This window comes from Phyllobates terribilis, unplaced genomic scaffold (assembly GCF_046119375.1).
Source record: "Phyllobates terribilis strain yellow unplaced genomic scaffold, ASM4611937v1 Scaffold_5__5_contigs__length_657084704, whole genome shotgun sequence".
NCBI lineage: Eukaryota > Metazoa > Chordata > Amphibia > Anura > Dendrobatidae > Phyllobates > Phyllobates terribilis.
The window spans coordinates 593,855,823-594,144,180 of NW_027362765.1; the positions used below are offsets into that span (position 1 = coordinate 593,855,823).

The window sequence follows — 288,358 nt, forward strand, 5'->3', positions numbered from 1 at the left end:
GGGGTTCGGTAACGTCAGCTGTTCCCCTGCTGTGTTCACGGCAATTTCTCCTGCTCTGTCCATATTCACTGTGCTACTTATTTAAAACTTGCTCCAATTACACCTCTGGCTCCTCCGTTTTTAGTATTTACCCTGGGCTCCAACACCGCCAGTTGGCGCTCGGAAGTGCTGTCTGCACAGTCAACACTTGCTACCATGTTATTGGGGTTCAGTAACGTCAGCTGTTCTCCTGCTGTGCGGACGGCAATTTCTCCTGCTTTGTCCACATCCACTGTACTACACATTTTAAAGTTGCTCGAATTACACCTCTGGCTCCTCTGTTTTCATTCTTATCCCTGGGCTCCAGCACCGCCAGTTGGCGCTCGGAAGTGCCGTCTGCACAGTCAACACTTGCTGCGGTGTTATTGGGGTTCGGTAACGTCAGCTGTTCCCCTGCTGTGTTCACGGCAATTTCTCCTGCTCTGTCCATATTCACTGTGCTACTTATTTAAAACTTGCTCCAATTACACCTCTGGCTCCTCCGTTTTTAGTATTTACCCTGGGCTCCAATACCGCTAGTTGCTGCTCAGAAGTGCCGTCTGCACAGTCAACGCTTGCTCCAGTGTTATTGGGATTCAGTAACGTCAGCTGATCCCCAGCTGTGTGTCCGGCAAATTCTCCTGCTTTGTCCACATCCACTGTAGTACGGATTTAAAACCTCCTCCAAATACACCTCTGGCTCTTCTGTTTTTAGTATTTACCCTGGGCTCCAGCACCGCCAGCTGGTTCTCGGCAGTTCCATTGGCTCTTGTACCTTCTGCTACCCATCCGGGTTCCAGTACCGTCAGCTGGTTCTCGGCAGTGTCTTTGGCACGGGTACTCCCTCCTGCCCAGCCTGGTTCCAGCACGCCAGCTGTTTCCGGGTAGTGTCAACGTCACTTTGCCTCCAATGCGTTGTCCTGTCGTGTTGCGGTCGGGTTAGCCGACTCTATGGTGCCTGCAGTTTAGGTGACTCCTATGTGGGCTGCGGGATCTAGCAATGAAGGCTGGTTCCATAGTGCCAATAGGACAAGCACCCTCTGTAGGACTGTGGGTTTTGGTAACTGCGGCCGGCTCGCGGCCTTGAACTTTTTTTTTACATGGGTACCTTCTGCTACCCATCCGGGTTCCAGTACCGTCAGCTGGTTCTCGGCAGTGCCTTTGGATTAGGTGCCTCCTTCTCGGTATCCAAGTTCCACCAACGTCTGCTGGTCCTTGGTAGTGCTTTCTGGCACAGGTACCTCCTGCTTAGTAACCGAGTTCCAGTAACATCAGCTGGTCCTCGGTAGTTCCATTGGCTCTTGTACCTTCTGCTACCCATCCGGGTTCCAGTAACATCAGCTGGTCCTCGGTAGTTCCATTTGCTCTTGTATCTTCTGCTACCCATCCGGGTTCCAGTACCGTCAGCTGGTTCTCGGCAGTGTCTTTGGCACGGGTACTCCCTCCTGCCCAGCCTGGTTCCAGCACGCCAGCTGTTTCCGGGTAGTGTCAACGTCACTTTGCCTCCAATGCGTTGTCCTGTCGTGTTGCGGTCGGGTTAGCCGACTCTATGGTGCCTGCAGTTTAGGTGACTCCTATGTGGGCTGCGGGATCTGGCAATGAAGGCTGGTTCCATAGTGCCAATAGGACAAGCACCCTCTGTAGGACTGTGGGTTTTGGTAACTGCGGCCGGCTCGCGGCCTTGAACTTTTTTTTTACATGGGTACCTTCTGCTACCCATCCGGGTTCCAGTACCGTCAGCTGGTTCTCGGCAGTGCCTTTGGATTAGGTGCCTCCTTCTCGGTATCCAAGTTCCACCAACGTCTGCTGGTCCTTGGTAGTGCTTTCTGGCACAGGTACCTCCTGCTTAGTAACCGAGTTCCAGTAACATCAGCTGGTCCTCGGTAGTTCCATTGGCTCTTGTACCTTCTGCTACCCATCCGGGTTCCAGTAACATCAGCTGGTCCTCGGTAGTTCCATTGGCTCTTGTACCTTCTGCTACCCATCCGGGTTCCAGTACCGTCAGCTGGTTCTCGGCAGTGCCTTTGGATTAGGTGCCTCCTTCTCGGTATCCAAGTTCCACCAACGTCTGCTGGTCCTTGGTAGTGCTTTCTGGCACAGGTACCTCCTGCTTAGTAACCGAGTTCCAGTAACATCAGCTGGTCCTCGGTAGTTCCATTGGCTCTTGTACCTTCTGCTATCCATCCGGGTTCCAGTACCGTCAGCTGGTCCTCGGTAGTTCCTCAGCTTTCTTGTACCTTCTGCTACATTTCCAAGTTCAAGCTTTTTGAAATGGTTCTTGGTAATCACTCTGGATCTCCCTGACGAGGACCCTGAAGACGAGGACCCTGAAGACCAACCCTAAGAAGACGAGGACCCCGAAGACAATGACCCTGAAGACGAGGACCCTGAAGACCACCCCGAAGAAGACGAGGACCCTGAAGACCACCCCGAAGAAGACGAGGACCCTGAAGACCACCCCGAAGAAGACGAGGACCCCGAAGACGAGGACCCAGAAGACCAACCCGAAGAAGACGAGGACCCCGAAGACGAGGACCCCCGAAGACGACGACCCTGAAGACCACCCCGAAGAAGACCAAGAAGATGACCCTGAAGAAGTTGACCAAGAAGACAAAGAAGAGAAGACAAGCACCAAGATACAGAAAAACAAGAGACAGAAAACCAAGAAGCAGAAATACAAGAAGCTGCAGAACAAAAAGCGGAAGAACATTAAGCATAAGACTAAAAATCAGAGCAAAAGATAATATCTAAATTATAAGCAGAAGATGACTAAGCAGTGTATGGGGGTGAGTCCGTTCCTCCTCGTGGTGCCCCTGGAAAAGACCTGCTGCTGCAGGCCAAACTGAACGCGGACAAATCCTGTTGTAAATCTTTTGTGACGGGCAGAACGAAAGGTGTAATGTCCAACCTTTTATAGATAACAACTACAGGAATGCCTGTCACAAATAAGAATATGATGAAGAAGAAGAATATGAAGAAGATGAAGAAGTAGAATATGAAGAATGTAAAAAAAAGAATAATACGAAGAAGGTGAAGAAGAAGAAGGTGAAGAAGAAGTGGATGAAAAAGATGCTGAGGATGATGAAGGAGAAAGTGTGGGAGAAGTAAAAAAGAAGGTGAAGAGCATGGAAGTAGTGAAACATAAATATCTGACAAAATATAAAAATACTTAACATAGTTAATATTTCCGTAACTCAGAACATAATAAAAAAATATTAATTCCTGCTATTCCATTTGACTGGGCCAAACCTCTATGCCTTTATTGTCTCCCCCACCTCCCCCAATACATTCTACATTATTCTTAGTTGTTTTCCTTCATGTAGAAATAACCTACAAGGAAAGAAAGGGTTTATTTTAATTCCGATATTTATGTCCCATTGACTTGCATTGGTTTCCGGTATCGGAATCGGCGATATCCGATACTTTTTCGGTATCGGTCCGATCCAATCCGATCCGATATTTCCCGATATCGGAAGGTATCGCTCAACACTAATCATAACTACAAAATTATCTTGATTTTCCCACTGAGAGCAATATATACAGAATTACACCAAGTAAGAACACTGCTGGAGTCCAACATATGTTTCGCCAGGTGGCTTTCTCAAAGATTTTGAGGGAAAGGGGGAAATACAAACATTATACATACCATCCCAACCAATAGAGGAATAGATTACCAATTCAGAACTGGTGTTTATAATAATGCCTCTCATAACCATGGCTGTAAATAAACTCATCCTCATTGGTGGAAAAGAAGATCAGGGATATGTGTTAAATGTATTGTCCAATAGGAAGAATGATGTGTCCCAGCAAGAAACACATGCCCGAAGTGTGCCACACTGGAAGCGGAAGTGACGCACAATGGGCACGTGACCCATGGTAGGGCGCACCACAGGAGAGACTAGCATCATTGGCAGTGACGTTAGAATTAATATGGTGGTTAAAAACAGTGATATGTTGCAGAGCGGAATGCACGCCGGGAGGGCACCGGATGTCATGCGGTCCGCAATGGAACCCATCACTGAGGATAATGAACAGTGGGGGGTCAAATACCAGGTTACATATTTATAATTGCAGTTATGTATTAAGGGAAGAAAAAAAGGTAGGGGGGAAGTGAGGCATTGCAGTGAGGAATGCATGACCGGGATGCACCACAACCGGAACCGGAAGTGATGTGCCATGGCCATGTAGTTCATAATGGACCGCACCACTGAAACACCGCCCATCAGAGGAGAAATGTCATATCACTGTGCTCTAATTTGGAACTCATACAATAAGTGAAATAAGAATCATAAGACATATTGCATTTGTCAAATTGTGTCACAAAACATACATTAAGGATGCAGGAAACAAAAATCATCAAATGCACATGCATGAAGAGATGTATGAGACCAGAAGGAACACTGATTTCCATCAAATGATGCTGACATCTGACAATACAAAATATAACAAGATGGGACAAAGCAAGTTCTTTACTTGGCCTCAGAATAAATTATTACATTGGAAGATGAGGCACTCTCCCACAAGTATCGCGTACACACTGATGGTACAGTGAAATTGCGAATAGTCATTAAATCAGTACATTTTGCCTTCTTTTGTGAATTTCTGTGGATTGTAGAAGAGACGTATGTGACCAGAAGGAACATTAATTGGCATCAGATAATACTGACATTTAACAACAAGAAATACAACAAGATGAGACAAAGCAAGAACTTGATTTGAATGAAACTAAAGCTGTTGACGTGGATAGTAGAGACTATGTGGATAGTAAAGATCTTACCACCATTGCTGTATTAAAAATTGAAGAAACAGCACAAAACAATGATGGGATGGAGAAGGCCACATTCATTGTAACTAGTGAAAAGCAGAGGGTCACAGCAGTTCAGTTAAAGAGAGTGACTGGCAGTGCATCAGTGGATTGGCACCCCGAAAGAGGCAGATCTACCCCCGCAGGAAGTGCATTGTGAGTCACTGTCTATGGCCATTTTCTCAGAGACTCATGTCCAGAGACAGAATTTTGAAACCAGTGGCTCTCCTACACTGCTAAAGCCTATGCACTTAGTGCAAGGCCTCACAAAAATGTAGAGGAGGGATTGCAGTACACCCTGGAAAAGACTTGGGGAAAGGGCCTCAGAATTTATTTTTTTTACCATTTGGAATGAGTGCGAATCCTAGACTGGTAAAGTGTATGCACTATGTGCCAGGGCTGCTAGAAATTAGAAGGAGGTACTTTGATACACCCTGGAAGACATATAGAGGATGGCCTCAGAAACACCGAATATAGGATCCAATCGACAGAACAATTACAGAGTAAGATAAAAAAACCTTTATTAGACAAATGGTAACGGTGGCACTACAAGCACATGAATGCCCCACTAAGAATTTTTTTTTGTAAATCAAGACATAGTGTCATCAACAGAAAATAGAAGGACCGCAAGGGAAAGATATATATGCATAGATATTATTCAAAAAATAATAAACTCATCACCAGGTCTGGTGTCTCTTCATCGGCCGGTAAACTTCATCGAGCGTCACTAGTCACATGACGCGTGTATATGCACTTCTGGTCTTCTGACCCGCCCAAGCAATGCTTCAGCGCTTCAAGCTTGAGCCTTAAACGGATGATAATTCTGAGATGGACGATGAGGAGGAGGAGGGTTTGCAGAAACTGGCATAGAAGGAGGGGGAAACCCTGATGAAACTTGGGCCCCCAATTCCATGTGTTGGTAGCACATGTGCCATCCCATGGTCCGACTCGGTCCTGACCTCCACTTTGATTACCAAGTGTGCCATCAAGGAAATTTAGCATCCCTGGCCAAAAGCACTTGTCCAGGTATCGGTGGTTGAGTGGACCTTCCCAGTAACAGTGTTGGTCAGGACACGACCACTTTGAGATTGGGGAAAGCCTCATTGTCCACAAGCTTAAATGGCAACAACTCAGTGCAAGGGGTCTGGAAATGTGGCTGTTTAGTGTTTTTGCCTGTGGGTGGCTGGGTATTTTTGCTTGCGTTCCAATAATTGGGGTAGGTGCAGCTGAATGCTTCTCTGGGACAACGATGTGGACGTGATTGCTGATGGTGCTTGCGAATGTGCAACAACAGATGCAGGGTAAAAAGCATCCATGCCAGCATTATGCACAGGGTCTATCAAGTTCAACTTTTCTCCATCACTTATACATTTTGTCACTAAATTAACTATAACCCACTATATTCTCATTCAAATGCATTCATTATATTCAATATTCATTCGTGAATGCACGAGAACAACCTGACAGAATGCTAGTTTTGCCATATTGGCCAAACAAACAAGAGAGCTCACCAAGAAAACATTTATTGCTTCTAAGGGGTTTTCAACCCTCTTCCACCTACATGTAAGGGCTAACAACTCTTTTTAAGGTGTATCTGTAAGGCGGGAATTGGATGTTTCACTCCCAGCAGTTCGCCCCCAGCAATTCGCCCCGGGTACAATTCGCCCCCGCACATTTTGTCCCCAGCATTTGGCCCCCAGGATGTTTTGCCCCCGCACATATCGCCCCCAGTTCGCCCCGGTCCGGGGGCGAAACGTGCGGGGGCGAATCTTCCTGGGGGCGAAATGTGCAGGGGCAAAATTTACCCGGGGGCGAACTGCTGGGGGCAAATTGTTGGGGGCGAACTGCTGGGGGCGAAACTTCCTATAACCCTGTAAGGCATATATGTAAGGAAAAACAAAAACCCAACAGACACCTGAAACAATGGTTAAAATTATAAGTTCAGCAGAAACACAAGTGCAGACGAGAAAACTAGTTGAAAGGGATGATTTCTTCTTTCGTACAGCAATCGGGTTTTGGGAGGATGGAGAGGAGGCTCACATCACCTTTTGACCAAAGTTTCGAAATTTTCCATTTATTATGAAAATTCATTTCATGGGGTTGAAATTTGGGGTCATTTCTGTGTTTCCCCCCAAAATGAGGGATCTGTTGTCATGCCTTACTACAGCATTACACACCACAATCCATGCTGACTGTGTCCAAAATGCCCCACCCCCCCACTTTTATGAGGGGAGTTTTAAGGGTGATTTTAACCCTTGGTGGCTTTTGACAGGTAATCTGATGATGCAAATTGGTTAGAATGATCAGTAGATGTGAGGAGATGAACATAATGTTTGCCTCTTTGCTTAACATGGCGTTTTAGGGGGTAAATTCTAAGGGGTACACATGAAAATGGGGATAAACATTCCAATTTCATGACAAACTTCCAGACATTTGTGAGCGCCTTTGAAAGCATAATGATTCAACCAAGGTTATCATTATCACCCCATTTTCAACCCTTTGGGGAGGGTTTGAATTTAGGGGTACACCGGAGAGGTATTTTTTATCGTAGGCGATTGAACTTGACAGGATCACAAATGATAGGCAATTGACCATCACTGACGAGATTTTCAAGCCAATTCATTTGACAGTTTCAGAGAAAACTTGACTTCTTTGGAATTGTTTTAGCCACTTTTCAATTTTGGGTGTTTAGAGGGTTGCAGCCCCTAGAATTGATTTGAAAACAGCAAAACAATTTTCGCATCATTAAATTACGCCATGCAAAATTTTGTTTCAATTCGACCATTGTTTCTATTTCAAAATGAATTTGGAAATATTGATGCTTTAATTTTTCACACAAGTGTATTTATACACATAAACGTCTTTTTTCTAAGGTAAACAAGCCCATGTTTTCCAACCTCTCATCCTTTGAAATAATCTAGTTGCTCACCTTTGAACCTGCGCTAACTTCTGAATATAATTTTTAAAATGTGGAGAACAAAATTGAATCCCATATTCTAGATGTGGACCCACAAGTGATATATAAAGGGGTAACAATATGTTGGGATCCCTGGATTTTATTTCTCTTTTTATGCATCCTAAAATCTTCTTTGCTTTTGTGGCTGCTGCTTGACATTGAGCACTGCTGCTCAGCTTAGTTGTAACCAGAATACCCAAGTCCTTCTCCTGTTCTGTAGTTTTGCATATGCTCCCTTTGAATGTATTTTCAGCAATAGGATTACTCTGTCCTAGGTGCATTACTCTACTTTTATCAACATTAAAGGGGTTTTCCCACAAAGAAAAGTTCATTTTAAAAATTGTCTGTTTCTGTTCGTTTATGGAACATACCACACCTCCTGGGCAGGGGAGGAAGCAAAAGACAATACAGACATTACAGCATGGGATTGCAGAGGATAAATTTTGCGAGGTAAAATATTTTTTAAAAATAGGCAGTGAAATGTTTTACCTCACAAAATGAATCCTCTGTGATCCCCTGCTGTAATGTCTGTATTGTTTTTTGCTTCCTCCCCTGCCCAGGAGCTGTGGTATGTTCCGTACATGGTCAGACACAGTCAATTTTTAAAATGAACTTTTGTTGTTGGGAAAACCCCTTTTAAATCTCTATTGCTAAGGGTTTGCCCATTCAGACATCTTATCAACATTTTTTTGCATTATTTTAATGTCAAGGTCAGATTTTAATATCCTACATAGTTTGGTGTCGTCAGCAAAGACTGACACATTAGTCTCAATCCCATCCACAAGGTCATAAATGAAATGGTTAAAAAGAATTGCTCCTAGTACAGATCCCTGTGGTACCCCACTGCTGACTATCTCGCATTAAGAGAATGTACCGTTTATGACGACTCTTTGTTTCTTAAATTGTTGCCAATTCCTCACCCACCTGCATGTAGATTCCCCCAGTTCCTGCTTCTGTAGCTTCAGTGTAAGCCTGTTATGAGGTACAGTACCAAATGCCTTTGCAAAGTCCAGATAAATCACGTCAGCCGCATTGTCAACATTTAGATTTGCCCTTACCTCTTCAAAGAAACCCAATATGTTAGTTAGACATGACTTATTCTTCATGAATCCATGCTGATTGTCATTTATTATATTATCATCTGCAATTTATCTCTGCAGGTCATCTCTTATAATGCCCTCAAAAACATTGCACACTACTGATATCAGACTTACCGGAAGGTAGTTGCCTGGATCCACCTTATTCCCTTTCTTAAATATCGGTACCACTTTGGTTATCCTCCAATCCTGTGTCACCAATCCTGTTATAAGAGAGTCTAAGAATATGAGATACATCGGTCTATCAATTACTGAGCTCTATTCACTCAATATCCATTGATGAATGCTATCTGGGCTGGGGGATTTGTCAATATATAATTTGCTCAGACACAGGAGAACTTATTCTTGTGTTAAACTAGTTACAGTACAGACCAAAAGTTTGGACACACATTCTCATTTAAAGATTTTTCTGTATTTTCTTGACTATGAGAATTGTACATTCACACTGAAGGCATCAAAACTTTGAATTAACACATGTGGAATTATATACTTAACAAAAAAGTGTGAAACAACTGAAAATATGTCTTATATTCTAGGTTCTTCAAAGTAGCCACCTTTTGCTTTGATGACTGCTTTGCACACTCTTGGCATTCTCTTGATGAGCTTCAAGAGGTAGTCACCGGAAATATTTTTCACTTCACAGGTGTGACATGTCAGGTTTAATAAGTGGGATTTCTTGCCTTATAAATGGGGTTGGGGCCATCAGTTGTGTTGTGCAGAAGTCAGATGGATACACAGCTGATAGTCCTATTGAATAGACTGTTAGAATTTGTATTATGTCAAGAAAAAAGCAGCTAAGTAAAGAAAAATGAGTGGCCATCATTACTTTAAGAAATGAAGGTCAGTCAGTCCGAAAAGTTGGGAAAACTTTGAAAGTGTCCCCAAGTGCAGTTGCAAAAATCATCAAGCGCTACATAGAGACTGGCTCACATGAGGACCGCCCCAGGAAAAGAAGACCAAGAGTCACCTCTGCTTCTGAGGATAAGTTTATCCGAGTCACCAGCCTCAGAAATCGCAGGTTAACAGCAGCTCAAATTAGAGACCAGGTCAATGCCACACAGAGTTCTAGCAGCAGACACATCTGCTCAACTGTTAAGAGGAGACTTTGTGCAGCAGGCCTTTATGGTAAAATAGCTGCTAGGAAACCACTGCTAAGGACAGGCAACAAGCAGAAGAGACTTGTTTGGGCTAAAGAACACAAGGAATGGACATTAGACCAGTGGAAATCTGTGCTTTGGTCTGATGAGTCCAAATTTGAGATCTTTGGTTCCAACCAACGTGTCTTTGTGCGACGCAGAAAAGGTGAACGGATGGACTCTACATGCCTGGTTCCCACCGTGAAGCATGGAGTAGGAGGTGTGATGTTGTGGGGGTGCTTTGCTGGTGACACTGTTGGGGATTTATTCAAAATTGAAGGCATACTGAACCAGTATGGCAACCACAGCAACTTGCAGCGGCATGCTAATCCATCCGGTTTGCATTTAGTTGGACCATCAATTATTTTTCAACAGGACAATGACCCCAAACACACCTCCAGGCTGTATAAGGGCTATTTGACCAAGAGGGAGAATGATGGGGTGCTACGCCAGATGACCTGGCCTCCACAGTCACCAGATCTGAACCCAATCGAGATGGTTTGGGGTGAGCTGGACTGCAGAGGGAAGGCAAAAGGGCCAACAAGTGCTAAGCATCTCTGGGAACTCCTTCAAGATTGTCAGAAGACCATTTCTGGTGACTACCACTTGCATCTCATCAAGAGTATGCCAAGAGTGTGCAAAGCAGTCATCAAAGCAAAAGGTGGCTCATTTGAAGAACCTAGAATTTAAGACATATTTTCAGTTGTTTCACACTTTTTTGTTAAGTATATAATTCCACATGTGTTAATTCATAGTTTTGATGCCTTCAGTGGGAATGCACAATTTTCATAGTCATGAAAATGCAGAAAAATCTTTAAATGGGAAGGTGTGTCCAAACTTTTGGTCTGTACTGTATATCAGGTGGGGAACTTCGATTTTTGCCTTGTTGAATGATTCCTGGAACAGTCAGTTCATTGGCGAACACGAATGAAAAGTAGCTGTTTAATATCTCAGCCTTTTCTTTGTACTCTATAATTAACTTGTTATTATCATCTTTTAAGGGGCCGATACCATCTATTTCTTTCATTTATAAAAATATTTTTGATTTATTTTTATGTTTCTGGTGATTTCTGTTACAGTAGATAACTTTGCTAGCTTGATTTCTTTTTTTACATTTCTTATTGAGATGTTTATACTCCTGAAATGCTATTTCTGTATTCTTGGCCTTCAAGATTTTGAATGCCTTTTCTTTTTGTCTTATTAAACTTTTTACTGTCTTATTTATCCATTATGGTTTCTTTTTATTCCTGGACATTTTATTACCAGAAGTTATACATTTTCCACAGGATTCTAGTAGTACTGTATAGGCATATATCCCTTTTGGTGGCTTCTATATTATATCCACACATGTGCGTGTTTTGTATTGGCATCAACTTTGCCCTTTTTGGCATCTGATTTTTAGTGCGCTTGTGCACCCCATCTCACCGGATATATATAATTTAATGCTGCATCTGCATTACCTCTTCGCTTCCCTATCCACCTGTCACAACCACTGGTAATTAATAATTCAGTTATCATATGTATCTATGCTCCTTATTGTTTGCTTAGTCCACAGTCTTTCCCTGATGAAGCTGTGACACAAAGCGACACGCGTGGGGCCCTGCTTCCGTGTTTTCCACATTTCCACATGTTTCCTCCCTTATTTTTATATTCTTACCATGTTTTACTATTCTCAGATATAGTGGGACTTTTACATGGGAAAGTCATCCTCATTCCTGCTTGAGGCTATGTGCCCACGATGCAGAAATGCTCCGGATTTTTTCCTGAGCGTTTCTACATCTCCCTGGCAGAAAAAACGCATGTGGATTGTACATGGATTTTTCCTGCCAGGGACATGCAGATTTGAAGCGTTCTCCACATGCATTTCCTCATGCGGGTTGTCAAGCGTTTTCCAAGCGATTTTAGCATCACTTGGAAAGTGCTTGACAACTTGGTCACACTTTATAAATCCATGCAAACGTCATGGATTTATATAGAGTGACCGTAAAAGAATGGTAAAAATAAAAAATAAATATTATACTTACCTTCTGATGGCCCCCGGAGTCTTTATTCAATGCGTCTCAATGCGTCTCAGCTTGCCGGCAGCTCGCGGTACATTGAAGGACTTGCCGATGTCAGCGGTCGCGTGACCCATCACATGACTAAATGACGTCAGCGCAGGTCGTTGAGTCCACCGCGATCTGCCGGCAATCCAAGACAAGCACACCGGAGGCCATCAGAAGGTAAGTATGATGTTTATTTTTTATTTTATTCTTTTTTTTACAGGTTCTATGGTACCTGGGTCCGGAGGAGAGTCTCCTCTTCACCAGACCCAGGTACCATCCGCACATTGAAATGCATGGATTCCGCATGTACAGATGCAGTGATGCATAATCCATGCATTCCATTGCAAGTCAATGGCGGTGAAAACGCAGCGCTTCCGCAAAATAATTGGTAGTGCTGCGTTTTTTTCCGCAATGATAATCTGCAGCAGAAATTTCCACAGCATATGCACATGCGGATTATCATTGGGGAACATGGCAGGCCTTCTACCAAGCATTTTTTAAGCATTTCTGCAGCGGAATTGCCGCTGCGGAAACGCTTAAAAAATGCATCGTGGGCACACAGCCTTAGATAGGTTTTCCAATTCCATAATCCGGATTCTGTGATCTGTAATGACTAATACACCCTCAGTTCCTACACATGTATAGGTCTTTATTTTTGGCCTTGGGAGTTTGCTAGAGTTTCATATTTTGGTATGCAGTTTTATGCTATTAACTTTTTGCTTTTGCACTATCTCTATATCATAGATATTGCAATATATGTTGTATCCATATATTTATAGCTGGCTGTGCAATCATCCTTATATACTGTATATACTAAATTTTGGTCTGTTTGACTGTTTATTATGTATCAGCATTTGCCCCATCTTTCCACTTTTTTTTATAGTGGATAATCATGATGCGATATATCTTTGATTTTAAATGATTTTATGGCTTTGTATGTGTTTTCTTCGTAATTACAATTTTGACAATTATTTTGAGTGTGCTCGTCACTAGTGTATTTCTTCCCTTCAGTCATCAGGAAAGACTGACACTTTACTCTCAATCCCATCTACAAGGTCATTAATAAAGAGATTGAAAAGAATCGGTCCTAGCACAGATTCCTGTGGTACTCCACTGCTGACTATATCTTAGTTAGAGAATGTACCATTTACGGCAACTTTTTGTTTTCTGCTTTTTAGCAAGTTTCTTACTCGTTTGCAGAAAGTTTCCCCTAGTCCCTGCTTCTGGAGCTTCAGTATAAGGCTGTTATGTGGAACAGTATCAAATGCCTATGCAAAGTCTAGATGAAGCACATCACATTATCAATATCCAGATTTGCACTTACCTTCTCATAGAAACCAAACATGTTGTTTAGACACAACTTATCTTTCATGAATCCATAATGGTCATCAGTTATATTATTCTCTGCAATATATTTCTGCAGGTTATCTGTTATAATGCCCTCAAAAACTTTGCACACTGTCAATGTCAGACTTATGGGATGGTTGTTGCCTGGATCAACCTTCATACCTTTCTTAAATATCAGTACCATGTTAGCCGTCCTCCATCCCTGTGGCACCAACCCTGTTACAAGAGAGTCTAACTGCTATGATCTGCAACATGTACTAAGGAAAGATAGGGGAAAGCTGTCCCTACAGTAAGACTAAGCTGAATCCCTACGATATAGCGGGCTGCCTGTGACCTGCCTTAGTCCTCGGCTAGTCTGAACGAAGACCTATAGCATTAAGGGAGGAGTCCCTAAAAGAACTAAGTACTGGGACAAAAATGGGACACCTCATAAACAGAGAAGTTGTTGCAGAACACAAAAAGACAAACTGACAAAAAGGTACTAGAGGTCCCAGAAGGACCAAGAGAACTGACAGAGCAAGGCACCGAAGCACCAGGCTAGAGAAACAGTCAAACAACACTGAAGTCCAGCCCAGCCAGAAGGGCGGAGCTGGAATATAAAGGCAGATGGTCACATGACCGCAAAGCACAAGATGGAAAAAGCAAACATGAGGGTTCTAACACTAAGAAGATGAGATACAGTGGTCTGTCGATTACTGAGCTCAATTCCCTCAATATCCATGGATGAATGCCATCTTGATGGGGAAATTTTTAAATGTTTAATTTGCCAGGACACAGGTGTAATTCTACTTCTGTTAAACTAGTTATATCAGGTGGTGAACTTTGACTTTTGCCTTGTTGAAGATCCCGGGAGCAGTCAGTTCATTGGTGAAAACAAGATGAAAAGTGCCTGTTTAATATCTCAGCCTTTTCTTTGTACTCTATAATTATCTTGTTACTTTCTTTTAAGGGGCCCATACCATCTATTTTTTTTCTTTTTCGCATTGTTGTATTTATATTTTTTGCGATTCATTTTAATGTTGCTGGCTATTTCTGTATTCTAAACCTTCAGGATTTTGAATGCCCTTTGTTTTTGACTTATTAAACTTTGTACTGTAAGATTTATCCATAATGGTTTCTTTTTATTCCAGGACGTTTTATTACCAGTGGGTATAAATTTTCTACAGGTTTCTAGTAGTATATTCCTAAACATGCCACATTTATGTTCGGCATGCGCAGTGACCATTACATGGTTCCAATCTACACGATTAAGCTGTTCCCTTAATTTGTTGAAATCAGTTTTCTTAAAGTTCCAGATTTTTTCATTTCACCTTTTAAGTATTCTATTGAATATTACTGTCATGATGGTGTTGGGACTATGATCGCTAACCAGATCCTTAGAACTACGGGCATCTTAGTCTATCCCTGCCCCAGTATTACTCCTGAAGATGGTGATGCCGGGTTCACGTGCCTTACTATGCCCTTATATCAACCATTATCTGTCCCCTCCACCATCCCTGCACTCCTGCTTTCCTCCTTCCTGTAGCAGTCATTTTCCTGGTTGCTATTAGCAATATCCTGCTTTAGTGAACCTTTCCCTGGGCTTGCAATCCTAATATCAGCCAAACTGGTATATTTACTTGGTTGTGCCAGACCAGGACTGGGCTCCCTGACACTTTTCCCTCTAGCCCTTCTTCTAACTGTTACCCAGCTACCTACTTCTGGGTTCTGATCTTCCCCACCTCCATATTCCTGGCCCCAGCCAGAGCCACTTTAAACTCCTCTCCAAGTTTGCAATGTTTCTGAGTGTTGCAAGCAACATATTTATATCCTTTACCTGGGCTTCCACACATGTAACTTGCTGATATTGAGCGCGGATATATTAACCCTCAAACGGATGTTCAAGGCATGCATAAATCTCACAAGATGCACATCTGGTAGCCATGGCCAGCATCATCACTCGCGCACCCGAGAAAGTGCCAGGGCCCTGGACAAAGAGGGGGACAAAGAGGGGGCCCACTCGCTGTCAGAGACACCAGCACTTAACGTGTCTTGACTAGCGATGAGCGAATATGTTCGAAATCCGATCTCAAATCTTAAATTCTGCACGAATATGGCACATTCAGATTCGTGATTGGAAATGCAAGTATTTTTACTTAAAATCGGCAAAAATCGGTAACATTAGCCAATGTCATTAGTTCTATGACATGTGCCCTTCTGTTTGTCTGAACCTCAGAAACAGCACAAGAAAAAAAAATCTGCTGCAAGGTTGATTTAACAGGCACACCGTCAGCAGCAGCATCTGTGACCAGTTAAATGCATAAAATGGCGCTCAGGTAACATGGCCACATTTTATATAGAGAGGACATGTGATTTCAGCAGCCAAGAGCAGAAGCCCTTGTATCTGGACAATGTTGATGCTTCCTGCGCTCTGATTGGCTAGCTGCGATTTGCACACATAAAGTTACAGAAAAAAAAAAAGATTACAAGCATGCTGCTCCTCTGAGCTCTTCTGAGCTACCCCAGCCCCTCTCCGCATCAAACGCGTCCCCCCGCTCATCATACACAAGCAGTATGCTAGCAAAACTGTTAAAAACACTGTTGTTGCACCGCAATAATTTTCCCGTACTTCTTTGACAAATGTTAAATATTTTTGCCATTTTAAGTAAAAATGCTCGCATTTCCGATCACGAAACCGAATGTGCCATATTTGTGTCGAATTTAACACTTGAGATCGGATTTCAAACATATTCACTCATCAATAATCACAATGTATACTACACTACAGGAATTGTATATAAGCTACTATATACAGGTGCATCTCACTAAATTAGAATATCATCAAAAAGTTAATTTATTTCAGTTCTTCAATACAAAAAGTGAAACTCATATATTATACAGACTCATTACAAACAGAGTGATCTATTTCAAGTGTTTATTTCTGTTAATGTTGATGATTATGGCTTACAGCCAATGAAAACACAAAACTCATTATCTCAGTAAATTAAAATAATTAACAAAAAACACCTGCAAAGGCTTCCTAAGCATTTAAATAGGTCCCTTAGTCTGTTTCAGTAGGCTCCACAATCATGGGGAAGACTGCTGACTTGACAAATTTCCAGAAGGCAGTCATTGACACTGTCCCAGAGTTCCAATTTTCATTTGGAAATCAAGGTCCCAGAGTCTGGAGGAAGAGTGGAGAGGCACACAATCCAAGCTGCTTGAGGTCTAGTGTGAAGTTTCCACAATCAGTGATGGTTTGGGGAGCCATGTCATCTGCTGGTGTAGGTCCACTGTGTTTTATCAAGACCAAAGTCAGCGCAGCCATCTACCAGGAAATTTAGAGCATTTTATGCTTCCCTCTGCTGACAAGCTTTTTCGAGATGGAAATTTCATTCACCTCCAGGACCTGGCACCTGTCCACACTGCCAAAAGTACCAATACCTGGTTTAAAACAAACTCGCCTGACCTTAATCCCATAGAGAATCTATGGGGTATTGTCAAGAGGAAGATGAGAGACACCAGACCCAACAATGCAGATGAGCTGAAGGCTTTTATCAAAGCAACCTGGGCTTCCATAACACCTCAGCAGTACCACAGGCTGTACGCCTCCATGCCACGCCGCATTGATGCAGTAATTGATGCAAAAGGAGCCCCGACCAAGTATTGAGTGCATTTACTGAACATACATTTCAGTAGGCCAACATTTCGAATTTCAAAAAACATTTTTCAAGCTGTTGTTATAAAGTATTCTAATTTACTGAGATAATGACTTTTGTGTTTTCATTGGCTGTAAGCCATAATCATCAACATTAACAGAAATAAACACTTGAAATAGATCACTCTGTTTGTAATGGCTCTATACAATATAGGAGTTTCACTTTTTGTATTGAAGGACTGAAATAAATTAACTTTTTGATGATATTCGAATTTAGTGAGATGCACCTGTATGTAAATACTGTGTATGGTGCTGAATTAGAGTGTTGACTTAATCAAAGATTTCTAAACAGTGGAGATACCACAGTATGACACTATGGTGTATGCAATTGTAGGATTAACATCAAAACAATTCATTCTATTATCTCTATTCATAAAAAAATAATTCTAGGTAAGAGTCACAAATTCTATTGCTTACAAGGCTTTTTACGAATTGCAAAATATTACCTGAATTAAAGAAAATTAGATATTATGTCATCAGCAAACCTTGTGTGAAATGTTTTTATGTATTGCTCTGGCATTAAATATTTAATGTTCCAGAATGTACTGTTTGAATAACTTTATTGGAATTCACATATAACTAGTCGAAGTAAATTACAAGGAATGTCATTCCATTTTCCATTGTCTTGAATCTCTACACAGTCTTCATTGTCCTTGCTATTATTTGGCTCTCCTAGGTTCCAGCTAGTAAATAAGATCTTCTCACCTGATAAGTATCTAAATATGCCTTCTACTTGTAAGTCTGATATGCCCAAAAATGCCTTGGCCAATTCCCCCTTGGTGTGGAGTATGTCTTGAGTGGCACTATTTTCTGCTGCATTTCTTGGGGTTGCCAGAACACCACCAGCTTCTTTGCACGTCTTCTGAGCATTTTCAAAATTTTCTTCTACGCCATTGGTTGCAAACACTTTGTCACCTGACTGCTTACCTCCATGGAAAAGAAGAACTAAAATAGATAAAAAATTTATATTTTATATTCCCAAATACAAAACATAAGACTTTTTAATAATATAAGAGTAAGTAAGAGAGAATCAGAGGAGGGGAAAGACATCCTGGAGAACATTGATAAAATTGATAAGATGGGGCATGCATTTAAAGGGAACCTGTCACGTCCTAGTTGCTATGTACACTGCCACAATTGCTTTGTTAGTGATGCAATGTGCATCACTAACAAGTTTTTTTCATTAAAATCGGTGGTAGTATAATGATTTTATAACATTATATACACTTTGTTCTACCTGCTGTATTTAGTCATAGGGGTGTGATTCTGCTATTCAGTCATGGGCAGCACTGCATACAGTCACTGCTGGCACCGCCCAAGTATTTGAATATTGCTCCTGGCAAGGTTGCGTCTAGATCGGAGATGATTTTTTGCGGCACTCACTCCAGCAACTATGATCTAGTCTCCTCAGAAGTGAAGTGTCTAGATCGGAGTGGCTAAAGTGAGGACCACAAAAAATCACCTCCGATCTAGACACTTCTTAAAATCAGAAAAAAAGTACGACGAATTTGCACGGGACCGCGAATACAGGGCAACCGCGGCATTTTGAACAGTTTTGTTAACATAGTGCCAGTGTATGATGAGCGGTGACATGTGCCAGGTGAGTGTGAGGAGAGCTTAGAACAGGTCAGATCAGCGGTGCACTGTTTTTTCTTTTCCTGTGGGCGGTAACTTTAACTGAGGAAAGCGCGGCCAGCCAATCATAGCGCAGGAAGCATCTACATTTTGCAGACATAAGGGCTTCTGCAATTGGCTGCAGAAATCACATGTCCTCTCAATATGAAAAGCAGCCATATTCCCTCAGCGCCATTATATCCATGTCACTGCTGGAGACAGACGCAGCTCAGTGTTCTCCTGTGTAATGAGAGATATTAGCTAGATAGATGGGCGCTTGTGTGGTAGTCAGATAGTGTAGATAATTCCTGGCCTGTGTACCTCAGCAACCGCTGGTGCAGCACATTTTGGGTGTTCTTGTGCAAGTACTGAGATTCTGACAGAAACAGAGGGCCCATGCCATACAATAGTGCTGTGCACCGCTGGTATAGAGCTCCATGTCTCAGTATACCTTGAATCTTTTTGTTAATGCGATCAAGCAAGCGCAGTGCACCTTTTCATTTAGTGGGGTTGAAATTGTGCTCTGCACAGTCTGCAGAGCTTCTTATTGCAGAGCACAAAATCAGTTTTTTTTTTCTGTTGCTTTTGTGATATTGAACGCTGTGTGCACTAAAGTTTTTTTTAGTGTCAGATACTATTTTAGAGGAGTTGAACTTCAGGTGGTTTCAGAGTAAAACAAACAAATTTTTTCTCTTGCTACGCCCAGTCCAAAAAATATTTTTTCCTGTGCCAAAAGTCATACAGTGCTATAAGCCAGCTACTACGTCAGTGGCGGTCAAATTCAGCTTGTACGCACAGTCAAACCTATATATATTTTTGGTTGGCAGGCAGAGTCCAGCAAAGGTTTTTGTGTCAAAGTTGATCCAGTCTACTAAAAGGCAGATCCTATTTGAGTGGCGTTGAACTTGTCCTGGTTTCACAGTAAAAAAAAAAAAAAACTTCTCTTACTAGGCCCAGTACAAAAAATATTTTTTCTTGTGCCAAAATTCATACAGCGCTATAAGTCAGCTACTACGTCAGTGGTGGTCAAAGTCAGCTGGACGCAGAGCTTATGCAGAGTAATCTAAAAATATTTTTGCTCTGAGTAAAGTGATGCAACTGGCTAGATCTGAGATTGAAATATTTTGGAGCATATATTCTATGTCATACTGGCCTCATCCACATTCAATAAAAATTTTCTTCTGTTCCTAAAGTGATGCAGCAGGGGACATTTCAGTTTGAAATTGTTTGGAGAATATCTCTTAGGTTTTATCGGGCTCATGCACACTAACAAATTTCTTTTGTCTGTTAGTAACGTTATACGGCAGGCTATATCTTACCTTGTCATTTAGTGTCGCTGAAATTCAGGTGTGTGCTGAGCACAGGAAAAAAACATTTTTCTTTAGTTAACTGCGTGCTCCTACCACTGTATCTGACCAACATAAGTGGGAAAAAGAGAGGGCATGGTGGAAGGGCGAATAGGCTTGGTGTTCAAGGTGTACGTGTGTTACGTGGTAATGTTAGTGAAAGCACTAGTGAACCAGCACAAAGAGGTCCTATCCAAAGACAACTGATTACTTATGTTAGTGGATGGCCTACTGCAGTCACTTCCTTTGGCAGCCGCACAGCGATACACCTTGTTGATAAGGCCCAGAAAGAGCAGGTGCTCCAGTGTGATGGCAAGCTCTGCTTCCAGTGGCCTCTCCTCTTCTTCCTCCATCTCAACATCACACGCAGTACAGTCCACAGAGGTGGCACCCCATTTACCCATGCTTTCCCCTGCATCACAACTGGCCAACTGCCCAACTGACTGTAGCGAATCACAGGTGGGTGAGTCTGTAGAACGCTTCACCCATTCTACACCATGGGCATCAGAAGTGTACTCCAAACAGTCACATAGTCAAGGGGAGGACAGCATCTGCACCGATGCCCAATTTATTTTTAGCTTAGATTCGGGGCAGGATGAAGTAGGGTCCGGGCAGGTTCCTGACCCTCGTCAACAGACGTTAACCGCAGGGGAGAGAGGTGATCCCAATGAGACTCAGATACCTGAGGCTCATGCGGAATGTACTGTGCTGTCAGGGCAAAAGAGGGGAGGGGTCACTCTGAGGGTGAGGAATGAGATAACACATTGGATGATGATGAGGTTGAAGATCACGCACCCGGGTAGCTCATGTGAGGAGGTGGAGGAGGAAGACAAGGAGGTCACATTTTGCCCTATGGCGCAGACATGGAGTGATGCAAGCATGAGGACCACTGCATCCTTAGCCACAACCTTAGCTGTGGCCAGCAGCGGTCACGGGTCTGCAGCTCGCAGGGGCAGCAAGGGTTGCTTAGCATGGGCCTTTTTTGTCACTGCAAAGCATGAGCTAACTCACATTATCGGCAAACTTTGCGGTAAAAAACTCAGTAGAGGGAAAAACTGCAATAATTTGTCTACTACATGCATGAACGTTCACATGCTCAAGCAACATTCTTTACGCTGGGAATCTTACCGCACTGAAATGCAGACCAGCGCACCTCAACAGCCATCAGCTGCCACATCAATTGCATCCACTGCTCCTTCCTCCTCCTCTGTTACCGTGCCAAGTATTGTCAAGCAGGTCTCCCATCGCAGAAACTCCGGTTCTTTACCCGCTCCAGTCAGGCTGAATGACAGCCCATCAGCTATAACGGAAGTGGACATGCCTTCTGTGTTTGTTTCACCGAGTACACCGCATTTTTCTCAATCCACCGTAACATCTGCACCTCACTCACGCTCCACTAGTTTTTCCGATTCACCATACTCCGCCCTCTCTCAGCACCTTAGCCAGCCCTCGGTCCCGCAGTTGTGGTCACATAAAAGATTGTTTCATCCTACGCATGACAAAGCTAAGAGGTTGAACTCCACCATCTCCAATCTGTTGGCCACGGAAATGCTGCCTTTCCGCCTGGTAGATTCAGACGGTTTCCGAAAACTGATGGCCGTTGCAGTCCTCCAGTACCAGTTGCCCAGTCTCCATTACTTCTCTAAGAAAGCTGTGCCTGCGCTACACCACCATGTCGCAGACAACATCACCTGTTCCTTGTCTAAATCTACGTGTGCCAGTGTGCATTTCACCACAGACAACTGGACGATTAAGCGTGGCCAAGGGCGTTACATCTCGCTGAATGGGCACTGGGTGACTCTGGTGACTGTGGGGGCAGGCAGCCAAGGGACTGCTCCACAAATCTTGGAATCCCCAAGACTTGCAGAAGAAACCTCTGTATTTCCCACTTCCTCCGCTGCTTCTGTATCCTCCACCTACTCTAGGGCCTCTACCTGCACCCTCAACCTCAACCTTAATGAGACACGCCTTCCAACAGTGCAACCTGTGCACTCAACCTCAGCCTTGACGAGACACACGTTCCAAGGGTGTGTAGCAAATACACACCATCTCTGTACTGCGCAGTCAGGGCTCACTGTAATCAGGCAGTCTTCAAATTAATATGCCTTAGAGATCGCAGTCATACAGGTGAAGAGTTGTGGGCAGCTCTCCAGGCTCAGTTTGAGCAATGGCTGTCTCCACTGAACCTAGAGCCAGGGAAGGCCGTGTGCGATAGCGGTGCGAACCTGTTAGTGGCCCAAGGCTGAGGCAAGCTCTCACACAAGCCTTGCATGGCTCACGTCCTCAACCTGATGGCACAGCGATTTCTCCGCTACTATCCTGGCCTGGATGAGCTGCTTCACAAAGTACGAAAACTGTGCGCTCACTTCCGCTATTCGCACCCCTCATGTCTTTGACTTGCATCGATACAGAGATCTTTGTCCGTGCCAGTTAACAGGTTGATCTGTGATATGCCAACTTGGTGGAATTCCACTCTGGACATGTTGCAGTGACTGTGTCAGCAGCAACGAGTTTTGACACAGTATGTCATGACGTATAGCTTGGGGTATTCTGTCCTCATGCAAAACAATTGAAGCAGAAACCATCCAAAACCTGACAAATTCAATGGACAAGAGAGTTCAGAAGCTCCTTTCGAACAAGCGGTCCTATGTGCAAATGTAACATCATCTAGAATAAAGTTTTGAGTTGAAAACTGTTTGATTTCAGTTTGTAATAACCTGCTAATGCTTATAATTTCAAAAATGACAATTTTTTTGTTCTTTATTAAAATGAAAAGGTTGAAAACTCTGCTGTGCATAATAATTTGAAACATGCATTTTGAGTGCAGTTTGAGTTTTTTATTTTTTTTAAAATATACTGTTATCATTAGTGTTGAGCCACCCCCTTAATGTTCGACTTCAGTTCGGTTCGTCGAACACCCGTATGTTCGCCGAACTGTTCTTCGAACACCTTCAAACACCGTTAAAACCAATGGCAGGCAAACAAAAACACATAGAAACACATAGAAAACACCTTCAAAGGTGTCCAAAAGCTGACAAACTGCTCAGAAGACACAACTAACACATGGAAAAGTGACAAGTACATATAGTCATGCGAAAAGAAAAGAGGTGGAGGAGTAAAAGGAGGGGGAGACACAGATATAGGCATATCATGCCCTTCTAAAACCAAAAAAGTGCGAAGCCTACATGGCCAGTCCGTTCCTGCCCGTGCGACCTCTGTGTCGCCAGGTTTGTGCCAGAGCTGCGGTGTACCCTGACGGCCAGCCCCCCTCTCCCAGTACTGGTGCCTGTCCGCTGGTGGGTCGAGCGAGCCCCCCTGCGGTGGAGGAAGGTCTAATCTTTTCAATTTAAATTGTCTCTCTAATTTGAATGAGTACACTTTAAATCCTTTTACAAGGATCTATTGGAGGGCAAGTCTGCAGCTGCGGGAATTCCTGCTCTAGTAGCATCCACTAAAGCTGCTGCAGTTAAAAAGCTTTTATAAGGATCGAGCTTGGCGGTCCACCGCAAGGCGTCCTTCCGCCAGTCCCTGCCCCTGTGCCTTGGGGTGCCTCCCGGGGGCCCGAAGCATTTCCTTTGAAAAAATTAAGTGTCCACACTACAGGTGGTGTAGCTTGCTTAACAGCTGGGATAATCCGCTGACTAGCAGACACTGCTACTAGGCACAAAGTATTTCCTGGGCTAGATGCATTTAAAAATTTGTAATTAGATACTCTCGTTGGATGCTGAGAAAGCATTCCATAGAGTCTCCTGGCACGCCATATATTATTCTCTTAAAAAGCTTGGGGTACGGGTCTAGGGGACCCTTTTATAGCCAAAATCACGGCCCTGTATCACAATATGTCACCTAGGCTGAAGATAAATGGAACATTTTCATCATCTTTCATAATCACCAATGGAACAAGGCAGGGATGTCCTCTGTCCCCTCTCTTAAACATCCTAGTGACGGAGCACCTGCTCTCATCAATTCGCCATAACCCCAATATTAGGTGGATTGAGGTGTGAGGCACCGAGTACAAGTGCTCTGCATTTCTGATTATGTCCTAGTATATATCACTCAATCACATATATCCATCCCTGCTGTTATGGCTGAAATAGATCACTTTGTTACATGGTCAAATTTTAAAATCAATACAGCGAAGTCTGAGGCCCTCGATGTCTCCCTCCCCAAATCCATACAGGATTCCATCCAGTCCAACTTTCCCTTTGCCTGGCCCTCACAGGGTATCAAATACTTAGGAATTCATATTCATAGAGACCTCTCCCATCTATGTTATCTTAATTTAGGGCCCTTTATTGAACAACTCCATACAGACCATGGTTGGCAAGTTAGAACTGTAAGATTCACTACGTGAACCACTGGTGTTTTGTGGAAAAGCACATGTTCACTGTGTTCCAAATTATTATGCAAAAAGTGTTTAGGAGTGATAAGGTAAGAATTTGTTTGTTTGTCAGTTAAACTCATTGATGGTGATGTGTGTCAGGGCTCTTTATATCACTGTAAGCAATTGCAGACACCTGTGCTAATTAGTTTGGCAGGTGTGTCCAATGAAAGGCAAGACTACTTAAGAAGGCTGTCCCACATTATTAAGCAGCCTACATTTTCTGCCAAAATGGGAAAGAAAAAGGATGTGTCGGCTGCTGAGAAGCAACAAATTGTGGAGTGTTAGGTCAAGGCATGATTACAATCAACATTGCCAAGACACTTCATCCTGATCATCGCACAATCAAGAAGTATGTAGCTGATTCACAGTACACACATGTGCGTGCTGATAAGGGCAAATTGAGGACTCTTTCCTACAGGCAATTACGTCAGGTTAAAAGAGCAGCGGCAAAAAAGCCTTGTCATAGCGGCAGACAAGTTTTTGAAGCTGCTGGTGCCTCCAACGTCCCCCGAACAACAAGATGTAGGGTCCTTCAGAGGTTTGCAGCTGTGCGTAAGCCATCCTGTCGACCTCCTCTATCCATTGTACACAAGCAGAAATGGCTCCATTGGGCCAAACAGTACATGAAGACTGACTTAAAAACTGTTTTGTTCACCGATGAGTGCCGTGCAATGCTCGATGGTCCAGATGGATGGAGTGGAGGATGGCTGGTTGATGGACACCCCACGCAAACACGGCTATGTCGCCAACAAGGAGGAGGTGGAGTAATGTTTTGGGCTGGAATCATGGGGAGAGAGATTGTCGGCCCCTTTAGGATCCCTGAAGGGGTAAATATGAACTCCATAATGTATGTGGAGTTTCTCAAACAGCACTTCCTGCCATGGTTCAAGAAGAAGAACCGTGTATTCCGCAGCAAGATCATTTTCATGCATGATATTGCACCGTCTCATGCTGCACATAACACATCTGCATCTCTGGCTGATATGGGCATAAAAGGTGACAAACTTATGGTGTGACCCCCATGCTCCCCTGACCTCAACCCCTTTGAGAACCTCTGGAGCATCATCAAAAGGAGTGTCTCTGATGGCGGGAGGCAGTTCACATCTAAGCAACAGCTCTGGGAGGGTATTCTGTCCTCATGCAAAACAATTGAAGCAGAAACCATCCAAAACCCGACAAATTCAAAGGACGAGAGAGTTCAGAAGCTCCTTTCGAACAAGGTGTCCTATGTGCAAATGTAAGATCACCTAGAATAAAGTTTTGAGTTGAAAACTGTTTGATTTCAGTTTCTAATCACCTGCTAATGCTTATAATTTCAAAAATGACCATTTTTTTGTTCTTTATTAAAATGAAAAGGTTGATCGAAGAGTGTGGGGGATCTAAGAGAGTGGCAACCCAGTAGTCAGGATTATTTCGAATTCTGACAATCTGAGGGTCATATTTCAGGTAGTGCAGCAAGAAGGCACTCATGTGTCTTGTGCATCTAGGAGCCCAAAAATTATTTTCCGGGCTAGATGCAGCTAAAAATGATTATTAATTTGAAAGCTGGTGGAGCTTAGTATAGATGGCCTAATAGAATCAGTACTGCAAACTCCTACAAAGCCCAAATTATTTTCCAGCCAAGATACAGATAAACATGATTAGTAATTTTAAATCTGGTGGAGTTTAGTATAGATGGCCTAATAGAATCAGTACTGCACACTGCTACAAGGCCCAAATTATTTTCCAGCCAAGATACAGATAAACATGATTATTAATTTTAAATCTGGTGGAGTTTAGTATAGATGGCTTAATAGAATCAGTACTGCACATTGCTACAAGGCCCAAATTATTTTCCAGCCAAGATACCGATAAACATGATTAGTAATTTTAAATCTGGTGGAGTTTAGTAGAGATGGCCTAATAGAATCAGTACTGCACACTGCTACAAGGCCCAAATTATTTTCCAGCCAAGATACAGATAAACATGATTAGTAATTTGAAAGCTTAAAATGGTTGGTGAGTTGATTTTAGCAAATCATCAAGCTTTTACTCTCCCCAGGATGACACAGGGGTAGAAAAGTCGTTTCGGAACCATGATTTGTTCATCTTTATGAACGTGAGTCGGTCTACATTATCAGTGGAGAGCCGCGTGCGCTTATCTGTCAGCACACCACCAGCAGTGCTGAACACACGTTCAGACAGAACGCTGGCTACGGGGCATGACAAGATCTCCAAGGCGTAAGTGGCGAGCTCCGGCGATTTATCCAGATTGGAAGCCCAAAAAGAGCAAGGGTCCAGTGACACAGTCATGGCTTCAATGTTTACTTGGAGATACTCCTGTACCATCGTCTCTAGGCATTGACTATGTGTCAGACTTCTTGTCTCCTGTGGCCTTGCAAAGGATGGGCTAAAAAAGTGGTGAAATGATTCCGCAAAATTGATGTTACCAGCAGATACTGTGTTTCTGTTACATTTTGAGTGCTGAACACTCGACGGTCCCACGGTTGGCAATTTGGAACTGTGAGATTCACTACGTGCACCACTAGTGTTTTGGGGGAAAGCACATGTAAGATTGTGTAACAGTCTCTGCTGATACTCCTGCATATGTGCATCTCTTTCTATGGCAGGAATAATTTCTGCAAATTTACTTTTGTACCGGGGATCTAACAGTGTGGCAACCCAGTAGTCAGGATTATTTCTAATTCTCACAATTCGAGGGTCATGTTGCAGGTAGTGCAGCAAAAAGGCACTCATGTGTCTTGCGCATCCAGTCCCTGTTGTGTTGGTGGCGAGGTAACATTCATGCTTCCTTCCTCTGCCCTCTCCCTCCAACCTCGCACAACAGAAATGTGATCAAGGTCTCCCTCATCTGATGAGTCTTCCATCAGTTCGTCCTCCACTTCTCCTGCACCTTCCTCACTAGTTTGGCTGCTACCATGCGCCCTGGTAAAACCATCTCCCCCACCCTCACATGCCTGCCGCCTTGGTGCTGCCGACCATCTGGACCTTGCAGATGTTAGCCCTTCCGCATACAACTCCTCCTCCTCTACTTCCTCCACCTCCTCTTGTGCCACCACCTGACTCCGAATTCTGTTTAACATGTGCTCCAGCATGTAAATTACTGGAATAGTCATGCTGATAATGGCATCGTCAGCACTAAACATCTTCGTCGCCATTTCAAAACTGTGCAGAAGGGTGCATAGGTCCCTGATCTGAGACCACTCCTCCAGCGTGATTTGCCCCACCTCTGGAACTTGTTGGCCCAGGCTATACGTCACAACATATTGCACCAGGGCTTGTCGGTGCTGTCACAGTCGCTGCAACATGTGCAGAGTTGAATTCCACCGGGTAGGCACATCGCATTTTAGCCGGTGAAGTGGCAGGCCTAACGACTTCTGTAGAGAAGTAAGTCGCTGAGCTGCGGGATGCGAACGGCGGAAGTGAGCACACAGCGACCGTGCCCTCTGCAGAAGGCCATCTAGTCCGGAATAGTGAGCTAAAAATTGCTGGACAACGAGGTTCAACACATGCGCCATACAAGACACGTGTGTGACATTGCCCTGGCGAAGGGCCTCACCGAGGTTTGCAGCATTGTCGCACACGGCCTTCTCTGGTTTCAGGTCCAGTGGAGACAACCATTCATGAAACTGGTTCTCCAGAGCTGACCACAACTCCTCAGCTGTGTGACTCACATTTCCCAGACATTTCAAAGTAAAAACCGCCTGATGACATTGAGCCCTGCTGCAAGCATAGTAAGGAGGTGTGCAGGATCCCTTCTGCGCAGTTAGAAACCTTGTGGCATGACCAGACAGGCTTTGGGTGCAGGTGGAGGACCGAGAGGATGTTGAGGAGGCAGAAGCAATGGAGGAACTTTGAGAAAAAGAGGATTGACGCACAACTCGTGGGGACGGCAAGACTTGGACAGCAGCCCCTTGTCCTGCTGTCACCATAGTTACCCAGTGCCTAGTCAGCGACATGTAATGCCCCTGTCCATGCCTACTCGTCCTAGTGTCTGAGGTGAAATGCACCCTGTCACACACAGAGTTTCTTAAAGAAGCGGTGATGTTGTGTGCGACATGCTGGTGGAGCGCAGCCACACCTTTCTTTGAGAGGTAGTGACGACTGGGCATCTGGTACTGGGGCACTGCGACGGACATAAGGTCTCGAAAATCCTCTGTGTCCACCAGGCGGAAAGGCAGCATTTCTGTAGCCAAGAGCTTGCAGATGGTGAAATTCAACCTCTTAGCTTTCTCATGGCTAGGAGGAAATGGTCTTTTACTTGGGGGGCTGGCTGTTGTGCTTAGACAGGGTTGAGAAGGGAGTCCCCGGCAAACTGCCGGTCTGTGAGGAAGATGCAGGTGGACATGTTAGGTTGCCTTGATCCAAAGGTGGTGCTATCGATGTCGGACAGCGCTTAACACCAGCTGGTGTTTCCACCTCCAAAGAAAATGATGACCTGCCAATCACACTGGCTGTTGCGGGTAAAGAGGTGGCAGGTCTGCGTCCCAAAACAGGTGTGACTGCTGTCCCCCCAGTCACAGAGGATGAAGAGGCCGCGGATGCACAAGATGTGGCAGACGGTGGTTGGCCCGGCCGGCTAGGCCGCATTGTAGCACACTGAGCTTCCCACCGCAACTTAGTCTTCATATCCATGTGCCGGTTCATTCATGAAGTACTCAAACTATGTATTTTTTGGCCTCTACTTAGCTTTTGCTGACAAATGTTACAGATAACACGAGTTGGGTCATCTTTATCGATCTGAAAAAATGCCCAGGCTATGCAAGGCTTAGCACCCATGCGACCTGATGAGCCACCACGACTTGTGGTCAGAGGCAGAGTTGTGTTTGAGGATGCAGTTGTTGACGTGCTTCCAGTACTACGTCTCTGTCCAGAAAGGCGCAACCTGACCTCGTCATCACTAGCATCCTCCACCTCTTCTGCTGACCTCATCTCTTGGCTGACTGTGGGTTGACAGTAAGTGGGATCTCCAACCTCGTCATCATCACCCTGTGTGTTATCACACCCGTCGTCCTCAGAGACAACCTCTTCCTGCCCTGACAAAAAACTAAAGTTGTTGCTCCAATCAGGTATTTGAGTCTCATCATCGTCTTCCTCATTGTCTCCTCCAACAGGAGTTACAGTTTGGGAACGAGGGTCTACATTATGGTCAGAACCTTCTGCGTCTGGTCCTCGATCTGACTCATAAAGATTCTGGGCATCAGTGCAGATCATTTCCTCGTCTGGATTCACAGAAGCTCTGGAGCCGACCTCTGATTCCCAGGCTATAGTATGAGTAAACAGCTCTGCAGACTCAACCATCTGTTCTACCCCATACTCAGATGGGCAGCTGGAGACTTGGGAGCTGTGAGGAAGCAAGTGCGATTGGGGTGACACCTCTGAGGACTGGAGTATTTGTGATGTTGAAGTTGACGTGGAGAAGAGCCCACTTAAAGGAGCACTTGATATCCGTTGATTCACCTGCTGTTTTTGTGCCTCATCTGGAATTTGTAGCGATTGGCGTGGCCGTAAGAAAGGGATCTTATCACATTGTCCGCTAAAAGAAGTAGACATCTTAGTTTGGCAGGAAGATGGTCTTTCTTCTGCAGATGTTACTGTTGCTTTAACACCTACCCCACGGAAACAACCTTTTTTTCCCTTCCCAACACGCCTATTCCCCTTTCCACCAGCAGCAGGCCTTTTTCCACTCATTTTGGTGGTTAACTAATTCACAACTCTGGTGTTGTTTGCACCAAAAACAATATATGGGAACCGAGCAGAGCTGAGTGGCCAAACTGTGGTATTAGCCCAAAAGTATTGGCTGGGTTAGATGCAGATAAAAATTATATTGAATTTGCAACCTGGTGGAGGTTAGTATAGATGGACTAATAGAACAAGTCCACACACTGCTACAAGCCGAAATATTTTTTCAGAGCTAGATGCAGAAAAAAATTATATTGAATTTGCAACCTGGTGGAGGTTAGTATAGATGGACTAATAGAACAAGTCCCACACACTGCTACAAGCCGAAATATTTTTTCAGAGCTAGATGCAGATAAAAATTATATTGAATTTGCAACCTGGTGGAGGTTAGTATAGATGGACTAATAGAACAAGTCCCACACACTGCTACAAGCCAAAATATTTTTTCAGACCTAGATGCAGATAAAAATTATATTGAATTTGCAACCTGGTGGAGGTTAGTATAGATGGACTAATAGAACAAGTCCCACGCACTGCTACAAGCCAAAATATTTTTTCAGAGCTAGTTGCAGATAAAATTATATTGAATTTGCAACCTGGTGGAGGTCAGTATAGATGGATTAATAGAACAAGTCCCACACAGTGCTAGAAGGCCAAATATTTTTTCAGAGATAGATGCAGATAAAAATTATATTGAATTTGCAACCTGATGGAGATTAGTATAGATGGACTAATAGAACAAGTCCCACACACTGCTACAAGCCGAAATATTTTTTCAGAGCTAGATGCACATAAAAATTATATTGAATTTGCAACCTGGTGGAGGTTAGTATAGATGGACTAATAGAACAAGTCCCACACACTGCTACAAGTCGAAATATTTTTTCAGAGCTAGATGCAGATAAAAATTATTTTGAACTTGCAACCTGGTGGAGGTTAGTATAGATGGACTAATAGAACAAGTCCCACACACTGCTATAAGCCGAAATATTTTTTCAGAGCTAGATGCAGAAAAAAATTATATTGAATTTGCAACCTGGTGGAGGTTAGTATAGATGGACTAATAGAACAAGTCACACACACTGCTACAAGCCGAAATATTTTTTCAGAGCTAGATGCAGATAAAAATTATATTGAATTTGCAACCTGGTGGAGGTTAGTATAGATGGACTAATAGAAAAAGTCACACACACTGCTACAAGCCGAAATATTTTTTCAGAGCTAGATGCAGATAAAAATTATTTTGAATTTGCAACCTGGTGGAGGTTAGTATAGATGGACTAATAGAACAAGTCACACACACTGCTACAAGCCGAAATATTTTTTAAGAGCTAGATGCAGAAAAAATTATATTGAATTTGCAACCTGGTGGAGGTTAGTTTAGATGGACTAATAGAATGATGCTATGCCCAAAAGGTTTTACTTCACTAGGTGCAGTAAAAAAATTTGTATTCTATACACATGTAGTGTAGCTTGCAACACAGATAGGCTTCTCCACTGACTAACACACACTGCAAGAGGACAAAAAGGATTTGCTTTGCTAGATTTAGCCAAATGCTGTGAAAAAAACTTGCACAGCACTGGCACAGACCTGCCTGGCAAAAAGTGATAGGAACTGATGTAACCTAGCCCTCAAAAGGACTGTCATTACAATTAGTCTTTACTCCCAACCTATCTATTTAGGAGCACAGACCTGCCTGATAAAAGTCGTAGGAAATGATGTAGCCTGATAAAAGTCGTAGGAAATGATGTAACCTAGTCCTCAAAAGGACTGCAATTACAATTAGTCTTTACTCCCAACCTATCTATTTAAGAGCACAGACCTGCCTGATAAAAGTCGTAGGAAATGATGTAACCTAGTCCTTAAAAGGACTGCAATCACAACTATTCCCTACTCCCAAGCTATCTGTAGATTTGTGCGAAAATTGGCTTGAAATTAACACTGAAAGTATAGAGCACACAACAACTGTGGTGCCGTCTAACACGCAGCTGCAGCAGTGAGAAAATGGTGGCGACGGGGAAAATCGCTGCGTCTTATAGGGCAAGGACATGTGACATACACTGCCAATGACACATGCCCTTGCTTGTGTGAAAAAAAGGACTTCGCTCCGTGTGTGTGCTGCCGATAGCTTGACAGACGGCACCTCCCCACTGTAAATGCAGGAAAGAGAAAAAAAAATGGAGATCTTCATTATTTCTGCAGAGATCCATCCCCTGCCCCTCCCCCCGCCCCGCTGTACACTCAAACTGCGTATTAACATTAATTTTTAGCATTACTGAGAAAAAATCCAGTTATGATTTTGGTGCACGGACAGTTATCGAGCATAACCTCGAATAGCCGATTTTTTTTCAAATTGTTCGTGTTCGCCGAACGGCTTGAACACCGACCAAAATAGCTCGAATTTGAGATTGGCGAACAGTTCAAGTCGAACACTGCTCATCTCTAGTTATCATAGGCAGCTTGTACAAAAACCTTTCAATTGTACTCTAATAGTTATTTGACTGGAAAATTACAATGACTGCAATTCATATAGGTAATTTGGGAAAATCTGAGAATATATTATTTGCATAATAATTTGGAACACATTGTATAGTTAAGATTCAAAATAGTGCTGACTACTGGGCTGCCACTCTGTTAGATCCACGTTCTAAGAGTCAATTTTGCCAGTTGCTTCCTGCCCTGGAAAGGGACCCGCTTATGTTGGAGTATCGAAACAAGATTTTAAGCAACCTTAATAGAGGTTTTCCCCAAGATAACAGTGAGGCACACAGTGTGCATCGTAGCTGAAGTCTTTCAACCTCCGGCACATCATTTCGTCAACACCAAAATATTAGCAGCAGCAGAGTAAGTGTCAGAAGAAATTTCTGGGAGTCCTTTCACACATTTTTTGCACCAGCTCATGTACCAGCACAACAGAGTACAAGTCTGACACGTGGTAAACGACTGGAGAGGATGGTGTAGGAGTATATAGATTTCAATATCAATACCATCAGGGAGGGTTTGGACCCTTTTCCATTTTGGTCTTCAAAAATGGATGAATGGCCTGAGCTTGCCTCTCACACCTTGGGGGTTTTATCATGCCCGGCAGCCAGAGTTCTCTCTGAACCTGTCTTCAGAGCTGCTGGTAGTGTCTTTACGGATAAGCGCACCCGGCTGTCCCCTAACTTTCATCAAGATGAACAAGTCATGGATCTCCAAGGACTTTTGCACCCCAATTACAGACTGTACAGAGTAGGCGATGTTGTCGTCTTGAGTGTGCTGCATTGATCTTTTGAAATTGCAGTCTGTGATATGGCTTCTGTGCCTGCTCTTGCTGCTGTTACTGCAGGTTTTAGGCCCTAATTTTGGGAAATGTGGAGAATTCTGATTGTGTCTCCATCCATTGGGTTGGCTGTAGAGGGACAGGTTTTGGTCTGCGTTAAACTACTTGTAGTTTGATGACATTGAGGCCACTTCGGTGGTGTTAGGCCCTCATTTAGGGCAATGTGAACACTCCTGGTTACGTCTCTATCTCCTTGGTTGGCTGTACTGGAACAGGAGTGGGTCTTATTTACACTATTTCTTCTGTAGTGAAATTGATTAGACATTGCTAGTGTCTGACACAAATTTTTTGAAATGTGGAGAATCATGATTGGGTCTCCATCTATTGGGTTGGCTGTAGAGGAACTGGTTTTGGCCTCCTTTGCATTACCTTTACCCTAGTGAAATTGATGCCACTTTGGTTGTGTTTGTTAGGCCCTCATTTAGGGCAACGTGAACACTCCTGGTTAAGTCTCCATCTCTTGGGTTGTCTGTACAGGAAGAGATGAGAGTCTCATTTACACTATTTCTACTGTAGTGAAATTGATTACACTTTGCTGGTGTCTGCTGCTAATTTTTGGAAGTGTGGGGAATCCTAAATGGGTCTCCATCCATTGGGATGACTGTAGTGGAAGAAATTTTGGTCTCCATGCATTTCTCTAGTTATACTGTAGTGAAATTGAGCATTTGGTGCAGATATTATTCTCCCCAAACGGGTACATAAACGTGATAAACTCTAAATTGATTTTCAATAAACAACAATCAGCCGCCCCATCAAACACCTCTGCTGCTTCTTTCTCCTCCTCTGTCACCGTGCCAAGTTGTGTCACGCAGGTGTCCGACACAACCAGCTGTATACCCACTGCAGTTAGGCTGAGAGACAGCGCGTCAGCTGTAAGTGAAGCGGACATGCCTGCTGTGTTTGTCTATCTGAGCACACGACACGTTTCTCAATCCACCGTAACATCTCCGCCTGCACCGGTCTATTGGTTTGTCCGTTTCACCGTACTCTGCCCTCTGTCAGCACTGCAGCCAGCTCTCAATCCCACTGTTGTGGTCACATAAAAGATTGTTTCATACCACACATGACAAAGCTAAGAGGTTGAACTCCACCATCTCCAATCTGTTGGCCACGGAAGTGGTGGTCTTAGGCCCTATTTTTTTTAAATGTAAACACTTCCGATTGAGTCTGCATCTCCTGGGTTGGCTGTACTGGGAGAGGTATGGGTCTGCATTAAACTACTTGTAGTCTGATGACATTGATGCCATTTCAGTGATGTTAGGCCCTTATTTAGGACAATGTGAACACTCCTGGTTAGGTCTCCATCTCCTGGATTGGCTGTACTGGAAGAGGTGTGCTTCTTATTTATGCTATTTCTACAATGGTGAAATTGATGTCACTTTGCTGGCATCTGCCACTAATTTTTTTAAATGTGGGGAATCCTGATTGGGTCTCCATCTATTGGGTTGGCTTTATTGGAACCTACCTGTTCTGCAGTTTAAGTTGTGTAAAGTTGCGTTTCAGTCCTTGCTGCACTCCTGATACAGACTCTGCCTTCTGCACTCCTGAATCAGACCCTGCCTGCTGCACTCCTGAATCAGACCCTGCCTGCTGCACTCTGATACAGACTCTGCCTGCTGCACTCCTTATACAGCCTCTGCCTGCTGCACTCCTGATACCGACTCTGCCTGCTGCACTCCTGATACAGACTCTGTCTGCTGCACTTCTGATACAAATACAAAGAAAGAGTCGGCACTCCGTAGTCCTCGTTAGTAGTAGTGGTGCACGTGGAAAGATTGCAAACAGAGTAAAGAAATCCCGGCACTCACGTGTATTCTATCAGTTCATTTATTCCACATGTAGGAAAACTACAACAAGACGTTTCAGCCCATTGCAGGCTTTTTTCAATTGTGGATAACAAGACAACTTCCACACATATATAAAGGAATTTAAAGGAAATGACATCATACAAAGTTTACAAAAAAATATTACAGAAAATATTGTAAAAAATACAAAAGCTACAACAGAATATAACACAAAATACAACATGTATGAAATAATAATAAAACATTATAGAAAGCAAATAATATCTCCATACCAATACAAAAACAGAAACCTAAATGTTTTCGTATATCAGGATTTTAATTATCAAATGCACCTAATTAGAATATATGAATGGACCATCCACAATTATTACAAATAATATAATTTTATAGAATATTTTTTGAACATCACTTATTATAATTTTTATGTATAAAAAACTTTTTATTATTCATTTTATAATTTTTATTATTGATTTTATAATGGTCACTCCACATAATTAGTAGCCCCAATATATTGACACTAATCTTTAAAACAGTACCAATAATCAAATCATGTCATGTGTAATCATATCTCAATTACAACATCGCAAACCACGATTGTTTCATGAAGAATTTTTTACAAACATCATATCTAGCTGAAGAATTTTTTATTAACCTTATAATGCTCTCTGAATTCAATATATGAAAAGACTGGTCTTTTAGAATAGGGTATGTAAACTTTTGATCACAACTGTAGAAACTTATAACATTGTTAGCAAGTAAACATAGTGGCGGGAATAACTCATGGAAAAGAGCTGTTTTTTTAAATAAAAGATCCTATTTCCTAATGTCAGCACAAATGCTGTAATGACCAAGAAAAAGGGAACACAATAGGATACAATATTTTCAATGATGTGAAAGAATGTAATTTGTCCAACTGGATCTAAACACATTAGGTGGGGTGTTCTACTTCAACAGTGATGATAATAAGATTTTTTATTTGCAACATGTTTCAATGCCATATTGGCATCTTTAATTACACTTAGCCACTTGAGAATATACAGTACATACATATGACGCGCCCCCTGGGCCAGTGTTTTTGGGGATACCCGGAGCCGGATCAGATGGGGGTTGTAGTCTCCGAGTGGCTGTGACCCGGTCCGTGCCCAGGGTGTCAAACTCAGTGTGTGGCAGTCCTTATGATGTTACTAGATGTTCTTTTGTGTCGACTACGCCACCCGTTGATTTGCGGTCAAAAGGCCGCCGCTGCAGCAGGGTCCGCTGAGGCTGTTGGTATATGTGCAGCTCAGGTAGTATAACCCCCAACGGGAGGGGTATAGCCTCAGGGGGTCAGGTGCAGAGGATGGTGGTTGTGGAGGTGCAGTCAGGATGGTAATGAGAGTCAGAGTCGGGCTGTGCAGTTCAGGGTTTGTTTACTTACTGCTGTTCTTGAACCGGTCACTCCGGCCTTGAGTGACCACCCGAGCCGTGCTGCGTCCACCAGGTACTGGACTCGGCCAACCCCCAAGTAGTTCTGGAGCGTGGTTCTGAGCTCCCTTTCTGTCCTGTCCTCGTCTCTGGCCTTCCCCACCAGGGATCCACCTATGTCCGGCTCCCTCGGGCCTCTTGGTGGTAAACCCTTGTCTCTGGGTTCCCTGACCCTATTCGTGGTCTGCCTTCCGGGTGGATTTAGTGGGTGATCGTGGCAGATCCTGCCCACGACCTCCGGTTCCTGGCTAAGGTGTGCTGTAGCCTCTGCCAGCTTGGGATCCGGTACCCTGTTGCCAACTCTTCACCCTCTGGTCTAATTTGGGCTCTTGGAGTTCCTTCTTTCTCCCCCTCTGGGTCTTTCAAACTCCTCTCTCACTCTTGGCCTTGGGGCTGCTCTGCTCCTCTGCTTTCCTCCACTGCTCTGCAAAGACTGACGTCTCACTGACTGACTGACCCTGATCTAAGATGGTTCCCACCTTATATACTCCCTCTATGTGTGAGCTCAGGTGACCAGCACCCAATGAGCTCCTAGCACTACCCAGACTGCTCCCCCTATCTGCCCCTACACTACTGGGATGTTCCACCCCCCTCCCACTCCAGCCAGGAACAGACACTGTTGTACCTGCACATTTCTCTAGTGGGAGTACCATCGGTCTGTTCCCCGGAAATGGGATGTGTGTAGTGCATGCAGCTAACTGAGCTCAGTTCCACACTCCATCCTTACCCGGGAGTGGAATATCACACCTCTGGCTTGAGGTGCAATACCCCTGTAGCAGCCGAATCCTCAGGGTGCTACATTCCCCCCTGGTAAATCACAGCACGTCCTCGGGCTGTAAAATATAAACATCCACAAACATACATTTTTTTTCATAAACATAAACATATAAAACATATAAAACATCATATATATATATCAGCAATAAACTTTTCATATAAACATTCTTGTTTCTGGTTCCTCCGGTCACGGTGCAACTTGTGACCGGGTAAAGTGCTACAGTCTCTTTAAGAAAACAGTTTCCTATAAAACCGGTAGGGGGCGCTTTAGGAAGCGCAACTATATACAAGGGAATATGGCCGCTCTCAGTCCTCGGCCAGGTATTGGGTTTAGGGACACACGGGGTTAACAGTTCAATTGGCTGGTCCCAACGGGGACTATATTTTAACTAGAACAGTTCTTATACCCTGACGGGTAACTATGTACAGTCTCTCTCTACCGTACTTCAACGACGGCGTCCTCCTGCTCCTTCTTTAGATTCTTCAGACCCGTCCGGGTCCTCTTGCTCCTCCTCACACCGCAGCTCCTCCTCCGTCAGGCGATGCACATGGAGGGCGTAGGGTCCTTTGGCACACTTGTGCCGGGTGAAGGTGACCTCGTCCCCTAAATACAGGTCACGACCTCTGTGTCCCTCCGGTAGGTGGGACTCAACGTCTCTCCTGGTCACGAAGACGTCGCCTGGGGTGCGGTGATCCCTGATGAAACCCCACCCATGCTGCAGATTGAACTTTATCACAGTCCCGATGGTACGGGGACCATGCGCTGCACGGGGGTTTCTCCTGGTCCGGCTCTTCTGCTCCGCGCTCCTTATTTGGGCTTGTTGTTCCCGGACCCGCCTCTCTCTCCGCTCCCTCTCAAAGACCTCGAGCTGCTGGTGGCAGCACTCTGCATGCTCCGCTGCGGCCGCCTGAGTCTCCTGAGTGAACCCCATGAGGTCTTCTCCAGTGGGATCCCACTCAAACTGGGTCTCTTCTAGCGGGGGCGAGATCCTCTTTATGGGCTTTGGAGCCGGGATCAGGGGTTCGCACATGGCCCTTGCTTTTTGCAGCTCCAGCTGGATGTATTCCTGGGGCCATACGAAGGGCTGCCCATCCGGGCACGTATGCTGGGCGAACAGGTCCTCACCCAGGTGCGGTACTTTAGGTGTTATGGGCGCCGTGGTGGTAGCGGCGCCCGGGTTAACCAGGCCTTGCGACCAGGCCTGGGGCACCTTGAAAGTAAAGGGCACCGTAAGAACGGCGGCGCCCTGTGTTACTGGGCCCTGCGACCAGGCCGGGGGCTCCGCGGAGGTAGGGGGGCGCTGTGTATTGCGGCGCCCGGGGGTACTAGGCCTTGCGACCAGGCCGATGATACTTCCTGCTTGGCCACGCTCGGGGTCGAGGCGTGTGACGTCACAGGGGTCGCGGCTTCCGTTTGAGGCCTAGTCTGCGGCGGTGACGTTGCAGCGACGGGCACGGCAGGGGGTACTTCGGGCTCTGCGACGGGGAGCTGGGGCAGGCACGCGGTTTCCCGGCTCGGGGTAGTGACGTCCCCTTTACCTGCCTCCATTCGTTCGGCTCCCTTCTCGGCGCCGTCTCCGGCCTTTAGTCCTCCTGCGCCATCCTCAGAGGCGGTCTGTCTCCTCGTCTCGGGTGGCGTGCTCCGCTGTCTGGTTCCGGTCTGCTGGGCCATCTCTCGGCTCCACTCCGCCAACGTCTCTCGTTGCACCCGGGCCAACCTCTGTGCGAGGCCCTCCAGCGCGGTCTGTGCACACTCCCGGTCTCGGGGGAGCTGTGTTAGGATCTCCAGCAGGCCTTCTGGAGTGGCGACCTGCAACAGGCTCCTGACCACTGGGTCGGTGCTGCCTGGAGTGGCGGCCCGCATCAGGCTCCTGACCACTGGGTTGGTGCTGCCTGGCTCTCCCTCCATCTCCGGGTGTGCTTTCTCTGGACTCTCTTCCAGACGTCTTGTCTCCAGGTGCGCTCTCTCCAGACTGCTCCAAGCGACACCCATCTTTGTTCTCTTCTTCTGTCTCTGCCCACATTGAGGGTGGTCCCGGGGCAACTTCAGTTCCAGGGGCAGTTCTCTTACGCTGATGGACACTTCCAGCATCACAGTCTCTGTTGGTGGGCGCGGTTTCCGCTTTTGGCGCCATTCTTCGACCTGGCCCACGATGGGAGGTGACCTCTTGCCACCCTCTGGCACGCCCATAATGGCGTCCGCTCTTCCAAGGCGGGAAATCTTTGGAAATGGCGGGAATCGTCTCCCAGTGGCGGGAAACTCCATGGATGGCGGGAAAAAGCTGCAAATGGCGGACAACCGGCGGGAAACGACCTGTGATGGGGCCCGATGGCGGGGACCCTCCGGAACCGGCAGGAGACTTCTTTTTGAGGTAACGGTGTACTTTTCTTCAGGCACGCAGTACCCGGTTGTTGCGGGCACGTAATCCTGCCGACTACGCCAAAGTTGACGCGCCCCCTGGGCCAGTGTTGTTGGGGATACCCGGAGCCGGATCAGATGGGGGTTGTAGTCTCCGAGTGGCTGTGACCCGGTCCGTGCCCAGGGTGTCAAACTCAGTGTGTGGCAGTCCTTATGATGTTACTAGATGTTCTTTTGTGTCGACTACGCCACCCGTTGATTTGCGGTCAAAAGGCCGCCGCTGCAGCAGGGTCCGCTGAGGCTGTTGGTATATGTGCAGCTCAGGTAGTATAACCCCCAACGGGAGGGGTATAGCCTCAGGGGGTCAGGTGCAGAGGATGGTGGTTGTGGAGGTGCAGTCAGGATGGTAATGAGAGTCAGAGTCGGGCTGTGCAGTTCAGGGTTTGTTTACTTACTGCTGTTCTTGAACCGGTCACTCCGGCCTTGAGTGACCACCCGAGCCGTGCTGCGTCCACCAGGTACTGGACTCGGCCAACCCCCAAGTAGTTCTGGAGCGTGGTTCTGAGCTCCCTTTCTGTCCTGTCCTCGTCTCTGGCCTTCCCCACCAGGGATCCACCTATGTCCGGCTCCCTCGGGCCTCTTGGTGGTAAACCCTTGTCTCTGGGTTCCCTGACCCTATTCGTGGTCTGCCTTCCGGGTGGATTTAGTGGGTGATCGTGGCAGATCCTGCCCACGACCTCCGGTTCCTGGCTAAGGTGTGCTGTAGCCTCTGCCAGCTTGGGATCCGGTACCCTGTTGCCAACTCTTCACCCTCTGGTCTAATTTGGGCTCTTGGAGTTCCTTCTTTCTCCCCCTCTGGGTCTTTCAAACTCCTCTCTCACTCTTGGCCTTGGGGCTGCTCTGCTCCTCTGCTTTCCTCCACTGCTCTGCAAAGACTGACGTCTCACTGACTGACTGACCCTGATCTAAGATGGTTCCCACCTTATATACTCCCTCTATGTGTGAGCTCAGGTGACCAGCACCCAATGAGCTCCTAGCACTACCCAGACTGCTCCCCCTATCTGCCCCTACACTACTGGGATGTTCCACCCCCCTCCCACTCCAGCCAGGAACAGACACTGTTGTACCTGCACATTTCTCTAGTGGGAGTACCATCGGTCTGTTCCCCGGAAATGGGATGTGTGTAGTGCATGCAGCTAACTGAGCTCAGTTCCACACTCCATCCTTACCCGGGAGTGGAATATCACACCTCTGGCTTGAGGTGCAATACCCCTGTAGCAGCCGAATCCTCAGGGTGCTACATTCCCCCCTGGTAAATCACAGCACGTCCTCGGGCTGTAAAATATAAACATCCACAAACATACATTTTTTTTCATAAACATAAACATATAAAACATATAAAACATCATATATATATATCAGCAATAAACTTTTCATATAAACATTCTTGTTTCTGGTTCCTCCGGTCACGGTGCAACTTGTGACCGGGTAAAGTGCTACAGTCTCTTTAAGAAAACAGTTTCCTATAAAACCGGTAGGGGGCGCTTTAGGAAGCGCAACTATATACAAGGGAATATGGCCGCTCTCAGTCCTCGGCCAGGTATTGGGTTTAGGGACACACGGTGTTAACAGTTCAATTGGCTGGTCCCAACGGGGACTATATTTTAACTAGAACAGTTCTTATACCCTGACGGGTAACTATGTACAGTCTCTCTCTACCGTACTTCAACGACGGCGTCCTCCTGCTCCTTCTTTAGATTCTTCAGACCCGTCCGGGTCCTCTTGCTCCTCCTCACACCGCAGCTCCTCCTCCGTCAGGCGATGCACATGGAGGGCGTAGGGTCCTTTGGCACACTTGTGCCGGGTGAAGGTGACCTCGTCCCCTAAATACAGGTCACGACCTCTGTGTCCCTCCGGTAGGTGGGACTCAACGTCTCTCCTGGTCACGAAGACGTCGCCTGGGGTGCGGTGATCCCTGATGAAACCCCACCCATGCTGCAGATTGAACTTTATCACAGTCCCGATGGTACGGGGACCATGCGCTGCACGGGGGTTTCTCCTGGTCCGGCTCTTCTGCTCCGCGCTCCTTATTTGGGCTTGTTGTTCCCGGACCCGCCTCTCTCTCCGCTCCCTCTCAAAGACCTCGAGCTGCTGGCGGCAGCACTCTGCATGCTCCGCTGCGGCCGCCCGAGTCTCCTGAGTGAACCCCATGAGGTCTTCTCCAGTGGGATCCCACTCAAACTGGGTCTCTTCTAGCGGGGGCGAGATCCTCTTTATGGGCTTTGGAGCCGGGATCAGGGGTTCGCACATGGCCCTTGCTTTTTGCAGCTCCAGCTGGATGTATTCCTGGGGCCATACGAAGGGCTGCCCATCCGGGCACGTATGCTGGGCGAACAGGTCCTCACCCAGGTGCGGTACTTTAGGTGTTATGGGCGCCGTGGTGGTAGCGGCGCCCGGGTTAACCAGGCCTTGCGACCAGGCCTGGGGCACCTTGAAAGTAAAGGGCACCGTAAGAACGGCGGCGCCCTGTGTTACTGGGCCCTGCGACCAGGCCGGGGGCTCCGCGGAGGTAGGGGGGCGCTGTGTATTGCGGCGCCCGGGGGTACTAGGCCTTGCGACCAGGCCGATGATACTTCCTGCTTGGCCACGCTCGGGGTCGAGGCGTGTGACGTCACAGGGGTCGCGGCTTCCGTTTGAGGCCTAGTCTGCGGCGGTGACGTTGCAGCGACGGGCACGGCAGGGGGTACTTCGGGCTCTGCGACGGGGAGCTGGGGCAGGCACGCGGTTTCCCGGCTCGGGGTAGTGACGTCCCCTTTACCTGCCTCCATTCGTTCGGCTCCCTTCTCGGCGCCGTCTCCGGCCTTTAGTCCTCCTGCGCCATCCTCAGAGGCGGTCTGTCTCCTCGTCTCGGGTGGCGTGCTCCGCTGTCTGGTTCCGGTCTGCTGGGCCATCTCTCGGCTCCACTCCGCCAACGTCTCTCGTTGCACCCGGGCCAACCTCTGTGCGAGGCCCTCCAGCGCGGTCTGTGCACACTCCCGGTCTCGGGGGAGCTGTGTTAGGATCTCCAGCAGGCCTTCTGGAGTGGCGACCTGCAACAGGCTCCTGACCACTGGGTCGGTGCTGCCTGGAGTGGCGGCCCGCATCAGGCTCCTGACCACTGGGTTGGTGCTGCCTGGCTCTCCCTCCATCTCCGGGTGTGCTTTCTCTGGACTCTCTTCCAGACGTCTTGTCTCCAGGTGCGCTCTCTCCAGACTGCTCCAAGCGACACCCATCTTTGTTCTCTTCTTCTGTCTCTGCCCACATTGAGGGTGGTCCCGGGGCAACTTCAGTTCCAGGGGCAGTTCTCTTACGCTGATGGACACTTCCAGCATCACAGTCTCTGTTGGTGGGCGCGGTTTCCGCTTTTGGCGCCATTCTTCGACCTGGCCCACGATGGGAGGTGACCTCTTGCCACCCTCTGGCACGCCCATAATGGCGTCCGCTCTTCCAAGGCGGGAAATCTTTGGAAATGGCGGGAATCGTCTCCCAGTGGCGGGAAACTCCATGGATGGCGGGAAATAGCTGCAAATGGCGGACAACCGGCGGGAAACGACCTGTGATGGGGCCCGATGGCGGGGACCCTCCGGAACCGGCAGGAGACTTCTTTTTGAGGTAACGGTGTACTTTTCTTCAGGCACGCAGTACCCGGTTGTTGCGGGCACGTAATCCTGCCGACTACGCCAAAGTTGACGCGCCCCCTGGGCCAATGTTGTTGGGGATACCCGGAGCCGGATCAGATGGGGGTTGTAGTCTCCGAGTGGCTGTGACCCGGTCCGTGCCCAGGGTGTCAAACTCAGTGTGTGGCAGTCCTTATGATGTTACTAGATGTTCTTTTGTGTCGACTACGCCACCCGTTGATTTGCGGTCAAAAGGCCGCCGCTGCAGCAGGGTCCGCTGAGGCTGTTGGTATATGTGCAGCTCAGGTAGTATAACCCCCAACGGGAGGGGTATAGCCTCAGGGGGTCAGGTGCAGAGGATGGTGGTTGTGGAGGTGCAGTCAGGATGGTAATGAGAGTCAGAGTCGGGCTGTGCAGTTCAGGGTTTGTTTACTTACTGCTGTTCTTGAACCGGTCACTCCGGCCTTGAGTGACCACCCGAGCCGTGCTGCGTCCACCAGGTACTGGACTCGGCCAACCCCCAAGTAGTTCTGGAGCGTGGTTCTGAGCTCCCTTTCTGTCCTGTCCTCGTCTCTGGCCTTCCCCACCAGGGATCCACCTATGTCCGGCTCCCTCGGGCCTCTTGGTGGTAAACCCTTGTCTCTGGGTTCCCTGACCCTATTCGTGGTCTGCCTTCCGGGTGGATTTAGTGAGTGATCGTGGCAGATCCTGCCCACGACCTCCGGTTCCTGGCTAAGGTGTGCTGTAGCCTCTGCCAGCTTGGGATCCGGTACCCTGTTGCCAACTCTTCACCCTCTGGTCTAATTTGGGCTCTTGGAGTTCCTTCTTTCTCCCCCTCTGGGTCTTTCAAACTCCTCTCTCACTCTTGGCCTTGGGGCTGCTCTGCTCCTCTGCTTTCCTCCACTGCTCTGCAAAGACTGACGTCTCACTGACTGACTGACCCTGATCTAAGATGGTTCCCACCTTATATACTCCCTCTATGTGTGAGCTCAGGTGACCAGCACCCAATGAGCTCCTAGCACTACCCAGACTGCTCCCCCTATCTGCCCCTACACTACTGGGATGTTCCACCCCCCTCCCACTCCAGCCAGGAACAGACACTGTTGTACCTGCACATTTCTCTAGTGGGAGTACCATCGGTCTGTTCCCCGGAAATGGGATGTGTGTAGTGCATGCAGCTAACTGAGCTCAGTTCCACACTCCATCCTTACCCGGGAGTGGAATATCACACCTCTGGCTTGAGGTGCAATACCCCTGTAGCAGCCGAATCCTCAGGGTGCTACACATACATACAGTAAATAAACACTCACATAGTATCCAAACACATGCAAACATACAGAAACATAAATATTGTGTGTATATTTATACATCTATATGCACACACTGTATATACACACACATACAATAGACACAAATACAGTCGATACATATACAGTGGGTATGGAAAGTATTCAGACCCATTTAAATTTTTCACTCTTTGTTTCATTGCAGCCATTTGGTAAATTCTAAAAAGTTCATTTTTTCTCATTAAAGTACACTCTCACACCCCATCTTGACTGAAAAAAACAGAAATGTAGAAATTTTTGCAAATTCATTAAAAAAGAAAAACTGATATCACATGGTCACAAGTATTCAGACCCTTTGCTCAGCATTGAGTAGAAGCACACTTTTGAGCTAGTAAAGCCGTGAATTTTCTTGGTAATGATGCAACAAGGTTTTCACACCTGGATTTGGGGATCCTCTGCCATTCTTCCTTGCAGATCCTCTCCAGTTCCATCAGGTTGGATGGTGAATGTTGGTGGACAGCCATTTTCAGGTCTCTCCAGAGATGCTCAATTGGGTTTAGGTCAGGGCTCTGGCTGGGCCAGTCAATAAAGGTCACAGAGTTGTTCTGAAGCCACTCCTTTGTTATTTTAGCTGTGTGATTAGGGTTATTGTCTTGTTGGAAGGTGAATCTTCAGCCAAGTCTGAGATCCAGAGCACTCTGGAAGAGGTTTTCATCCAGGATCTCTCTGTACTTGGCCACATTCATGTTTCCTTCAATTGCAACCTGTCGTCCTGTCCCTGCAGCTGAAAAACACCTAAATAGCATGATGCTACCACCACCATGTTTCACTGTTGGGATCGTATTGGGCAGGTGATGAGCAGTGCAAACCCAAAAAGTGTTGAGTTTTGAGGTATTTGGATTTATTTATTTTTGAAATTTGTGGTATTTCCTTCTCTCTATAGGATTTTTATAGGTGATGAGCATTGCCTGGTTTTCTCCTCACATACTGCTTAGAATTATCACCAAAAATTTCTATCTTCATCTCATCAGACCAGAGAATCTTATTTCTCAAAGTCTGGGAGTTCTTCATGTGTTTTTGAGAAAACTCTATGTGGGTTTTCATATTTCTGGCACTGAGGAGAGGCTTCTGTCGGGCCACTGTCCCATAAAGGCCCTACTGGTGGAGGGCTGCAGTGATAGTTGACTTTGTGGAACTTTCTCCCATCTCCCTACTGCATCTCTGGAGCTCAGCCCGAGTGATCTTGGGGTTCTTCTTTACCTCTCTCACCAAGGCTCTTCTCCCATGATTGCTCAGTTTGGCTGCATGGCCAGGTCTAGGAAAACTTCTGGTGGTCCCAAACTTCTTCCATTGAAGGATTATGGAGGCCACTGTGCTCTTAGGAACCTTGAGTAATGCAGAAATTCTTTTATAAACTTGGCCAGATCTGTGCCTTGCCACAATTCTGTCTCGGAGCTCCTTGGGCAATTCCTTTGAGCTCATGATTCTCATTTGGTCTGACATGCACTGTGAGCTGTGAGGTTTTATATAGGCCGGTGTATGCCTTTCCAAATCAAGTCCTATCAGTTTAATTAAACACAGCTGGACTCCATTGAAGGAGTAGAACGATCTCAAGGGGGATCACAAGAAAATGAACAGCATGTGACTTAAATATGAGTGTCTGAGCAAAGGGTCTGAATACTTAAGACCATGTGATATTTCTGTTTTTCTTTTTTAATAAATTTGCAAAAATTTCTACATTTCTGTTTTTTTCAGTCAAGATGGGGTGCAGAGTGTACTTTAATGAGAAAAAAATTAACTTTTTGGAATGTACCAAATGGCTGCAATGAAGCAAATAGTTAAAAATTTAAAGGGGTCTGAATACTTTCTGTACCCACTGTGTATATATATATATATATATATATATATATATATATATATATATATATAGATATAGATATAGATATATATATATATATATGCACAGCCAGGTAGGCTAGGGTTAAATCCAAGCACTGAAGGTCTTGATTAGATGCACCTGACAAGCTTTAACTAAGAACTAGGACCTGTATTCACTAGGGGTGTCAGTATGCTGGATGTTGAGCAGAGTCGAGTGTGCTGCTGGTGAGTGACAAGCCAAAATGTGAGCTGTAGTTGAGAGAGAGATGTGTCGGGGTCTCTCTCTGAATGAAGACTGTACAGGTCTGCTAGGAAAGCTGAGCAGTCTATGTGGTGGAGCTGCAAAGAGCCGTGTGGTAGCTGAATCCTGTTCTGGGTGAACTGTACATTGAGTTGAACACTTCTGTTTGGCGCTAGAAGCTGTTGGAGCTCAGACTGAAGGGTATTCTGATACTGGTAGGACAGTATCTTTTCTGCGTGTAAAGTTTGATCTGGGAGAAAGGACTGTAATCTGTTAGGGTGAGCCTGCACCTACAGTACATAAGTGTGTGCAGAACAAAGTGTTTATTTGCTGTTATACTTTGGTGCCCAAAAGAGGCTGTTTTTGGTTTTTGAATCCCTTTAAATGTTATGAAAGCAATAAAACTGCATGTTGGAACAAACCACATTGCATGTGTGAACACTACCAAATGAACCTTTAAGAGTTGATCCCTACAACACAAATATATACAGAGAGTGAAATAAGTATTGAACAAGTGAAGAAAATACTGCATATTTCTAAAGGTACTATTGACATGAAATTCTTACCAGTTGTTGGAAACAAATAACAATCCATTCCATACACAAAGGCAAAGAAATCAATCCATAGATGTCCATAAATTAAGTTATGTGTAATAATGAGAAATGACACAGGGAAAAAGTATTGAACAAATGAAGAAAGAGAGGTGCAAAAAGCTATGGAAAGTCATTGGGTGGTTGCTGGACCTGAAATTGGATCAGAATCATCTGTGGTCTCCCATTCTGGACCAGCTAGGGCAGATGCTGCTTAGCATCACCGTTGGTCCCAACACCAAGCCAGTGCACGAGAAGTGCAGGCTGTCTCTTGGGTCCTTGTTCCTAGTAGTGTTAAGCATAAGTTTCGGAGGGGAACAAGGGCTGCTACAGCCTAAGTCCAGGATGCACTGCACTGAGCATGCCCGTGACATGGCGGACCGTGATTGGTGATTTGATGTCAGCTGATCCGGTGAACTGGCACCGCCTGATTGGCCGCGGGTGACGTCATCAGTAGTGCGACCAATAAAGCGACAGTGGGCAGGGTTTAGTCTTTAAATAGGCCGCCCACAAGCATGGTGGCGCGCTCTGATCATTAAGCTAAGGTTGTGTTCATGTGTGGACGCTTGTCTGTTTGAGCTCCACGTGCTCTCTTGCTGCTCTAGCTTCGGACAGGCAGGTTTAGCTGGGGATAGGCAGTCTTAGCTGGAATGAGGAAAGTAGTTCCGTTTGACAGTCTGTCACTGACAAGGGGGTCGCTATACACTGCGAGCAGACTGCGGACTGTTAGTCATGCGGAGAGTGACTCTGCAGTCCGGTCGCACACCGGCTGGGAGCACGTATAGGCCGGCGTGAGTCACACACACTTCTTAGCATCTGCTGCGTAGCCTCTGTGCAGTTAACAGGGCTACGACTACATTATTTGTCGCACATCTCTCGTGCAGTTAACGGAGATAGTGCAAATCCCTTTTCCCATCTCAGTGTGCAGTAACACTGGAGGGATTTATATATTAGTTGGTTGTTTTACCTTCTTAGAAGGTGTTCAGCCGCAGTCTTCTAGGCTGCATTGTGGACCCCGGGTTTGGTTGCTTTCCATTATTAATAAAGTTGTTTGCAACCGTCCCCATAACAGTATCAGAGCACCAGTGTCTTGCCGAACATGGCTGACAACCAGCAACTGCTGTGCTATATACAGCAACTTGAGGCCAGACTTAGGACTCTGGAACAAGCTGCCCCGTTGGCTGATATCACTGCAGTAGTGACTCAGGCAGCTTCTCAGGTGGCCAATGTGGTTAACACGGCTGCGGTGAATGCTGCTGCAGCCATAATTGCCCCATTACCCCGTTTTGCTCTCCCGGAAAAATTTTCTGGTGACAGCAGATCCTGCAGAAGTTTTATTAATCTGTGCTCCATTCAGTTAGAGATGATGGAAGCACGGTTCCCCTCTGAAAGAGCCAAAGTGGGTTTTGTCATCTTGTTACTTTCTCACAGGGCCTTAGAGTGGGCTACCCCTCTGTGGGAGCGGAGTGACCTGGTAGTGGCTAATGCGGGTCTCTTTCTTAGAGCCCTAAAGACTGTTTTCCTAGGTCCTCAGGTCACGCATGATACGGCTCTTAAGCTTCTTGCGTTGGTCCAGGGTTTGGCCACCGCCAGCCACTATGCCATCCAGTTCAGAACCTTAGCGGCTGAATTGGATTGGTCTGAGCGGTCGTCAATCCTGGTGTTCTGGAAGAGTCTGTTTGGGCATATTAAAAATGCTCTATCTACCAGAGAGATCCCAACTTGCCTGGAGGAGTTAATCTCTCTCGCTAACCGAATAGATTTGCGTCATGCAGAACACAAGTTAGAGCTGGAGGTCTCCAGACCTCAGTTTCGGTTGGCACCTTCATTCTCTAGACCCATTTCCAAACCCGTGACTCCCGACCCGGAGCCTGAGGCTATGGATATATCCCGGACTGAGTCTAGCTCCTCTCGTTCCCGACCTGCACATCTCTTGGAGTATCCCATTAATGAGGGTTCCAAGCAGTCGGGAAAACGAGTGTGTCTAACTGCCGTTGGAGGGTGTGTGTTAGATTCCGGGGCTTCTTCCTCCAAATTATTGTATAAGGTGATGTTGCTTTTCGGAACAACCACGGTTACTGCCAAGGCATGGGTGGATTCTGGCGCTGATGGCAATTTTTTGTCATCTACGTTTTCCCAGAAGCATGCCATTCCTATGGAGTTACTGACAAAAATGAATGAACATTAGGGTAGTCAACGGTTCACTGCTGGACACGCAAATCACTCACCAGTCGATTCCCCTCACCATGTCGTTCCCTCAGGGTCACCGGGAGGTTCTCTCATTTCTTATTATTCCCAGTGGATTGGATGAGGTGCTATTGGGTCTTCCATGGTTACGTTGTCACACTCCACACATTGACTGGAATATGGGGAGAATTTCTTCCTGGGGTGAGAATTGTGTGTCTCAGTGTATGGTTACAGCCACCCAGAGGGTAGTCTCTGAGCCTTCTACCGACTTGGCCGCTCTCCCTGTGCAATATCAGACTTTTGCGGATGTCTTTCCCAAAAAGGCTGCCGACACTTTATCTCGCCACCGACCGTATGGCTGTCCTATTGATTTGGTCCCCGGCACAGATCCTCTGTCTGTCCCCGAGACCCAGGTCTTGTCAGATTATATCAAAAAGAACCCTTGGGTAGACCCTTTGTCCCAGTCCATGGATACGGCTGAGGACGATGACGAGCCCAGGCTTACCATTCGTTCGGGAAGTATGCGGATGGTGGCTCCAGTGTCCCTAATCCAGGTTCCTTCTGGGAGGACGTTCGTTCCTCCTAATCTACAAAATGAGGTGCTCTCCTGGGCACATGCCTCTAAGATCGGAGGTCATTTTGGGGTCAAACGTACCACGAAGTTTCTCCAACTGTCGTATTGGGGCCCCGGTGGCGCCAGGACGTTAAGGAATATGTTCTAGCGTGTGCCTCCTGTGCGAGAGATAATTCATCCCGTCAAAGTCCGGCTGGTCTTCTCCATCCGTTACCCATGGTGGATTCCACAGATCAGACTCCGTTTGTTCTGAATAATGGCCAACACCCGCGCATTCCAGTTCCTATGCCAGTTCCCTCTGTGGAACCTGGGGTCAGAGATTGGGCTCTGGATGCGCGGGAGGTTTGAGACCATACCCAGGATGCTATATTGGCCTCCAAGAATTGGATGAGAGAGTCGGCTGACACTCTTCGTCGTCCAGCCCCCGTATTCTATCTGGGCGACAGAGTGTGGCTCGCGGCTCGCAATATCAAAGTACGCAGGGAATCTGCTAAGGTTGCCCCCCACTTTATTGGTCCTTTCAAAATTTTGACCCACGTAAACCCCGTAGTGTACCGTTTACAGTTACCACGACACCTGAGGAGTCACGACACTTTTCATGTGTCTCTCCTTAAGCCCGTTCGCCTGACAAAACCTGCTGAACCCCAACTTGCTACAGACACCAGGGGTGATGATCTCGAGGTGCAGGCTATTATGGGGTCTAAGATGGCTCATGGAAAAAAATATTTCCTGATACACTGGAGGGGTCATGGATCTAAGGATCGATCCTGGGAACCGGTGGACCACATTCACAACCCCCTGCTCATTGAGGAATATGAGCGTCAAGTGGAGGGGGATGTTAGAAAGGGGGATAATGTTAGGCGTCAGGTGGTTGTTAGACCCAAAATTGGGTCAGAATCATCTGTGGTCTCCCATTCTGGACCAGCCAGGGCAGATGCTGCTTAGTATCGCCATCAGTCCCAACACCTAGCCAGTGCACTGTCTCTTGGGTCCTTGTTCCTAGTAGTGTTAAGCATAGGTTGCGGAGGGGAATAAGGGCTGCTACAGCCTAAGTCCAGGATGCACTGCACTGAGCATGCCCGTGACATGGCGGACCGTGATTGGTGCTTTGGTGTCAACTGATCCGGTGACCAGGCACCGCCTGATTGGCCGCGGGTGATGTCATCAGTAGTGCGACCACAAGCATGGCGGCGCGCTCTGATCATTAAGCTAAGGTTGTGTTCATGTGTGGACGCTTGTCTGTTTGAGCTCCATGTGCTCTCTTGCTGCTCTAGCTTCGGACAGGCAGGTTTAGCTGGGGATAGGCAGTCTTAGCTGGAGGGAGGCAGGTAGTTCTGTTTGACAGTCTGTCACCTACAAGGGGGTCGCTATACACTGCGAGCAGACTGCGGACTCCGTATTCCTGGCACCGCCTGTTAGTCACGTGGAGAGTGACTCCGCAGTCCAGTCGCACACCGGCTGGGAGCACGTATACGACGGCGTGAGTCACACACACTTCTTAGCGTCTGCTGTGTAGCCTCTGTGCAGTTAACAGGGCTACGGCTACGTTATTTGTCGCACATCTCTCGTGCAGTTAACGGAGATAGTGTGAATCCCTTTTCCCGTCTCGGTGTGCAGTAACACTGGAGGGATTTATATATTAGTTGGTTATTTTACCTTCTTACCCGGAAGGTGTTCGGCCGCAGTCTTCTAGGCTGCATCGCGGACCCCGGGTTCGGTTGCTTTCCATTATTAATAAAGTTGTTTGCAACCGTCCCAATAACAGTCATGACACCAGCTGAAATCAGAAATTAGAAATACTGTTGAGCGAGCATGCTTGACACTGCTCGGTACTCGCCCAAGCATCTCACTACTGAGGATGTTCGGCGAGCACCGAGCATTACCAGGTTACTCGGGCGGGAGTTCGGGTCTCCGCCCTGCATGTTTGGCGCTCTTTACAGAGCCAACGAGCATGCAGGGATTGCCAGCCAGTCACTGTAATGCCGCAGCCATGTTGGTTGTGGGCATTACAGTGATTCGCTGGCCGCACAGCTTCACCTCAATTATTTAAAACTGGGCGCCACCATCTTGGACACTGTCGCTCCTGATCAGACAGTGTAGAGAGAGTGCTGCTGAGCTAGGGAGAGATTTATACTGCGAAATAGGTAGTGAAGGGTCTCTAAAGCCTGCAAAATCAAACAAACAGTCCTTCTTAGGACTAAGATCCATCCCAGATATCAGGCAGGCAGGCTGTATAGGAGATGCAGTGGTTATACCAACAAACACTGCATTACAGTCCTGTGTACTGCTGCTGTTCAAAATGCTAGACTTAGCCCCAGGTCTCAGGGGCCAAGAAAAATCCTTTTTTTTTATCTAAATCCTCTTTTTTTTTTTTTTTCCTCAGTCAGACTGTACAAATACCCGTCTTATTAACCTTTTGGTATTTTTTCCTCCCCAAAAAAAAGTTGAGTGTGTCTGTGAGTGTTCAGACACAAATATATCTATTTAAAAGAGTCTGGTTTCGGCCAGATAATTAGAACTGTGGTTTTGCAGTTCCACGGTTCAAATCTCTTTATTATCCACTTTTTTGCCTTTTTTCCATAAAAAAAAACAGTTTGAGTGTCTCGCTGACTGTTCAGACACAAATATATCTATTTAAAAAAGTCTGGTATACGCCAGGAAATTAGAACTGTGGTTTTCCTCTTCCACAGTTCAAATCTGGGTGTTATCCACCTTTTTGCCTTTTTTACATAAAAAAAAACAGTTTGAGTGTCTCGCTGACTGTTCAGACACAAATATATCTGTTTAAAAGATTCTGGTGTAGGCCAGAGAACTAGAACTGTGGTTTTCCTCTTCCACGGTTCAAATCTGGGTGTAATCCACCTTTTTGCCTTTTTACATAAAAAAAAACAGTTTGAGTGTCTCGCTGACTGTTCAGACACAAATATATCTGTTTAAAAGATTCTGGTGTAGGCCAGAGAACTAGAACTGTGATTTTCTTCTTCCACGGTTCAAATCTGGGTGTAATCCACCTCTTTGCATAAAAAAAACAGTTTCAGTGGCTCGCTGACTGTTCAGACACAAATATATCTGTTTAAAAGATTCTGGTGTAGGCCAGAGAAGTAGAACTGTGATTTTCCTCTTCCACGGTTCAAATCTGGGTGTAATCCACATCTTTGCATAAAAAAAACAGTTTCAGTGGCTCGCTGACTGTTCAGACACAAATATATCTGTTTAAAAGATTCTGTTGTAGGCCAGAGAACTAGAACTGTGGATTTCCTCTTCCACGGTTCAAATCTGGGTGTAATCCACCTTTTTGCCTTTTTACATAAAAAAAACAGTTTCAGTGTCTCGCTGACTGTTCAGACACAAATATATCTGTTTAGAAGATTCTGTTGTAGGCCAGAGAACCAGAACTGTGGTTTTCCTCATCTACGGTTCAAATCTGGGTGTAATCCACATTTTTGTATAAAAAAAAATAGTTTGAGTGTCTTGCTGACTGTTCAGACACAAATATATCTGTGTAAAAGAGGCCAGAGAAATTGAACTGTGGTTTTCCTCTTCCACAGTTCAAATCTGGGTGTTATCGACCTTTTTGCCTGTTTTACATAAAAAAAACAGTTTGAGTGTCTCGCTGGCTGTTCAGATACAAATATATCTGTATAAAAGATTCTGGTGTAGGCCAGAGAACTAGTACTGTGGTTTTCCTCTTCCACGGTTCAAATTTCCTTTTTATTACCCTTTTGCCATTGATAGTGCGAGTGTAAACTATTTTACTTCATTCACAATGGGCAAGGTGTGTGGCAAGGGACGTGGAACTGGACGTTCTGGTGATGGTGCGTGCAGAGGATGGGGCCGAAGATGTGCCACAACCAACAGCCACATCTTCTCGCTCCCAGTTCTTGACCGAATTACTATGGAAGCACACAACAACACCACTATTGCGAACTGATCAGTGTGAACAGGTTATTAATTGGATAGCAGATAATACTTCCAGTCACCTGGGCACCACCACCTCCGGTCTGTCTTCCATACGGTCAAGTCTTAGTAGCCGTGAGTCTCGACCGCATACTCCTCCTCACCCTGATGCTCTTTCCTCCAACCATGCCGAGTGTCGTCAGACAGCAACTGATCCCACAGTTGGACACTCTGAAGAGCTGTTCACTGCTCTATTTCCATATTTGGGCCCCTCGCCTGCTCCGCTTGAAGTGGTGGAAGAGGAGATCCCATGTAGCGATGGCCAAATATTTGAACAGCCACGGCCACAGGAAGGCGACGCTGGCAATTTGTCACAAGAGGTGGACAATGACGAGACACAATTGACACAAAGTGAGGAGGAGGACCGTGGTGTGGAAGTGGAAGAGAAGGAGGTGGTGGATGATCTAGTAACTGACCCAACGTGGCAGGAGGACACGCAGAGCGAGGCCTGCAGCACACAGGGGGAGGGAGGCAGAGTACCCCAACAGGCAGGAAGAAGCAGTGTGGTGGCCACAGACAGAAGGCGGGCAACCGTTCCCAATAACACCAACACGAGGGACGTAGCCAGTACAACCTGTAGGTCTTACAGAGTCTGGAATTTTTTTAAAGACTCTGCTGATAACCCCAAAAAGGCCATTTGTATCACCTGCCAGGCCAGCATCAGCAGGGGTGAGAAAGCTACCAGCCTGACCACGACCAGCATGATCAGGCACGTCAGCAAAGCACCTGACTTTGTGGGGTGAACCCCAGGGTCCACAACCAGTATCAGCGGGTGTCACCACTGCTTCTTCCGCTGTTGTGCGTGTAAGACAACCCCCTGTTGTGCGTGCAAGGCAATCCCCTGTCCATACTGCATGTAAAGATGTCCCCTCCTCTCAGTCTTCACTTGTTATGCCAGTTCCTCAAGGAACAGCATCAACATCCACGTCAACGTCCCACTGCAGCGTTCAATTGTCCATATCACAGACCTTTGAACGAAAGCGCAAATTTGCAGCCAACGCCCCACAGGCCACAGTCCTAAATTCGCACATTTCACGACTGCTTGCATTGGAAATGCTACCTTTTAGGCTGGTGGAGACGGAATCCTTCCGCAACCTTATGATGGTGGCCGTCCCTCGGTACTCGGTCCCCAGCCGACAATATTTTGCCCGGTGTGCCATCCCCGCACTACACAAGCACGTGTCCCAAAACATCTGCCGTGCTCTCAACAATGCAGTTACTGGGAGAGTCCACCTGACAACGGACACGTGGACAAGTGCTTGTGGCCAGGGATGGTACATCTCCCTGACGGCACACTGGGCAAACATAGTGGAAGCCGGGACCCATTCGGACCTTGGGACGGAACACATCCTCTCCACACCGAGGATTGTGGGCCCTATGTTAGTCAGAGTTGCCCCCACAGTGTACAGCTCCTCCGTATCATCCTCCTCCTCCTCCTCATGTTCAGCATCCATCTCAGATATCACCACATCAGTTAAAATCTGGAAGCACTGCAGTACTGCCTTAGCCAAGCGGCAACAGGCTGTGCTGAAACTCATAAGCTTAGGTGATAAACCTCACACTGCTTGTGAGTTGTGGCCAGCTGTGAAAGAGCAGGCAGATCTGTGGCTGAGACCGGTGAACCTACATCCAGGCATGGTCGTGTGTGACTATGGCTGTAACCTGGTGGCGGCTCTTAGGCGAGGCGAGATCACACACGTACCATGCCTGGCTCATGTGCTTAACCTCGTGGTTCTGCGGTTTCTTAAATCGTTCCCTGAGTTGCCAGATCTGCTCATGAAAGTACGCCGCCTGTCAGCTCATTTTCGCAAGTCGGCTACAGCTTCCGCCGCCCTTGCTCTGTTGCAGCAGCATTTGCAGCTTCCGGCACACCGACTGGTGTGTGATGTCCCCACACGTTGGAACTCTACCCTCCATATGTTGCAAAGGATTTGTGAGCAGAATAGAGCAGTTGTGGAGTATCAGCTGCATCAACGCCATCGATATTCAGGTCAGACTCCACACATAAAACCTCAGGAGTGGACCTGGATGTCTGACATATGTATCATCCTGACAAACTTTGAGGAGTCCACCAAGATGGCGAGTGGCGATGACGCCATCATTAGCATCAGCAACCCACTTGTCTGTCTTTTGCAACGCTCTCTGCAGAGAATTAAAGAGGAGGCATTGCAGCCAGAGTATGATGAGATGGATCAAGAAGCCATAGCCGGCGATTACACACAGCCCAGCCTCATTTCATCCCACCATGCATTCGGGGACAATGAGGGAGAGGAGGAGGAGGAAGAACAGGAGCTGGTATCATGCGCTGTAGACGGTTGTACCAGTACAACTGCCATACTGTCGGTTCAGCGTGGGTGGCCTGAGGAAAGGGGGGATGAGGAGGAGGAGGAGAGCATGGTCTGTCGTCATCTTGGTGAGGACACGGAAGTCTTGCCCGTTACCAGTCTGGCATGCATGGCTGACTTTATGTTACGCTGCCTTAACCGTGACCCTCGCTTTGTCAAAATGTTGGGTGACAGTCAGTACTGGTTGGTGACACTTTTAGAGCCCCACTACAAGGAGAACTTTCACTCTCTTATTCCTGAGGTGGAGAGGTCTACAAAAATTGGGCAGTATCAGAAGGCCCTTGCTGCTGAACTGTTAAGAAAAATTCACATCTAAACACGCTAGCGGCAGAGGTCACAGTTCGTTGCCCAACCAAGGCGTACAGGCGAGAGAGACGCAACTACAATCCAGCAGAGGCAGGGGAACACTGTCAACATTCTGGGACAGTTTTCTGAGACCCGCCCAGCTTACAGGCCCTGAGGCGCAGGGGTACTCTCACAAGGAGTGGAAAGTTTCAAAAGATGGTGAGGGAGTACTTTGCCGACCGTACCAGCATCCTCCGTGATTACTCTGTGCCTTTTAATTATTCGGTATCCAAGCTGGACACTTGGAATGAACTCGCTCTGTACGCCTTGGAGGTCCTGGCCTTCCCTGCCGCTAGCTTGTTATCGGAGCGTGTTTTTAGTGCCTCTGGGGGAATTATAACTGATAAGCGCACTCGCCTGTCAACTGACAATGCTGACAAGCTGACCCTTATCAAAATGAACAAGGGCTGGATTGGGCCAGACTTCTCATCACCACCAAATGACAGCAGAGTAACATAAAGTCAAATCCACTGTGTTATTTCGGGAGGTGTATTCCCATGCATCGCTTCACACCCACACATGGGTATACGCTTCTTCATTTCAGCTGTTTTTTGCTTTTCTCCTTATCCTCAGCCTCCACCACCACTTTACCACCAGGGTGACCATGGTCCGCGTTGCCAGCATTGCAAGTTCCTCCATCCTAATTTTTGGCAGCTTTTGCTTGGAAGGCTTAGGTAAAGACTATGGGAGACCCACTCCCCAATAATAGGAATATTGTTTTTAATATGCTGTACTGCATGGCCCTTGTAAGGGGCATTGCAAGTTCCTCTGTCCTAATTTTTGGCAGCTTTTGCTTGGAAGGCATAGGCAAAGACTATGGGAGACCCACTCCCCAATAATGGGAATAATGTTTTTAATATGTTGAACTGCATGGCTCTTGTAAGGGGCATTAAAATCGTCTTTTTAAGCTACTGTGACCTCCACATCTCTTCCAAGGGTCATTGATATTGTCTTTTTATTCCACTGTGACCTCCACGTCTCTTCCAAGGAGCATTAAAACCGTCTTGTTAAACTACTCTAAACTCCATGTCTCTTCAATGGGGCATTGAAATCATTTTGTTAAGCTACAGTGACCTCCACGTCTCTTCCAAGGGTCATTGATATTGTCTTTTTATTCCACTGGGACCTCCACGTCTCTTCCAAGGGGCATTGATATTGTCTTTTTATTCCACTGTGACCTTCACGTCTCTTCCAAGGGGCATTAAAACCATCTTGTTAAGCTACTGTGACCTCCACGTCTCTTCCAAGGGGCATAAAAACCGTCTTGTTAAACCACTCTGAACTCCACGTCTTTTCCAAGGGGCATTAAAATCGTATTGTTAAGCTACTGTGACCTCGACGTCTCTTCCAAGGGGCATTGATATTTTCTTTTTATTCCACTGGGACCTCCACCACTTTTCCAAGGGGCATTGATATTGTCTTTTTATTCCACTGCAACCTCCAACACTTTCCAAGGGGCATTTATATTGTCTTTTTATTCCACTATAACCTCCACCACTCCTCCAAGGGGCATTGATATTGTCTTTTTATTCCACTGGGACCTCCACCACTCTTCCAAGGGGCATTAATATTGTCTTTTTATTCCACTGGGACCTCCACGTCTCTTCCAAGGGGCATTAAAACTATCTTTTTAAACCACTCTGAATTCCACGTCTCTTCCAAGGGGCATTAAAACCATCTTGTTAAGCTACTGTGACCTCCACATCTCTTCCAAGGGGCATTAAAACCATCTTGTTAAACCACTCTGAACTCCACGTCTCTTCCAAGGGGCATTAAAATTGTTTTGTTAAGCTACTGTGACCTCCACGTCTCTTCCAAGGGTCATTGATATTGTCTTTTTATTCCACTGGGATCTTCACCACTCATCCAAGGGGCATTAAAACCGTCTTGTTAAACCACTCTGAACACCACGTCTCTTCCAAGGGGCATTAAAACCGTCTTGCTAACCTACTGTGACCTCCACGTCTCTTCCAAGGGTCATTGATATTGTCTTTTTATTCTACTGCGACCTCCACCACTCTTCCAAGGGGCATTAATATTGTCTTTTTATTCCACTGTAACCTCCACCACTCTTCCAAGGGGCATTGATATTGTCTTTTTATTCCACTGGGACCTCCACGTCTCTTTCAAGGGGCATTAAAACCATCTTGTTAAGCTACTGTGACCTCCACGTCTCTTCCAAGGGGCATGAAAACCATCTTGTTAAACCAATCTGAACTCTACAGCTCTTCCAAGGGGCATTAAAATGTTGTTTTTAATTACCTCTAACCTCCACGACTCTTCCAACGGGCATTGCATTTCCTCCTAATTTTAGTCAGCTTTTGCTTTTCAATGCATAGGCGAACACTAAGGGAGACCAACTCCCCAATAATGGGTAGAAGCTTTTTAATACGCTGTAATCCACGTCTGTTTCAAGGGGAATTGCAGTTTCTCATAATTTTTGGAAAGCCTTCCATTCACTGCTTAGGCCAACAGTGTACAGGAGACCCAGTTGCTATAAATGGAAAAAACGGTTTAGTTAAGGCCCTCTGACCTCCATGTCACTTCCAAAGGGCATTGTAGTACCTCGAAATTTTTGGTAGGCATTGCACTCGCTGTATGCCCTATAACTGTGTAGCTGAACCGCTCCTTTTGGTACAGAAACATATCCTACAAGACATGTGTGGTTGACTGTCCTGATATTGATGTGAATGGTCCCTGTTCCTCCTGCTCTTTCTCCATTGCCACCACCTCATCCATCATTCATCACCTGAAGCTTTGTTTTAACAGGAGTCATAGAACTGGGATAGTAGCAGGAGAACATCCAGCAATCCTTGGAGGAGGTAGGATATGTGCCAAAACGCTTACCACCTCAGGCCTAGCCACTACTACATACATGCGCTTGCATTCCAAGGAACAGAAAGCTAAGGAGATGGATGGCCTCATGATCATGAATAATTTACTCGTTGTGTAGGAGGCCGACCACTGCTGCTGTCTACCTTCTGAACTTTGTGTTGAAGCCTGATTGACCCAGGACCCGCAATCCTCTATGTCTGGAGGACGTGTTGCATCCCAGTGTCCAACTGTGTCCCGGCTTCCACAATATTAACCCAGTGTGAAGACGTCAGTGAGATGGACCATCCCTGGACACATTCACTTGTCCACGTGTTTGTGGTTAGGCTGTCCTTCCCACAAAATGCACTGAGGAGGGCACAGGTAATGTTTTGGTATGCGCGCTTGTGTATAAGGCGCACCTGGACAAATAGGGGTGGCTGGGGACCAAGTATGGACACCTGGCCGCCCCCTGGCGGCTGGGGACCGAGCGTAGACACCTGGGCGCCGGGCGGCTGGGGACTGAGTATGGATACCAGGCCGCCGACACAGCCATGACATGGTGGCCGGTGTCTCCACAAGCCTAAAAAGCCTCATTCCAAGTGCAAGCAAGCTAGCAGTATGGTATTGCAGCCTGGGGGTGGGTGGGTGGCAGGCTGCACACTTACGCTTGCATTCCAAGAAAACAAAGCAGATGCTAACTTCTATCATCATCATCATGCTCCTCACCTTGGCACTCTCAACTCCCCTGATGGAGAAGCCAGGGCCCACCGGAGGAGTATCTGGTTGTCTGGTGGGCTCGTCCAATGCTGCCCTAAAGCAGGCCAGGCTAAGAAAAGTGTGGCGATGGTTCCCGGGACAAATAGTGGCGGCTGGGGACTGAGTATGGAGACCTCGCCGCCGACGCAGCCATGAGCTAGTGGCCAGCTTCGGCCTCCTCCAAACTAAAAGGCCCCATTTCAAGTGCAAGCTAGCAGTATAGTATTGCAGCCTGCGGATTGGTGGGGGGTTGGTTGCATATTTGCGCTTGCATTGCAAGGATTAGGGGAGGTACAATTGAACACTGCCCTGGGATTAGGACTTGCACGGGGATAGTTGCAAGTCTGCATCTTCTGAAGCGGCAAGGATCACTTCTGATGGGCACACTTTTAGGCAGTGACCTGGGTGTCAGAGATGCTTCCAAGGGTCTTCCTCATGCTGTTCCCATGTCTTTTCAACACTGTATGCATGTGTCACACAGCACATGGCCAGATAAGTTTGTAAAATGTGAAAATGACATTTCCCTGTTAATGCATTTGTCACGGTTGAAAGCAATACAAAAGTGCAAAAACGCATGAAAAATGCTACTTGTGAACATAGCTCAAGGTGTGGAGGAGTATTTTTATTTTGGTCATTTATTTTACCTTATACACAAGTCTTTACCCTGGAAAGGATGTTCCTTAACATATTTCACAGGAAAACAGTTTCAGTTTCGTTTTTCAACGTTTTATTGTGAACCCGTAAAAGTGGCTTAATGCCTCTGACCACGTTGTTGACAGCAGTGACCTGGGGGTCAGAAATGCTTCCTGGGGCGATCCCCATGCTGTCCCCATGTCATTTGAGCATTGTCACTATCGTTTTGGGCACTTTTTAGGCTTTCTACGGACTGCCGGGGGTGCCGCCTCAAAAATGCTCGGGTCTCCCATAGACTAACATTGGGCTCATTGCTCGAGCACCCGAGTATCACGGTGAGCTCGGCCCGAGCTTTGAGCACCTGAGCATTTTAGTGCTCGCTCAACACTAATTAGAAAGCAATCATGCCAGTTAGTGAAAAATAATATCATCTGGTCCAATTTGTTTCCTATAAAATGGTGTTTCATTGCCAAGTTGCCACACAAGAGACATCTCATGATGGGTAAAACGAGTGATTTGTCTCAACTTTCTAAGTTTTATTGAAGGACCTGCTGCCTCCATTTTTGGTACTTTTATTTTGGAAATTGATTGCTAGTTGAACCGTAAATTTGCACCCACACTAGTGTATTGGTGCTACGTTGTTGATTTCTTTTTATATATATTGTATATATACACATACACACACATACACAGTGTACATAAAGAGAGAAATTTGGTGTATGATGTGTATAAAGTTTGTGTCTCTTCATATTAATTGTATATGAGGTGTAATATTTACATTTTGTTTTTATAATGGTTATGTTTTGTTTATGATCATTGGGCACAAATACATATAACATATTCTATTAATTGTACATGAGGTTCGTGTGTGAGATTTTTATATATCTATATCGGGTAAATAGTGTTTTTATGACGCTAGTCATTACTCATGGACAGGCCGTGAGGCAGAGAAGTCAGACGTTCCAGGGTACTGACCAGGGTACCAAGAGAGCACATAGTAAACTAAAGGAGAAGACAAAGGCGTAAGTCAGGTCACAGTCCTCGGTTAGAATACCAGAGAAAAAGCGGATCTAAGCAAAGTAAAAGCATGGTCCAAAGGTCAGGCAGCAATAGATCAGAACTCAAAGCACAGGAACCTGGCAAACGCACACCAGAGAGAAGAAGCTTTGACGTGCAGTGATCTGGGCCAAACAGCTCATCTAAATACCAGGGCAATTACTAAGAACAGGGAACACCTGGAGAAATCTCTTCACCTCCTAATCTCAGATAGGTCAATTGAGCTGTTAAATAGAGATGAGCGTTGTTCGACTCGAACTGTTCGCCAATCTCAAATTCGAGCTGTTTTGGGCGGTGTTCGAGCCGTTTGGTAAACACGAACGATTTGAAAAAAATTCGGCTGTTCGAGGTTATGTTCGATAACTGTTCGTGCACCAAAATCATAACTGGATTTTTTCTCAGTAATGATGAAAATTAATGTTAATACGCAGTTTGAGTGTACAGCGGGGTGGGGGGAGGGGCAGGGGATGGATCTCTGCAGGAATAATGAAGATCTCCATTTTTTTTTCTCTTTCCCGCATTTACAGTGGGGAGGTGCAATCTGTCAGCCTATCAGCAGCGCACACACGGAGCGAAGTGCTTTTTTTCACACAAGCAAGGGCATGTGTCATTGGCAGTGTATGTCACATGTCCTTGCCCTATAAGACCCAGCCATTTTCCCCATCGCCACCATTTTCTCACTGCTGCAGCTGCGTGTTAGACGGCACCGCTGTTGCTGTGTGCGCTATACCTTGTTAATTTCAAGCCAATTTTCGCACAAATCTACAGATAGCTTGGGAGTAGGGAATAGTTGAGATTGCAGTCCTTTTAAGGACTAGGTTACAGCATTTCCTACGACTTTTATCAGGCAGGTCTGTGCTCTTAAATAGATAGGTTGTGGGAGTAAAGACTAATTGTAATTGGAGTCCTTTTCAGGACTAAGTTACATCAGTTCCTATCAGTTTTTGCCAGGCAGGTCTGTGCCAGTGCTGTGCAAGTTTTTTTCACAGCATTTGGCTTAATCTAGCAAAGCTAATCCTTTTTGGCCTATTGCAGAGTGTGTTAGTCAGTGGAGTAGCCTATCTGTCTTGCAAGCTACACCACCTGTGTATAGAATACCAATTTTTTATTGCACCTAGTGAAGTAAAACCTTTTGGGCATAGCATCATTCTATTAGTCCATCTATACTGACCACCATTAGGTTGCAAATTGAATATAATTTTTTTCTGCATCTAGCTCTGAAAAAATATTTGGCCTTCTAGCTATGTGTGGGACTTGTTCTATTAGTTCATCTATACTGACCTCCATCAGGTTGCAAACTGAATATAATTTTTTTTTGCATCTACCTCTGAAAAAATATTTGGGCTTCTAGCTGTGTGTGGGACTTGTTGTATTAGTCCATCTATACTGACCTCCATCAGGTTGCAAATTGAATATAATATTTTTCTGCATCTAGGTCTGAAAAAATATTTGGCTTTCTAGAAGTGTGTGGGACTTGTTCTATTAGTCCATCTATACTAACCTCCATCTGGTTGCAAACTGAATATAATTTTTTTCTGCATCTACCTCTGAAAAAATATTTGGGCTTCTAGCTGTGTGTGGGACTTGTTCTATTAGTCCATCTATACTGACCTCCATCAGGTTGCAAATTGAATATAATTTTTTTCTGCATCTAGCTCTGAAAAAATATTTGGCCTTCTAGCAGTGTGTGGGACTTGTTCTATTAGTCCATCTATACTGACCTCCATCAGGTTGCAAATTCAAAATAATTTTTTGTCTGCATCTAGCTCTGAAAAAATATTTGGCCTTCAAGCAGTGTGTGGGACTTGTTCTATTAGTCCATCTATACTGACCTCCATCAGGTTGCAAATTAAAAATAATTTTTATCTGCATCTAGCTTAGAAAAAATATTAGGCCTTCTAGCAGTGTGTGGGACTTGTTCTATTAGTCCATCTATACTGACCTCCATCAGGTTGCAAATTAAAAATAATTTTTATCTGCATCTAGCTCTGAAAAAATATTTGGCCTTCTAGCAGTGTGTGGGACTTGTTCTATTAGTCCATCTATACTGACCTGCATCAGGTTGCAAACTGAATATAATTTTTTTTCTGCATCTACCTCTGAAAGAATATTTGGGCTTCTAGCTCTGTGTGGAACTTGTTCTATTAGTCCATCTATACTGACCTCCATCATGTTGCAAATTTAATATAATTTTTTTCTGCATCTAGCTCTGAAAAAATGTTTGGCCTTCTAGCAGTGTGTGGGACTTGTTCTATTAGTCCATCTATACTGACCTCCATCAGGTTGCAAATTCAAAATAATTTTTATCTGCATCTAGCTCTCAAAAAATATTTGGGCTTCTAGCTGTGTGTGGGACTTGTTCTATTAGTCCAGCTATACTGACCTCCATCAGGTTGCAAATTAAAAATTATTTTTATCTGCATCTAGCTCTGAAAAAATATTTGGCCTTCTAGCAGTGTGTGGGACTTGTTCTATTAGTCCATCTATACTGACCTCCATCAGGTTGCAAACTGAACATAATTTTTTTCTACATCTACCTCTGAAAAAATATTTGGGCATCTAGCTTTGTGGGACTTGTTCTATTAGTCCATCTATACTGACCTCCATCAGGTTGCAAATTGAATATAATATTTTTCTGCATCTAGCTCTGAAAAAATATTTGGCCTTCTAGCAGTGTGTGGGACTTGTTCTATTAGTCCATCTATACTGACCTCCATCAGGTTGCAAATTAAAAATAATTTTTATCTGCATCTAGCTCTGAAAAAATATTTGGCCTTCTAGCAGTGTGTGGGACTTGTTCTTTTAGTCCATCTATACTGACCTCCATCAGGTTGCAAATTTAAAATAATTTTTATCTGCATCTAGCTCTGAAAAAATATTTGGCCTTCTAGCAGTGTGTGGGACTTATTCTATTAGTCCATCTATACTGACCTCCATCAGGTTGCAAATTGAATATAATTTTTTTCTGCATCTAGCTCTGAAAATATATTTGGCCTTCTAGCAGTGTGTGGGACTTGTTCTATTAGTCCATCTATACTGACCTCCATCAGATTGCAAATTCAAAAAAATTTTTATCTGCATCTAGCTCTGAAAAAATATTTGGCCTTCTAGCAGTGTGTGGGTCTTGTTCTATTAGTCCATCTATACTGACCCCCATCAGGTTGCAAATTAAAAATAATTTTTTGTCTGCATCTAGCTCTGAAAAAATATTTGGCCTTCTAGCAGTGTGTGGGACTTGTTCTATTAGTCCATCTATACTGACCTCCATCAGGTTGAAAATTCAAAATAATTTTTTGTCTTCATCTAGCTCTGAAAAAATATTTGGCCTTCTAGCAGTGTGTAGGACTTGTTCTATTAGTCCATATATACTGACCTCCATCAGGTTGCAAATTAAAAATATTTTTATCTGCATCTAGCTCTGAAAAAATATTTGGTCTTCTAGCAGTGTGTGGGACTTTTTCTATTAATCCATCTATACTGACCTCCATCAGGTTGCAAACTGAATATAATTTTTTTCTGCATCTACCTCTGAAAAAATATTTGGGCTTCTAGCTGTGTGTGGGACTTGTTCTATTAGTCCATCTATACTGACCTCCATCAGGTTGCAAATTAAAAATAATTTTTATCTGCATCTAGCTCTGAAAAAATATTTGTCCTTCTAGCAGTGTGTGGGACTTGTTCTATTAGTCCATCAATACTGACCTCCATCAGGTTGCAAACTGAATAAAAAAAATTTCTGCATCTAGCTCTGAAAAAATATTTGGCCTTCTAGCAGTGTGTGGGACTCATTGTATTAGACCATCTATACCAAGCTCCACCAGCTTTTAAATTAATAATATTTTTTAGCTGCATCTAGCCCTGAAAATAATTTTTCTTCCCAATAGTGGTAGCAATAGAAATATGGGGCGCGCTCCTGGCTTACAAAAATATACGCTTCATAACAAAAAACACCAGCCTAGCGCACTGCATTAATAAGATGGCATCATCATCTCTCCCAGTGCTAGGCCTACTACCCAGGCTAGCATTCCTGTGCCTAAAACACAATGTATGGGTTCGCGCTAGCCACTGTGCTGAGGGGTCTAAAGCTGCTGCTAACGCTTTATAACAATTCAATTGGCAGATTTTCACAGAGCTCTTCCACAACGCCCACCCATCGGGCAACAGTTGCCCACCTTCCCTACGGGATCTAGTGGCGAATAGTTGATGCCATTAATCAGATCGTCAGTTGCCCCGTCGACGTGGCAAGCATACGGTAAGGCATGGGAAGAATGGACACGACTAGTAGCAGGCAGACGGGTTGACCAATGTAAACAAGCCAGATCACAAGTAGAGATGAGCGTTGTTCTACTCGAACTGTTCGCCAATCTCAAATTCGAGCTGTTTTGGGCGGTGTTCGAGCCGTTCGGCGAACACGAACAATTTGAGAAAAATTCGGCTGTTCGAGGTTATGTTCGATAACTGTTCGTGCACCAAAATCATAACTGGATTTTTTCTCAGTAAGGATGAAAATTAATGTTAATACGCAGTTTGAGTGTACAGCGGGGTGGGGGGAGGGGCAGGGGATGGATCTCTGCAGGAACAATGAAGATCTCCATTTTTTTTTCTCTTTCCCGCATTTATAGTGGGGAGGTGCAATCTGTCAGCCTATCAGCAGCGCACACACGGAGCGAAGTGCTTTTTTTCACACAAGCAAGGGCATGTGTCATTGGCAGTGTATGTCACATGTCCTTGCCCTATAAGACCAAGCCATTTTCCCCGTCGCCACCATTTTCTCACTGCTGCAGCTGCGTGTTAGACGGCACCGCTGTTGCTGTGTGCGCTATACCTTGTGAATTTCAAGCCAATTTTCGCACAAATATACAGATAGCTTGGGAGTAGAGAATAGTTGTGATTGCAGTCCTTTTAAGGACTAGGTTACAGCATTTCCTACGACTTTTATCAGGCAGGTCTGTGCTCTTAAATAGATAGGTTGTGGGAGTAAAGACTAATTGTAATTGGAGTCCTTTTCAGGACTAGGTTACATCAGTTCCCATCAGTTTTTGCCAGGCAGGTCTGTGCCAGTGCTGTGCAAGTTTTTTTCACAGCATTTGGCTGAATCTAGCAAAGCTAATCCTTTTTGGCCTATTGCAGAGTGTGTTAGTCAGTGGAGTAGCCTATCTGTGTTGCAAGATATACCACCTGTGTAAAGAATACCAATTTTTTTACTGCACCTAGTGAAGTAAAATCTTTTGGGCATAGCATCATTCTATTAGTCCATCTACACTGACCTCCATCAAGTTGCAAACTGAATCTAATTTTTTTCTGCATCTAGCTCTGAAAAAATATTTGGCCTTCTAGCAGTGTGTCGGACTTTCTCTATTAGTCCATCTATACTGACCTCCATCAGGTTGCAAATTCAAAATAATTTTTATCTGCATCTACAGTACCTCTGAAAAAATATTTGGGCTTCTAGCTGTGTGTGGGACTTGTTGTATTAGTCCATCTATACTGACCTCCATCAGGTTGCAAACTGAATATATTTTTTTCTGCATCTACCTCTGAAAAGATATTGGGCTTCTAGCTGTGTGTGGGACTTGTTGTATTAGTCCATCTATACTGACCTCCATCAGGTTGCAAACTGAATATATTTTTTTCTGCATCTACCTCTGAAAAAATATTGGGTTTCTAGCTGTGTGTGGGACTTGTTGTATTAGTCCATCTATACTGACCTCCATCAGGTTGCAAACTGAATGTAATTTTTTTCTGCATCTAGCTCTGAAAAAATATTTGGCCTTCTAGTAGTGTGTCGGACTTTCTCTATTAGTCCATCTATACTGACCTCCATCAGGTTGCAAATTAAAAATAATTTTTATCTGCATCTACAGTACCTCTGAAAAAATATTTGGCCTTCTAGCAGTGTGTCGGACTTTCTCTATTAGTCCATCTATACTGACCTCCATCAGGTTGGAAATTCAAAATAATTTTTATCTGCATCTACAGTACCTCTGAAAAAATATTTGGCCTTCTAGCTGTGTGTGGGACTTGTTGTATTAGTCCATCTATACTGACCTCCATCAGGTTGCAAACTGAATATATTTTTTTCTGCATCTACCTCTGAAAAAATATTGGGCTTCTAGCTGTGTGTGGGTCTTGTTCTATTAATCCATCTATACAGACCTCCATCAGGTTGCAAACTGAATATAATTTTTTTCTGCATCTAGCTCTGAAAAAATATTTGGCCTTCTAGCAGTGTGTCGGACTTTCTCTATTAGTCCATCTATACTGACCTCCATCAGGTTGCAAATTCAAAATAATTTTTATCTGCATCTACAGTACCTTTGAAAAAATATTTGGGCTTCTAGCTGTGTGTGGGACTTGTTGTATTAGTCCATCTATACTGACCTCCATCATGTTGCAAACTGAATATATATTTTTTCTGCATCTACCTCTGAAAAAATTTTGGGCTTCTAGCTGTGTGTGGGACTTGTTGTATTAGTCCATCTATACTGACCTCCATCAGGTTGCAAACTGAATATATTTTTTTCTGCATCTACCTCTGAAAAAATATTGGGCTTCTAGCTGTGTGTGGGACTTGTTGTATTAGTCCATCTATACTGACCTCCATCAGGTTGCAAACTGAATATAATTTTTTTCTGCATCTAGCTCTGAAAAAATATTTGTCCTTCTAGCAGTGTGTCGGACTTTCTCTATTAGTCCATCTATACTGACCTCCATCAGGTTGCAAATTCAAAATAATTTTTATCTGCATCTACAGTACCTCTGAAAAAATATTTGGGCTTCTAGCTGTGTGTGGGACTTGTTGTATTAGTCCATCTATACTGACCTCCATCAGGTTGCAAACTGAATATATTTTTTTCTGCATGTACCTCTGAAAAAATATTGGGCTTCTAGCTGTGTGTGGGACTTGTTGTATTAGTCCATCTATACTGACCTCCATCAGGTTGCAAACTGAATATATTTTTTTCTGCATCTACCTCTGAAAAAATATTGGGCTTCTAGCTGTGTGTTTGACTTGTTGTATTAGTCCATCTATACTGACCTCCATCAGGTTGCAAACTGAATATAATTTTTTTCTGCATCTAGCTCTGAAAAAATATTTGGCCTTCTAGCAGTGTGTCGGACTTTCTCTATTAGTCCATCTATACTGACCTCCATCAGGTTGCAAATTGAATATAATTTTTTTCTGCATCTAACCCAGCCAATAGTTTTGGCCTAATACCACAGTTTGGCCACTCAGCTCTGCTCCGTTACCATCCATTGTTTTTTTGTGCAAACAACTCCAGAGTTGTGAATTAGTTAACCACCAAAATGAGTGGAAAAAGGCCTGCTGCTGGTGGAAAGGGGAATAGGTGTGTTGGGAAGGGGAAAAAAGGTTGTGTCCGTGGGGTAGGTGTTAAAGCAACAGTAACATCTGCAGAAGAAAGACCATCTTCCAGCCAAACTAAAATGTCTACTTCTTTTAGCGGACAATGTGATAAGATCCCTTTCTTACGGCCACGCCAATCGCTACAAATTCCAGATGAGGCACAAAAACAGCAGGTGCTTCAACGGATATCAAGTGCTCCTTTAAGTGGGCTCTCCTCCACATCAACTTCAACATCACAAATACTCCAGTCCTCAAAGGTGTCACCCAAAGCGCAATTGCTTCCTCACAGCTCCCAAATCTCCAGCTGCCCGTCTGAGTATGAGGTAGAACAGATGGTTGAGTCTGCAGAGCTGTTTACTCATACTATAGCCTGGGAATCAGAGGTCGACTCCAGCGCTTCTGTGAATCCAGACGAGGAAATGATCTGCACTGATGCCCAGAATCTTTATGAGTCGGATCCAGGACCAGACGCAGAAGGTTCTGACCATAATGTAGACCCTCATTCCCAAACTGTAACTCCTGTTGGTGGAGACAATGAGGAAGACGATGATAAGACTCAAATACCTGATTGGAGCGACAACTTTAGTTTTTTGTCAGGGCAGGAACAGGTTGGCTCTGAGGACGACGGGTGTGATAACACACAGGGTGATGATGATGAGGTTGGAGATCCCACTTACTGTCAACCCACAGTCAGCCAAGAGATGAGGTCAGCAGAGGAGGTGGAGGAAGATGCTAGTGACGACGAGGTCAGGTTGCGCCTTCCTGGACAGAGACGTAGTACTGGAAGCACGTCAACAACTGCATCCTCAAACACAACTCTGCCTCTCACCACAAGTCGTGGTGGCTCTTCAGGTCGCATGGGTGCTAAGCCTTGCATAGCCTGGGCATTTTTTCAGATCGATAAAGATGACCCAACTCGTGTTATCTGTAACATTTGTCAGCAAAAGCTAAGTAGAGGCCAAAAAATACATAGTTTGAGTACTTCATGCATGAACCGGCACATGGACATGAAGCATAAGTTGCAGTGGGAAGCTCAGTGTGCTACAATGCGGCCTAGCCGGCCGGGCCAACCACCGTCTGCCATATCTTGTGCATCCGCGGCCTCTTCATCCTCTGTGACTGGGGGGACAGCAGTCACACCTGTTTTGCGGCGCAGACCTGCCACCTCTTTACCCGCAACAGCCAGCGTGATTGGCAGGTCATCATTTTCTTTGGAGGTGGTAACACCAGCTGGTGTTGAGCGCTGTCCGACATCGATAGCACCACCTTTGGATCAAGGCAACCTAACATGTCCGCCTGCATCTTCCTCACAGACCGGCAGTTTGCCGGGGACACCCTTATCAACCCCGTCTAAGCACAATAGCCAGCCCTCGGTCCCTCAGATGTGGACAAGTAAAAGACCATTTCCTCCTAGCCATGAGAAAGCTAAGAGGTAGAATTTCACCATCTGCAAGCTCTTGGCTACAGAAATGCTGCCTTTCCGCCTGGTGGACACAGAGGATTTTCGAGACCTTATGTCCGTCGCAGTGCCCCAGTACCAGATGACCAGTCGGCACTACTTCTCAAAGAAAGGTGTGCCTGCGCTCCACCAGCATGTCGCACACAACATCACCGCTTCTTTGAGAAACTCTGTGTGTGACAGGGTGCATTTCACCATAGACACTTGGACGAGTAGGCATGGACAGGGGCGTTACATGTCGCTGACTGGGCACTGGGTAACTATGGTGACAGCAGGACAAGGGGCTGCTGTCCAAGTCTTGCCGTCCCCACGAGTTGTGCGTCAATCCTCTTTATGTCAAAGTTCCTCCACTGCTTCTGCCTCCTCAACCTCCTCTCGGTCTTCCACCTGCACCCAAAGCCTGTCTGGTCATGCCACAAGCTTTCTAACTGCGCAGAAGGGATCCTGCACACCTCCTTACTATGCTGGCAGTAGGGCTCAACGTCATCAGGCGGTTTTTACTTTGAAATGTCTGGGAAATGTGAGTCACACAGCTGAGGAGTTGTGGTCAGCTCTGGAGAACCAATTTCATGAATGGTTGTCTCCACTGGACCTGAAACCAGGGAAGGCCGTGTGCGACAATGCTGCAAACCTGGGTGCGGCCCTTCGCCGTTGCAATGTCACACACGTGCCTTGTATGGCTCACGTGTTGAACCTGGTTGTCCAGCAATTTTTAGCCCACTATCCCAGACTAGATGGCCTTCTGCAGAGGGCACGGTCGCTGTGTGCTCACTTCCGCCGTTCGCATCCCGCAGCTCAGCGACTTACATCTCTACAGAAGTCGTTGGGCCTGCCACTTCACCAGCTAAAATGCGATGTGCCTACCCAGTGGAATTCAACTCTGCACATGTTGCAGCGACTGTGGCAGCACCGACAAGCCCTGGTGCAATACGATCTGACGTATAGCCTGGGCCAACGAGATTCAGAGGTGGGGCAAATCACGCTGGAGGAGTGGTCTCAGATCAGGGACCTATGCACCCTTCTGCACAGTTTTGAAATGGCGACGAAGATGTTTAGTGCTGACGATGCCATTATCAGCATGACTATTCCGGTGATTTACATGCTGGAGCACATGTTAAACAGAATTCGGAGTCAGGTGGTGGCACAAGAGGAGGTGGAGGAAGTAGAGGAGGAGGAGTTGTATGCGGAAGGGCTAACATCTGCAAGGTCCAGACGGTCGGCAGCACCAAGGCAGCAGGCATGTGAGGGTGGGGGAGATGGTTTTACCAGGGCGCATGGTAGCAGCCAAACTAGTGAGGAAGGTGCAGGAGCCCAGGAAGAAGTGGAGGACGAACTGATGGAAGACTCATCAGATGAGGGAGACCTTGATCACATTTCTGTTGTGCGAGGTTGGGGGGAGAGGACAGAGGAAGGAAGCATGATTGTTACCTCGCCACCAACACAACAGGGACTTGGTGCTCCTGGATGCGCAACACACATGAGTGCCTTCTTGCTGCACTACCTGCAACATGACCCTCGAATTGGGAGAATTAGAAATAATCCTGACTACTGGGTTGCCACACTGTTAGATCCCCGGTACAAAAGTAAATTTGCAGAAATTATTCCTGCCATAGAAAGGGATGCACGCATGCAGGAGTATCAGCAGAGACTGTTGCAGAATCTTACATGTGCTTTTCCACAAAATACCAGTGGTGCACGTAGTGAATCTCACAGTTCCAACTTGCCAACCGTGGGACCGTCAAGTGTTCAGCACTCAAACCGTAACAGAACCACAGTATCTGATGGTAACATCAATTTTGCGGAATCATTTCACCACTTTTTTAGCCCATCCTTTGCAAGGCCACAGGAGACAAGAAGTCTGACACATAGTCAACGCCTAGAGACGATGGTACAGGAGTATCTCCAAGTAAACATTGAAGCCACGACTGTGTCACTGGACCCTTGCTCTTTTTGGGCTTCCAATCTGGATAAATGGCCGGAGCTAGCCACTTACGCCTTGGAGATCTTGTCATGCCCCGCAGCCAGCGTTCTGTCTGAACGTGTGTTCAGCGCTGCTGGTGGTGTGCTGACAGATAAGCGCACGCGGCTCTCCACTGATAATGTAGACAGACTCACGTTCATAAAGATGAACAAATCATGGATCCGAAACGACTTTTCTACCCCTGTGTCATCCTGGGGAGAGTAAAAGCTTGATGATTGGTTAAAATCACCCTACCAACCGTTTTAAGCTTTCAAATTACTAATCATGTTTATCTGTATTTTGACTGGAAAATAATTTGGGCTTTGTAGCAGTGTGCAGCACTGATCCTATTAGGCCATCTATAATAAGCTCCACCAGATTTAAAATTAAAAATAATTTTTAGCTGCATCTAGCCCGGAAAATAATTTTGGGGCTCCGAAATGCGCAAGACACATAAGTGCCTTCTTGCTGCACTACCTGCAGCATGACCCTCATATTGTCAGAATTCGAAGTAATCATGACTACTGGCTTGCCACACTCTTAGATCCCCCAAACTTTTCGATCAACCTTTTCATTTTAATAAAGACCAAAAAAATGGTCATTTTTGAAATTATAAGCATTAGCAGGTTGTTAGAAACTGAAATCAAACAGTTTTCAACTCAAAACTTTATTGTAGGTGATGTTACATTTTCACATAGGACCCCTTGTTCGAAAGGAGCTTCTGAACTCTCTCGTCCATTGAATTTGTCAGGTTTTGGATGGTTTCTGCTTCAATTGTTTTGCATGAGGACAGAATACCCTCCCAGAGCTGTTGCTTAGATGTGAACTGCCTCCCGCCATCATAGACACTCCTTTTAATGATGCTCCAAAGGTTCTGAATGGGGTAGAGGTCAGGGGAGCATGGGGGTCACACCATAAGTTTTTCCCCTTTTATGCCCGTATCAGCCAGAGATGCAGATGTTTTATGTGCAGCATGAGATGGTGCATTATCATGCAGAAAAATGATCTTGCTGTGAAATACACGGTTCTTCTTCTTGAACCAATGCAGGAAGTGCTGTTTGAGAAAATCCACATACATTATGGAGTTCATATTTAGCGCCTTCAGGGATCCTAAAGGGGCCGACAATCTCTCTCCCCATGATTCCAGCCCAAAACATTACTCCACCTCCTCCTTGTTGGCGCTGTAGCCGTGTTTGCATGGGGTGTCCATCAACCAGCCATCCTCCACTCCATCCATCTGGACCATCGAGCGCTGCACGGCACTCATCCGTGAACAAAACAGTTTTGAAATCAGTCTTCATGTAATGTTTGGCCCACTGGAGCCGTTTCTGCTTGTGTGAAGTGGATAGAGGAGGTCGACAGGATGGCGTATGCACAGCTGCAAACCTCTGCAGGACCCTGCATCTTGTTGTTCGGGGGACGTTGGAGGCACCAGCAGCTTCAAAAACTTGTCTGCTGCTATGACAAGGCTTTCTTGCCGCTGCTCTTTTAACCTGACGTAATTGCCTGTAGGAAAGAGTCCTCAATTTGCCCTTATCAGCACGCACACGTGTGTACTGTGAATCAGCTACATACTTCTTGATTGCCAAGACACTTCATCCTGATCATCGCACAATGTTGATTGTAGTCATGCCTTGACCTAAACACTCCACAATTTGTTGCTTCTCAGCAGCCGACACATCCTTTTTCTTTCCCATTTTGGCAGAAAATGTAGGCTGCTTAATAATGTGAGAGAGCCTTCTTAAGTAGTCTTGCCTTTCATTGGACACACCTGCCAAACTAATTAGCACAGGTGTCTGCAATTGCTTACAGTGATATAAAGAGCCCTGACACACATCACCATCAATGAGTTTAACTGACAAACAAACAAATTCTTCCCTTATCACTCCTAAACACTTTTTGCATAATAATTTGGAACGCAGTGTACATGTGCTTTTCCACAAAACACCAGTGGTTCACGTAGTGAATCTTACAGTTCTAACTTGCCAACCGTGGTCTGTATGGAATTGTTCAATAAAGGGCCCAAAATTAAGATAACATAGATGGGAGAGGTCTCTATGAATAGGAATTCCTAAGTATTTGATACCCTGTGAGGGCCAGGCAAAGGGAAAGTTGGACTGGATGGAATCCTATATGGATTTGGGGAGGGAGACATCGAGGGCCTCAGACTTCGCTGCATTGATTTTAAAATTTTACCATGTAACAAAGTGATCTATTTCAGCCATAACAGCAGGGATGGATATATGTGATTGAGTGATATATACTAGGACATCATCAGCAAATAGAAAGCACTTGTACTCGGTGCCTCCCACCTCAATCCACCTAATATTGGGGTTATGGCGAATTGATGAGAGCAGGTGCTCCGTCACTAGGATGTATAAGAGAGGGGACAGAGGACATCCCTGCCTTGTCCCATTGGTGATTGTGAAAGGTGATGAAAATGTTCTGACGCACCCCCTGGGCCTTGGGACACCCGGAGCCGGACCCTTTTTGGTGGATGCTGGTGGTTGTAGTCTTCGTGGCGGCGACCCGGTTCCGTGGCTCAGGGCGGTCAAACCAGTGGCGGAACTATTTATGTGGTTTTGATGTTTAAATGTCCGACTACGCCACCCGTGGATTGCGGTCAGAGTGAACCGCCGCTACAGGGCAGACCGCTGAGGCTGGTGTTGTGGGTGCAGCAGAGCGTAGCATAACTCCCCACGGGAGGAGTATAGCCTCAGGGCAGTGTATGCGGAGGATGGGGGTGATGGTGCAGGGCAGCAGCAGTAACGACACGGAGTCAGTGATGCAGTCCAGGGCCTTTACTCACAGTTCTTATTATCCAGACCACGTCTGCAGGTAACGGCTGCCCACGTCGTACTGTGCTCACCAGGTGAGGGGCTCAGACAACTCCCAGATAACTTTGGAGCACTTCACAGGACCCCCTTTGTGTGTCCTTTGTCTGGCCTTTCTTACCAACACTTCTGTCCGGCTGCCTCGGGCCTCCTCTTGGTAAACTTGGCGCCAGTTTCCCTGACCCTATGTGGTGCCTTCCTAGCGGGTGTAGCGAGGGGCTGCGCCACATAAAATGTCAGAGCCTCCGGTTTCTAGCTGAGGGTCGTTTCCTGCCTCCACTAGTTCGGGGACCGGTCTCCCCCTTTGGCCTGAGCCCTCCACGCAGGTGGATTCGGGCGTGCGGTGGCGACTCGCCCGTCCGCACCCCTGGGATCCCTTCATTCCTCGTTCCTGGAGCCTTCTCCGCTCCTCTTCCTTCCTTCTCCCTCTTCCAGGCCTGGGCCTCTGTTACTAGGCCCGCCTCCGGAGCAGAGCTCATGCAGAGCCCCTGCTCCCTGCCACTTCTGCTCAGACTTCTCTGCACTGAACTAAGATGGTGCCCACCTTTTATACTCCCTTCTCAATGCACCCAGGAACTGCTTCCTCCCTGCTCCTGCATTACAGGGTTCCCCTTCCTCAGTGTTCCCTCCCCCCACTCCAGCCAGGGACAGGGACTGTCGTGCCCATCTCAGGGGCATATTGGTCACCCTGCCCCACGGCAATGTGGTGTAATGCATGCAGGTGTCGGGTCCTGATCCACACTCCATCCTTACCTGAGAGTGAGATATCACACCTCTGGGTGAGGTGCAATACGTCTGTAGCAACCGAGCCCTCAGGGTGCTACAGTTCCATTTATCTTCAGCCTAGGTGACGTATTGCGATACAGGGCCGTGATTTTGGCTATAAAAGGGTCCCCTAGACCCCTACCCCAAGCTTTTTAAGAGAATCATATATGGCGTGCCAGGAGACTCTATGGAATGCTTTCTCAGCATCCAACGAGAGTATCTAATTACAAATTTGTAACTGCATCTAGCCCAGGAAATACTTTGTGCCTAGTAGCAGTGTCTGCTAGTCAGCGGATTATCCCGGCTGTTAAGCAAGCTACACCACCTGTAGTTTAGACACTTAATTTTTTCAAAGGAAATGCTTCGGGACCGTGGGATACTTAGTGAAGAGCATCAGGAGGCACCCCAAGGCATAGGGGCTGGGACTGGCAGTAGGATGCCTTGCGGTGGACAGCCGAGCTCGATCCTTATAAAAGCTTTTTAACTGCAGCAGCTTTAGTGGACGCTACTGGAGCTGGAATTACCGCGGCTGCTGGCATGAGACTTGCCCTCCAATAGATCCTTGTAAATGGATTTAAAGTGTATTCATTCAAATTAGAGAGACAATTTAAATTAAAAATCTTAGAGATGCCTCCACCACAGGGGGGCTCGCTCGACCCACCAGCGGACAGGCACCAGTATTGCGAGAGGGGGGCTGGCCGTCAGGGTTCACCGCGGCTCTGGCACAAACCCGGCGACACGGAGGTGGCACGGGCAGGAGCGGACTGGCCGTGTCGGCTTCTCACTTTTTGGATTTTAGAAGGGCATGACATGCCTATATCTGTGTCTCCCCCTCCTTTTACTCCTCCACCTCTTTTATTTTCGCATGACTATATGTACTTGTCACTTTTCCATGTGTTAGTTATGTCTTCTGAGCAGTTTGTCAGCTTTTGGACACCTTTGAAGGTGTTTTCTATGTGTTTCTATGTGTTTTTGTTTGCCTGCCATTGGTTTTAACGGTGTTCGAAGGTGTTCGACGAACAGTTCGACGAACAGTTCGGCGAACACATGGGTGTTCGACGAACCGAACTCGAACACTACGGGGGTGGCTCAACACTAATCACAAGTCACCATAGAATTTCTCCACCAGCTAATGATGAGGGGCATATCAGGGGCGTCAGCGCAGCGGTGTCTGACCGGAGTAGCATTTCACTTCCAACTACTGAATTGGGGAGATGTGACAAAGATTCATCATCAGACAATCCATAAAAGGGTGGAAAAGGGGTCAGCCAAGTCAGGAGTGTAGACGTCCCGTCCCTTGTCACTAAAACTGACTTCTCACATCATATCCCTAACACCATTAACATGACACTCACAATTTGAAGCAACACTACTGTCTACTGCATTTGTGATCGCCTTCTTTGGGGCGCTATGCATAAGCGAATTAGTCCCTCAATCCAAAATTACCATCAGTGGAGGCTTATTTCACCAGGACATAATCATAGCCAATAATGCAATACGTCTACGCATACACAAATCGAAAACGGTTCCAGCGGGCAGGGGCACTTGGGTACTTCTACAACCCACAAACGGTACACTGAGTCGGGTAACAATAGTAAAAACATATCTAACCATCAGATCACAAAGTAATTTCTTCCTATCACACATTGATGGAACGCCATTATCAAGATACCAGTTCCAAGCTATATCTAATAAATGCATAACATCGGCAGGGAACCGCCCCAAAGATTACGGGACACACTCATTCCGCATAGGCGCGGCCACGGAAGCAGCAAGAGCAGGACTGTCAGAAACGGAATTTCAGAGGATAGGGAGATGGCGATCCACGTGTTTGGCAAGATACATAAGACCGGACTTGTTATCCTAACGTGGTTTGTTTCTTTTACAGGTGACGCTAAGCAAACAGTGTGGGTGATAGGCCACTCGTATATATATTGGGCAGAAAAAAGGGCGAAAGAGGAAATTAGAGTTTCATAACACATATTTCAACTGGAGAGGTATTAGAGGCCTGCTATGGTCACAGGTACTAATGGAGGTAATCAAGGTAGGGAGAGAGGCAAGATGTCCGGTCATCTTAGTTATACAGGCCGGGGGAAACAACCTAGGTCATCACTAGAGCGCATAACTAATGGAAAAAATGAAAGTAGACACTGAGCGCTTCAGAGAATTTTTCACTAAACTAGCTATAGTATGGTCAGAGATTGTGCCGATAGCGGTATGGCAAGGTGCGCGAGACATCACGGCCATCGAACGGACAAAGCGGATAATAAATATTCGGATGGCAAAATTTAGAAGCAACACAGGCGGTGTAGTGGTACGACACCGACAACTGGAAGGAGATAAAGCAGGCCTCATATGGCCCAACGGTGTTCACTTAATGGATATTGGACTGGACATATTCCTGTCAGGACTCCAGGACGCAGTGGATCAAACGTTAAGAGTGATGGGTGGGGGTCAGAGTCCTGCATATGAGTACATAGGATCCTCCGTGGCCTGGAAATAGAAAGGACATGTTGGAGAGTTACACTTGTTGGCCAAGTTGCCGGTGTGGAGACCCAGGGCATGCTGCAACAAGCTGAATTATTTTAGAAATAAAAGATTCTGCAACAGCGTCGGCAGATACTCCTGCATGCGTCAATCCCTTTTTATGGCAGGAATTATTTCGGCAAATTTACTTTGGTACCGGGGATCTAAGAGTGTGGCAACCCAGTAGTCGGGATTACTTCGAATTCTGCAATCTGAGGGTCATGTTGCAGGTAGTGCAGCAAGAAGGCACTCATGTGTCTTGCGCATCCAGGAGGACCAAGTCCTTGTTGTGTTGGTAGCGAGGTAAGAATCATGCTTCCTTCCTCTGCCTTCTCTCCCGAACCTCGCACAACAGAAATGTGATCAAGGTCTCCCTCATCTGATGAGTCTTCCATGCCCATCGCTAGTTCATCCTCCACTTCTTCCTCGGCTCCTGCACCTTCCTCAACAGTTTGGCTGCTACCATGCGTCCTGGTTAATCCCTCTCCCCCATCCTCCCATGCCTGCCGCCTTGGTGCTGCCAACCGTCTGGACCTTGGAGATGTTATCCCTTCCGCATACTACTCCTCCTCTACTTCCTCCACCTCCTCTTGTCCCACCACCTGACTCTGAATTCTGTTTAATGTGTGCTCCAGCATGTAAATCACCGGAATAGTCATGCTGATAATTGCATCGTCGTCAGCACTAAACATCTCCGTCTCCATTTCAAAACTGTGCAGAAGGGTGTGTGGTGCCCCTGAGGGTTCAGTCGCCACAGAGTTACTGCATCTCACCCAGAGGTGTTGTTTCTCACCCTCAGGTAAGGAAGGCGTATGGCTCGGGACCCTAACACCTGCATCCAATACATACCCGCAGTGGGGGTAGGGCGAGATTGCTCCTAAGGGAGAGCACAGTCCCAGGTCCCTAGCTGGTGGGAGGGTCCTATGCAGTGGGTGCTTAGGGGAGCAGCTTAGGGGAGCACATGACAGGGAGAGTATAAACAGGAAGCCATCTTAGAAAGAGCAAGCCAGCCAGAGGAGGAAAAGTGACAGGAGCAGAGGCTCGGCATGAGCTCTGCTCCGGAGGCGGGCCTAGCCTGGGAGGCCCAGGACTGAAGGAGAGAAGAGAGGAGTGGGAGCAGGAAGGCTCCAGGAACCGAAGGGACCCTAGGGCTACGGGCCGTGCAGAAGGCCACCCGTACTCCCGCTGCTACCAGGAGGTAGAGGGGTCAGGCCAGATAAGGGGAACCGGTCCCTCAACTAGAGGAGAAACTGCAAGGCTCAACTAGAAACCGGAGGCTGCAGCATTTCATGTACTGCAGGCAAAAGTCCACACCAGTCTCACTAAGAAGGTAGCCACATAGGACCCAGGGGACGGAACACAAGTCGCGCGCCAAGGCCCGAGGATACCGGATAGAAGTGTCACTGGGTGTGAGGTGCAGGGAGAAGGCCAGAGAAAGGACACACAGAAGGGGGTCCTGCTAAGTACTCCGGAGCTATCTAGGGGTGGACTGAGCCCCTCACTGAGTATGCACACCACGACGGGTGAGATTGCTCTGGTACCTGTAATCTGGACTGCAACAACTGTGAGTAAAGATCTTGGGACTGCATCACACGGACTCTGTGTTCATTACTGACTCCTTGCACTACAACCACCATCATCCACCCACACTGCCCTGAAGCTACACTCTTCCTGTGGTGAGTAATAATACCATTGCTGGAAAACCACCAGCTTCAGAGGACTGTTCCGCAGCGGCGGCCCCTTTGGGCGCACTCCAGAGGTGGCGTAGTCGGACATTATAAAATCCATATATACAAATTACCGTTGGATTGACCGCCCTGGGTCACGGACTGGGTCACCGCCACAGTGACTACAACCCCGAGCGTCTACCGGCCCGGCTCAGGGTACCCCACCGCCCAGGGGGCGCGTCAACTTCATAGGTCCCTGATCTGAGACCACTCCTGCAGCGTGATTTTCCCCACCTCTGGATCTCATTGGCCCAGGCTATACGTCAGAACGTATCGCACCAGGGCTTGTCGGTGCTGCCACAGTCGCTGCAACATGTGCAGAGTTGAATTCCACCGTGTCGGCACATCGCATTTCAGCCGGTGAACTGGCAGGCCCAACGACTTCTGTAGAGATGTAAGTCGCTGAGCTGCGGGATGTGAACGGCGGAAGTGAGCACACAGCGACCGTGCCCTCTGCAGAAGGCCATCTAGTCCGGGATAGTGGGCTAAAAATTTATGGACAACCAGGTTCAGCACGTGAGCCATACAAGGCACGTGTGTGACATTGCCCCAGCGAAGGGCCACACCCAGGTTTGCAGCATTGTCGCACACGGCCTTCCCTGGTTGCAGGTCCAGTGGAGACAACCATTCATGAAACTGGGTCTCCAGAGCTGACCACAAGTCCTCAGCTGTGTGACTCACATTTCCCAGACATTTCAAAGTAAACACTGATGCCGTTGAGCCCTGCTGCCAGCATAGTAAGGAGGTGTGCAGGATTCCTTCTGCGCAGTTAGAAAGCAGGTGGCATTACCAGACAGGCTTTGGGTGCAGGTGGAGGACCGAGAGGCGGTTGAGGAGGCTGAAGCAGTGGAGGAACTTCGAGATAAAGAGGATTGACGCAAAACTCGTGGGGACGGTAAGACTTGGACAGAAGCCCCTTGTCCTGCTGTCACCATAGTTACCCAGTGCCCAGTCAGCGACATGTAACGCCCCTGTCCATGCCTACTCGTCCAAGTGTCTGTGGTGAAATGCACCCTGTCACACACAGTGTTTCTCAAAGAAGCGGTGATGTTGTGTGCGACATGCTGGTGGAGCGCAGGCACACCTTTCTTTGAGAAGTAGTGCCGACTGGGCATCTGGTACTGGGGCACTGCGACGGACATAAGGTCTTGAAAATCCACTGTGTCCTCCAGGTGGAAAGGCAGCATTTCTGTAGCCAACAGATTGCAGATGGTGAAATTCAACCTCTTAGCTTTCTCATGGCTAGGAGGAAATGGTCTTTTACTTTTCCACATCTGAGGGACCGAGGGCTGGCTGTTGTTCTTTGACGGGGTTGAGTAGGGTGTCCCCGGCAAACTGCCGGTCTGTGAGGAAGATGCAGGCGGACATGTTAGGTTGCCTTGATCCAAAGGTGGTGCTCTTGATGTCAGAGAGCGCTCAACACCAGCAGGTGTTTCCACTTCCCAATGAACTGACGACCTGCCAATCACACTGGCTGTTGCAGATAAAGAGGTGGCAGGTCTGCGTCCAAAAACATGTGTGACTGCTGTACCTCCAGTCACAGAGGATGAAGAGGCCGCGGATGCACAAGATGCGGCAGACGGTGGTTGGCCCAGCCTGCTAGGCTGCATTGTAGCACAGTGAGCGTCCCACTGCAACTTAAGCTTCATATCCATGTGACGGTACATACATGAAGTACTCAAACTATGGATTTTTTTGCCTCTACTTAGCTTTTGGTGACAAATATTACAGATAACACGAGTTGGGTCATCCTTATCGATCTGAATAAATGCCCAGGCTACCCAAGCCTTAGAGCCGATGCGACCTGAAGAGCCACTACGACTTGTGGTCAGAGGCAGAGTTATGGTTGAGGATGCAGTTGTTGACGTGCTTCCAGTACTCCGTCTCTGTCCAGGAAGGCGCAACCAAACCTCGTCGTCAATACCATCTGTGACTCCCCGCTGTGCTTGGTATCACAGATGCTAGAAGAGTGTATTGATGGAATCCTCCACAAGAGGCCCCCATAAACATTCACACATCTCCACCTTCCACCTCAGACCAGCAGAGGGAGCCCGTTAGGGATATAAATAGGGAAGGTGAAGCTAGGCAGTTCAGTTGCTCTGAAGAGTTCCTGCAGTAGAGAAGCCTAAGAGAGGTCAGTCTGCAGTGGAGCTCAGTCTAGTCGAGAGAACTCAGTTAATAGTTCAGCAGTGGAGCACGAGGCTCCTGCTAGCTAGATTCAGGGAGCCCAGATAGAGCTTAAGGTGTGACGGCGCCATAAGATCGGTGAAGCGCGGCAAGCTGCCATTAGTGTGTATAGCCTAGTGAGGGCCCGAGTAGGCCGAAGGCGAGTGGCGAGTTAGTACATAAGAGGCAGAGGAGCTTAACCAGCTCACCCCGAATCATTTACCGGACACCGGATCCGAGCTTACCGGGATCTCTATGACCCAGTAAGGCATAACCGGAATCCCTGGAGAACTACTAGTCCCAGGATCGCTAAGTTGCTGATACGTAACAGAGCCAGGAGACGCTTAGGCCCCGCATACTGGGAGCGTGAACTCCAAGAGAAGGCCCTACCACAAGGTCAGCCAGCGCAGGACAGAGACAAAGTTAGGCCTAGCTCCAGGCAGGTCAGAAACTTACTACGCAGAGGCAAGAAACAGGAGGCCCTACACCCGCTCATTGGGGAGGATCCTGATATGCACCCTTCACCCTACAGTGCTCCGGGATGTGCCTGAATTTCCTCCAGTAAAAGGTACTGAAGTGACTACCGTGTCCGTTCCCGTTCTTGCTCTGACCCAGCTGGGTCTCGCCTGTCCTGCATTCCCCCTGCATACTCTGCCCTGAGACCTAGCTTCACCTGTGGGGAGCTATACCATCGAGCTGCCTTATCACAGGCCTCAGTGGACTGCTGCAGCGCTGGTGCTTCTCACCAGATACCACAGGTGGCGTCACGAACTCTTATAAAATTAACAATTATCCACCCTTTTAAAGAGTGACCCCAGGGTACGAGCCAGGGAGCCGACCACCACGACATCCCCAAGGCCAGGCAAAGGCCCGGGTGACCTCATCGACTGGCTGACTGTGGGTTGACAGTAAGTGGGATCTCCAACCTTGTCATCATCACCCTGTGTGTTATCACACCCGTCGTCCTCAAAGCCAACCTCTTCCTGCCCTGACCGAAGAGTCAAGTTGTCGCTCCAATCAGGTATTTTAGTCTCATCATCGTCTTCATCATTGTCTCCACCAACAGGAGTTACAGTTTGGGAACGAGGGTCTACATTATGCTCAGAACCTTCTTCATCTGGTCCTGGATCCGACTTATAAAGATTCTGGGCATCAGTGCAGATCATTTCCTCATCTGGATTAACAGAAGCTCTGGAGCAGATCTCCATTTCCCAGGCTATAGTATGAGTAAACAGCTCTGCAAACTCAACCATCTGTGTTACCCCATACTCAGACGGGCAGCTGGAGACTTGGGAGCTGTGAGGAAGCAAGTGCTATTGGGGTGACACCTCTGAGGACTGGAATATTTGTGATGTTGAAATTGAGGTGGAGGAGAGCCCACTTGAAGGAGCACTTGATATCCGCTGAAGCACCTGCTGTTTTTGTGCCTCATCTGGATTTTGTAGTGATGGGCGTGTCCGTAACAAAGGGATCGTATCACATTGTCCACGAAAAGAAGTCGACATGTTAGTTTGGCTGGAAGATGGTCTTTCTTCTGCAGATGTTACTCCCCCCCCACCGCGGGGGGGCTCGACCCACCAGCGGACAGGCACCAGTATTGGGAGAGGGGGGCTGGCCGTCAGGGTCCACCGCGGCTCTGGCACAAACCCGGCGACACGGAGGTGGCACGGTCAGGAACGGACTGGACGCGTCGGCTTCTCACTTTTTGGATTTTAGAAGGGCATGACATGCCTATATCTGTGTCTCCCCCTCCTCTTACTCCTCCACCTCTTTTCTTTTCACATCACTATATGTACTTGTCACTTTTCCATGTGTTAGTTATGTCTTCTGAGCAGTTTGTCAGCTTTTGGACACCTTTGAAGGTGTTTTCTATGTGTTTCTATGTGTTTTTGTTTGCCTGCCATTGGTTTTAACGGTGTTCGAAGGTGTTCGACGAACAGTTCGACGAACAGTTCGGTGAACACAAGGGTGTTCGACGAACCGAACCGAACTCGAACACTACGGGGGTGGCTCAACACTACTGTTAAAGCACCGATATCTCAGCATGCCCCAACACAGGATAGGATGACAGAGTTGTCCATCACTGAGACTGAGACACACTGAGTAGAGGAAACGTGACAGTACCCCCTCTTTTAGGGGGCCATCAGACCCCCAGGTTTCCCAGGAAACCTATGATGAAATGCTCTGACCAAACAATCAGCCTTCACCCATCGAGCCAGAACCTAGGATCTCTCCTTGGGTCCGTATCCCCTCCAATGAACAAGATATTGGAGGGAATTTCGAACCCTATGAGAATCCATGATCCTCTGCACCTCATATTTCAAACCTCCATCGACAGACTCTGGAGGAGACGGGCAGGGCCGTGGTCAGCACCCGGCTTACCCGGGCAAGTGCCGGGGCCCTGGAAAATCAGAGGGGCCCATCGCCCACTCACTGTCGGGGCCCACTGCCCACTCACTGTCGGGGCCCACCGCCCACTCACTGTCGGGGCCCTGGCCGCTTCCTCGGCACCTGTTCAGTGACGCAGGCGCTGCTTGATTGCCGGCACTCCCCCAGACATGGCCGCGCGCTGTCTGGCTGTGTATGCTAGTAATGATGCGGCAGGGGCGACGGCACTGCACCTTTAATTGTGCTTGTGTGTCGCCCCTGCCGCGTCATTACTAGCAGACACAGCCGCACAGCGCGCCGCCATGTCTGCGGGAGTGCCGGCAATCAAACACCGTCGGAGGTCCTGCACAGATGGGGGGGGAGCGGCCCGGACCCGACCGCAAGTGGGCCCCTCTGATGGTCCAGGGCCATGATGTCTGTGACATGCCGGGGGCCCTGCACAGCCCCATACCTGAGGAGCTGCTGGACAGGGCACTGGACCGGGGACAGGTGAGTGAGGCTTCCCCAATCCCCATATTAAAAATATTTGTAATGGGTCTGTGTGAGTGCATGTATGTGAATGTAAGTGTGTATGACTGTGTATATATATTTGTCTGTTTTATATATGTTTTTAAGAATTTGTGTAAAAATGTGTGTATGTCTGTATGTGTACATATCTGTGTACCATGTGTGCGTGCGTGTGTCTGCGTACTGTGTGTGCGTGCATATGTCTGCGTACCATGTGCTTGCGCATGTCTGCGTACCGTGTGTGCGTGTGCATGTCTGCGTACCGTGTGTGCGTGCGCATGTCTGCATACCGTGTGTGCGTGCTTATGTCTGCGTACCGTGTGTGCGTGCATGTGTCTGCGTACCGTGTGTGTGCGCATGTCTGCATATGTGAAGGATGAAGTGGCAGGCTAGGCCCTGTGTACTATATATATGTTTCTCCGCCGTATCTGTGCATCATGAATCGTGTATGTGTTAAAAGGGCCCACTGAGACTCTTTCGCCCGGGGCGCAGAAAAACCTGGAGCCGGCCCTGGAGACGGGGATGAGACAGACAAAACCAAAGGAGCAAAGTTCTTTAACAAGGTTGTGGGAAAACATTAGGGACACGAAGGGACTGCGGAAGCTTTAATCTAAAAGCAACCACATTGACTACCTCCAGAATCTCATACTCACAAATAAATTTAGGACCCAACTTCGCCAAATGTACTTTTACCCTAAGATTTTTGGACAATAACCAAACTTTATCACCAACTTTGAAAGTGGAACTCGCCGAACATTTCCTATCACCCTTATGTTTTTGACAAAACTGAGCCATTCCAATATTCCTCTGAACCAACCTCCAGACATCCCCAAGTCTCTATATGGCCACCTCTACTCCAGGACACCCAGAACGCATTCTAGAAAATTAACCAAAATGAGGATGAACACCATAGTTCCAAAAAAAGGCTAGGTTCCAGTGGACTGAATAACCTGACTTTTAAAGGGAAACTCAGCAAGAGACAAAAATGAGGACCAGTTCTCCTGTTCAGCAGTAGAGATGAGCAAATATTTCAATATTTGGTTCGGATTACGATCACCGATTTTGCAATATTCGCTGATTTATTCCTCAAATATTCGCTGAACATAGCCGAACGCCATTGGATTCAATGGGGGGGGGGGCAAAACCAAATGCATACACAACACCTTCAAACGGGCCCAAAAGCTGCCAAAACACACCAAATTAGGGTTAGATACCAAGAAAGTGCCATCAATTGAACCAGAGTACAAGTAGTATAGATATTATTTATTATGATAGCGTCATTTTTTCCATGGCGCTTTACATGTCAAAAGGGGACGCCGTCTGGTACAAGAGGAGAGAGCACCCTGCCTGCGAGGGCTGAACCAATCTACAAGGGATGGGTGAGGATACAGTAGGTAAGGGTAGAGCTGCTCATGCAGCTGTATGGTGGAGCGAGGGTTACTGCAGATTGTACTCTTGTCAGAAGAAGTGGGTCTTCAGCTTCCTTTTCAAGATTTCCACAGTAGGCGAGAGTCTGATGTGTTGGAGTACAGAGTTCCACAGTAGGGGAGATGCATGGGACAAATTTTGTATGTGATTGTGGCAAGAGATAAGAGGGAAGTAGAGAATGAGATCTTGGAAGGATGGGAGGTTGCGCGCAGGTAAGTACAGGGAGACTAGGTCACAGATGTGTGGAGGAGACAGGTTTTGGATGGCTTGGTATGCCAAAGTTAGGCTTTTCAACTGGAGTGTGGGGTGCATGCACGTCTCCTCTTCAGCAAAGTGTCCTATTCGAGAAGTGTTTCTGACAGTCATTTCAATGGCAACTGACTAACTTCCATCCATCTCTTCTATCTTCACACAGGTATAACATCTCTGCTTGCTGTATCTATGTCATCTGCTGAATTCTCATCTTGAAACAATTTTTATGGTATAACATCTCTGCTTGCTGTATCTATGTCATCTGCAGAATTCTCATCTTGAAACAATTTTTATGGTATAACAGCTCAGCTTGCTGTATCTATGTCATCTGCTGAATTCTCATCTTGAAACAATTTTTATGGTATAATGTCTCTGCTTTATTTGTATTTGTGCTGTGTTATTTGGTGCATTTTATCCAATATTTACTGATAGATGTCTGTCCTTTCATCATTGTAGACTTTATCTGATGGAAGGTGTTATACTGTATCAGGCATAGTGTGTTAGGTATGTGTCTTTGATCAGCTCTCCACCCGATGGTGTGTGGTGACCAGCTGCTAATTTATCCACAAGCAGCTCCCCAAATCGCTCTCACCTGATGCTATAGCCCTCCCTATATATCTAGATGCATCATAAGGGGTGCACGTGGTGTGGGGTGCATGCACGTGTCCTCTTCAGCAAAGTGTCCTATTCAACAAGTGTCTCTGACAAGTGAGGGTGTTACCTTTAGTAGACATTCACACCCATTTGTATCAAGTTCTGTGCATGTAATCAGGCCAAAATCATGAGGGTATGTGAATTTTTGATCAGGGTCATTTGGTTGTTTTTGGTTGTCATTAAGATTTAAATAGAGAAAACACAGTAGCTTGACAATGAATGGCTTCACCCAACCAATAACCATGAGTGGAGAAAAAGTCTTTTTGTTATCAATCATATTCTCTGAAACAAGGCCAAGAAAGGAAAAATTCTGCCGGGGTATGTAAACTTTTGAGCACACCTGTATGTACTTTATTCCTACATCCATATTCCTGTGTGCTTTTTTCACCATCCCATCCCCCCCTCCATCACCTCTCATCCACATCTGCCCCTCCCTCCTTCCCTCTCCCCTTTACAGCTCCCATACTCTTTTTAATTTCTTGAAAAATCTCACTCTATTTTATCCAAAGATATTGCACAATAAACCATGTCACAAATCCAAAAACTATTTGCTCTTTCTCTTTTTACTGCTACTACTTCTTTCAGGGGATGTTTCTCCTAACCCCACCAATCTCAACCCCTCCCCTACCTCACATCGAAACCCTGCTAACCTTATTAACATCAGTTGTAATCCTTCATCTCCCTCTTTCAATTGTGCACAGTGGAATCCACGGTCTGTATGCAACAAGCTTCGTTTTCTGCTCAACTACTTTCTGACCAACTCTCTCAATCTGCTGGCCCTAACTAAAACCTGGATTCAGGATTCTGACACTGTCTCCCCTGCCTATATTTCTCATGGAGGCTTGCATTTTTCCCATTCCCTGAGACCTGGGAACAGACTTGGTGGTGGAGTCTGCTTTCTCCTGTCCCCACAATGCAACTTCCATGTCATCCCCCCAGTTCCATCACTCTCATTCCCTTCTTTTGAGATCCACACCATCAGGCTCTTACATCTCCTCTCCCTCAGAGTAGCGGTTGTATACCGTCCCCCAGGCTCCCCCACCCAGTTCCTTGACCATTTTTCTGCCTGACTGCCGCACTTCATGTCCTCACATTTACCAACCTTTATCCTGGGAGACTTCAACATCCCCATAAACAGCCCCACCTCCCTATCCACATCCCAGCTTCTATCTTTAACCATTTCTCTTGGCCTCTCACAGCTTTCAACCTCTGAGACACACAAAAGCGGAAACACCCTTGATCTGGTCTTTGTCCGGCTTTGTTCCATCCCCTACCTAGATAACTCATCTCTTTCCCTCTCTGACCACAACATCCTCTCCTTCATGCTCACAAATCCTCGCCCACCCCATCACACTCCTATCTATCACACATTCAGAAATCTACAAGCCATTAACACTCATACACTTACAGACTCCCTTCACTCATCATTGTCCCCAATCTCCTCTTTTTCCTGTCCTGAACCTGATCTGGCTGTAAATCACTACAATGACACTCTCAGAAGCATGCTGGACCAAGTAGCGCCCCTCACCCTCAGAACCTCTAAACACAAAGTAAAATAGCCCTGGCTCACACCACAAACCCGATTTCTCCAGCGATGCTCTAGGAGTGCCGAACGCCAATGGAGGAAAACTCGCACACTAGAAAACTTTATCCACTATAAATTTATGTTAAAAACCTATAACTATGCCCTTCACCTTGCCAAACAGTCCTACTTCGCCACACCTTTTACTCCCTCCTATCATGGACATTTGTGCTGAGGACCTGGCCTTCTATTTCACAGAGAAAATAGAGAACATCTGTAAGAAAATCAGCTCCAAGTCACCAAGTGTTGTGACTCCCATCCCTCCCCACATCTCCTCTGAATCATTCTCCACATTTGACCCAGTCACAGAAGAAGAAGTCTCCAGGCTCCTCTCTTCTTCTCATTCCACTACATGCACCACTGACCCCATTAACTCATACCTACTCCAGTCTCTCACTCTCCAGTGGTCACTACTCACCTAACTAAAATCTTCAATCTCTCTCTCTCTTCTGGTATCTTCCCCTCCTCCTTCAAACACTCCATCATTACTCCATTATTAAAAAAGACCTCTCTTGACCCTTCCTGCACAAACAACTACAGACCAGTCTCCAATTTCCCCTTCATCTCTAAACTCTTGGAGCGCCTGATCTACTCCCACCTTACCCGTTACTTCTCCATTCACTCTCTTCTAGACCCATCACAGTCCGGCTTCCGCCCCTTACATTCTGCAGAAACTGCACTCATTAAAGTAACCAATGACCTTCTGACAGCAAAACGTATTGGAGATAACTCTCTGCTCATTGTTCTTGACCTCTCTATGCTCCACTCAATTGGCATAAAGACACTGCTCTCTCCTGGTTCTCTTCCTACCTATCTGACCGCTCTTTCAGTGTATCATTCGCTGGCTTCCTTCACTTCTTCCCCCCTCCCTCTCACTATTGGGGTTCCTCAGGGTTCAGTCCTTGGTCCTCTTCTCTTCTCTCTCTACACGGCCCCCATTGGACAGACCATCAGCAAATTTGGCTTTCAGTATCATCTTTATGCTGATGACACACAACCATACACTTCATCCCCTGACCTTACCCCCACTCTACTACAGAACACCAGTGACTGTCTGGCCGCAGTTTCCAACATCATGTCCACTCTCTATCTGAAACTCAACCTTTCCAAAACTGAACAACTTCTGCTCCCGCCGCCTACTCACCTCCCTAACTCCGACATCTCCCTCTTCGTGTGTAGCACCACAATAACGCCGAGCCAGCAGGCGTGCTGTCTGGGCATTGTGTTTGACACCAATCTTTCCTTCACCTTCCATATACAATCTCTTGCCTGCTCTTGTCGCTTGCACCTGAAGAACATCTCTAGAATCTGCCCCTTTCTCACCTTGGAAACAACAAAACCCTCACTGTTGCCGTGATCCACTCCCGCCTTGACTACTGTAACTCTCTATTAATTGCTTCCCCCCTCACTCGACTTTCCCCTCTCCAATCCATCCTAATGCAGTAGCCAGGGTCATCTATCTGGCTAATCGTTACTCAGACGCCTCCGCTCTGTGCCAGTTATTGCACTGGCTGCCCATACATTATAGGATCAAATTTAAATTTCTTGTTCTCACCCACAAAGCTCTCCACAGCGTGGCACCCTGCTACATCTCCTCCCTCATTTCTGTTTATCGGCCTACCCGTTCTCTACTCTCCGCAAGCGACTTTCGACTAACATCCGTACTAATCCATACCTCCCACTCCCGACTCTAAGACTTCTCCCGAGCTGAACCTATTCTTTGGAATGCTCTACCCCAAGAAATTAGGATGAACCACAACTTACACAGTTTTAGGCGCTCCCTAAAAACACATCTGTTGAGGATTGCCTTTCAAGTTCCCTAATCAAAGTCCTTTTATATTTTTATAGCCCATTCATTATTTCTCTAAACATAAGTCTCCACCAAACTCCACCGCACCCAAAAGCACTACAGATACTGGCTGGTGACGAGCTCATGTAGCCTTTATCTATCCCTCATCCCCTCAAGATGGCTGTACCATCATTGTAAATAAGCCCCTATACTTTGTGTCACCCCCACCTTATTGTAGATTGTAAGCTCTTACGAGCAGGGTCATCATTATTATTGCTTTAATTATTGTATTATCTTTAGCTATGTTACTTATGACTGTTATATATGAACCTCTGAATTGTAAAGCGCCGTGACATATGTTGGCGCTATATAAATAAAGTTTATTATTATTATTATTATTATTATTATTATGGAGTCTCTGGGCAGCAGAGAGCCTGTGCAGGGATTGACAGAGGGGAGAAACTCGGGAATAATGGGGTGACAGGTGGATTAGTCTGCCAGCACAGTTTAGTTAAAATTAGAGGGGTATGAGAGTGGTAGATGGGAGGCCACTGAGCAGGAACTTGCAATAGTCAAGGCGGGAGATGATGAGGGCGTGCACTGGTGTTTTTGTGCATTCATGGTTGAGGAATGTGCGGCTATGGGAGATATTTTGGAGTTGGAGTCAGCAGCAAGTGGAAAGGGATTGGATCTGACGTTTGAAGGACAGATCAGAGTCAAGCTTGCGGGACCAGGGAGAGTGGGCAGCCATTGACTTTGATGGATAGGTCAGTCGGGAGGGGGGTGAATGAGATGTTGGAAAGATGATGCATCCTGTTTTATCCATGTAAATTTTTACAAATCTAACAGAGAAGAAAGATGAAATACAGGACACACATTGTGGGAATCTGGTTAGTAAGAAGGTGATATCAGGTCCAGAGAGGTAGATCTGTGTGTCATCAGCATAGAGGTGATACTGAAAGTCGTGAGACTCTGAGCTGTCCCAGGCGGAAGGTGTAGATGGAGAAGAGCAGGGGTTCTAGAACTGAACCTTGGGGGACTCCGACACATAGGGGACGAAATGAGGAGGTGGTGTGTGAGTGGGAGACACTGAATGCCCCATTGTTTAGGTATGAAGAGATCCAAGATAGGGCCAAGTCTGTGATGTCAAGACAGCGGTATGCTTTGTAGATGAGGGCCAGAAAGAACATGTGCTCCAGTAGATGACAAGCGCTGCATCAAGTGGCCTCTGCTCCTCTTCCTCCACCTTAACATAAAACACAGTACTGTCTTCAGAGGTGGCAACCCAATTACCCTTGTTTTCCCCCACGTCACAACTCTCCAACTGCCCAACAGACTGTGTGGATCCACAGATGGGTGAGACTGCAGAGCGGTTCACACATTCTATTCTGGGGCATCAGAGGTCTGATCCTAAGCTTCACAGACTCAAGAGGGGGAAAGCATGTGTAGCAATGCCCCAAATTTTTTTCAGTTGATCTGGAGCTGGACGAAGTAGGGCACGAGCAGATCCAAACCCTCGTTACCAGAAGTTAACCCCTGGGGGTGGGCATGGATAAGGAGGAGAATGAAACAAATACACACCAGATCATGGAGAACTAAACTAATAGACAACAGGGGTTGGAAAACTAAACTACTAAAAGCTAGGGTTGGAGAACTAAACTACTACACACCAGGGGATGGAGAACTAAACTACTACACACCAGGGGATGGAGAACTAAACCACTAGACACCAGAAGATAGAGAACTAAACTACTAGACAACAGGGGCTGGACAATTAAACTACTAAACAGCTAGGGTTGGATAACTAAACTACTTCGCAAGATACACATCAGGGAATGGAGAACTAAACCACTAGACACCAGAAGATGGAAAACTAAACTACTAGACAACAGGGGTTGGACAACTAAACTACTAAACAGCTGGGGTTGGAGAACAAAACAAATACACTTCAGAACATGGAGAACTAAAATAGTAGACAAGAGGGGTTGGAAAACTAAACTACTAAACAGCCAGGGTTGCATAACTATACTACTACACACCAGGGGATGGAGAACTAAACCACTTGACACCAAGGTGTCACTAGACAGCAAGTCTTGGAAACTTCAAAGCTTGCGGGACAAACCTCTATTTCTAACACTTCCTCCAGTGCTTCTGCCTCCTCCACTTCCTCTAGGGCCTCCACCTGCGCCCTCAACCTCTGTCTTAATGAGACACACGTTCCAACAGTGCAGATTGAATCCCCATGCCTCCATACTGTGCAGCCACTGCAATCAGGCAGTGTTTCAATTAATATGCCTTGGATATCGCAGTTAAACTGATCAAGAGTTGTTGACAATGTAAGGCGGCAGTGTTCACACTCTGTAGTAATGAGGCAGTAACCCAAGGAAAGATCAACTTAAATGTCTTTATTTGCAAAAACTCACAACTTAAATGAAAAGGATTTACTCCAGATCCCAGCCAGGTGGTCCAAACAGTTCGTGTAAACTGGTTGCCGTGGGCAACGGCAGCCCGGTTTTGCTCAGAGGTGCACCCATTAAGTTGCCTTCACAAGCCTGTGTTATGCCTTCACACAGGCTTACGTTGCCTTCACAGGCCAGTGTTATGTTTTCACACAGGCTTGCGGTGCACAGAGCCTCCTGCTCTGCAGCTACCAAGCAAACCACTGACTCACCCAAACCTTTGCTGAGGTTTAAATGTGAATCCCGGACATGAGCCAGTTGTAAGACATTGGCTGGAGGGAGTGACCCGCCTCACTACCATCCTGTAGATCACTCAAAAAATAAAATCCCAGGTCAGGTTTTCTTAAATCCGACTTGGTCAAATAGCTTGACCAAGTCCAAACTTTTACTTTTATTTTTCACTGCAAGAACAGCTGATTTTGTGATTGCAATGCACTCCGGCGGGTTCATTATACCCCTATGCGCATTCTGGGGGCTACTTCGCATATGATTCCCCTTACTGCCTTCTCAAAAGCTATGCATGCCAAGTTTGAGCAATGGCTGTCTCCACTGAACCTGGAGCATGGGAAGGCTGTGTGCTATAACGGTGCAAACCTGATGGCGGCCCTATGCCGGGGCAACCTCACACACGTTACTTACATGGCTAGCATCCTCAACTTGATGGTACAGCAATTTCTCCGCCACTATCCCGGCCTGGATGCACTGCTGCAGAAACCACGGTCTCTGTGTGCTCACTTAAAACTATAAAAACAGCAGGATCTTTAGTATAAAAACCAGACTAGCCAATATAACCTCTTAATCCTTGCAATCTTCAACACAATGTTCACAAGGTAGACAGCAGTGGAGGTCGGTCTGGTAGACAAGGATCTTAATGCTTCATGATGATAGAGGCTGCCATCTCCTTAGCTTGCTGGTTGTCACAAGTAATTTGGCGATTCATGGCAGCTCTGGTTAGGCTGTAATTTAAATGTAGTTTTTTCCTTCTGGTCCAGCTAAGGTTAATATTAGTCTCTTGCTGGCAGCCTTTTGTTAGCAGTCAGCTAATGTTGGTTGGGGCCACTCCCACCTCCCTTTAAATAGCCACATGATCCATCAGCTGACAGCTGGTTATAGTTCATTCTATGCTGACCTCTTTGAAGGAGCCAGTCTCTGGAGAAGCTATGGTGTTTGTTGCTATTGCAGCGGTGTAGTTTTCTTTCAGAAAGATGTGTATTTTAGGTTGTTATCTTCCCAATTTTTGTCTTCCCTTCCTTGTGTTGTCCTATTGTAGCGGTGAGACTATTATCTCGCTGGCCTCCGCACTAGCCAGGTTAAGTCCAGGGCCAGTGAGGGCTTAGGCCCGTGATCGCGCACGGAGGGAAAGACCCATCCAGGGACGATAGGGGAGCTTAGGGACAGACACAGGTTGGTGTCAGGAGGTGTCCCTTCCATTTTCCGTACCGCTAGGGCCCTCCTTCCCCCTCTATCTCCCGTTGCATCCATATGTTGACGCTGGTACTTTTCTGTGCTAATGAGCTTATCTCCAACCAGCTAGGAATAATTCCAGTGAATTACTGGGAGAAATAGTGGCTGCTGGGGACCGAGTATGGACACCCGGCCGCTACCGGCATGAGGTTGTGAAAAGATTCCATCTCCACGAGCCTAAAAGGCCACATCTCATGTGAAAGCAGCTTTAGAGGATTTCCTGGGAGAAATGACAGCTGGAGTAGATATGGTTTCCCAAGTCCTTTCACCAAGCTAAAGAATAAGGCTGTAGTGAAATATAACTCAGCAAAAAAAGCTGTGAAGTGGCCCCATGCCGTCCCTGGCCACATTCACTTGACCACGTGTTTGTCGGTAGGCGGTCCTTCCCAGTAAGTTCACTGGGGAGGGCACGGGTAATGTTATGGGACCCGTGCTTGTGGAAGGCGGAGATGACATAGGGAGAAATAGTGGCGGCTGGGGATCAAGTATGGATACCCGGTCGCCGCCGCCATAAGATTGTGGCCAGCTTCAGTCTCCATGAGCCTAAAAGGCCACATTTCAAGTGCAAGCATCTGTCAAAAATTTGGCAGTATAGAATTGCAGCCTGTGGGTGGGTGGCTGGCTGCATACTTGCGCTTGCATTCCAAGAAATGGGGTATAGACAACTGAATGCTGCACTTGGACAAGGACGTGGATGGTGATTGTTGCAACTCTACAACAACAGGTGCATGACGGGAGGCATCTTTACATGCGCGAAGGATCACTTATGATGAGCACACTTTTAGGCAGTGACCTGGGAGTCAGAGACGCTTCCACGAGGTCTTTTCCAGGCTGTTCCCATGTCTTTTCAGCACTGTATGCATGTGTCCAATGATGTGTCACACACCACATGGCCAGATAAGGTTGTAAAATGTTAAAATTACATTTCCCAGTGATTGCATTTGTCTTGGTTGAAAGCAATGCAAAAGTGCAAAAACACATCAAAAACGCTATGTGTGAACATAGCCCAGGGTGTGGAGGAGTATTTTTGGTTTTGGTTATTTATTTTGCCTTATATACAAGTCAATACTCTGGAAAGGATGTTCCTTAACATATTTCCCAGGAAAATCCATTTTGGATTTGTTTTTGTATGTTTTATTGTGAGTCCGTAAAAGTGGCATAATACCTCTGACAACGTTGTTGACAGCAGTGATCTGGGAGTCAGAAATGCTTCCAGGGGTCTTCCCCATGCTGTTCCCATGTCATTTGAGCACTGTTCCCATCGATTTGGCCAATTTTTAGGCCCTCTGCAGACTGCCGGGGGGAGCTGCCTGAAAAATGCTTGAGTTTCCCATAGACTTACATTGGGCTCTTTGCTCGGGTCGAGCACCCGAGTATTCCAATTTGCTCGACCCGAACAACGAGTACACGAGCAATCAGGAGTCTCCACAATTCCAAAAATTAGTGGCAGACACCACTGAAGTGGCATCAAATTCACTACAGTATAAATAGTATTATTAGGACCAACACCTCATTTACTACAGCCAACCCAGCAGATGGAGACCCAGTCAGGTGTCTCCACATTTCCAAAAATTAGTGGCAGACACCACCAAAGTGGCATCAGTAGAAATAATATAATTAGGATCGACACCTCTTCGACTAGAGCCAACCCAGCAGATGACGACCCAAATAGGAGTCTCCACATTTCCTAAAATTAGTGGCAGACACCACTGAAGTGACATCAATTTCACTACAGTACAAATAGTATAATTATTACCAACACCTCTTCCACTACAGCTAACTCAGCAGATGGAGTTCCAATCAGGATTCTCCATATTTCACTAGAGTAGAAGCAGTATAATGGAGACCAAAACCTCTTCCACTACAGCCCACCCAGCAAATGGAGACCCAATCAGGATTCTCCACATTTCCAAACATTAATGACAGACACCAGCAAAATGGCATCAATTTAACTACAGTAGAAATATTATAATTGGGACTGACACCTCATCCATTACAACCAACACAGCAGATGGAGATCCAATCAGGAGTCTTCACATTTCCAAAAATTAGTGTCAGACACCACCGAAGTGGCATCAATTTCACTACAATACAAATAGTATAATTAGCATCAACACCTGCTCCAATACTGCCAACCGAGAAAATGGAAACCCAATCAGGAGTCTCTACCTTTCCATAAATTAGTTTCAGAAACCACCAAAGTGGCATCAATTTCAGTAGAGTAGGAATATTATAATTAGGACCAACACCCCTTCCACTACAGCCAACCCAGCAGATGGAGACGCAATCAGAAGTCTCCACATTTCCAAAAATTAGTGTCAGACACCACCAAAGTGGCATCAATTTAACTACAGTAGAAATAGTATAATTAGGACCCACACCTCTTTCACTACAGCAAACCCAGCAGATGGAGATCCAATCAGGATTCTCCACATTTCACTAAAGTAGAAGTAGTATAACAGAGACCAAAACCTCTTCCACTACAGCCAACCCAGAAGATGGATACCCAATCAGGATTCTCCACATTTCCAAACATTAGTGACAGACACCATCAAAGTGGCATCAATTTAACTACAGTAGAAATAGTATAATTAGGACAAACACCTTTTCCACTACAGTCAACCCAACAGATGGAGACCCAATCAGGAGTCTCCACATTTCCAAAAATTAGTGGCAGACACCACTGAAGTGGCATCAATTTCACTGCAGTACAAATAGTATAATTATTACCAACACCTCTTCCACTACAGCCAACCCAGCAGATGGAGATCCAATCAGGATTCTCCACATTTCACTAAAGTAGAAGTAGTATAACAGAGACCAAAACCTCTTCCACTACAGCCAACCCAGAAGATGGAGACCCAATCAGGATGCTCCACATTTCCAAAAATTAGTGACAGACACCATCAAAGTGGCATCAATTTAACTACAGTAGAAATAGTATAATTAGGACCAACACCTTTTCCACTACAGTCAACCCAGCAGATGGAGACCCAATCAGGAGTCTCCACATTTCCAAAAATTAGTGGCAGACACCACTGAAGTGGCATCAATTTCACTACAGTAGAAATATTATAATTAGGACTGACACCTCTTCCACTACAGCCAACCCAGCAGATAGAGACCCAGTCAGATGTCTCCAAATTTCCAAAAATTAGTGGCAGACACCACTGAAGTGGCATCAATTTCACTACAGTAGAAATATTATAATAAGGACCGACACCTCTTCCTCTACAGCCAACCCAGCAGATGGACACCCAACCAGGAGTGTTCACATTTCCAAATTTTGTGTTAACACCTGCAGCAGCAGCAACAACAGGCACAGAAGCCACACTAAAGTTATCACAGACTGCAATTACGCGAGATCAATGCAGCACACTAAAAACTACATCATCATCTAGTCTGTAGAGTCTGCAATTGGGGTGCAAGAGTCCTTGGAGATCCATGACTTGCTCATCTTGATGAAAGTTAGGTGGTCTACACTTTCTGGGGACAGTCTGCTGTTCTTATCCATCAGGACACCACCAGCAGCGCTGAAGACACGTTCTGAGAGAATGCTGGCTGCCGGGCATTATAAAACCTCCAAAGTGTGACAGGCGAGCTCAGGCCACTCATCCATTTTTGAAGATCAAAATGTAAAAGGGTCTAAACCCTTTCTGATGGTATTGATATTGAGCTCTAGATGCTCCTGCACCATCCTCTAAAGTCGTTCACCACGTGTCAGACTTGTACTCTATTGTGCTGGTGTAGGAGCTGGTGTAAAATAAGTATGAAAGGACTCATAGAAATTGCTTCTGCCACTTACACTGCTGCTGCTAATGTTTTTGCGTTGATGAATTGATGTTCCAGAGGTTGGAAGTGTAGAGCCTCACTGCTGTCTTGGGAAATACCTCTCTTGTGGTTGTGTAAAGGAGTGTTTCGATATTCCAGCATTAGCGGGTCCCTCTCCAGGGCAGGAAGCATCTGACAAAATTTACTCTTTTAACAGAAGTGGCAACCCAGTAGTCAGCAATATTTCAAATCATAACTATATTCTTATTATTTATTGTTATAGCGCCATTTATTCCATGGCGCTTTACATGTGAAGAGGGGTATACGTACAAAAACAATTACAATAATCTTGAATAAAACGTGATGGTGACTGGTACAGCAGGAGCAAGGACCCTGCCCATGAAGGCTCACAGTCTACAAGGAATGGGTGAGGAAACAGTAGGTGGGGGTAGAGCTAGTCACGCAACAGTATGGTGGAGCGATGGTTGCTGCAGGTTGTAGGCTCATCGGAAGAGGTGGGTCTGTAAAGGACATATTGATATTCATGCTATGGCAACTCCATTTTGTCTGCTTGCTTAAAAATCATGTTATTATACTCTTTGCATAACATACATTCTTTCCTTCTTTCCTCTTGATTCACATGCAACTTTCCCACACTAACCTTTTCTCTCAAGAACATTCTATGAGACCCTGCTCCTGTTATCTAGCTAGTCTGAGCAGGGATGTATAACCTTGTAACTTTCCATCATGCACCGAACTAACGATAATATGACCATATGTGTATTTCCGTAATATTTGTACTAACATTGGTTCAAGCTTGTAGAATGGCTGTAGGTGATTGGATATTAATAAACTCAAAACAATATAAAATGCTAAGTAGAAATAAACGGGGTTAGAGGTTCTTGAATCCCCCCATACAGAGCTTTGCCTCCATCTGGTTTTCTATTGGATTGCAATCAACCTTGTAACATAATAATTTGACACTCACTTGGTCAACCGTGAAGGGTCATTACTGCCCTCCCTCAACACCTTGGTGCCATGACTCGGATCCCTAACCAGGGATGCCCCACCACCCCTGGACGTCCACAAAGAGAGACTTGCTTTCGAGCTCCTCCACTGGAATTGGGACTGATCATCCCCCACAAAAGCCACCGTAAGTGCACGAGTTATTTACCAGTGATACTGACCGTTTGGCGTGGTTTCCACGTGGTGCGTGGTTGTTTGCAGTATCTCCTGACGTCCTGGTTGGATATAGTCAAAGGTGAGACTATAGGGGTGTTGTCCCATTAGGGGTCTGATATTGATAACTTTTGAAACAATACAACCTCGGATTGACAAGTGAATATTGTATGAATCTTCCTTAACTTCTGACAAAGATCCTTAGGAGACGGAACACTGTTAGGTTCAGTCGCGGCAGGTTATCGAAGATTGGGTAGGACACGCACACAGATATAACTATATCTAGTGTCCGGAGAGCTGCGGACGAGAGCTCTCCTCCTTTCATCTGAGCCGTATGTGACTCCCCCAATGGGAGGGGTGAAGTCAGTGAAACAGCAGCTGAGGCCGGCCGGACTCGTACTGTGCACAAATCAAGGATCTTTTGCCAGTTGAAAGGCAGCAGTGCAGTGATTAATCAATGTTTCCGTGGAGCAGAAAGAGAGTGCCTCTCCCGCAGGAGGGAGAGGATGTGTTGACTATCATGGTCGGACGAGAGGGGAAAAGGTCATTTAAGAATGCACCAAAAGTGTTTAAGGTGTTAAACTTTCCTGTGGAACGGAGACTTCAGCCTACATTGTGGGATGAAGGCATCCGGCAGAAAAGGGGTAGACTAGTTGACTGTGAATTGTTGAAAGACGCTGAAAAGTTTAGGAAAGTTGCACATGAGATTTGTGATGAAGGATATGTTGAAATAGAGGAGGAGATGAAGCCTGGTTATTTCAATTATCTTTATGTGAAGAAGGGAAAATTATCTAGCACTGTAAGGAAGACTGGCTGTTTTCTGCTACAAAATTAAGCTGATGGGGACAAGATAGAGGAGGAAGTAGGTTCCTCTTCCCGACGTATGTGTCCACAAACCGAATCTGAAGCCAAAGAAGCATCCCATACCCCCACAAATGTAGCCGTACCCCAGCCCCTCTATCCGGAAACTGAGCAATTTTTACCTAAGGAGATTAAATACCCTGCACTTCCCACTGGTGGCCAGCCACCATTATATAACCCAGATGGCTGGCTTTGTAATGTGTGTTGGGCCACTAATCCAGGATGGCTTGAGATGTGCTATAATTGTGGAGCACGCAGACCCTGTGCTGCAGCACCAGCCTTCCCATTACTTAACGCAAACCATTGCCCCAATCTGCCCCCGCCATGGTCCACACTCCATTCGGGGAGACCCAGGGTCCTCCGAATTCTACCCTATTCACCCTCTCCCAAACTGGGGAATTAGACCATGGACACGAGTACCAGGAGTTGGCGTCTGTTTTACTAAATGGTCCTTCGGAATTTTCCACTATAATGAGAATAGGCATAGGGAGTATACCGCAACAGCAAGTTGGGATCATTGTAAATGCAGCAAATGCGAGACTATAGCATGGGGGGGGGGCTAGCTGCAGAAATATGTCATCTTGGGGGACCTGCAATACAGATTGCATCCAATGATCACATCCGTGACAACGGTCCGTTAAGAGAAGGAGAGGTGATGGCTACAAGAGCCGGACAGCTATCTTGTCAGTATGTTATACATGCGGTGGGACCAAGATATGATCCCCTGGATGTACCTAGGTCACAACACATGCTTACAGAAACAATTCAGAACACCATAGCATACGCATCACAGCTTCATGCGGTCCCAACCCTAGCCCTGCCATTTATTTCCACCGGTATCTTTGGATATCCAAAACAGCATGCGGCCAAAATAATAGTCGGGACTATAAAGCAATACATTGCCACGCATCCAACTAAATTGAGAGAGATAAGACTCTTGGCCACCGACAGGGATCTAGTCGATTATGCCGCTCAACTAATCAAACCCACGATCAGATCCGATATCTGGTCTCCCCCAGCGTTTTCCTACCTCCGAGATCTCCCATCAATCTGTACTCATGCTGATCTCCCCCCTCCCCCTGATTTCCCTCCACCTCCATTCCCCTTTCACAAAGTTGGAGGAAATGGAGGAAGCAGAACAGAATGCCAGCCCACCCAAATATACCCGTTTACCCCAGCACAGACGGATACTCTCTGTAATCATCTCCCGGATCCAGAACATTCCCCCATGGCTTTTTACAGGGGCATGGCCACAAATAGAGAGATATATTCAACAAGGCAAGATCTTTTATACCTGCTTCGTGTAAAAGCCGGTGAAGGATATTATCCCATGATAGAGACTGCTATCCCATATAACAGAGCATTAGACTCCAATACGTATGAGAGTGGGATTGACTTCTGTCGAGCCCTTAAAATATGCGCTCAGGATAAGCTGGCTGATCAATCCACCACCCTCACAGATGTCACTCAAGAGAAGGGAGAGTCAGTTGAGAAGTTTTATGGGAGCCTTTTGCAGGTCTATAAGGACCTTGGGTTCTCCTTACATACTAAAACTCATTGCCAGCTGTTAGTGTCCGCCTGTATCCAGGGTTTACGTATTGAAATCAAGGACACAATATTGGCTGTACGGCCAGATGTTGAGTCAGCCACCCCAGGAGATGCCCTAAAAGTAGCAAAAAGCTTCCAGAAAAGTGTCGCCCAGACCGCTTCTGCTGTTAAGCCTAGATCCAAACCCCCTGCAGTGGCAGTTGCGGCACCCACAGTACCGGTAGCACAGTATTCCCCCTTGTCCCCCCAGTATCCTCCCTTACAGCCCCACTATTACCCCATGACGGTACCTGATCAGCGAGTAATGTATCCCGGGAGAAGACCAGTAACGAATTCCCGTCTTCTGTGTTGGAGGTGTGGTCGGGCAGGACACTTCCAAAGGGACTGTCACACCCCTGCTAGCCAGTGCACCACCCAAGCCCCCTATCTAGAAATAGGACACCCGGCCCACGAGACTCATAAGAAAATGTCCCCCAGGACCGTCCATTCTGAAATGGAGGCCAACCAGAGTCTGCCATCATGATGCCCGTAACCACCCCCGGGCTCTGTTCATCTGTAGTTCTCCCAGTAGGAGGGAATCCGGTGAAGTTCATGGTAGACACTGGGGCAGCCAATTCCATTTTAAAATCCACTGAACTGCCACAGGGTCTCCCAGTCCAATTTTCTAACGACAATCTAATATTGATCGGTGTAGATGGCAGACCTAACAAACACACTCTCACCAAACCTATTCCAATTGGCCCATTTCCAGAAGTAATGGAACAATTTGTCATATCCCCTACCTGCCCGGTAAATCTTTTAGGGGCAGACCTTTTGTCTAATTTTCGATCCCGAATTCAATACCAGGACAATGGTCAGATGATCCTTACTTTAAAGGATCCAAACTCTGATGCACACATAAAGGAGGTCTGCATCTTACGGGCGCTACCCACGGTTTTGATTAACATATCATATACGAGTGGAAATCTCCCAAAAGATCCCAGGTTAGCTCCATACATAAAGGAAATCCCTTCTCATCTGTGGTCACAAGGCCCAGACGACATTGGGAGATTGCCGGTAGAACCAATACAGGTGTACCTCAAGCCTGAAGCGCCCTTTCCCAAGGTTCGCCAGTACCCACTCACACAAGCACAAGAACAAGGTCTACACCAGCAAATCCAGACCTTGTTAGAGAAAGGGGCACTAATCCCCTGCGTCTCTCCGTGCAATACGCCGTTGTTCCCCGTAAAGAAAAAATCCCAACCAGGGCAGCCGCCCGTTTATCGATTTGTGCAGGATTTGAGGGCAGTAAATGCAGTGACAGTCTTGGAAACTCCTGTTGTGCCTAACCCACATACACTTCTCTCACAAATACCATCTACAGCAGCCTGGTTTACAGTAATTGATCTAGCAAATGCCTTTTTCAGCATTCCACTACACAAAGACTGTCAGTTTCTGTTTGCATTTACATATCAGGGCAGGCAATTGACTTGGACGGTGATGCCGCAGGGTTCGCAGAATAGCCCTAATCAGTTTGAAAGGAACATGTCTAGCTGTCTGCAGCCATGGCAGCTGGACAACTCTGAGGTAGTACTATTACAATACATGGATGATCTTCTCTTGTGTGCCCCCACGGACCAAATGTCCATCAGGGCCAGTGTTAGCCTCCTCAAGCAGCTAGCAAAACTGAATTGTCGAGTCTCAGCCTCGAAACTTCAGTTTTGCCTCGGTCAAGTGGTTTTCTTAGGCCACTGCCTTACTCAGGGTGCCAGACATCTCACAGAAGAAAGAAAGACGGCCATCTACCTGCTACCATTCCCAAAAGATCCCATAGAGCTGCAACGGTTCCTTGGACTATGCACATATTGAAGACAATGGATCCCAGACGCCTCACATCTGATGCAACCCCTGTATGATGCACTCAAAGAAGACACTCTGGCTGATGTAAACAACAAGGACCACCAAGAACAGCTGCAATAAGCCTTTGAGCAGCTAAAATCAAGGATAATGACAGCCCCTGCCCTTGGAAATCCGGATTATGCTCAACCTTTCCATTTGTATGTCTCTGAGATGGGAGGGCATGCAGCCGGGGTACTCAGGCAGAGACACTGTACAAAGCAGCGCCCAGTCGGTTATTACTCAGTGCATCTGGACCCGGTAGCCAGGGCCTCCCCCAGCTGTCTATGAGCGGTTCACGCCACATAGCAGTAACTTGAGAAGACGGCGGACATCATCCTTGGACATGAGACACACATTTATGCTCCACATGATATTGCTGCTGTTTTGGCTTTACAGCAACCTAAACATCTGTCCACACAGAGACACCTGTGGCTGCAGTGTTCATTGATTTTGCCAGAAAATGTGAAATTACACGGGTGCACCACCATCAACCCGGCCACCCTGCTACCAGCACTTGAAGGAGAGGGGAAAGAGGCTCCACCGCATGATTGTCTGGAACAAATTACTGCGGAATCAACTCCACTTGTTCTAGTGGGGGGAAGTACCCTTGGATGATCCAGAACTTACGTTATATATGGATGGATCCAGATATGTTGACACCTCTGGCAGGTTTCATACTGGATATGCTGTCACAACTGAAGATACATTGGTAGAGGCTGCAGCCTTACCTCACAGTATGTCAGCACAGGAAGCAGAGCTCAAAGCTCTGATTGCTGCTTGTCAACAGGCTGAAGGAAAACATGTGAATATATTTACTGACTCGAGAAATGCCTTCGGGATTGCACATGACTTTGGGGAGATCTGGGCAAGGAGAGGCTTTGTCACGACTGCAGGTTCTCCTGTGAAAAATGCTGAAATCATCAGACAATTGATCGAAGTGGTACAACTACCAAGACAGTTGGCTGTTGTCAAGGTAAAAGCTCATACCCAACCAGATGCCCCTGAAACAAGAGGTAATGCACTTGCTGATCTCCATGCTAAATAAGCAGCTCTTCTCCCGACATCCATGTCCATGGCTGTTACGTGGCAACAGACCAAACAGCTAAATTCCGTGCCAACCCCGGATCAACCTGCAGAAGAGCATCAGCCGGTCCCTCCAATCACAAAGCTATGCTCCACACAGCAAAAAGTCTCTAAAGAAGAACGCCAGTCATGGAAGGAGGCGGGTGCTAAATTGATAGATGGGTTATGGAAAAAGGAACAACTGTATTCTTTACCTCGACTCCTATATCCTGCCGCTGCAGCCTGGGCCCATGGACCGGTGCATCGAGGGAAGAATCAAGCTTTGCCACTGGTACAGAAACTTTATTGGGCCCCAGGAATTTCCACCGTGTTGAGCGCACAAAACAAACGTTGCACAATATGCCAAACCTGCAACCCAGGCAGATTATAGAATGTACCAACAAAACACCTTGCTAAACCAGAGTATCCGTTCCAATGATTGCAAGTTGATCATATCACTATCCCTAAAGCAGGACTATATGAATACTGCTTAGTGGTAGTGGAAATGTTTTCCATCTGGCCAGAAGCATTCGCCGTTCCAAACATGACTGCCAAGACTACCGACAAGTTTTAGGCGTCGATCTGGTGCTGGATTCTAAATGGGTCCAGGACCTTCTGTGGTCTCCCATTTTGGTCCAGTCAGGGCTGATGCTGCTCAGCATTGCCATCAGCCTCAACGCCTAGCTGGTCCACGAGCCGTACAGTTTGTCTCCCAGGTAGTTGTGCCTAGCAATGTTAAGCCTGGGTTGCAGAGGGAGACAGGGCTTGTGGAGTCTAAGTCCAGGATTTGCCGCACTGAGCATGTCCGTGACCTGGCGGATCATGATTGGTGGTTTGGCACCCACCTGACCCGGTGACCTGGCACCTCCTGATTGGACCACGTGTGGCGTCACCAATGGCGCGTCGGTGGGCAGGGCTTAGTCTTTAAAAGGCCCACCCACAAACATGGTGGCGCGCTCGGATCATTGAGCATGATGCTGTTGTGTGGGCGACTGTGCTCCACGTGTAGTTTTCTCAGGCAGGTCTAGTGAAAGTAGGCAGGTAGCTTCGCCTTGCAGTCTGGCTCTGTCAGTGGGGGTCGCCTTACACCCCGAGCAGCCTGCAGATGTCCTACTCCCTGTAGACACCTGTGGACCACGTGGAGAAATACTCCTCTTTCCGGTAGCACGCCGGCAGAGGGCATGTACTCGTCGGCGTGAGTCACACACGCATCTTAGCGCCAACTCCTACTGCGTAGCGCCTGTATCGAAGACAGGGCTACTGCTTTTCCCCCGGTCGCACATCTCCCTGCGGTTCTTGGAGATTGTGTGAACCGCTGAATCCCGCTCCATGTGCTTTAACACGGAGTGGTTTATCAGTTAAGTAGGTGCTATCCCGGACGCTCTTCTCCCGTGCAGTTAACGGAGATAGAGCGTACGGCTATACCCGTTCCTGTGTGCAGAAACACGGAAGGGTTTAATATTTATGTTTGTCGCTTTCCTTTCCAACCAGAAAGTGTTCGGCAGCAGTCCACCAGGCTGCATTGCGGACCCCGGGGTCGGTTGCGTTCCATTTATTAAAGTTGTCTGCAACCGCCCTCCTAACAGTATCCGAGCACCAGGGTCTTGCCGAACATGGCCAACAATCAACAACTGGAGGCCAGACTTAGAACTCTGGAACAAACTGCTCCGGTCGCTGATATCACTGCAGTAGCTTCTCAGGCGGCTACTCTAGCAGCCAATATTATTAACTCGGCTGCCGTGAATACTGCAACCACTGCAAGTGCCCCATTACCCCGGTTTGCTCTCCCAGAGAAATTTTCTGGGGATAGTAAACTCTGCAGGGGTTTTATTAGTGTATGCTCCATTCATTTGGAGATGATGGAGGCACGGTTCCCCTCCGAAAGAGCCAAAGTGGGATATATCATCTCATTGCTTTCTCACAGGGCTATGGAGTGGGCTACTCCTCAACGGAGCGGAACGACCCGGTTGTAGAAATGCGGGTCTTTTCCTTAAGACCCTAAAAAGTGTTTTCCTGGGTCCTCAGATCACGCATGATACGGCTCTTAAGCTTCTTGCGTTGGTCCAGGGTTCGGCCACCTCCAGCCACTATGCCGTCCAGTTCAGAACCTTAGCAGCTGAACTGGATTGGTCTGAGCGGTCGCTTATCCCGGTGTTCTGGAAGGGTCTGGCTGAGCATATTAAAGATGCTTTATCTACCAGAGAGATTCCAACCTCTCTGGAGGAGTTAATATCTCTTGCTGACCGTATAGACTTGCGCCATGCAGAACACAAGTTAGAGCTAGAGGTTGGCAGACCTCAGTATCTGTTGGCACCAGGCGTCTTTAGGTCCAAACCCAAGACTCTTGAACCGGAGCCTGAGACTATAGATATATCCCAGACTGAGTCTAGTCCCTCTCATTCCTGACCTGCACATCTCTTGGAGCACCCCATAAATAAGGGTTCCAAGCTGTCGGTAAAACGAGTAGGTCTTACCACCGTTGGAGGAGGTGTATTAAATTCCGGGACTTCTTCCTCCAAGTTATCATATAATGTGACATTGTCCTTTGGTAAATCTGCAGTTACTGCCAAGGCGTGGGTGGACTCTGGTGCTGAGGGTAATTTTTTATCATCTACGTTCGCCCAGAGGCATGCCATGCCTATTGAGCTACTCTCTAGTCCAATGAACATTAGTGTTGCCAATGGTTCACTCCTGGATGTGCAAATCACCCATAAGTCGATCCCTCTCACCATGTCATTTCCTCAGGGCCACCAGGAGGTTATCTCATTTCTTATTATTCCCGGTGGATTAGACGAGGTGTTATTGGGTCTCCCCTGGTTACGTTGTCATACTCCACACATTGACTGGAATATGGGGAGAATTTCTTCCTGGAGTGAGAATTGTGCATCTCGGTGTTTGGTCAAAGTCACCCGGAGGATAGTCTCTGATCCTCCTATCATTGCGACATCTGGTACAGATTCCTTGTCTGTTTCCAGGACCCGGGTCTTGTCAGATTATGTCACAAAGAATTCTCAGGAGGAGAGGGTGGTTGCAGTGTCCTCCAACCCGGTTCCATCAGGGAGGACGTTTGTTTCCCCTAATCTACGGAGTATGGTGCTCTCCTGGGCTCATGCCCCTAAGACCGGAGCTCACCTGGGGGTCAAACGTACCACTAAGTCCCTTCAACGGTCCTTTTGGTGGCCCCGGTGGCGCCAGGACATCAAGGACTTTGTTCTTGCATGTCCCGTTTGTGCGAGAGATAAATCTTTTCGCCAGAGACCGGCGCGTCCTTTCCCTCTGTCACCCGTGAAGGGTCCCACACATAGAGAACCAGTTGTCACTTCTTGCCATCCTGCTTCCCGCCCTAAAAAAGGGTACCCTGTACACCGTAGGGGTCACAGTTTTGTGAATCCTCTCTGTGACCCGATGGACCACATCCTTGCCCCCCGGCTCATGGAGGAAAATGAGCGTCAAGTGGAGGGGGATGTTAGAGAGGGGATAATGTTAGGCGTCGGTCTGGTGCGGGATACGAAATGGGTCCAGGACCTTCTGTGGTCTCCCATTTCAGAACAGCCAGGGCTGATGCTGCTCAGTATTGCCGTCAGCCTCAACGCCTAGCTGGTCCACGAGCCGTACAGTTTGTCTCCCAGGTAGTTGTGCCTAGCAATGTTAAGCCTAGGTTGCAGAGGGAGACAGGGCTTGTGGAGTCTAAGTCCAGGATTTGCCGCACTGAGCATGTCCGTGACCTGGCGGATCATGATTGGTGGTTTGGCACCCACCTGACCCGGTGACCTGGCACCTCCTGATTGGTCCATGGGTGGAGTCACCAATGGCGCGTCGGTGGGCAGGGCTTAGTCTTTAAAAGGCACGCCCACAAACATGGTGGCGCGCTCGGATCATTGAGCATGATGCTGTTGTGTGGATGACTGTGCTCCACGTGTAGTTTCCTCAGGCAGGTCTAGTGAAAGTAGACAGGCTAGTGAAAGTAGGCAGGTAGCTTCGCCTTGCAGTCTGGCTCTGTCAGTGGGGGTCGCCTTACACCCCGAGCAGCCTGCAGACGTCCTACTCCCTGTAGACACCTGTGGACCACATGGAGAAATACTCCTCTTTCCGGTAGCACGCCGGCAGAGGGCATGTACCCGTCGGCGTGAGTCACACACGCATCTTAGCGCCAACTCCTACTGCGTAGCGCCTGTATCGAAGACAGGGCTACTGCTTTTACCCCGGTCGCACGTCTCCCTGCGGTTCTTGGAGATTGTGTGAACCTTGAATCCCGCTCCGTGTGCTTTAAAACGGAGTGGTTTATCAGTTAAGTAGGTGCTATCCCGGACGCTCTTCTCCCGTGCATGTTAACGGAGATAGAGCGTACCGCTATACCCTTTCCTGTGTGCAGAAACATGGAAGGGTTTAATATTTAAGTTTGTCGCTTTCCTTTCCACCCGGAAAGTGTTCGACAGCAGTCCACCAGGCTGCATTGCGGACCCCGGGGTCGGTTGCGTTCCATTTATTAAAGTTGTCTGCAACCGCCCTCCTAACACCAAGAAGATGGTCTCTGAAGATGTTTGCCGGTATGGAGTCCCAGAAGTCATCGAAAGTGATCAAGGACCAGCCTTTTCCTCATGTGTATATCAAGAAATACTTACCATGATTGGCTCAACAGTGGCGTTACATACTTCTTACCATCCACAGTTAAGTGGCAAGGTGGAGAGATTGAATGGCACACTGAAAAGGCAATTGACCAAAATGATGCAGGAGACTGCGGCCCAGTGGCCTGAGCTCCTTCCCATTGCACTATATCACATATGTACCACCCCCATAGGGAAACACAAACTGTCACCCTATGAGATACTATTTGGGTCACAACCAGCTATAGCTCGATCTACCCCACAACAATTATCAGAAGAAACAGATCATGTTGTGCAATATGTGATTCAACTTGCCAAAGCCTTAACTAACACCCATGCGTTAGTATCATCTTCTATTCCAGATCTAGCTGATGCACAAGGTTGTCATACCCTCAAGCCCGGAGATTATGTGTATGTGAAGAGGCATGTTCGGAAACACGGACTAGAACCATTGTATGACAGACCATACCAAGTGCTCCTGACGACCCCAACAGCAGTAAAACATGAATTTTCTGAATATACGTCTAGTGATCCAACATGTGGCAATCCAGATGTTGGATATTGTAGCCCCCTGAGACAAACGCCTTTGTGGTGTATGTTATCAAATAACACTGTTTTTGTCGATTTGGTACATAAATTAGTATTACAGCACTCTGCTTTATGGGATCTGCCATCAGCCACATATTGGGTCTGTGGGAATAATGCGTATAAATGGCTCTTGGTTGGAGTAGGGGGGACTTGTACGTTGGCCCGGCTAACTCCAGCCACTTATCTTGTTCACCATAGTAAAGTAGATATGAGAGTCATCCCTCTTCATACCGTCTATAAACATGCCAAGGACAAAACCCTACGCCCATCAGGAAGACCTCATTTAGTGCAAATGAATATACCCAATAATAAAGCCAGTATCGTCTTCCTCTACCCTATAGTAACACAAATGTGGGACAAATTAGTGGAAGTCACTGACTACTTAGATGACCAGATTTGGAGTGTATTGGAAGTAATTAATACTACTGTTGTGGTGCAGAATCAACTTATTATAGTAGCTAATCAACATACTTTAGTGCTGGACTATTTGACAGCAGCTCAAGGAGAGATGTGTCAGGTTATAGGTAGAGATGAGCGTTGTTCGACTCGAACTGTTCGCCAATCTCAAATTCGAGCTGTTTTGGGCGGTGTTCGAGCCATTCGGCGAACACGAACAATTTGAAAAAAATTCAGCTGTTCGAGGTTATGTTCGATAACTGTTCGTGCACCAAAATCATAACTGGATTTTTTCTCAGTAATGATGAAAATTAATGTTAATACGCAGGTTGAGTGTACAGCGGGGCGGGGGGAGGGGCAGGGGATGGATCTCTGCAGGAATAATGAAGATCTCCATTTTTTTTTTCTCTTTCCCGCATTTACAGTGCAGAGGTGCAATCTGTCAGCCTATCAGCAGCGCACACATGAAGCGAAGTGCTTTTTTTCACACAAGCAAGGGCATGTGTCATTGGCAGTGTATGTCACATGTCCTTGCCCTATAAGACCCAGCCATTTTCCCCGTCGCCACCATTTTCTCACTGCTGCAGCTGCGTGTTAGACGGCACCGCTGTTGCTGTGTGCGCTATACCTTGTTAATTTCAAGCCAATTTTCGCACAAATCTACAGATAGCTTGGGAGTAGGGAATAGTTGTGATTGCAGTCCTTTTAAGGACTAGGTTACAGCATTTTTCTACGACTTTTATCAGGCAGGTCTGTGATCTTAAATAGATAGGTTGTGGGAGTAAAGACTAATTGTAATTGCAGTCCTTTTCAGGACTAAGTTACATCGTTCCTATCAGTTTTTGCCAGGCAGGTCTGTGCCAGTGCTGTGCAAGTTTTTTTCACAGCATTTGGCTAAATCTAGCAAAGCTAATCCTTTTTGGCCTATTGCAGAGTGTGTTAGTCAGTGGAGTAGCCTATCTGTCTTGCAAGCTACACCACCTGTGTATAGAATACCAATTTTTTTACTGCACCTAGTGAAGTAAAACCTTTTGGGCATAGCATCATTCTATTAGTCCATCTATACTGACCTCCATCACGTTGCAAATTGAATATAATTTTTTTCTGCATCTAGCTCTGAAAAAATATTTGGCCTTCTAGCAGTGTGTGGGACTTGTTCTATTAGTCCATCTATACTGACCTCCATCAGGTTGCAAATTGAATATAATTTTTTTCTGCATCTAGCTCTGAAAAAATATTTGGGCTTCTAGCAGTGTGTGGGACTTGTTCTATTCGTCCATCTATACTGACCTCCATCAGGTTGCAAACTGAATATAATTTTTTTCTGCATCTACCATCTGAAAAAATATTTGGGCTTCTAGCTGTGTGTGGGACTTGTTCTATTAGTCCATCTATACTGACCTCCATCAGGTTGCAAATTGAATATAATATTTTTCTGCATCTACCTCTGAAAAAATATTTGGCCTTCTAGCAGTGTGTGGGACTTGTTCTATTAGTCCATCTATACTGACCTCCATCAGGTTGCAAACTGAATATAATTTTTTTCTGCATCTACCTCTGAAAAAATATTTGGCCTTCTAGCAGTGTGTGGGACGTGTTTTATTAGTCCATCTATACTGACCTCCATCAGGTTGCAAACTGAATATAATTTTTTTCTGCATCTACCTCTGAAAAAATATTTGGGCTTCTAGCTGTGTGTGGGACTTGTTCTATTAGTCCATCTATACTGACCTCCATCAGGTTGCAAACTTAATAAAAAAAATTTCTGCATCTAGCTCTGAAAAAATATTTGGCCTTCTAGCAGTGTGTGGGACTTGTTCTATTAGTCCATCTATACTGACCTCCATCAGGTTGCAAATTGAATATAATTTTTTTCAGCATCTTGCTCTGAAAAAATATTTGGCCTTCTAGCAGTGTGTTTGACTTGTTCTATTAGTCCATCTATACTGACCTCCATTAGGTTGCAAACTGAATATAATTTTTTTCTGCATCTACCTCTGAAAAAATATTTGGGCTTCTAGCTGTGTGTGGGACTTGTTCTATTAGTCCATCTATACTGACCTCCATCAGGTTGCAAATTGAATATAATATTTTTCTGCATCTAGCTCTGAAAAAATATTTGGCCTTCTAGCAGCGTGTGGGACTTGTTCTATTAGTCCATCTATACTGACCTCCATCAGGTTGCAAATTGAATATAATTTTTTTCCACATCTAGCTCTGAAAAAATATTTGGCCTTCTAGCAGTGTGTGGGACTTGTTCTATTAGTCCATCTATACTGACCTCCATCAGGTTTTCAGATCGATAAAGATGACCCAACTCGTGTTATCTGTAACATTTGTCAACAAAAGCTAAGTAGAGGCCAAAAAATACATAGTTTGAGTACTTCATGCTTGAACTGGCACATGGACATGAAGCATAAGTTGCAGTGGGAAGCTCACTGTGCTACAATGCGGCCTAGCCGGCCGGGCCAACCACCGTCTGCCACATCTTGTGCATCTGCAGCCTCTTCATCCTCTGTGACTGGAGGGACAGCAGTCACACCTGTTTTGGGACGCAGACCTGCCACCTCTTTACCCGCAACAGCCAGCATGATTGGCAGGTCATCATTTTCTTTGGAGGTGGTAACACCAGCTGGTGTTTAGCGCTGTCCGACATCGATAGCACCACCTTTGGATCAAGGCAACCTAACATGTCTGCCTGCATCTTCCTCACAGACCGGCAGTTTGCCGGGGACACCCTTATCAACCCCGTCTAAGCACAACAGCCAGCCCTCAGTCCCTCAGATCTGGACAAGTAAAAGACCATTTCTTCCTAGCCATGAGAAAGCTAAGAGGTTGAATTTCACCATCTGCAAGCTCTTGGCTACAGAAATGCTGCCTTTCCGCCTGGTGGACACAGATGATTTTCGAGACCTTATGTCCGTCGCAGTGCCCCAGTACCAGATGCCCAGTCGGCACTACTTCTCAAAGAAAGGTGTGCCTGCGCTCCACCAGCATGTCGCACACAACATCACCGCTTCTTTGAGAATCTCTGTGTGTGACAGGGTGCATTTCACCACAGACACTTGGACGAGTAGGCATGGACAGGGGCGTTACATGTCGCTGACTGGGCACTGGGTAACTATGGTGACAGCAGGACAATGGGCTGCTGTCCAAGTCTTGCCGTCCCCACGAGTTGTGCGTCAATCCTCTTTATGTCAAAGTTCCTCCACTGCTTTTGCCTCCTCAACTCCTCTCGGTCCTCCACCTGCACCCAAAGCCTGTCTGGTCATGCCACAAGCTTTCTAACTGCGCAGAAGGTATCCTGCACACCTCCTTACTATGCTGGCAGCAGGGCTCAACGGCATCAGGTGGTTTTTACTTTGAAATGTCTGGGAAATGTGAGTCACACAGCTGAGGAGTTGTGGTCAGCTCTGGAGAACCAATTTCATGAATGGTTGTCTCCACTGGACCTGAAACCAGGGAAGGCCGTGTGCGACAATGCTGCAAACCTGTGTGCGGCCCTTCGCCGGGGCAATGTCACACACGTGCCTTGTATGGCTCACATGTTGAACCTGGTTGTCCAGCAATTTTTAGCCCACTATCCCGGACTAGATGGCCTTCTGCAGAGGGCACGGTCGCTGTGTGCTCACTTCCGCCATTCGCATCCCGCAGCTCAGCGACTTACATCTCTACAGAAGTCGTTGGGCCTGCCACTTCACTGGCTAAAATGCGATGTGCCTACCCGGTGGAATTCAACTCTGCACATGTTGCAGCGACTGTGGCAGCACCGACAAGCCCTGGTGCAATATCTTCTGACGTATAGCCTGGGCCAACGGGATCCAGAGGTGGGGCGAATCACGCTGGAGGAGTGGTCTCAGATCAGGGACCTATGCACCCTTCTGCACAGTTTTGAAATGGCGATGAAGATGTTTAGTGCTGACGATGCCATTATCAGCATGACTATTCCGGTGATTTACATGCTGGAGCACATGTTAAACAGAATTCAGGTGGTGGCACAAGAAGAGGTGGAGGAAATAGAGGAGGAGGAGTTGTATGCGGAAGGGCTAACATCTGCAAGGTCCAGACGGTCGGCAGCACCAAGGCGGCAGGCATGTGAGGGTGGGGGAGATGGTTTTACCAGGGTGCATGGTAGCAGCCAAACTAGTGAGGAAGGTGCAGGAGCCCAGTAAGAAGTAGAGGACGAACTGATGGAAGACTCATCATATGAGGGAGACCTTGATCACATTTCTGTTGTGCGAGGTTGGGCGGAGAGGACAGAGGAAGGAAGCATGATTGCTACCTCGCCACCAACACAACAGGGACTTGGTGATCATGGATGCGCAAGACACATGAGTGCCTTCTTGCTCCACTACCTGCAACATGACCCTCGAATTGGGAGAATTAGAAATAATCCTGACTATTGGGTTGCCACACTGTTAGATCCCCGGTACAAAAGTAAATTTGCAGAAATTATTCCTGCCATAGAAAGGGATGCACGCATGCAGGAGTATCAGCAGAGACTGTTGCAGAATCTTACATGTGCTTTTCCACAAAACACCAGTGGTGCATGTAGTGAATCTCACAGTTCCAACTTGCCAACCGTGGGAACGTCGAGTGTTCAGCACTCAATCCATAACAGAAACACAGTATCTGCTGGTAACATCAATATTGCGGAATCATTTCACCACTTTTTTAGCTCATCCTTTGCAAGGCCACAGGAGACAAGAAGTCTGACACATAGTCAACGCCTAGAGACGATGGTACAGGAGCATCTCCAAGTAAACATTGAAGCCATGACAGTGTCACTGGACCCTTGCTCTTTTTGGGCTTCCAATCTGGATAAATGGCCGGAGCTAGCCACTTACGCCTTGGAGATCTTGTCATGCCCCGCAGCCAGCGTTCTGTCTGAACGTGTGTTCAGCACTGCTGGTGGTGTGCTGACAGATAAGCGCACCCGGCTCTCCACTGATAATGTAGACAGACTCACGTTCATAAAGATGAACAAATCATGGATCCGAAACGACTTTTCTACCCCTGTGTCATCCTGGGGAGAGTAAAAGCTTAATGATTGGTTAAAATCACCTCACCAACCGTTTTAAGCTTTCAAATTACTAATCATGTTTATCTATATCTCGGCTGGAAAATAATTTGGGCTTTGTAGCAGTGTGCAGTACTGATTCTATTAGGCCATCTATACTAAGCTCCACCAGATTTAAAATTACTAATCATGTTTATCTGTATCTTGGTTGGAAAATAATTTGGGCTTTGTAGCAGTGTGCAGTACTGATTCTATTAGGCCATCTATACTAAGCTCCACCAGATTTAAAATGAATAATAATTTTTAGCTGCATCTAGCCCGGAAAATAATTTTGGGGCTCCGAGATGCGCAAGACACATAAGTGCCTTCTTGCTGTACTACCTGCAACATGACCCTCAGATTGTCAGAATTCGAAGTAATCCTGCCTACTGGGTTGCCACACTCTTAGATCCCCCACACTCTTCGATCAACCTTTTCATTTTAATAAAGACCAAAAAAATGGTCATTTTTGAAATTATAAGCATTAGCAGGTTATTACAAACTGAAATCAAACAGTTTTCAACTCAAAACTTTATTCTAGGTGATGTTACATTTGCACATAAGACCCCTTGTTCGAAAGGAGCTTCTGAACTCTCTCGTCCATTGAATTTGTCAGGTTTTGGATGGTTTCTGCTTCAATTATTTTGCATGAGGACAGAATACCCTCCCAGAACTGTTGCTTAGATGTGAACTGCCTCCCGCCATCATAGACACTCCTTTTGATGATGCTCCAGAGGATCTGAATGGGGTAGAGGTCAGGGGAGCAAGGGGGTCACACCATAAGTTTGTCCCCTTTTATGCCCATATCAGCCAGAGATGCAGATGTGTTATGTGCAGCATGAGACGGTGCATTATCATGCATGAAAATGATCTTGCTGTGGAATACCCGGTTCTTCTTCTTGAACCATGGCAGGAAGTGCTGTTTGTGAAACTCCACATACATTATGGAGTACATCTTTACCCCTTCAGGGATCCTAAAGGGGCTGACAATCTCTCTCCCCATGATTCCAGCCCAAAACATTACTCCACCTCCTCCTTGTTGGCGCTGTAACCATGTTTGCTTGGGGTGTCCATCAACCAGCCATCCTCCACTCCATCCATCTGGACCATCGAGCGTTGCACGGCACTCATCCGTGAACAAAACAGTTTTGAAATCAGTCTTCATGTAATGTTTGGCCCACTGGAGCCGTTTCTGCTTGTGTGCAGTGGATAGAGGAGGTCGACAGGATGGCGTACGCACAGCTGCAAACCTCTGAAGGACCCATCATCTTGTTGTTCGGGGGACATTGGAGGCACCAGCAGCTTCAAAAACTTGTCTGCTGCTATGACAAGGCTTTTCTGCCGCTGCTCTTTTAACCTGACGTAATTGCCTGTAGGAAAGAGTCCTCAATTTGCCCTTATCAGCACGCACATGTGTGTACTGTGAATCAGCTACATACTTCTTGATTGCCAAGACACTTCATCCTGATCATCGCACAATGTTGATTGTAGTCATGCCTTGACCTAAACACTCCACAATTTGTTGCTTCTCAGCAGCCGACACATCCTTTTTCTTTCCCATTTTGGCAGAAAATGTAGGCTGCTTAATAATGTGGGACAGCCTTCTTAAGTAGTCTTGCCGTTCATTGGACACACCTGCCAAACTAATTAGCACAGGTGTCTGCAATTGCTTACAGTGATATAAAGAGCCCTGACACACATCACCATCAATGAGTTTAACTGACAAACAAACAAATTCTTCCCTTATCACTCCTAAACACTTTTTGCATAATAATTTGGAACACAGTGTACATGTGCTTTTCCACAAAACACCAGTGGTTCACGTAGTGAATCTTACAGTTCTAACTTGCCAACCGTGGTCTGTATGGAGTTGTTCAATAAAGGGCCCAAAATTAAGATAACATAGATGGGAGAGGTCTCTATGAATAGGAATTCCTAAGAATTTGATACCCTGTGAGGGCCAGGCAAAGGGAAAGTTGGACTGGATGGAATCCTGTGTGGATATGGAGGGAGACATCGAGGGCCTCAGCTATATTGATTTTAAAATTTGACCATGTAACAAAGTGATCTATTTCAGCCATAACAGCCTGCTGATGGATATATGTGATTGACATCATCAGCAAATGCAGAGCACTTGTACTCGGTGCCTCCCACCTCAATCCACCTAATATTGGGGTTATGGCGAATTGATGAGAGCAGGTGCTCCGTCACTAGGATGTATAAGAGAGGGGACAGAGGACATCCCTGCCTTGTCCCATTGGTGATTATGAAAGGTGATGAAAATGTTCTGACGCGCCCCCTGGGCCTTGGGACATCCGGAGCGGGACCCTTTTTGGTGGATGCTGGTGGTTGTAGTCTCCGTGGCGGCGACCCGGTTCCGTGGCTCAGGGCGGTCAAACCAGTGGCGGAACTATTTATGTGGTTTTGATGTTTAAATGTCCGACTACGCCACCCGTGGATTGCGGTCATAGTGAACCGCCGCTGCAGGGCAGACCGCTGAGGCTGGTGTTGTGGGTGCATCAGAGCGTAGCATAGCTCCCCACGGGAGGAGTATAGCCTCAGGGCAGTGTATGCGGAGGATGGGGGTGATGGTGCAGGGCAGCAGCAGTAACGACACAGAGTCAGTGATGCTGTCCAGGGCCTTTACTCACAGTTCTTATTATCCAGACCACTTCTGCAGGTAACGGCTGCCCACGTCGTACTGTGCTCACCAGGTGAGGGGTTCAGACAACTCCCAGATAACTTTGGAGCGCTTCACAAGACCCACTTTGTGTGTCCTTTGTCTGGCCTTTCTTACCAACCCTTCTCTCCGGCTGCCTCGGGCCTCCTCTTGGTAAACTTGGCGCCAGTTTCCCTGACCCTATGTGCTGCCCTCCTAGTGGGTGTAGCGAGGGGCTGCGCCACATAAAATGTCACAGCCTCCGGTTTCTAGCTGAGGGTCGTTTCCCGCCTCCACTAGTTTCGGGGACCGGTCTCCCCCTTTGGCCTGACCCCTCCACGCAGGTGGATTCGTTTGTGCTGTGGCGACTCGCCCATCCACACCCCTGGGATCCCTTCGTTCCTCATTCTGGGAGCCTTCTCCGCTCCTCTTCCTTCCTTCTCCCTCTTCCAGGCCTGGGCCTCTGTTACTAGGCCCGCCTCTGGAGCAGAGCTCATGCAGAGCCCCTGCTCCCTGTCACTTCTGCTCATGCTTCTATGCACTGAACTAAGATGGTGCCCACCTTTTATGCTCCCTTCTCAATGCACCCAGGAACTGCTTCCTCCCTGCTCCTGTACTACAGGGTTCCCCTTCCTCAGTGTTCCCTCCCCCCACTCCAGCAAGGGACAGGGACTGTCGTGCCCATCTCAGGGGCATATTGGTCGCCCTGCCCCACGCAATGTGGTGTAATGCATGCAGGTGTCGGGGTCCTGATCCACACTCCATCCTTACCTGAGAGTGAGATATCACACCTCTGGGTGAGGTGCAATACCTCTGTAGCAACCGAGCCCTCGGGATGCTACAGTTCCATTTATCTTCAGCCTAGGTGACGCATTGCGATACAGGGCCGTGATTTTGGCTATAAAAGGGTCCCCTAGACCCCTACCCCAAGCTTTTTAAGAGAATAATATATGGAGTGCCAGGAGACTCTATGGAATGCTTTCTCAGCATCCAATGAGAGTATCTAATTGCAAATTTTTAACTGCATCTAGCCCAGGAAATACTTTGTGCCTAGTAGCAGTGTCTGCTAGTCAGCGGATTATCCCGGCTGTTTAGCAAGCTACACCACCTGTAGTTTGGACACTTAATTTTTTCAAAGGAAATGCTTCGGGACCACGGGATACTCAGTGAAGAGCATCAGGAGGCACCCCAAGGCATAGGGGCTGGGACTGGCGGTAGGACGCCTTGCGGTGGACAGCCGAGCTCGATCCTTATAAAAGCATTTTAACTGCAGCAGCTTTAGTGGACGATGCTGGAACTGGAATTACGCGGCTGCTGGCATGAGACTTTCCCTTCAATAGATCCTTGTAAAAGGATTTAAAGTGTATTCATTCAAATTAGAGAGACAATTTAAATTAAAAAGCTTAGAGCTGCCTCCACCACAGGGGGGCTCGCTCGACCCACCAGCGGACAGGCACCAGTATTGGGAGAGGGGGGCTGGCCATAAGGGTCCTCCGCGGGTCTGGCACAAACGGAGGTGGCACGGGCAGGAACGGACTGGCCGTGTCGGCTTCTCACTTTTTGGATTTTAGAAGGGCATGACATGCCTATATCTGTGTCTCCCCCTCCTTTTACTCCTCCACCTCTTTTCTTTTCGCATGACTATATGTACTTGTCACTTTTCCATTTGTTAGTTATGTCTTCTGAGCAGTTTGTCAGCTTTTGGACACCTTTGAAGGTGTTTTCTATGTGTTTCTGTGTGTTTTTGTTTGCCTGCCATTGGTTTTATCGGTGTTCGAAGGTGTTCGACGAACAGTTCGACGAACAGTTCGGCAAACACAAGGGTGTTCGACGAACCGAACCGAACTCGAACACTACGGGGGTGGCTCAACACTAGTTATAGGCCCAGCCTGTTGTCACTATATTGACCCCGACTCTACCATACGGTTAAAGACTAAAATGAAAGACATTAGGAAACTCAGGGAAGAATATAACAAGCATAATGAACTGACCAAAGACAGTTGGTGGTCTGATACGTTTTCCTTTTTAAATCCTGCTAATTGGTTTAAAGGGATTGGTGGATGGATTGCTGGAATATTACAAGGAGTGTTGCATATTGCTGCTTGCATCTTGTTAATATATGTTTCACTAAAACTAGTCTTTTTTTGTATCCCAATTTGCATGAGGAAAACCTGCCAGTCGTCAGAGAGCAAGGAGGATGCTGTCAACCGACATCCAGTGCTACTATACACGGACCTCCCAGATGTAACCAGCATTGAGGACCTGGACGACAAGGGAATGATGACCTTTACCTGCTTACCCCGACGAACCTTACATCTGAATATCAGAGCTTTATGATTATATCAACGGACAAGGGGGGATGGACATGCTGCGACGGCCTCAATTGGTAACAAGGGCACTAATTGAGTGAAGACCAATGTCCCTCAGTCTCAAAGCATGACCCTGGGAAACCACCTCTATTGTTGATAATAACATAATTTTTAGGGGGGGAAATGTAAAGGACATATTGATATTCATTCTATGGCAACTCCATTTTCTCTGCTTGCTTCAAAATCATGTTATTATACTCTTTGCATAACATACATTCTTTCCTTCCTTCCTCTTAATTCACATGCAACTTTCCCACACTAACCTTTTCTCTCAAGAACATTCTATGAGACACCCTGCTCCTGTTATCTAGCTAGTCTGAGCCGGGATGTATAACCTTGTAACTTTCCATTATGCACCGAACTAACGATAATATGACCATATGTGTATTTCCGTAATAATTGTGCTAACATTGGTTCAAGCTTGTAGTATGGCTGTAGGTGATTGGATATTAATAAACTCAAAACAATATAAAATGCTAAGTAGAAATAAACGGGGTTAGAGATTCTTGAATCCCCCCATACAGAGCTCTGCCTCCATCTGGTTTTCTATTGGATTGCAATCAACCTTGTAACATAATTTGACACTCATTTGGTCAACCGTGAAGGGTCATTACTGCCCTCCCTCAACAGGTCTGCAGCTTCTCTTTGAAGGTTTCCACTGTATGTGAAAGTCTGATATATTGAGGTAGAGAGTATATGGGAATCATGTTGCAGATAGTGCAGCAAGAAGAAAGCATGTCGGGCTCTTCCATGAGGTCCAAGCCCATGCTGTGTTAGTGGCTAGGTAACACTGAAGCTTGTTTCCTCCGTCCCCTCCTGTCAACAATGAACAACAAAGAGGGGATGATTATCCTCTTCATCTTCTGACTGTTGCTCACCCATCACCTCTTCCTCCTCCATTTGTTCCTCGGCTCTTGAACCTTCACTAACAGTTTGTCTGGTATCACCAGCCCCCCTCGATTGCAGTAATCTACACTCCCTTGGCATCCGCCTGCATGACGACAGTCTGGAACTTTGAGACATTTTTATCCCTTCCGCATCCTTCTCTTCTTCTGGGACCACCACCTCCTGCCGCAGGTTATTCAAAGTCTGTTCCAGCACGTAGATAATCGGAATAGTGATGCTGATGATGGCATCGTCAGCGCTAACCATCTTAGTAGGCATTTAAAAACTGTGCAGAAGGGTGCAGAGGTTTTTAATCTGTGCCCACTCCATAAACATGATATGCCCCACACCCGTACTGCGTTTGCCCAGGCTATACAACATGACATATTGTGTCAGGGCTTGTTGCTGATGCCACAGTCACTGCTACATGTGCAGAGTGGAATTCCACCATATCGGCACATTACATATCAATCTGTTAACTGGCATGGACAAAGACTTCTGTATTGATGCAAGTCTATGACCTGAGGGGTGCGAATGGCAGAAGTGAGCACACAGCTTCCGTGCTTTCTGCAGCAGCTCATACAGGCCAGAATAGTGGCGAAGAAATCACTGTACTACCAGGTTGAGGATGTGAACCATGCAAGGCACGTGTGTGAGCTCGCCTTGGCATAGGGATGCCACCAGGTATGCACCATTATCGCACATGGCCTTCTCTGGCTCCAGGTTCATCTGAGACAGCCATTGCTCAAACTCAGCCTGGACAGCTGTCCACAACTCTTCTGCTGTTTGGCTGCGATCTCCAGGGCATATTTATTTTAAGACTGCCTGATTGTGGTGAGCCCTGGCTGCACAATACGGAAGTGGTGTGTATTCGCTCTGCACCCTTGGAACGCGTGTCTCGTTAAGGCAGAGGTTCAGTGCGCAGGTGGAGGCCCTAGACGAGGTGGAGGAGGCAGAAGCAGTGGAGGAAGTGTGAAATACAGAGGTTTGTTCTGCAAGCCTTGGGGATTCCAAGACTTGTGGAGCAACCTCTTCCCCGCCTGCCCCTACAGCTACCAGAGTTGCCCAGTCAGCGAGATGTAACGCCCTTGGCGATGTTTACTAGAACAGGTGTCTGTGGTGAAATGCAACCTGGCAGACATAGATTTAGTCAAGGAACAAGTGATGTGTAACATACCTGGCGGCGTCCTTGCATAGTGGTCCATCTCCCACTGTGCAGGAGCGCGCACTTGATCTCCTGTCCAGAATGTCTCTCTGGCTTCCCTCCATGCTGTCTGTTTGTGTCTGTCTCTGCTGCTTAAGGGCGGCGCCCGATCACTTCCTGCTTTTTGTACCTGCTGTGGGTCACACCCCTTGTGCGTCCTCAGCCTATTGCTGTCTGACACTTGGTATATAGCTCAGCAGCTCCCTTCTATCCCTGCCTGAGCAAAGTGTTTTCCTTCAGTGTGTGCTTGCACTCTGAAGGTGCCAGGTCCCGTCTTTGTTTCCTTGTCTGCCTTTCCTGGAGGCTGTATTTCCAGGCCTGTCTGAACTGAGTCCTGTATGTCTCCTGCTTTTTGTATCAGTTCCCGTGTCTGAACTGTTTCCTGTATGTCTCCTGCTTTGCGGTATTAGTTCCCGTGTCTGAACTGAGTCCTGTATGTCTCCTGTTTTGCGGTATCAGCTCCCGTGTCTGAACTGTGTCCTGTATGTCTCCTGCTTTGCGGTATCAGCTCCCGTGTCTGAACTGAGTCCTGTATGTCTCCTGCTTTGCGGTATTAGTTCCCGTGTCTGAACTGAGTCCTTTCTGTGTATCTTGTCTGTCCTGTCTGAACACGCTCCTAGCCTGTTCCTCCCGCCTTCTAGGGGCCGATTACCTAGACCCGCTCCTGTATCTTGTCTGTCCTGTCTGAACACGCTCCTTGCCTGTTCGTCCCGCCTCTCTGGGGGCAGTATTCCCAGACCCGCTCCTGTATCCCGCTGCAGTGTCGGTCTCCTCCGTACACTCAGTTCCAGTCTGAACTCTCTCCTATCCTTTACCTGTTTTTCCTCTATGTCCGTTCCCTTCCTTTTTCTGCAGAGTCTGAACTCGTACCTAACTCCTGCCTGTTGTCTCTGTACTCCCGTTTGTGAGTTTGTGGTCCACTCGCTACTTCACTGCAAGTACCCTGTGGGTGTCTGGCTCTGTCTTTCCCTTCCTGTCTGTTCCGTGTGAACAGAGTCCTGTCCTGCCCTGTTTCTGCCCGCTGCTCCGGCAGTCCTGTCCTGCCCTGCTTCTGCCCGCTGCTCCGGCAGTCCTGTCCTGCCCTGCTTCTGCCCGCTGCTCCGGCAGTCCTGTCCTGCCCAGCTTCTGCCCGCTGCTCCGGCAGTCCTGTCCTGCCCTGCTTCTGCCCGCTGCTCCGGCAGTCCTGTCCTGCCCTGCTTCTGCCCGCTGCTCCGGCAGTCCTGTCCTGCCCTGCTTCTGCCCGCTGCTCCGGCAGTCCTGTCCTGCCCTGCTTCTGCCCGCTGCTCCGGCAGTCCTGTCCTGCCTTGCCTGTACCCTTCTGCCTGTATTGTTCCTGAGTCCCGGTGTGTACTGGGTCCTATCCCGCCTGTGTTCCTGCCTGCTAGTGCCTCCCTGTCTGCACTCTAGCTGTGCTTGCCTTTACCCGCCTGCCTGCATACCCGCCTGCCTGCATACCAGTCTGTGTGCCAGCCTACCAGCCTGTTCCTGTATTCCCCTGTGTGGGTCAACAGCCGTGTCCGGGGTCTGTCCTGGAGTAGCACCTGGTCCCTCTGCTCGGTTCCTCCTTGGTGCACTGGCGTCGTATGCCGTCGTGCGACCCTGGTCGGATCGGGTGAATACTTAGTCACGCCCCTCCAGGCATTCACTCTCCGGCACGGTCCAGTGGAATCACTACCAATCCCACGCACACGCCGCTTAGCCCGGGCGTGTGCATAACAGCATGCTCAGGCCATGGTTCCCGTTGAGCCCCACGGCCTTCGCCCTCTGAGAAGTTTTCCAGCGAATATATGCATTAAAATAAATAAATAAATTTTTTTCTCTTAGCTGAGTTCCAGGCGAAATTACGCACCGTCCAGATGGATCTATCAGCTCTCGTTCCTGCGGATCCGCCACGTTACTATGGGGATCCAAGACAGTGTCGTGCATTTGTGGAGCAATGCATGCTACACTTTAAGGCCTACCCTCTCTATTTTCCTTCCGATTGGGCTAAAGTGGCCTTTATTATGTCTTACCTGGCGGGTGATGCCTTGGAATGGATCAACCCCCTATATGAAACACAGGATCCGATCCTCCGGGACCTAATGGCCTTCCTGGTGGCCTTTCTAATGGTCTTCGATGATCCTAACCCGGAGGCTCCTGCTGAAGCTTCACCTCCCAATATCCCGGAGCAGCCCCGATGGGTAATGTGTGTGGGTAGCGCAATAGTCCTCCAGCCCAATGAGACTACTGCCCACCCAGAATCCTCACAGGGTGACTACGCTTTCTGGAATACTTCTCTCAACCTCAAGAGGCAGTCCAGACGTGCTAGACTTAGAGGCAAGCCGTCACGCCAGGGTCTGTCCTCCCTGAGACCTCCTGACCCCAACCTTGAAGTCCCTACTGAAGCTTCACCTCCTTGTATCCCGGAGAAACCCCAATGGGTAATGTGCGTGGGTAGTGCACCAGTTCTCCTGCCCGAAGAGACTTCTGCCCATCCAGACTCCACACAGGAGAACTTCCTGCACCCGGCATCAGATGCTTCTCTCTCTTTAACCGGTGTGCATGTCCAAGGATGCTCCAAAGCTGTGGTTACCTCTGAGTCTGTGCACCTCTACTACCTGGCGGAGGATCCCCTGTTGCCTCCTGAATCCTCCGGGATACCACTCGATGACAAATGGAGAGAGACTTCTCTACACCCGGTACTCAATACTTTGTCCGCTTCGTCCTGTGAGCCTGACAATGGGTACCCCAAAGTGGTAGTTACCTCCGAGTCTCAACACCCCTCCGACCAGGCGGAGGATCTCCAGTTGTCTCCTGAACCCTTCGGGGTGCTACCTGGTAGCGAAAGGACAGAGACTCTCCTATACTCTGTACCTGATACCTCGCTCGCTTCGTCCAGTGAGTCCAACTTAGTATACTCCGAAGCAGAGGTTACTCCTGAGTCTCTACACCCCTCCGACCAGGCGGAGGACCTCCAGTTGTGTTCAGAATCCTTCGGGGTGCCACCTGGTGGTGAATGGACAGAGACTTTCCTATATCCTGGATCTGATACCTCGCTTGCTTCGTCCAGTGAGTCCGACCTAGTGTACTCTGAAGCAGAGGTTACCTGTGAGTCTCTACACCCCTCTGACCAGGCGGAGGACCGCCAGCTGTCTCCAGAACCCTTCGGGGTGCCACCTGGTGGTGAATGGACAGAGACTTTCCTATACTCGGTACCCGATACCTCGCCTGCTTCCTCCAGTGAGTCCAACCTAGTGTACTCCGAAGCAGAGGTTACTCCCGAGTCTCTACACCCCTCCGACCAGGCGGAGGACCTCCAGTTGTGTTCAGAACCCTTCGGGGTGCCACCTGGTGGTGAATGGACAGAGACTTTCCTATACTCGGTACCCGATACCTCGCCTGCTTCCTCCAGTGAGTCCGACCTAGTGTACTCTGAAGCAGTTGTTTTCTCTGAGCCTCTGCACTCTTCTGACCCGGCGGAGGACCTCCAGTTGTTTCCTGAATCCTCCGGGGTACCACCAGATAACAAAGAGACAGTGACTTTTCCTCATTATGTACCTGATAACCCGTCTATTTTTTCCTGTGAGCTTGACAAGATGTACCTCGAAGCAGAGATTACCCTCAAGTCTCTGTCCCCCTCCAACCCAGTGAACGACTGGTCCTCGAATTCCCTGCGGAAGATTCTGGCAGGCCTGAAGAAGAGGGGGCGTAAGGGGGGAGGTACTGTAACATACCTGGCGGCGTCCTTGCATAGTGGTCCATCTCCCACTGTGCAGGAGCGCGCACTTGATCTCCTGTCCAGAATGTCTCTCTGGCTTCCCTCCATGCTGTCTGTTTGTGTCTGTCTCTGCTGCTTAAGGGCGGCGCCCGATCACTTCCTGCTTTTTGTACCTGCTGTGGGTCACACCCCTTGTGCGTCCTCAGCCTATTGCTGTCTGACACTTGGTATATAGCTCAGCAGCTCCCTTCTATCCCTGCCTGAGCAAAGTGTTTTCCTTCAGTGTGTGCTTGCACTCTGAAGGTGCCAGGTCCCGTCTTTGTTTCCTTGTCTGCCTTTCCTGGAGGCTGTATTTCCAGGCCTGTCTGAACTGAGTCCTGTATGTCTCCTGCTTTTTGTATCAGTTCCCGTGTCTGAACTGTTTCCTGTATGTCTCCTGCTTTGCGGTATTAGTTCCCGTGTCTGAACTGAGTCCTGTATGTCTCCTGTTTTGCGGTATCAGCTCCCGTGTCTGAACTGTGTCCTGTATGTCTCCTGCTTTGCGGTATCAGCTCCCGTGTCTGAACTGAGTCCTGTATGTCTCCTGCTTTGCGGTATTAGTTCCCGTGTCTGAACTGAGTCCTTTCTGTGTATCTTGTCTGTCCTGTCTGAACACGCTCCTAGCCTGTTCCTCCCGCCTTCTAGGGGCCGATTACCTAGACCCGCTCCTGTATCTTGTCTGTCCTGTCTGAACACGCTCCTTGCCTGTTCGTCCCGCCTCTCTGGGGGCAGTATTCCCAGACCCGCTCCTGTATCCCGCTGCAGTGTCGGTCTCCTCCGTACACTCAGTTCCAGTCTGAACTCTCTCCTATCCTTTACCTGTTTTTCCTCTATGTCCGTTCCCTTCCTTTTTCTGCAGAGTCTGAACTCGTACCTAACTCCTGCCTGTTGTCTCTGTACTCCCGTTTGTGAGTTTGTGGTCCACTCGCTACTTCACTGCAAGTACCCTGTGGGTGTCTGGCTCTGTCTTTCCCTTCCTGTCTGTTCCGTGTGAACAGAGTCCTGTCCTGCCCTGTTTCTGCCCGCTGCTCCGGCAGTCCTGTCCTGCCCTGCTTCTGCCCGCTGCTCCGGCAGTCCTGTCCTGCCCTGCTTCTGCCCGCTGCTCCGGCAGTCCTGTCCTGCCCAGCTTCTGCCCGCTGCTCCGGCAGTCCTGTCCTGCCCTGCTTCTGCCCGCTGCTCCGGCAGTCCTGTCCTGCCCTGCTTCTGCCCGCTGCTCCGGCAGTCCTGTCCTGCCCTGCTTCTGCCCGCTGCTCCGGCAGTCCTGTCCTGCCCTGCTTCTGCCCGCTGCTCCGGCAGTCCTGTCCTGCCCTGCCTGTACCCTTCTGCCTGTATTGTTCCTGAGTCCCGGTGTGTACTGGGTCCTATCCCGCCTGTGTTCCTGCCTGCTAGTGCCTCCCTGTCTGCACTCTAGCTGTGCTTGCCTTTACCCCCCTGCCTGCATACCCGCCTGCCTGCATACCCGCCTGCCTGCATACCAGTCTGTGTGCCAGCCTACCAGCCTGTTCCTGTATTCCCCTGTGTGGGTCAACAGCCGTGTCCGGGGTCTGTCCTGGAGTAGCACCTGGTCCCTCTGCTCGGTTCCTCCTTGGTGCACTGGCGTCGTATGCCGTCGTGCGACCCTGGTCGGATCGGGTGAATACTTAGTCACGCCCCTCCAGGCATTCACTCTCCGGCACGGTCCAGTGGAATCACTACCAATCCCACGCACACGCCGCTTAGCCCGGGCGTGTGCATAACAGCATGTTGTTCACGTCATGCTGGTGTAGCGCAGGCACAGCTTTCTTAGAGAAGTAATGGCAACTGGGCAACTGGTACTGGGGGACTGCGATGGCCATCAGTTTTCGGAAACCGTCTATATCTACCAGGTGGAAAAGCAGCATTTCCGTGGTTAACAGATTGGAGATGGTGGAGTTCAACCTCATAGCTTTTTCATGTGTAGGATGAAACAGTCTTTTACGTGACCACAACTGTGGGACCGAGGGCTGGCTGCAGTGCTGAGCGAGGGTAGAGTATGGTGAAATGGAGAAACTGCTGAATCATGAGTGAGGTGCAAGTGGAGATGTTATGGTGTCCCTTTCCATTTCAGCTGATGGCCTCTTACTCAGCCTGACTGGAGCAGGTAAAGTATCGGAGGATCTGCGGTTGGAGACCTTTGTGACAATACTTGGCATGGTAACAGAGGAGGAAGAAGAAGCAGTAGATGAGGTTGATGGGGCGGCTGATGGTTGTTGAGGTCCGCATTTTATTACAGTGAGATTAACAGATTAACACATGTTGATTGCGCATGTGAACGTTCATGCATGTAGTTGTCAAATTATTGCACTTTTTCCCTCTACTGAGTTTTTTCAAGCAAAGTTTGCAGATAACGTGAGTTGGCTCATCCTTTGCAATGTCAAAAAAGCCCCAGGCTAGGCAACCCTTGCCGCCCCTGTGAGCTGCAGATCCGCAACCGCTGCTGGCAACAGCCACAGTTGTGGCTAAGGATGCTGTACTTTTCCTGATTGCATCACTCCGTGCCTGAGCCGTAGGGCACAACATAACCTCCTCGTCTAACTGTTCCGATACCTTCTCAGATGAGTTACTCAGCTGCATGCCTCTGGGTTCACACCAAGTGGGAGCTACAACCTCATCATCATCCAATGTGTGATCCTATTCCTCGCCCTGAGTGTCACCCTCCTCCTCTTCTTGCCCTGATAGCACGGTACAGTCTCTGTGAGTCTCAGGTATCTGAGTCTCATCAGGATCACCTCCCCCCCAGGAGTTAACATCTGGTAATGAGGGTTAGGAGGCTGCTTGGCCCTACTTAGTCCTGCCCTGAATCCAACCTAAAAAAAATTTGGGCATCGGTGCAGATGCTTTCCTCCTCTTGACTCTGTGAATCTTTGGAGTGCACTTCTCATGCCTATGGCATAGAATGTGTGAACAGTTCTGCAGACTCACCCGTCTGTGGTTCCCTACAGTCAGTTGGGCAGCTGGACAGTTGTGACGCGGGAGGAAGCAAGGGTAATTGGGGTGCTTCCTCTGTGGACTGTACTGTATGTGATGTTGAGGTGGAGGAAAAGGAGGAGAGGCCACTTGAAGCAGCATCCACTGGAGCACATGCTCTTTCTGGCCCTCATCAACAAGGTGTACTGCTGTGTGGCTGCCAAAGAAAGGGAGTGGAGAAGCCCGTCCAGTAACAAGGGTTGTGTCAGTTGTCTTTGGATTGGAAGTGACGGTGTTGGTTCACTAGTGCTTTCACTAACATTACCACCTACCCCACGTATACATTGAACACCAAGCCTATCCCCCCTTCCACCACGACCTCACTTTTGCCCACTCATGTTGCTCAGATAGTGTGGGAGGAGCATGCTATTAGCAACCAAAAATTAGTTTTTTACTCTGCACCAGCTCTGCAAACACCTAAATTTCAGCGGCACTAAATGACAAGGTAAAATATGGCTTGCTGTATCACATTAGCAACTGAAAAAAATGTTTTTTAACTCTGCAACAGCTCTGTACACAGCTGAATTTCAGTGGCACTAAATGATAAGGTGAGATGTCCCTTACTATATCACATTAGTAACAGAAGAAAATATTTTTTAGTGTGGATGAGACCTGTATAACATACAAGCTATGCTCCAAACAATTTCAAACTGAGATCTTCCCTACTGTATCAGCATCACTAAATTACAAGTGAAATATGACTTGGTGTATCACGTTAACAGCTGAGAAAATTATTTTTTTTACTCTGCAACAGCTCTGCACACAGCTTAATTTCAGCGTCACTACAGTACAGACCAAAAGTTTGGACACACCTCATTTAAAGATTTTTCTGTATTTTCATGACTATGAAAATTGTACATTCACACTGAAGGCATCAAAACTATGAATTAACACATGTGGAATTATATAGTTAACAAAAAAGTGTGAAACAACTGAAAATATGCCTTATATTATAGGTTCTTCAAAGTAGCCAACTTTTGCTTTGATGACTGCTTTGCACATTCTTGGCATTCTCTTGCTGAGCTTCAACAGGTAGTGACCGGAAATGGTCTTCCAACAATCTTGAAGGAGTTCCCAAAGATGCTTAGCACTTGTTGGCCCTTATGCCTTCACTCTGCGGTCCAGCTCACCCCAAACCATCTCGATTGGGTTCAGGTCTGGTGACTGTGGAGGCCAGGTCATCTGGCGTAGCACCCCATCACTCTCTTTCTTGGTCAAATAGCCCTTACACAGCCTGGAGGTGTGTTTGGGGTCATTGTCCTGTTGAAAAATAAATGGTGGTCTAACTAATCGCAAACCGGATGGAATAGCATGCCGCTGCAAGATGCTGTGGTAGCCATGCTGGTTCAGTATGCCTTCAATTTTGAATAAATCCCCAACAGTGTCACCAGCAAAGCACCCCCACACCATCACACCTCCTCATCCATGCTTCACGGTGGGAACCAGGCAAGTAGAGTCCATCCGTTCAACTTTTCTGCATCGCACAAAGACACAGTGGTTGGAACCAAAGATCTCAAATTTGAACTGATCAGACCAAAGCACAGATTTCCACTGTTCTAATGTCTATTCCTTGTGTTCTTTAGCCCAAACAAGTCTCTTCTGCTTGTTGCCTGTCCTTAGCAGTGGTTTTCTAGCAGCTATTTTACCATGAAGGCCTGCTGCACAAAGTCTCGTCTTAACAGTTGTTGAAGAGATGTGTCTGCTGCTAGAACTCTGTGTGGCATTGACCTGGTCTCTAATCTGAGCTGCTGTTAACCTGCGATTTCTGAGACTGGTGACTCGAATGAACTTATCCTCAGAAGCAGAGGTGACTCTTGGTCTTCCTTTCCTGGGGCGGTCCTCATGTGAGCCAGTTTCTTTGTTGCGCTTGATGGTTTTTGCAACTGCACTTGGGGACACTTTCAAAGTTTTCCCAATTTTTCGGACTGACTGCCCTTCATTTCTTAAAGTAATGATGGTCATTCCTTTTTCTTTACTTAGCTGCTTTTTTCTTGCCATAATACAAATTCTAACAGTCTATTCAGTAGGACTATCAGCTGTGTATCCACCAGACTTCTGCACAACACAACTGATGGTCCCAACCCCATTTGTGAAGTGAAAACCATTTCCGCTGACTACCTCTTGATGCTCATCAAGAGAATGCCAAGAGTGTGCAAAGCAGTCATCAAAGCAAAAGGTGGCTACTTTGAAGAACCTAGAATATAAGACATATTTTCAGTTGTTTCACACTTTTTTGTTAAGTATATAACTCCAGATGTGTTAATTCATAGTTTTGATGCCTTCAGTGTGAATGTACAATTTTCATAGTCATGAAAATACAGAAAAATCTTCAAATGAGAAGGTATGTCCAAACTTTTGGTCTGTACTTTATATGAAAAGGTGAGATATGGATTGTTGTATCATGTGTTAAGATCATACTTACTTGGGTGCGAGGGGAGGCAAACAGGAGGCATGTTCCTTTAAGTATCCATAACGGTTTATTTGCTTCATATACCGGTCAAAAGCAAAATGCAAACAAACAATCCTTTTATCAAAGTCTCTGGTTAGACAGCGCTGTGATCACACAGGCTGGTAAGCATCCAGTACACGGCCCAGTCTGGAGACAACAACACACAGGAGTCCTTCTTCCTCCAGACACACAGACCATGTGCCAAACAACAGCCTCCATTATATAGGCTGTTAATCACACCCAGAGGTGAGGTATGTGGGTAGCTAGACCGGTGCACCCAACGATCCTCTTTGTGTTTACTTGCTCTGCAGAAACACTCCAGGTTACATCACAGAGGCCAGCCATCTCTATGACACATACCTCACATCGACTATGCAACTATTAGCCACCTTACATATCTTCCCACTTTGTCTAAAGCAGTGGGCTTCGCACTTTCTATGCCCAGACAAGGGATTCTGGAGAGGGCATCGGTATTACTATGTAGCTTCCCTGCTCTATGTCCTAATCCTGTAGGGCTAAGAACCAGCGGGTGACCCTAGAATTTTTACCCTTTGTTTCCCACATCCACATGAGCAGGGCATGGTCGGATACCAATCTAAACTTACGTCCTAACAGTACCATAACGTGTTCACTGCCCACTTTATGGTCAAGCACTCCTTCTCTATGACCGAATAATTCCTCTCACATTAGGATAGCTTCCAACTCAGGTAGAGAACAGGGTGCTCCTCCCCATGTATCTCCTGGGAAAGGACTGCTCCTAAACTTACATCCATTTGGAGTACAGGACCGTTTGCTTACACAGAGCCCCCTTTTATTTTTTGAAAGGCCGTCTCTGCTCTTCAGATCATTTGGCCATTGCCGATTTCATTCCTTAATGAGGTCAGTCGGGGGTGATCTCACCTCTGCCCACTACATAACCCAGGTATTTGGCTTCTTCTTTCCCCATGGCACATTTCTTCAGGTTTATTAAAAACCTCGCCTTGCTCAGAGCATCAAACACCACCTGGACCTTCTCCAGATGACTCACAAGTCTGGACTGAAGATAACAATATCGTCCAGGTATGCTGCGGTGTATTTCTTATGGGATGCAAGAATTCGATCCATGGCTCTCTGGAAGGTTGCAGAGGCTCCCTGCAGTCCAAACAGCATCCGGACATACTGGAAGCATCTGTCCGGCATAGAAAACACAGTCTTCTCCTTGGCTCCCTGTGCCACGGGGCTCTGCCAATATCCCTTTGTCTAATCCAAGGTGGTTATGTACCTTGCTGGCCCAAGTCTTTCGATCAGCTCATTGATGCGTGGCATGGTATATTCATCGAATTTGGAGACCTCATTCAACTTCCGATAGTCATTGCAGAATCTCCTTTCACCATCGGGCTTTGAGACCAAGAAATTCGGGCTCGACCAACTGCTTTTGGATTCTTCAAAGATTCTGAGTTTCAACATAAGAGCCACCTCTTTGGAGATCAACTCTCGTCGGGCCTCGGGTATCGAATAGGGCTTCAAGTTCACCCGCACATGTGGCTCCGCATTATCTCATGTTCTATGACCCTTAGGCAGCCCGTCAATTCCAAGAACAAATCCATGTTCCTCTGCAGCAACTCCCGACACTGCTGTTTTTGGGACTTCGTTAGCGTCTCCGCTATTGCAACCCCTCCAACCTCACCTTCTGGTTTGACCAGCAAGCATGGAGCTTCCACCTCCTTTCTGTCTTGCCACGGTTTGATGAGGTTGACGTGGTATATCTGGTATGACTTACGTCGTCCCGGTTGGTGAACCTTATAATTCACTTCACCAACCTTTTCCACCACCTCATACGGTCCTTGCCCCTTGGCTGAGAACTTGCTTTCCATGGTAGGAATCAGAACAAGAACTCTTCACCAGGATTGAATTGTCAAAATGTGCTGCCCCCACCTTTATCATGGAGGCTTGCTGCATCCTGCAGTGCATTGGTAATCTGACCTGGGGTTTGTAAGGCATTATCTTTTACTGTGATGTTTTCTGAAATTATGTCCAATGTTCACCATTTTTAATGTTTAGTGAGCAGTTGAAGACCGTGGTCTGTGCCTCTTGTGCCTGGAGGAGATGTTCTTTTACTATGGTCATCATGTTCGCAATCCTCTCTTGCATCATAGCGACGTGCTCGATGACACTCCTGTGGGGCATGACTTCGGCTTCACAGGTTTCCTTTGCTACATTCAGGAGACCCCACGGATGTCGACCATACAGGAGTTCAAATGGCCTGAAACCCATAGAGGCATGTGAAACCTTTTGGATGGAGAACAACAGATACAATAGGAGACAGTCCCAGTCTCTACCGTCCCTTTCTATGGCCTTCCTCAGCATACTCTTCAGAGTTTTATTAAACCTTTCCTACAAGGCCATCTGTCTGAGGATGGTATACTAAAGTCCTCAGTTGGGAGATTTGTGGGACCTTGCACAATTCCCTTTTCACCTTACTCATAAAGGGTGTTCCCTGGTTGGTCAGGATCTCCCTAGGCAACCCTGTCCAGGAGAAAACATGGACTTACTCATGAGCTATACTCTTAGCGGAGGAGTTTCTCAGCAGGATTGCTTCAGGATAGCGGGTGGCATAGTCCAAGATGGCCAATATATATTCATACCCATGAACAAATTTAACCAGGCGACCGACCAAGTCCATAAGAATTCTCTCAAATGGCACTTCAATAATGGGCAATGACATGAGGGGACTTCGAAAGTGAGAGGTGGGGGCTGTAAACTGGCATGTAAGGCAGGACTTGCATTACTTTATTATTTCCCGGTGACACCCAGGCCAATAGAACCTCTGCCCATTCTGTTCCTGTGTCTTTTCCACTCTGAGATGTCCCCCCAAGATATGTGAATGGGCCATGTCAAACACCTTCCGTCTATAGGGCCCCTGTACCAATAATTGCTCCACAAGCTCCTTCCTCACTTTCGTGACTACCTCCTCTTCCCCCAACGGGACACAAAAGGCAAACCCGTCTGACTCTGGGTGTGGTGATACCTTATCAGGGTTAACTGGTTTCTTATCCGAACCAGTGAACCCGGAATCCTTCCCCCACAGATCCCAAAATAAACAAAAGTCCCGGCCTATAACAATAGGGTGCAGCAAGTTCTGAACGACGCCGACTTCATGGGCCTCTGTACCGTGGGCCATTTCAATGTCCACTCTAGCCATGGAGTAGTCCTTAGCTTCACCATGAATGCACCGTACGCCAACCTTTTTCCCCGAGATCAGTTGAAAAGGAAAGGTGGCCCTCACAAGGGTCACCAGACTCCCAAACTCTAGCAGTGCCATTTCCTGCCACCCGTTCACCTTCATGGGACACGCTTGTGGCCCCTCGCTGGGTGGAAAGTTCACACTGCAGGCTGGATACGCATAATATGAACAGTGGCGTACTATGCTGAAGTCCATCTGCTCGGGGGATCAGGGGACAATGGGTGGCTATATGGTCTTGGCCGTGGCACTTCCAGTAAATCACATTACAGCCCAGTCTGGAGACAATATACAGGGGGCCGTCTCCTTTCAGACACACAGGCCATGTGTCAAACAACAGTATATAGGCAGTTAACCACACCCAGAGGTGAGGTATGTGAGTAGCTAGACCCACTCATCTCTCTAAACTACCCGTAAACCGGTCCCAGGTGCACCAAATGATCCTTTTAGTGCTTACTTACACTACAGAAACACTACGGGTTACATCACAAACGCCAGCCATCTCTGTGACACATACGTCCCATTGACTATGCGACTATTAAACACCTTAAACATGTTAATCACTGAAAAAAAAAAGATTTTTTACTCTGCATACAGCTAAATTTCAAAGCCACAAAATGCCAAGGTAGCTTATGGTGTGCTGCATTACGTTACTCACAGAATTTTTTTTTTTTTTTACTCTGCATGCAGCTGAATTTCAACGCCACAAAATGTCAAGGTGACGTATAGTGTACTGTATCCCGTTTTTTACTCTTGTTAGCAACTGAAAAATAAAACATTTTTTTTACTCGGTTTACACACAGCTCACTTTCACCCCCAAAAAATGACAATATGGGCTTCTATGACTTGCTGTATCACGTTAGCAACAGAAAAAAATAGATTTTTAAAGGTGTATTCATGCATGGAGCACAATAGAAGCAGTGCACAACAAAGTTCTATGACATGTGCCCTTCTGTCTTTGTGTGAACCTCAGTATTGGCACAAGAAAAAAAAATCTGCTGGAAGGTCGATTTCACAGCCACGCAGTACACTAGCTACCTAAACTATCTGACTTAGAAGCAACCACCTATCTAACTAAAATCTCTCAGTATGCAGGAGCACCATCAGCAGCAGCCTCTGTGACCTGCTTTAATTCCAAAATAGCGATAACACAACATGTCTGCTTTTTATATAAAGAGGGACATGTGATTTCAGCAGCCAATTGCACAAGCCATTGTGTATGGACAGTGTGGTTACTTCCCTGATTCGCTTGCCGCGATTTGAACACATAAAGATAGAGAGAAAAAAAGATTACAAGCATGCTGCTGCTCTCAGCTCCTCTCAGCTCTCTTTAGCCCCTCCCCTCATCAAACATATCCCCCTACTCATCACACACCACCACTATGCTAGCTAAAGTGTTAAAAATACTTTAGTTGCAATGCAATAATTTCCCACACTTTTTCACCGAATGTTACCTATTTTTGCCTATTTTAAGAAAAAGGGCTCGAGTTTCCGATCACGAATCCGAATGTGCCATATTCGTGCCGAATTTGAAACTTGCGATCACTTTTCAAACATATTTGCTCATCACTATCCATAACAAAGACTTGCTGGAAGATATACAGGAAGCATATGAGACAAACTCAATTCTTCTGCATCCACAAGATGATATATTGCTTACCTTTCAAAATAATCATTGCATCTACTGTATGTTCCAGAAACTGTGAGACTTAAAGCATTAAAACTCCAATGACTATAATTTAGCAGGATACAAAGGAATTAAAAAAACACAAGAATTTCTGTCTTGTTTCTTTTGGTGGCCCAATTGCCAAAAAGTTATTATACAATATGTATCTTCCTGTAGCACCTGTGCCATGTATAAAACTCCCTGCACATCACCAATGGAATTACTGCAGCCTCTGAAAATTCCATCTCGTCCTTGGGGCTCTATATCTATAGACTTTATTGTGGAACTACCAGTTCAAAGGGACAGAGTTTAATCCTAGCAGTCGTAGACGACTCACCAAAGCAGCAAATTTTGCTCCCTGCATTGGTTTACCTTCTGCTAAAGAGACTGCTGATCTTGTAACTCAAATTGTGTTCCAGACTAAGTCGTCTCTGATCGTGGAACACAATTTATGTTGAGATTCTGGAAGAATTTTTGTGCAGCACTGGACATTGATGTCAGTTTATGTTCTGCATTCCGTCCCCAATCTAATGGTCAGACTGAACATACAACCAAACCTTAGAGCAATAGCTCAGATGCTACATTTGTTATCTCCAGAATGACTGGGTTGATTTGCTTCCTATGGCAGAATTTTCATACAACAATGTTCAAACACCATTCTTCGCAAATTCTGGGTACCATCCAAGTATCCTTACTAATTTTGCAAGAGGAACGCCTATCCCTGCTCTCACCAACAGAATACAATCCCTGCAACAGAATCTGGAAATACTAAAAGACACTTTAAGAATTGCCCAGGAGAAATATAAGGAAGCAGCAGATAATTCTCGTAGACCTTCTCCAAGCCTCCAAGTGAGTGATGAAGTATGGCTTTCCACCAAGAATTTGAAACTCCTTATACGCTCACCAAAAGTGGGTCAAAAATGTATTGGTTCTTTTAAAATAATTGGACAAGTTAGCTCAGTAGCTTTTCGCCTTCAACTGCCCAGAACAATGAAGATACATTCAGTGTCCATGTCTCCTTACTAAAGCCATTTGTTTCAAATCCTTTTCCAGGGCATCAGCCACCTCCTCCTGATCCTATTGAAGTGGATGGGCAAGAACATTACATAGTTGAAAAGGTCCTGAATTTCAAAATATTCAAAAACAAGTTGCAGTACTTAATAAAGTGGCAAGGGTACAGCCCTGAAGATACCTGCTGGGAACCTGTAGAAAATATCAATGGTCCCCGACTGCTTAAAGAGTTTCACCAAAAATACCTACATAAGCCAAGCCAAGCATTGTCCAGACGCTGCTGTTGAAAAGGGGCAGTAATGTCAGAATTCCTGTTGTCCTTCTACAGTTTGATCACTAGTGGCTGCTACTGCTCACCCTAATAATTGGGATGCAATTCCACTCCTTACAACTGAAGGCTGCTGCTGTGTTCTGTAATTGCCCTTTACTAAGATGGCAGATTCTGAACATCTTTTTTTCTGTTTTGGCCTACTTAAAGCCACATGGATCTCTCACTCATTGCTTGAGTATTGTGTCTAGCTGTTAACCTAGTTTATTCTCCAGCTCCTGAAGATTCTTACCCAGACTGTTCTCACCTATCTACAGATTGTTTCCTACTACTCCTTTTGCTAACTCCAACAATTTTAATTACCACTGCTCGTGCTTATTCGGCCACTGGTTTCTAGCAGTACTATGCCAGTATCGTCACAAATATGTGTTTTTTTTATTTTTATGGCTCAACGTTATAACATTTTGAGAAGCACCTGGGGATTCAAGGTGCTCACTAGTGTTGAGCGACCGTGCACGTTTATCCCTTTAAATGAACACGTTCGTGTGCGCGCCGAGTAGTTTCAGCATGCTCGGCATCTCTGTTTGAGTTTAATAGTGACATAAAGTGACACCGGTCAGAATTCTAAAATTTTGCATGGTGAGGAAGATGAAAGCAGGCTCGGGTGTGAAAAGGCTAATAAAAGGTCCATATGGGGGAGAGGCCGCAAAGCTGAGTTTAGCTGTGTCATAATACAAATCCTTCTAATAGCATTTCTCCTGTCATAGGACTGTAAACTCTGCTGTACTGCCCCTTTCCCCCACAATGCCTGTTCAGAGATGAATCACACTTTTGTCTGTTGTGCTCAAAAGTTGGTGTTATCTAGTTTAAGCAAAAGTTACATTTTCATAGTCTGGAGTTAGGGATTATTTGCCTTTTGGCAATTTATTAATAATTATGGTTTCCCATTTGCTGATTTTTTGAATGGCTTAAATTGTGTATCACAAAAGTTGCTTTGAGCACAGCAGATGTAAGTGTGATTACTGACACAGCTCCAGACAGTCATGATCTTTTGCTGCTATATTGCTGCCTGCTTATGATTGGGTAAATCAAGCAGGGAGAAGAAGTGCATGCCCCCCGTGAAAACTCTGATAACATACACTTAACTTTTAAGTCTATCTCATTAGCTACCAAATAGTTTGACTTGTTGCTGAAATTCCTGGGATTGAAAATAAATTACATATATGTAGAGTTTTTTAGTGGTAAGCATATAGTTTTCTGCAATCACTAGTCAGTTCAATGGGGTCGTTGCAGAACTTTGACATATCTAAATATGCAATTAAAACATATTAAAGACATAGCAAGAATGGCAGAAAAATCCCAATGTATAATTACTCTTTTTATATTTTGAAAGACTTGCTTGAAATGTCTCGAGTTCTCTTTGAAATGCATTTAATTGTTCCTTGACAACTTCAACCTCTAAGAAAAACAAAAAGAAAAAATAGAATTTATTTAACAGTTTATTATTCTAAATCTCATTGGCAAACTGTAAGAGACTTATCGGGTAACATGAAAAAGAATTGTCCTTAATATTTGGCTGTTTTTTTGTTTTGTTTTTTTAAAAAAGGAGATTTTCAACCTAGGGTGAAAGGCATTTATATAAAAAATAAAGTATCTTTAAAATATTTTTTTAATAAAAAAAATTGGCACCTATTTAAAATAGTTGTCCGTTTTCAGTAACTTTTATTCCAAATGCTCTAGACAGAGCAGGTACTCAATTTCTCGTGGTCACGTAGCAGCTTCCACTGCTTGGGTCTCATTGGGTCTCTAAAGTGGTGATTTCACATTGACTGAAATCACTAAGTTCAGCAGCTATGCTAAGTTATATGGCATGACCCGTTGAGCTCAGTGATTAGCTATAATAATGATGTGCACTAGTGTTGAGCGAACATGCTCGACACTGCTCGGTACTCTCCCGAGCATCACGCTACTCGGGATGTTCGGCGAGCACCGAGCATTTCCGGGTTACTCGAGTCTCCGCCCTGCATGTTTGGTGCTCTTTACAGAGCCAATGAACATGCAGGGATTGCCAGCCAGTCACTGTAATGCCGCAGCCATGTTGTTTGTGGGCATTACAGTGATTGGCTGGCCGCACAGCGTCACCTCCCAGACGATCAGCCCGTCATGATTGGTGTGTGTGGGTGTCTGTGCGTGTGTCTGCGAGTGTGTGCGGGGTGTCTGTGCGTGTGTCTGCGAGTGTGTGCGATGTCTGTGGGTGTGTGCGGTGTCTGTGCGATGTGTGCGGGTGTGCGCGGTGTCTGTGCGATGTCTGCGGTGTCTGTGCGATGTCTGCGAGTGTGTGTGGTGTCTGTGCGATGTCTGCGAGTATGTGCGGTGTCTGTGCGATGTCTGCGGGTGTGTGCGGTGTCTGTGCGATGTCTGCGAGTGTGTGCGGTGTCTGTGCGATGTCTGCGGGTGTGTGCGTGCAGGCAGACATAGGCCGATGTGACACTACTACTCCCATCGGCCTATGTCTGTCCCCGGTCCACTCGTGCCAGCAGGATCAGCTCGATGGGAGCAGTAGTTCCCATCAGCCTGATCCTGCTATATAAATTGCCCTACTGTGTCCCCAATAAATTTTAAATACATGTCATTGGTTGCCAGTGGTTGCCTACAATAAATTAGTTCATACATTACCTGTCCCCGCCGATCGCCACCTAAAATAAAGTAAAAAATAAAAAACTACACCTATACTCACCTAGACACCTAATTCCCCGAAGCCATCGATCTCCTGCAATAAAATGTAAAATAATAAACCACAACCTTATCCTTACCCCTCCGTAGTAGTCCACGAGTGTCCCACGAAGATCTAGAGTTTAGAGCAGCCACATAGAATGTGACCGCTCTGAACCGCTGCCGCCGCTAGAATGATGGGGCCGTAAAGCAGCCCTGTCATTGCATAAGCGGGTTCGCCGGAGTTCAGGCAGCACTGCTCCGGTTAGCTCCTTTACGGCCCTGCTGTTTCGTGAGAAATTCCCACGGTACAGCAGTGCTGTAAAGGAGGTCTCCGGAGCAGCGCTGCCTGAATGCACTCCGGTGACCTCAGTCAGTGGCTCCCGCTGCCGGGAGCAGACGTGTTCCTGGCAGCGTGAGCTTACAGCAGCCATGTAAAGCTGCCCCCAACCACCAGCTGCCTATTTGTACCTGGTTGGACACAACAATATAGGGAAGCCCTTTTTTTCTTAATTATTTCATGAATTTCATGAAATAATTAAAAAAAAAAAAACGTGGGGCTTCGCCCTATTTTTGTGTCCAGCCAGGTACAACTAGGCAGCTGGGGGCTGGAATCCGCAGCGCAGGGAGGCCCAAGCTTTCTGGGCCCCACCCGCTGCAAATTGCAGTCCGCAGCCACCCCGGAAAATGGCGCGTTCATAGAAGCGCCATCTTCTGGCGCTGTACCGAACTCATCCAGGGCCCTGGTGCATTGTGGCTCACTGGCTAATAAAGGGGTTAAGGCCAGCTTGGCATTATCAGCTGGCCCTAAGCCCGAAATTCATGGGGTCACGCCAATATTAGACATGACCACCATGAATTTCTAGTAAAGTATTTAAAAAAAACACAACACCCAGAAAAAAGTCCTTTAATTGAAATAAACACACAATTCTTTATTGTTCTAAATTAAACTATACTTACCATCACGCCCATTCCAGCTGAAGCCAACGATCTCCTGCAATAAAAGAAAAATAATAAAGCAACCTCATCCTTACCTTTCCATGGTTCCCACGACAGCTTCAGCTCTGCTACATCGAGATGACAGGGTGGACCGCAGCAGAACGCTGCCATCCAGCCTGTCAGCACGCAGACACTGAGAAGCGCAGGCTTGCTTGCGCTCCTCAGTGTCTCTCTGTGACGGCATAAAGATGAGCCGAGGTCAAGTCCAATGAACTCGGCTCACCTCATGCACGTCACTGACAGCGTGGGAAAATTCTCCTGCACTCAGCGCTTCAGCGTGAGAATTTTCCCACGCTGTCAGTGACGTGAATGAGGTGAGGTCATGTCCAATGAACTCAGCTCACCTCATGCACGTCACTTACTTTATTCTGGGTGTTTGTGTTTTTTTTTTAACTTTGACTATGGGGTTAGTAATGGGGGTGTCTTATAGACGCCTCTCCATTACTAACCTGGGTTTGACGTCAGCTGGCATTATAAGCTGACATCAACCCCAACCCTATTACCCCACTGCCACCGCTACAGGGCAGTGGGAAGAGTGAGGCTAAGTGCCAGAATTGGCGCATCCTATGGATGCGCCATTTCTGGGGCGGCTGACGGCTAGTGTTTCTAGCCTGGGAGGGGGCCAATATTCATGGCACCCTTCCTGGGCTATTAATATCAGCCCCCAGCTGTCTGCCTAGCCTTTGCTAGCTATTAAATTAAGGGGGACCCCACGTCATTTTTTTGAGGGGGTCCCCCATTTTAATAGCTAGTAAAGGCTAAGTATTCAGCTGGGGGCTGATATTAGTAGCCTGGGAAGCTCCGTTGGTATTACCCCCTTCCCAGGCTTCAAACATCTGCCCCAGCCGTCTGCTTAACTTCCGCTAGAGACTAAAATTAAGGGGAACCCCACGCCAATTTTTTTTTAAATAAATCCTTTATTTTAACACTAAATGACAAGTACAGTAATCAACACTGTCACTGTACTTCATATATATGTGGCTGACATGTTTCTATCTATCTAATCTATGTATGATTCTCTATTCGTTCTATTCTAAATTATCGGGTACAGATGCTGAATTGCCGGCCGGCTTTTTTAAAGAGACGGTGCATGAAAACACTATTATATTTTTAAATAAATCCTTTACACTAAATGACAAGTACAGTAACTAGTGTTGAGCATTCCGATACTGAAATATCGGGTATCGGCCGATATTCGCGGTATCGGAATTCCGATACTTAATTCCGATACTTTTACAATATTGAATACCGGAATCGGAAGTTCCCATAATGCCTGTGCTCTGCAGTGTCTCTGAAGGATGACAAGCTGAATGGCAGCGCTCAGCTGAGATCCAGCCTGTCATCAGAATGCCATCCCAGAGTGGGAGAATTCTCCTGATTGTTTAAAAGCCGGCGCGCGGTAAAAAGCCGCCGGCTTTTAAACAATCACACAGCCCCATACTGCTTCCCCGCAGCCTACCACCCCGATCCTCCGCTCCCCTCGCCACCTCCCATCCCGATCGTAAGTTAGGACCGGGCGGGGAGCGCAGCACCAAGGAGCGGGGAGCGAAGGACCCGGGCGGGGAAGCCGGCAGTGAAAAGACTTCACCGCCGGCTTTCCCGTTCTGTGCTGCGCTTTCCCGCCGGTTATTTCAAATGAACAGCTGAGGTATCAGGTGATGCCGATCAGCTGTTCATTTGAAGTAGCCGCGGTGCCCTCAGAGGGTTCATGTGAGTTCATGCTTGACTGCATTGCATGAACTCACATGAACTTTCCCACGGCCGCACAGGTCAGCCTCACCTCCCAGACCGGTCATGATTGGTGTGTGTGGGTGTCTGTGCGGTGTGTGCGGTGTCTGTGCGGTGTCTGTGCGATGTCTGCGGGTGTGTGCGGTGTCTGTGCGGTGTCTGCGGGTGTGTGCGTGCAGGCAGACATAGGCCGATGTGACACTACTACTCCCATCGGCCTATGTCTGTCCCCCGTCCACTCGTGCCAGCAGGATCAGCTCGATGGGAGCAGTAGTTCCCATCAGCCTGATCCTGCTATTTAAATTGCCCTACTGTGTCCCCAATAAATGTTAAATACATGTCATTGGTGGCCAGTGGTTACCTAAAATAAATTAGTTCATACATTACTTGTCCCCGCCGATCGCCACCTAAAATAAAGTAAAAAATAAAAAACTACACCTATACTCACCTAGACACCTAATTCCCCGAAGCCATCGATCTCCTGTAATAAAATATAAAATAATAAACCACAACCTTATCCTTACCCCTCCGTAGCAGTCCACGAGTGTCCCACGATGATCTCCAGTTCAGAGCAGCCACATAGAATGTGACCGCTCTGAACCGCTGCCGCCGCTAGAATGACGCGGCTGTAAAGCAGCCCCGTCATTGCATAAGCGGGTTCGCCGGAGTTCAGGCAGCGCTGCTCCGGTCAGCTCCTTTACGGCCCTGCTGTATCGTGAGAAATTCCCACGGTACAGCAGTGCCGTAAAGGAGGTCTCCGGAGCTGCGCTGCCTGAATGCACTCCGGTGACCTCAGTCAGTGGCTCCCGCTGCCGGGAGCGGACGTGTTCCCGGCAGCGTGAGCTTACAGCAGCCATGCACAGCTGTCACCATCTCCAGATGTGACAGCTGTGCATGGGAGATCAGCGCAGGAACGTGGACAGGTAACTATTTTTTTTTAGTAAACAAAGAATTAAATAAAATGGTGTGTTTTATTTCAAATAAATTATTTTTTTCTGGGTGTAGTGTGTGTTTTCTTTTTAACACTTTGTAGGTTAGTAATGGGGGTGTCTTAAAGACGCCCATCATTACTAACCTGGGCTTCATGGCAGCTGGCGCTGACATGAACCCCAGCCCCATTACCCCCTGCCACCGCACCAGGGCAGCGTGGAAGAGCGAGGCTAAGTGCCAGAATTGGCGCATCCTATGGATGCGCCATTTCTGGGGTGGCTGACGGCTGGTGTTTCTAGCCTGGGAGGGGGCCAATATTCATGGCACCCTTCCTGGGCTATTAATATCAGCCCCCAGCTGTCTGCCTAGCCTTTGCTAGCTATTAAAATAGGGGGGACCCCACGTCATTTTTTTGGGGGGGTCCCCCATTTTAATAGCTAGTAAAGGCTAGGTATTCAGCTGGGGGCTAATATTAGTAGTCTGGGAAGCTCCGTGGGTATTACCCCCTTCCCAGGCTTCAAACATCTGCCCCAGCCGTCTGCTTAACCTCCGCTAGAGACTAAAATTATGGGGCATCCCACGCCAATTTTTTTTTTAAATAAATCCTTTATTTTAACACTAAATGACATTTGAGGAGTTAATAAAGATGCAGTCCCTAAATTATTATTAATTTTTTAAGTAATTTTTCCCAAAAATTTTGACGTGGGCTTTGCCATATTTTTGTATGCCAGCCAGGTACAGCATCCAGCTTCTATGAACGCGCCATTTTCTGGGGTGGCTGCGGACTGCAATTTGCAGTGGGGGGGAGGCCCAGAAAGCTTGGGTCTCCCTGCGCTGCAGATTCCATTCCCCAGCTGCCTAGTTGTACCTGGCTGGACACAAAAATAGGGAGAAGCCCCACGTATTTTTTTTTTTAATTATTTCATTAAATATTTTTTTAAAAAAAGGGCTTCCCGATATTGTTGTGTCCGGCCAGGTACAAATAGGCAGCTGGTGGTTGGGGGCAGCCCGTTCCTGTCTGCTGTACCTGGCTGGACACAAATATAGTGCGAAGCCCCACGTCAATTTTTTTTTAATTATTTCAGGAAATTCATGAAATAATTAAAAAAAAATTGACGTGGGGCTTCGCACTATATTTGTGTCCAGCCAGGTACAGCAGGCAGGAACGGACTGCCCCCAACCACCAGCTGCCTATTTGTACCTGGCCGGACACAACAATATAGGGAAGCCATTTTTTTCTTAATTATTTCATGAATTTCATGAAATAATTAAAAAAAAAAATACGTGGAGCTTCGCCCTATTTTTGTGTCCAGCCAGGTACAACTAGGCAGCTGGGGGCTGGAATCTGCAGCGCAGGGAGGCCCAAGCTTTCTGGGCCCCACCCGCTGCAAATTGCAGTCCGCAGCCGCCCCGGAAAATGGCGCGTTCATAGAAGCGCCATCTTCTGGCGTTGTACCCAACTCATCCAGGGCCCTGGTGCGGTGGCTCACTGGGTAATAAAGGGGTTAAGGCCAGCTTGGCATTATCAGCTGGCCCTAAGCCCGAAATTCATGGGGTCACGCCAATATTAGACATGACCACCATGAATTTCTAGTAAAGTATTTAAAAAAAACACAACACCCAGAATAAAGTCCTTTAATTGAAATAAACACACAAATCTTTATTGTTCTAAATTAAACCATACTTACCATCACGCCCATTCCAGCTGAAGCCAATGATCTCCTGCAATAAAAGAAAAATAATAAACCAACCTCATCCTTACCTTTCCATGGTTCCCACGACAGCTTCAGATCTGCTACATCGAGATGACAGGCTGGACCGCAGGAGAACACTGCCATCCAGCCTGTCATCCCGAAGACACTGAGAAGCGCAGGCATGCTTGCGCTCCTCAGTGTCTCTCTGTGACGTCATCCAGATGAGCCGAGTTCATGTCCAATGAACTCAGCTCACCTCATGCACGTCACTGACAGCGTGGGAAAATTCTCACGCTGAAGCGCTGAGTGCAGGAGAATTTTCCCACGCTGTCAGTGACGTGCATGAGGTGAGGTCATGTCCAATGAACTCAGCTCACCTCATGCACGTCACTGACAGCGTGGGAAAATTCTCCTGCACTCAGCGCTTCAGCGTGAGAATTCTCCCACGCTGTCAGTGACATGCATGAGGTGAGCTGAGTTCATTGGACATGACCTCACCTCATGCACGTCACTGACAGCGTGGGAAAATTCTCACGCTGAAGCGCTGAGTGCAGGAGAATTCTCCCACGCTGTCAGTGACGTGCATGAGGTGAGCCGAGTTCATTGTCGGCTCATCTGGATGCCGTCACAGAGAGACACTGAGGAGCGCAAGCAAGCCTGCGCTTCTCAGTGTCTGCGTGATGACAGGCTGGATGGCAGCTTTCTCCTGCGGTCCAGCCTGTCATCTCGATGTAGCAGAGCTGGAGCCATCGTGGGAACCATGGAAAGGTAAGGATGAGGTTGCTTTATTATTTTTCTTTTATTGCAGGAGATCATTGGCTTCAGCTGGAATGGGCGTGACGGTAAGTATGGTTTAATTTAGAACAATCAAGAATTGTGTGTTTATTTCAATTAAAGGACTTTATTCTGGGTGTTTGTGTTTTTTTTTTAACTTTGACTATGGGGTTAGTAATGGGGGTGTCTTATAGACGCCTCTCCATTACTAACCTGGGCTTGATGTCAGCTGGCATTATAAGCTGACATCAACCCCAGCCCTATTACCCCACTGCCACCGCTACAGGGCAGTGGGAAGAGCGAGGCTAAGTGCCAGAATTGGCGCATCCTGTGGATGCGCCATTTCTGGGGCGGCTGACGGCTTGTGTTTCTAGCCTGGGAGGGGGCCAATATTCATGGCACCCTTCCTGGGCTATTAATATCAGCCCCCAGCTGTCTGCCTAGCCTTTGCTAGCTATTTAGTTAGGGGGAACCCCACGTCATTTTTTTGGGGGGTCCCCCATTTTAATAGCTAGTAAAGGCTAAGTATTCCGCTGGGGGCTGATATTAGCAGCCTGGGAAGCTCCGTGGGTGTTACCCCCTTCCCAGGCTTCAAATATCTGCCCCAGCCATCTGCTTAACCTCCGCTAGAGACTAAAATTAAGGGGAACCCCACGCCAATTTTTTTTTAAATAAATCCTTTATTTTAACACTAAATGACAAGTACAGTAAGCAACACTGTCACTGTGCTTCATATATATGTGACTGACATGTTTCTATCTATCTAATCTATGTATGATTCTCTATTCCTTCTATTCTAAATTGTCGGGTACAGATGCTGAATTGCCGGCCGGCTATTTTAAAGAGACGGTGCATTAAAACACTATTATTTTTTTAAATAAATCCTTTACACTAAATGACAAGTACAGTAAGCAACACTGTCACTGTACTTCATATATATGTGACTGACATGTTTCTATCTATCTAATCTATGTGTGAAGCTCTATTCTGTCTGTTATAAATTGTCGGGTACCGCTGCTGAATTGCCGGCCGGCTTTTTTAAAGAGACGGTGCACGAAAACACTAATATTTTTTTTAATAAATCCTTTGCACTAAATGACAAGTACATTAAGCAACACTGTCACTGTACTTCATATATATGTGACTGACATGTTTCTATCTATCTAATCTATGTGTGATGCTCTATCTTTCTGTTATAAATTGTCGGGTACCGCTGCTGAATTGCCGGCCGGCTTTTTTAAAGAGACGGTGCATGAAAACACTAATATTTTTTTTAATAAATCCTTTGCACTAAATGACAAGTACATTAAGCAACACTGTCACTGTACTTCATATATATGTGACTCACATGTTTCTATCTATCTAATCTATGTGTGAAGCTCTATTCTTTCTGTTGTAAATTGTCGGGTACCGGTGTATGCGCTGATGAATTGCCGGCTTTTCGCATAATACATTCTGCATTATTCTTAGTTGTTTTCCTTCATGTAGAATTAACCTACAAGGAAAGAAAGGGTTTATTTTCATTCCGATATTTCTGTCCCATTGACTTGCATTGGTTTCCGGTATCGGAATCGGCGATATCCGATACTTTTTGAGTATCGGTCCGATCCAATCCGATACGATATTTCCTGATATCGGAAGGTATCACTCAACACTAACAGTAACCAACACTATCACTGTACTTCATATATATGTGACTGACATGTTTCTATCTATCTAATCTATGTGTGAAGCTCTATTCTGTCTGTTATAAATTGTCGGGTACCGCTGCTGAATTGCCGGCCGGCTTTTTTAAAGAGACAGTGCATGAAAACACAATTATTTTTTTAAATAAATCCTTTACACTAAATGACAAGTACAGTAAGCAACACTGTCACTGTACTTCATATATATGTGACTGACATGTTTCTATCTATCTAATCTATGTGTGAAGCTCTATTCTGTCTGTTATAAATTGTCGGTACCGCAGCTGAATTGCCGGCCGGCTTTTTTAAAGAGACAGTGCATGAAAACACAATTATTTTTTTAAATAAATCCTTTACACTAAATGACAAGTACAGTAAACAACACTGTCACTGTACTTCATATATATGTGACTGACATGTTTCTATCTATCTAATCTATGTGTGAAGCTCTATTCTTTCTGTTGTAAATTGTCGGGTACCGGTGTATGCCGCTGATGAATTGCCGGCTTTTCGCTAATACATTCTACATTATTCTTAGTTGTTTTACTTCATGTAGAATTAACCTACAAGGAAAGAAAGGGTTTATTTTCATTCCGATATTTGTGTCCCATTGACTTGCATTGGTTTCCTGTATCGGAATCGGCGATATCCGATACTTTTTGGGTATCGGTCCGATCCAATCCGATACGATATTTCCTGATATCGGAAGGTATCGCTCAACACTATCCTTAACATATTTCACAGGAAAGCACTTTCACTTTCGTTTTTGAACGTTTTATTTTGAGCCTGTAAAAGTGGCTTAATATCTCTGACCACGTTGTTGACAGCAGTGACCTGGGGGTCAGAAATGCTTCCTGGGGCGATCCCCATGCTGTCCCCATGTCATTTGAGCACTGTCACTATCGTTTTGGGCACTTGTTAGGCTTTTAAAAGACTGCCGGGGGAGCCGCCGCAAAAATGCTCGAGTCTCCCATAGACTAACATTGGGCTCGTTGCTCGGGTCGAGCACCTGAGTATCACGACGAGCTCGGCCCGAGCTTCGAGCACTCGAGCATTTAATGCTTGCTCAACACTAATGTGCACTCTCAAAGTAACAGCACCACTGTAGAAAAAACTGGCCAGAGTACAGGTAGGAAATGTTGAATCCTGCTACGTGTGTTCTTTTTGGTATTGTTAAGCATTTGGGTTCAATTTTCTTGAAAGTTGAAAATGCCTTTAGGTGAACAGTTTTTATAGACACCTACTATACTGTTAAGACCATGTTCGCAAGTTCAGTATTTGGTCAGTATTTCATATCAGTATTTGTAAGCCAACACCAGGAGTAGGTGAGAAATTTAGAAGTGCTGCATGTGTTTCTATTATACTTATTCACTAATTGTTTCTCTCCTGGTTTTGGCTTACAAATACTGATTTGAAACACTGACCCAACACTGAATGTGTGAACGTGACCTAAATGTCTCCATGATTACAGGCTATTAGCAGACATATGAGTAGGTAAAATCTTCAGTCCTGTATTACACCTGTTCAACTGTTCACTTTCCTACTGTCTGTAAATTGACATTTTCTAGTTGTTAAAGTGCACATACATGTTAGTGAAAAACAATGGTCCATAACATTAGCATGAAACCTCAAAAATGACAGGAAACATCAGATCACTATCTTTATGAAGATACCTGAAGTAGCACTGACACCCTGTTCTCCTTTTTGTCCAATGGATCCTCTTTCTCCCTTTACTCCAGGAGGACCAAGTTTTCCAGGAGGTCCCTGAATTCCTCGAGATCCCTGTGCACCTATGTAAGAAAGAGGAAATCAAAGATGAAATAATATAACTATTGATTGAAAATTTAAGTTTATATTGTCATAGATAAAGCCCAGTGATATTGTAGTGTGAAGGAAAGAAGGAAAGCAATTGCATTTTATGAACAATTTGACTAGTTATCTGTGGAATTAGGACCACTACTAACCTTACTGATGATTAGTGATGAGCGAGCATGCTCGCTACTGCTCGGTGCTTGCCCAAGCATCTCACTGCTCGAGATGCTCTGCGCTCGCCAAGTATTTCCGGGGTTGCTCGGTGGGAGCTCAGGTCCCCTCCCTGCATGTTTGGCACTCTTTAGAGCGCCAATGAACATGCAGGGATTGTCTGCCACACACTGTAATGCTGCAGCCATGTTGGTTATGGTATTACAGTGATTGGCTGGTCGCACAGCGTCATCAGGTCTATATCAGACCTGGCGCCGCCATGCTCGTCACGGTCTACTCTGGAATCAGGCCGTGTAGAGAGAGGTGCTGCTGAGCTAGAGAGAGATTTGCTTGTTTCTTAGTTAGTTTAGGTATACCACAACATATTCTACACATCTCGATCTCAACTAACAGTCCTTCTGAGGACTAAAGCCCCCGTCACACTAAGTGAGATCGCTAGCGAGATCGCTGCTGAGTCACAAGTTTTGTGACGCAACAGCGACCTCAGCAGCGATCTTGCTACGTTTGACACGTAGCAGCGACCAGACCCCTGCTGTGAGATCGCTAGTCGTGTCAAAATGGCCTGGACCATTTTTTGATCGTTGAGGTCCCACTGGGTAGCATGCATCGGTGTGTTTGACACCTTACCAGCGACCTCATTGGCGACTCAGAACTGAGACACATAGGTGTGCATTTGTGTTGCATCGTTATACAGGTCGCTATGGGTCACCGTATCATTGCTGCGTCATTGGGAAGATCTGACTGTTTGACATCTCACCAGCGAACACACAGTGATGCAGCAACGATCCCTGCCAGGTCGTATCGTTGTCGGGATCGCTGTAGCGTCGCTAAGTGTGAGGGTACGGTACCTTAATCCAGCTGCATAGATATTAGTGCTAGGCAGGCAGGCAGTGTATGTGGCAGACTGCAGTGCATGTAGCAAGAGGGCCCATTCCAATTCTGTCTGCTGGTGCTTTTACAGATATTTCTAGAAATAGCCCCAGGTATCAGGGGCCAGGAATAATTTTTTTTTGGATCTTAATCCTCATTATTTGCTTATAAAGCAATCCAGAGAACACCGTTTTTCTGCTCCATTTGCTTGTTGGCACAGCAGAATACAGCCAGATCCTTTCCATACTACAGCGCTAAAAATCCATCTATTTAAAACTGTGGTTTGTCCGTCACACAGATCACATATAATTGCGATGATTTTGACAATAATGTTCATTCAGGCCAAATGCGCTCCCAAGAAGCCAGTGAATACTGTGGGTATATATTCTCCAAACGATCTTTACTTCTCAAGTAAATACAACGCATTTTGACAAGATTATGTCTTCCTCAGGTATATTCTCAGAAATTTTTAAGATACAACCGCTACTTAAAGGAAGCAAAAGCACAGTTTTGGGTGGGGGCTGTGTTCCACACAAAGCAGATACACCCATTCCCTTAGACATCAGTAATACTATAAAATCTAATTCATCAGTCCACAAGAAATCTTAAAAGCATAATATATACTAGTTCATAACTCTTATGTTAATTACTTTGTTAAAAGATATGTAAATGAATATTGTCAAAAACCTTTAAAAATTAATGCAACAAAAAATAAACGAAAAAAAAAAGCGCACAATAAATACCTCACTTTTAAAACACTAGAAAACTACACTTATAAAACCCTATTAAAAATGATTTTTTATACAGTACAGACCAAAAGTTTGGACACACCTTCTCATTTAAAGATTTTTCTGTATTTTCATGACTATGAAAACTGTACATTCACACTGAAGGCATCAAAACTATGAATTAACACATCTGGAATTATATACTTAACAAAAAAGTGTGAAACAACTGAAAATATGTCTTATATTTGAGGTTCTCCAAAGTGGCCACCTTTTACTTTGATGACTGCTTTGCACACTCTTGGCATTCTCTTGATGAGCTTCAAGAGGTAGTCACCGGAAATGGTCTTCCAACAATCTTGAAGGAGTTCCCAGAGATGCTTAGCACTTGTTGGCCCTTTTGCCTTCACTCTGCGGTCCAGCTCACCCCAAACCATCTCGATTGGGTTCAGGTCTCGTGACTGTGGAGGCCAGGTCATCTGGCGTAGCACCCCATCACTCTCATTCTTGGTCAAATAGCCCCTACACAGCCTGGAGGTATATTTGGGGTCATTGTCCTGTTGAAAAATAAATGATGGTCCAACTAAACGTAAACCGGATTGAATAGCATGCCGCTGCAAGATGCTGTGGTAACCATGCTGGTTCAGTATGCCTTCAATTTTGAATAAATCCCCAACAGTGTCACCAGCAAAGCACCCCCACACCATCACACCTCCTCCTCCATGCTTCACGGTGGGAACCAGGCATGTAGAGTCCATCCGTTCACCTTTTCTGCGTCGCACAAAGACACGGTGGTTGGAACCAAAGATCTTAAATTTGGACTCATCAGACCAAAGCACAGATTTCCACTGGTCTAATGTCCATTCCTTGTGTTCTTTAGCCCAAACAAGTCTCTTCTGCTTGTTGCCTGTCCTTAGCAGTAGAGATGAGCATTGTTCGACTCGAACTGTTCGCCAATCTCAAATTCGAGCTGGTTTGGGCGGTGTTCGAGCCGTTCGGCGAACACGAACGATTTGAAAAAAATTCGGCTGTTCGAGGTTATGTTCGATAACTGTTCATGCACCAAAATCATAACTGGATTTTTTCTCAGTAATGATGAAAATTAATGTTAATACGCAGTTTGAGTGTACAGCGGGGCGGGGGGAGGGGCAGGGGATGGATCTCTGCAGGAATAATGAAGATCTCCATTTTTTTTTTCTCTTTCCCGCATTTACAGTGGGGAGGTGCAATCTGTCAGCCTATCAGCAGCGCACATACGGAGCGAAGTGCTTTTTTTCACACAAGCAAGGGCATGTGTCATTGGCAGTGTATGTCACATGTCCTTGCCCTATAAGACCCAGCCATTTTCCCCGTTGCCACCATTTTCTCACTGCTGCAGCTGCGTGTTAGACGGCACCGCTGTTGCTGTGTGCGTTATACCTTGTTAATTTCAAGACAATTTTCTCACAAATCTACAGATAGCTTGGGAGTAGGGAATAGTTGTGATTGCAGTCCTTTTAAGGACTAGGTTACAGCATTTCCTACGACTTTTATCAGGCAGGTCTGTGCTCTTAAATAGATAGGTTGTGGGAGTAAAGACTAATTGTAATTGCAGTCCTTTTCAGGATTAAGTTACATCGTTCCTATCAGTTTTTGCCAGGCAGGTCTGTACCAGTGCTGTGCAAGTTTTTTTCACAGCATTTGGCTAAATCTAGCAAAGCTAATCCTTTTTGGCCTATTGCAGAGTGTGTTAGCTGTGTGTGGGACTTGTTGTATTAGTCCATCTATACTGACCTCCATCAGGTTGCAAACTGAATATATTTTTTTCTGCATCTACCTCTGAAAAAATATTGGGCTTCTAGCTGTGTGTGGGACTTGTTCTATTAATCCATCTATACAGACCTCCATCAGGTTGCAAACTGAATATATTTTTATCTGCATCTACCTCTGAAAAAATATTGGGCTTCTAGCAGTGTGTGGGACTTGTTCTATTAATCCATCTATACAGACCTCCATCAGGTTACAAACTGAATATATTTTTTTCTGCATCTACCTCTGAAAAAATATTGGGCTTCTAGCTGTGTGTGGGACTTGTTGTATTAGTCCATCTATACTGACCTCCATCAGGTTGCAAACTGAATATATTTTTTTCTGCATCTACCTCTGAAAAAATATTGGGCCTTCTAGCAGTGTGTGGGACTTTCTCTATTAGTCCATCTATACTGACCTCCATCAGGTTGCAAATTCAAAATAATTTTTTGTCTGCATCTAGCTCTGAAAAAATATTGGGCTTTTAGCTGTGTGTGGGACTTGTTGTATTAGTCCATCTATACTGACCTCCATCAGGTTGCAAATTAAAAATAATTTTTATCTGCATCTACAGTACCTCTGAAAAAATATTTGGGCTTCTAGCTGTGTGTGGGACTTGTTCTATTAGTCCTTCTATACTGACCTCCATCAGGTTGCAAATTGAATATAATTTTTATCTGCATCTAGCTCTGAAAAAATATTTGGCCTTCTAGCAGTGTGTGGGACTTTCTCTATTAGTCCATCTATACTGACCTCCATCAGGTTGCAAATTGAATATAATTTTTATCTGCATCTAGCTCTGAAAAAATATTTGGCCTTCTAGCAGTGTGTGGGACTTTCTCTATTAGTCCATCTATACTGACCTCCATCAGGTTGCAAATTAAAAATAATTTTTATCTGCATCTACAGTACCTCTGAAAAAATATTTGGGCTTCTAGCTGTGTGTGGGACTTGTTCTATTAGTCCTTCTATACTGACCTCCATCAGGTTGCAAATTGAATATAATTTTTATCTGCATCTAGCTCTGAAAAAATATTTGGCCTTCTAGCAGTGTGTGGGACTTTCTCTATTAGTCCATCTATACTGACCTCCATCAGGTTGCAAATTGAATATAATTTTTATCTGCATCTAGCTCTGAAAAAATATTTGGCCTTCTAGCAGTGTGTGGGACTTTCTCTATTAGTCCATCTATACTGACCTCCATCAGGTTGCAAATTAAAAATAATTTTTATCTGCATCTACCTCTGAAAAAATATTTGGGCTTCTAGCAGTGTGTGGGACTCATTGTATTAGGCCATCTATACCAAGCTCCACCAGCTTTGAAATTAATAATAATTTTTAGCTGCATCTAGCCCTGAAAATAATTTTTCCCAATAGTAGTAGCAATAGAAATATGGGGCGCGCGCCTGGCTAACAAAAATATACGCTTCATAACACAAAACACCAGCCTAGCGCACTGCATTAATAAGATGGCATCATCGTCTCTCCCAGTGCTAGGCCTACTACGCAGGCTAGTATTCCTGTGCCTAAAACACAATGTATGGGTCCGCGCTAGCCACTATGCTGAGGGGTATAAAGCTGCTGCTAACGCTTTATAACAATTCAATTGGCAGATTTTCACAGAGCTCTTCCACAACGCCCACCCATCGGGCAACAGTTGCCCACCCTCCCTATGGGATCTAGTGGCGAATAGTTGATGCCATTAATCAGAGCGTCAGTTGCCCCGTCAACGTGGCAAGCATACGGTAAGGCATGGGAAGAGTGGACACGACTAGTAGCAGGCAGACGGGTTGACCAATGTGAACAAGCCAGATCACAAGTCACCATAGAATTTCTCCACCAGCTAATGATGAGGGGCATATCGGGGGCGTCAGCGCAGCGGTGTCTGACCGGAGTAGCATTTCACTTCCAACTACTGAATTGGGGAGATGTGACAAAGATTCATCATCAGACAATCCATAAAAGGGTGGAAAAGGGGTCAGCCAAGTCAGGAATGTAGACGTCCCGTCCCGTGTCACTAAAACTGATTTCTCACATCTTATCCCTAACACCATTAACATGACACTCACAATTTGAAGCAACACTAATGTCTACTGCATTTGTGATCGCCTTCTTCGGGGCGCTATGTATAAGCGAATTAGTCCCTCAATCCAAAATTACCACCAGTGGACGCTTATTACACCAGGAAGTAGTCATAGTCAATAATGCAATGCGTGTACGCATACACCAATCGAAAACTGTTCCAGCGGGCAGGGGTACTTGGGTACTTCTACAACCCACAAACGGTACACTGAGTCGGGTAACAATAGTAAAAACATATCTAACCATCAGATCACAAAGTAATTTCTTCGTATCACTCATTGATGGAACGCCATTATCAAGATACCTGTTCCAAGCTATATTTAATAAATGCATAACATCGGCAGGGAACCACCCCAAAGATTACGGGACACACTCATTCCGCATAGGTGCGGCCATGGAAGCAGCAAGAGCAGGACTGTCAGAAACGGAAGTTCAGAGGATAGGGAGATGGCGATCCACGTGTTTGGCGAGATACATAAGACCGGACTTGTTATCCTAACGTGGTTGGTTTCTTTTACAGGTGACGCTAAGCCAACAGTGTGAGTGATAGGCCACTCGTATATATATTGGGCACAAAAAAGGGCGAAAGTCCGCCCAGGCGGGAGGAAATTAGAGTTTCATAACACATATTTCAACTGGAGAGGTATTAGAGGCCTGCTATGGCCACAGGTACTAATGGAGGTAATCAAGGTAGGGAGAGAGGCAAGAGGTCCGGTCATCTTAGTTATACAGGCTGGGGGAAACAACCTAGGTCATCACAAGAGCGCATAACTAATGGCAATATTGAAACTAGACACTGAGCGCTTCAGAGAATTTTTCACAAAATTAGCTATAGTGTGGTCAGAGATTGTGCCGATAGCGGTATGGCAAGGTGCGCGAGACATCACGGCCATCGAATGGACAAGGCGGGTAATAAATATTCGGATGGCAAAATTTAGAAGAGACAGAGGCGGTGTAGTGATACGACACCGACAACTGGAAGGAGATAAAGCAGGCCTCATACGGCCCGACGGTGTTCACTTAATAGATATTGGACTGGACATATTCCTGTCAGGACTCCAGGACGGAGTGGAACAAGCGTTAAGAGTGATGGGTGGGGGTCAGAGTCCTGCATACGAGTACGCTGGATCCTCCGTGGCCTGGAAATAGAAAGGACATGTTGGAGAGTTACACTTGTTGGCCAACTTGCCGGAGTGGGGACCCAGGGCATGCTGCAACAAGCTGAGCTATTTTAGAAATAAAATGCCTTTCTAATGGAATGAGTATAAAGAGTTAATAAAGCTGTGACCGATCCTCACCCATCCAGTTGTAAGAGTTACATTATTGGGTTGTCCATGAAAGGGGGGCGGTAGGGGGGCTGAGCATCTGGGTTTGGTTGGGGGTCCCCACAGTCTGCCTAGGCTAGATTAATTTAAAAATTCTTATTAGATACACAGGCGGTGCAGCTTGCTTCGCAGCTGGGCTACAACGCCCAAAGTATTGCCTAGGCTAGATACAGTTAAAAATTCTACGCTGACTAGCAGACACTGAAGATTTGGAGCAGACCTCTGAGTAAACAGCTCTTCAGACTCAACCATCTGTGTTACCCCAAGCCATAGTGTATGTAGTTTCTTACAGTTAAAAGGGGGGGGTGCGACCCAACCCACCTGGAATTGACGATGCCAACGTCACGTAAGACACAGCAAGGGGACGCCCAAAATTGTGGCACAGACACCACTTAACCCTAGAACACATACCTGTGGCCTTGCAGGCCCGCCCAGTTAATTGTTTTCTATTTTCTGCAAGATTGCTTTAGTTAGAATTTTGAAACTCTAGGTATTCTTCATGTATATAGTTGTTTGTCATTTGAGTTTGAGTTATTCCATGTTATTTGCACACGGGCCTAAAGGGCCCCAGGTATGTGAAAGTGTAGATTTTTATGGTCATGCGTTCTAGGGTTAAGTGGCATCAATTGCCCCACTGTTGCTTAAAACGGTTGGTGAGGTGATTTTACCAAATCCCCAAGCTTTTAGTCTCCCAAGGATGACACAGGGGTAGAAATGTCCTTGCGAATCCATGATTTCATCATCTTTATGAATGTGAGTCTGTCTACATTCTCAGTGGACAGCCGCGTGCGCTTATCTGTCAGCACACCACCAGCAGCGCTGAACACACGTTCAGAGAGAACGCTGGCTGCATGGCATGACAAGATCTCCAAGGCGTGAGTGGCGAGCTCCGGCGATTTTTCAAGATTGGAATACCAAAATGAGCAAGGGTTCAGTGACACAGTCATGGCTTCGATGTTCACTTGGAGATTCTCCTGTACCATCCTCTCTAGGCATTGACTATGTGTCAGACTTCTTGTCTCCTGTGGCCTTGCAAAGGATGGTCTAAAAAAGTGGTGAAACGATTCCACAAAATTGCTGTTACCAGCAGATACTGTGTTACTGTTACTGTTTGAGTGATGAAGACTCGACAGTCCCACCGTTGGCAAGTTAGAACTATGAGATTCACTACGTGCACCACTGGTGTTTTGTGGAAAAGCACATGTAAGATTCTGCAACAGATACTCCTGCATTCGTCAATACCTTTTTATGGCAGGAATTATTTCGGCAAATATACTTTTGTACCGGGGATCTAAGAGTGTGGCAACCCAGTAGTCGGGATTACTTCGAATTCTGACAATCCGGGGGTCATGTTGCAGGTAGTGCAGCAAGAAGGCACTCATGTGTCTTGCGCATCCAGAAGGACCAAGTCCTTGTTGTGTTGGTAGCGAGGTAAGAATCATGCTTCCTTCCTCTGCCCTCTCCCTCCAACCTCGCACAACAGAAATGTGATCAAGGTCTCCCTCATCTGATGAGTCTTCCATGCCCATTGCCAGTTCGTCCTCCACTTCTTCCTCGGCTCCTGCACCTTCCTCAACAGTTTGGCTGCTACCATGCGCCCTGGTTAATCCCTCTCCCCCACCCTCCCATGCCTGCCGCCTTGGTGCTGCCAACCGTCTGGACCTTGGAGATGTTATCCCTTCCGCATACGACTCCTCCTCTACTTCCTCCACCTCCTCTTGTCCCACCACCTGACTCCGAATTCTGTTTAACATGTGCTCCAGCATGTAAATCACCGTAATAGTCATGCTGATAATGGCATCGTCAGCACTAAACATCTTCGTCGCCATTTAAAGACTGTGCAGAAGGGTGCATAGGTCCCTGATCTGAGACCACTCCTCCAGCGTGATTTGCCCCACCTCTGGATCTCGTTGGCCCAGGCTATACGTCAGAACGTATTGCACTAGGGCTTGTCGGTGCTGCCACAGTCGCTGCAACATGTGCAGAGTTGAATTCCACCGTGTCGGCACATCGCATTTCAGCCGGTGAACTGGCAGGCCCAACGACTTCTGTAGAGATGTAAGTCGTTGAACTGCGGGATGCGAACGGCGGAAGTGAGCACACAGCGACCGTGCACTCTGCAGAAGGCCATCTAGTCCGGGATAGTGGGCTAAAAATTGCTTGACAACCAGGTTCAACACGTGAGCCATACAAGGCACGTGTGTGACATTGCCCCGGCGAAGTGCCGCACCCAGGTTTGCAGCATTGTTGCACATGGCCTTCCCTGGTTGCAGGTCCAGTGGAGACAACCTTTCATGAAACTGGGTCTCCAGAGCTGACCAAAACTCCTCAGCTGTGTGACTCACATTTCCCAGACATTTCAAAGTAAACACTGATGCGTTGAGCCCTGCTGCCAGCATAGTAAGGAGGTGTGCAGGATTCCTTCTGCGCAGTTAGAAAGCAGGTGGCATTACCAGACAGGCTTTGGGTGCAGGTGGAGGACCGAGAGGAGGTTGAGGAGGCAGAAGCAGTGGAGGAAGTTCAAGATAAAGAGGATTAACACACAACTCGTGGGGACGGTAAGACTTGGACAGCAGCCCCTTGTCCTGCTGTCACCATAGTTACCCAGTGCCCAGTCAGCAACATGTAATGCCCCTGTCCATGCCTTCTCGTCCAAGTGTCTGTGGTGAAGTGCACCCTGTCACACACAGAGTTTCTCAAAGAAGCGGTGATGTTGTGTGCGACATGCTAGTGGAGCGCAGGCACACCTTTCTTTGAGAAGTAGTGCCGACTGGGCATCTGGTACTGGGGCACTGTGACGGACATAAGGTCTTGAAAATCCTCTGTGTCCTCCAGGTGGAAAGGCAGCATTTCTGTAGCCAACAGCTTGCAGATGGTGAAATTCAACCTCTTAGCTTTCTCATGGCTAGGAGGAAATGGTCATTTACTTTTCCACATCTGAGGGACCGAGGGCTGGCTGTTGTGCTTAGACGGTATTGAGTAGGGTGTCCCCGGCAACTGCCGGTCTGTGAGGAAGATGCCGGCGGACATGTTAGGTTGCCTTGATCCAAAGGTGGTGCTCTCGATGTCAGAGAGCGCTCAACACTAGCAGGTGTTTCCACTTCCCAATGAACTGACACCTGCCAATCACACTGGCTGTTGCGGGTAAAGAGGTGGCAGGTCTGCGTCCAAAAACATGTGTGACTGCTGTCCCCCCAGTCACAGAGGATGAAGAGTCTGCGGATGCACAAGATGGGGCAGACGGTGGTTGGCCCAGCCAGCTAGGCCGCATTGTAGCACAGTGAGCTTCCCACTGCAACTTATGCTTCATATCCATGTGACGGTACATGCATGAAGTACTCAAACTATGTATTTTTTGGCCTCTACTTAGCTTTTGCTGACAAATATTACAGATAACACAAGTTGGGTCATGCTTATCGATCTGAATAAATGCCCAGGCTATGCAAGGCTTAGAGCCCATGTGACCTGAAGAGCCACTACGACTTGTGGTCAGAGGCAGAGTTGTGGTTGAGGATGCAGTTGTTAACGTGCTTCCAGTACTCCGTCTCTGTTCAGGAAGGCGCAACCTAACCTCGTCGTCAATAGCATCTGTGATGCCCCGCTGCGCTTGGTATCACAGATCATACAAGAGTGCATTGATGGAATCCTCCACAAGAGGCCCCCATAAACATTCACACATCTCCACCTTCCACCTCAGACCAGCAGAGGGAGCCCGTTAGGGATATAAATAGGGAAGGTGGAGCTAGGCAGTTCAGTTCCTCTGAAGAGTTCCTGCAGTAGAGAAGCCTAAGAGAGGTCAGTCTGCAGTGGAGCTCAGTCTAGTCTAGAGAACGCAGTTAATAGTTCAGCAGTGGAGCACGAGGCTCCTGCTTGCTAGATTCAGGGAGCCCAGATAGAGCTTAAGGTGTGCCGGTGCCGTAAGATCAGTGAAGCGCGGCAAGCAGCCGTTAGTATGTATAGTCTAGTGAGGGCCCGAGTAGGCTGAAGGCGAGTGGCGAGTTAGTACATAAGGGGCAGAGGAGCTTAACCAGCTCACCCCAAAGAATTTATCGGACACAGGATCCGAGCTTACCGGTATCTCTATGACCCAGTAAGGCATAACCGGAATCCCTGGAGAACTACAAGTCCCAGGATCGCTAAGGTGCTGATATGTAACAGAGCCAGGAGACGCTTAGGCCCCGCATACTGGGAGCGTGAACTCCAGGAGAAGGCCCTACCACAAGGTCAGCCAGCGCAGGACAGAGACAAAGTTAGGCCTAGCTCCAGGCAGGTCAGAAACTTACTACGCAGAGGCAAGAAACAGGAAGCCCTACACCCGCTCATTGGGGAGGATCCTGATATGCACCCTTCACCCTACAGTGCTCCGGGATGTGCCTGAATTTCCACCAGTAAAAGGTACTGAAGTGACTACCGTGTCCGTTCCCGTTCTTGCTCTGATCCAGCTGGGTCTCACCTGTCCTGCATTCCCCCTGCATACGCTGCCCTGAGACGTAGCTCCTCCTGTGGGGAGCTATACCATCGAGCTGCCTTATCACCGGCCTCAGTGGACTGCTGTAGCGCTGGTGATTGTCACCAGATACCACAGGTGGCGTCATGAACTCTTATAAAATTAACAATTATCCACCCTTTTAAAGAGAGACCCCAGGGTACGGGCCAGGGAGCCGACCACCGCGACATCCCCAAGGCCAGGCAAATGCCCGGGTACCGAGTCATCCCCATCCCCAGGGCTAGTCACATCCTCCTCCACCTCCTCTGCTGACCTCATCGACTGTCTGACTGTGGGTTGACAGTAAGTGGGATCTCCAACCTCGTCATCATCACCCTGTGTGTTATCACACCCGTCGCCCTCAGAGCCAACCTCTTCCTGCCCTGACCGAAAAGTCAAGTTGTCGCTCCAATCAGGTATTTGAGTCTCATCATCGTCTTCATCATTGTCTCCACCAACAGGAGTTACAGTTTGGGAACAAGGGTCTACATTATGCTCAGAACCTTCTTCATCTGGTCCTGGATCCAACTTATAAAGATTCTGGGCATCGGATCAGATCATTTCCTCATCTGGATTAACAGAAGCTCTGGAGCAGACCTCCGTTTCCCAGGCTATAGTATGAGTAAACAGCTGGGCAGACTCAGCCATCTGTGTTACCCTATACTCAGACGAGCAGCTGGAGACTTGGGAGCTGTGAGGAAGCAAGTGCGATTGGGGTGACACCTCTGAGGACTGGAGTATTTGTGATGTTGAAATTGAGGTGATGGAGAGCCCACTTGAAGGAGCACTTGATATCCGTTGAAGCACCTGCTGGTTTTGTGCCTCATCTAGAATTTGTAGCGATGGGCGTGTCCGTAAGAATGGGATTGTATCACATTGTCCACGAAAAGAAGTCGACATCTTAGTTTGGTTGGAAGATGGTCTTTCTTCTGCAGATGTTACTCCCCCCCCCCCCGCCGTGGGGGGCCTCGACCCACCGGCGGACAGGCACCAGTATTGGGATAGGGGGGCTGGCCGTCAGGGTCCACCGCGGCTCTGGCACAAACCCGGCGACACAGAGGTGGCACAGGCAGGAACGGACTGGCCGTGTCGGCTTCTCACTTTTTGGATTTTAGAAGGGCATGACAAGCCTATATCTGTGTCTCCCCCTCCTTTTACTCCTCCACCTCTTTTCTTTTCGCATGACTATATGTACTTGTCACTTTTCCATGTGTTAGTTGTGTCTTCTGAGCAGTTTGTCAGCTTTTGGACACCTTTGAAGGTGTTTTCTATGTGTTTCTATGTGTTTTTGTTTGCCTGCCATTGGTTTTAACGGTGTTCGAAGGTGTTCGACGAACAGTTCGACGAACAGTTCGGCGAACACACGGGTGTTCGACGAACCGAACCGAACTCGAACACTACGGGGGTGGCTCAACACTACAGATAAGCGCACGCGGCTCTCCACTGATAATGTAGACAGACTCACGTTCATAAAGATGAACAAATCATGGATCCGAAATGACTTTTCTACCCCTGTGTCATCCTAATCATGTTTATCTGTATCTTGGCTGGAAAATAATTTGGGCTTTGTAGCAGTGTGCATTACTGATTCTATTAGGCCATCTATACTAAGCTCCACCAGATTTAAAATTACTAATCATGTTTATCTGTATCTTGGCTGGAAAATAATTTGGGCTTTGTAGCAGTGTGCAGTACTGATTCTATTAGGCCATCTATACTAAGCTTCACCAGATTTAAAATTAATAATAATTTTTAGCTGCATCTAGCCCGGAAAATAATTTTGGGGCTCTGAGATGCGCAAGACACATAAGTGCCTTCTTGCTGCACTAAATGCAACATGACCCTCAGATTGTCAGAATTCGAAGTAATCCTGACTACTGGGTTGCCACACTCTTAGATCCCCCACACTCTTCGATCAACCTTTTCATTTTAATAAAGACCAAAAAAATGGTCATTTTTGAAATTATAAGCATTAGCACGTTATTAGAAACTGAAATCAAACAGTTTTCAACTCAAAACTTTATTCTATTGCACATAGGACCCCTTGTTCGAAAGGAGCTTCTGAACTCTCTCGTCCATTGAATTTGTCAGGTTTTGGATGGTTTCTGCTTCAATTGTTTTGCATGAGGACAGAATACCCTCCCAGAGCTGTTGCTTAGATGTGACCTGCCTCCCGCCATCATAGACACTCCTTTTGATGATGCTCCAGAGGTTCTTAATGGGGTAGAGGTCAGGGGAGCATGGGGGTCACACCATAAGTTGGTCCCCTTTTATGCCCATATCAGCCAGAGATGCAGATGTGTTATGTGCAGCATGAGACGGTGCATTATCATGCATGAAAATTATCTTGCTGTGGAATGCACGGTTCTTCTTCTTGAACCATGGCAGGAAGTGCTGTTTGAGAAACTCCACATACATTATGGAGTTCATCTTTACCCCTTCAGGGATCCTAAAGGGGCTGACAATCTCTCTCCCCATGATTCCAGCCCAAAACATTACTCCACCTCCTCCTTGTTGGCACTGTAACCGTGTTTGCTTGGGGTGTCCATCAACCAGCCGTCCTCCACTCCATCCATCTGGACCATCGAGCGTTGCACGGCACTCATCCGTGAACAAAACAGTTTTGAAATCAGTCTTCATGTAATGTTTGGCCCACTGGAGCCGTTTCTGCTTGTGTGCAGTGGATAGAGGAGGTCGACAGTATGGCGTATGCATAGCTGCAAACCTCTGAAGGACCCTGCATCTTGTTGTTCCGGGGACGTTGGAGGCATCAGCAGCTTCAAAAACTTGTCTGCTGCTATGACAAGGCTTTTTTGCCGCTGCTCTTTTAACCTGACGTAATTGCCTGTAGGAAAGAGTCCTCAATTTGCCCTTATCAGCACGCACACGTGTGTACTGTGAATCAGATACATACTTCTTGATTGCCAAGACACTTCATCCTGATCATCGCACAATGTTGATTGTAGTCATGCCTTAACCTAAACACTCCACAATTTGTTGCTTCTCAGCAGCCGACACATCCTTTTTCTTTCCCATTTTGGCAGAAAATGTAGGCTGCTTAATAATGTGGGACAGCCTTCTTAAGTAGTCTTGCCGTTCATTGGACACACCTGCCAAACTAATTAGCACAGGTGTCTGCAATTGCTTACAGTGATATAAAGAGCCCTGACACACATCACCATCAATGAGTTTAACTGACAAACAAACAAATTCTTCCCTTATCACTCCTAAACACTTTTTGCATAATAATTTGGAACACAGTGTACATGTTCTTTTCCACAAAACACCAGTGGTTCACGTAGTGAATCTTACAGTTCTAACTTGCCAACAGTGGTCTGTATGGAGTTGTTCAATAAAGGGCCCAAAATTAAGAAAACATAGATGGGAGAGGTCTCTATGAATAGGAATTCCTAAGAATTTGATGCCCTGTGAGGGCCAGGCAAAGGGAAAGTTGGACTGGATGGAATCCTGTATGGATATGGGGAGGAAGACATCGAGGGCCTCAGACTTCGCCGTATTGATTTTAAAATTTGACCATGTAACAAAGTGATCTATTTCAGCCATAACAGCCTGCTGATGGATATATGTGATTGACATCATCAGCAAATGCAGAGCACTTGTACTCGGTGCCTCCCACCTCAATCCACCTAATATTGGGGTTATGGCGAATTGATGAGAGCAGCTGCTCCGTCACTAGGATGTATAAGAGAGCGGACAGAGGACATCCCTGCCTTGTCCCATTGGTGATTATGAAAGGTGATGAAAATGTTCTGACACGCCTCCTGGGCCTTGGGACATCCGGAGCTGGACCCTTTTTGGTGGATGCTGGTGGTTGTAGTCTCCGTGGCAGCGACCCGGTTCCGTGGCTCAGGACGGTCAAACCAGTGGCGGAACTATTTATGTGGTTTTGATGTTTAAATGTCCGACTACGCCACCCGTGGATTGCGGTCAGAGTGAACTGCCGCTGCAGGGCAGACCGCTGAGGCTGGTGTTGTGGGTGCAGCAGAGCGTAGCATAACTCCCCAGGGGAGGAGTATAACCTCAGGGCAGTGTATGCGGAGGATGGGGTTAATCTTGCAGGGCAGCAGCAGTAACGACTAGTGTTCGAGTTCGGTTCGGTTCGTTGAACACCCTTGTGTTCGCCGAACTGTTCGTCGAACTGTTCGTCGAACACCTTCGAACACCATTAAAACCAATGGCAGGCAAACAAAAACACATAGAAACACATAGAAAACACCTTCAAAGGTGTCCAAAAGCTGACAAACTGCTCAGAAGACATAACTAACACATGGAAAAGTGACAAGTACATATAGTCATGCGAAAAGAAAAGAGGTGGAGGAGTAAAAGGAGGGGGAGACACAGATATAGGCATGTCATGCCCTACTAAAATCCAAAAAGTGAGAAGCCGACATGGCCAGTCCGTTCCTGCCCGTGCCACCTCCGTGTCGCCGGGTTTGTGCCAGAGCCGCGGTGGACCCTGACGGCCAGCCCCCCTCTCCCAATACTGGTGCCTGTCCGTTGGTGGGTCGAGCCCCCCCGCGGTGGGGGGGGTATCATCTGCAGAAGAAAGACCATCTTCCAGCCAAACTAACATGTCGACTTCTTTTCGTGGACAATGATCCCTTTGTTACGGACACGCCCATCTCTACAAATTCCAGATGAGGCACAAAAACAGCAGGTGCTTCAGCGGATATCAAGTGCTCCTTCAAGTGGGCTCTCCTCCACCTCAATTTCAACATCACAAATACTCCAGTCCTCAGAGGTGTCACCCCAATCACACTTGCTTCCTCACAGCTCCCAAGTCTCCAGCTGCCCGTCTGAGTATGGGGTAACACAGATGGTTGAGTCTGCAGAGCTGTTTACTCCATCTATAGCCTGGGAAACGGAGGTCTGCTCCAGAGCTTCTGTTAATCCAGATGAGGAAATGATCTGCACTGATGCCCAGAATCTTTATAAGTCGGATCCACGACCAGATGAAGAAGGTTCTGAGCATAATGTAGACCCTCGTTCCCAAACTGTAACTCCTGTTGGTGGAGACAATGATGAAGACGATGATGAGACTCAAATACCTGATTGAAGCGACAACTTGACTTTTCGGTCAGGGCAGAAAGAGGTTGGCTTTGAGGACGACGGGTATGATAACACACAGGGTGATGATGACAAGGTTGGAGATCCCACTTACTGTCAACCCACAGTCAGCAAGTCGATGAGGTCACCCAGGCCTTTGCCTGGCCTTGGGGATGTCGCGGTGGTCGGCTCCCTGGCCCGTACCCTGGGGTCACTCTTTAAAAGGGTGGATAATTGTTAATTTTATAAGAGTTCGTGGTGCCACCTGTGGTATCTGGTGAGAAGCACCAGCGCTGCAGCAGTCCACTGAGGCCCGTGATAAGGCAGCTCGGTGGTATAGCTCCCCACAGGTGGAGCTGGGTCTCAGAAAAGCGTATGCAGGGGGAATGCAGGACAGGCGAGACCCAGCTGGGTCAGATCAAGAACGGGAACGGACACGGTAGTCACTTCAGTACCTTTTACTGGAGGAAATTCAGGCACATCCCGGAGCACTGTAGGGTGAAGGGTGCATATCAGGATCCTCCCCAATGAGCGGGTGTAGGGCCTCCTGTTTCTTGCCTCTGCGCAGTAAGTTTCTGACCTGCCTGGAGCTAGGCCTAACTTTGTCTCTGTCCTGCGCTGGCTGACCTTGTGGTAGGGCCTTCTCTTGGAGTTCACGCTCCCAGTATGCGGGGCCTAAGCGTCTCCTGGCTCTGTTACGTATCAGCACCTTAGCGATCCTGGGACTTGTAGTTCTCCAGGGATTCCGGTTATGCCTTACTGGGTCATAGAGATCCCGGTAAGCTCGGATCCGGTGTCCGGTAAATGCTTCGGGGTGAGCTGGTTAAGCTCCTCTGCCCTTATGTACTAACTCGCCACTCGCCTTCGGCCTACTCGGGCCCTCACTAGGCTATACACACTAACGGCAGCTTGCCGTGCTTCACCGATCTTATGGCGCCGGCACACCTTAAGCTCTATCTGGGCTCCCTGAATCTAGCTAGCAGGAGCCTCGTGCTCCACTGCTGAACTATTAACTGAGTTCTCTAGACTAGACTGAGCTCCACTGCAGACTGACCTCTCTTAGGCTTCTCTACTTTTGGAACTCTTCAGAGGAACTGAACTGCCTAGCTCCACCTTCCCTATTTATATCCCTAATGGGCTCCCTCTGCTGGTCTGAGGTGGAAGGTGGAGATGAGTGAATGTTTATGGGGGGCCTCTTGTGGAGGATTCCATCAATACACTCTTCTAGGATCTGTGATACCAAGCACAGCGGGGCGTCACAGATGCTATTGACGACGAGGTTAGGTTGTACCTTCCTAGACAGAGACGGAGTACTGGAAGCACGTCAACAATTGCATCCTCAACCACAACTCTTCCTCTGACCACAAGTCGTAGTGGCTCTTCAGGTTGCATGGGCTCTAAGCCTTGCATAGCCTGGGCATTTATTCAGATCGATAAGGATGACCCAACTTGTGTTATCTGTAATATTTGTCACCAAAAGCTAAGTAGAGGCCAAAAAATCCATAGTTTGAGTACTTCATGTATGTACCGTCTCATGGATATGAAGCATAAGTTGCAGTGGGAAGCTCATTGTGCTACAATGCGGCCTAGCAGGCTGGGCCAACCACCGTCTTCCCCATCTTGTGCATCCGCGGCCTCTTCATCCTCTGTGACTGGGAGGACAGCAGTCACACATGTTTTTGGACGCAGACCTGCCACCTCTTTACCTGCAACAGCCAGTGTGATTGGCAGGTGTCAGTTTATTGGGAAGTGGAAACACCTGCTGGTGTTGAGCGCTCTCTGACATCGAGAGCACCACCTTTGGATCAAGGCAACATAACATGTCCACCTGCATCTTCCTCACAGATCGGCAGTTTGCCGGGGACACCCTACTCAACCCCGTCAAAGCACAACAGCCAGCCCTCAGTCCCTCAGATGTGGAAAAGTAAAAGACCATTTCCTCCTAGCCATGAGAAAGCTAAGAGGTTGAATTTCACCATCTGCAAGCTGTTGGCTACAGAAATGCTGCCTTTCCGCCTGGAGGACACAGTGGATTTTCGAGACCTTATGTCCGTTGCAGTGCTCCAGTACCAGATGCCCAGTCGGCACTAATTCTCAAAGAAAGGTGTGCCTGCGCTCCACCAGCATGTCGCACACAACATCACCGCTTCTTTGAGAAACTCTGTGTGTGACAGGGTGCATTTCACCACAGACACTTGGACGAGTAGGCATGGACATGGGCGTTACATGTCGCTGACTGGGCACTGGGTAACTATGGTGACAGCAGGACAAGGGGCTGCTGTCCAAGTCTTACCGTCCCCACGAGTTTTGCGTCAATCCTCTTTATCTCGAAGTTCCTCCACTGCTTCTGCCTCCTCAACCTCCTCTCGGTCCTCCACCTGCACCCAAAGCCTGTCTGGTAATGCCACCTGCTTTCTAACTGCGCAGAAGGAATCCAGCACACCTCCTTACTATGCTGGCAGCAGGGCTCAACGGCATCGGTGTTTACTTTGAAATGTCTGGGAAATGTGAGTCACACAGCTGAGGACTTGTGGTCAGCTCTGGAGAACCAATTTCATGAATGGTTGTCTCCACTGGACCTGAAACCAGGGAAGGCCATGTGCGACAATGCTGCAAACCTGGGTGCGGCCCTTCGCCGGGGCAATGTCACACACGTGCCTTGTATGGCTCACGTGTTGAACCTGGTTGTCCAGCAATTTTTAGCCCACTATCCCAGACTAGATGTCCTTCTGCAGAGGGCACGGTCGCTGTGTGCTCACTTCCGCCTTTCGCATCCCGCAGCTCAGCGACTTACGTCTCTACAGAAGTCGTTGGGCCTGCCACTTCACTGGCTAAAATGCGATGTGCCTACCCGGTGGAATTCAACTCTGCACATGTTGCAGCGACTGTGGCAGCACCGACAAGCCCTGGTGCAATACGTTCTGACGTATAGCCTGGGCCAACGAGATCCGGAGGTGGGGCAAATCACGCTGGAGGAGTAGTCTCAGATCAGGGACCTATGCACCCTTCTGCACAGTTTTGAAATGGCGACGAAGATGTTTAGTGCTGACGATGCCATTATCAGCATGACTATTCCGGTGATTTACATGCTGGAGCACATGTTAAACAGAATTCGGAGTCAGGTGGTGGCACAAGAGGAGGTGGAGGAAGTAGAGGAGGAGGAGTTGTATGCGGAAGGGCTAACATCTGCAAGGTGCAGACGGTCGGCAGCACCAAGGCGGCAGACATGTGAGGGTGGGGGAGATGGTTTTACCAGGGCGCATGGTAGCAGCCAAACTAGTGAGGAAGGTGCAGGAGCCCAGGAAGAAGTGGAGGACGAACTGATGGAAGACTCATCAGATGAGGGAGACCTTGATCACATTTCTGTTGTGCGAGGTTGGGGGGAGAGGACAGAGGAAGGAAGCATGATTGTTACCTCGCCACCAACACAACAGGGACTTGGTGCTCCTGGATGCGCAACACACATGAGTGCCTTCTTGCTGCACTACCTGCAACATGACCCTCGAATTGTGAGAATTAGAAATAATCCTGACTACTGGGTTGCCACACTGTTAGATCCCCGGTACAAAAGTAAATTTGCAGAAATTATTCCTGCCATAGAAAGGGATGCACGCATGCAGGAGTATCAGCAGAGAATGTTGCAGAATCTTACATGTGCTTTTCCACAAAACACCAGTGGTGCACGTAGTGAATCTCCCAGTTCCAACTTGTTAACCGTGGGACCGTCAAGTGTTCAGCACTCAAACCGTAACAGAACCACAGTATCTGCTGGTAACATCAATTTTGCGGAATCATTTCACCACTTTTTTAGCCCATCCTTTGCAAGGCCACAGGAGACAAGAAGTCTGACACATAGTCAACGCCTAGAGACGATGGTACAGGAGTATCTCCAAGTAAACATTGAAGCCATGACTGTGTCACTGGACCCTTGCTCTTTTTGGGCTTCCAATCTGGATAAATGGCCGGAGCTAGCCACTTACGCCTTGGAGATCTTGTCATGCCCCGCAGCCAGCGTTCTGTCTGAACGTGTGTTCAGCGCTACTGGTGGTGTGCTGACAGATAAGCGCACGCGGCTCTCCACTGATAATGTAGACAGACTCACGTTCATAAAGATGAACAAATCATGGATCCGAAACGACTTTTCTACCCCTGTGTCATCTTGGGGAGAGTAAAAGCTTGATGATTGGTTAAAATCACCCTACCAACCGTTTTAAGCTTTCAAATTACTAATCATGTTTATCTGTATCTTGACTGGAAAATAATTTGGGCTTTGTAGCAGTGTGCAGCACTGATCCTATTAGCCAATCTATACTAAGCTCCACCAGATTTAAAATTAATAATAATTTGTAGCTGCATCTAGCCCAGAAAATAATTTTGGGGCTCCGAGATGCTCAAGACACATAAGTGCCTTCTTGCTGCACTACCTGCAACATGACCATCATATTGTCAGAATTCGAAGTAATCCTGACTACTGAGTTGCCACACTCTTAGATCCCCCAAACTTTTCGATCAACCTTTTCATTTTAATAAAGACCAAAAAAATGGTCATTTTTTAAATTATAAGCATTAGCAGGTTATTAGAAACTGAAATCAAACAGTTTTCAACTCAAAACTTTATTCTAGGTGATGTTACATTTTCACATAGGACCCCTTGTTCGAAAGGAGCTTCTGAACTCTCTCGTCCATTGAATTTGTCAGGTTTTGGATGGTTTCTGCTTCAGTTGTTTTGCATGAGGACAGAATACCCTCCCAGAGCTGTTGCTTAGATGTGAACTGCCTCCCACCATCATAGACACTCCTTTTGATGATGCTCCAGAGGTTCTGAATGGGGTAGAGGTCAGGGGAGCATGAGGGTCACACCATAAGTTTGTCCCCTTTTATGCCCATATCAGCCAGAGATGCAGATGTTTTATGTGCAGCATGAGATGGTGCATTATCATGCAAAAAAATGATCTTGCTGTGAAATACATGGTTCTTCTTCTTGAACCATGGCAGGAAGTGCTGTTTGAGAAAATCCACATACATTATGGAGTTCATCTTTAGCGCCTTCAGGGATCCTAAAGGGGCCAACAATCTCTCTCCCCATGATTCCAGCCCAAAACATTACTCCACCTCCTCCTTGTTGGCGCTGTAGCCGTGTTTGCGTGGGGTGTCCATCAACCAGCCATCCTCCACTCCATCCATCTGGACCATCGAGCGCTGCACGGCACTCATCCGTGAACAAAACAGTTTTGAAATCAGTCTTCATGTAATGTTTGGCCCACTCGAGCCGTTTCTGCTTGTGTGATGTGGATAGAGGAGGTCAACAGGATGGCATATGCACAGCTGCAAACCTCTGAAGGACCCTGCATCTTGTTGTTCGGGGGACGTTTTAGGCACCAGCAGCTTCAAAAACTTGTCTGCTGCTATGACAAGGCTTTTTTGCCGCTGCTCTTTTAACCTGACGTAATTGCCTGTAGGAAAGAGTCCTCAATTTGCCCTTATCAGCACACACACGTGTGTACTGTGAATCAGCTACATACTTCTTGATTGCCAAGACACTTCATCCTGATCATCGCACAATGTTGATTGTAGTCATGCCTTGACCTAAACACTCCACAATTTGTTGCTTCTCAGCAGCCGACACACCCTTTTTCTTTCCCATTTTGGCAGAAAATGTAGGCTGCTTAATAATGTGAGACAGCCTTCTTAAGTAGTCTTGCCTTTCATTGGACACACCTGCCAAACTAATTAGCACAGGTGTCTGCAATTGCTTACAGTGATATAAAGAGCCCTGACACACATCACCATCAATGAGTTTAACTGACAAACAAACAAATTCTTCCCTTAACACTCCTAAACACTTTTTGCATAATAATTTGGAACACAGTGTACATGTGCTTTTCCACAAAACACCAGTGGTTCACGTAGTGAATCTTACAGTTCTAACTTGCCAACCGTGGTCTGTATGGAGTTGTTCAATAACGTCGCAAAATTAAGATAACATAGATGGGAGAGGTCTCTATGAATAGGAATTCCTAAGTATTTGATACCCTGTGAGGGCCAGGCAAAGGGAAAGTTGGACTGGATGGAATCCTATATGGATTTGGGGAGGGAGACATCGAGGGCCTCAGACTTCGCTGCATTGATTTTAAAATTTGACCATGTAACAAAGTGATCTATTTCAGACATAACAGCATGGATGGATATATGTGATTGAGTGATATATACTAGTACATCATCAGCAAATAGAGAGCACTTGTACTCGGTGCCTCCCACCTCAATCCACCTAATATTGGGGTTATAGCGAATTGATGAGAGCAGGTGCTCCGTCACTAGGATGTATAAGAGAGGGGACAGAGGACATCCCTGCCTTGTCCCATTGGTGATTGTGAAAGGTGATGAAAATGTTCTGATGCACCCCCTGGGCCTTGGGACACCCGGAGCCGGACCCTTTTTGGTGGATGCTGGTGGTTGTAGTCTTCGTGGCGGCTACCCGGTTCCGTGGCTCAGGGCGGTCAAACCAGTGGCGGAACTATTTATGTGGTTTTGATGTTTAAATGTCCGACTACGCCACCCATGGATTGCGGTCAGAGTGAACCGCCGCTGCAGGGCAGACCGCTGAGGCTGGTGTTGTGGGTGCAGCAGAGCGTAGCATAACTCCCCACGGGAGGAGTATAGCCTCAGGGCAGTGTATGCGGAGGATGGGGGTGATGGTGCAGGGCAGCAGCAGTAACGACACGGAGTCAGTGATGCAGTCCAGGGCCTTTACTCACAGTTCTTATTATCCAGACCACGTCTGCAGGTAACGGCTGCCAATGTCGTACTGTGCTCACCAGGTGAGGGGCTCAGACAACTCCCAGATAACTTTGGAGCGCTTCACAGGAACCCCTTTGTGTGTCCTTTGTCTGGCCGTTCTTACCAACCCTTGTGTCCGGCTGCCTCGGGCCTCCTCTTGGTAAACTTGGCGCCAGTTTCCCTGACCCTATGTGCTGCCCTCCTAGCGGGTGTAGCGAGGGGCTGCGCCACATAAAATGTCACAGCCTCCGGTTTCTAGCTGAGGGTCGTTTCCTGCCTTCACTAGTTTCGGGGTCCGGTCTCCCCCTTTGGCCTGACCCCTCCATGCAGGTGGATTCGGGCGTGCGGTGGCGACTCGCCCGTCTGCACCCCTGGGATCCCTTCGTTCCTCGTTCCTGGAGCCTTCTCCACTCCTCTTCCTTCCTTCTCCCTCTTCCAGGCCTGGGCCTCTGTTACTAGGCCCGCCTCCGGAGCAGAGCTCATGCAGAGCCCCTGCTCCCTGCCACTTCTGCTCAGACTTCTCTGCACTGAACTAAGATGGTGCCCACCTTTTATACTCCCTTCTCAATGCACCCAGGAACTGCTTCCTCCCTGCTCCTGCACTACAGGGTTCCCCTTCCTCAGTGTTCCCTCCCCCCACTCCAGCCAGGGACAGGGACTGTCGTGCCCATCTCAGGGGCATATTGGTCGCCCTGCCCCACGGCAATGTGGTGTAATGCATGCAGGTGTCGGGTCCTGATCCACACTCCATCCTTACCTGAGAGTGAGATATCACACCTCTGGGTGAGGTGCAATACCTCTGTAGCAACCGAGCCCTCAGGGTGCTACAGTTCCATTTATCTTCAGCCTAGGTGACGTATTGCGATACAGGGCCTTGATTTTGGCTATAAAAGGGTCCCCTAGACCCCTACCCCAAGCTTTTTAAGAGAATCATATATGGCGTGCCAGGAGACTCTATGGAATGCTTTCTCAGCATCCAACGAGAGTATCTAATTACAAATTTTTAACTGCATCTAGCCCAGGAAATACTTTGTGCCTAGTAGCAGTGTCTGCTAGTCAGCGGATTATCCCGGCTGTTAAGCAAGCTACGCCACCTGTAGTTTGGACACTTAATTTTTTCAAAGGAAATGCTTCGGGACCACGGGATACTCAGTGAAGAGCATCAGGAGGCACCCCAAGGCATAGGGGCTGGGACTGGCAGTAGGATGCCTTGCGGTGGACATCCGAGCTCGATCCTTATAAAAGCTTTTTAACTGCAGCAGCTTTAGTGGACGCTACTGGAGCTGGAATTACGCGGCTGCTGTCATAGATCCTTGTAAATGGATTTAAAGTGTATTCATTCAAATTAGAGAGACAATTTAAATTAAAAAGCTTAGAGCTGCCTCCACCACAGGGGGGCTCGCTCGACCCACCAGCGGACAGGCACCAGTATTGGGAGAGGGGGCCTGGCCGTCAGGGTTCACCGCGGCTCTGGCACAAACCCGGCGACACGGAGGTGGCACGGGCAGGAGCGGACTGAACGTGTCGGCTTCTCACTTTTTGGATTTTAGAAGGGCATGACATGCCTATATCTGTGTCTCCCCCTCCTTTTACTCCTCCACCTTTTTTCTTTTCTCATGACTATATGTACTTGTCACTTTTCCATGTGTTAGTTGTGTCTTCTGAGCAGTTTGTCAGCTTTTGGACACCTTTGAAGGTGTTTTCTATGTGTTTCTATGTGTTTTTGTTTGCCTGCCATTGGTTTTAACGGTGTTCAACGAACAGTTCGACGAACAGTTCGGCGAACACACGGGTGTTCGACGAACCGAACCGAACTCGAACACTACGGGGGTGGCTCAACACTACTGTCGAGTCTTCATCACTCAAACCGTAACAATAACACAGTATCTGCTGGTAACAGCAATTTTGTGGAATCGTTTCACCACTTTTTTAGACCATCCTTTGCAAGGCCACAGGAGACAAGAAGTCTGACACATAGTCAATGCCTAGAGAGGATGGTGCAGGAGTATATCCAAGTGAACATCGAAGCCATGACTGTGTCACTGGACTCTTGCTCATTTTGGTATTCCAATCTGGAAAAATGGCCGGAGCTCGCCACTCACGCCTTGGAGATCTTGTCATGCCCTGCAGCCAGCATTCTCTCTGAACGTGTGTTCAGCGCTGCTGATGGTGTGCTGACAGATAAGCGCACGCGGCTGTCCACTGAGAATGTAGACAGACTCACGTTCATAAAGATGAACAAATCATGGATTCGCAAGGACTTTTCTAACCCTGTGTTATCCTTGGGAGACTATAAGCTTGAGGATTGGTAATATCACCTCTCCAACCGTTTTAAGCAACTGTGGGGCAATTGATGCCACTTAACCCTAGAACGCATGACCATAAAAATCTACACTTTCATATACCTGGGGCCTTTTAGGCCCGTGTGCAAATAACATGGATAAACTCAAACTCAAATGACAAACAACTATATACATGAAGAATACCTAGAGTTTCAAAATTCTAACTAAAGTAATCTTGCAGAAAATAGAAAACAATTAACAGGGCGGGACTGCGAGGCCCCAGGTATGCATTCTAGGGTTAAGTGGTGTCTGTGCCACAATTTTGGGAAAAAATTGAGACTCTTTTTGGAGTCCCCTTGCTGTGTCTTACGTGACGTTGGCATCGTCAATTCCAGGTGGGTTGGGTCGCTCAGCCCCCTTTTAACTGTAAGAAACTACATACACTATGGCTTGGGGTAACACAGATGGTTGAGTCTGAAGAGCTGTTTACTCAGAGGTCTGCTCCAAATCTTCAGTGTCTGCTAGTCAGCGTAGAATTTTTAACTGCATCTAGCCTAGGCAATACTTTGGGCGTAGTAGCCCAGCTGCGAAGCAAGCTGCACCGCCTGTGTATCTAATAAGAATTTTTAAATGCATCTAGCCTAGGCAGACTGTGGGGACCCCCAACCAAACCCAGACGCTCAGCCCCCCTACCGCCCCCCTTTCCTTGACAATACAATAATGTAACTCTTACAACTGGATGGGTGAGGATCGGTCACAGCTTTATTAACTCTTTATACTCATTCCATTAGAAAGGCATTTTATTTCTAAAATAATTCAGCTTGTTGCAGCATGCCCTGGGTCTCCACTCCGGCAACTTGGCCAACAAGTGTAACTCTCCAACATGTCCTTTCTATTTCCAGGCCACGGAGGATCCTGCGTACTCGTATGCAGGACTCTGACCCCCACCCATCACTCTTAACGCTTGTTCCACTCCGTCCTGGAGTCCTGACAGGAATATGTCCAGTCCAATATCCATTAAGTGAACACCGTCGGGCCGTATGAGGCCTGCTTTATCTCCTTCCAGTAGTCGGTGTCGTACCACTACACCGCCTCTGTCTCATCTAAATTTTGCCATCCGAATATTTATTACCCGCCTTGTCCGTTCGATGGCCGTGATGTCTCGCGCACCTTGCCATACCGCTATCGGCACAATCTCTGACCATACTATAGCTAGTTTTGTGAAAAATTCTCTGATGCGCTCAGTGTCTAGTTTCATTATTGAAACTCTAATTTCCTCCCTCCTGGGCGGACTTTCGCCCTTTTTTCTGCCCAATATATATATGAGTGGCCTATCACCCACACTGTTGGCTTAGCGTCACCTGTAAAAGAAACAAACCACGTTAGGATAACAAGTCCGGTCTTATGTATCTTGCCAAACACGTCGATCGTCATCTCCCTATCCTCTGAACTTCCGTTTCTGACAGTCCTGTTCTTGCTTCTTCCGTGGCCGCGCCTATGCGGAATGAGTGTGTCCCGTAATCTTTGGGGTGGTTCCCTGCCGATGTTATGCATTTATTAAATATAGCTTGGAACTGGTATCTTGATAATGGCGTTCCATCAATGTGTGATAGGAAGAAATTACTTTGTGATCTGGTGGTTAGATATGTTTTTACTATTGTTACCCGACTCAGTGTACCGTTTGTGGGTTGTAGATGTACCCAAGTGCCCCTGCCCGCTGGAACCATTTTCGATTTGTGTATGCGTAGACGTATTGCATTATTGGCTATGACTACGTCCTGGTGTAATAAGCCTCCACTGGTGGTAATTTTGGATTGAGGGACTAATTCGCTTATGCATAGCGCCCCGAAGTAGGCGATCACAAATGCAGTAGACAGTAGTGTTGCTTCAAATTGTGAGTGTCATGTTAATGGTGTTAGGGATATGATGTGAGAAATCAGTTTCAGTGACACGGGACGGGACGTCTACACTCCTGACTTGGCTGACCCCTTTTCCACCCTTTTATGGATCATCTGATGATGAATCTTTGTCCCATCTCCCCAATTCAGTAGTTGGAAGTGAAATGCTACTCCGGTCAGACACCACTGCGCTGACGCCCCTGATATGCCCCTCATCATTAGCTGGTGGAGAAATACTATGGTGACTTGTGATCTGGCTTGTTCACATTGGTCAACCCGTCTGCCTGCTACTAGTCGTGTCCACTCTTCCCATGCCTTACCGACGGGGCAACTGACGCTCTGATTAATGGCATCAACTATTCGCCACTAGATCCCATAGGGAAGGTGGGCAACTGTTGCCCGATGGGTGGGCGTTGTGGAAGAGCTCTGTGAAAATCTGCCAATTGAATTGTTATAAAGCGTTAGCAGCAGCTTTAGACCCCTCAGCATAGTGGCTAGCGCGGACCCATACATTGTGTTTTAGGCACAGGAATGCTAGCCTGGGTAGTAGGCCTAGCACTGGGAGAGACGATGATGCCATCTTATTAATGCAGTGGGCTAGGCTGGTGTTTTTTGTTATGAAGCGTATATTTTTGTAAGCCAGGAGCACGCCCCATATTTCTATTGCTACCACTATTGGGAAGAAAAATTATTTTCAGGGCTAGATGCAGCTAAAAATTATTATTAATTTAAAAGCTGGTGGAGCTTGGTATAGATGGCCTAATACAATGAGTCCCACACACTCCTAGAAGCCCAAATATTTTTTCAGAGGTAGATGCAGAAAAAAATTATATTCAGTTTGCAGCCTGATGGAGGTCAGTATAGATGGACTAATAGAACAAGTCACACACACTGCTAGAAGGCCAAATATTTTTTCAGAGCTAGATGCAGATAAAAATTATTTTTAATTTGCAACCTGATGGAGGTCAGTATAGATGGACTAATAGAACAAGTCCCACACACTGCTAGAAGGCCAAATATTTTTTCAAAGCTAGATGCAGATAAAAATTATTTTGTATTTGCAACCTGATGGAGGTCAGTATAGATGGACTAATAGAACAAGTCCCACACACTGCTAGAAGGCCAAATATTTTTTCAGAGCTAGATGCAGACAAAAAATTATTTTGAATTTGCAACCTGATGGAGGTCAGTATAGATGGACTAATAGAACAAGTCCCACACACTGCTAGAAGGGCAAATATTTTTTCAGAGCTAGATGCAGACAAAAAATTATTTTTAATTTGCAACCTGATGGAGGTCAGTATAGATGGACTAATAGAACAAGTCCCACACACTGCTAGAAGGCCAAATATTTTTTCAGAGCTAGATGCAGATAAAAGTTATTTTGAATTTGCAACCTGATGGAGGACAGTATAGATGGACTAATAGAACAAGTCCCACACACTGCTAGAAGGCCAAATATTTTTTCAGAGCTAGATGCAGAAAAAAAATAAATTCAATTTGCAACCTGATGGAGGTCAGTATAGATGGACTAATAGAACAAGTCCCACACACTGCTAGAAGGCCAAATATTTTTTCAGAGCTAGATGCAGATAAAAATTATTTTTAATTTGCAACCTGATGGAGGTCAGTATAGATGGACTAATAGAACAAGTCCCACACACTGCTAGAAGGCCAAATATTTTTTCAGAGCTAGATGCAGATAAAAATTATTTTTAATTTGCAACCTGATGGAGGTCAGTATAGATGGACTAATAGAACAAGTCCCACACACTGCTAGAAGGCCAAATATTTTTTCAGAGCTAGATGCAGAAAAAAATTATATTCAATTTGCAACCTGATGGAGGTCAGTATAGATGGACTAATAGAACAAGTCCCACACACAGCTAGAAGCCCAAATATTTTGTCAGAGGTAGATGCAGAAAAAAATTATATTCAGTTTGCAACCTGATGGAGGTCAGTATAGATGGACTAATAGAACAAGTTCCACACACTGCTAGAAGGCCAAATATTTTTTCAGAGCTAGATTCAGATAAAAATTATTTTTAATTTGCAACCTGATGTAGGTCAGTATAGATGGACTAATAGAACAAGTCCCGCACACTGCTAGAAGGCCAAATATTTTTTCAGAGCTAGATGCAGATAAAAATTATTTTTAATTTGCAACCTGATGGAGGTCAGTATAGATGGACTAATAGAACAAGTCCCACACACTGCTAGAAGGCCAAATATTTTTTCAGAGCTAGATGCAGACTAAAAATTATTTTGAATTTGCAACCTGATGGAGGTCAGTATAGATGGACTAATAGAACAAGCCCCACAAACTGCTAGAAGGCCAAATATTTTTTCAGAGCTAGATGCAGAAAAATATTATATTCAATTTGCAACCTGATGGAGGTCAGCATAGATGGACTAATAGAACAAGTCCCACACACAGCTAGAAGCCGAAATATTTTTTCAGAGGTAGATGCAGAAAAAAATTATATTCAGTTTGCAACCTGATGGAGGTCAGTATAGATGGACTAATAGAACAAGTCCCACACACTGCTAGAAGACCAAATATTTTTTCAGAGCTAGATGCAAATAAAAATTATTTTAAATTTGCAACCTGATGGAGGTCAGTATAGATGGACTAATAGAACAAGTCCCACACACTGCTAGAAGGCCAAATATTTTTTCAGAGCTAGATGCAGACAAAAAATTATTTTGAATTTGCAACCTGATGGAGGTCAGTATAGATGGACTAATAGAACAAGTCCCACACACAGCTAGAAGCCCAAATATTTTTTCAGAGGTAGATGCAGAAAAAAATTATATTCAGTTTGCAACCTGATGGAGGTCAGTATAGATGGACTAATAGAACAAGTCCCACACACAGCTAGAAGGCCAAAAATTTTTTCAGAGCTAGATGCAGAAAAAAATTATATTCAATTTGCAACCTTATGGAGGTCAGTATAGATGGACTAATAGAATGATGCTATGCCCAAAAGGTTTTACTTCACTAGGTGCAGTAAAAAAATTGGTATTCTATACACAGTTGGTGTAGCTTGCTATACAGATAGTTACTCCACTGACTAACACACTCTGCAATAGGCCAAAAAAGATTAGCATTGCTAGATTTAGCCAAATGCTGTGAAAAAAACTTGCACAGCACTGGCACAGACCTGCCTGGCAAATACTGATACTAACTGATGTAACTTAGTCCTGAAAAGGACTGCAATTACAATTAGTCTTTACTCCCACAACCTATCTATTTAAGAGCACAGACCTGCCTGATAAAAGTCGTAGGAAATGCTGTAACCTAGTCCTTAAAAGGACTGCAATCACAACTATTCCCTACTCCCAAGCTATCTGTAGATTTGTGCGAAAATTGGCTTGAAATTAACAAGGTATAGCGCACACAGCAACAGCGGTGCCGTCTAACACGCAGCTGCAGCACTGAGAAAAATGTGGCGACGGGGAAAATGGCTGGGTCTTATAGGGCAAGGACATGTGACATACACTGCCAATGACACATGCCCTTGCTTGTGTGAAAAAAAGCACTTCACTCCGTGTGTGCGCTGCTGATAGGCTGACAGATTGCACCTTCCCACTGTAAATGCGGGAAAGAGAAAAAAAAAATGGAGATCTTCATTACTCCTGCAGAGATCCATCCCCTGCCCCTCCCCCCGCCCCGCTGTACACTCAAACTGCGTATTAACATTAATTTTCATCATTACTGAGAAAAAATCTAGTTATGATTTTGGTGCACGAACAGTTATCGAATATAACCTCGAACAGCCGAATATTTTTCAAATCGTTCGTGTTCGCCGAACAGCTCGAACACCGCCCCAAACAGCTCGAATTTGAGATTGGCGAACAGTTCAAGTCGAACAACGCTCATCTCTAGTAACGACACGGAGTCAGTGATGCAGGGCCTTTACTCGCAGCTCTTATTATCCAGACCACTTCTGCAGGTAACGGCTGCCCACGTCGTACTGTGCTCACCAGGTGAGGGGCTCAGACAATTCCCAGATAACTTTGGAGCGCTTCACAGGACCCCCTTTGTGTGTCCTTTGTCTGGCCTTTCTTACCAACCTTTCTGTCCGGCTGCCTCGGGCCTCCTCTTGGTAAACTTGGCGCCAGTTTCCCTGACCCTTTGTGCTGCCCTCCTAGTGGGTGTAGCGAGGGGCTGCGCCACATAAATTGTCACAGCCTCCGGTTTCTAGCTGAGGGTCGTTTCCCGCCTCCACTAGTTTCGGGGACCGGTCTCCCCCTTTTGCCTGACCCCTCCACGCAGGTGGATTCGGGCGTGCGGTGGCGACTCACCCGTCCACACCCCTGGGATCCCTTCGTTCCTCGTTCCTGGTGCCTTCTCCACTCCTCTTCCTTCCTTCTCCCTCTTCCAGGCCTGGGCCTCTGTTATTAGGCCCGCCTCTGGAGCAGAGCTCATGCAGAGCCCCTGCTCCCTGTCACTTCTGCTCAGACTTCTCTGCACTGAACTAAGATGGTGCCCACCTTTTATACTCCCTTCACAATGCACCCAGGAACTGCTTCCTCCCTGCTCCTGCACTACAGGGTTCCTCTTCCTCAGTGTTCCCTCCCCCCACTCCAGCCAGGGACAGGGATTGTCGTGCCTATCTCAGGGGCATATTGGTCGCCCTGCCCCACGGCAATGTGGTGTAATGCATGCAGGTGTCGGGGTCCTGATCCAAACTCCATCCTTACCTGAGAGTGAGATATCACACCTCTGGGTGAGGTGCAATACCTCTGCAGCAACCGAGCCCTCGGGGTCCTACAGTTCCATTTATCTTCAGCCTAGGTGACGCATTGCGATACAGGGCCGTGATTTTGGCTATAAAAAGGTCCCCTAGACCCCTACCTCAAGCTTTTTAAGAGAATAATGTATGGCGTGCCAGGAGACTCTATGGAATGCTTTCTCAGCATCCAACGAGAGTATCTAATTACAAATTTTTAACTGCATCTAGCCCAGGAAATACTTTGTGCCTAGTAGCAGTGTCTGCTAGTCAGCGGATTATCCCGGCTGTTAAGCAAGCTACACCGCCTGTAGTTTGGACACTTAATTTTTTCAAAGGAAATGCTTCGGGACCACAGGATACTCAGTGAAGAGCATCAGGAGGCACCCCAAGGCATAGGGGCTGGGACTGGCGGTAGGACTCCTTGCGGTGGACAGCCGAGCTCGATCCTTATAAAAGCTTTTTAACTGCAGCAGCTTTAGTGGACGCTACTGGAGCTGGAATTACGTGGCTGCTGGCATGAGACTTGCCCTTCAATAGATCCTTGTAAAAGGATTTAAAGTGTATTCATTCAAATTAGAGAGACAATTTAAATTAAAAAGCTTAGAGCTGCCTCCACCACAGGGGGGCTCGCTCGACCCACCAGCGGACAGGCACCAGTATTGGGAGAGGGGGGCTGGCCATCAGGGTCCACCGCGGCTCTGGCACAAACGGAGGTGGCATGGGCAGGAACGGACTGGCCGTGTCGGCTTCTCACTTTTTGGATTTTATAAGGGCATGACATGCCTATATCTGTGTCTCCCCCTCCTTTTACTCCTCCACCTCTTTTCTTTTCGCATGACTATATGTACTTGGCACTTTTCCATGTGTTAGTTATGTCTTCTGAGCAGTTTGTCAGCTTTTGGACACCTTTGAAGGTGTTTTCTATGTGTTTCTATGTGTTTTTGTTTGCCTGCCATTGGTTTTAACGGTGTTCGAAGGTGTTCGACGAACAGTTCGACGAACAGTTCGGCGAACACAAGGGTGTTCGACTAACCGAACCGAACTCGAACACTATGAGGGTGGCTCAACACTACTTAGCAGTGGTTTCCTAGCAGCTATTTTACCATGAAGGCCTGCTGCACAAAGTCTCCTCTTAACAGCTGTTGAAGAGATGTGTCTGCTGCTAGAACTCTGTGTGGCATTGACCTGGTCTCTAATCTGAGCTGCTGTTAACCTGCGATTTCTGAGGCTGGTGACTCGGATAAACTTATCCTCAGAAGCAGAGTTGACTCTTGGTCTTCCTTTCCTGGGGCGGTCCTCATGTAAGCCAGTTTCTTTGTAGCGCTTGATGGTTTTTGCAACTGCACTTGGGGACACTTTCAAAGTTTGGCCAATTTTTCGGACTGACTGACCTTCATTTCTTAAAGTAATGATGGCCACTCGTTTTTCTTTACTTAGCTGCTTTTTTCTTGCCATAATACAAATTCTAACAGTCTGTTCAGTAGGACTATCAGCTGTGTATCCACCTGACTTCTGCACAACACAACTGATGGTCCCAACCCCATTTATAAGGCAAGAAATCCCACTTATTAAACCTGACAGGGCACACCTGTGAAGTGAAAACTATTTCCGGTGACTACCTCTTGAAGCTCATCAAGAAAATGCCAAGAGTGTGCAAAGCAGTCATCAAAGCAAAAGGTGGCTACTTTGAAGAACCTAGAATATAAGACATATTTTCAGTTGTTTCACACTTTTTTGTTAAGTATATAATTCCACATGTGTTAATTCATAGTTTTGATGCCTTCAGTGTGAATGTACAATTTTCATAGTCATGAAAATACAGAAAAATCTTTAAATGAGAAGGTGTGTCCAAACTTTTGGTCTGTACTGTATATAAATATAAGACTTTTATTTCAGAATAACCTTTGCATATTTTCTTATACACCTAATACAATATCATTCAGCCCATCAGGGTACAGCATCCCTAGTCTAAATATCCAAAAGGATTCTTTTCGGTTCAATCTTTCCACACGATTTGAGCAATCAGCTGGTATTTGTTTGACTGGTGTCACAATTATATGAAATTTTTTATTATGTTTAAAGCATAAATGTCTAGATAGACTGTGCTTCAAGAATCCATGTTTGCGTTGTGCCTGTGGCCATTGATACGTGTTCTGAGTGTCTGTGTGGTACGACCCACGTATTGAAGGCCACAGGTACAAGTAATTACATATATTACAAAGTCGCTATCACAGGCAAGCCTTTGTGTAAATTGGATTCGTTCTCCCATATTATTTGACAATATGGAATCGGCATTATGATCAATAATTTTACAGCAGCAGCATTTTTTAATATGGCATTTGATGACTCCTTTTTTATTTTCAATATTAATATTTTTTCTATGATCCATTTTTTGATGTTCCCCCTGACCAATTTGTTTTAGGTTGCTGGGGGTAAAGATACCTTTTATAGTTTGTCCCCTTCGGAAAGTTATATTTGTTTTTTGCGGTAATATTTTTTTCAAATATACATCCCTTTTATTAGGTGCCAATATTTGTTCAAAATTTTTCTAATATATATAATTGTGCTGAAAATTCTGCTGTTTCTGGCCTCCATTGAAATTTTGTTGCAGTGTGTCAGCGAAGTTATTGAAATGAGGTCGCTGTTAAAAATAGTTACCTACAGGCCAGCTATTTAAAACTGTGGTTTTCCGTCACATGTATCACATATCACTGCGGGTTCAAATCCAGCCTTTTGTACTGAACGTTGAAAATATTGTCCTCCATTTAAATGGGCAAGGCGCGTGGCAAGGAACGGGGAAGTGAACGTGATGGTGATGATGGTGCATTCAGAGGACGAGGCCGAGGCTGTGAGCTAGCTGATATTGTGCCACAACAAACACCCACATCTTCTTGCTCGACCTTCCTGTCCCAATTAATAGGGGACCGCAGAACACCACTATTGAACACAGAGCAGTGTCAAAACATTATTGGTTGGATAGCAGATAATGCTTCCAGTGACTTAGCCACCACCACCCTCACCCTTTCTTCCATACGGTCAGGTCTCAGTAGCCGTGAGTCTTGACCGCATATTCCTCACCCTGATCCTCCTTCCTCCCACCATGCCGAGTGCCCGGAGACAACTGATCCCACACTTGGACACTCCGATGAGCATTTCACTTTTCCATTTATATATTCGGGTTTTTTGCCCAGTCCATTTGAAGCGAGGCAAGAGGATGTCACATGTAGCGATGCCCAAATATTTCAGCAGCCACGGTCATACGAAGGCGACGGTGGGAAACTGTCACAAGAGGTGGATGATGATGAGACACAATTGCCAGAAAGTAAGGAGGAGGACCAGGGTGCGGAAGTGGAAGACGAGGTGGTGGATGATATAGTAACTGACAACAACCTGGCAGAGAGACATGCAGAGCAAGGACAGCAGCACACAGGGGGAGGGAGGCGTAGCACCACAACAGGCAGGAAGAAGCAGTGTGGTGGCCGCAGACAGAAGGCGGGCAACTGTTCCTCGTAACACCAACAAGAAGAAAGTTGCCAGTACAACTGTTCGGTCTTTACGAGTCTGGTTGTTTTTTAAAGACTCTGCCGATAACCCCAAAAAGGCCTTTGCACCACCTGCCAGGCCAGCATCAGCAGGGGTAGCAAAACTAGCAGCCTAACCACCACCAGCATGATCAGGCACATGACAGCAAAGCACCCGACTTCGTGGGCCGAACCCCAGGGTCAAGGAACAGTGTCTGCAGGTGACACCACAGCTTCTTCCACTGTTGTGCTTGCACGCTAATCCCCTGTTCATAGTGATTGTGAACATGCCTCCATTCCTTGCACCTGTCGTTGCACACTCTCAACTAGCACCATCAGCAAGCATGTCCACGTCCCAGTGCAGTGTTCAGCTGTCCACACCCCAGTCCTTGGAATAATACGCAGCCAACACCCCACAGGCCACACTACTAAATTCCCACATTTTGCGACTGTTTGCACTCGAAATGTTGATTTTTAGGCTCATGGAGACAGAAGCTTTCCGCAACCTGATGGTCGCGGCCATCCCTCGGTACTCAGTCTCCAGCCGCCACTATTTTTCACAGTGTGCCGTCCCTGTGTTACATGAGCACGTGTCCCACAATATTAGCCATTCCCTCAACAATGCAGTTATTGGGAAAGTCCACCTAACCACGGACACGTGGATAAGTGCTTGTGGACAGGGACGGTACATCTCGCTGATGGCACAGTGGGTAAACATAGTGAAACATAGTGAAAGCCGGGACCCAGTCGGACCTTGGGACGGAACACATGCTCCCGACGCCGAGGATTGCGGGCCCTAGGTCAATCAGGGTTGCCCCTACAGTCTACAACTCCTGCACCACATCCTCCTCAGCCTCCTCCTCCTCTTCAGCCTCCATCTCCAAAATGACCACATCAGTCACAAGCTGGAAGCACTGCAGCACTGCCTCAGCCAAGCGGCAACAGGTTGTGCTGAAGTTAATATGCTTAGGTGACAAACCGCACAATGCTGAAGAGTTGTGGACAGCTCTGTGTCTGACACCGCTGAACCTACAGCCGGGCATGGTCGTGTGTGACAATGGCCGCAACCTGGTGGCAGTTCTGAGGCGAGGCCAGCTCACACATGTACTATGCCTTGCCCATGTGCTTAACCTCGTAGTTCAGCGCTTTCTCAAAGCCTACCCAGAGCTGCCGGATCTGTTTGTTAAAGTACGCCACCTATGTGCCCATTTTTGAAAGTCAGCTACAGCTTCCGTCACCCTTGCTGTGCTTCAGCAGCGTTTGCAGCTTCCGGCTCACCGACTGGTGTGTAATGTCCCCTCGCATTGGAACTCTACACTGCAGATGTTGGGATGAATTTGTGAGCAGAAGAGGGCAGTTGTTGACTACCAGCATCAACAAGGCCGTCGGTATTCAGTTCAGACTCCACACATAAGACCTCAGGAGTGGACATGGATGTCAGACATATGTACCATCCTCCAAAACTTTGAGGACTCCACCAAGATGATGAGCGGTGTTGATGCCATAATTAGCGTCACTATCCCGCTTCTCTGTCTTCTGAAATGCTCTCTGCTCACAATCAAAGAGGATGCATCGCAGGCGGAGCACGATGAGATGGAGCAAGGAACCATACAGGGTGATTACACACAGCCCAGCCTCATCTCATCCCAACATGGATTGGGTGACAATGAGGAAGAGGAGGAGGAAGAACAGGAGCTAGTTTCATGTGCTACAGATGGTACTAACAAAAAAACTGCCATACCGTTTGTTCAGTGTGGATGGCCGGACAGAGAGGAGGAGGAGGAGAGCATGCTCAGTCATCCTCTTGGTGAGGACACGGAAGTCTTGCTTGTTAGCAGTCTGGCACACATGGCTGATTTTATGTCATGCTGCCATGACCCTCGCGTTCTCAAAATTTTAGGTGACAGTCATTACTGGTTGGTGACACTTCTAGACCCACGCTACAAGGAGAACTTTATATCTCTTATTCCTGAGGCGGACAGGTCTACAAAAATGAGGCAGTACCAGAAGGCCCTTGTTGCGGAACTATTAAAAAAAATTCCCATCTAACAACGCTGGTGGCAGAGGTCACAGTTCGCTGGACAACCAAGCGAGAGAGACACAACTCCAATCCAGCAGAGGCAGGGGAACACTGTCAAAGCTCTGGGAGAGTTTTCTCAGCCACTCGCACTGACCCTGAAGAAAGGGGTGCTCTCACGAGGAGTGCAAAGTTTGGGCAGATGATGAAGGAGTACCTTGCCGACCATACCAACGTCCTCCGTGATTCCTCTGTGCCTTATAATTATTGGGTATCCAAGTTGGACATGTGGAATGAACTGACTCTCTACGCCTTAGAGGTTATGGCTTGCCCTGCTGCTAGCGTTTTATCAGAGCGGGTTTTTAGTGCCGCTGGTGGAATTATAACTGATAAGCGCATCCGCCTGTCAACTGAAAATGCTGACAGGCTGACTCTTATAAAAATGAATAAGGGCTGGATTAGGCCTGACTTCTCACCACCACCGAATGATAGCAGCGTAACATACGCTTCCTGATTTTGTCTATTTGCTCTTGTCCTCCTCCTTCATCTCATCCTCCATCACCATATCATTCACCACCATATCTACCATATTACCTCCTCTACGTGTCTTGCAAGGGGCATTGGAGTTCCTCTAAATTTTTGCCAGCTTTTGCATTCACTGCATAGGCAAACACTATTTGAGACCCACTTCCTAATAATGGGAACATTGTTTTAGGAGGCTCTCCGACCTCTACGTCTCTTCCAATGGGCATTGGAGTGCCTCTAAATATTTGGCAGCTTTTGCATTCAAGGCATAAGCAAACACTATGGGAGATCCACTTCCTAATAATGGGAACATCATTTTTAGGAGGCTCTCCACCTCTACGTTTCTTGCAAGGGACATTGGAGTTCCTCTAAATTTCTGGAAGCCGTTGCTTCACTGCATAGGAAACACTATGGGAGACCCACTTCCTAATAATGGGAACATTGTTTTTAGGAGGCTCTCTGACCTCTACATCTCTTGCAAGGGGCATTGGAGTTCTTCCAAAATTTTGAAAGCTCTTGCAGTTACTGCATAGACAAACAGTATGGGAGACCCGCTCCTTTCTAATGGGAATATGTCGTTACTGAGGCCCACCTCTTTGTGTCTTTAAATTATTATTGGGGTTTTTCCTAAATTTTGTCAGCCGTTGGACTCACTGCATACCCTATAACTATATAGCATACCCTCTCGTTTCTAATGGGAACATGTCATTACTGTGGCCCAGCTCTATGTGTCTTTAAATTGTTAATGGTGTTTTTCCCAAACAGCCCTTGCAGTCACAGCATGGGCATTACCACTATAGAAGACTGGCTTCTTTATAACGGGAACATTTTTTTTACTGAGACCCTCCTCTATGTCTGACAAACCAGCGTTGTGTGGTTTGTAAGCTAAGCATATTAGCTTCAGCACAGCCTCTTGCCATTAGGCCGAGGCAGTGCTGCAGTGCTTCCAGCATTTGACTGATATGGTCATTTCGGAGATGGATACTGAAGAAGAGGAGGTGCAGGAGCTGTAGAATGTGGGGGCAACCCTGATTGACCTAGGGCCTGCAATCCTTGGCGTCGGGAGGACGTGTTCCGTCCCAAGGTCCGACTGGGTCCCAGCTTCCACTATATTAACACAGTGTGCCATTAGCGAGATGTACTGTCCCTGCCCACAAGCACTTGTCCACATGTCCGTGGTTAGGTGAACTTTCCCAGTAATTGCGTTGTTGAGGGCACGTCTAATATTGTGGGACACGTGCTCATGTAATGCGGGGACGGCACACTGGGAGAAATAGTGGAGGCAGGGGACTGAATACCAAGGGATGGCCGCCACCATCAGGTTGCGTTAAGCTTTCGTCTCCACGAGCCTAAAAGTCAACATTTCGAGTGCAAGCATTTGCGAAATGTGTGAATTTAGTAGTGTGGCCTGTGGGGCATTGGCTGTGTATTTGCGCTTGTGTTCTGGGGTAGGGACAACTGAACGCTGCGCTGGGACAAGGACGTGGACGTGCTTGCTGATGGTGCTACTTGAAAGTGTGTAACGACTGGTGCAGGGAGGGAGGCATCTTGGCATGCGCCATTGACGCGCCCCCTGGGCCATGTTCAAGGGATACCCGGAGCCGGATCTGGATGGGGGTAGTAGTCCTTGTGGCGGTGACCCGGTCCGTGCCCAGGGTGTCAAACTAAGTGTATGGCAGTCTTGGTAGATGTTGTTTCTGTGTCGACTACGCCACCCGTTGATTTGCGGTCACAAGGCCGCCGCTGCAGAACAGTCCGCTGAGGCCGGTAGTATGTGTGCAGCAATGGTGGTATAACCCCCAACGGGAGGGGTATGGCCTCAGGGCAGCTGGTGCGGATGATGGAGGTAGTGGTAGTGCAGAAAGGAGAGTCAGAGACGTGAGATGCAGTTTCAGGGTTTTTACTCACTGATGTTGCTTTAGTCACTTCGGCCGGGAGTGACCACCCGAGCCGTACTGCATTCACCAGGTGCGGGACTCGGCTAACCCCCAGGCAGTTCCGGAGCGTGGTCCTGAGCTTCCCTCTCACTCTCTTTCTCCTGGCCGTCCCCACCAGGGATCCACCTTTGTCCGGTTCCCTTGGGCCTTCTACGGTAAAACCTTCTCTGGCTTTCCTGACCCTACTCTTGGTGTACCTTCCTGGTGGATGTGGTGAGGGTCGTGGCAAAACTTGACCACGACCTCCGGTTCCTGGTTAAGGGTTACTTTTGCCTCCGCCAGCTTGGGATCCGGTGCCCTCTTCTGCCAACCCTTCACCCTTTTGGCTTAATTCTGGGATCTTAGGGTTCCCTTTTTTCTGCGTCTCTGGGCCTTCCTTCTTCCTCTCCACTACAAGCCTGGCCCTGGAGCTGGGCCCAGCCGGAGCCACAGCTCCTAGTCAGCCCTCCTGGCTGAACTCTCTTTCAGCTTCTCCTCAGACTGACTGACTGACCCTATCCTAAGATGGTGCCCACCATATATACTCCTTCTATGTGTGAGCCCAGGTGACCAGCACCCAATGGGCTCCTATCTCTATGCCCAGAGCCCCTCCCCTATCTGCCCCTACACTACTAGGATGTTCCACCCCCCTTCCCACTCCAGCCAGGGACAGACGCTGTCGTACCTGCACATTTACTTGGTGGGAGTACCGTAGTTCTGTCCCCCGGAAATGGGATGTATGTAGTGCATGCAGCCTACTGAGCTCAGTCCCACACTCCATCCTTACCCGGGAGTGGAATACCACACCTCTGGAGTGAGGTGCAATACCCCTGTAGCAGCCGAGTCCTCAGGGTGCTACATTCCCCCCTGGTAAATCACAGCACGTCCTCGGGCTGTAAAAGAGTAAAACATGCAAACATACAAAATTTTTCAAAACATACACGAATATATAAAACATTATAAACATTATCAGCAACATAACATTACGGGTAACTTCTTATATTATAAGACCTTTTTGATATAATACTCTTCTTATAAAATGTTCTTGTTCTTCTGGCCACTGTGCACTTGTGACCAGGTAAAAGTGCAACAGTACAAAAACAGTTCCTTATAAAACCAGTAGGGGGCGCTTTAAGAAGCGCAACTATATACAAGGGTATGGCCGCTCTCAGTCCTCGGCCAGTGGGGATAAGGGATGGCTGCTCACAGTCCTCAGCCTGTTAAGGGATAGGGACACACGGGTAACAGTTTGCTGGTCCCAACGGGGACTATACTTTACAGGTAACAGTTCTTGTACCCTTACGGGTAACTATTTACAGTTTCACTGTACCGTACTTTAGTAACGGCGTCCTCCTGCTCCTTCCTGCGGGTAACCTTCAAACCCATCCGGGTCCTCTTGATCCTTCTTGCTCTGTAGCTCTTCCTCGGTCAATCGGTGCACATGAAGAGCATATGGACCTTTGGCACACTGATGCCGGGTGAAGGTGACCTCGTCACCCAGGTAAAGGTCACGTCCTCTGTGTCCCTCCGGCAGATGGCTCTCGACGTCCCTGCGGGTGACAAAGACGTCGCCGGGGGTTCTGTGGTCCCGGATAAAACCCCACCCGTGCTGCAGTTGAAACTTGATTACGGTCCCGGTGGCGCGGGGACCGTGGGCTGCACGGGGGTTTCGTCTGGTCCGGCTCTTCTGCTCCGCACTCTGGACTTGCAGCCGCTCCTCGCGGACCCGCCTCTCTCGCCGTTCCCGGTCGAAGACCTCCAGCTGTTGCTGGCAGCACTCTGCTCGCTGGGCTGCGGCCACCCGGGTCTCTTGGGTGAAGCCGATGAGGTTTTCTCCAGTGGGGTCCCATTCGAATTGGGCCTCCTCCAACGGGAGCGGAGTGATCTTGGCGGGCGCCGGAGCCGGAATCAGAGGCTCACACAGAGGCCTTTCCTTCCGGAGTCGGGGATGGAGGTACTCCGGTGGCCACTCAAAGGGCTGCCCATCCGGGCAAGTGTGCTGGGCGAACAGGTCTTCACCCAAGGGTAGGACTTTGTGGGTTGAGGGCGCGGTGGTAGTAGCGGCGCCCGGATTCACCAGGCCTTGCGACCAGGCCGGTGGTGCTCTAAAGGTAAAGGGCACTGTGGAGACGGCGGCGCCCGGAGGTACTCGGCCCTGCGACCAGGCCGGTGGCGTCTCCTGCTTGGCCGCGCTCGGGGTTGAGGCGCGTGACGTCACAGGGGGCGTGGCCGCGGCGCCTACTTGAGGCCTAGTCTGTAGCGGTGGCGGTGCAGCGACGGGCACTGTAGGGGGAATTTTGGGCTCTGCGACGGGGAGCTGGGGCAGGCTCGCGGTTTCTAGGCTTGGGGTAGTGACATCCCCTTTACCTGCCTCCGTCCCTTCAGCTCCTTCCACGGCGTCGTCTCCGGCCTTCATTCCTCCTGCACCATCCTCAGAGGCGGTCAGACTTCTCGTCTCGGGTGGCGTGCTCCGCTGGCGGGTTCCAGCCTGCTGGGCCATCTCCCTACTCCACTCAGTCAGCGTTTCTTGCTGCACCTGGGCCATCCTCCGTGCGAGACCCTCCAGCGCGGTCTGTGCATGCTCCCGGTCTCGGGGGAGCTGTGCTAGGATCTCCACCAGGTCTTGTGGGGTGGTGACTTGCAACAGGCTCCTGACCACAGGGTCGGTGCTGCCTGACTCTCCCTCCATCTCCGGGTGCGACCTCTCCAGACTCCCCCAGGCTGCACCCATCCTCAGTCTTTTGTTCTGTATCCGCCCACACTGAGGGCGGTCCTGGGGCAACTTGGTGATTGTCAGTTCCAGGGGCAGACCCCCCACGCTGACGGACATCTCAATCATTGCAGTCTCTGCTGGTGGGGGCGGTCCTTGCTTTTGGCGCTCTTCCTGGACCTGGCCCACGATGGGAGGTGGCCTCTTGCCACCCTCTGGCACGCCCATAATGGCGTCCGCTCTGCCAGGGCGGGAAATCGTCTCAGATGGCGGGAATCGTCTCCCAGTGGCGGGAAACTCCGTGGATGGCGGGAAAAAGCTGCAGATGGCGGGCAACCGGCGGGAAACGACCCGTGATGGCGTCCGATGGCGGGGACCCTCCGGAATTGGCGGGAGACTTCTTCTTACGGTAAATATGAACTTTTCTTCAGGCACGCAGTACCCGGTAGTTGCGGGCACGTGATCCTGCCGACTACGCCAAAGTTGACGCGCCCCCTGGGCCATGTTCAAGGGATACCCGGAGCCGGATCTGGATGGGGGTAGTAGTCCTTGTGGCAGTGACCCGGTCCGTGCCCAGGGTGTCAAACTAAGTGTGTGGCAGTCTTGGTAGATGTTGTTTCTCTGTCGACTACGCCACCCGTTGATTTGCGGTCACAAGGCCGCCGCTGCAGAACAGTCCGCTGAGGCCGGTAGTATGTGTGCAGCAATGGTGGTATAACCCCCAACGGGAGGGGTATGGCCTCAGGGCAGCTGGTGCGGATGATGGAGGTAGTGGTAGTGCAGAAAGGAGAGTCAGAGACGTGAGATGCAGTTTCAGGGTTTTTACTCACTGATGTTGCTTTAGTCACTTCGGCCGGGAGTGACCACCCGAGCCGTACTGCATTCACCAGGTGCGGGACTCGGCTAACCCCCAGGCAGTTCCGGAGCGTGGTCCTGAGCTTCCCTCTCACTCTCTTTCTCCTGGCCGTCCCCACTAGGGATCCACCTTTGTCCGGTTCCCTTGGGCCTTCTACGGTAAAACCTTCTCTGGCTTTCCTGACCCTACTCTTGGTGTACCTTCCTGGTGGATGTGGTGAGGGTCGTGGCAAAACTTGACCACGACCTCCGGTTCCTGGTTAAGGGTTACTTTTGCCTCCGCCAGCTTGGGATCCGGTGCCCTCTTCTGCCAACCCTTCACCCTTTTGGCTTAATTCTGGGATCTTAGGGTTCCCTCTTTTCTGCGTCTCTGGGCCTTCCTTCTTCCTCTCCACTACAAGCCTGGCCCTGGAGCTGGGCCCAGCCGGAGCCACAGCTCCTAGTCAGCCCTCCTGGCTGAACTCTCTTTCAGCTTCTCCTCAGACTGACTGACTGACCCTATCCTAAGATGGTGCCCACCATATATACTCCCTCTATGTGTGAGCCCAGGTGACCAGCACCCAATGGGCTCCTATCTCTATGCCCAGAGCCCCTCCCCTATCTGCCCCTACACTACTGGGATGTTCCACCCCCCTTCCCACTCCAGCCAGGGACAGACGCTGTCGTACCTGCACATTTACTTGGTGGGAGTACCGTAGTTCTGTCCCCCGGAAATGGGATGTATGTAGTGCATGCAGCCTACTGAGCTCAGTCCCACTCTCCATCCTTACCCGGGAGTGGAATACCACACCTCTGGAGTGAGGTGCAATACCCCTGTAGCAGCCGAGTCCTCGTGCTACACCATGGACAGGGGATTGGCGTACACGCAAAACAGCAGAAAAAGCAGTGGTGTCACCCGTCGACACTGTTGCTGGACCCTGGGGTTCGACCCACTTAGTCGGGTGCATTGGTGACATGTGCCTGATCATTCTGGTGGTGGTTAGGCTGCTAGTTTTGCTACCCCTGCTGATGCTGGCCTGGCAGGTGGTGCAAATGGCCTTTTTGGAGTTATCAGCAGAGTCTTTAAAAAATAACCAAACTCGGGAAGACCTAACAGTTGCACTGGAAACTTCTGTCATGTTGGCGTTACGAGGAACGTTTTCCCGCCTTGTGTCTGTGGCCACCACACTGCTTCTTTCTGCCTGTTGTGGTGCTACGCCTCCCTCCCCTTGTGTGCTGCTGTCCTCGCTCTGTATGTCTCCCTGCCAGGTTGGATCAGTTACTACAGTGCTTTGTGAAAGTATTTGGCCCCCTTGAACTTTTCTACCTTTTGCCACATTTCTGGTTTCAAACATAAAGATATAAAGTTCTAATTTTTTGAGGAAGAATCAACAACAAGTGGGACACAATCGTGAAGTGGAACAAAATTTATTGGATATTTTAAACTTTTCTAAAAAATTAAAAACTGAAAAGTGAGGCGTGCAATATTATTCGGACCCTTTACTGCAGCAAACTCACTCCAGAAGTTCAGTGAGGATCTCTGAATGATCCAATGTTGTCCTAAATGACTAGTAATGATAAATAGAATCCACCTGTATGTAATCAAGTCTCAGTATAAATGAACCTGCTCTGTGATAGTCTCAGGGTTCTGTTTCAAGTGCAGAGAGCATCATGAAGACCTAGGAACACAACAGGCATGTCCGAGATACTGTTGTGGCGAAGTTTAAAGCCGGATTTGCATACAAAAAGATTTCCCAAGTTTTAAACATGTCAAGGAGCACTGTGCAAGCGATCATATTGAAATGGAAGGAGTATCAGACCACTGCAAATCTACCAAGACCCGGCAGCATCATGGTTTGGGCCTGCTTTTCTTCAGCAGGGACAGGGAAGATGGTTAAAATTGATGGGAAGATGGACGGAGACAAATACAGGACCATTCTGGAAGAAAACCTGTTGGAGTCTGCAAAAGACCTGAGACTGGGACGGAGATTTATCTTCCAACAAGACAATGATCCCAAACATAAAGCAAAATCTACAATGGAATGGTTCAAAAATAAAGGTATCCAGGTGTTAGAATGGCCAAGTCAAAGTCCAGACCTGAATCCAATCGAGAACCTGTGGAAAGAGCTGAAAACTACTGTTCACAAATGCTCTCCATCCAACCTCACTGAGCTCGAGCTGTTTTGCAAAGAAGAATGGGCAAGAATTTCAGCCTCTTGATGTGCAAAACTGATAGAGACATACTCAAAGCGACTTGCAGCTGCAATCGCAGCAAAAGGTGGCGCTACAAAGTATTAACTTAAGGGGGCTGAATAATATTGCATGCCCCACTTTTCAGTTTTTAATTTTTTTAAAAAGTTTAAAATATCCAATAAATTTCGTTCCACTTCACGATTGTGTCCCACTTGTTGTTGATTCTCCCCAAAAAAATTAGAATTGTATATCTTTATGTTTGAAGCCATGAATGTGGCAAAAGGTAGAAAAGTTCAAGGGGGCCAAATACTTTCACAAGGCACTGTATATCATCTACCTCCTCGTCTTCCACTTCCTCACCCTGGTTCTCCTCCTGACTTTCTGGCAATTGTGTCTCATCATCATCATCCACCTCTTGCGACAGTAATTGCACTTTCCCACTGTTGCCTTCACATGACCTTGACTGCTCCAATATTTTGCATCGCTACACGTGTTCTCCTCTTGGCTCACTAGAAGCTGGCCAGGTGAGAGGCCGGAATCTACAAAAGTGAACAGCATTTCTGAGTGTATAAGTGTGGGATCAGTTGTCTCCTGGCACTCGGCATGATGGGAGGAAGGAGGATCAGGGTGAGGAACATGCGGTCCATACTCACTGCTACTGAGACTTGACCGTGTGGAAGACAGGGTGGAGGTGGTGGTGGCTAAGTAACTGGAAGCATAATCTGCTATCCAACCAATAACCTTTTCACACTGGTCTGTGTTCAATATTGGTGTTCTGCAGTCCCCTAGTAATTGGGTCGAGTGACAAGATGTGGGTTTTTGTTGTGGCACCATTTCAGCTGGCCCCCGGCCACGTCCTCGGCCTCTGCATGCACCATCACGTCCACTTCCCCGTCCCTTGCCATGCTCCATGCCCATTTTAAATAGAGGCAGTATTTTCCACGTTCACAAAAAATGTCTGATTTTGAAGCACAGTTATATGTGATACGTCTGACAGAGAACCACAATTTTAAATAGCAGGCCTGTAATTTACTAATATTATTCTACACGGAGAAATAGTGTGAATAGCTTCACCGACACACTGCAACGGAATGCAAATGGAAGAAATTTATGATTTTTAAACACTCTTTTAGGTGATATGTCTGACAGAGAACCACGGCTTTAAATTGCAGGCCTGTAATTTACCAATATTATTCTACACGGAGACCTAGTGTGAATAGCTTCACCGACACCCTGCAACGGAATGAAAATGGAAGAAATGTAAGATTTTTGAACACTTTTTTAGGTGATATGTCTGACAGAGAACCACGGCTTTAACTTGAAGGCCTGTAATTTACCAATATTATTCTACACGGAGACTTAGTGTGAATAGCTTGACCGACACACTGCTACGGAATGAAAATGGAAGAAATGTATGATTTTTGAACACTCTTTTAGTTCATATGTCTGACAGAGAACCACGGCTTTAAATTTTAGGCCTGTAATTTACTAATATTATTCTACACAGAGACCTAATGTGAATAGCTTCACCGACACACTGCAACAGAATGGAAAAGGAGGCCAATTTTTTCCACATTCAGTTCTAATTTTGGGATTTTTATCGCTGAAACATGGAGCAGATCTGGCTTTATTCTGCAGTGAGAACAAGCAAATGGAGCAGAAAAATAGTGTACTCTGGATTGCTTTTTAAGCAGATAACCAGCATTTAGATAAAAAAGAAAATTTCCCTGGCCCCTGAAATCTGGGGCTATGTCTAGAAATATCTGTAATTATTACAGCAGCAGCAGACAGGAAGTTCAATGGACTCTCTTGTGCTGTATCATACACTGCAGTCTGTCACATACACTGCCTGCCTGCCTAGCACTGACTATATCCAGCTAGATTAGTCCTCAGAAGGACTGTTAGTTCAGACGGATATATATATATATATATATATATATATACAGTACAGACCAAAAGTTTGGACACACCTTCTCATTTAAAGATTTTTCTGTATTTTCATGACTTTGAAAATTGTACATTCATGCTGAAGGCATCAAAAATATGAATTAACACATTCGGAATGATATACTTAACAAAAAAGTGTGAAACAGCTGAAAATATGTCTTATATTCTAGGTTCTTCAAAGTAGCCACCTTTTGCTTTGATGACTGCTTTGCATACTCTTGGCATTCTCTTGATGAGCTTCAAGAGGTAGTTACCAGAAATGGTTTTCACTTTACTGGTGTGCCCTGTCAGGTTTAATAAGTGGGATTTCTTGCCTTATAAATGGGGTTGGGACCATCAGTTGTGTTGTGCAGAAGTCAGGTGGATACACAGATGATAGTCCTACTGAATAGACTGTTAGAATTTGTATTATGGCAAGAAAAAAGCAGCTAAGTAAAGAAAAATGAGTGGCCATCATTACTTTAAGAAATGAAGGTCAGTCAGTCCGAAAAATTGGGAAAACTTTGAAAGTGTCCCCAAGGGCAGTTGCAAAAACCATCAAGTGCTACAAAAAAAACTGGCTCACATGAGGACCACCCCGGGAAAGGAAGACCAAGAGTCACCTCTGCTTCTGAGGATAAGTTTATCCGAGTCACCAGCCTCAGAAATCGCAGGTTAACAGCAGCTCAGATTAGAGACCAGGTCAATGCGACACAAAGTTCTAGCAGCAGACACATCTCTTCAAGAACTGTTAAGAGGATGCTTTGTGCAGCAGGCCTTCATGGTAAAATAGCTGCTAGGAAACCACTGCTAAGGACAGGCAACAAGCAGAAGAGACAAGTTTAGGCTAAAGAACACAAGGAATGGACATTAGACCAGTGAAAATCTGTGCTTTGGTCTGATGAGTCCAAATTTGAGATCTTTGGTTCCAACCACCGTGTCTTTGTGCGACGCAGAAAAGGTGAACGAATGGACTCTACATGCCTGGTTCCCACCGTGATGCATGGAGGAGGAGGTGTGATGGTGTGGGGGTGCTTTGCTGGTGACACTGTTGGGGATTTATTCAAAATCGAAGGCATACTGAACCAGCATGGCTACCACATCATCTTGCAGTGGCATGCTATTCCATCCGGTTTGCATTTAGTTGGACCATCATTTATTTTTCAACAGGACAATGACCCCAAACACACCTCAAAGCTGTGTAAGGGCTATTTTACCAAGAAGGAGATTGATGGGGTGCTACGCCAGATGACCTGGCCTCCACAGTCACCAGACCTGAACCCAATCGAGATGGTTTGGGGTGAGCTGGACCGCAGAGTGAAGGCAAAAGGGCCAACAAGTGCTAAGCATCTCTGGGAACTCCTTCAAGATTGTTGGAAGACCATTCCCGGTGACTACCTCTTGAACTCATCAAGAGAATGCCAAGAGTGTGCAAAGAAGTCATCAAAGCAAAAGGTGGCTACTTTGAAGAACCTACAATATAAGACATATTTTCCGTTGTTTCACACTTTTTTGTTAAGTATATAATTCCACATGTGTTAATTCATAGTTTTGATGCCTTCAGTGTGAATGTACAATTTTCATAGTCATGAAAATACAGAAAAATATTTAAATGAGAAGGTGTGTCCAAACTTTCGGTCTGTACTGTATATATGTTGTGGAATACGTATACTAACAGGCCGTTCAATGGACCCTCTTGTGCTGTATTATGCACTGCAGTCTGCTATATTGCCTGCCTGCCTAGCACGGATTATATGCAGCTGGATTAGTCCTCAGAATGACTGTTAGTTCAGATGGATATAGATATATGTTGTGGAATACCTATACCAACTAAAAACAAGCAAATCTCTCCCTGATGCAGCAGCAGCTCTCCCTACTCTGCCTGTTTCCGGAGTAGACTGTGACGAGCATGGCTGTGCCCGGTCTTATATACACCTGATGATGCTGTGCAGCCAGCCAACCACTGTAATGCCACAAGCAACATGGCTACGGCATTACAGTGCATGGCAGGAAATCCCTGCATGTTCATTGGCTCTCTAAAGAGTGCCAAACAGGCAGGGATGCCTGAAATACTCACCGAGCACCGAGCTTGTCGAGCACAGTGATGCTCGGGTGAGTACCGAGCAGTGGCAAGCACGTTCGCTCATCACGATAGACTATATGCATTTGCACTTTGCACTAAGCTCTTTTTTGCGTATATATATATTGTATATTGGATGGTGACATTTTATATCAATGCAGAGTAATCTATAGATGTATATATGTATAGACCCTAATGCCACTGGGAATGATATATAAAGTACCGGTCTTTGCATATACTCTCAATATACTGTTTTATTTTTATGTTCTACTATGAATTAAAATTACTATAGAGCATGCGCTCCCTCTAGTGGTGCAGCTTGATATGGCGGATTTTTGAATTTTTCTACTAGTATTTTTCCCCTATTATTTGTGTTTTAATTAATGTGTTAATAAAGATCTATTATTTTTGTTTACTGGCTATATCCGCTTCCATAAATTTGTAGGTAGTTGAAGTTTGAAGGGAAGTGCCGTACGCACTTATTGTGGCCGTGGGTAGGTTGTATTATATGTGTTAGTGCTATTACCTATTTCTGTTAACATAACCATCAACTATCTTACTGATATTATAAACTGCTCATGCTAAGAATTAAAGTAAAATTACAAGTAAAATTGGTATCAAATCAGTACTCTTACCCTATTGTTATGGCCTCACAATAATTATAGAGAATCTGTAGGCACTTTTATCCCTAAACTATTTATATTTGCATGTGGCTCTTTCATAGATATGTTCAGCAATACCTTTACATGATCAGTCCATTCCGAAACAGCTGTCACTTGTCTCTGCTTTAGTAGGTCTACATCGTGTGCATGTCACCTCAATTAACATGCCGTTTTAAGTTACCCGTGGAGAATGCCCCTATTTTTTCAGCCTCTCTCTTGACTATATATGCAAATGGCTGTACCTGAGCACTACTGTTTTTTTCTGGACATTGTATAGTTTCTGGTTAATCTTCACATATAAAGTGATACCTCCCAATTATAAGTGCCATGGATATGAGATCAGTGTCAGCTTTTTTTTCCTTATATTGAGCATTAAATGATGCTGAAGAGCTATTGTAGATCTGAAGCCTCTGTCACTCCAAATATATTCCCCACCCAGTGCTGCCTTTTCTTGCTTGACTGACAGACTCTATGCTGTTTGACTTCAGGCAAAGGAGCTGTCAGTCAATCAGGAAAGTCACGCTGGGTGGGGAACAAAGCTGGAGTGACTCAGGCTTTAGATTTTCAGCCTCATATCAATTCAAACACTGATTTCTCAGTAATGGAGGAACGGACTGACCATGTAAAGGTATTTTCTGGACTTGTCTTTGAAAGACACACATGCGCATATAAAGAGTTAGAGGTGCGAAATCCTGTGGACAGATTCCCGTTAAAGGCCTGCAACATATTAATATTGTCTAATATTGTTACCTCCGCCCTAATATCTAAAGCACATCACTGCTAGAGCTCTTATTCTAACTTTCACCCCAACAGGCAGGGTAGGCTAAGGCTTGTTCACTATTTCGCCCTATCCCTTGCGAAAAAAGGCCTTACCAAACTGAACTAATTTTGGTATCAATAATTGCTTTTCATACAGGAATTAAAAACTAGCCTCCGCAGCATCTCGGAGTATTATCAAACACACAGAAAAGAGGTCCAACAGCTTTCTGAGCTTTGATTCACAGTATTGTAATATTAATAGGTTACCTCGCTCTCCTTTTTCTCCTTTTGAACCTTCTTTGCCATCTCTTCCATCCCTTCCAGGTAATCCACTATGGCTATGCGTGCTGCATGATATAACTGCACATGTATTGGCTCCTTCTTCACACTTGCCATTGTCTGTAGTAATGTGTGCATTCAGGAGAAGTCCATATAGTAGAAGACTGAAAAGTTGTATAAGCTTCATTGTTCAGGATTTTATCTCTAAAGAAAATAATAAACTTACTATTGTTACACACTAAACTTTCATTTATTAATGTAATGATTGTGACTAAAAAAAATTTGGGTTGTTAATGGCAATCGTTGTGTCAATAGACAGTTTGATAAACTTGAGTTTATCAAGATTAGTGATGAGCGAATTGGGTCAAAAAACAATCGAAAGTGTTAAATTCGGCACAAATATGGCACATTCGGATTCATGATCGGAAACAAGAGTATTTTTTCTTAAAATTGGCAAAAGTCGGTAACATTTGGTGAAAAAGTATGGGAAATTATTTTATTGCAACTAAAGTGTTTTTAACACTTTGGCTAGCATCGTGGTGGTGTATGATGAGCAGGGAGATATGTTTGATGAGGTGAGAGTCTGGGGAGAGCTAACAGGAGCTGAGAGCATGCTTGGAATCATTCTCCCCCCCCTAACGTTATGTGTGCAAATCGCGGCTAGCCAATCAGGGCGCAGGAAGCATCAACACTGTCCATACATAAGGGCTTGTGCCACTGGCTGCTAAAATCACATGTCGTCTGTATATAAGGAGCAGACATGTTGTGTCAGCGCCACTTTCTGATTATAACAGGTCACGGACGATGCTGCTGGACGCTGCTCCTGCATACTGAGAGATTTTAACTAGTTAGATAGGTGGTTGCTTCTATGTCAGATAGTTTAGATAACTAGTGTCCTGTGTGTCTGTGAAATCAACCTTCCAGCAGATTTTTTTTTATTGTGACATTACTGAGGTCCAGACAAAAAAATCAGGGCCCATGTCATAGAACTCTGTTGTACACTGCTTCTATTGTGCTCCATGCATGAGTATCCTTTAAAAAATATTTTTTCACTTGCTAATTTGATACAGCAAGCCCTACTAGCCCACCTTCTCATTTTGTGGAGTTGAAATTCAGCTGTATGCACAGTAAAAAAAAATATTTTTTCATTTGCTAACAAGAGAAAAAAACAAACATTTTTTTCTGTGACAAACGTGATACCGTCTGCGATAAGCCACCTTGTCCTTTTGTGGCGGTGAAATTAAGCTGTATGAAGATGTAAAATATCTTTTTTTTTCTGTGAGTACCGTGACGCTGCATGCCATAAGTCACTTTGTCATTCTGTGGCATTGAAATTCAGCTATTTCAGAGTAAAAAAATATTTCTTTTATGTTGCTAACAAGAGTAAAAAAATATATATTTTCTGTGACAAACGTGATTCAGTACGTCATATGTCACCTTGTTATTTTGTGGTAGTGAAATTCAGCTGTGTGTAGAGCTCATGCAGAGTAAAAAAATCTATTTATTGGTTGACCATGACAGCACCACGAGAGAGGGTCTGTCCACCAAGGACAGGAAACCTACAGGCTTAAAAAGGGTGGCACCCCTCTCCGCCTCAGTTGGTTTCCTGTCCTTGATGGGGAACCTGTGGCAGGCTTACCTGTCGAAGATTGAAGATTCCTGCTGGCTGGCTCGGGATCCTGGCTATGATGCGCCCAAGGGGGATTTCACCGTAGTTGGTGGAATAGCGGTTGAGCAGTGCCCCTGTCTAGGGTTTCTGCAGCTCCAGTGTCATGGCTGTGGCTTCTGGGATCTCCCCCTCCGTGGTATGGCTATCAAGCACCTAAGGACTCTGCTGAGAGTAGAGGGCATGGTTTTTGCCTCTTTACCACATCAGGTGACGCGCCTGGTGGGCAGCACACCTGTTATCTGATGGTGTGAGGGTAACTCCCAGTCTTAATTAATTAATTTAAAAAAAAAGTGAAAAGGGCTGGTGCACCTATAAATTAGGTCTAGCACCAAAGCCTTGTGCTTCCCAGCTACTTCTGACCCATATTCCAAATGGAGACAGAGAGTGAGCAGCTGCAGCAGCAGCAACAGCAGCCGCCGCCATCACCATCTCAGTGGCTGCTTGGGAAGCTCCAGGAGAAACGACGCCTTCGGGGGAGCGGAGGTAACCGGACTTCGGAAAGGCGTGGATCTGCAAGCAGGTCCAGTCACCATAGATCCAGCAGCATGGATTAATTTGAAGCCTCCAGGGACGATCCCACGGCTGAGAAAGATCCTCCAAACCGGTACAAGACATTTGCGTCATATGGGTAAATGATCTTCGAGAAAGTTCACATAATAAAAGGGTCTCCCTTCTTCTTGCCTATCTTTTACTAGGGGAAGAAGTGCATCACCAAAACTAGGCACAAGGAATGTGCATTGTGTAAAGCCCTGTTATCGGACTCATACCCAAAGAGGCAGTGTCAGTCCTGTATCAACCAGACTCCGGCAGATGAGACCCCTAGTTTTTCATCAGAATTAAAATCCTTGGTAAAATCAGAGATCAGGAAGGCTCTCTCTAAAAATGAAAGAGGAAGGAGGCTGCGGATTGGGAGGGTTCCCCTGTTTCAGATGTCTCACTCCCATCGGACTATGAGGAAGAGTCTGACGGCTCTTCTCCTCATCCTCGTCCTCAGGATGCGACTGGGTAACATTGTTTCCCATTAAATGAAATTGATAGTCTATTTAAAGCAGTGCGTACGACTATGGGTATTATGGAAACTAGGTCAGAGAAATCTGTCGAGGACGTCATGTTTAGGGGCCTAGAACAAAGAAAAATAAAATGTTTTACGGTTCATGATAGGGTTCAGGGCCTGATATGAAGAGAGTGGTAAAGACTGGACAGAATGGTCTCTCTCCCCCCTCCCTTTAAAAGGAAATACCCCTTTGAGGACTCAGCCTCATCCTCTTGGGAGAAAGCCCCAAAACTTGATGTGGCGATAACAAAAGCATCTAGGAAATGATCTCTTCCCTTTGATGATATGGGAACCCTCAAGGACTCTTTGAACAGAAAAGTGAATACCTTTCTTAATGGGACCTGGGAACCAACTGCAGGAGCTTTAAAACCAGCGGACGCAGCAACCTGAACGGCCAGGTATCTGATGATATGGCTGGAACAGCTTGAGCCCCATCTGAAAGAAAGGACGCCTAGGAAAGATATATTGTCTAGCATCCCGCACATGGAAGGAGCTGCTGTTTTCCTAGCAGACACCTCGACAGATTCGGCCATGTTGGCAGCAAGATCAGCCGCCCTGTCCAATGTGGCTCATAGAGCTTTATGGCTTAAATGTTGGCTGGGTGATATCCAGGCCAGAATGAGACTGTGCTCTATTCCATGCGAGGGAGATCATCTCTTTGAGCCAGCTCTAGATGAAATTTTGGACAAAGCAAGCGATGTAAAGAAGGGATTCCCCAGGATCGCAGGCCGAAAGGTAGAGGGCTTCCATTTGGTTCTTCTTCCCAGGGACCCCGGAAGCCGAGTCAATGATCTGTAGCCCAGGTAGGGGGGAGGCTGTTGGGCTTCTTACCTGCCTGGACAAATATTTCAGCCAGTAACTGGATCCTTGATCTGATAGGTTCGGGTCTGAGGTTTGAGTTCCAGGAAATCCCTCACGAGAGATTCATCTTGGCCCCGGTCCATTCCTCTGTGAAAGAAAAACTAGCCCTACAAAAAGAGGTGCTAGATTTAGTGCAGAAGGCAGTCCTGGTGGAGGTCCCAGCGGCAGAAAAAGGGTTTTGGGGTTTTACTCTTCCTAGTTTCTAAACCTGATGGTTCCTTTAGAACTATCATTAACTTGAAAGCCCTAAATAAGTTCTTGAATCTTCACACATTTAAAATTGAGTCCATCAGTTCGACAATAAAATTACTTTTTCTGGGTGTTACATGATAGCATCCTTCAAATCCAATACTATCACGTTCCTATACATAAAGAATATCAGAGATACCTGAGGGTGGCCATAATTATGGACAGAGAAATAAAACATTTTCAGTTCAGGGCCCTGCCATTCGGTCTTGCCATAGCCTCTGGGGTGTTTACTAAAGTAGTGGCAGAAGTTATGGCTCATATCCGGGAACGTGATATTCTAATTATTCCTTATCTGGATGATTTTTTAGTGTTAGGGAATTCGGCCTACCAATGTAAAGAACACCTAAAGGAGGTGATGTCCATCCTTAAAAATCTGGGATGGGTGCTGAATTTAGAAAAGTCCAGGTTCGTACCCTCAAGGGTTCAACAATTTTTAGGGATTATGCTGCATTCAGTAGCTCAAAAATGTTACCTTCCGGAAACTAAAATAAAAACGATTAAAAGCCAGGTGGAGAAAGCCATAGCCAATCCGGTCATGTCCCTTAAAGGAGCAATGTCCCTGTTAGGTACCCTCACGTCATGTTTCCCAGCTGTTCTCTGGGCACAATACCATTCCAGGGTTTTGCAGTGAGATGTGTTACATAATGAAGTTTCTCTTAAAGGGCTCTTAGAAGCAATTTTCACTTTATCACCTCGGTCAATGAAAGTCTTACAATGGTGTCAGGATGAGGCAAATCTATCCAGAAGGGTTCCCTGGGCACCTAAGGTTACTAGAATAATCACAACAGATGCTAGTCCCAGGGGGTGGGGAGCCCACCTGGGGGATATGGTGATTCAGGGAACCTGGTCAAATAACAAGAAGAACCTTTCCTACAATGCAAAAGAACTTCTGGCAGTGGATAAGGCAGTGAATAGTTTCTTAGGCTCCCTCCAAGGTCATAATGTTAAGGTTCTCTCAGATAATCAAGTTACAGTAGCTTATGCGTAACACCAGGGGGTACAAGGTCAAGATCACTGATAACAATGACATATCATCTCTTTCAGATTGCAGAAATTCATCCCCTTTCCTTGATGGCCCTCCATATAAGGGGAGCAGGAAACTCCAGAGCGGATTAACTAAGCCGCTATCCTCTATTGCAAGGGGAATGGGAACTAAATCAGGAGATCTTTACCCAAATAGTCCGAAGATGGGGGTCTCCAGTAGTAGATTTATTTGCCACGAAGCTAAATCCGAAGACATTTCTGTTCTCTGAATCCCAAAGAAAATCCCTTGGCGGTGGACGCTCTGCTGGTACCTTGGAACTTCAGCCTTGCATATGCCTTTCCCCCGCTGTAACTACTTCCCAAGGTCATAAGAAAAATCAGGGAAGACAAGGCAAGGGTTCTTTTGATCGCACCCTTGTGGCACAAGAGACCCTGGTTCTTGTGCCTGAGGAGCATATCTCTCTCCAAACCTTGGGTCCTTCCCGAGGTTCCGGATCTCCTCTTTCAGGGGCCGATATCCCATCCTCCAGCAGCGGGTCTTCACTTGACAACATGGAACTTAAAAGGTCATTGCTAAAACAAAAAGGGTTTTCCCAAAATCTATTAACTACCCTGATACAGAGCAGAAAGCCGGTTACAACCCAGATTTATGCCAGAACCTGGAATAGATTCTTATACTTCTCAGGGTCTAAAGTTGGCGAGGGGGCACCAATTAGGAAAATCCTAGAATTTCTACAGGAAGGTCTTGAGCTAGGGTTGTCTACGAGCACCCTAAAAGTTCAGGTATCTACACTGGGCGCCCTGTATAGCTGCGATCTAACAGGTAACTACTGGATTTCTCGTTTTATCAAGGCAGCTTTTAGATCCAGACCTATTGTTAAAAATAGCTTAGTCCCTTGGGACCTAAATCTGGTTCTTACGGCCTAAACTGGCGTGCCTTTTGAGCCAATAGAGTCAGCAACTCTCAAAAACCTCTCCCTTAAGACAACTTTACTCATAGCTTTAACCTCAGCCAGTGGAATTAGTGACATTCAGGCCCTGTCTATAACCTCGCCATTTACACAGATCCTGGACGACAGATTGATTTTTAGGCTAAATGCCCACGATGCAGAAATGCTCCTGATTTTTTCTGCATCTCCCTGGCAGGAAAAGTGCATGCCAGGTAGAAGCGTTTGTCAAGCGTTTTTGCATGTATTTTCGCATGCAGGTTATCAAGCGCTTTTCCAAGCTATTTTAGCATCAGTTGAAAAAGTGCTTGACAACTTGGTCACACTATATAAATCCATGCAACTGGCATGGATTTATATAGTGTGACCAAGTTAATAGTTAAAAAAATAATAAAAATGGTAAAAAATAAAATAAAAAAAATTATACTCACCTTCCGATGGCCCCCGGTCTCCTTCTCCGATGCGTCTGGTGTCATGGGCGGCTCGCGGTGGTGAAAAAGAATCTTCCATGATGACAGGTCACGCGACTGCCGACGTCAGCAGTCGCGTAACCTGTCACATGACTAAATGGCATCATGGTAGGTCCTTTTACACCATCGCCAGCCACTGGGGAGCCAGGATGCACTGTACAGGAGACCGGAGGCCATCAGAAGGTGAGTATATGTTTTTTTTTTATTTAAATTTTTTTTTACAGGCTCTATGGTACCCGGGTCTGGATGAGAGTCTCCTCTTCTCCAGACCCGGGTACCATCCGCACATTGAATCACTTAATATCCGCATGTGCACATGTAGTCATGCGGATATTATGCGATTCAATGCAAGTCAATGGCGGCAATTACACCGCTTTTCCGCATAAATAATGGACATGCTGCGGATTTTTCCGCAATGATAATCCGCAGCAGAAAGTACCGCAGCATGTGCGCAGCACATACGGATTATCATTGGGGACCATGGGGCACGTATTAAGTGTTTTTTAAGCATTTTTTCTGCGGAAATTCCGCAGCAAAAATGCTTGAAAAACACATAGTGGGCATACAACCAGAGGTCAGATCCTGCCTATCTCCCTAAAGTGGCCACTCGCTTCCACAGACTTCAGAAACTCATCCTACCCTCCTTTTGTCCCAATCCAAGTAATCAGAAAGAAGTGCAATTACATACGTTGGATGTGAGGAGATGTCTGGTTAGGTACCTTTCAGTCACCAAAAACTTTAGGAAAGATAGCTTCCTGTTTATATCTTACCGAGGGTCTAGGAAGGGGTCTAAAGTCTCAAAATTCACCTTAGCTAGATGGATTAGGAAGGCCATTTCTCTAGCTTATACTTCTAGTGGCGAGGAAGTGCCAGAAAGGCTGAAGACTCATTCCACTAGATCTGTAGTGACCTCCTGGGCTGAGAAGACAGGTGTCTCGATAGAAGACATATGTAAGGCTGCTACCTGGTCCTCTCCCTATACATTCTATAGACATTATAGACTAAATATGGGTGTATCGGCTGACCTCACCTATGGGAGAAGAATGCTTCAGGCTGTGGTCTCTCCCTAGGTTACTTTCATCTCTGTAATTCTCTCATGGTGCTGTCATAGTCAACTGATAAAGTCCTAAGTTACTTATCGGTAACAGGATTTCTTGGAGACCATGACAGCACCCTTATATTCCCTCCCTTCACGTTCGTGGGAGCACTCCCTTTTCATTAATTATTGTCTCACACTTAATAGGTGTCGTGTGGTATGATACAATTATGGTTGTCTGTTGTGTTTATGAACCTGGCGGTCCTCTCATGCTCTGTAATCCAACACTGAGGCGGAGAGGGGTGCCGCCCTTTTTAAGCCTGTAGGTTTCCTGTCCTTGGTGGGTGGACCCGCTCTCATGGGGCTGTCATGGTCTCCGAGAAATCCCGTTGCCGATAAGTAACTTAGAACTTTTTTTCTGTGACTAACGTGATACAGCAGGCTAGATCTGTGTTTGCATATCTTGAAGCATATATTCTATGTTATACAGGACATTAATACATTCTTCTGTTACTAACGTTATACAGCAGGGGACATCTCAGTTTGAAATAATTTGGAGCATATCTGCTATTTTATACAGGCGTCATTGACAGAAAAAAAATACTTACTTCTGTTACTAACGTGATATAGTAGGGGACATCTTAGTTTGAAATAATTTGGAGCATTTCTCCTATGCTATACAGGCGTCATTCACACTAAAAAAATACTTTCTTCGGTTACTAACGTCATACAGTGGGGGACATCTCATTTTGAAATAGTTTGGAGCATATCTTGTATGTTGTACAGGCCTCATACACAGTAAAAAAATACTTTCTTCAGTTACTAATGCTTTGCAGAAGGGGACATCTCAGTTTGAAATAGTTTGGAGCATATCTCATATATTAAACAGGCCTCATCCACAGTAAAAAAATATTTTCTTCTGTTATTAACGTTGCACAGTAGGAGACATCACAGGTTGAAATATTTTGTAGCATATCTGCTATGTTATGCAAGCATCATCCACATTAAAAAAATACTTTATTCTGTTACTAACGTGATGCAGAAAGCCATATTTCATCTTGTCATTTAGTGCCACTGAAATTCAGGTGTGTGCAGAGTAGGAAATCAAAATTTTTTTTGCTAATAGCGTGCTCCTACAACAGTATCTGAGGCTTAATGAGATGTGTTCCAAAAGTGCAGAGAAAATCCACACCACCTACGTATTGTGCAGCCAGGGCTAACCGCAATCACGCAGTGTTAAAATTAATATGCCCTGGAGATTGCAGTCGTACAGCTGAAGAGTTGTGGACAGGTCTCCAGGCCGAGTTTGAGCAATGTCTGTCTCCGCTGAACCTGCAGCTAGGGAGGGCCATGTGCGATAACGGTGCAAACCTGGTGGCGGCCCTATGCCAAGGTGAGCTCACACATGCCTTGCATGGCTCATGGCCTCATCCTGATGGTACAGCGATTTGTCTGCCACTATCCTGGCCTGGATGAGCAGCTTCAGAAAGCATGGAAGCTGTGTGCTCACTTCCGCCATTCGCACCCCTCAGGTCATCGACTTGCATTGATACAGAGGACTTTGTCCATGCCAGTTAACAGGTTGATATGTGATGTGCGACACTGTGGAATTCCACTCTACACATGTTGCAGTGACTGTGGCAGCAGCAACGAGCCCTGACGCAGTATGTCATAGCGTATAGCCTGGGCCAACGCAGCATGGAAGTAGGACATATCACGTTTATGGAGTTGGTATAGATTAAGGACCTCTGCACCCTTCAGCATAGTTTTGAAATGGCTACTAAGATGGTCAGTGTTGACAATGCCATCATCAGCATCACTATTCCGTACATCTAAATGCTGGTGCAGACTTTGAATAGCCTGCAGCAGTAGGTGGTGGTCCCAGAAGACGAGGAGGATGTGGAAGGGATAAGGGATAACAATGTTTCTAGTGCAATCTGGCCACTTATTTCCTGCAAAAAATCAATCACAAATATTAGGACATTTTGCACCATCACCTCGGAGCCTGGATCACCTTCCCTCCCGCACCTCAACCTCACTTTCCATCTTCGAGCCTGTCACAGAAAAAGTGACCAGACTCCTTGCTTCTTCTCAGGGGAGTAGTGTTTTTTTTAAATATCATTAATTGAGGGGGCCAATCATATAGAATCGGGGCTGGTGGGGCCCAATCATACTGAATGAGGGCCTGATGGCTGATGGCGGGTCAGTCATCCTGAATCGGGGATTGATGGGGGGCCAGTCATAATGAATAGGGGCAGGTGGCGGTCAATCATATTGAATTGGGAACTGGGGTGGAATTATACTGAATGGGGGTCTAGTGTGGGCCAATCTTATTCAATGGGGGCCAATCTTACTGAATGGGGGCTGGTTGGGGTATCTTACTGAATGGAAGGCTGCTGGGGGCCAATCATACTCAATGGAGGGCTGTTGGAGGTCAATCATTCTGAATAGGCCAATGTACTGATCAGGGAACTGTGGGGGTCATTATACTGAGTGGAGGACATTATACTCAGTGAGGGGCTGGTGGAGGCCATTATACGTACAGCAGAGCTGATGGGGGACATTCAAATGAATGAGAAGCTATGTGTACCATAATGTAATGCACACGCCCGGGCTGAGCGGCGTGTGCGTGTGATTGTAGTGATTCCACTGGACCGTGCCGGAGAGTGAATGCCTGGAGGGGCGTAACTAGGTATTCACCCGATCCGACCAGGGTCGCAAGACGGCATACGACGCCAGTGCACCAAGGAGGAACCGAGCGGAGGTACCAGGTGCTACTCCAGGACAGACCCCGGACACGGCTGTTGACCCACACAGGGGAATACAGGAACAGACTGGTAGGCTGGCACACAGACTGGTGGGAATAGGCAGGAACGACTGGTAGGCAGGCACGACTTGTATGCAGGCACGACTGGTATGCAGGCACGACTGGTATGCAGGCACGACTGGTATGCAGGCAAGCATGGCTAGAGTGCAGCCAGGGAGGCACAAGCATGTAGGAACACTGGCGGGATAGGACCCAGTACACACTGGGACTCAGGAACAGAACCACAGATGTGGCAGACAAACACAGCAGAGTGAGGCCGCCCAGAGAGGTGAGCGAGAACAGGGCAGGACAAGGCCGCCTGGAGCGTTGAGCAAGAGTAGAGCAGGACAAGGCCGCCAGGAGCGGTGAACAAAGGGTCAGAGCTGAGCGAGACTGCCGGAGCAGTGAGCAAGAGTAAAGCAGGATGAGGCCGCCTGGAGCGGTGAGCAAGAGTGGAGCAAGACTGCCGGAGCAGTGAGCAAAAGGATAAGAGCGGAGCGAGACTGCCGGAGCAGCGAGCAAAAGGGTCCGAGTGGAGCAAGGCTGCTGGAGCAGCGAGCAAGGAGTCAGAGCAGGCTAGAACCGCCGGAGCGGTGAGCAAAGGAGTCAGAGCAGGCTAGAACTGCCGGAGCGGTGAGCAAAGGAGTCAGAGCAGGCTAGAACCGCCGGAGCGGTGAGCAAAGGAGTCAGAGCAGGCTAGAACCGCCGGAGCGGTGAGCAAAGGAGTCAGAGCAGGCTAGAACCGCCGGAGCGGTGAGCAAAGGAGTAGGAGCAGGCTAGAACCGCCGGAGTGGTAAGCAAGGCAGAGCAGGGGGGACAGGGCTCTGTTCACACGGAACAGACAGGAAGAGAAAGGCAGAGCCAGATACCCACAGGATACTTGCAGTGAAGTAGCGAGTGGACCACAAACTCACAAACGGGAGTACAGAGACAACAAGCAGGAGTTAGGTACGAGTTCAGACTCTGCAGAAAAAGGAAGGGAACGGACATAGAGGCAAAACAGGTAAAGGATAGGAAAGAGTTCAGACTGGAACTGAGTGTACGGAGGAGACCGACACTGCAGCGGGATACAGGAGCGGGTCTGGGAATACGGCCCCCAGAGAGGCGGGACGAACAGGCTAGGAGCGTGTTCAGATAGGACAGACACGATACAGGAACTGGTCTAGGAAATCGGCCCCTAGAAGGCGGGAGGAACAGGCTAGGAGCGAGTTCAGACAGGCCTGGAAATACAGCCTCCAGGATAGGCAGACAAGAGAACACAGACAGGACTCAGTTCAGACACGGGAACTGATACCGCAAGGCAGGAGACATAGACAGGACTCAGTTCAGACACGGGAACTGATACCGCAAGGCAGGAGACATAGACAGGACTCAGTTCAGACACGGGAACTGATACCGCAAGGCAGGAGACATAGACAGGACTCAGTTCAGACACGGGAACTGATACCGCAAGGCAGGACTCAGCTCAGACACGGGAACTGATACCGCAAGGCAGGAGACATAGACAGGACTCAGTTCAGACACGGGAACTGATACCGCAAGGCAGGAGACATAGACAGGACTCAGTTCAGACACGGGAACTGATACCGCAAAGCAGGAGACAAAGAACGGGACCTGGCACCTTCAGAGTGCAAGCACACACTGAATGAAACACTATGCTCAGGCAGGGATAGATTAGAGCAGCTGAGCTATATACCAGGTGACAGACAGCAATAGGCTGAGGACGCACAAGGGGTGTGACCCACAGCAGGTACAAAAAGCAGGAAGTGATCGGGCGCCGCCCTTAAGCAGCAGAAACAGACACAAACAGACAGCATGGAGGGAAGCCAGAGAGACATTCTGGACAGGAGATCAAGTGCGCGCTCTTGCACAGTGGGAGATGGACCACTATGCAAGGACGCCACCAGGTATGTTACAGTACCCCCCCCTTACGCCCCCTCTTCTTCAGGCCTGCCAGGATCTTCCGCAGGGAATTCGAGGGCCAATTCTTCACTTCGAAGAGATCACTTCCACTGTCCACCAGAAAAACTGGTCTCCTCTGGGTAGCTAGGATGCTACCTCCCATCCAGCCATCCTCAGCAACAGACGAAATGGGTGGAGTACCAGGAACAGCACACAAGGAAGTCTCTCTCCACATATTTTCAGGTGGCACCCCAGAGGGTACAGGAGACAACTGGAAGTCCTCCACCGGGTTGGAGGGGGACAGAGACTTGGGGGTAATCTCTGCTTTGAGGTACATCTTGCCAAGCTCACAGGAAGAAATAGACGGGTTATCAGGTACATAATGAGGAAAAGTCACTGTCTCTTTGTTATCTGGTGGTACCCCGGAGGATTCAGGAAACAACTGGAGGTCCTCCGCCGGGTCAGAAGAGTGCAGAGGCTCAGAGAAAACATCTGCTTCAGAGTACACTAGGTCGGACTCACTGGACGAAGCAGGCGAGGTATCGGGTACCGAGTATAGGAAAGTCTCTGTCCATTCACCACCAGGTGGCACCCCGAAGGGTTCTGGAGACAACTGGCGGTCCTCCGCCTGGTCAGAGGGGTGTAGAGACTCACGGGTAACCTCTGCTTCAGAGTACACTAGGTCAGACTCACTGGACGAAGCAAGCGAGGTATCAGATCCAGGATATAGGAAAGTCTCTGTCCATTCACCACCAGGTGGCACCCCGAAGGGTTCTGGAGACAACTGGAGGTCCTCCGCCTGGTCAGAGGGGTATAGAGACTCGGGAGTAACCACTGCTTCGGAGTACACTAGGTTGGACTCAGTGGACGAAGCGAGCGAGGTATCAGGTACAGAGTATAGGAGAGTCTCTGTCCTTTCGCTACCAGGTTGCACCCCGAAGGGTTATGGAGACAACTGGAGGTCCTCCGCCTGGTCGGAGGGGTGTAGAGACTCGGGAGTAACCTCTGCTTCGGAGTACACTAGGTTGGACTCACTGGACGAAGCGAGCGAGGTATCAGGTACAGAGTATAGGAGAGTCTCTGTCCTTTCGCTACCAGGTAGCACCCCGAAGGGTTCAGGAGACAACTGGAGGTCCTCCGCCTGGTCGGAGGGGTGTAGAGACTCCGGGGTAACTACCACTTTGGGGTACCCATTGTCAGGCTCACAGGACGAAGCGGACAAAGTATCGAGTACCGGGTGTAGAGAAGTCTCTCTCCATTTGTCATCGAGTGGTATCCCGGAGGATTCAGGAGGCAACAGGGGGTCCTCCGCCAGGTAGTAGAGGTGCACAGACTCTGAGGTAACCACAGCTTGGGAGCATCCTTGGACATGCACACCGGTTAAAGTGGGTGAAGCATCTGATGCCGGGTGCAGGAAGTTCTCCTGTGTGGAGTCTGGATGGGCAGAAGTCTCTTCGGGCAGGAGAACTGGTGCACTACCCACGCACATTACCCGTTGGGGCTTCTCCGGGATACAGGGAGATGAAGCTTCAGTAGGGACTTCAAGGTTGGGGTCAGGAGGTCTCAGGGAGGAAAGACCCTGGCGTGACGGCTTGCCTCTACGTCTAGCACGTCTGGACTGCCTCTTGAGGTTGGGAGAAGTATTCCGGAAAGCGTAGTCACCCTGTGAGGATTCTGGGTGGGCAGTAGTCTCATTGGGCTGGAGGACTATTGCGCTACCCACACACATTACCCATTGGGGCTGCTCCGGGATATTGGGAAGTGAAGCTTCAGCAGAAGCCTCCGGGTTAGGATCATCGAAGACCATTAGAAAGGCCACCAGGAAGGCCATTAGGTCCAGGAGGATCGGATCCTGTGTTTCATATAGGGGGTTGATCCATTCCAAGGCATCACCCGCCAGGTAAGACATAATGAATGCCACCTTAACCCGATCGGTGGGAAAACATAGAGGGTAGAACTTGAAGTGTAGCATACATTGCTCCACAAATGCACGACTTTGTCTTGGATCCCCATAATAACGTAGCGGATCCGCAGGAACGAGAGCAGATAGATCCATCTGGACGGGTGCGTAATTCGCCTGGAACTCAGCTAAAGGGAAAAAAAAAATTATTTATTTATTTTAATGCATGTATTCGCTGGAAAACTTCTCAGAGAGCGAAGGCCGTGGGGCTCAACGGGAACCATGGCCTGAGCATGCTGTAATGCACACGCCCGGGCTGAGCGGCGTGTGCGTGTGATTGTAGTGATTCCACTGGACCGTGCCGGAGAGTGAATGCCTGGAGGGGCGTAACTAGGTATTCACCCGATCCGACCAGGGTCGCACGACGGCATACGACGCCAGTGCACCAAGGAGGAACCGAGCGGAGGGACCAGGTGCTACTCCAGGACAGACCCCGGACACGGCTGTTGACCCACACAGGGGAATACAGGAACAGACTGGTAGGCTGGCACAAAGACTGGTGGGAATAGGCAGGAACGACTGGTATGCAGGCACGACTGGTATGCAGGCACGACTGGTATGCAGACAAGCACGGCTAGAGTGCAGCCAGGGAGGCACTAGCATGTAGGAACACTGGCGGGATAGGATCCAGTACACACTGTGACTCAGGAACAGAACCACAGATGTGGCGGACAAACACAGCAGAGTGAGGCCGCCCAGAGAGGTGAGCGAGAACAGGGCAGGACAAGGCCGCCTGGAGCGGTGAGCAAGAGTAGAGCAGGACAAGGCCACCAGGAGCGGTGAACAAAGGGTCAGAGCTGAGCGAGACTGCCGGAGCAGTGAGCAAGAGTAAAGCAGGACGAGGCCGCCTGGAGCGGTGAGCAAGAGTGGAGCAAGACTGCCGGAGCAGTGAGCAAAAGAATAAGAGCGGAGCGAGACTGCCGGAGCAGCGAGCAAAAGGGTCCGAGCAGAGCAAGGCTGCTGGAGCAGCGAGCAAGGAGTCAGAGCAGGCTAGAACCGCCGGAGCGGTGAGCAAAGGAGTCAGAGCAGGCTAGAACCGTCGGAGCGGTGAGCAAAGGAGTCAGAGCAGGCTAGAACCGCCAGAGCGGTGAGCAAAGCAGTCAGAGCAGGCTAGAACCGCCGGAGCGGTGAGCAAAGGAGTCAGAGCAGGCTAGAACCGCCGGAGCGGTGAGCAAAGGAGTCAGAGCAGGCTAGAACCGCCGGAGCGGTGAGCAAAGGAGTAGGAGCAGGCTAGAACCGCCGGAGCGGTAAGCAAGGCAGAGCAGGGGGGACAGGGCTCTGTTCACACGGAACAGACAGGAAGAGAAAGGCAGAGCCAGATACCCACAGGATACTTGCAGTGAAGTAGCGAGTGGACCACAAACTCACAAACGGGAGTACAGAGACAACAAGCAGGAGTTAGGTACGAGTTCAGACTCTGCAGAAAAAGGAAGGGAACGGACATAGAGGCAAAACAGGTAAAGGATAGGAAAGAGTTCAGACTGGAACTGAGTGTACGGAGGAGACCGACACTGCAGCGGGATACAGGAGCGGGTCTGGGAATACGGCCCCCAGAGAGGCGGGACGAACAGGCTAGGAGCGTGTTCAGACAGGACAGACAAGATACAGGAACGGGTCTAGGTAATCGGCCCCTAGAAGGCGGGAGGAACAGGCTAGGAGCGAGTTCAGACAGGCCTGGAAATACAGCCTCCAGGATAGGCAGACAAGAGAACACAGACAGGACTCAGTTCAGACACGGGAACTGATACCGCAAGGCAGGAGACATAGACAGGACTCAGTTCAGACACGGGAACTGATACCGCAAGGCAGGAGACATAGACAGGACTCAGTTCAGACACGGGAACTGATACCGCAAGGCAGGACTCAGCTCAGACACGGGAACTGATACCGCAAGGCAGGAGACATAGACAGGACTCAGTTCAGACACGGGAACTGATACCGCAAGGCAGGAGACATAGACAGGACTCAGTTCAGACACGGGAACTGATACCGCAAAGCAGGAGACAAAGAACGGGACCTGGCACCTTCAGACTGCAAGCACACACTGAATGAAACACTATGCTCAGGCAGGGATTGATTGGAGCAGCTGAGCTATATACCAGGTGACAGACAGCAATAGGCTGAGGACGCACAAGGGGTGTGACACACAGCAGGTACAAAAAGCAGGAAGTGATCGGGCGCCGCCCTTAAGCAGCAGAAACAGACACAAACAGACAGCATGGAGGGAAGCCAGAGAGACATTCTGGACAGGAGATCAAGTGCGCGCTCTTGCACAGTGGGAGATGGACCACTATGCAAGGACGCCGCCAGGTATGTTACACATAATACTGTTTGAGGAGCTGTGAGAGACTGTGAGGGCCCTGATAGTGATCTGGGAACTTTGAAGGCCTCCACATTTAGTGCTGTGATAACCCTAATAATGTGTAAGGGTCTGTTTGCATCCTTATTCTGAGTGGTGGGCTGTGGGACCATCACACTGAGTGGACAGTTGTAGAGGACATTATCTTGTGCAAAGGGCTGTGGGGGCCATGATGTTAAGTGGGGAGCTATGGGGACCCTCAAACTATGTGAGGGGCTGTGGAGGCCCTCATATTGTATTAGGGACTGTGGGAACCTTACACTGATTAGGAAGCTGGAGGGGCACCTCATACTGTGTGGGGCCCATGATGCTGTCATGGGTGTGTCAGAAGTGACAGACAGTCACCCTGCAGTGGGTTGCAGGAGATATCTATGTTTGGCATTGCAGACACCTTTTTAGAGGCTGTCTCTAGGACCCAGTTTCTACCTTCCTCTGGCTAATTAACACCCTGGTCTGTGTGTAAAAATACCTGCTGTGTTCCAGAGGGCGATATTCATTACTCCTTGTGAATAAACGGCATCAGGGAGACCCCGCAGAACCTCTCTATGGCCACTACTTGTGATGGATCCACACCCCCCATCCGCCTGACATCACACTACGCCAGACGGAGCGCATGATACGGATCTACCCTTTGCACCAACGTGACGTTCCGCACCCCCCTCAAGGACACGTAAGGTCAGATTGGTACGGTTCTACACAGTCACCTCCTGTCAACACAGATATAAAGAAGCACCAGGGAGTGAGCAAAGGTGGCCCACTCAGACACTGACGTGGCACCACACTTGTTCACATCCCATGACAGGCTGAGAGGCTCTTTCACTGGCTCCAGAGAAACAGAGCCTTGTCGGCATGGTAGAGCTGCCACCAGTTTCTATTTGATAAAACGGACTAATATTGGGCTAGAAACCAGTCCGGTAGCGTGTTCGTTGGACCGAACAACAGACGTAAGGTTCGTGGATCGAGATAAAAGAACAGGCCAAGGTTAAATTATATATTTAATCGCCGTAAGGGCACACTAAATAATATACTATATACATTAGGGATATACATACACAGTGATCAGAGTTACAAATACAAAAGTATGGTACAACAAGTATAAGCAGAACTTAAGAGTCAATTACCAGTTTATATGGAAAGGCCTGGCTTGTGGGGGAGGGCGGCCACATGGGAGGTTGTGGGCCCTGGCTTGGTGGATGGACTTTTCCCACACATCTTGATGTCAAGACCTCCCCAGGAAAAAGACAATAGGCTCTAGCTATTGAGACTCTCTGGGTCACGCTCAATCTGGCCTCGTGGCTACACCCAATCTCCTCCCCTGGTCTAAATGGACTAAAATGGGCTATACATCCTTACTGGACTGTCCTAGGGAGCCGGTTCTGGTGTCATCGGATCCAGACGGACCCCTGCTATGTGTGAATACCAGCACCGGGGTCCTAGGGGCCCCTGAAAGGCTGTGCTGGGTATATACTTTTCCTTACGTGCTGGACTATGTTTAAAACTAGGGTTACATTCCCATACCCTCAGATTTCCCACATTCTATTTTGTGTATAACTGAGATGAATCGTTTTCCGATAACTCACTGTTGAATTATGTTTCTTGAACAAAGAAGCACATGGCATTGAGGGAGGGAGGGACAAATCCTGTGCAGCTGCTGTGAGGGATCTCACTCTTCACTTCTCAACCCCCTCCTTTGCAAGCTGCAGTGTCGAATTTGCATATGTAGAGCTCTGTAAAACCCGCCTGTCAGTGCACAGTGATCTACAGGGGATTACCTTTAATATGTTCAAACTCCTTGTGAAGGCTTTAGCAAGAGCAGTACTTCTTTGTCTCTGGTGCCTAAGGATGTGTGCGGATTTGTCTGAAGTTGTCTAAAGCTAAGCTATTTCCCCCTGTTTGTACTCCCTTGTTGTCTTTAGTATTCAGTGGGGATCGACTAGTGCTCATCTCCTCAGTTCCACAGCCTTAGTCACTGCCAGAGAAAGACAGGGGGAGGAACGCTTGCTGCAATTGGTGAAGAGCCAATACAGGGATGTTATGGGCGAACCAGGGTGATATTCAATCAGCCAGGAGGTCTCCACTCCCCCCTTTCCCTAGAGTCTGGGCTTCCTTTCCCTCTTCCTTTTGTGTTGCACTAAGTCTTTCACACACCTTGCATGACAGATACTGTATGTGTGTGGGGCATGGAGGATAAAGATGTCATACTATAGTGGCACACTTTAGGGGCATCATGCTATGTGGATATTATACTGTGTTGCTGTCATTCTGGAGTCATCACATTCATACTGTACGTGTTTGATGAAACTGTGGGAGGGGGATATTTATTGTGGGATATCAGAAACAGTGTGTGTGGGTGAGGACATTTTAGGAAGCATCATACTCTATATTGCCCATAAAAGGGGTATATCTGGTGAGAACAGCAATTTTGCAAGTCAAAAATAAGAAACGTGTGTATGAGACTACAGGATTCTCATTCACTTTGCGGACATCAGGAAACCCTTCAAATTTGGTGACAAATCTGTGCAGAAACAACTGAGACAAAAAAGCGACAAATCTGCAATATGTGAACAGGCCATAAGAGTATGAATAGGGGCATAGTTACTGTGTATGTGCCACAATACAATACATATCCTTCTCCTGTTTTATAAAAGATGGGCTTTATATGTACGCCACTGATCCTTTATCTATCCTTTTCCTGTGCTCTCTGAATGCTACTATCCCTACAAGTACACAAATAAAATGGCGTTATTTGGCCGGCCCCTATGCTATATACCTCCTGTAATAGTCCCCCATATTGGCTGTGCTGCACCATGTAATTGGATTGCAATAGGGCATTAAAGTAAAGCCCACACTGCCACGCTAGATGCCATTAGCATGCTCCCTGAGAGTGCAGCATGCGCCACAGCATCTAAGGTTTTTGATAGAGGAAGGGAACCACTGTTGTTCTCATCAAGAAATAGCCATGTCAGCTGAGGGCTTAACAAAAGCTTCTATGCCAATCATTTATATTTCATATTTAGAATAAACATACAATAGAAAACATTGCAAAGCATTATGTAAATGTGAAGCGATCCGTGCTTCAAATCCCCTAGTGGTAATCATGCAAAATACAAACACAATGGAAGAATTGTTTTTTCTTTCATGCCCACTCCCCAAAAATTTATAAAAGCTAAATAATAGGTTGTACCTATGTACCCCGACATAGTGGCATTAACTCATCTTACAAAAATAAGCCTTAATAAAGATACATTGATGGAAAAAAATAAAAAATAACAGCTCTTGGAATGCAAGAATGAAAAAAACAATTGATTTGTTCTGAAAGTGTAAAATGAAATTATTTAAGTAAATGTACACTAAATTTACTTACATTAGAAGAAAAGTGGACAGATGGATCTTTGCTGCGCTGTCGAAGACAGCAATGGATTATGCTGGTGTAAATGGTGGAAGTATCCAGGAGGCAAGAATAGTAGATAGCGTCTTTTTATTGTCAACGCATCGACAGACTCTCTACTTTTCATCTACTGGACATCCCTACTTGTGTCTGCAGCAGCCGGTTCTTCTGTGCTCAGACAGTGTTGTGGCTTACACAACCTTTCCAGTTGAGCACATTCCTGCACTCCTTTTTTCATTACTATCGGATAAGTCCCGATTGTTTTTCAGTGTTTCCTTTGCAAATTTACTTACTACATTGTATTCTGATTATGTACAAAATATTTATGCAATATCAAATGAATTCAAATTACATACAGTAATATTTTCATGATGACACTCTTAAATGTTTTTTTACTCACCAGAAAACAAGCATGAAAAAAGGTAAATAAATACTTATTTTAAGCATATGTTTTAAAACTTAAAAAAACATAAATTGTCCATATGGTCCTCAGTGTAAGACCACATCATATATTTTTTTTAATACAGTCTTATCCTAAATGTCCTTATACTACCTTTAAATGGTCCATATGGTCCTCAGTGTAAGCCCACATCATATATATTTTTTGAATACAGTCTTATCCTAAATGTCCTTATACTACCTTTAACAATACCAAGACAAAAAAAAGTACAGATGAATTTCTACTAGCTACTTACATGAATTGTTTGTTTTTACAATGTATATTTGCACTTCCAAAGTTAACAAGAGTTGAACTTTGCCTTTGAATACTTTACTCTTGCTTGGAGAGCAAAGGCTGTGTATTAGTAAAAAACAAAATAATACTCTAATGAATCTTTTGAATTCATACAACATAAGCTAGACAGTTATATACAATACACAGTATATATATATATATATATATATATATATATATATATATATATACCGTATATACTCGAGTATAAGCCGACCCGAGTCTAAGCCAAGGTACCTAATTTTACCACAAAAAACTGGGAAAACTTATTGACTCGAGTATAAGCCTGGGGTGGGAAATGAAGCAGCTGCTGGTAAATTTCCCCATCTTGGTACTCATTGCTCCCTCATCACCAATCCTGGTATGCATTGCTCCTTCATCCCCAATCCTGGTATACATGGCCTCCTCATCCCTCAATACTAGTATACAATCCCAACCCCAAAAAGAGAACAACCGAACAAAAATAGACCAAAAGTAAACGGATACATAAAAAACCTTTATTAAATCATGGTTTGGCCACGGGTGGCACTGCATAGAGAGGCACTCACATAAGTCTGGTACATTAATAAGAGCAAGAGAATATCGTATACATATACATATATTAGTGTAATAACTGGTCATAAAGTGCATATACAGTCAGACAAAAAAATATATATATATCCTGCATATCTAAGGTGCATAGTAAATATCATAAGTAGAAAAATCATAAGTAGAGATGAGCGTTGTTCTACTCGAACTGTTCGCCAATCTCAAATTCGAGCTGTTTTGGGCGGTGTTCGAGCCGTTCGGCGAACACGAACAATTTGAGAAAAATTCGGCTGTTCGAGGTTATGTTCGATAACTGTTCGTGCACCAAAATCATAACTGGATTTTTTCTCAGTAATGATGAAAATTAATGTTAATACGCAGTTGAGTGTACAGCGGGGCGGGGGGAGGGGCAGGGGATGGATCTCTGCAGGAACAATGAAGATCTCCATTTTGTTTTCTCTTTCCCGCATTTGCAGTGGGGAGGTGCAATCTGTCAGCCTATCAGCAGCGCACACACGGAGCGAAGTGCTTTTTTTCACACAAGCAAGGGCATGTGTCATTGGCAGTGTATGTCACATGTCCTTGCCCTATAAGACCAAGCCATTTTCCCCGTCGCCACCATTTTCTCACTGCTGCAGCTGCGTGTTAGACGGCACCGCTGTTGCTGTGTGCGCTATACCTTGTTAATTTCAAGCCAATTTTCGCACAAATATACAGATAGCTTGGGAGTAGGGAATAGTTGTGATTGCAGTCCTTTTAAGGACTAGGTTACAGCATTTCCTACGACTTTTATCAGGGAGGTCTGTGCTCTTAAATAGATAGGTTGTGGGAGTAAAGACTAATTGTAATTGGAGTCCTTTTCAGGACTAGGTTACATCAGTTCCTATCAGTTTTTGCCAGGCAGGTCTGTGCCAGTGCTGTGCAAGTTTTTTTCACAGCATTTGGCTGAATCTAGCAAAGCTAATCCTTTTTGGCCTATTGCAGAGTGTGTTAGTCAGTGGAGTAGCCTATCTGTGCTGCAAGATATACCACCTGTGTATAGAATACCAATTTTTTTACTGCACCTAGTGAAGTAAAATCTTTTGGGCATAGTATCATTCTATTAGTCCATCTATACTGACCTCCATCAGGTTGCAAATTAAAACTAATTTTTATCTGCATCTACAGTACCTCTGAAAAAATATTTGGGCTTCTAGCTGTGTGTGGGACTTGTTGTATTAGTCCATCTATACTGACCTCCATCAGGTTGCAAACTGAATATATTTTTTTCTGCATCTACCTCTGAAAAAATATTTGGGCTTCTAGCTGTGTGTGGGTCTTGTTCTATTAATCCATCTATACTGACCTCCATCAGGTTGCAAACTGAATATAATTTTTTTCTGCATCTAGCTCTGAAAAAATATTTGGCCTTCTAGCAGTGTGTCGGACTTTCTCTATTAGTCCATCTATACTGACCTCCATCAGGTTGCAAATTAAAAATAATTTGTATCTGCATCTACAGTACCTCTGAAAAAATATTTGGGCTTCTAGCTGTGTGTGGGACTTGTTGTATTAGTCCATCTATACTGACCTCCATCAGGTTGCAAATTAAAAATAATTTTTATCTGCATCTACAGTACCTCTGAAAAAATATTTGGGCTTCTAGCTGTGTGTGGGACTTGTTGTATTAGTCCATCTATACTGACCTCCATCAGGTTGCAAATTAAAAATAATTTGTATCTGCATTTACAGTACCTCTGAAAAAATATTTGGGCTTCTAGCTGTGTGTGGGACTTGTTGTATTAGTCCATCTATACTGACCTCCATCAGGTTGCAAACTGAATATATTTTTTTCTGCATCTACCTCTGAAAAAATATTTGGGCTTCTAGCTGTGTGTGGGTCTTGTTCTATTAATCCATCTATACTGACCTCCATCAGGTTGCAAACTGAATATAATTTTTTTCTGCATCTAGCTCTGAAAAAATATTTGGCCTTCTAGCAGTGTGTCGGACTTTCTCTATTAGTCCATCTATACTGACCTCCATCAGGTTGCAAATTAAAAATAATTTGTATCTGCATCTTTAGTACCTCTGAAAAAATATTTGGGCTTCTAGCTGTGTGTGGGACTTGTTGTATTAGTCCATCTATACTGACCTCCATCAGGTTGCAAACTGAATATATTTTTTTCTGCATCTACCTCTGAAAAAATATTTGGGCTTCTAGCTGTGTGTGGGACTTGTTGTATTAGTCCATCTATACTGACCTCCATCAGGTTGCAAACTGAATATATTTTTTTCTGCATCTACCTCTGAAAAAATATTTGGGCTTCTAGCTGTGTGTGGGACTTGTTGTATTAGTCCATCTATACTGACCTCCATCAGGTTGCAAATTAAAAATAATTTGTATCTGCATCTACAGTACCTCTGAAAAAATATTTGGGCTTCTAGCTGTGTGTGGGACTTGTCGTATTAGTCCATCTATACTGACCTCCATCAGGTTGCAAACTGAATATATTTTTTTCTGCATCTACCTCTGAAAAAATATTGGGCTTCTAGCTGTGTGTGGGTCTTGTTCTATTAATCCATCTATACAGACCTCCATCAGGTTGCAAACTGAATATAATTTTTTTCTGCATCTACCTCTGAAAAAATATTTGGCCTTGTAGCAGTGTGTCGGACTTTCTCTATTAGTCCATCTATACTGACCTCCATCAGGTTGCAAATTAAAAATAATTTTTATCTGCATCTACAGTACCTCTGAAAAAATATTTGGGCTTCTAGCTGTGTGTGGGACTTGTTGTATTAGTCCATCTATACTGACCTCCATCAGGTTGCAAATTAAAAATAATTTTTATCTGCATCTACAGTACCTCTGAAAAAATATTTGGGCTTCTAGCTGTGTGTGGGACTTGTTGTATTAGTCCATCTATACTGACCTCCATCAGGTTGCAAACTGAATATATTTTTTTCTGCATCTACCTCTGAAAAAATATTGGGCTTCTAGCTGTGTGTGGGTCTTGTTCTATTAATCCATCTATATAGACCTCCATCAGGTTGCAAACTGAATATAATTTTTTTCTGCATCTACCTCTGAAAAAATATTTGGCCTTGTAGCAGTGTGTCGGACTTTCTCTATTAGTCCATCTATACTGACCTCCATCAGGTTGCAAATTAAAAATATTTTTTATCTGCATCTACAGTACCTCTGAAAAAATATTTGGGCTTCTAGCTGTGTGTGGGACTTGTTGTATTAGTCCATCTATACTGACCTCCATCAGGTTGCAAACTGAATATATTTTTTCTGCATCTACCTCTGAAAAAATATTGGGCTTCTAGCTGTGTGTGGGTCTTGTTCTATTAATCCATCTATACAGACCTCCATCAGGTTGCAAACTGAATATAATTTTTTTCTGCATCTACCTCTGAAAAAATATTTGGCCTTGTAGCAGTGTGTCGGACATTCTCTATTAGTCCATCTATACTGACCTCCATCAGGTTGCAAACTGAATATATTTTTTTCTGCATCTAACCCAGCCAATAGTTTTGGCCTAATACCACAGTTTGGCCACTCAGCTCTGCTCGGTTACCATCCATTGTTGTTTTGTGCAAACAACTCCAGAGTTGTGAATTAGTTAACCACCAAAATGAGTGGAAAAAGGCCTGCTGCTGGTGGAAAGGGGAATAGGCGTGTTGGGAAGGGGAAAAAAGGTTGTGTCCGTGGGGTAGGTGTTAAAGCAACAGTAACATCTGCAGAAGAAAGACCATCTTCCAGCCAAACTAAAATGTCTACTTCTTTTAGCGGACAATGTGATAAGATCCCTTTCTTACGGCCACGCCAATCGCTACAAATTCCAGATGAGGCACAAAAACAGCAGGTGCTTCAACGGATATCAAGTGCTCCTTTAAGTGGGCTCTCCTCCACATCAACTTCAACATCACAAATACTCCAGTCCTCAAAGGTGTCACCCAAATCGCACTTGCTTCCTCACAGCTCCCAAATCTCCAGCTGCCGGTCTGAGTATGAGGTAGAACAGATGGTTGAGTCTGCAGAGCTGTTTACTCATACTATAGCCTGGGAATCAGAGGTCGACTCCAGCGCTTCTGTGAATCCAGACGAGGAAATGATCTGCACTGATGCCCAGAATCTTTATGAGTCGGATCCAGGACCAGACGCAGAAGGTTCTGACCATAATGTAGACCCTCATTCCCAAACTGTAACTCCTGTTGGTGGAGACAATGAGGAAGACGATGATAAGACTCAAATACCTGATTGGAGCGACAACTTTAGTTTTTTGTCAGGGCAGGAACAGGTTGGCTCTGAGGACGACGGGTGTGATAACACACAGGGTGATGATGATGAGGTTGGAGATCCCACTTACTGTCAACCCACAGTCAGCCAAGAGATGAGGTCAGCAGAGGAGGTGGAGGAAGATGCTATTGACGACGAGGTCAGGTTGCGCCTTCCTGGACAGAGACGTAGTACTGGAAGCACGTCAACAACTGAATCCTCAAACACAACTCTGCCTCTCACCACAAGTCGTGGTGGCTCTTCAGGTCGCATGGGTGCTAAGCCTTGCATAGCCTGGGCATTTTTTCAGATCGATAAAGATGACCCAACTCGTGTTATCTGTAACATTTGTCAGCAAAAGCTAAGTAGAGGCCAAAAAATACATAGTTTGAGTACTTCATGCATGAACCGGCACATGGACATGAAGCATAAGTTGCAGTGGGAAGCTCAGTGTGCTACAATGCGGCCTAGCCGGCCGGGCCAACCACCGTCTGCCATATCTTGTGCATCCGCGGCCTCTTCATCCTCTGTGACTGGGGGGACAGCAGTCACACCTGTTTTGGGGCGCAGACCTGCCACCTCTTTACCCGCAACAGCCAGCGTGATTGGCAGGTCATCATTTTCTTTGGAGGTGGTAACAGCAGCTGGTGTTGAGCGCTGTCTGACATCGATAGCACCACCTTTGGATCAAGGCAACCTAACATGTCCGCCTGCATCTTCCTCACAGACCGGCAGTTTGCCAGGGACACCCTTATCAACCCCGTCTAAGCACAATAGCCAGCCCTCGGACCCTCAGATGTGGACAAGTAAAAGACCATTTCCTCCTAGCCATGAGAAAGCTAAGAGGTTGAATTTCACCATCTGCAAGCTCTTGGCTACAGAAATGCTGCCTTTCCGCCTGGTGGACACAGAGGATTTTCGAGACCTTATGTCCGTCGCAGTGCCCTAGTACCAGATGCCCAGTCGGCACTACTTCTCAAAGAAAGGTGTGCCTGCGCTCCACCAGCATGTCGCACACAACATCACCGCTTCTTTGAGAAACTCTGTGTGTGACAGGGTGCATTTCACCACAGACACTTGGACGAGTAGGCATGGACAGGGGCGTTATATGTCGCTGACTGGGCACTGGGTAACTATGGTGACAGCAGGACAAGGGGCTGCTGTCCAAGTCTTGCCGTCCCCACGAGTTGTGCGTCAATCCTCTTTATGTCAAAGTTCCTCCACTGCTTCTGCCTCCTCAACCTCCTCTCGGTCTTCCACCTACACCCAAAGCCTGTCTGGTCATGCCACAAGCGTTCTAACTGCGCAGAAGGGATCCTGCACACCTCCTTACTATGCTGGCAGTAGGGCTCAACGTCATCAGGCAGTTTTTACATTGAAATGTCTGGGAAATGTGAGTCACACAGCTGAGGAGATGTGGTCAGCTCTGGAGAACCAATTTCATGAATGGTTGTCTCCACTGGACCTGAAACCAGGGAAGGCCGTGTGCGACAATGCTGCAAACCTGGGTGCTGCCCTTCGCCGGGGCAATGTCACACACGTGCCTTGTATGGCTCACGTGTTGAACCTGGTTGTCCAGCAATTTTTAGCCCACTATCCCAGACTAGATGGCCTTCTGCAGAGGGCACGGTCGCTGTGTGCTCACTTCCGCCGTTCGCATCCCGCAGCTCAGCGACTTACATCTCTACAGAAGTCGTTGGGCCTGCCACTTCACCGGCTAAAATGCGATGTGCCTACCCGGTGGAATTCAACTCTGCACATGTTGCAGCGACTGTGGCAGCACCGACAAGCCCTGGTGCAATACGTTCTGACGTATAGCCTGGGCCAACGAGATTCAGAGGTGGGGCAAATCACGCTGGAGGAGTGGTCTCAGATCAGGGACCTATGCACCCTTCTGCACAGTTTTGAAATGGCGACGAAGATGTTTAGTGCTGACGATGCCATTATCAGCATGACTATTCCGGTGATTTACATGCTGGAGCACATGTTAAACAGAATTCGGAGTCAGGTGGTGGCACAAGAGGAGGTGGAGGAAGTAGAGGAGGAGGAGTTGTATGCGGAAGGGCTAACATCTGCAAGGTCCAGACGGTCGGCAGCACCAAGGCGGCAGGCATGTGAGGGTGGGGGAGATGGTTTTACCAGGGCGCATGGTAGCAGCCAAACTAGTGAGGAAGGTGCAGGAGCCCAGGAAGAAGTGGAGGACGAACTGATGGAAGACTCATCAGATGAGGGAGACCTTGATCACATTTCTGTTGTGCGAGGTTGGGGGGAGAGGACAGAGGAAGGAAGCATGATTGTTACCTCGCCACCAACACAACAGGGACTTGGTGCTCCTGGATGCGCAACACACATGAGTGCCTTCTTGCTGCACTACCTGCAACATGACCCTCGAATTGTGAGAATTAGAAATAATCCTGACTACTGGGTTGCCACACTGTTAGATCCCCGGTACAAAAGTAAATTTGCAGAAATTATTCCTGCCATAGAAAGGGATGCACGCATGCAGGAGTATCAGCAGAGACTGTTGCAGAATCTTACATGTGCTTTTCCACAAAATACCAGTGGTGCACGTAGTGAATCTCACAGTTCCAACTTGCCAACCGTGGGACCGTCAAGTGTTCAGCACTCAAACCGTAACAGAACCACAGTATCTGGTGGTAACATCAATTTTGCGGAATCATTTCACCACTTTTTTAGCCCATCCTTTGCAAGGCCACAGGAGACAAGAAGTCTGACACATAGTCAACGCCTAGAGACGATGGTACAGGAGTATCTCCAAGTAAACATTGAAGCCACGACTGTGTCATTGGACCCTTGCTCTTTTTGGGCTTCCAATCTGGATAAATGGCCGGAGCTAGCCACTTACGCCTTGGAGATCTTGTCATGCCCCGCAGCCAGCGTTCTGTCTGAACGTGTGTTCAGCGCTGCTGGTGGTGTGCTGACAGATAAGCGCACGCGGCTCTCCACTGATAATGTAGACAGACTCACGTTCATAAAGATGAACAAATCATGGATCCGAAACGACTTTTCTACCCCTGTGTCATCCTGGGGAGAGTAAAAGCTTGATGATTGGTTAAAATCACCCTACCAACCGTTTTAAGCTTTCAAATTACTAATCATGTTTATCTGTATCTTGACTGGAAAATAATTTGGGCATTGTAGCAGTGTGCAGCACTGATCCTATTAGGCCATCTATAATAAGCTCCTCCAGATTTAAAATTAAAAATAATTTTTAGCTGCATCTAGCCCGGAAAATAATTTTGGGGCTCCGAGATGCGCAAGACACATAAGTGCCTTCTTGCTGCACTACCTGCAGCATGACCCTCATATTGTCAGAATTCGAAGTAATCATGACTACTGGGTTGCCACACTCTTAGATCCCCCAAACTTTTCGATCAACCTTTTCATTTTAATAAAGACCAAAAAAATGGTCATTTTTGAAATTATAAGCATTAGCAGGTTGTTAGAAACTGAAATCAAACAGTTTTCAACTCAAAACTTTATTCTAGGTGATGTTACATTTTCACATAGGACCCCTTGTTCGAAAGGAGCTTCTGAACTCTCTCGTCCATTGAATTTGTCAGGTTTTGGATGGTTTCTGCTTCAATTGTTTTGCATGAGGACAGAATACCCTCCCAGAGCTGTTGCTTAGATGTGAACTGCCTCCCGCCATCATAGACACTCCTTTTAATGATGCTCCAAAGGTTCTGAATGGGGTAGAGGTCAGGGGAGCATGGGGTTCACACCATAAGTTTGTCCCCTTTTATGCCCATATCAGCCAGAGATGCAGATGTTTTATGTGCAGCATTAGATGGTGCATTATCATGCAGAAAAATGATCTTGCTGTGAAATACACGGTTCTTCTTCTTGAACCATGGCAGGAAGTGCTGTTTGAGAAAATCCACATACATTATGGAGTTCATCTTTAGCGCCTTCAGGGATCCTAAAGGGGCCGACAATCTCTCTCCCCATGATTCCAGCCCAAAACATTACTCTACCTCCTCCTTGTTGGCGCTGTAGCCGTGTTTGCGTGGGGTGTCCATCAACCAGCCATCCTCCACTCCATCCATCTGGACCATCGAGCGCTGCACGGCACTCATCCGTGAACAAAACAGTTTTGAAATCAGTCTTCATGTAATGTTTGGCCCACTGGAGCCGTTTCTGCTTGTGTGAAGTGGATAGAGGAGGTCGACAGGATGGCGTATGCACAGCTGCAAACCTCTGAAGGACCCTGCATCTTGTTGTTCGGGGGACGTTGGAGGCACAAGCAGCTTCAAAAACTTGTCTGCTGCTATGACAAGGCTTTTTTGCCGCTGCTCTTTCAACCTGACGTAATTGCCTGTAGGAAAGAGTCCTCAATTTGCCCTTATCAGCACGCACACGTGTGTACTGTGAATCAGCTACATACTTCTTGATTGCCAAGACACTTCATCCTGATCATCGCACAATGTTGATTGTAGTCATGCCTTGACCCAAACACTCCACAATTTGTTGCTTCTCAGCAGCCGACACATCCTTTTTCTTTCCCATTTTGGCAGAAAATGTAGGCTGCTGAATAATGTGAGAGAGCCTTCTTAAGTAGTCTTGCCTTTCATTGGACACACCTGCCAAACTAATTAGCACTGGTGTCTGCAATTGCTTACAGTGATATAAAGAGCCCTGACACACATCACCATCAATGAGTTTAACTGACAAACAAACAAATTCTTCCCTTATCACTCCTAAACACTTTTTGCATAATAATTTGGAACACAGTGTACATGTGCTTTTCCACAAAACATCAGTGGTTCACGTAGTGAATCTTACAGTTCTAACTTGCCAACCGTGGTCTGTATGGAGTTGTTCAATAAAGGGCCCAAAATTAAGATAACATAGATGGGAGAGGTCTCTATGAATAGGAATTCCTAAGTATTTGATACGCTGTGAGGGCCAGGCAAAGGGAAAGTTGGACTGGATGGAATCCTATATGGATTTGGGGAGGGAGACATCGAGGGCCTCAGACTTCGCTGCATTGATTTTAAAATTTGACCATGTAACAAAGTGATCTATTTCAGCCATAACAGCATGGATGGATATATGTGATTGAGTGATATATACTAGGACATCATCAGCAAATAGAGAGCACTTGTACTCGGTGCCTCCCACCTCAATCCACCTAATATTGGGGTTATGGCGAATTGATGAGAGCAGGTGCTCCGTCACTAGGATGTATAAGAGAGGGGACAGAGAACATCCCTGCCTTGTCCCATTGGTGATTGTGAAAGGTGATGAAAATGTTCTGACGCGCCCCCTGGGCCTTGGGACACCCGGAGCCGGACCCTTTTTGGTGGATGCTGGTGGTTGTAGTCTCCGTGGCGGCAACCCGGTTCCGTGGCTCAGGGCGGTCAAACCAGTGGCGGAACTATTTATGTGGTTTTGATGTTTAAATGTCCGACTACGCCACCCGTGGATTGCGGTCAGAGTGAACCGCCGCTCCAGGGCAGACCGCTGAGGCTGGTGTTGTGGGTGCAGCAGAGCGTAGCATAACTCCCCACGGGAGGAGTATAGCCTCAGGGCAGTGTATGCGGAGGATGGGGGTGATGGTGCAGGGCAGCAGCAGTAATGACACGGAGTCAGTGATGCAGTCCAGGGCCTTTACTCACAGTTCTTATTATCCAGACCACGTCTGCAGGTAACGGCTGCCCACGTCGTACTGTGCTCACCAGGTGAGGGGCGCAGACAACTCCCAGATAACTTTGGAGCGCTTCACAGGACCCCCTTTGTGTGACCTTTGTCTGGCCTTTCTTACCAACCCTTCTGTCCGGCTGCCTCGGGCCTCCTCTTGGTAAACTTGGCGCCAGTTTCCCTGACCCTATGTGGTGCCTTCCTAGCGGGTGTAGCGAGGGGCTGCGCCACATAAAATGTCACAGCCTCCTGTTTCTAGCTGAGGGTCGTTTCCTGCCTCCACTAGTTTCGGGGACCGGTCTCCCCCTTTGGCCTGACCCCTCCACGAAGGTGGATTCTGGCGTGCGGTGGCGACTCGCCCGTCCGCACCCCTGAGATCCCTTCGTTCCTCGTTCCTGGAGCCTTCTCCGCTCCTCTTCCTTCCTTCTCCCTCTTCCAGGCCTGGGCCTCTGTTACTAGGCCCGCCTCCGGAGCAGAGCTCATGCAGAGCCCCTGCTCCCTGCCACTTCTGCTCAGACTTCTCTGCACTGAACTAAGATGGTGCCCACCTTTTATACTCCCTTCTCAATGCACCCAGGAACTGCTTCCTCCCTGCTCCTGCACTACAGGGTTCCCCTTCCTCAGTGTTCCCTCCCCCCACTCCAGCCAGGGACAGGGACTGTCGTGCCCATCTCAGGGGCATATTGGTCGCCCTGCCCCACGGCAATGTGGTGTAATGCATGCAGGTGTCGGGTCCTGATCCACACTACATCCTTACCTGAGAGTGAGATATCACACCTCTGGGTGAGGTGCAATACCTCTGTAGCAACCGAGCCCTCAGGGTGCTACAGTTCCATTTATCTTCAGCCTAGGTGACGTATTGCGATACAGGGCCGTGATTTTGGCTATAAAAGGGTCCCCTAGACCCCTACCCCAAGCTTTTTAAGAGAATCATATACGGCGTGCCAGGAGACTCTATGGAATGCTTTCTCAGCATCAAACGAGAGTATCTAATTACAAATTTTTAACTGCATCTAGCCCAGGAAATACTTTGTGCCTAGTAGCAGGGTCTGCTAGTCAGCGAATTATCCCGGCTGTTAAGCAAGCTACACCACCTGTAGTTTGGACACTTCATTTTTTCAAAGGAAATGCTTCGGGACCACGGGATACTCAGTGAAGAGCATCAGGAGGCACCCCAAGGCATAGGGGCTGGGACTGGCAGTAGGATGCCTTGCAGTGGACAGCCGAGCTCGATCCTTATAAAAGCTTTTTAACTGCAGCAGCTTTAGTGGACGCTACTGGAGCTGGAATTACGCGGCTGCTGGCATGAGACTTGCCCTCCAATAGATCCTTGTAAATGGATTTAAAGTGTATTCGTTCAAATTAGAGAGACAATTTAAATTAAAAAGCTTAGAGCTGCCTCCACCACAGGGGGGCTCGCTCGACCCACCAGCGGACAGGCACCAGTATTGGGAGAGGGGGGCTGGCCATCAGGGTTCACCGCGGCTCTGGCACAAACCCGGCGACACGGAGGTGTCACGGGCAGGAGCGGACTGGCCGTGTCGGCTTCTCACTTTTTGGATTTTAGAAGGGCATGACATGCCTATATCTGTGTCTCCCCCTCCTTTTACTCCTCCACCTCTTTTTTTTTCGCATGACTATATGTACTTGTCACTTTTCCATGTGTTAGTTATGTCTTCTGAGCAGTTTGTCAGCTTTTGGACACCTTTGAAGGTGTTTTCTATGTGTTTCTATGTGTTTTTGTTTGCCTGCCATTGGTTTTAACGGTGTTCGAAGGTGTTCGACGAACAGTTCGACGAACAGTTCGGCGAACACACGGGTGTTCGACGAACCGAACCGAACTCGAACACTACGGGGGTAGCTCAACACTAATCATAAGTAGAAAAATATATATCTATATAGCTTTAAATAGTATAAATGTAAAAACCTTGTAATAAATCCACGATGTCGCAGATAATGGGACACAGCTTTGCCAACCTAAATAGGGGTAACACAATAAATCACTCATAAGCAAAATGCATCATACTGTATCTGACTATATGGTCATATATAGAGTAATCCACTCCTATCGACTGGCCACTCAAATAGGAATGACAAAACACCATAGGTAAAATCCCATACTAGCAGCTTGTCCAATAAAGCTCATATATAACTAACAGGAATGTCTGTAGCATACACGTGTATATCTATATACTATACCAGAACACGGTGGCGCCTACCCCGACGCGCGTTTCGGTATCGCACCTTCGTCAGGGGGTGGGGCTATGCTCGAGAGGGAAGTTTAAAACTGTTATCACAGCCAATAAGAGGAGGGAAATAGGAGGTGTGACTCAAGTGACGCACACGCTGTCAAGGATTCATCGAGGCACATCCGGTTTCGGCGTCACGTGCGCATCGCATCAGGTCACATGACCCGATGACGTGCGCATCGTATAGACACCAGAGCCGCGGCCTCCGGATCCAAGGCAGCGCATGCGTGCTAGTCAGAGCTTTGAAAGGCGGAAATACGCGTGCCGCCATCTTATTAATGGGAAGACCTTATAATCCTGGAGGATAATTTAGTACGTATACATCCATATTTATGCAAAATACACCATAAGTGAATATAATTCTATCTATCCTCTCAACCATCACTTTGGACATATAGATGATCATATATTTAGACATCCTTAGTTATGTAACGGACACACAGTGGAAAGTGTCATATCCCAGACAAAGTATTCATAGATCATATAGAAAAAGACTATCACCCAGAGCACTTAGCAATGTATGGGACAAAAATGTACGAATATACTTATTACATTACACCTTTCCATCAGCAAAGTATTAATAACTAATATATATCACACATATTCATGTCCCGTGGTTGTCTCCACTAAGGTGCAGCCCGGGTAACGGCCCAAAAAAAAAAAAAATAATTTTTCTATATATCACATACAATGTCCATAAGTTATTCACGTTCCATCAGGTGTCCTTTTTGGTGTTTCCACACTCAGGTACGTATCTATAATTCAAATTTGTCCAGATGGCAGTGCAGGTCCAATAGTATTAAGAATATTATGTTGTTTATGATGTCATCTACGCTCTGATAGTGAGCCTCTATGAGTATAACGTCATCACATCGAGCCAAGTACTAGATGGACAATATATCACTACCTCCTCCAATTCCAAGCTGTAAATAAAAAGATTAAAAACAAGCAAATAAGGATGCATATTAAAAAACTAGCCCAACATAGAAACTGGCAAAGTCATCATAGGAATGGAGCGAAACAGATTTTCATTGAGACCGCGAGGACTTATAGTATCGAGAGTCCAAATCCACTTGGCCTCAAGTCTTGCCAACCGGTTACTGATGTTGCCACCACGTTCGGTTGGCAATATCATATCAATCCCTCGTACTTGTAGCTGTGTAGCATCACAATCATGAAAATTTCTGAAGTGTCTAGGTATAGTTTTTAACAATGAGACATCTACAACTTCCTTAGCGGCAATAATACCATTCACGTGTTCCCTAATGCGGACTTTAAGTTGCCGCGTTGTCAATCCAATATATACTAATGAACATGGGCACGTGGCATGGTATACTACCGCTTTGGATGTACAAGTAATCGAATGCCTAATTTTGAATGTTCTAGATCCATTAGCATTGGGGAAGGAATCAGTACGTGTGACATTAGGGCATGCCACACATCTCCCACAGGGTTTACATCCCCAACTAGGCCTCATATTGTCTAAAAAGGTAGTTGGGTTATTTGTATAATGACTCATTACGAGACTGTCACCTAAGTTTCGTGATCTACGAAACGTAATGTTTGGTGACTCCCCTATATATTTTGCTATAGTGGGATCCGCCAACAACAAAGGCCAAAATTTTTTTAGACTTTCACGCACCCCAGCTGTGTGTCTATGGTATGAAGTAATAAATCTTACTTTTCTAGATGGTGATGGTGTTGTCGTTCCGTATAATAATTTGTCTCGAGATATATGTCTAGCCCGTTTATAGGCTTTCTTAATTGAACGATTGCTGTATCCTCTTTCCACAAATCTTTGTTTCAATTCCGCAGCCTGTTTTTCAAAATCTTCGTTGGTAGAACATATCCTCCGGATACGGAGAAATTGACCCATAGGAATTGATCTTATCATGGCCGGCATACTAGTATGCATGGTCTCCTCATCCCCCAATCCTGGTATGCATGGCCCCTCAATCCCCAATCCTGGTATACATGGTCTCCTCATCCCCCAATCCTGGTATGCATGGCCCCCTCAATCCCCAATCTTGGTATGCATGGCCCCCTCACCCCTTAATTCTGGTATGCTTGGTCCCCTCATCCCCCAATCCTGTTATGTATGGTCCCCACACCCCTCAATCCTGGTATGCATGGCCCCCTCACCCCTCAATCCTGGAATACATGGCCCCCCTCACCCTTCAATCCTGGTATGCATGACCCCCTAATGGCCCAATCCTGGTATGCATGGCCTCCTCATCCCCAAATCCTAGTACGTATGGCCCCATCACTGTACACATAAAAAAAAAACACACTTACCTTCCTCCCCTCTGCTCTAGCGCTGCTGTGTCCTGTCTGCCAGCAGCTCATGTTGGCATCTGAGCAGCGCATGGTGTCACAGTCATGCGTTGCTCAGACACTGATGTGACCTGCTGCTGCCGCCGGCATGTTCACTCCTCTCCACACTGGGACCATGGGCGTGGAGAGGAGTGAATATGCATTCTCTTTAGTAGTGGGCACTGTCAGGAGCCATGGCTCAGCGCTCCTCCATGCCCACTACTAAAGAGAATGAATATTTCCTCTTCTCCACGTCCATGGGCACACAGGCGGCACACGGTTGCCATACGTGTGACACACACGGACACTATGAACATGGATATCTTCAGTACTGTTGTTTCCAGTAAATATGCGAATGTGTGAAACCGGCCTTAGTGTGGATTTCCTCCGGGTACTCTGGTTTCCTTCCACACTGAAAAAGAAACTAGATTGTGAGCCCCAATGGGGACAGTACTCGTTAATGTCTATAAATTGCTGTGCAATTAATGGTGCTATATAAGTGAATAAAATAAATAAATAAAGCAGCAAAAACATATGAAAACATAAAGTACAAAGAAGCATGTGTAAAGCAAACCAGAATATGTGTTAATCCTTACATTTCTCAAATTACCTCTGTTTTACTATGATGACTGATTTACACCCCTTTTGCATCCTCTCAAGCGGTTTCATAAAGTAGTCAATTGGAATGCATTTTTAATGGTCTTTAAGAAGTTCCCAAACGTACTGAGTAGTGTTGAGCCACCCCCATAGTGTTCGGGTTCGGTTCGTCGAACACCCGTATGTTCGCCGAACTGTTCGTCGAACACCTTCGAACACCGTTAAAACCAATGGCAGGCAAACAAAAACACATAGAAACACATAGAAAACACCTTCAAAGGTGTCCAAAAGCTGACAAACTGCTCAGAAGACACAACTAACACATGGAAAAGTGACAAGTACATATAGTCATGCGAAAAGAAAAGAGGTGGAGGAGTAAAAGGAGGGGGAGACACAGATATAGGCATGTCATGCCCTTCTAAAAACAAAAAAGTGCGAAGCCGACACGGCCAGTCCGTTCCTGCCCGTGCGACCTCCGTGTCGCCGGGTTTGAGCCAGAGCTGCGGTGGACCCTGACGGCCAGCCCCCCTCTCTCATATACTGGTGCCTGTCCGCTGGTGGGTCGAGCCCCCCCGCGGTGGGGGGGAATAACATCTGCAGAAGAAAGACCATCTTCCAGCCAAACTAAGATGTCTACTTCTTTTCGTGGACAATGTGATACGATCCCTTTCTTACGGACACGCCCATCGCTACAAATTCCAGATGAGGCACTAAAACAGCAGGTGCTTCAACGGATATCAAGTGCTCCTTCAAGTGGGCTCTCCTCCACCTCAACTTCAACATCACAAATACTCCAGTCCTCAGAGGTGTCACCCCAATCGCACTTGCTTCCTCACAGCTCCCAAGTCTCCAGCTGCCCGTCTGAGTATGGGGTAGCACAGATGGTTGAGTCTGCACAGCTGTTTACTCATGCTATAGCCTGGGAAACGGAGGTCTGCTCCAGAGCTTCTGTTAATCCAGACGAGGAAATGATCTGCACTGATGCCCAGAATCTTTATGAGTCGGATCCAGGACCAGATGAAGAAGGTTCTGAGCATAATGTAGACCCTCGTTCCCAAACTGTAATTCCTGTTGGTGGAGACAATGATGAAGACGATGATGAGACTCAAATACCTGATTGGAGCGACAACTTGACTTTTCGGTCAGGGCAGGAAGAGGTTGGCTCTGAGGACGACAGGTGTGAGAACACACAGGGTGATGATGACGAGGTTGGAGATCCCACTTACTGTCAACCCACAGTCAGCCAGTCGATGAGGTCAGCAGAGGAGGTGGAGGAGAATGTGACTAGCCCAGGGGATGGGGATGACTCGGTACCCGGGCCTTTGCCTGGCCTTTGGGATGTCGCGTTGGTCGGCTCCCGCCCCCGTACCCTGAGGTCAGTCTTTAAAAGGGTGGAAAATTGTTAATTTTATAAGAGTTCGTGACGCCACATGTGGTATCTGGTGAGAAGCACCAGCGCTGCAGTAGGCCACTGAGGCTGGTGATAAGGTGGTATAGCTCCCCACAGGTGGAGCTAGGCCTCAGAAAAGCGTATGCAGGGGGAATGCAGGACAGGCGAGACCCAGCTGGGTCAGAGCAAGAACAGGAACGGACACGGTAGTCACTTCAGTACCTTTTACTGGTGGAAATTCAGGCACATCCCGGAGCACTGTAGGGTGAAGGGTGCATATCAGGATCCTCCCCAATGAGTGGGTATAGGGCCTCCTGTTTCTTGCCTCTGCGTAGTAAGTTTCTGACCTGCCTGGAGCTAAGCCTAACTTTGTCTTTGTCCTGCGCTGGCTCACCTTGTGGTAGGGCCTTGTCTTGGAGTTCACGCTCCCAGTATGCGGGGCCTAAGCGTCTCCTGGCTCTGTTACGTATCAGCACCTTAGCGATCCTGGGACTTGTAGTTCTCCAGGGATTCCGGTTATGCCTTACTGGGTCATAGAGATCCCGGTAAGCTCGGATCCGGTGTCCGGTAAATGCTTCGGGGTGAGCTGGTTAAGACCTCTGCCCCCTATGTACTAACTCTCCACTCGCCTTCGGCCTACTCGGGCCCTCACTAGGCTATACACACTAACGGCAACTTGCCGCGCTTCACCGATCTTATGGCGCTGGCACACCTTAAGCTCTAACTGAGCTCCCTGAATCTAGCTAACATGAGTCTCGTGCTCCACTGCTGAACTATTAACTGAGTTCTCTAGACTAGACTGAGCTCCACTGCAGACTGACCTCTCTTAGGCTTCTCTACTGCAGAAACTCTTCAGAGGAACTGAACTGCCTAGCTCCACCTTCCCTATTTATATCCCTAACAGGCTCCCTCTGCTGGTCTGAGGTGTAAGGTGGAGATGTGTGAATGTTTATGGGGGCCTCTTGTGGAGGATTCCATCAATGCACTCTTCTAGGATCTGTGATACTAAGCGTAGCTGGGAGTCACAGATGCTATTGACAACGAGGTTAGGTTGCGCCTTCCTGGACAGAGACGGAGTACTGGAAGCACGTCAACAACTGCATCCTCAACCACAACTCTGCCTCTGACCACAAGTCGTAGTGGCTCTTCAGGTCGCATGGGCTCTAAGCCTTGCATAGCCTGGGCATTTATTCAGAACGATAAGGATGACCCAACTCGTGTTATCTGTAATATTTGTCACCAAAAGCTAAGTAGAGGCCAAAAAATCCATAGTTTGAGTACTTCATGCATGAACCGCCACATGGATATGAAGCATAAGTTGCAGTGGGAAGCTCAATGTGCTACAATGCGGCCTAGCGGGCCGGGCCAACCACTGTGTTCCCCATCTTGCGCATCTGCGGCCTTTTCATCCTCTGTGACTGGGGGGACAGCAGTCACACATGTTTTTGGATGCAGACCTGCCACCTCTTTACCCGCAGCAGCCAGTGTGATTGGCAGGTCATCATTTCATTTGGAAGTGGAAACACCAGCTGGTGTTGAGCGCTCTCCGACATCGAGAGTACCACCTTTGGATCAAGGCAACCTAACTTTTCCATCTGCATCTTCCTCACAGACCGGCAAGTTTGCCGGGGACACCCTACTCAACCCCGTCTAAGCACAACAGCCAGCCCTCGGTCCCTCAGATGTGGACAAGTAAAAGACAATTTCCTCCTAGCCATGAGAAAGCTAAGAGGTTGAATTTCACCATCTGCAAGCTCCTGGCTACAGAAATGCTACCTTTCCGCCTGGTGGACACAGAGGATTTTTGAGACCTTATGTCCGTCGCAGTGCCCCAGTACCAGATGCACAGTCGGCACTACTTCTCAAAGAAAGGTCTGCCTGCGCTACACCAGCATGTCACACACAACATCACCGCTTCTTTGAGAAACTCTGTGTGTGACAGGGTGCATTTCACCACAGACACTTGGGCGAGTAGGCATGGACAGGGGCGTTACATGTCGCTGACTGGGCACTGGCTAACTATGGTGACAGCAGGACAAGGGGCTGCTGTCCAAGTCTTGCCGTCCCCACGAGTTGTACGTCAATCCTCTTTATCTAGAAGTTCCTCCACTGCTTCTGCCTCCTCAACCTCCTCTCGGTCCTCCACCTGCACCCAAAGCCTGTCTGGTAATGCCACCCGTTTTCTAACTGCGCAGAAGGAATCCTGCACACCTCCTTACTATGCTGGCAGCAGGGCTCAACAGCATCAGGCGGTGTTTGCTTTGAAATGTCTGGGAAATGTGAGTCACACAGCTGAGAAGTTGTGGTCAGCTCTGGAGACCCAGTTTCATGAATGGTTGTCTCCACTGGACCTGCAACCAGGGAAGGCCTTATAATGCTGAAAACCTGGGTGGGGCCCTTAGCCGGGGCAATGTCACACACGTGCCTTGTATGGCTCATGTGTTGAACCTGGTTATCCAGCAATTTTTAGCCCACTATCCCGGACTAGATGGCCTTCTGCAGAGGGCACGGTCGCTGTGTGCTCACTTCCGCCATTCGCATCCCGCAGCTCAATGACTTACATCTCGAAAAGAAGTCGTTGGTCCTGCCAGTTCAGCGGCTGAAATGCGATGTGCCTACACGGTGGAATTCAACTCTGCACATGTTGCAGCGACTGTGCCAGCACCGACAAGCCCTGGTGCAATACGTTCTGACGTATAGCCTGGGCCAACGAGATCCAGAGGTGGGGCAAATCACGCTGCAGGAGTGGTCTCAGATCAGGGACCTATGAAGTTGACGCGCCCCGTGGGGTACGCGGAGCCGGGCCAGTAGACGCTGGGGGTTGTAGTCACTGTGGCGGCGACCCGGTCCGTGACACAGGGCGGTCAATCCAAGGGTAATTTGTATATATGGGTTTTATAATGTCCGACTACGCCACCTGTGGAGTGCAGCCAAAGGGGCCGCCGCTGCGGAACAGTCCTCTGAAGCTGGAGGTTTTGCAGCAATAGTATTATTACTCCACACATGGTGGTTGTAGTGCAGGGAGTCAGTGATGAACACAGAGTCCGTGAGATGCAGTCCCAAGATCTTTACTCACAGTTGTTGCAGTCCAGATTACAGGTACCAGAGCAATCTCCCCCGTCGTGCTGTGCGTACTCAGTGAGGGGCTCAGTCCACCCCCAGATAGCTCCGTAGTACTTAGCAGGACCCCCTTCTGTGTGTCCTTTCTCTGGCCTTCTCCCTGGACCTCACACCCAGTGACACTTCTATCCGGTATCCTCGGGCCTTGGCGGGCGATGTGTGTTCCGTCCCCTGGGTCCTATGTGGCTACCTTCTTAGTGAGACTGGTGTGGACTTTGGTCTGCAGTACATGAAATGCTGCAGCCTCCGGTTTCTAGTTGAGTCTTGCTGTTTCTCCGCTAGTTGAGGGACCGGTTCCTCTTATCTGGCCTGACCCCTCTACCTCCTGGTAGCAGCGGGCGTACGGGTGGCCTTCTGCACGGCCCGTACCCCTAGGGTCCCTTCGGTTCCTGGAGCCTTCCTGCTCCCACTTCTCTCTTCTCTCTTTCAGTCCTGGACCTCCCAGGCTAGGCCCACCTCCGGAGCAGAGCTCATGCAGAGCTTCTGCTCCTGTCACTTCTCCTCCTCTGAATGGCTTGCTCTTTCTAAGATGGCTTACTATTTATACTCTCCCTGTCATGTGCTCCCCTAAGCTGCTTTCTCCACCCACACCCACTACATAGGACCCTCCCACCAGCTAGGGACCTGGGACTGTGCTCTCCCTTAGGAGCAATCTCGCCCTACCCCCACTGCGGGTATGTGTTGGATGCAGGTGTTAGGGTCTCAAACCATGCTCCTTCCTTACCTGAGGGTGAGATACCACACCTCTGGGTGAGATGCAGTACCTCTGTGGCGCCACACACCCTTCTGCACAGTTTTTAAATGGCGACGAAGATGTTTAGTGCTGACGACGATGCCATTATCAGCATGACTATTCTGGTGATTTACATGCTGGAGCACACGTTAAACAGAATTCAGAGTCAGATGGTGGGACAAGAGGAGGTGGAGGAAGTAGAGGAGGAGTCGTATGCGGAAGGAATAACATCTCCAAGGTCCAGACGGTCGACAGCACCAAGGCGGCAGGCATGGGAGGGTGGGGGAGAGGGATTAACCAGGGCGCATGGTAGCAGCCAAACTGTTGAGGAAGGTGCAGGAGCCGAGGAAGAAGTGGAGGACAAACTGGCGATGGGTATGTAAGACTCATCAGATGAGAGAAACCTTGATCACTGTAATGGGTCTGGGAGGTGGAACCTCTGAGCATCTATACAAGGGGGCAGTTCTTGAAAGGAAGCGGGTGGCTCCCAGGGAAGGCAGGCAGGTAGTCACGGCAAGTGACAGGGACAGTCTCTGGGTAGAAGGGCAGGTAGTCACGGCAAGTGACAGGGACAGTCTCTGGGCAAGAGGGCAGGTAGTCACGGCAAGTGACAGGGACAGTCTCTTGATAGGCTAGCAGGCAGGTGGTCACGGCAAGTGACGGCAGAGCCTCAAGGTAGGCTAGCAGACAGGCAGCAGGTGGACGCTCCCAGGTGAGCGAGCAAGAGTCTCTGGACAGGCAGGTGGTCATGGCAAGTGACGGCAGAGCCTCCTGGTAGGCTAGCAGGCAGATAGCAGGTGAGCGCTCCCAGGTGAGCGGGCAGGCTGGTCCATAGACAGACTGACAGGTGTCGGAGGGCAGACCGTCGGACCGCAGGCTTGCAGGCAGGTAAGCGGATATCAGGCAGGTATCAAGCAGGAAACTGGCAGGTGACTGGCAGGTAACAGGCAGGAATCTGGCAGGTAACTGGCAGGTAACAGGCAGGAATCTGACAGGTAACTGGTAACGGGACCTGAGGGCTGAAGCAGAGTTGAAAGGCTTGGCAACAACATTGCTCGGGCACCTCCATTTTGGAGGAGGTGCCTTATATATGGTGAAGTCCTCCGGCCATTGGCCGGGGACTCCTTAGGACGGCGCGCGCGGCCCCTTTAAGAGAGGGGGAGCGCGCGCGCACGCGCCCTAAGCACCGTGGCCGGGAAGCAGCGCGCGCTGCCAGCAGAGTGGGAGGAAGACGCCGGGCACGGAGCGGAGAGGTGAGGGGAACAGTGTCCCTGCCTATCAGTGGGCAGGGACGCCAACGCTACAGTACCCCCCCCTTTAGGCCCCCCCTTTTTTAGGCCAGAGAGAAATTTATCAAGGTTGAGAGGGGCATGGATGTTCTCCCGGGGCTCCCACGTTCTCTCCTCAGGACCAAACCCCTTCCAATCTACCAGAAAAAAGGTTTTTCCTCTTACCCTTTTGGTGGCCAGAATGTTCTCTACCTCAAACTCGTTCTCAGCGGAAACCGGAGCAGGGGGCGTACCTGTAGACTTGGAAAAAGAGTTAAGTACCACGGGTTTGAGGAGAGATACATGGAAGGAGTTAGGGCTCTGTAAGTTGGCCGGGAGTTTCAATTTATAGGCCACCGGATTGATTTGTTTGATAACTTCTAGTGGGCCGATGAACCGTAGCCCTAACTTGTAGGAAGGAACCTTGAGCCGGACATACTTGGACGAGAGCCAGACTTTATCTCCAGGACGGAATTGTGGAGGATCCAGGCGTTTTTTGTCAGCGTGTTTTTTCATCCGCTCGGACGACTGAAGGAGTGCGGATCGGGTACTCTCCCAAATGGAGGAGAATTCGCTAATGAGAGATTCCGCAGCCGGATTGTCCACCGAGGTGGAGACGGGAAATAGGATCCGAGGATGCTGACTGAAGACTGCAAAAAACGGGGATTTGGAGGAAGATTCGCTCTCGTGATTATTGTAAGAGAATTCGGTCCATGGTAGGAGATCCACCCAGTCCGAATGGTGGGCATTAACGAAGTGCCGGAGGTAACTGGTCAGGATCTGATAGATCCGCTCCACTTGACCATTGGACTGTGGGTGGTAAGCGGAGGAGAAGTCCAGGGTGACGTCAAGCAGCTTACATGTGGCTCTCCAGAAGCGTGAGGTGAACTGAACCCCACGATCCGACACGATGTGGAGGGGAAGGCCATGGAGACGGAAGATGTGGCAGATAAAGTCTTTAGCCAGTTCGGGTGCAGACGGGAGACCCGGCAGGGGAATGAAGTGCGCCATCTTGGAAAAGCGGTCAGCGACCACCCAAATGACCGTACAACCGGCAGAGACAGGGAGATCCGTTATAAAGTCCATAGCTATATGCTGCCACGGGGCAGCAGGTACTGGAAGAGGAAGGAGGCGACCGGCTGGCAGGTGTCTCGGAACTTTGTTGTGGGCGCTGGACACACAGGCTGAAACAAAGTCTATTACATCCTTGTGCAGGGTAGGCCACTAGTAATGCCGGGTAATAAGCTGGAGGGTCTTTTTCTGACCGGCGTTGCCAGCTAGCTTAGACGAGTAGCCCCAGAGTAGGACCTTCTTCCGATCAGGTACTGTTACGAACGTCTTACCGGGAGGGAGACGATTTAGATTCACGGGAGCCACTTGCATTACTCTGGCGGGATCAATGATGTGCTTCGGTTCCTCCTCTAGATCAGACACCAGGAAGGATAGGGACAAGGCGTCAGCTTTGATGTTTTTGTCTGCCGGGCGAAAATGAAGAACGAAATCAAAGCGGGCAAAAAACAAGGACCACCGGGCTTGGCGCGGGTTAAGTCTCTGGGCGCTCTGGAGGTAAGCCAAGTTCTTGTGGTCCGTGTAAATTATTACCGGGTGAAGAGCCCCCTCGAGCAGGTAAAACCACTCCTCCAGTGCCAGCTTAATGGCTAACAATTCTCGGTCTCCTATAGAACAATTGCTCTCAGAAGAGGAGAAGAGTTTGGAGATGAAGCCGCAGGTTACCATTCTTCCGGAAGGCGACTTTTGGGTAAGTACCGCTCCGGCTCCAGAGGAGGAGGCGTCAACTTCCAGGAAAAATTGTTTGTTGCCGTCCGGACGATGCAGCACCGGGGCAGAAGAGAAAGCTTGTTTTAAGGAAAGAAAGGCTTCCTCTGCTTCGGGTGGCCATTCTCTGGGATTAGTGCCCTTACGGGTGAGCGCAGAGATTGGGGCAGTCCAGGAAGAGAAGTGCGGTATGAAGAGGTGGTAGTAGTTGGCGAAACCCAGGAACCGCTGAATAGCTTTCAACCCCTCTGGTCGGGGCCACTTCTCGATGGCAGACAGTTTCTCAGGATCCATTCGTAGGCCGGTCTGAGAGATTATGTAGCCCAGAAACGGAAGCGAGGTCTGCTCAAAGAGGCACTTCTCATATTTAGCGTAGAGGTGGTTCTGCCTGAGCCTGAGCAGAACCTGACGAACGTCCCTCCGGTGTGTGGGGAAATCCGGAGAGAAGACCAAGATGACGTCCAGGTACACCACTACGCAGGAGTAGAGAAGGTCCCGGAAGATGTCATTAACCAACTCTTGAAAGACGGCGGGAGCGTTACAGAGACCGAAGGGCATAACCAGGTATTCATAGTGGCCGTCCCGGGTGTTGAATGCCGTCTTCCATTCATCCCCCTGCCGGATACGGACCAGATTATACGCCCCACGGAGGCCCAGCTTGGTGAAGATTCTAGCCCCCCTCAGACAGTCAAATAATTCCGGAATGAGCGGAAGGGGGTATTTATTCTTCACCGTGATCTGGTTAAGGCCTCTATAGTCTATACAGGGACGGAGTGAGCCGTCCTTCTTTTTGACGAAGAAGAAGCCTGCTCCCGCCGGGGAAGTAGATTTCCGGATGAATCCCCGGGCCAGATTCTCCTCAATATATTCTGACATGGATCGGGTCTCAGCAGCGGACAAAGGGTAAATGCGCCCACGGGGAGGAGTGGCGCCGGGCATCAGGTCGATTGGGCAGTCGTATGGTCTATGAGGGGGTAATGTCTCTGCCTCCTTTTTATTAAAGACGTCCGCATAAGACCAATAAGGAGCCGGAAGACCGGGTAGATTGGCTGGAGTAGGAGAAGGATGAACAGGATAGACGGGAACTAAACAAGTCTTATGGCAGTCCTGTCCCCAGCGAAGGACCTCTCCGGTCTGCCAATCAAGCACGGGTGCATGTTTCTGAAGCCAAGGTAGGCCTAGTAAGAGGCCTGCTTTATCTCCTTCCAGTTGTCGGTGTTGTATCACTACACCGCCTCTGTCTCTTCTAAATTTTGCCATCCGAATATTTATTACCCGACTTGTCCGTTCGATGGCCGTGATGTCTCGCGAACCTTGCCATACCGCTATCGGCACAATCTCTGACCATACTATAGTTAGTTTTGTGAAAAATTCTCTGAAGCGCTCAGTGTCTAGTTTCATTATTGCCATTAGTTATGCGCTCTTGTGATGACCTAGGTCGTTTCCCCCGGCCTGTATAACTAAGATGACCGGACCTCTTGCCTCTCTCCCTATCTTTATTACCTCCATTAGTACCTGTGGCCATAGCAGGCCTCTAATACCTCTCCAGTTGAAATATGTGTTATAAAACTCTAATTTCCTCCCGCCTGGGCGGACTTTCGCCCTTTTTTCTGCCCAATATATACACGAGTGGCCTATCACCCACACTGTTGGCTTAGCGTCACCTGTAAAAGAAACAAACCACGTTAGGATAACAAGTCCGATCTTATGTATCTCACCAAACACGTGGATCGCCATCTCCCTATCCTCTGAACTTCCGTTTCTGACAGTCCTGCTCTTGCTGCTTCCGTGGCCGTGCCTATGCGGAATGAGTGTGTCCCGTAATCTTTGTGGTTGCCTGCCGATGTTATGAATTTATTAAATATAGCTTGGAACTGGTATCTTGATAATGGCATTCCATCAATGTGTGATAGGAAGAAATTACTTTGTGATCTGATGGTTATATATGTTTTTACTATTGTTACCTGACTCAGTGTACCGTTTGTGGGTTGTAGAAGTACCAAGTGCCCCTGCCCGCTGGAACCGTTTTCAATTGGCGTATGCGTAGACTTATTGCATTATTGGCTATGACTACTTCCTTGTGTAATAAGCCTCCACTGGTGGTAATTTTGCATTGAGGGACTAATTCGCTTATACATAGCGCCCCGAAGAAGACGATCGCAAATGCAGTAGACAGTACTGTTGCTTCAAATTGTGAGTGTCATGTTAATGGTGTTAGGGATATGATGTGAGAAATCAGTTTTAGTGACACGGGACAGGATGTCTACACTCCTGACTTGGCTGACCCCTTTTCCACCCTTTTATGGATTGTCTGATGATGAATCTCTTTGTCACATCTCCCCAATTCAGTAGTTGGAAGTGAAATGCTACTCCGGTCAGACACCGCTACGCTGACGCCCCTGATATGTCCCTCATCATTAGCTTGTGGAGAAATTCTATGGTGACTTGTAATCTGGCTTCTTCACATTGGTCAACCCATCTGCCTGCTACTAGTCGTGTCCACTCTTCCCATGCCTTGCCGTATGCTTGCCACGTCGACGGGGCAACTGACGCTCTGATTAATGGCATCAACTATTCGCCACTAGATCCCATAGGGAGGGTGGGCAACTGTTGCCTGATGGGTGGGCGTTGGGGAGGAGCTCTGTGAAAATCTGCCAATTGAATTGTGATAAAGCGTTAGCAGCAGCTTTAGACCCCTCAGCATCGTGGCTAGCGCGGACCCATGCATTGTGTTTTAGGCAGAGGAATGCTAGCCGGCGTAGATGGGAGAGACGATGATGCCATCTTATTAATGCAGTGCGCTAGGCTGCTGTTTTTTGTTATGAAGCCTATTTTTGTTAGCCAGGAGCGCGCCCCATATTTCTATTGCTACCACTATTGGGAAGAAAAATTTTTTTCCGGGCTAGATGCAGATAAAAATTATTATTAATTTCAAAGCTGGTGGAGCTTGGTATAGATGGCCTCATACAATGAGTACCACACACTGCTACTATGCCCAAAATTATTTTCCAGGCAAGATGCAGATAAAAATTATTATTAATTTCAAAGCTGGTGGAGCTTAGTATAGATGGCCTAATAGAATGAGTACCACACACTGCTAATATGCCCAAAATTAGTTTACAGGCAAGATGCAGCTAAAAATTATTATTAATTTGAAAGCTGGTGGAGCTTGGTATATATTGCCTAATACAATGAGTACCACACACTGCTACTAAGCCCAAAATTATTTTCCGGGCTAGATGCAGCTAAAAATTATTTTGAATTTGCAACCTGGTGGAGGTTAGTATAGATGAACTAATAGAACAAGTCCCACACACTGCTACAAGCCGAAGCCCAAATATTTTTTCAGAGCTAGATGCAGATAAAAATTATATTGAATTTGCAACCTGCTGAAGGTTAGTATAGATGGACTAATAGAACAAGTCCCACACAATGCTACAAGCCGAAATATTTTTTCAGAGCTAGATGCAGATAAAAACTATATTGAATTTGCAACCTGGTGGAAGTTAGTATAGATGGACTAATAGAATGATGCTATGCCCAAAAGGTTTTACTTCAGTAGGTGCAGTAAAAAAAATTGTATTCTATACACAGGTGGTGTAGCTTGCAACACAGATAGGCAACTCCACTGACTAACACACACTGCAAGAGGCCAAAAAGGATTTGCTTTGCTAGATTTAGCCAAATGCTGTGAAAAAAACTTGCACAGCACTAAAACAGACCTGCCTGGCAAAAAGTGATAGGAACTGATGTATCCTAGCCCTCAAAACGACTGCAATTACAATTAGCCTTTACTCCCAACCTATCTATTTAAGAGCACAGACCTGACTGATAAAAGTGATAGGAACTGATGTAACCTAGCCCTCAAAAGGACTACAATTACAATTAGTCTTTACTCCCAACCTATCTATTTAAGAGCACAGACCTGCCTGATAAAAGTAGAAGGAAATGATGTAACCTAGTCCTCAAAAGGACTGCAATCACAACTATTCCCTACTCCCAAGCTATCTGTAGATTTGTGCAAAAATTGGCTTGAAATTAACAAAGTATAGCGCACACAGCAACAGCGGTGCCGTCTAACACGCATCTGCAGCAGTGAGAAAATGGTGGCGACGGGGAAAATGGCTGGGTCTTATAGGGCAAGGACATGTGACATACACTGCCAATGACACATGCCCTTGCTTGTGTGAAAAAAAGCACTTCGCTCCGTGTTTGCGCTGCTGATAGGCTGACATATTGCACCTCCCCACTGTAAATGCGGGAAAGAGAAAAAAAAATGGAGATCTTCATTATTTCTGCAGAGATCCATCCCCTGCCCCTCCCCCCGCCCCGCTGTACACTCAAACTGCGTATTAACATTAATTTTCAGCATTGCTGAGAAAAAATCCAGTTATTATTTTGGTGCGCGAACAGTTATCGTACATAACCTCAAACAGCCAAATGTTTTTCAAATTGTTCCTGTTCGCCGAACGGCTCGAACACTGCCCAAAACAGCTCGAATTTGAGATTGGCGAACAGTTCGAGTCGAACACCGCTCATCTCTAGTACTGAGCACTTGTCTGTTTGCCTTCATTGTCCGGTCCAACTCACCTCAAACCATATCAATTGGATTGAGGTCGGGTTATTGTGAAGACCATGTCATCTGAACAAACTCTTCATATCATTGTTCTTGGTCACATACCCTTTACAAAGCCTAGGAGTGTTTTGGTCATTGTTCTGTTGCAATACAAATGATTGTCCTGTTGACCGCAAACCAGATAGAATGGCATGTTTTTGCAAAATGCTCGTTGAGATGAGCAAATTAAATAGAGTTTGTTGTAGCTGTTCTGTTCTGACCCAAATTCAGACTATGGGATCATCGATGCCAAATTGTGAGATTAGGCCATCTTAGTGAACAGTGCTTGGAGAAGAGAATGCACATTGGTCGTGAGTAGTGTTGAGCGAGCACTAAAATGCTCGGGTGCTCGAACCTCGGGCCGAGCTCACGGTGAAACTCAGGTGCTCGACCCGAGCAACGAGCCCAATGTTAGTCTAAGGGAGACCCGAGCATTTTTGCGGTGGCACCCCCGACAGTCTGTAGAAAGCCTAGAAAGTGCCCAAAACGATAGTGACAGTGCTCAAATGACATGGGGACAGCTTGGGGATCGCCCCAGGAAGCATTTCTGACCCCCAGGTCACTGCTGTCAACAACGTGGTCAGAGGTATTAAGCCACTTTTAAGGGGTCACAATAAAATGTTCAAAAACGAAACTGAAACTTATTTTCCTGTGAAATATGTTAAGGAACATCCTTTCCAAGGTAAAGACTTGTGTATAAGGTAAAATAAGTCTGAGAGCCCACGATGCGTTTTTTTAGCGTTTCCGCAGCCGGAAAAACGCTGCAGAAACGCTTAAAAAAACGCATGGTTGAAGGCCTGCTATGTTCCCCAATGATAATCCACATGTGCTGTACACATGCTGCGGAAATTTCCGCTGCGGATTATCATTGCGGAAAAAAAAGCAGCACTACCAATTATTTTGCGGAAGCGCTGCGTTTTCGCCGCAATCGACTTGCATTGGAACGCATGGAATCCGCATCACTGTATATGTAGATGCGCATTCCATGCGTTCCAATGTGCGGATGGTACCCAGGTGTGGAGGAGAGGAGACTCTCCTCCGGACCCGGGTACCATAGAACCTGTGAAAAAAATAATAAAATAAAATATAAATGTTATACTTACCTTCTGATGGCCCCCGGTACGCTCGTCCTCCCATGCCGGCAGCTAGCGATGGACTGAAGGACCTGCGCTGATGTCATAGTCATGTGACGGGTCATGCGATGCTGACATCGGCAGGTCCTTCAGTGTACCACGATCTGCCGGCAGCCAGGACGCAGCGAAGCAAGACTGCGGGGGCCATCGGAAGGTAAGTATAGATTTATTTTTTTTATTTTTAACCATTCTTTAGGTCACACTATATAATATATATTTATATTTATATAGTGTGACCAAGTTGACAAGCACTTTCCAAGTGATGCTAAAATCGTTTGGAAAGCGCTTATCAACCCGCATGCGGAAATGCATGTGAAGAAGGCTTCACATCCGCATGTCCCTGGCAGGAAAAACGCATGTACAATCCGCATGCTTTTTTTCTGCCAGGGGAGATGCAGAAACGCTCAGGAAAAATCTGGAGCATTTCTGCATCGTGGGCACATAGCCTAAATAAACAAAAACAAAAATACTCCTCCACACCTTGGGCTATGTTCACAAAAAGCATTTTTTATGTGTTTTTGCACTTTTGTATTGCTTTCAACCGTGACAAATGCAATCACCGGGAAATGTCATTTTAACATTTTACAACCTTATCTGGCCATGTGCTGTGTGACACATGCATACAGTGCTGAAAAGACATGGGAACAGCATGGGGAAGACCCTTAGAAGCATCTCTGACACCCAGGTCACTGCCTAAAAGTGTGCCCATCAGAAGTGATCCTTGCCGCATCAGAAGGTGCAGACTTGCAACTATCCCCGTGCAAGTCCTTGTCCCAGGGCAGTGTTCAATTGTACCTCCCCCATTCCTTGCAATGCAAGCGCAAATATGCAGCCTGCCACCCACCCACCCCCCGCTGAAATACCATACTGCTAGCTTGCACTTGAAATGGGGCCTTTTAGTTTTGGAGGAGGCCGAAGCTGGCCACTACCTCATGGCTGCTTCGGCAGCGAGGTCTCCATTCTCAGTCTCCAGCCGCCATTATTTGTCCCGGTAACCTTCCCCACACTTTTCTTAGCCTGGCCTGCTTTAGGGCAGCATTGGACGAGCCGACCAGACAACCAGACTCCTCCGGTGGGCCCTGGCTTCTCCATCAGGGGAGTTGAGAGTGCCAAGGTGAGGAGCATGATGATGATAATAGAAGTTAGCATCTTCTTTGTTTTCTTGGAATGCAAGCGTAAGTGTGCAGCCTGCCACCCACCCACCCCCAGGCTGAAATACCATACTGCTAGCTTGCTTGCACTTGAAATGAGGCCTTTTAGGTTTGTGGAGGCAGACGCCGGCCACCATGTCATGGCTGCGTCGGCGGCTGGGTGTCCATACTCGGTCCCCAGCCACCCCTATTTGTCTCGGTGCGCCTTATACACAAGCGCGCATATCAAAACATTACCTGTGCCCTCCCCAGTGCATTTAGTGGGAAGGACAGCCTATTCTGCTGTAGTGTGTGCACGCCAACCCCCTGTTCATGGCACACATCCTGCTCTGCACCTGTCGTTGCAGACTACTATCTCCGTTAAAGTCCTTGTCCCAGGGCAGTGTTCAATTGTACCTCCCCCATTCCTTGCAATGCAAGCGCAAATATGCAGCCTGCAACCCACCCACCCCCAGGCTGCAATACCATACTGCTAGCTTGCTTGCACTTGAAATTGGGCCTTTTAGGCATGTTGAGGCGGAATCTGGCCACCACGTCATGGCTGCATCGGCAGCCTGGTATCCATACTCAGTCCCCAGCTGCCCGGCGGCCGGGTGTTCATGCTTGGTCCCCAGCCGCCAGGGGGCGGCCGGGAGCCCACACACAGTCCCCAGCTGCCTGGGGGCGGCCGGATGTCCATAAACGGTCCCCAGCCGCTCCTATTTGTCCCGATGCTCCTTATACACAAGCGCGCATACCAAAACATTACCTGTGCCCTCCCCAGTGCATTTAGTGGGAAGGACAGCCTAACCACAAACACGTGGACAAGTGAATGTGGCCAGGGATGGTCCATCTCACTGATGCCTTCACACTGGGTTAATATTGTGGAAGCCGGGACACAGTTGGACACTGGGATGCAACAGGTCCTCCAGACATAGAGGATTGCGGGTCCTGGGTCAATCAGGCTTCATCACAAAGTTCAGAAGGTAGCCAGCAGCAGTGGTCGGCTTCCTACACAACGAGTAAATAATTCATGATCATGAGGCCATCCATCTCCTTAGCTTTCTGTTCCTTGGAATGCAAGCGCATGAATGTAGTAGCGGCTAGGAAGAGCCCCTTGGAAGAGACGTGGAAGTCACAGTAGCCTAACCAGACGGTTTTAATGCCCCTTGGAAGAGACGTGGAGGTCACACTGGAATAAAAAGACAATATCAATGCCCCTTGGAAGAGACGTGGAGGTCCCAGTGGAATAAAAAGACAATATCAATGACCCTTGGAAGAGGCGTGGAGGTCACAGTAGCTTAACAAGACGATTTTAATGCCCCTTACAAGAGCCATGCAGTACAGCATATTTAAAACATTATTCCCATTATTGGGGAGTGGGTCTCCCATAGCCTTTGCCTATGCCTTCCAAGCAAAAGCTGCCAAAAATTAGGACGGAGGAACTTGCAATTAGAGATGAGCGGTGTTCGACTAGAACTGTTCGCCAATCTCAAATTGGAGCTGTTTTGGGCGGTGTTCGAGTTGTTCGACGAACCCGAACGATTTGCAAAAAATTCGGCTGTTCGAGGTTATGTTCGATAACTGTTCGTGCACCAAAAGCGTGTCCTGCATGTCTGGCGCTATTTAGAGCACCAATCATGCAGGGATTGTCTGCCACTCACTGTAATGCCACAGCCATGGTGGTAGTGGCATTACAGTGATTGCCCAAATCGATGGGAACAGTGCCAACAGTGAAACATGAAAAGCCGGTAATTCAGCAGCGGCATACACCGGTACCCGACAATTTATAACAGAAAGAATAGAGCTTCACACATAGATTAGATAGATAGAAACATGTCAGTCACACATATAAGAAGCACAGTGACAGTGTTGCTTACTGTACTTGTCATTTAGTGTAAAGGATTTATCAAAAAAAATAATAGTGTTTTCATGCACCGTCTCTTTAAAAAAGCCGGCCGGCAATTCAGCAGCGGTACCCGACAATTTATAACAGACAGAATAGAGCTTCACACATAGATTAGATAGATAGAAACATGTCAGTCACATATATATGAAGTACAGTGACAGTGTTGATTACTGTACTTGTCATTTAGTGTAAAGGATTTATTAAAAAAAATAATAGTGTTTTCATGCACCGTCTCTTTAAAAAAGCCAGCCGGCAATTCAGCATCTGTACCCAACAATTTAGAATAGAAGGAATAGAGAATCACACATAGATTAGGTAGATAGAAACATGTCAGTCACATATATATGAAGTACAGTGACAGTGTTGCTTACTGTACTTGTCATTTATTATAAAGGATTTATTAAAAAAAATAATAGTGTTTTCATGCACTGTCTCTTTAAAAAAGCCGGCCGGCAATTCAGCATCTGTACCCGACAATTTAGAATAGAAGGAATAGAGAATCACACATAGATTAGATAGATAGAAACATGTCAGTCACATATATATGAAGTACAGTGACAGTGTTGATTACTGTACTTGTCATTTAGTGTTAAAATAAAGGATTTATTTAAAAAAAAATTGGCGTGGGGATCCCCATAATTTTAGGCTCTAGCGGAGGTTAACCAGACGGCTGGGGCAGATGTTTGAAGCCTGGGAAGGGGGTAATACGCACGGAGCTTCCCAGGCTACTAATATCAGCCCCCAGCGGAATACCTAGCCTTTACTAGCTATTAAAATGGGGGACCCCCCAAAAAAATGACGTGGGTCCCCCCTATTTTAATAGCTAGCAAAGGCTAGGCAGACAGCTGGGGGCTGATATTAATAGCCCAGGAAGGGTTCCATGAATATTGGCCCCCTCCCAGGCTAGAAACTCCAGCCGTCAGCCGCCCCAGAAATGGCGCATCCTTAGGATGCGCCAATTCTGGCACTTAGCCTCGCTCTTCCCACTGCCCTGTAGCGGTGGCAGTGGGGTAATAGGGTTGGGGTTGATGTCAGCTTATAATGCCAGCTGACATCAAGCCCAGGTTAGTAATGGAGAGGCGTCTATAAGACACCCCCATTACTAACCCCATAGTCAAAGTTAAAAGAAAACACAAACACCCAGAATAAAGTCCTTTAATTGAAATAAAGACACATTCCTTTATTGTTCTAAATTAAACCATACTTACCGTCACGCCCATTCCAGCTGAAGCCAACGATCTCCTGCAATAAAAGAAAAATAATAAAGCAACCTCATCCTTACCTTTCCATGGTTCCCACGACAGCTTCAGCTCTGCTACATCGAGATGACAGGCTGGACCGCAGCAGAACGCTGCCATCCAGCCTGTCATCCCGCAGACACTGAGAAGCGCAGGCATGCTTGCGCTCCTCAGTGTCTGACTGTGACGGCATCCAGATGAGCCGACAATGAACTCGGCTCACCTCATGCACGTCACTGACAGCGTGGGAAAATTCTCACGCTTAAGCGCTGAGTGCAGGAGAATTTTCCCACGCTGTCAGTGACGTACATGAGGTGAGCCGAGTTCATTGTCGGCTCATCTGGATGCCGTCACAGTCAGACACTGAGGAGCGCAAGCATGCCTGCGCTTCTCAGTGTCTGCGGGATGACAGGCTGGATGGCAGCGTTCTGCAGGTCCAGCCTGTCATCTCGATGTAGCAGAGCTGAAGCCGTCCTGGGAACCATGGAAAGGTAAGGATGAGGTTGCTTTATTATTTTTCTTTTATTGCAGGAGATCGTTGGCTTCAGCTGGAATGGGCGTGATGGTAAGTATGGTTTAATTTAGAACAATAAAGAATTGTGTCTTTATTTCAATTAAAGGACTTTATTCTGGGTGTTTGTGTTTTTTTTTTAACTTTGACTATGGGGTTAGTAATGGGGGTGTCTTATAGACGCCTCTCCATTACTAACCTGGGCTTGATGTCAGCTGGCATTATAAGCTGACTTCAACCCCAACCCTATTACCCCCTGCCACCGCACCAGGGCAGCGTGGAAGAGCGAGGCTAAGTGCCAGAATTGGCGCATCCTATGGATGCGCCATTTCTGGGGCGGCTGACGGCTGGTGTTTCTAGCCTGGGAGGGGGCCAATATTCATGGCTCCCTTCCTGGGCTATTAATATCAGCCCCCAGCTGTCTGCCTAGCCTTTGCTAGCTATTAAATTAGGGGGGACCCCACGTCATTTTTTTGGGGGGGGTCCTCCATTTTAATAGCTAGTAAAGGCTAGGTATTCAGCTGAGGGCTGATATTAGTAGCCTGGGAAGCTCCGTGGGTATTACCCCCTTCCCAGGCTTCAAACATCTGCCCCAGCTGTCTGCTTAGCCTCCGCTAGAGACTAAAATTACGGGGAACCCCACGCCAATTTTTTTTAATAATAAATCCTTTATTTTAATACTAAATGACAAGTACAGTAACCAACACTATCACTGTACTTATTATATATGTGACTGACATGTTTCTATCTATCTAATCTATGTGTGAAGCTCTATTCTGTCTGTTATAAATTGTCGGGTACAGATGCTGAATTGCCGGCCTGCTTTTTTAAAGAGACGGTGCATGAAAACACTATTATTTTTTTTGATAAATCTTTTACACTAAATGACAATTACAGTAAGCAACACTGTCACTATACTTCATATATATGTGGCTGACATGTTTCTATCTATCTAATCTATGTGTGATTGTCTATTCCTTCTATTCTAAATTGTCGGGTACAGATGCTGAATTGCCAGCCGGCTTTTTTAAAGAGACGGTGCATGAAAACACTATTATTTTTTTTAATAAATCCTTTGCAGTAAATGACAAGTACAGTAAGCAACACTGTCACAGTACTTCATATATATGTGACTGACATGTTTCTATCTATCTAATCTATGTGTGATGCTCTATTCCTTCATGTCTAAATTGTCGGGTACCGGTGTATGCCGCTGCTGAATTGCCGGCCGGCTTTTTTAAAGAAAGCGTCTTCTGAGCAGTTTGTGAGCTTTTGGACACCTTTGAAGGTGTTTTCTATGTGTTCCTATGTGTTTTTGTTTGCCTGCCATTGGTTTTAACGGTGTTCGACGGTGTTCTAAGGTGTTCGACGAACAGTTCCTCGAACATCCCGGTGTTCGACGAACCGAACCGAACCCGAACACTACGGGGGTGGCTCAACACTACTTGCAATGCCCCTTACAAGAGCCATGCAGTACAGCATATTAAAACATTATTCCCATTATTGGGGAGTGGGTCTCCCATAGTCTTTGCCTATGCCTTCCAAGCAAAAGCTGCCAAAAATTAGGATGGAGGAACTTGCAATGCCCCTTACAAGAGACATGCAGTACAGCATATTAAAAACATTATTCCCACTATTGGGGAGTGGGTCTCCCATAGTCTTTGCCTATGCCTTCCAAGCAAAAACTGACAAAAATTAGGACGGAGGAACTTGCAATGCCCCTTACAAGAGACATGCAGTACAGCATATTAAAAACATTATTCCCATTATTGGGGAGTGGGTCTCCCATAGTCTTTGTCTATGCCTTCCAAGCAAAAGCTGCCAAAAATTAGGACGGAGGAACTTGCAATGCTGGCAACACGGACCATGGTCACCCTGATGGTATAGTGGTGGTGGAGGCTGAGGATAAGGAGAAGAGCAAAAAACAGCCGAAATGAGGAAGAAACTACCCATGTGTGAGTGTGAAGCGGTGCATGGGAATACACCTCCCGAAATAACACAGTGGATTTGACTTTATTTTACTCTGCTGTCATTTGGTGGTGATGAGAAGTCTGGCCCAATCCAGCCCTTGTTCATTTTGATAAGGGTCAGCTTGTCAGCATTGTTATTTGACAGGCGAATGCGCTTATAAGTTATAATTCCCCCAGCGGTGCTAAAAACACGCTCCGAAAACACACTAGCGGCAGGGCAGGCCAGGACCTCCAAGACGTACAGAGCGAGTTCATTCAAAGTGTCCAGCTTGGATACCTAATCTTTAAAAGGCACAGAGGAATCACGGAGGACGCTAGTACGGTCGGCAAGGTACTCCCTCACCATCTTTTGAAACTTTCCACTCCTTGTGAGAGTACCCCGCGCCTCAGGGCCTGTAAGCTGGGCGCGTCTCATAAAACTGTCCCAGAATGTTGACAGTGTTCCCCTGCCTCTGCTGGATTGGAGTTGCGTCTCTATCGTTTGTACGACTTGGTTGGGCAACGAACTGTGACCTCTGCCGCTAGCGTGTTCAGATGGGAATTTTTTTTAACAGTTCTGCAGCAAGGGCCTTCTGGTACTTTTTTGTAGACCTCTCCACCTCAGGAATAAGAGAGTGAAAGTTCTCCTTGTAGCGGGGGTCTAAAAGTGTCACCAACCAGTAATGACTGTCACCCAACATTTTGACAATGCGAGGGTCACGGTTAAGGCAGCGTAACATAAAGTCAGCCATGTGTGCCAGACTGATAACGGGCAAGACTTCCGTGTCCTCACCAAGATGACGACTGACCATGCTCTCCTCCTCCTCTTCCTCCTCCCCCCTGTCCTCAGGCCACCCACGCTGAACCGACGGTATGACAAATGTACAGGTACTACCGTCTACAGCGCATGATACCAGCTCCTATTCTTCCTCCTCCTCCTCCTCTCCCTCATTGTCCCCCAATGCACGTTGGGAAGAGATGAGGCTGGGCTGTGTGTAATCGCCCGCTACGGCTTCTTGATCTATCTCATCATACTCTGGCTGCAATGCCTCCTCTTTAATTCTCTGCAGAGAGCGTTGCAAAAGACAGACAAGTGGGATGCTGACGCTAATGATGAGGTCATCGCCACTCACCATCTTGGTGGAATCCTCAAAGTTTATCAGGATGGTACATATGTCAGACATCCAGGTCCACTCCTGAGGTCTTATGTGTGGAGTCTGACCTGAATATCGACGGCCTTGTTGCCGCTGGTACTCCACAACTGCTTCTCTTCTGCTCACAAATTCTTTGCAACATGTGGAGAGTAGAGTTCCGACGTGTGGGGACATCACACACCAGTCGGTGTGACGGAAGCTGCAAACGCTGCTGCAACACAGCAAGGGCGGCGGAAGCTGTAGCCGACTTCCGAAAATTAGCTGAAAGGCGGCGTACTTTGACGAGCAGATCTGGCAACTCGGGGTAAGATTTAAGAAACTGCTGAACCACGAGGTTAAGCACATGAGCCAGGTATGGTACGTGTGTGATCTCGCCTCGCCTCAGAGCCGCCACCAGGTTATGGCCATTGTCACACATGACCATGCCTGGATGTAGGATCAGCTGTGTCAGCCACAGATCTGCCTGCTCTTTCACAGCTGTCCACAACTCACAAGCAGTGTGAGGTTTATCACCTAAGCTTATGAGTTTCAGCACAGCCTGTTGCCGCTTGGCGGAGGCAGTACTGCAGTGCTTCCAGCTTGTAACTGATGTGGTGATATCTGAGATGGAGGCTGAACATGAGGAGGAGGAGGAGGAGGATGCGCAGGAGCTGTATACTGTGGGGGCAACTCTGACTGACATAGTGCCCACAATCCTCAGTGTGGAGAGGATGTGTTCCGTCCCAAGGTCCAACTGGGTCCCGGCTTCCACTATGTTTACCCAGTGTGCCATCAGGGAGATGTAGCAAAAGAAAGGAAAGACAGCGCACATAGGGCTTTATCCATATAAAAGTTAATACCAGGTCCCACAATCAGTCTGACTCACCTTCTGAGGTTGTGTGAGTCACAACCAACTGTGAAGCACCTGTCAGATGGCCGCTGCAGGAGACCCCGCTGATCAGTAAACAAATGAGAGAAGATAAGAAGCCGGGCTGATCCTACGAAGTGGCAGTGTAGCAACGAAATGCGTAGGCCAAGGAATAAAGAAAGTTTTGGTTCATCATTAATCCTTGTGTGTCTCTGGACCAGCGCGGAGGATCAGCCCGGCTTCTTATCTCCTCTCATTTGTCAGGGAGATGTACCATCCCTGGCCACAAGCACTTGTCCACGTGTCAGTTGTCAGGTGGACTCTCCCAGTAACTGCGTTGTTGAGGGCATGGCAGATGTTTTGGGACACGTGCTTGTGTAGTGCGGGGATGGCACACCGGGCAAAATAGTGTCAGCTGGGGACCTAGTACCGAGGAACGACAACTGCCATAAGGTTGCGGAAGGATTCCGTCTCCACCAGCCTAAAAGGCAGCATTTCCAACGCAAGCAGCCATGAAATGTGCGAATTTAGGACTGTGGCCTGTAGGGGGTTGGCTGCGAATTTGCGCTTTCGGTCAAAGGTCTAGGATATGGACAATTGAATGCTGCGGTGGGACATGGACGTGGACGTTGATGCTGTTTCTTGAGAAACTGCCATAACAAGTGAAAACTGAGAGGAGGGGGCATCTATGCATGCAGTATGGACAGGGGATTGCCTTGCACGCACAACAGGGGGTTCTCTTACACGCACAACAGCAGAAGAAGCAGTGGTGACACCCGCTGACACTGGTCTTGGACCCTGGGGTACACCCCACAAAGTCGGGTGCTTTGCTGACATGTGCCTGATCATGCTGGTGGTAGTCAGGCTGGTAGTTTTGTCACCCCTGCTGATGCTGGCCTGGCAGGTGGTACAAATGACCTTTTTGGCATTATCAGCAGAGTCTTTAAAAAAATTCCAGAATCTGGAAGACCTACCGGTTGTACTGCCAACGTCCCTCGTGTTGTTGTTACCGGGAACGGTTGCCCGCCTTCTGTCTGCGGACACCACACTGCTTCTTCCTGCCTGTTGAGGTACTCTGCCTCCCTCCCCCTGTGTGCTGCTGGCCTCGCTCTGTGTGTCCTTCTGCCACATTGGGTCAGTTACTAGATCATCCACCACCTCCTCCTCTTCCACTTCGCACCATGGTCCTCCTCCTCACTTCGTGGCAATTGTGTCTCGTCATCGTCCATCTCTTGTGACAAATTGCCAGCATCGCCTTCCTGTGACCGTGGCTGTTTAAATATTTGGCCATCGCTATATGGGATCTCCTCTTCCACCACTTCAAGCGGAGCAGGCGAGGGGCCCAAATATGGAAATGGACCAGTGAATAGCTCTTCAGAGTGTCCAACTGTGGGATCAGTTGCTGTCTGACGACACTCGGCATGGTGGGAGGAAGGAGCATCAGGGTGAGGAGGAGTGACCCACGGCTACTGAGATTTGACCATGTGGAAGACATCTGCTATACAATTAATAACCTGTTCACACTGATCAGTTGGCAATACTGGTGTTGTTGTGTGCTTCCCTAGTAATTCGGTCAAGAACTGGAAGCGAGAAGATGTGGCTATTGGTTGTGGCACATTTTCACCTTGGCCACGGCCCCGTCCTCTGCACGCACTATCACCAGAACGTCCAGTTCCACGTCTCTTGCCACGCACCTTGCCCATTGTAAATGAAGTAAAATAGCTTACACTCGCACTATCAATGGCAAAAGGGTAATGAAAAGGAGATTAGAACCGTGGAAGAGGGAAACCACAGTTCTATTTCACTGGCCTACACCAGAATCTTTTAAACAAATATATTTGTGTCTGAATAGTCAGCGTGACACTCAAACTGTTTTTTTTATGGAAAAAAGGCAAAAAGTGGATTACACCCAGATTTGAATCGTAGAAGAGGAAAACCATAGTTCTGTTTCTGTGGACTACACCAGAATCTTTTAAACAGATATATTTGTGTCTGAACAGTCAACGAGACACTCAAACTTGTTTTTTTATGTAAAAAAGGCAAAAAGGTGTATTACACCCAGATTTGAACAGTGGAATAGGAAAACCACAGTTCTAGGTATCTGGCCTACACCAGAATCTTTTAAACAGATATATTTGTGTCTGAACAGTTAGCGAGACACTCAAACTGTTTTTTTTTATGGGAAAAAGGCAAAAAGGTGGATAACACCCAGATTTGAACCGTGGAAGAGGAAAACCACAGTTCTAATTTCCTGGATATGTCAGACTTTTTTAAATAGATATATTTGTGTCTGAACAGTCACCGAGAAAAATGGTAATAAGGCAAAAAAGTGGATAATACAGAGATTTGAACCATGGAACTGCAAAACCACAGTTCTAGCTATCTGGCCGAAACCAGGCTCTTTTAAACAGATATATTTGTGTCTGAATACTCACAGACACACTCAATTTTTTTTTTGGGGGGGGAAATAACAAAGGGTTAATAAGACAGGTATTTGTACAGTCTGACTGAGGAAAAAAAAAAAAGAGTATTTAGATGAAAAAAAAAAGGATTTTTCCTGGCCCCTGAGACCTGGGGCTAAGTCTAGCAATTTGAGCAGCAGTAGCACACAGGACTGTAATGCAGTGTTTGTTGGTATAACCCAGGGGTCTCAAACTCAGCTGGGCATATGGGCTGCACACGGAAAACATTTAATTTGGGGGGCCGCATTATTTGCATGACAAAGTGACATTTTTAGTTATACCTTTTTATTTTCTATACACCTTTTGAACTGGTCCTCATATTGTAGACATGTTCTCCCCTCCAGGTCTCCCATATTGCAGACATGGTCTCCCCTCCACGTCCCCCATATTGCAGACATGGTCTCCCCTCCATGTCCCCCATATTGCAGACATGGTCTCCACTCCAGGTCCCCCATATTGCAGACATGGTCTCCACTCCAGGTCCCCCATATTGCAGACATGGTCTCCCCTCCAGGTCGCCCTTATTGCAGACATGGTCTTCCCTCCAGGTTCCCCATATTGCTGACACGGTCTCCCGTCCAGGTCCCACATATTGCAGACACGGTCTCCCGTCCAGGTCCCCCATATTGCAGACATGGTCTCCCATCCAGGTCCCCCATATTGCAGACATGGTCCCCCATCCAGGTCCCCCATCCAGCAGACATGGCCTCCCATCCAGGTCCCCCATATTGCAGACACGATCTCCCGTCCAGGTCCCCCATATTGCAGACACGGTCTCCCATCCAGGTCCCCCATATTGCAGAAATGGTCCCCCATCCAGGTCCCCCATATTGCAGACATGGTCCCCAATCCAGGTCCCCCATATTGCAGACATGGTCTTCATATTGCAGACATGGTCCCCATATTGCAGACAGGGTCCCCCATCCAGGTCCCCAATATTGCAGATATGGTCCCCCATCCAGGTCCCTAATATTGCAGACATGGTCCTCCATATTGCAGACATGGTCCCCCATCCTGGTCCTTATGTTGCAGACATGTCCCCCATCAGGATCCCGATGTTGCAGACATGTCCCCCATCCAGGTCGTCCCCCCCATAGTGCGCTCAGGGTCCCCATCCCCGTCCCCCCATTCTGCGCTCATGGTCCCCGTCCCCCCCATACTGCGCACAGGGTTGCCCCTCCATACTGCGCACAGGGTCCCCGTCCCCCCCATACTGCGCTCAGGGTCCCTGTGCTCCCCATACTGTGCTCAGGGTCCCCGTCCTCCCCCATACTGCTCACAGGGTCCCCGTCCCCCCATACAGCGCTCAGGGTCCCCTTGCCCCCCATACTACGCTCAGGGTCCCTGTCCCCCCCACACTGCGCTCAGGGTCCCCATCCCCCCATACTGAGCTCAGGGTCCCCGTCCCCCCATACTGCGCTCAGGGTCCCCGTCCCCCCATAATGCGCTCAGGGTCCCCCCCCATACTGTGGTTAGGGTCCCCGTCCCCCCCATTTTGCGCTCAGGGTCCCCCCCATACTGCGCTCAGGGTCCCCATCCCCCCATACAGGGCTCAGGGTCCCCGTCCTCCCCCATTCTGCGCTCAGGGTCCCCATCCCCCCATACAGCATTCAGGGTCCCCGTCCCCCCAAACTGCACTCAGGGTCCCCCTCCATACTGTGCTCAGGGTCCCCGTCCCCCCCATTTTGCGCTCAGGGTCCCCGTTCCCCCCATACTGCGCTCAGGGTCCCCGTCCTCCCCCATACTGGGCTCAGGGTCCCCATCCCCCCATACAGGGCTCAGGGTCCCCGTCCTCCCCCATACTGCGCTCAGGGTCCCCATCCCCCCATACAGCGCTCAGGGTCCCCGTCCCCCACATACAGCGCTCAGGGTCCCCGTCCCCCCATACTGCGCACAGTGCCCCCCCTATACTGAGCACAGGTCCCCTGTGCTGTATTTCACATGAAAGAGAAAAAATAAAAAGATTCTCACCTGTCCTCCGTTCCCTCGGCGTCCTTTCTGCACCTGTGGCCCGCAGGCACAGACCCCGTAATGATCGCGGCTCTCTCCAGCAGCCGTGGACATCAGCGCTGTAATGCAGAGTATTGCCGCGCAGAGACCGGCTCTCTGCACAACAATACCAGTGTCAGCCGTCGGCCTATCAGAGGCCAGCAGCTGACATCTGAGCATGGCAGTGACGTCATACGCCGCTGCGCTGGGATGCAGAGGTCAGCTGCTGGCCTCTGATAGGCCGGCGGCTGACACTGGTATTGCTGTGCAGAGAGCCGGTCTCGGCACAGCAATACACTGCATTACAGCGCTGATGTCGGCGGCTGATGGAGATAGCCGCGATAGTTACGGGGTCTGTGCCTGCGGGCCGCAAGAAGCATCCAGAGGGGCCGCATGCGGCCCGCGGGACGCAAGTTTGAGATCCCTGGTATAACCACTGCGTCTCCTATACAGCCTGCCTGCCTGCCTGCCTGATATCTGGGATCGATAGTAGTCCTCAAAGGACTGTTTGTTTGATTTTGCAGGCTTTAGAGACCCTACACTACCTATTTCGCAGTATAACTCTCTCCCTAGCTCAGCAGCACTCTCCCTACACTGTCTGATCCGGAGTGACTGTGTCCAAGATGGCAGCGCCCGGTTTTAAATACTCGAGGTGACGCTGTGCGGTTATTAATTTCCCCCTTTTATAAATGGTATAGCCTCAAACAGGGGATTAGTTGATATCCACACAGGGCCTTCTGTCTCATGGGTCTGGTACCCATGAGGGGACTTCCTACTTGCTTCACCCATCTACCCTCAACGTTGACAGCAACTACTCATTAGTAGTTGTTATTAGTGTTGAGCGAACGTGCTTGAATAACATGTTATCCGAGCATGCTTGGTTTAATCTGAGTACATTCAGCGTACTCCGTTAATACCTTTGCCTCCCTGTGACTGCATGTTTTCCAGCGGTAGACAGACGCAACACATGCAGGGATTGAAAGTTTTTTAGCCAATCCCTGCCTGTGTTGCGTCTGTCAACTGATGGAAAACCTGAAGCCGTGGGGAGGCAAACATATTAGTTGAGCACGCCAAAAATACTCGGATAAGACTGGATGACACGTTATCTGAGAACGTTCGCTCAACACTATTGGCCAATGAATGATCCAGAGCCTATAATACACCACAGACGATTCCTTACTGGAACTCTTGACACATATGCTTTTCAATAACTTTGGTAATACATACAGTACAGACCAAAAGTTTGGACACACCTTCTCATTTAAAGATTTTTCTGTATTTTCATGACTTTGAAAATTGTACATTCACACTGAAGGCATCAAAACTATGAATTAACACATGTGGAATTATATACTTAACAAAAAAGTGTGAAACAACTGAAAATATGTCTTATATTCTAGGTTCTTCAAAGTAGCCACCTTTTGCTTTGATGTTGGGGTATGGAGATACACAGTAGCGGAGATGCGCCGGACAAATCTTGTATGCTATTGTGACAAGAAGAGAAAAGAGGGAAGTAGAGAAGGAGATCTTGGAAGGATGGGAGGTTGCATATAGGTAACTAGTACAGGGAGACTAGGTCACACATGTATGGAGGAAACAGGTTTTCGATGGCATGGTATGGCAAAGTTAGGCTTTTCAACTGCAGTGTCTGGGCAGCAGGGATCCCGCGCAGGGATTGACAGAGGGGAGAAGCTTGGGAATAGCGGGGTGACAGGTGGATTAATCGGCCAGCATACTTTAGGATAGATTGGAGGGGTGTGAGAGTGGTAGGAGGGAGGCCACAGAGCAGGAGCTTGTAGTAAAAGAGGCAGGAGATGATGAGGGCATGCATTGGTGTTTTTCTAGATGCATGGTTGACTAATGTGCAGATCCCCGAGATACTTTGGAGTTGGAGTCAGCAGCAAGTGGAAAGGGCTTGGATCTGATGTTTGAAGGACAGATGAGAGTCAAGCTTGCGGGACTGGGGAGAGTGGGCAGCCATTCACTTTGATGGGTCAGTTGGGGGGGGGGGTAAATGAGATGGTGGACAGACGATGCATTCCGTTTTATCCATGTTAAGTTTTACAAATCTAGCAGAGAAGAGAGATGAAATGCAGGACACACATTGTGGGATTCTGGTTAGTAAGGAGGTGATATCAGGTCCAGAGAGGTAGATCTGTGTATTATCAGCATAGAGGTGATACTGAAAGCCGTGATGCCATGAGCTGTCCCAGGCCGAAGATGGAGAAGAACCCAGAATATTGCTTGTGCCCTCATATGTGCACTTACTGGGAAGGACCGCCTAAACACAAACATGTGGACAAGTGAATGTGGCCAGGGACGGTACGAAGACAGTCCACAGTGAAAGATCAGCCACAAAGTGTCGGGGAACATTCCCACAGACTTTTCTTAGCCACGGATGCTTCTCGGCAGGGTTGGACGGGCCCACCAGAGAAACGGAGAATCCCCCGGTGGGCCCTGGCTTCTTCATCAGGAGAATTCATAGCGCAAACCTTGCAGGTTGTGATGATGATGAGGCCATCCATCTCCTTAGTTTCCTGTTACTTAGAATTAGTGTTGAGCCACACCCGTAGTGTTCGGGTTCGGTTCGTCGAACACCGGGATGTTCGTGGAACTGTTCGTCGAACACCTTAGAACACTGTCAAACACCGTAAAAACCAATGGCAGGCAAATAAAATTACATAGAAAACACTTTCAAAGGTGTTCAAAAGCTGACAAACTGCTCAGAAGACACTCTCTTTAAAAAAGCCGGCTGGCAATTCAGCTTCGGTACCCGACAATTTAGAACAGAAAGAATAGAGCATCACACATAGATTAGATAGATAGAAACATGTCAGTCACATATATAATAAGTACAGTGATAGTGTTGATTACTGTACTTGTCATTTAGTGTTAAAATAAAGGATTTATTAAAAAAACAAAATTGGCATGGGGTTCCCCATAATTTTAGTCTCTAGCGGAGGTTAAGCAGACGGCTGGGGCAGATGTTTGAAGCCTGGGAAGGGGGTAATACCCACGGAGCTTCCCAGGCTAGTAATATCAGCCCCCAGCTGAATACCTAGCCTTTACTAGCTATTAAAATGGGGGACCAGCAAAAAAAATGACGTGGGGTCCCCCCTATTTTAATAGCTAGCAAAGGCTAGGCAGAAAGCTGGGGGCTGATATTAATAGCCAGGGAAGGGTGCCAAGAATATTGGCCCCCTCCCAGGCTAGAAACATCAGCCGTCAGCCGCCCCAGAAATGGCGCATCCATAGGATGCGCCAATTCTGGCACTTAGCCTCACTCTTCCCACTGCCCTGTAGCGGTGGCAGTGGGGTAATAGGACTGGGGTTGATGTCAGCTTATAATGCCAGCTGATATCAAGCCCAGGTTAGTAATTGTAACGGGTCTGGGAGGCGGAACCTCTGAGCAACTATTCAAGGGGGCGGTCCTTGTAAGGAAGAGGGTGGCTCCCGGGGAAGATGGGCAGGTAGTCACGGCAAGTGACAGGGACAGTCTCTGGGTAGAAGAGCAGGTAGTCACGGCAAGTGACAGGGACAGTCTCTGAGTAGAAGGACGGGTACTCACGGTAAGTGACAGGGACAGTCTCTGAGTAGAAGGACAGCAGGCAGGTGGCTGGTGAGCGCTCCCAGGTGAGCGGGCGAGAGTCTTTGGACAGGCAGGTGGTCACGGCAAGTGACAGCAGAGCCTCCAGGTAGGCTAGCAGGCAGGTAGCAGGTGAGCACTCCCAGGTGAGCGGGCAAGAGTCTCTGGACGGGCAGGTGGTCACGGCAAGTGATGGCAGAGCCTCCAGGTAGGCTAGCAGACAGGTAGAAGGTGAGCGCTCCCAGGTGAGCAGGCAAGAGTCTCTGGACAGGCAGGTGGTCACGGCAAGTGACGGCAGAGCCTCCAGGTAGGCTAGCAGACAGGTAGCAGGTGAGCGCTCCCAGGTGAGCAGGCAAGAGTCTCTGGACAGGCAGGTTGTCATGGCAAGTGACAGCGGAGCCTCCAGGTAGGCTAGCAGGCAGGTAGCAGGTGAGCGCTCCCAGGTGAGCAGGCAAGAGTCTCTGGACAGGCAGGTGGTCACGGCAAGTGACGGCAGAGCCTCCAGGTAGGCTAGCAGACAGGTAGCAGGTGAGCGCTCCCAAGTGAGCAGGCAAGAGTCTCTGGACAGGCAGGTGGTCACGGCAAGTGACAGCAGAGCCTCCAGGTAGGCTAGCAGGCAGGTAGCAGATGAGCGCTCCCAGGTGAGCGGGCAGGCTGGTCCATAGACAGACTGACAGGTGTCGGAAGGCAGACCGTCGGACCGCAGGCTTGCAAGCAGGTAAACGGATATCAGGCAGGTATCAAGCAGGAATCTGGCAGGTGACTGGCAGGTAACTGGTAACGGGACCTGAGGGCTGAAGCAGAGTGAAGGCTTTGCAACAACATTGCTCTTGCACCTCCATTTTTGAGGAGGTGCCTTATATATGGTGAGGTCCTCCGGCCATTGGCCGGGGACTCCTTAGGACGGCGCGCGCGGCCCCTTTATGAGAGGGGGAGCGCGCGCGCGTGCGCCCTAAGCACCGTGGCCGGGAAGCATCGCGCGCTGCCAGCAGAGCGGGAGGAGGAGGAGTGGAGAGGTGAGGGGAACAGCGTCCCTGCCTAGCAGAAGGCAGGGACGCCAACGCTACTGTACCCCCCCCTTTAGGCCCCCCTTTTTTAGGTCAGACAGAAATTTATCAAGGATGAGAGGGGCATGGATGTTCTCCAGGGGCTCCCAAGTTCTCTCCTCAGGACCAAACCCCTTCCAATCTACCAGAAAAAAGGTTTTTCCTCTTACCCTTTTGGTGGCCGGAATGTTCTCTACCTCAAACTCGTTTTCATCGGAAACAGGAGCAGGAGGCGTACCTGTAAACTTGGAAAAAGAGTTAAGTACCACGGGTTTGAGGAGAGATACAGGGAAGGAGTTAGGGATCCGCAAGTTGGCCGGGAGTTTCAATTTATAGGCCACTGTGTTGATTTGTTTGATAACTTCCAGTGGGCCGATGAACCGAGGCCCTAACTTGTAGGAAGGAATCTTGAGCCGGACATACTTGGACGAGAGCCAGACTTTATCTCCAGGACGGAATTGTGGAGGATCCAGGCGTTTTTTGTCAGCGTGTTTTTCATCCGCTCGGACGACCGATGGAGTGCGGATCGGGTACTCTCCCAAATGGAGGAAAATTTACTAACAAGAGATTCCGCAGCCGGATTGTCCACCGAGGTGGAGACGGGAAATGGGATCCGAGGATGCTGACCGAAGACTACAAAAAATGGGGATTTGGAGGAAGATTCGCTCTCGTGATTATCGTAAGAGAATTCGGCCCATGGCAGGAGATCCACCCAGTCTGAATGGTGGGCATTAATGAAGTGCCGGAGGTAACTGGTCAGGATCTGCTTGATCCGCTCCACTTGACCATTGGACTGTGGGTGGTATGCGGAGGAGAAGTCCAGGGTGACGTCTAGCAGCTTGCATGTGGCTCTCCAGAAGCGTGAGGTGAACTGGACCCCACGATCTGACACGATGTGGAGGGGCAGGCCATGGAGATGGGAGATGTGGCGGATAAAGTCTTTAGCCAGCTCGGGTGCAGACGGGAGGCCTGGCAGGGAAATGAAATGAGCCATTTTGGAAAAGCGGTCAGCGACCACCCAAATGACCGTACAACCGGCAGAGACAGGGAGATCTGTTATGAAGTCCATAGCTATATGCTGCCAGGGGGCAGCAGGTACTGGAAGAGGAAGGAGGCGAGCTGCTGGCAGGTGTCTCGGAACCTTGTTGCGGGCGCAGGACATACAGGCAGAAACAAAGTCTATTACGTCCTTGTGCAGGGTAGGCCACTAGTAGTGCCGGGTGATAAGCTGGAGGGTCTTTTTCTGACCGGCGTGGCCAGCAAGCTTAGACGAGTGACCCCAGTGTAGGATCTTCTCCCGATCAGGTACCGTTACGAACGTCTTACCGGGAGGGAGACGATTTAGACTCACTGGGGCCACCTGCATTACTCTGGCGGGATCGATGATGTGTTTAGGTTCCTCCTCAAGATCAGACACCAGGAAGGATCGGGACAAGGCATCAGCTTTGATGTTTTTGTCAGCCAGGCGAAAATGAAGAACAAAAACAAAGCGAGCAAAAAACAAGGACCACCGGGCTTGGCGCGGGTTAAGTCTCTGGGCACTCTGGAGGTAAGCCAAGTTCTTGTGGTCCGTGTAAATTATTACCGGGTGAAGAGCCCCCTCGAGCAGGTAACGCCACTCCTCCAATGCCAGCTTAATGGCCAATAACTCTCGGTCTCCTATAGAATAGTTGCGCTCGGAAGAGGAGAAGAGTTTGGAGAAGAAGCCGCAAGTTACCATTCTCCCGGAAGACGATTTTTGGGTAAGTACTGCTCCGGCTCCAGAGGAGGAGGCGTCAACTTCCAGGAAGAATTGCTTGTTGCCGTCCGGGCGATGCAGCACCGGGGCGGAAGAGAAAGCCTGTTTTAAGGAAAGAAAGGCTTCCTCTGCTTCGGGCGACCATTCTCTGGGATTAGTGCCCTTACGGGTGAGCGCAGAGATAGGGGCAGTCCGGGAAGAGAAGTGCGGTATGAAGAGGCGGTAGTAGTTGGCGAAGCCCAGGAACCGCTGAATAGCCTTCAACCCCTCTGGTCGAGGCCACTTCTCGATGGCAGACAGTTTCTCAGGATCCATTCGTAGGCCGGTCTGAGAAATTATGTAGCCCAAAAACGGAAGCGAGGTCTGCTCAAAGAGGCACTTCTCATATTCAGCATAGAGGTGGTTCTGCTTGAGCCTGAGCAGAACCTGACGAACATCCAAGATGTCGTCCAGGTACACCACTACGCAGGAGTAGAGAAGGTACTGGAAGATGTCATTGACCAACTCTTGAAAGACGGCAGGAGCGTTACAGAGACCGAAGGGCATTACCAGGTATTCATAGTGGCCGTCCCGGGTGTTGAATGCCGTCTTCCATTCATCCCCCTGACGGATACGGACCAGGTTATACGCCCCACGGAGGTCCAGCTTGGTGAAGATTCTAGCCCCCCTCAGACAGTCAAATAATTCCGGAATGAGCGGAAGGGGGTATCTATTCTTCACCGTGATCTGGTTAAGGCCTCTATAGTCTATACAGGGACGGAGTGAGCCGTCCTTCTTTTTGACGAAGAAGAAGCCTGCTCCCGCCGGGGAAGTACATTTCCGGATGAACCCCCGGGCCAGATTCTCCTCAATATATTCTGACATGGATCGGGTCTCAGCAGCGGACAAAGGGTAAATGCGCCCACGGGGAGGAGTAGCGCCGGGCATCAGGTCGATTGGGCAGTCGTATGGTCTATGAGGGGGTAATGTCTCTGCCTCCTTTTTATTAAAGACGTCCGCATACGACCAATAAGGAGCCGGAAGACCAGGTAGATTGGCTGGAGTAGGAGAAGGATGGACAGGATGGACGGGAACTAAACAAGTCTTATGGCAGTCCTGTCCCCAGCGAAGGACTTCTCCTGTCTGCCAATCAAGCATGGGTGCATGTCTCTGAAGCCAAGGTAGGCCTAGTAAGAGGGCGTGAGAGAGTCCAGGCAGAACATGAAAGAAGATGCTCTCAGAGTGCAGCATTCCCACCTGCAGGGTTATGGATTCGGTGATGAGTTGGATGGGATGTGGTAAGAGGCCCCCATCCACGGCAGCGACAGATATGGGTACAGCTAGAGGTTTGGTGGGAATGCGATATTTCTCTACCAGAGACTGAGAAATGAGATTTCCGGCAGCTCCAGAGTCAAGTTGGGCTAGTTCAAAATAACGGTTCTCCCCGCAGATGATAGAGACCGACAGCAACAGAGATGGAGAGGGTTTACTCTTGTCTAGGACGACCTCTCTGAGCGATCCTAGACACAGGCGTTTCCCGACCTCTCCAGGCAGGAACGGATCCGGTGCTCCTTACTGCCACAGTAGAAGCAGCTCCCCACGGCACGGCGTAACTCTTGACGGGTTTTGACCATCTTGGTCTGGTCGACCTGCATAGGCTCGGGTGAGTGCGCCTGGGGAGTAGCGGGGGAAGTGACAGGTTTCTGAAAGGTAGGGGCTAGACGTGGAAACCTCCTCTCACGGGTGACCTCTTTGGCGCGTTCCTGGAACCGGATGTCAATCCGGGTGGCAAGAGTTATTAAGTCGTCGAGAGTGGTAGGTATGTCCCGACCGGACAGACCCTCCCAAAAGACAGACACCAGGGCGTCGTTATCCCAGGCCAGCTCCGAAGCAAGGGTACGGAACCGTATGGCATATTGGCCCACGGTGAGATTTCCTTGATGGAGGCGTAGCAGAGATGATGCGGATGAGGTCTTCCGTCCGGGTTCGTCGAAGACTTTCCGGAAAGCCGTGAGAAAGGCTGGCAGGTTGGACACCAGGGGGTCTCCTCTCTCCCATAGAGGATTTAGCCAAGCCAGTGCCTCCCCCGTGAGATGGGACATGATGAAGGCTACTTTGGCCCGGTCGGAGATAAACTGGTGGGACAGGAGTTCAAAGTGCAGGGTGCACTGGTTTATGAAGCCCCGAGCTTGAGCGGGGTCGCCTCCGAAGCGAAGAGGTGCAGAAAGCCGGGGTCCGGGGCAGGATGCCATGGTATTGGTGGACAGCAGCGCTGCCGGGCTGCGAGTCAAGACACTAGCGGTGGTTGCTGGTGGAGCAGTCAGAGTGTCCAGGCGAGAGTTGACATTCCGCAGATGACTCAGGATGGACTCCTGTTGGGACCTCTCACGGGACAGTTCATGACATAGGTCCGAGAGCGAGGGAGCTTGGGTGCCACCGGGTTCCATCGCCCGAGCAAACTGTAACGGGTCTGGGAGGCGGAACCTCTGAGCAACTATACAAGGGGGCTGTCCTTGTAAGGAAGCGGGTGGCTCCCGGGGAAGACGGGCAGGTAGTCACGGCAAGTGACAGGGACAGTCTCTGGGTAGAAGGGCAGGTAGTCACGGCAAATGACAGGGACACTCTCTGAGTAGAAGGACGGGTACTCACGGCAAGTGACAGGGACAGTCTCTGAGTAGAAGGACAGCAGGCAGGTAGCAGGTGAGCACTCCCAGGTGAGCGGGCAAGAGTCTCTGGACGGGCAGGTGGTCACGGCAAGTGACGGCAGAGCCTCCAGGTAGGCTAGCAGACAGGAAGCAGGTGAGCGCACCCAGGTGAGCAGGCAAGAGTCTCTGGACAGGTAGGTGGTCACGGCAAGTGACGGCTGAGCCTCCAGGTAGGCTAGCAGACAGGTAGCAGGTGAGCGCTCCCAGGTGAGCAAGCAAGAGTCTCTGGACAGGCAGGTGGTCACGGCAAGTGACAGCGGAGCCTCCAGGTAGGCTAGCAGGCAGGTAGCAGATGAGCGCTCCCAGGTGAGCAGGCAAGAGTCTCTGGACAGGCAGGTGGTCACGGCAAGTGACGGCAGAGCCTCCAGGTAGGCTAGCAGACAGGTAGCAGGTGAGCTCTCCCAGGTGAGCAGGCAAGAGTCTCTGGACAGGCAGGTGGTCACGGCAAGTGACGGCAGAGCCTCCAGGTAGGCTAGCAGACAGGTAGCAGGTGAGCTCTCCCAGGTGAGCAGGCAAGAGTCTCTGGACAGGCAGGTGGTCACGGCAAGTGACAGCAGAGCCTCCAGGTAGGCTAGCAGGCAGGTAGCAGATGAGCTCTCCCAGGTGAGCGGGCAGGCTGGTCCATAGACTGACAGGTGTCGGAAGGCAGACCGTCGGACCGCAGGCTTGCAAGCAGGTAAACGGATATCAGGCAGGTATCAAGCAGGAATCTGGCAGGTGACTGGCAGGTAACTGATAACGGGACCTGAGGGCTGAAGCAGAGTGAAGGCTTTGCAACAACATTGCTCGGGCACCTCCATTTTGGAGGAGGTGCCTTATATATGGTGAGGTCCTCCGGCCATTGGCCGGGGACTCCTTAGGAATGCGCGCGCGGCCCCTTTAAGAGAGTGGGAGCGCGCACGCGTGCGCCCTAAGCACAGTGGCCGGGAAGCAGCGCGCGCTGCCAGCAGAGCGGGAGGAGGACGCCGGGCACGGAGTGGAGAGGTGAGGGGAACAGCGTCCCTGCCTAGCAGGAGGCAGGGACGCCGACGCAACAGTAATGGAGAGGCGTCTATAAGACACCCCCATTACTAACCCCATAGTCAAAGTTAAAAAAACACAAACACCCAGAATAAAGTCCTTTAATTGAAATAAACACACAATTCTTTATTGTTCTAAATTAAACCTTACTTACCATCACGCCCATTCTAGCTGAAGCCAATGTCTTCTGCAATAAAAGTAAAATAATAAACCAACATCATCCTTACCTATCCATGGTTCCCAGGACGGCTCCAGCTCTGCTACATCGTGATGACAGGCTGGATCGCAGCAGAAAGCTGCCATCCCGCTTGCCATGCCACAGACGAACGACTCGAACACCGCCCAAAACAGCTTGAATTTGAGATTGGTGAACAGTTCTAGTCGAACACCGCTCATCTCTACTTAGAATGCAAGCTCAAGTATGCAGCCAGCCATGGCAGCAATACTAAATTGCCACATTTCTGAACAGCTGCTTGCACTTGAAATGTTGCCTTTTAGGCTTGTGTAGGCGGAAGCTTTTCACAACCTCATAGCGGCAGCAGCGGCGGTGGGGTCTCCATACTCAGTCCCCAGCCACCACTATTTCTCCCGGTGTCATCCCCGCCTTCCACAAGCACGGGTCCCAGAACATTACCCGTGCCTCCCCCAGTGCACTGACTGGGAAGGACCGCCTAACCACAAACACGTGGACAAGTGAATGTTGCCAGGGACAGTACGGAGCCAGTCCACAGCTTGTCGGTGAGAGTTGTATTTCACCACAGCCATATTCTTTAGCTCGGTGAAAGGACTTGGGAAACCGTATCTACTCCAGCTGTCATTTCCACCAGGAAGTCCTCTAATGCAGCTTCTTGCATAAGCAATGGCAGCCCTTCCAACATCAGCTCACACTTCTCATTGGTGCTTAGCCACAGACAAAGATCTTTCTTTACGCCTTGAATTTAATCACAGCAGAGTTGGACAATGGTCTGATCTGCAATGCGTTTTGAGAAATAACATGCATAAACAAAGCCACGGTTTAGGCCACTGGAGGTCATTAAGCAAAACTCATACAGCTTTCCCACAGACTGAAAGAGGGGTATCAAAACTTCCAAGACAGGCAAGACTTTCCTGTCCTCCCCAAGAGGATGACTGTCCATGTTCTCCTCCTCATCCTTCTCATCCTCATTATCACTCAATCCGTATTGAGATGAAATGAGGCTGGGCTGCATAGTTCCTTGCTCCGCCTGCAATGCCTCCTCTTTAACTGTGAGCAGCGAGCGTTTCAGTAGGCAGAGAAACGGGATGGTGATGCTAGGTATGGCATCATCGCCACTCACCATCTTGGTGGAGTCCTCAAAGTTTTGGAGGACAGCACAGACATCCATGCCTACTCATCAGCTGAATTCCGATGGGCGTGTTGAAGCTTGTACTCAACCACTGCCCTCTGCTGCTCACAAATCCTTCCCAACATCTGCAACGTTGATTTCCATCATGTGGTAACATCGCATAACAGTCGGTGAGCTGGAAGCTGCAAATGCTGCTGAAGCACTGCCAGGGTGGCGGAAGCTATAACTGACTTTTTGAAATGGGCCCACACGCATTGTACTTTCACAATCAGGTCTGGCAGATCTGGGTAGGTTTTGAGAAATCGCTGAACCACTAAGTTGAGCACATTTAGTGCTCTCTCATTACTAATGTGTAACCCTGTATAGAGAACAATATCAGCACTGAAAATTTGAAAGATGAAATATAGCCTGCTCTATATACCATGGTACTAAGAAAACCAATTTCGATTCTATCTTGTGTACCCCTGTGACAAAAATATCTGCACCAAAGAAATAATTTCATTAGAGTAGAACTAGAATAATGGTGACCGACAACTCTTCCACTACAGCCAAACCCAATGGAGACCCAATCAGGATACTCCACATTTACAAAAATTTGTGGCAGACACCATCAAAGTAACATCGATTTCACCAGAGTAGAAGTAGTTTAATGGAGACAGAAACCTCTTCCACTACAGCCAAACCCAATAGATGGAGACTAGTGTTGAGCGAGCACTAAAATGCTCGGGTGATCGAAGCTCGGGCTGAGCTCGCCGTGATACTCGGGCGCTCGACCCGAGCAACGAGACCAATGTTAGTCTATGGGAGACTCGAGCATTTTTGCGGTGGCACCCCCGGCAGTCTTTTAAAAGCCAATCAAGTGCCCAAAACGATAGTGACAGTGCTCAAATGACATGGGGACAGCATGGGGATCGCCCCAGGAAGCATTCCTGACCCCCAGGTCACTGCTGTCAACAACGTGGTCAGAGGTATTAAGCCACTTTTACTGGCTCACAATAAAACGTTCAAAAATGAAAGTGAAACTTTTTTCCTGTGAAATATGTTAAGGAAGTTCCTTTCCAGGGAAAAGACTTGTGTATAAGTTAAAATAAATCACTAAAAAAAATACTCCTCCACACCTTCGGCTATGTTCACAAGTAGCATTTTTTTATGCGTTTTTGCACTTTTGTATTGCTTTCAACTATGACAAATGCATTCACCGGGAAATGTCATTTTAACATTTTACAACCTTATCTGGCCATGTGCTGTGTGACACATGCATAAAGTGCTGAAAAGACATGGGAACAGCATGGGGAAGACCCCTGGAAGCATCTCTGACTCCCAGGTCACTGTCTAAAAGTGTGCCCATCATAAGTGATCCTTGCCGCATCAGAAGATGCAGACTTGCAACTATCCCCATGCAAGTTCTAGACCCAGGGCAGTGTTCAATTGTACCTCCCCCATTCCTTGCAACACAAGCGCAAGTATGCAGCCTGCCACCCACCCACCCCCAGGCTGCAATACCATACTGCTTGCTTGCTTGAACTTGAAATTGGGCCTTTTAGGCATGTGGAGGCGGAATCTGGCCACCATGTCATGGCTGTGTTGGCGGCCTGGAATCCATACTCAGTCCCCAGCCGCCCAGCGGCCGGGTGTCCATACTCGGTCCCCAGCCGTCCTGCGACCGGGTGTCCATAAACGGTCCCCAGCTGCCCCTATTTCTCCTTGGAACATCCCCCCACACACTTTTCTTAGCCCGGCCTGCTTTAGGCAGCATTGGACGAGCCCACCAGAGAACCAGACTCCTCCGGTGGGCCCTGACTTCTCCTTCGGTGGAGTTGAGATTGCCAAGGTGAGGAGCATGATGATGATGACAGAAGTTAGCATCTGCTATGTTTTCTTTTAATGCAAGTGTAAGTGTGCAGCCTGCCACCCACCCACCCCCAGACTGCAATTCCATACTGCTAGCTTGCACTTGAAATGGGGCCTTTTAGTTTGGAGGAGGCCGAAGCTGGCCACTACCTCATGGCTGCTTCGGCAGCGAGGTATCCATACTCAGTCCCCAGCCGCCCCTATTTGTCCTGGTGTGCCTTATACATAAGATTAAGCGCGTATACCAAAACATTACCTGTGCCCTCCCCAGTGCATTTAGTGGGAAGGAGAGCCTATTCCGCTGTAGTGTGTGCATGCCAAACCCCTGTTCATGGTACATGCGAAGATGCCTCCCACCTTGTACCTGTCGTTGCAGACTTGCAATTATCCCCATTCAAGTCCTTGTCCTAGGGCAGTGTTCAATTGTACCTCTCCCATTCCTTGCAATGCAAGCGCAAGTATGCAGCCTGCCACCCACCCACCCCCAGGCTGCAATAAAATACTGCTTGCTTGCTTGCACTTTAAATTGGGCCTTTTAGGAGGCGGAATCTGGCCACCACGCCATGGCTGTGTTGGCGGCCTGGTATCCATACTCAGTCCCCAGCCGCCTTGTGGCCGGGTGTCCACGATTGCTTCCCAGCCTCCAGGGGGTGGCCGGGTGTCCATACTTGGTCCCTAGCCACCCCTATTTGTCCCGGTATCCTTTCCCACACTTTTCTTAGCCTGGCCTGCTTTAGGGCAGCATTGGCTGAGCCCACCGGACTATCAGACTCCTCCGGTGGGCCCTGGCTTCTCCATCAGGGGAGTTGAGAGTGCCAAGGTGAGGAGCATGATGAGGATGATAGAAGTTAGCATCTGCTTTGTTTTGTTGTAATGCAAGCGCATGTATGTAGTAGCGGCTAGGCCTGAGGTGGTCAGCGTTTTGGCGCATATCCTACCTCCTCCGAGGATTGCTGGATGTTTTCCTGCTACTATCCAAGTTCTATGACTCCCGTTAAAACAAAGCTTCAGGTGATAAATGATGGATGAGGTAGTGGCAAAGGAGAAAGTGCAGGAGGAACAGGGACCATTCACATCAATATCAGGCCAGTCAACCAGATATGTCTTGTAGGATATGTTTCTGTAACAAAAGGAGTGGTTCGGCTACACAGTTATAGGGCATACAGTGAGTGCAATGCCTACCAAAAATTTTGAGGCACTCCAATGCCCCTTGGAAATGACATGGAGGTCAGAGGGCGTTAACTAAACCTTTTTTTCCATTTATAGCAACTGGGTCTCCTGTGCACTGTTGGCCTAAGCAGTGAATGGAAGGCTTTCCAAAAATTATGAGGAACAGCAATGCCCCTTACAAGAGCCATGTGTGGCACCCCAGGGGTCTGGTCACCACAATAATAGAGATATTACGTCGGAGAGCAAGTGGGAGGTTTCCTGGTCAGGATCCCTTAAACATGCAACATCCTCCTGCCCCAGTCCTGGGAGGGGAGAATTCTGCCCTTATAAACTGGATCTGGGGCGGGGTTGAGTGAGTCAGAGAACAGAGAACAGTCAGAGTCAGAGTGAGAGCAAGGGAAAGTAACAGCAAGGAGCTCTGTAGGAGCTAGGAGCTAAAGACCAGGGGCTGGAAGCTGAGCAGAGCTCGCCCTGGCAGAAGACAATATGAACCGGACACAGGAGTCCGAGGCTGTGAGGACTTATATATCCAGCAGCAGAAACCAGCCAGCAGGGGATTTCAGGTCCTCTGGCCATAGAAGCCCGGAGGCTCAGTCACAAGCAAGGTACCAGCACGGCCGTCGTGGAGCGGAGGCTAACAGAAGGCCCCAAGTCACCAGCCATACTGGTGAGCACTACACGGTACACTCAGGGACGTTGGCTACTTCTACCCGCTTACAGGTAGCCAGGAAGAGTGCAGACAGACGGGGAGGCCTACAACTCCACCTGGCCAGGGGAACTCCTGCTTGCTCACAGACTGACCAGGCCTCTTATGCTAGCCAGTACTCCCGGGAGGGTCTACCTTATAATCATCAGTAAAGACCCTGAACTGCACTGCAAAGACTCTGAGTCGTTCCTGCTGTGCTCGTGCACCATCACCCCCATCATCCACGCTCACTGCCCTGAGGCTATACTCCTCCCGTGGGGAGTTATCCCATTCTCTGCTGCGCACACAACACCAGCCTCAGCGGTCTGCCTCGCAGCGGTGGTACTCCCTGACCGCAATCCACGGGTGGCGCAGTCGGACAATTAACCACAAAAACTAAAAAAGACTGCCACTGGTTTGACCAGCCTGAGCCATGGGACCGGGTCACCGCCACGGAGACTACAGACCCCAGAGACCCGGCACCGGGTATCCCACACACGTGTACACACGGCCCAGGGGGCGCGTCACATGCAGTACAGCATATTACAAACATAAGTCCCATTATTGGGGAGTGGGTGTCCCATAGTATTTGCTTATGCCTTGCAAGCAAAAGCTGCCAAAAATAAGGATTGAGCAAATTGCAATGCCCCTTACAAGAGCCATGCAGTACAGCATATTACAAACATAAGTCCCATTATTGGGGAGTGGGACTCCCATAGTATTTGCTTAAGCTTTCCAAGCAAAAGCTGCCAAAAATTAGGACGGAGCAACTTGCAATGCCCCTTACAAGAGCCATGCAGTACAGCATATTACAAACATAAGTCCCATTATTGGGGAGTGGGTCTCACATAGTATTTGCTTATGCCTTGCAAGCAAAAGCTGCCAAAAATAAGGACGGAGGAACTTGCAATGCTGGCACCCTGGTGGTATAGAGGTGGTGGAGGCTGAGGATAAGGAGAAGAAGATAAAACAGCCGAAACGAGGAAGCGTATACCCATGTGTGGGTGTGAAGCGGTGCATGTGAATACACCTCCCGAAATAACACAGTGGAATTGACTTTATGTTACTCTGCTGTCATTTGGTGGTGATGAGAAGTCTGGCCCAATCCAGCTCTTGTCCATTTTGATAAGGGTCAGCTTGTCAGCATTGTCAGTTGACAGGCGAGTGCGCTTATCAGTTATAATTCCCTCAGCGGCACTAAAAACACGCTCCGATAACACGCTAGCCGCCGGGCAGCCCAGGACCTCAAAGGCGTACAGATCGAGTTCATTCCAAGTGTCCAGCTTGGATACCCAATAATTAAAAGGCACAGAGGAATCACGGAGGACGCTGGTACGGTAGGCAAGGTACTCCCTCACCATCTTTTGAAACTTTCCACTCCTTGTGAGAGTACCCCGCGCCTCAGGGCCTGTAAGCTGGGCGGGAGTCAGAAAACTGTCCCAGAACGATGACAGTGTTCCCCTGCCTCTGCTGGATTGGAGTTGCATCTCTCTCGACTGTACGCCTTGGTTGGTCAACGAACTGTGACCACTGCTGCTAGCGTGTTCACATGGGAATTTTTTTAAGAGTTCTGCAGCAAGGGCCTTCTGGTACTGCCCCATTTTTGTAGAGCTCTCCACCTCAGGAATAAGAGAGTGAAAGTTCCCCTTGTAGCGGGGGTCTACAAGTGTCACCAACCAGTAATGACTGTCACCCAACATTTTGACAATGCGTCACCAAGATGACGATTGACCATGCTCTCCTCCTCCTCCTCCTCCTCTTCCTCCTCCCCCCTGTCCTCAGGCCTCCCATGCTGAACCGACGGTATGACACTGGTACAGGTACTACCGTCTACAACGCATGATAGCAGCTCCTGTTCTTCCTCCTCCTCCTCCTCCTCTCCCTCATTGTCCCCCAATGCACGTTGGGATGAGATGAGGCTGGGCTGTGTGTAATCGCCCACTACGGCTTCTTGATCCATCTCATCAAACTCTGGCTGCAATGCCTCCTCTTTAATTTTCTGCAGAGAGCATTGCAAAAGACAGACAAGTGGGATGCTGACACTAATGATGGCGTCATCGCCACTCACCATCTTGGTGGCCTCCTCAAAGTTTGTCAGGATGGTACATATGTCAGACATCTAGGTCCACTCCTGAGGTCTTATGTGTGGAGTCTGACCTGAATATCGACGGCCTTGTTGCAGCTGGTACTCCACAACTTCTCTCTTCTGCTCACAAATCCTTTGCAACATGTGGAGGGTAGAGTTCCAACGTGTGGGGACATCACACACCAGTCGGTGTGCCGGAAGCTGCAAACGCTGCTGCAACACAGCAAGGGCGGCGGAAGCTGTAGCCGACTTGCGAAAATGAGCTGACAGGCGGCGTACTTTCACGCGCAGATCTGGCAACTCGGGGTACGATTTAAGAAACCGCTGAACCACGAGGTTAAGCACATGAGCCAGGCATGGTACGCGTGTGATCTCACCTCGCCTCAAAGCCGCCACCAGGTTACGGCCATTGTCACACACGACCATGCCGGGATGTAGGTTCAGCGGTCTCAGCCACAGATCTGCCTGCTCTTTCACAGCTGTCCACAACTCACAAGCAGTGTGAGGTTTATCAACTAAGCTTATGAGTTTCAGCACAGCCTGTTGCCGCTTGGCGGAGGCAGAACTGCAATGCTTCCAGCTTTTAACTGATGTGGTGATATCTGAGATGGAGGCTGAACATGAGGAGGAGGAGGATGCGCAGGAGCTGTACACTGTGGGGGCAACTCTGACTGACATAGGGCCCGCAATCCTCGGTGTGGGGAGGATGTGTTCCGTCCCAAGGTCCGACTGGGTCCCGGCTTCCACTATGTTTACCCAGTGTGCCGTCAGAGAGATGTACCGTCCCTGGCCACAAGCACTTGCCCACGTGTCCGTTGTCAGGTGGACTCTCCCAGTAACTGCATTGTTGAGGGCACGGCAGATGCTTTGGGACACGTGCTTGTGTAGTGCGGGGATGGCACACCAGGCAAAATAGAGTCGGCTGGGGACCGAGTACCGAGGGACGGCCACCGCCATAAGATTGCGGAAGGATTCCGTCTCCATCAGCCTAAAAGGCAGCATTTCCAACGCAAGCAGTCGTGAAATGTGCGAATTTAGGACTGTGGCCTGTGGGGCGTTAGCTGCGAATTTCCGCTTTCGTTCAAAGGTCTGGGATATGGACAATTGAACGCTGAGGTGGGACGTGGACGTGGACGTTCATGCTGTTTCTTGAGAAACTGCCATAACAAGTGAAGACTGAGAGGAGGGGGCATCTTTACATGCAGTATGGACAGGGGATTGCCTTGCACACACGACAGGGGGTTATATTGCACGCACAACAGTGGAAGAAGCAGTGGTGACACCCGCTGACACTGGTCGTGGACCCTGGGTTTCGCCCCACAAAGTCGGGTGCTTTGCTGCCATGTGCCTGATCATGCTGGTGGTGGTCAGGCTAGTAGTTTTGTCACCCCTGCTGATGCTGGCATGGCAGGTGGAACATATGCCCTTTTTGGGGTTATCAGCAGAGTCTTTAAAAAAATTCCAGACTCTGGAAGACCTACCGCTTGTACTGGTAACGTCCCTCGTGTTGTTGTTACGGGGAACGGTTGCCTGCCTTCTGTCTGCGGCCACCACACTGCTTCTTCCTGCCTGTTGGGGTACTCTGCCTCCCTCCCCCTGTGTGCTGCTGGCCTCACTCTGCATGTCCTCCTTCGACGTTGGGTCAGTTACTAGATCATCCACCACCTCATCCTCTTCCACTTGCGCTCCACGATCCTCCTCCTCACTTCCTGGCAATTGTGTCTTGTCATCGTCCACCTCTTGTGACAGATTGCCAACGTCGACTTCCTGTGGCCGTGGCTGTTCAAATATTTGGGCATCGCAACATGGGATCTCCTCTTCCACCACTTCAAGCGTATCAGGCGAGGGGCCCAAATATGGAAATGGACCAGTGAACAGCTCTTCAGAGTGTCCAAGTGTGGGATCACTTGCTGTCTGACGACACTCGGCATGGTGGGAGGAAGGAGCATCAGGTTGAGGACGAGTATGCGGTCGAGACTCACGGCTACTAAGAGTTGACCGTGTGGAAGACAGACCAGAGGTGGTGGTGCCCAGGTAACTGAAAGTATTATCTGCTATCCAATTAATAACCTGTTCACACTGATCAGTTCTCAATACTAGTGTTGTTCTATGCTTCCCTAGTAATTCGGTCAAGAAGTGGGAGTGAGAAGATGTGGCTGTTGGTTGTGGCACATTTTCACCTTGGCCACGGCCCCTTCCTCTGCATGAACCATCACCAAAACGTCCACTTCCACGTCCCTTGCCACACGCCTTGCCCATTGTAAATGAAGTAAAATAGCTTACACTTGCACTATCAATGGAAAAAGGGTAATAAAGAGTAGATTAGAACCGTGAAAGAGGAAAACCACAGTTATTGTTTACTGGGGTATACCACACTTTTTTAAATAGAGATATTTGCGGCTGAACAGTGAGCGACACACTCAAACTGCTTTTTTTTTAGATACCAAAGGCCCAAAACTGGATAGTGCAGCGATTTGACCCGTGGAACTGCGAAACCACACTGGGATGTCGGGCTTACACAAGACTATTTTCAACAGATATATTTTTGTGTCACAACAGTCAGGAGACACTACTGTTTCTCTTTACGGAAAATATACCAAAACCTGAATAATAGAGATTTTTTACCGTGGGATGGCAAAACCACAGTTATTGTTTACTGGGGTATACCACACTTTTTTAAATAGAGATATTTGCAGCTGAACAGTGAGCGACACACTCAAACTGCTTTTTTTTTAGATACCAAAGGCCCAAAACTGGATAGTACAGCGATTTGACCCGTGGAACTGAGAAACCACGCTGGGATGTCGGGCCTACACAAGACTATTTTCAACAGATATATTTTTGTGTCACAACAGTCAGGAGACACTACTGTTTTTCTTTACGGAAAATATACCAAAACCTGAATAATAGAGATTTTTTACCGTGGGATGGCAAAACCACAGTTATTGTTTACTGGGGTATACCACACTTTTTTAAACAGAGATATTTGCGGCTGAACAGTGAGCGACACACTGAAACTGTTTTTTTTTTAGATGCAAATGGCCCAAAATGGATAATACAGAGGTTTGAACCGTGGAAGTGCAAAACAACACTTCTGTCTCTCTAGCCTACACCAGACTATTTTCAACAGTTATATTTGTGTCTGAAAAATCAGAGACACGCTTTTTTTTGGGGGGGGGGGGGGACATACCAAAATGTTAATAAGACGGGTATTTGTACAGTGTGAAGGCAGAAAAAAAAGGATAATTTAGATGAAAAAAAAAGGATTTTTCCTGGCCCCCGACACCTGGTGCTAAGTCCAGCAATTTCAGCAACAGGAGCACACAGGACTGTAATGCAGCGTTTGCTGGTATAACCACTGTGTCTCCTATACAGCCTGCCTGCCTGGTATCTGGGATGGATATTAGTCCTGAAAAGGACTGTTTGTTTGTTCTGCCAGCCTTTACAGACCCTACACTAACTATTTCACAGTTTATATCTCTCCCTAAATCAGCAGCGCTGTCCCTATACTGTCTAATCCGGAGCGACTGTGTCCAAGATGGGGGCGCCCAGTTTTAAATACTCGAGGTGACGCTGTGCGGCCAGCCAATCACTGTAATGCCCACAACCAACAAGGCTGCAGCATTACAGTGACTGGCTGGCAATCCCTGCATGTTCATTGGCTCTGTAAAGAGCGCCAAACATGCAGGGCGGAGATCCGAGCTCCCGCCCGAGTAACCTGGAAATGCTCAGTGCTTGCCGAACATCCCTAGTAGCGTGATGCTCGGGCGAGTACCGAGCAGTGTCGAGCATGTTCGCTCAACACTAATGGAGACCCAATCAGGATTCTCCACATTTCCAAAAATTAGTGGCAGACACCAGAAAAGTGGCATCAATTTCACTACAGTAAAAATAGTATAATTAGGACTGACACATCTTCCACTACAGCCAACCCAGTAGATGGAGACACAATCAGGACTGTTCACATTTAAGAAAATTAGAGCTTAAGACCTTTCCGTGGCCTACAGATTGAAGTTGTTGGAGTTCAACCTTTTAGCTTTGTGATGTGTAGGAGTAAACAATCTTTTACGTGACCACAACTGCGGGACCGAGGGCTGGCTGCAGTGCTGAGAGAGGACGGAGTACGATGAAACGGATCAAACTGCTAGACCATGAGTGAGGTGCAGGCGGAGATTTTACAGTGGATTGAGAAACGTGTGGTGTGCTCGGTGAAACAAACACAGCAGGCATGTCTGCTTCCATTACAGCTGACAGACTCTCACTCAGCCTTGCTGGATCGAGTATGCAACCATAGCTTCTGTGGTCGGAGACCTGTGTGACAATACTTGGCATGTTAACAGAGAAGGAGGTGGAAGCAGCGGATGCATTTGATGGGGCGGCAGATGGTTGTTTATTGAAAACCAATTTTGAGTTTATCATGTTTGTGTACCCCTTTGTGGAGAACAATATCTGCACCAAATAATTAATTTCACTACAGTATAACTATACAAATGGAAGGAGACCAAAACCTCTTCCACTACGACCAACCCAGGAGATGGAAACCTAACCTGGAGTGTTCACATTTCCCCAAATTAGGTCCTAACACCAACAAAGTGGTATCAATTTCACTAGAGTATAAGTATTGCAAAGGAGACCAAAACCTCTTCCACTACAGGACAAATCAAATAGATGGAGACCCAATGAGGATTCCTCACATTTCCAAAAATTAGTGGCAACGTATAATCAATTTTACAACAGTAGAACGGTGTAAACAAGACGCACACCTCTTCTTGTACAAACAACCCAGGAGATGGAGACCTAACCAGAACTGTTCACATTTTCCTAAATTAGGACCTAACACCACCGAAGTGGCATCAATTTCACTAGATTATAACTATTGCAAAAGAGACCAAAACCTCTTCCACTACAGCCAACCCAAAAGATGGAGACCAAATCTGGATTCTCCACATTTCCAAAAATTAGTGTCAGACACTAGCAATGTGTAATCAATTTCACTACAGTAGGAATAGTGTAAATAAGACCCATACCTCTTTCAGTACAGCCAA

The 288,358-nt window shown here is 47.4% G+C and overlaps 1 protein-coding gene across 2 annotated transcripts; it reads right to left on the minus strand.

Moving 5' to 3' along the window:
* Window positions 1–17,649: 17,649 nt before the first annotated feature.
* On the minus strand, window positions 17,650–223,243 carry LOC141273718 (mannose-binding protein-like). Of its 2 annotated transcripts, none has more exons than XM_073685990.1 (5): window positions 223,101–223,243; window positions 202,851–203,066; window positions 151,092–151,208; window positions 140,271–140,354; window positions 17,650–18,045 (listed from the first exon to the last, which is right to left on the minus strand). In XM_073685990.1, the coding sequence occupies exons 2-5, from the start codon at window positions 203,047–203,049 to the stop codon at window positions 17,660–17,662; spliced, it is 786 nt and encodes a 261-aa protein (XP_073542091.1). In that variant the 5' UTR covers window positions 203,050–203,066; window positions 223,101–223,243; the 3' UTR covers window positions 17,650–17,659. The 2 variants fall into 2 exon arrangements, with proteins under 2 accessions (XP_073542091.1, XP_073542092.1); XM_073685991.1 differs by lacking the exon at window positions 223,101–223,243 and adding an exon at window positions 222,524–222,774.
* Between the last annotated feature and the right edge of the window lie 65,115 nt (window positions 223,244–288,358).

What these genes read in the sequence shown, in the direction of transcription:
- LOC141273718 (XM_073685990.1), bottom strand. Translation starts at nt 203,049, where the DNA reads ATGAAGCTTATACAACTTTTCAGTCTTCTACTATATGGACTTCTCCTG. An exon ending in AGGAGAAAAAGGAGAGCGAG is followed by an intron (nt 151,209 to 202,850) that starts GTAACCTATTAA and finishes TTTCTTACATAG; the next exon opens with GTGCACAGGGATCTCGAGGA. An exon ending in TCTTTCAAAATATAAAAAGA is followed by an intron (nt 18,046 to 140,270) that starts GTAATTATACAT and finishes TATCTATTTTAG; the next exon opens with TTCTTCTTTTCCATGGAGGT.